At 35.2% G+C, this 286,449-nt stretch overlaps 3 protein-coding genes and 1 non-coding gene across 8 annotated transcripts in view; 2 read left to right on the plus strand and 2 right to left on the minus strand.

Moving 5' to 3' along the window:
* Positions 1 to 2,235: 2,235 nt before the first annotated feature.
* Positions 2,236 to 139,149, minus strand: grn (grain). Of its 4 annotated transcripts, none has more exons than XM_065368744.1 (7): positions 138,547 to 139,149; positions 121,844 to 122,175; positions 87,721 to 88,455; positions 68,619 to 68,770; positions 25,374 to 25,508; positions 7,407 to 7,829; positions 2,236 to 4,425 (listed from the first exon to the last, which is right to left on the minus strand). In XM_065368744.1, exons 2-7 carry the CDS (start codon positions 122,145 to 122,147, stop codon positions 4,399 to 4,401), a joined length of 1,776 nt encoding a protein of 591 aa, XP_065224816.1. In that variant the 5' UTR covers positions 122,148 to 122,175; positions 138,547 to 139,149; the 3' UTR covers positions 2,236 to 4,398. The 4 variants fall into 4 exon arrangements, with proteins under 4 accessions (XP_065224816.1, XP_065224818.1, XP_065224817.1 ...); XM_065368746.1 differs by having other exon boundaries at positions 87,976 to 88,458; XM_065368745.1 differs by having other exon boundaries at positions 68,625 to 68,770; positions 87,721 to 88,458.
* An 89,298-nt stretch (positions 139,150 to 228,447) lies between these two features.
* LOC135849569 (U4 spliceosomal RNA) lies at positions 228,448 to 228,586 on the plus strand. The gene has a single exon (XR_010559583.1). It is a non-coding gene; the product is annotated as a U4 spliceosomal RNA (small nuclear RNA).
* A 31,021-nt stretch (positions 228,587 to 259,607) lies between these two features.
* Positions 259,608 to 262,463, minus strand: LOC135848432 (uncharacterized). The gene has a single exon (XM_065368333.1). The coding sequence runs from the start codon at positions 262,461 to 262,463 to the stop codon at positions 259,608 to 259,610; it is 2,856 nt and encodes a 951-aa protein (XP_065224405.1).
* Positions 262,464 to 280,216: 17,753 nt separating this feature from the next.
* The window catches only part of LOC135847890 (uncharacterized), a 7,789-nt gene continuing 1,556 nt past the window's right edge, over positions 280,217 to 286,449 (plus strand). The window contains exons 1-2 of one of the 2 annotated variants that reach the window (XM_065367619.1): positions 280,217 to 280,309; positions 280,988 to 283,274. In XM_065367619.1, the coding sequence (XP_065223691.1) occupies positions 280,287 to 280,309; positions 280,988 to 283,274 (2,310 nt within the window). In that variant the 5' untranslated portion in view covers positions 280,217 to 280,286. Of the gene's footprint in view, positions 280,415 to 280,987; positions 283,275 to 286,449 lie in introns of both variants that reach the window. The other variant, XM_065367620.1, reaches the window with a different exon arrangement.

The raw sequence follows: 286,449 nt of genomic DNA on the forward strand, positions 1-286,449 counted from the left end.
CTCCCATGCCCCCATTGACCCTCAAAATGTTTTGAAAATTTAAAAAATCTGTGTTGATCGTAACAAATGAAATACCTACCTATTATCTGAATAGGTAATGCCAAATCTGGCTGTCAAAATATTTGTTGCCCTATTTCGTTGCTCTCTATTGATTTCAAAATTTTGAGAACCATCTTCTTTCTTTAAGGCAGGAGTTGAATATTGGTAAACGGCATACTCAAAATATGTCAAATTTTTGAAAAATTGAAAAACAGGACTTTATATTATGTAGTATGTATATTTTATTTGGTGCTCCGAAAAACTTAATAATCCATAGGTACTTATGTTATACGATTTTTTTCAATTTTCAGAAAATTTTAGAGACTAATAGGATGGGGGGGGGGGCGTTGAACGGGTCGAATCAAAATAAATAACCTGAACTGATACTTGTATACAGCGATTATGAAAATGTAAGTAATAGGTAAACGATATGTCACACGATATTTGTAATTTTTTTACATTATGACCAATATTTGAGGCCATGTAACCCCCTCCCACCTAGTTTTGCAAATTCTATAGCGAAAAATTCATCGTTATAAATATAAAAGTGCACGTTTTTTGTTTTTTTTTTCACATTTATCTATAATATAGCGATATAGCTTCTGAATTTGGTAAGATTTAAAAAATTATAATTTGAAAATAATTCAACTTCGAAGTTAATTTTCAAAAAAATATTTTTGAAATTGTTGTTAATCGCCTTGAACCGTCGTAAGCGAATTTTCTCCAAGTTGCAGCAGTCCCGAGCGACATGGTTTGAAACCTTTCTCCTTCTGTTTTGATACTAGGAACTTATAAAAATATGTATTTGATTAAATTCGAGGGTCCTAGGCCCAAAACAGGGTTAATGACCTTTGTACATAAAAGGAATTGTTAAATCTTTTCATAAACTTTTACAGCTTTCAGTGATATTATACGAGGGGAGGGAAAATTGAAAATTGACAATTTTTGGTCATTTTTATTCGCAAAATCGAAGTTTTGAATTTTAGTGTGGAATTAGGATCATTTGTTCCAATTCACGATTAGATATGAATTGAGCTGGCTTTTTGAAATGTACCGAGTTTTGCATTTTAAAATATTTTTATGCATATATGTACTTACTTTTTTATACTTACATCCATTTTCATGCTCACGACTTCTGTAGATAATGTTCAAATTGAATGATATTGATTGAGCTGAATTGGTGGACTTTGTCGAACGAAAGTTTGAATGAGATAGTCATCTGAAAGTGAGTTGGTCAGAAGGAGAATAAAATAAAATTTCAATCAAAATTGCAGTTTGTTTGTACCAATCTGAAGATACCAGTTACCTCTGAAATTCAAGAGAGTAATTTTTGAAAACCCTTCTTCTGAATTTATTAAGAACTTCAATTTCTAATTGCAGTAAGTATTCCTTCATCCTGGAAATTCTAATCTAGCAAAATAGAGTTGTGGATAACGCTGATACAGTCACACTCACAATATTTATACGTTCAGCTTCAGCTTGTTCAATCCTAAAATTTTGATACCTACTCGTATTGATCTCATCGTGTCGCCCACTCATTGGAAAGTTTTTTTTTCTCCTATATGGAGAAAATTCAACATTATCATCGAGCAAACCACCCAAACAAAATATTTCCTGTGATTCCTACTTATACGAATGTACTTACTTTGTACGTATAAATATGTCTCTGTACACGAATTTAGTAAACTACGAACGTACCGTATAGTATCTGCAATGCATTTTAGAAAGTAGGTGAAATGCTACGTCGCTCGGTGCATGTTCGAAATTATTATCGACTGAATTAGAATTAATAAAATTGTAGGTACATCGGTATACGTTTAAAAAAAAAAAAACGCTTCCCAGATGGTACAATTCGCATACGTAGGCAAAACCTACCTGTATTTATTTGCTTATAAGCCCAAGTGTGTGTGCATTATTTGATCGTTGGTGTCAATATTCGAATGTACGTATGTAAAAGTAAACGTTTTGACATTGATTATATAGGTACAGTACAGGCACGTCTTCGGTTAAGAATTATTATGACAAGACGAGACCTATAATACCAGGTGGTAACCTTTTAAAGCGTATACCTATAATATGAATGAATTGCAGCACAGTGAGATGTTCATTGATAGACCACAAGTCGATGAATTCTACTTCGACGATTGATTATCATCATCGATTATTAGTAAATGAAAACAAAAAAATTACAAATAATTATTTGAAAACTTTTTCTTTATTTTTTTTCAATTTTTTTATACACATTCGAAATTATAATAGTAAAGGTTTTTTTTTTTTCAATTTTTACAAAGGTAAATGCTCGATTGGTATTTAATTTACGCGGTGGTTTGAAAGAAAATAAAAGAGAAAAAATTTCACAGAAATTAAATTTCCGATCATACCATCGCATGCATATGATACTCTTAATACACGTATAGTAATATAAAACCCGCCTTAAAAACTAAATTGCACGTTTTGTTGTATGTTCTGTTTGTATACGTAATAGATATTATTATTACACGCAGAGAGAGAGAAAAATAAATATATATCTAAATTATCAGGAAATACGTCGTTATAATGCGTATCTTTTCGACCGAACGTGTACATTTTTCACGTTGGTAGGTAGGTATCTAGGTAGGTAATACCTATCTATAGGTGGTACTGTGTACTTGAATTTTTTACGATGTGTCAACCAATATCATTACAAACGAGAAATTTTATGTTCCAATAATTTTTTCAAAGAACCTTGGCAAAAAAGTGTTTTTTTTTAAATGTACGTGTGAAACCAAAAGTTGCAAGTAAGTATATTGTACACGATTCGACCGAAAATATACCGACGTGTGGGATTCGACTGGCTTTTTTTTCTCTTAAGCCCCCCAAAAAACTGAAAATTTCTCACATCGAATAATTTTTTTTCGACTGTATTTTTACACAGAAATCGTTTGATTCAAATTTTCTTCCACAGGATAAATTTTTTTTACACAATTTTTATAATAATTTACATAAATACAAACTTATATACAAAGAAACATTTTTTTTTATATAGACTAGGCCCAGTAACTGTAACCGAATTCAAATAACAACAATAACAATTACTAAGATTATTAAAATTTAATGAAAGCATGTTTCATAAAAACAAATGTTTAGGTTTAATTAATGATTTTCCGCGTTTTTTTTTCTTCTCGTACCATAATGCGCGTTTCTCGTTACCCTGTTGAGAGTTTTATTTTGGATGGGTTGGTAGAAAAAGTGAGGGTTTGGAAGAGCGGACTTTGATAATTTTTTTTCCCACTCGAGATGTATTTTCTTTGAAGGAAAGGATCCATAGGTTGTGATGATGAGGAAAGAAGATCATCAAATTGTATTTTTTTGACGAAGTTATGAAGAAATTATTTTTTATTGCCAGTTTTTGTCACGAAAATTGGTAAAAATTTATTTGATTTGCGGATTATTGAAATACCTATTATGATCAGAATGGAACTTGAATTTTGGCTTTTTAAGTAAATGACAAGTCGTTTGAGAATTTCAAACGAAAAAATAAAATCACTTTCAAAGAAAAAAAATTTACCATTGTTCTTCCATGAAATTTTTTTCATGCTCTTGGAAAAGTTGTTTTTTCCCCACTGAAGTGTTTTTGTCCACATTTGAAAATTACAAGGACACGAAAATATAATGAAACCCTATTAAAATTGGAAATTTGAGTAATAAGCTCGTTGAATTGGTGGTAATAATCATTAACTAGATTAATTTGATTTTCGTATAATGGTGAAAAACCCTTGTAGGAGGTCGCGCGCGCTTTGATTTTTACTCTAAAAATTGATATGTTCTTATAAAAATAATCATAACCGAAATTTACACCGGCACAAAAATTTCTTTGGGTAAGGGAACAGTATAGGTAAAAGGGAAAAAGGGGGAATGGTAAAGGGTACACGTATAAACGCACCACTGAAAAAAACCTTTGGTATATTTATATATGAATATAAAATAAAACAATCAAAAAAAAGAAAAAAGAAAAACGAAAACAAACCGCGAATTCGTTCATTTATAATAATATAAGTTGTAGATAGATCCGCCTGCATTGGCATTTATATTGAGGCAGGCGGAGCTAATCGTACAGATCAAAAGAATAAAATAAAAACATTTTATCTCATATTATAACTCACACACTACATAACAAAAGGAAGAGAAATCAGAAAGGAAAGGAGAAAAAACAAACGAAAAAAATAGAAACATAGACTTACGGGTATAGCAAAACCAAAGAAAAAAAATACATTTCAAAAAAAAATAAATACAAGAGAAAATTAAAGAAAAATAAACTTAAACACGTAGAATTTGTCTCTGAGATCAATTCTGTGTTTATATATCGTAATTATTGTTTAATCAGGTATACTCCGTTCTCCAACTGGCCTATAAACAGAAAAAAAGAGGGGGAAATTGGTAAGATTGAGAGGTATTAGGTGATTTATGCTTACAACGAGTGAATAACTAATGGGAAATTGAAATTTTTCCATTTTTATTGATTTTTGTGAAATTTGAACAATTATTTGAGATTATATTTATCTCATTTTTTGAATAAAAATCATTGAGGGGAGGGGGAGGGGGGTTGAAACAAAATATATATAAAAACCCGCTGAGATCTTCTTAAAGTTAAAGGTATTTTGGTACAAAACAAGGAAAGAACCATTTCAGGATGGAGGCTGAAGCCAGGCAAAATATAAAATTACTTTCGAGGTTGAAATTGATTTTTTACTTCAAACATAATCGATCATATGGAATCGAAAATTAATCGATTTTTGGGATTCGATGAATTGATCTTTGGTCATATTCAATTTTCGATCAACGAGTTTGTATCTTTGAGATTGAAATTGATTTTCAATTTCGAACAATACTTATGATCAGTCATAGTAGAATTGAAAATCGCGAATGCATATGTATTTCGATTTTTTGGGGGTCTATTATCGATTTTTAATCATGATTAAATTCTTGATCAGGAAGATTATTTTTGTGGCCTAAACTGATTTTGTGCTTACAAACATAGTCGATTATACGGAATCGATAATCGCAAATAAATCGATTTTTGGGTTGAATTAATCGATTTTCGGTCATGATCAATTTGTTCATCAGGAGGTTCATTTTTAAGGCTGAAACAGATTTTGTTTTTTCAAACATAATCGATCATATGAAATCGATAATCGCAAATGAATCGATTTTTTTGGGGGTTCGATTATCGATTTTTAATCATAATCGAAAATTTTTGATCAGGAGGTTTATTTTTGAGGGTAAAACTGATTTTGTGCTTTCAAACAAAATCGACTACATATATGGAATCGATAATCGCAAATAAATCGATTTTTGGGTCTGATTAATCGATTTTCGATAATGAGAAATTTTTCATCAAAAGATTTATTTTTGAGGCTGAAACTGATTTTATTTTTTCAAACAATATAATCGATCATATGGAATCGATAATCGCAAATGAATCGATTTTCTGAGGGTTCGATTATCGATTTTTAATCATAATCAAAAATTCTCGATCTGGAGGATTTATTTTTGAGGGTAAAACTGATTTTGTTCTTTCAAACAAAATCGACTAAGTATATGGAATCGATAATCGCAAATTGATCGATTTTTGGGTGCGATTAATCGATTTTCGATCATGATCAATTTTTCATCAAAAGGATTTTTTAAGTCTGAAACTGATTTTGTTTTTTTTTTAACAATATGTATCTATAATCGATCATATGGAATCGATAATCGCAAATGAATCGATTTTTTGGGGGTTCGATTATCGATTTTTAATCATAATCAAAAATCGATCTAGAGGTTTCATTTTTGAGGGTAAAACTGATTTTGTTTTTTCAAACATAATCGACTATATGAAATCGATTATCGAAAATAAATCGATTTTCGGGTCCGATTAATCGATTTTAGATGTTGACCAATTTCTCATCAACAGGTTCATTTTTGAAGCTGAAACTGATTTTTCATTTTGAACGTAATCGATCATACGGACTCGATAATCGCAAATGAATCGATTTTTGGGGTTCGATTGATAGAATTTTGATCATTATCAATTTTTGGATCGGGAAATCTATTTTCGAGGCTAAATTGATTTTTCATTTCGATCAAGATTGATCAAGTAGGATTGAAAATCGTAAATAAATCCATTTTTGAGGTTCTATTAATCAATTTTCTATCATCATGAAATTTTATCGCTGATTTCGGTCAATTTAAAGCCAAAGGTGACATTAATTAGGATAAATCGATAATAAAATGACCTAAAAACCTAAATTTCCACATCCATGTCCTAATTTTTGAAATTTTGAAATTAGCTTGTTGGTGAAATGGGCCCAAAAATCGAAATGATTGATCTAAAAAATCCACAGCTGTTAATCTTCAAGATTTGGAAATTTTGAAACTATAAATTTCTGAATTTATACCTTTCAAAAAATTGATTCAACCGCTGGATTTATTTTTTAAAAAAACTGTTATTCGACCTAACAAAATGGGCTAAAATCTGGCGAGTGATACAAATATTTCAATACCTATAAATTTTTTTCGAGCGTTTTTAGAAAATTTTTGAGCTTAAAATTTGATCACAATTTTGGAGATTTTTGAGAAATGTTAATTTTTCAACCTATCAAAATGGATCGAAATTTTGCAAAAAAATTCAAATATTTCGACGAAAATGTTTTTTGAGGTTTTTCGTACGAGAATAATTTTTAGCCCAAACTCTGGCCCATTTTCGAGATTATTGAAAAAATGCTAAACGGGTTAAAATTTTGTGAAATGTTTGATTAATATTTTGGCGAAAATGTTTTTTTGATCATTTTGAGGAATTGAAAGCTTACATCCAAATGGAAATGGCTCATCCTTGGCTACGAATGGAATTTTCAAACAAAATTTTTAGGCTTTTCGTCAACCAAGATCATTTTCAGAATTTTAGATTTTCAGCTGCTTGGATTTTTGAGGGGGAAGGGGGCTGGGGCGTTGAAACCTCTTGAATACGTTATGAAAATATGGCGAATCTGATATGTTCAATATGTTGTGCTCACATCAAGGAAAAATCTGAGGCGTGACGCTCCAGTTCACTCTCCAGTGTTCAATCATAGCCTCATAGGTATCAAAAAAGCTCATGGTTAAGTGTGTTCTTCATAATTGTTCAATTTTCTCAATAAAAATTATCTGTTGTACTCTCCAGAATCTAGTAAAATAGCCTTCTTACCCTCCTTCTGCCCCTTTCTCTACGGCTTTGCTGATCTTTGGGTACCGAATTTCAGATATAGGTACACGAAACGCGAGTAAATATAACTACCAACTTATTGTGCTAATACCTCTAGTTCTAATAAAGCGAAATGTTTGCCAATTCAGAATAATCCGACACTTACCATATTATTGGAGGAAGCCGATAAGCCGAGACCGGTCAGCGAGGACATAGGATGGTGATGCATTGCTGGCGGCGCTACCGGCGGTCCTGGCGGTCCCGGTGCCACGAAACCTTGATGGTGGTGATGGTGGTGTAAATTTGACTGGTGGTTGTAGGTTTGGTACATGTAGTGCGACATGGCATGGTGGGAATGTAAGGTGGACGGGCTAAGGTGATGGTGTCCAGGGCCTCCGAAACCTCCTCCGAAGCCACCCTTACCGGCTCCACCGAGGCTCGGATCGAGCGGCTTGATCATATCGGTCATCACGCCGGTCAGCGATAGACACGATGAGCTACCCGATCCTTTTTTCTTCTTCGATTTGGACGATAGTTTACGATTCCTCGTTTGAATACCTTCTTTTTTCATGGTTAACGGCCTATTAACCTGTAAAACGAAAATAAAAAATAGCGAATTAGGACTCTGAATGACTAACTAGGTACATATAGGTACATAAGTATATTCTCAATTCTGTAGTATGCACATAATACGTAAATAGGTAGATACGTAGAGATGTCAACCGAGTATGTGTGCTGGTTGTGGTTGGGCTTGGGCATATAGTGGTAATAAGAGGGCAGGCTCACCAGTCACAGCGCGGCTTATCGCGTTACAATAATCCGTTTTCTCACGGTGTCTGATGCGACGACGACGAAGACGTCGACACCACACACAGTATTGCAGCGTCACATTTGGAATATATAATAATACCTACATATAGGTACGTTGTTGTGATAGAAAGGAAAAAAATGGTAAAAAAAAATAGATAGGAAAAACTAGGTACATATCTACACAAACAGAGAAAGAGACCGTGTAATACGCGTACCTATACACGGTACAGTGCAAACCGACAACTGATAAGAGCCGCCTCCAATGACGTGCTCGGAATTTTAAAAACATGGATTCCGAAACGAGCAACCAGCCCATCAGAATGTGTATGTATGGCCAAGCCATAGCCAGAGACGACGTTGTTGGTTCATACGAAGAGAGGTATCGACTCATCGAGCTTCACCGCAGAATTATTATATGGTATTCGAGACAGCAGCCGAGATGCACCTGTTTCTGCATACTACATACATTTTTGCCCATCGTAGCGACACGTTTATGCGCCGTGAATTATGACCAGAGTGTGCGACAAAGATGGAGCACTTCCATCAGTATTGTTATTGACGTTTATTGATATTTATTAGCGGGTCGCGTACGGAATGCTTAAGCAGGATGGGTATTGTTAGTGTATGTGTAGTTGTATGGATGGTGATGGTGATTCGATGCTAGAGCTAGAGACTGAGCAGTCTTGGGGCAAAATTGGATTGCTTAGAAGTGAGCTGATTAGATTTTCAAAATTCACAAAATGGTCAAAAATTCAATTTTGAAATCGCACTCTTGGAATTTCACTCGGTAACCACCTAAGCTGGTAGGGAGAGTGGCCCGTAAGCACTGAACAGAGCTATCAATGAGTATAGTTGAAATTTTCCACCTCCAACCCCCCACCCCCCGGAATTGTTACCTCAGGTAAAAAAATAATTCCCTATTTTTAATTTTCCCCCGGTTGAAAAAACCAAAAAAAAGTTCAAGTTATTGAAAATTCTTGTTTCTGCGACAGAATTTTTCTAAATTGGTAATCCCTCCTTCAAGAAAAAACGTTTCCAGACCCTTCAAACCATATTGGCTCCGCTGGTGAGGAGCCCCTCAAAGTTGAAAGAATTAAAAAAAAAATCAGAATACCTAAATCAAAATTGGGAACATAATACTCTTTTCAAGAAAAAATCTTTATTGGATCCCAAATGATGTTGGCTCTCGCGTATGGAGCCTCTTCCCCAATCAGGGAAAAATAAAAAAAAAAATTAAAAACTGATGTCTGTAGAAATTTCTAGAAAATTGTTCATTTATGGGCAGAATCTTTCTATATACTTAAGCACTTTTTCAAGAAAGACCTTTCCTCAGTCTCCCAAATGATGTAGGTTTTCTAGTACGTATAAAGCCCCTCAAGTCGAAAAAATTGACAAAAAAAATGAGAAATGATATCTGTAGAAATTTTTTGAAAATGTTTCATTTCTGAGCACAGTACTTTTAGATAACCACGTCTTCAAGAACCCCCCCCCCCAACCCCATTGGTGCCTCAAATGACGTTGGTTCCCTTGTACAGAAGCCTCCAAAGTTGAAAAATATCGAAAAAGATGAAAAAATGATGTCTGTAGGTACAAATTATTTGAATATTTTTCCTCTCTGTTTTTTTCATACAAATTTTTCCTCAGCCCCTCCAACAATGTTTTCCACCTACAATAAAGAACCCCAAAGTTGGAAAAATCAAAAAAAAAAGTTTCAAGTTTAGTCATGGGTCATTCCACGTCAACTGGACCAAGAAGTGGTTGGGGGGGTCCGGGGATTTTTTTTAAATTTTTCCTGTGGAGAGACCTTTCCGAAGAGATGAACAACAGCGCAAATCGCAGCCCTCTAGCCCATTTTTAAAGGCAGCCAGGGGGTGTCAAAGTTTTCAGTGAACCAAAAATATCATCCATTTCAGCAGTGGATTACTCGATAACCGCGATACCTACCAAAATGGAACATTTTCCCATAGTTAGGGGGTTTGAAAGGCTTTTTGATAATATCATAAAAATCAATGTTGCCACGTTTTTTCGTACAAAAAATTAGCTCAAAAAATTTCGAAACGTAGTTTTCATATCGTTCCAACTCTCAAAAATTCTGAAAAAAATATATTATGGACAACTTTTCATGCTGAGCAACATATTAAAAAATTAGGATGGTAAAACGTTGCAAAGTCGATTTAAAAAAATTTAAAATTGGCGAAAAAATGTTATTTTTTGATTTAAAACTTTAAAAAAGTTTTGATAGGTGAAGTTGACCCATTTGATCCCTATTTTTACGTATTAGTCGAAAAAGTTGAAAAAAACCTTTCACTCAATGAAATGAACTCCTCACAAAAAAATCAAAATTCGAAAAAATTCAATTTTCGATTTCAAACATCAAAAAAAGTTTAAATTTATTCAGTTGTCTTATTTTGACCTCTTTCTGACGTATTTCATGAAAAAGTTGATAAAAATTACACTCACAACAAAGAAAATGAAAATTCGTTCATTTTTTGAATTTTTTCGAATTTTGATTTTTTTGTGAGGAGTTTATTTCATTGAGCGAAAAGGGTTTTTCAACTTTTTCAACAGATACGTATAAATAGGGGTCAAATGGGCCAACTTCACCTACCAAAACTTTTTTTCATGTTTTAAATCAAAAAATCGCATTTTAAATTTTCGCAAACTTTCAATTTTTTAAAATCGACTTTGCAACATTTTACTATCCCAATTTTTTAATATGTTGTTCAGCATGAAAAGTTGTCCATAATATATTTTTTCCAGAATTTTTGAGAGTCGGAACGATGTAAAAACTACATTTCGAAACTTTTTGAGCTAATTTTTTGTTTGAAAAAAAGTGGCAACACTGATTTTTATGATATCACCGAAAAGCCTTTCAAAACCCCCAACTATGGGAAAATGTTCCATTTTGGTAGGTATCGCGGTTATCGAGTAATCCACTGCTGAAATGGATGATATTTTTAAGTTCACTGGAAACTTTGACACCCCCTCTGGCTGCCTTTAAAAATGGGCTAGAGGGCTGCGATTTGCGCCATTGGTCATCCCTTCGGAAGATCTTTCCACAGGAAAAATTTCAAAAAAATCGTCGAAACCCCCCCACCACTTCTTGGTCCAATTGACGTGGAATGACCCTCATGGATATATTTTTTGCTTTAAACCTAAAGGTGAAATCCATTGATAGGGGATTCTAAACGATTTTTTTCAAGTTTTCAATAGTCTTACCTAGATTAAAAGATGTCAAAATTTCAACAAGTTTTCTATAAAAATTAAACATAATTTTATTACAAGCTTTTGAAAGTTCAAAGTGTTCAACAGTCCTGCATATCCTGCTAATCCTGCTTTTGTTCTGCTTTAAAAACTTTTTTTTGTGGAATTTTGAAAAAATTCATTGTTTTTCCCACCATGACCGATGAAAAAAAAATTTTGAACAGGAATGCATTTTTCAAATCAAAAAATTTGATAATTGCTAATTTGATTTTTTTTAGAACAATTCGAAAAATTGAAATGGTGAAAAAATATTTTTTTTAAAAGCTTAAGTTAATAACCTCACTCGAAGAAGCAAGAATTTCTCACGACTGACTGTGAAAATTACGTCATTCATCGCGAGTAATACCCTACGAAAGTATTTTTATGAAAATTCACTCTCCTCCTACTTATTCAATAAATATGTAATACAAAACTACCTGCAAAATTCGAAGAAAACCCACAACTCTGAGATCGAAGCAATAAGAAGAAAATGTACGCGAAAAAAAAAACCATATTATCGAGGGAAGGAAGAAAAGCGAAAATTAATATATCGCTGTTCGTGTTTATAGCCGAGAGTCAACCTAGACAGTAGTAATTAGTAGTCTGGGTTCATCGTAAAATTATCGCATACGTATCTCTCTCTATATGTATGTACCTAGGATACATAAACCTAGGTACTCACACACGTATCGTATCAAATACCAAAACATACCTAATATACAAGTAAACACGAATAAATTAACGCCGAACTATGCAGCAGGTATTTTATAACTCTCGTGCATAAGACAATGGAAAAAACACGTAATTAAGATGATAAATATGAATGAAATTGAAATTCGCATCGATATTGTTGTGGTATAAAATGCCAAGCCAAGGTATTAGATGAGAATACGTTCGTACGTACGCACATGTGTCTGAATTTTAGAGCACCAAGTACAACTGGCGAACAGTTGGAAAAATTCTGAGAATTATGAACAAGGTGTCCTTCAGTTTTTGAATTTGTAAGATTTGTCGTGTGTGACCAATCAAGTCTATAGGTATTTGGAAGACGAAAAATTCTGAACAAGGAGGCTTTTTAACTGAAGAAAAAAATTTGGACCGAAGAAAAATCAAAAGAGCGTCCAAAAATGTAATTAAAGGCCTAATTTTAGAAGCTGCATTTGATTTTTTAAATTTTGAAAAATTTTTGAAAATTCAAAATTGGCTTATTTTTGATGAAAGAAAACGAAATTTGATCGAATTCAAGTAGAGAGTTCGAAAAAATTGTCAACTTGAAGTATTCAAAGTCTTTGGTGACCCTTCGGACCGATTTAGACTCACAATTTTTAGATTTACATGAAAAAAAATAAATAAAAAGTTGGAAATTTTTCATATTTGTATATATAAAAATTTTTTTAATTATAGGTAGGTACCAAAATTTCGTAAAAAAAATTCAAAAATGAACTCCAGTCCTTACAATTTTGGTTTAAAAAAAAACTCAAAACATGCTTTTGCAATCTGTAGCTTGGTTTTGTTGAAATCAAAAAAGGTCACTTCAAGTGTGTCCCTCTCCCTATATTGTCATCCATCATTTCATAAAAATACGTACTGTTATCAACAATTCTCTCCGGACAAGTTTCCATTTCAAATTCACGCCGAATTAATTACCTAGATACTGGTAGGTATTTCTTAAACGCATCCAAATTATGTACAATCAACTGTATGTAAATATAAACAAACCAAGAGCATCGTTCGTGTGAAACCATTGGCCGTATAGTCGTAATTCGACCCTCGTGGTTGTATGTATTATAGATCTAATTCAGAAAAAAATTGCGTAATCGCGCGTGTACACATTCTCACACCTTAGACTATTTTCATTCCAACTTCATAGTTTTTTTTTTTTTAACGCGATGTAAACTTCATTAACACCGCTGTTCTGCCTGCGTCATTGTTAATTGAAAATCATAACGCGCGCTTGTGCGAGTTTGTTGAACGTTGTTTGACTTATTCTGCGACCAAGAGCGTTGCTGCGGTGGTTTTGAAATCCTAAGACCTTGATAATTTTACGAATAAATTAAGCCGATGATGGGCCATCATCGTGTACCTATCGTGCATATTGTACCTAGACCTACCAACGTACATATAAGTACTGTTTAGTTGGCGAAAATCACACGCGATCACCGACCTGAGCTTTTTGATGAGGTTTTTTTTTTCTCGTTGTGAAATCGAATTGAAACGATGCGAAGATGTTTGGAGGATATTTTGAAGGTAACTCGAGATCCGGCAAGGAAATTTTTTCAACTCACACTCTTCGATTTGAACAAAACCTGGCTGGATCGAAAGATCATGTCTTAAAACCCCCAAAGCCAAAATTTTAGGTGCTTCAGTCTATTTTTGCATTTTTAGTAAATTTTTGGAACTAATAAAGTACCTACTTTTGACCTCTCTACCTGATGAAATGGTGGAACTTGTCCCTTTCATCAAAAAAATGAAAACAACGAATATTTTTACGTTTTTTTCTTCAAGCAAAACCTCAGCAAGACTTTTGGAAGGACATTTTTCAAACATTTTTTTGTATTTTTCTAGAGAGGAGGGGATGGGAGGTTTAATATTTTACACGTCAATTTTTCGTTTTTCACCAGCTAAAATTTCAAGTGCTTAAGTGCATTTTTCTATTTTTGATGAATTTTTGAAAAATCTTTATTCCAAAAATGAGAAAAAAATCAAAAATTTACCAAATTGACCTAGAAACTGGAAATTTGGAATATACTGAATTTTTGACCTGCTAAATCAATTGGAAACGGTTTCAAACCGTTTTGAGTAGTTCTGGAGCCTCCAGCAGATTTTCTAAGTTTGAAAATTTCATCAAGTGTAGCTGGAAATCCAAAATTCACGCTGAACTCCATAGATTTCTCGATCAAAAGTTGATCACGAATAAAAATCGATAAATCGAAAGTCGATTATTTGCGATTTTCGATTCTATAATGATCGATCATTTTCAAATGAAAAAATAAATTTTAGATTTGAAAATGAATTTTTTGATAAAAAATTGATCGTGAATGAATATCGATAAATCGATACTCAAAAGTCGATTTATTTGCGATTTTCGATTTTTTAATAATCGATTATTTTCTAAATAAAAAATGAATTTTCTGATAGAAAATTGATCATGAATAAAAATCGATAAATCGATACTCAAAAGTCGATTTATTTGCGATTTTCGATTGTATAATGATCGATCATTTTCAAATGAAAATATAAATTTTAGATTTGAAAATGAATTTTTTGATAAAAAATTGATCGTGAATGAATATCGATAAATCGATACTCAAAAGTCGATTTATTTGCGATTTTCGATTTTTTAATAATCGATTATTTTCTAAATAAAAAATGAATTTTCTGATAGAAAATTGATCATGAATAAAAATCGATAAATCGATACTCAAAAGTCGATTTATTTGCGATTTTCGATTATATAATGATCGATCATTTTCGGATGAAAAAATAAATTTTAGACTTGAAAATGAATTTTTTGATGAAAAATTGATCGTGAATGAGAATCGATAAATCGATACTCAAAAGTCGATTTATTTGCGATTTTTGATTTTGTAATAATCGATTATTTTCTAAATGAAAGGTTTTAGTCATTTTGAAGACTCCAGCGACTTTTTGAAAATTTTTGGAGTCTCCAGTTGATTTCTGAATTTTGAAATTTCCACAAAATTTCATCAAGTGCAATTGGAAAGCTCTCAATCGTGATAATTAAATTTTTGAAAACCGTTTCTGATTTCATCCGAGACATTTTCTTCAATTTTCTGGGCAGCCAGAATACTCTTACTGAATGATCTTCAAATTGAAATTTCGTTACAGAAATCAAACGCTGCAATTCTCCCACACAATTTCTTCAACCCTCAAGTCATCGGCACCAACAAACAAAACACCTTCGACTAATTATAAAAATTGAAAAGCGGGAAAAAAGATACCACACGAAGACTGTAGTATGTCGTGAGTACACGTAATATCCAAATACCTACTCATATAAGGATACACGACGATGAGAGACGTCGCTTTAGAGAGGCGTCATCATCCAAGGTGTATTAATATTTTGGCGCCGGTGTACACGCACAGTTAGTATGTTCTGCGAACCAGACACGACGCCGTGAGTTGTTTTTACGTAATTATTTTAATCGTTTAATATGTACTACGTATATTTCAAGTAAAGGGAGAGCTAAAGGTACGTACTACGTCGAAGACTATGAAAAAATACTTACTACCGCATCTTGGTAAATGTAGTGGTATAAAAGGTACATAGTGTAACCCACGATGTGAAACACCACCCTAACGTAATTAGCAGCGTTATTACCGATGTTCTGGCATCATTAACCCTAATGCCATAAATATGCTATTTGTCATTTGAGAAGTTTTTAATTTTATGCTCTCTCTTCGTGTCGCTTTAACCTTATACACGATGTGCCCTCTCGTTCTATGTATCTTGCTTTTTACGTGTACCTACGTACCTTACCTACATACGTCTCGTATACTGCGAGAGCTTCCGAGACGTCATTGTCGTCATCTTCGTCATCATATCATAATAATAATTTGAAATAGGTACTCAGACATCCGAAAGACACACAAGATGCGACGACGCTCTGCTCTGCACACTGCAGAGAAGAAATTTCCTCTGTACTATCAACATCATTAATATTCACCTAAAAAAAAAAAAAAATACGAGTACTCGCACACACGATACCTTACGAGTACCTCCAATACTGACTAACTCTCTCAGTGTCTTTTAATTTATATAATACACACAAATGTACGTAAGTCGTACCTCACTAGAGGTACCTATAGATAAAGAGAAGAATCCATCGCAGGACCCCTGGACACTTAAGTGAATATAAAAGTCAATTTATACCCACGTGGTGGTACACCGCCGCTCGCTCTTACCATACAAATTTACACGATAATTACTCTCGTAGCGCTTGTTTGAATAATGATTATTTCGAGGCCCGGCTTCTCTTTATCAAATCCGAATGGTGTCGAGTACCGGGTCGAAAGGTCTTTGGCAAGTGTGATCGAACACCAACCTAATACAATTGGGTGATCGGTTTAATATATTTTTTTACCGTGATTTATAGTTCTCGACTTCCCTATATTTTTTTTACTCCTTATTTCTCATTGTTTTGTTTCGTGTTTGTGTTCTCGAAATGAGTATTTTGATCCTTTTGTCTTTTGATAATGAGCAATTTAGGTATTGAAAGCCTTTTCATTTTCAATTAGTTCCTTCGTTTCGTGATTTTCTCTCTCAAAGGGTTCGGTGAGGTTTGAAGTCATTTTTGAAATTCCTCCAATGCATTCCTGATCTATGGAGGGGTTTGGAATGAAATAATTAAGTTGTCGAAATGAGGTTTTGTGTTGAGGGGGGGGGGGATAATGAGTTGATAAAATGAGAAAAATGGATAAATTTCTCTGAAAAACTTTCAGAAATGAGCATTTTTTTTCATCACACAAAAATGGAGGAAAAACACCTTTTTAATGGCTGAAAATATGGTTTTTCAAAAACGTTGATGTATTCACTAAACGAAGATGAGTGGAGGGAGGGTTGAAAGGAAAAATCGAGTAGGTACTTCGAATTTTTAAAAACTCAATAAATTTTTTGCGGAAAAATGTAACATGTAACATGAAAGTTTGAATGGGCAGAAAATCTTATCGAATTCAAAAATTATTGTTTTAGAGACTGAAAACAGAACGACTTTTTTTTCAAATTTTTCACTCGGATTCAAGTGAACACTTGTCGATTCACCAAAATAAAAGGCTGATTTCAAAAATGACGTCGAAATTATAACATTTGATTCAAAAATTTTCAATTGAAGCTTCCCGATCAGAAATCGATCAATTTTCGATTCTCAATTCTGTGTAATTGATCATGTTTGAAATGAAAAATGAATTTTAGCTTCTAAAATAGACTTTGCAATTGAAAATTTGACAAAATCGATTCATTTACGATTTTCGATTCTGTATAATGGATCATGTGCGAAATGAAAAATAATTTAACTATAGGCTAAAAAATTAATTTCTCGATCAAAAATTGACCATGAATGAAAATAGATTAATCGATACTCAAAAATCGATTCATTTGCGATTTTCGATTCTGTAGTGATTGATAACTTTCGAAATGAAAAATAAATTTTAGCCTCAGAAGTGAATTTCTCGATCTAAAATTGATGTGATGATTGAAAATCAATTTATTTGCGATTCTTAATTCCATTCTGATCGATCATTTTTGAAATAAAAAATTGATTTCAGTTTAAAAAATAGATTTATCGATCAAAATTTGATCATGAATGAGAGTCGATTAATTGATACTCAAAAATCTTTGTATTTGCAATTTTTTATTTTATAATGATCGATAATTTTCGAAATTAAAGATGAATTGTCGCTTAAAAAATGGACTTCCTGATCAAAAATTGACCATGATGAATGAAAATCGATTTATTTGTAATTTTTGATTTCATTATGATCGACCATCTTCAAAATTAAAGATGAATTTTAGCTTTATACATAATATAGACTTCTTATTCAAAAATTGATCATAATAAATGGAAATCGATTAATCGATACTCAAAAATCGATTTATTTGCGACTTTCGATTCTATAATGATCGATCACTTTCAAACTGAAAAATAAACTTTGGCTCCAAAAATGAATTTCTCGAACAAAAATTGATCTTGAACAAAAATCGATTAATCGATGTTCAAAAATCGATTTAATTGCGATTTTCGATTCTGTAATGATCGATCACTTTCAAAATAAAAAATAAATTTCAGCTCCAAAAATAAATTTCTCGAACGAAAATTGATCATGAACGAAAATCGATTAATCGATGCTCAAAAATCGATTTAATTGCGATTTTCGATTCTATGATGATCGATCATTTTCAGAAGGAAAAATAAATTTTATCTCCAACAATGAGACAAAAATTGATCTTGAACGAAAATCGATTAATCGATGCTCAAAAGTCGAATCGGTGCTCAAAAGTCGATTTTATTTCCGATTTTCGATTCTATAATGATCGATCACTTTCAAACTGAAAAATAAACTTTAGTTCTAAAAATGAATTTCTCGAACAAAAATTGATCTTGAACGAAAATCGATTAATCGATGTTCAAAAATCGATTTAATTGCGATTTTCGATTCTGTAATGATCGATCACTTTCAAAATAAAAAATAAATCTCAGCTCCAAAAATAAATTTCTCGAACGAAAATTGATCATGAACGAAAATCGATTAATCGATGCTCAAAAATCGATTTAATTGCGATTTTCGATTCTATGATGATCGATCAACTGCAGAATGAAAAATAAATTTTATCTCCAAAAATAAAACAAAAATTGATCTTGAACGAAAATCGATTAATCGATGCTCAAAAATCGATTTAATTGCGATTTTCGATTCCATAATGATCGATCATTTTCAAAAGGAAAAATGAATTTCATCTCCAAAAATGAAACAAAAATTGATCTTGAACGAAAATCGATTTATCGATGCTCAAAAGTCGATTTTATTTCCGATTTTCGATTCTCTGATGATCGATCATTTTCAGAATGAAAAATAGGCTAAATTTGAGTACCAAAAATATATTTCTCGAACAAAAATTAATCATGAATGAAAATCGATTATGCTCGAAATGAAAAATGTTTGCATCAAAAATATACCTCGCGATTAAACATAGATCACGTTAGGAAAGTGAATTTCAGATTTTCAACTTCATTTGGTATAAAAAAATGTGGAAATTTCAACTTTAAAAATCTGTTGCAAGCTCTAGAACTGCTCAAAATCGTTCAAAACTCTTTCTAATCGATTTGGGAGATCGAAAATAAGGTATAATTTCAGTTTTCTAAAATCAATTTGGTGAGATTCTGATATTTTTCTATTTTTGAGCCAAATTTGATTTTCAAAAATGACACTTCAGTTCTCAAAATTTTAGCTGGTGATGTATTTTTATTTGCTCTATCGATCTAACTTTGTCTGGTTCAAAAATTTCTCTTCCATTTGAAATACCTCACTTTTAAGGGAAGAAGGAATTAATTGAGGGAGTATTGCTAAATTTTCTCCTATCTTCTGAAATCTGAAACCCAATTTGGACGTAAATTTTGATTAGAACAGTAATTTTATCGTTCATATTCTCGTACAATAATCTAAAACATTTTCACGGGTCACTCACCAGACACCCATTCATTTGATAAAAATTCCAAAATACGACAGAAAACACCAAGAGCAAAGGGTTGGGAAAATATTTCAGTACGTATTACAACTCGAGATAAAATCGCACAATCCTTACACGAGAATTAATTTACTTATTCTCATATACAATCATTACGGGAAAGAGAAAAAATAGTACCAGGCACCGAATCATAAACTTGCACATATTTACACATCGTACATATCTGGTCGAGCTTTTATTATGATTTTTTTATCTGTTAATAATAATTATATCTACATGTAATGTACATACGTATGTAGTTCATAATATAATAAGGAGAAAACATGTGTAGGTTAGGTTGGGTTAGGCGGTGGCATATGCGTTTGACGAACAGACACACGAGCGCGAGCTCGAGCGTCGCGTCGATTATCAGATTTTGGCAAAATTGAGTAAAAGATGTTAGCTCGGTGCTCGCGACACACTCGAGAGAGATAAAATCCGACGATACGCGACCGCCGTAATTAAGATTTACGATGGTGATCTCGATGAAAGAGGTCCATTGTGAATTACGATGTAGTTTATTTTAAGGCTTTTACAGATTAGCTCGCGTTTTAGTGCAGCCTCATTAAGAATAGAAAGAGCGTTTAAAAACGCCAACAACGGGTTACATTCGAGTGATTTTCAATGACGTAGAGAGAGCGAGCGAAAAAATCGCAGACTAGCAAGAGTTGAATGAGACGATGAAGATGTACCTATACTAAATGGCAATCGAGACAGAATTTGGCACAGTCCAGTATACGACAAAAGGGCTAGGCGCCAATTACCTGTGCAACACGACCGGATATTGGAAAAGGGTTTATATTGAGATGGTGTAATATACACTGGCGTCTATGGAGACGATAGATGAGAAGAATAAGAAACCGATCGATCGCCATTTCTCATTTGGTTCCCAATGGGTAGGGGTAGGTATAGGTTTCCTTTGCTGTATGCTTCGAATTCGCCATTCAAGACCTAGAGAGCTTCTCTTCGTGTAACATTTCCGTCCAAAGATGTCCGCAGTAGGTATTTACACAGAAAAGTGTGTAATTTTCAGACACTAACGACAATGAAAAGTCTACCATGTCCGAGTCTTTGGCTCTCTAGCACATTATACACGCTTTTATTTAGTACATTATGAAACTGTGTGAGATGACCACGCCGAGGAACAAACGAGAATGGAAAAAGAAAGGAAGAAATCGTTCCCGAAAGGATATTAACAATAGATCCGGTTAATATATTTGGCGTCTGGAAACTGCTCGCAGAAAAACATTGTCATTGTCGAAATTCCAAACGTGCCATGGTCTGGTGCTTTTTACACATTAAATTCGCCTTACAAAATAAGACTGTTTTTTTCTACTCTCTTTCATTCTTTTTTTCCAAAATCATATATTTAAAAGCTGCGTTGTTCTCGAGTATACGATGTGTCAAGTTTGTCCCTTCTTCGTTCGCAGACACGCGAACAGTCTACATTCTATTTTTTTTAGATGTGTTTTTCTTAACGACCTTTTGATAACAGTTACAACGAGCGAAGAGACAAAGTAACTAGATAGGATTTTTAAACGATTTTCTATCGTTGTTTTTTTTGCCATTGCCATCCCTATCTTCCAGCTTCCTTTCCTTTCCTTTGCTGTTGGTGTTTTTTTGTGCTCGAATGAAAGCGAAAGTACTTTTGATCCGACCAACGCAGGATATTACTAAATGTAGGGTAGGGTCGTACAACGCACGAATGGTGTAATGTATAGATTTCAAGAAGAGCCGACCGACTAAATCGTCCTCTCATCTCATATATAGGGTACATAATGTAAACAAACACTCCACTGATGGTAAGAGGATGCGGGACTATTTACCCATTTGTACTATTATTATTGTTATTATTATTCGATACTGTGTTCTCGTTCTCGTGTGTGTAATACTTATACGTACTAAATGTCTTTTTTCAAAACGCCCTTTTTGTCAACAGGATTCGCCGAATATGTACCTAGCCAATGTAAAGGAATGAAGACCGAAAGAGACCGAATTTCGAATATTTGTCATCGATTTCGCGAGCGACAATAGAAAAGATCTGGTTTACCGATGTAATTGGCCGCGATTATCGAGATTAAAATACGATCAACGGAGCTCCCGAGGTGATCGGAAATCCGTCCGGGGTGCGGAGAAAAATCGCGGTTTGGCGGCTGAGAAATACGAGCTGAGGGTAAGTGTACCGAAATTAACCTATTCTAAAGAGATTAGGTAAGTTGGATGTAGGATTTTTTAAATGGATTTTCGTCGCGTGAATGAGGAATGAGAAATGAGTCGAGGTTGAATGCGAATGGTTCATTGGGTGGTTTGTGTGGCTTCGAAGTGGTGGGTGGAATTTTATATTATCGGATTTGATTCGAATTTGAATTAAATTTTGACTTCTTTCTGTCTCATTTTCTCTCATTGAACATCAGAGAGTCGAAATTTTCCAAAAATTTGCTAAAAATTAAAGTTGAAAATAAAAATTGTCCATATAAATTTGTAGATATTTGTACTTCAAAGATGATCATCTGAAGATTTTTAAATGGGCGGGAGGAGGGGGGTTTGAAAGTGCGATATTTCAATCAAGATAAAAATATTGGATCGAGACAGAAAAAAATCAAAAAAAGACATTCAAAAATCAACCTTTCTGTTTTAGGTGCAGTAAATTCAATTTTTCGAATTTGGAAAATTTTTGAAAATTCTATTTTAAATTGAGAAATCTATACAAAATTTTGGAGAAGAGGAGAAGGGGAGGGTAGAAAGCTGAAATTTGGCCCAATCTTTGTTTTATGCTTCTCGAAAGAGTTAATGGTAGTTTTGAGCCATTTTAGGGTCTTAAGCTTTGAACGACTTTTTCATTCTTTTCAGAAATTAATCGTTGAAAAAAATTAAAATAAAATTTGATTTCGCGGAAATAAATTTGAGAAAATGAGAGAGATCGGATACCCAAAGTTTGGAATGATTTTTGCAGAATTTTTCGAAAACTGGAGAATCCAAAAATTTGCTGAAAACGCCAAAACATGTTTACACCACTCCAAGCAATGAATTTGTGTACTAAAAAATGAGGTTTGGGTAACCAAAATTTCGGATTCCTGTCACGAGTAGATAAAGTTTTAAATTTCAGAAATTTGCAATTTTTCTCTGAGTTGATTGAGGCCTTCATAGGGATTAAAAATTCACTAAGATATCCCAAAAATTGTATGAATTTGTGAATAAATTAAATAAATGGTCATTTTATTCCAAAAGATGTCATTTATGGTCCATTTTTGATCAAAAACACGTTGCAAGGCCCCATTTTGATATCTGTAGAGGATAGAAAGGTATTTTTGTGGGCCCAAACTTCTCAAAAAAGGGCGAAAAATGTCAAAAAAATGTTACTAGGTTGTCTGATTTTTGAGAATTCAGGTAAGTATCATACGATGATGCTACTTTTTGAGAAGTTCATCTCCCCTTCCCAATCTCTTCTTTGGGGTAATTGAGTAAAAAGTATTATTTATGAAATCCTGTTGAGGAGGGAATGAGGGGCCCTGATTCTAGAATTTTTTTTTCAACTTTTTTCATTTTCTTGACAGAGAACAGAAATTTCGATTTATGATGTTTTATAACAAAATGAAAACTGTTGAGGACCAAAGTTGTGGAAAATTGAATTTCCAAAAGACTTTATTCTGTTAATTTTTTTCTCTAAAATGCTTTACTTTCCACATTTTTGCAAAAAAAAAGTTGTGAAATTCGAAATAAGGCACTTTAAATTTCCAGATTTTTTGGAGGCTGAATACTGAACCGAAAAGTTAGCAGCAATAAGAATTAAAGTGATGAAAAACTGTTTGCTTTTTCTCTAAAAGGTTTCAGTTCTGAAATATTTACAAAAAATTCCAAAGTTTTGAAATTTGAAGTGGGACATTTTGAAATTATAAGGACCTTTGGAGACTAAAAAAAAGTTTAACAATTGAAATTATATGAGAACTGAGTTTGCAGAAAATGAAATTTCCGATCGATTCTGTGCCATTAAGTAGATACCTTTTTCTCTGTGAGGCTTTATTTTGGAGATAGATACTTGGAAAAAAATTGGGGAAATTTTGAAAATGAAATGAGACGTTTGAAATTTTGAGACTTTGGAAGCTGAATTAAGAAGTTCTGGGCAAAAACGTTTATAAGCAAGTTGTAAAGAATCAAATTCCCAATCAACTCTTTGCCTTAATTCCCAAACACCCCCCCCCCCTTCATTCTTAGAAGCTTCATTTTTCAATTATTTGCAAAAAACCTCAAAAGTTCTGTAATTTGGAATGAAAAGTTTGAAATTTTGAGGCTTCCTGTAGGCTGAATCAAAAGAGTTCACGACGAAAATGATGATAATCGAAGTTGTGGAAAATCAAATTTCCAATCGATTCTGTGCCATTAAGGGGAGGGAGGGGGGGGGGTTCAAGGAGGCTTCATTTTTGAGATATTTGGAAAAATTAGATTCCAAAATTTCAAGTGAAACGCTCCATTTGAGGCTTTCTGCAGACTGAACTCAGAGGTTTAGTACAAAAATGATAAAAACCGAAATTGTAGGGAATTGAAATTCCAATCCACTCTGTGCCATTAGAATTTTCTCTATTAAGAGGCTTCATTTTCGAGAAATTTCCTACAGCTCCAAATTCCAAAATTTGAGATAAGATGCCTAAAACTTTGATTTGATGCTTTCTGGAGTCTAAATTTCAGAGGTATTGTACAAAATATTAAAAAAAAAAAAAAAAAAAAAAAAAAAAATAGAAAATATAAAATAAAATTTTGAAACGATTTTCTGTTCTCTTTTCTTTTTCCAAAGTAACTTCTTTCAAAAAAAACATCATTCCAATATTAAAATTTAAGAAATCAAAAAATAAACTCTGCATTAAACAAAACTCGTTTTTAGACATCTCGAAGTAAAAACTTTCAAAAGTTCTAGCCCTCGCTTCGCTCGCGCCAATTTATTTCTTGTTTTCAAATGAACAAATTTCATATTTTCAGGCCTCTCAAAATCCAAAAAACAAAAGAAAATTTTTTATAAGTCATATGAATAGGTAGTGTATAAATTGGCCAAAATTGATGCATGTTTTATTTATTTATTTTTAATTTAAAAAGTTGATAATCGAAGCTTAGATGTTTTTTATATCCAAAGAAGTATCCAGTTCGAAGAGAAGATTATGAAATAAAATTACACCCCCCCCCAATCCTTTTCAATTAAAGTGTGGGGTAAGCATAGAAAATGAAAAAAAATTGTCTGGAAAAATGGAAAAATTGGTCTAGAAAACCTGGAAACGTCAGGGAAAATCATTTCCAGAAATGAGTGGACACCCTGAAATACTCTTCTTAAATTTTAATGAAAACTAACGTGATTTTTGGCCAGAAAAATTCAGTGGGTGCCAAATAAAATTTCATAAAAAAACTCAAAAATAGAAAAAATTACGATTTTGAAGAATGCAGCTTTTTTATCCTTAAAAATCATGTTTTGAAACCTTTTCGCCTAATTCTTCGAGAAAATGGGAGAAAAATCGTGAATTTTGTGTTTTAAAATATTGTAATACTCAATTGAGTAGTTGATATCAAAATTTCAGCATAAATGGAGAGAGCAGCTTCTTGCTTGTATGTAGAGAGCTGAGGAGAAGAGAATAAATGAACCCAAACATGCTTCATATCATTGATACTCGTAGGTCTAGGTACCTTTTAGGAAGAAATACTGTAATTTTTTTCACGTGCAGGTGATTACGACTTTGATGTGATTTTAATCGCTAACCGATGTTTTCAAATCGATAAATTCAAATTGAGATATAAATTATGCAAATTTTTAACCCTTACCCAAAAAAAATACATTCGTATAAAATTTTCTATACTTACATTATGCAATTTGTAATACAATCCGCAAGCGTTACAAACTGGTTCACCATTTTGATTCCGCCGCCATAAAGTTGTTGTTGTTGTTTTACAATTAGCGCAACTGGTACCCGCTCTTCTGGCAGCAGATTGCAACGACTGTAACAACAAATCAATCACATTTTATATTATTAATCCGCCGTATAGTTAGGTACCTATTTTTTTTTTCAAAGTTTGAAAAATTTGTCGCAAATTGCTATACATAGAAACCGGTTTTATCTCTCTGTGTGTACTTCTCGTGTCTCACCGAATCGCCATTTTTTTTACCCTCTGAATTGGTTTCAAAAAAACTCGAATCTCGATATTTATGTACGTATATTTTGAGGTGAAAAAATTTACCTATCGTTAAAATATCGATGAGATTGAGATCTCTGCTGGAAGATGACGATGAGAAGTGCCACTACCATCTCTATTCCGCCGAATAGGTAGTCGAAGGTGTATCTTATTTTACGTCAAATTAATAGCGAGATAAAATATACCCAAGACTCGATGCGGTGTGCGGTTGTTACTCTCATTAAGAAAATGAGTAGTTATAAATGTATTATAATGTGTAGTGTAGTATTTTTAGTATACACACAACTGTTACTATACTATTAGACGTTCGCTGCCTATTTTCCTCTAGTCACCGGCGAGCGGTGAACTAATCAAGTTAGCTCGAGGCGATAAACTGACTATAGTATAAACGTATATCGGAATTAATTCATTAGGATGAAAATATGTTACACACGAGCACTGTGAGATGTATTTAGAAGGAGAAGGCGAGCTGTCATTGTCGACCAAAATATTTAAAAGCTGAGCGAAACGATGCCCAAGGGGAGGGAGATGGCAGCAAAACGCCAACTCTCGATCGAGGTCCATACGTCGAAATATGTCTTTCGTTATTATAAACATAATATTATACAATACACAGGCAGGCATACTTTGCTGTTGATGAAGCTGCGACCAAAGCGGTAAATCCCCGGCTCATTGATAATTACAAGTTGAGCAAAAGAAGAAGAAGGGCGGACTCGGCGAAGAGAGTCACAGAGAAAGAGGAAAGCTTAAAGAATGGAATCTCGGCGATAAATGAAAAAAGCAACCTTTTGGGAACTGGGAAGATGGTTCAATTAATCAAAAATCGTTTCCAGATGAGGAGGCGAGGTGGCAAGGGCGTACCATATATATACTGACATCGTGTGGCATCTACTAGTACATACAAGCTTTAAAGAGAAACATATGTTCCAACGAGACACAGCTCACAGATTGACAGATTGACTGGGTATAGGTTTTTTTTTTCTTTATCGATTTCTCCGGCTATATCTCCGTAGTGTACCCAGATTGAGCATAGTCATGCTTGACTCATTGTATAACCTGGTAGGGGGTTTAATGTTTGGCTTTTTTTATTGTATATGGATTTGATTTTTTTTTCGGTACCTTCTTTTCAATCTCTAACGTAATAATAATCGACAGCGTGGCCGCGAAATTACTTCCATTATGGTCGAGTAATCGCTTTTAAACTGTTGGATTGTTAAAGGGGTGGTTCTCGGGTCCTTGATTATAATACTGTTAGCGCCTAGACGATCTGTTTGCCCCTTTAGTGCCTGAATTCTTGAGATTCTGGGATCAGGGCGGTTTTCATTCCTCTGTGGTGTGTTGATGGGAATTTTTTTGGAATTTTATAAGGTCTTGGTGGGATTGAGAGTACCCCAAGTCGATTAAGTGGGTTAGGAATTGGAGCTTTGGTCCATCATTGCCAGAACCGTGGCCGAAACCTGATAATAAATTGCCAAAAAATCCTGCTTTTAGCCAAAAAATGGTAAAAAATGATCAATATTCTTACTTTATGCTAAAAATTGCAGCTTTTTCGTAAAAAATATCGAAACTCGAAAAAAAAACAACTCTTCATTCACACGACACAGTTATTAATTCAGCACACAAACTGTCGGTTCGTCCCTCAGCCATCCATCATTTAACAACGGTACCATACACACGCTTCCAGATACGATAAAAGGAACCCCGCATAATACTCCAGAACAGAACTGATCCAATGGAGAGAGGGTACGAAGTACAAACAAAGTCTCCGCCGCTGTATTTACGAGTACCTATGTAAGACAATCATGTGTAGATTACAGCATTTTGTTTTGTTAACTCGTATGGGCAATTATAATTTCGTGACTGATATAAGAGGTATACAGAGCGGTTCAACTACAACTTTTACGAACACCTTGCCACGAGTTGCCACAAATACACAAAATACGAGTGGAGGAGAATCATCTACCTGGTACCTGGCATAAGAAAGATAGACACGCGGCAGCAAACCACACACAGAAAACTGTCAGTGTCTGTAGACTGGCCAAAAAATATATTTCTCGAAAAAGAGAGGATACTATACTACATACTACGTATAAGACAAAACCTAGACGCCAGTTTTTTCTTATTCTTGACAACCGAATACGCGTACGCGACGGCGGCGTGGTGGTGACATTTTTTAAGGTTACTTTATGGCTTTGGCTGAACTGAAAACTGACTACGAGCAGCGTGAATCATTTCCATCGTCGACGATGCTCGATCTCATCGTGTTGGTTAGAGTCGGCTTTTTCGGGCATCTTTGTAATCTCGGCATGGTCATATAGTTTTCTGTCTACTATACGGTATATCTCGTATTTTTCTTCGGGTCTCTTCTGCACAAGGTACCATAGGTACATATATTTTATAGTCGTACTTTCCTACACACGTGTTAAATCTGCACTGAGTATTTTTTATTCTGGTTTATTCGGATTTTCTGCTATTTGTATGCGTTTGATTCGACTTACCTACATGTGTGTATCTGAGGATGTTTTTCGCACTAAAATATTGTATGTATTATCTGCTTCATTTTCCATTCAACAGAGGAGGAAGAAGAGTTTTTTGTCCAATTTATGTGCAAAGTGAAGGTGTCAATGATCAGGGCTGTCGATGGGGGGGGGGAGGGGGCAGAGACTCGGCAAAACAAGGACCTGATGATGAAAGAAACCCCTGTTTTTTTACTTCTCAAAAGGCGAATTTTTGAAAGCGTTTTCTTTTCTTTTTCAAAATTGAAATTTCTAAATATTTGATTTTTTTTGATTTTTTATGCTTCATTTCTGAGTTGTTGTTGTTGTTTTTTTTTATCAAGACTTAGCTACAATAATTTTTTATTCAATTTTTATCTTTCAGTTTTTTGTTTGTCTTAATTTTTGGTTAGACCTGATGTACATATTACAGTATGCTCTCGATAACTCAAAACTCTTCAACTTGAAAACCTCTATTAGCCTAACCAACCTCCATTCCCCTTGAAATCTCTGTAACACTCAATGTCAACTTTACTCGGATAGGTCGAAATTGACTACACAAACCAGTCGTAATTCAAAGCTAAACTTTGCCGAAAATACAGTGGAGTCTCGATAACTCGAAGCTGAAGGGAGAAGGAGTTGACTTCGAGTTATCAGCGTTTTCGAGTTATCGGAGTTCGAGTTATAGAGGTTAATTTTTGGTATATTTCGAGTTAGCGAAGGTTTGAATTAGATGAGTGTTTTTTTTTTTTACCAGAATGAAATGGAAACACATATTATACCTATGTACGAGTATGTATTTGAGTAAAGACCACTGAAGATAACCAATATGTGAATGAGAAAGAGTTTTGTATCAATGTGATTCGAATTTACATGGTTTTCAACTAGAAATTCGAGTTATAGAGGCAAAACGTTGGCAACGTTGGACTTACAGAGGTTTTTTCTTGTCTTTTTCAAAAATTCTACTGCGAGTTATCGGAGTTTTTGGACTTTTTACTTCAAGGTAAAGAAGTGAATTTTACATTGGGTCTTATGGAGAGTTGAAGGGAAACAGACTTTGCTTCGAGTTATCGGAGTTATCGAGACTCCACTGTAGCTAGAAAGCCTCTATAAGTTGTACATCGTCGGGCATTTACCTCTATAACTCAAAAATTTCAATTCATACTTCTACCTTTTATGCACTTACATATCACAGTTGTAACTCAAAGCTAAACTTTTGCCAAAAATAGTGAGAAAGGCTCTATAAGCCATACATTGTCGGGTGTTTACCTCTATAACTCGAATATTTCAACTCAAACTTTACTTCTATCTTTTATGGACTTACATATCGTTGTCTTAATATGCAAAGTGGCCAACTCCATTTTTGTAAATAGTTCAGGAAATGCGAAAAACAGCGTAATCAACTATTGATGGGTGCCACATAGTTAAGGTTATTTATTAAAGTAAAAAAAAAATCTGCTAAAAATTTTTTCACTTGACACATTTTAAGCCACTTTGAGTGGAGTTAGATATTTTTCCCATCTTCAAACGCTGATACTACACCAATGAATTCACCTGAGGTACCTAATTTTTAATGTCGGAAGTTATTTACAAAGTGTTCATAACTCATTTTCATGTGATGTAAAAATGAAACAGTTTTGCGTAGCTAACTAAATGTAAATACACAGTGCGTTTATCCTTTGGTGGAGTTAGATAATTTTCCCAACTTCAACCACAGATAATAGACAAATGGGCCTGCACAAGCGTGTTTTTAAGATTTCAACGTATGAATTAAGTGAAGAAAAATCAGATGACACTCATCACTCATTTTGGTCAAAACTTGGAGTTAGCCACTTTGCATATTCATTCATTTTGTAAGACCTCTATAACTTGAACGCTCTCAAAATCTAACCTGCATAACTCAAAACTGATTACTCGACTTCGACTTCAACAAATACAAATAATCGAAACGTATTGAACATCTTACATACTTATAGCAATCTTTGAAAGCTTGACATTGATTCAATAATACCAATTTGGGAAATCATCAACGTGGAACTGTGCGACATACACGACTTAAAAATCAAACTTGACGACGTTGCCAGAAATTTATTAGCATGCACCGAAGAAGGCAATAATATTGAAAATATTCATCTGATTTCAATGCATTACATCAAAGTTTGAGAAATTTGTTAAGGCTATTCTCTACCCCCTGTTATCAGTAGTGATTTTTGATGAAAACTACGAACTTTGGCCGGGCATTGTGCAAAAACTATTGGACGGATTTTCGTGGGGTTTGGTTTATTTTACTCAGAAAACATTCAAAAGCGAGGGTATGTCGAGATATTTTTGATTTATGTCATTTTGTGGCCGTCATTGAGAATTGAATGGAGGTACTATTGATGCTCAGATCTCCGTTGGGAAAGCTAAATTAGAAAATATGGCTACATACCCTCGCTTTCAATGATAAAATATTAGCATTGGTGAAAAAAAATTGAAAGAATTTTGAAAATTCACGGAGAAATCCCCGTCCAAAGTTCTGATGGGAGCGGGTCTCGGGACATAAGTACGACTAAATTCGTTCATTTGATTACACGTAATCTTATGAACGAACGATGAAAATAACGAACAAATCGGCTTCATATTTCGAACTGGTAGAGAATACCCTTAATATTCAGAAAAAACGTGACCATCTTCAAGATTTGAAATTACCAAAGCATAATATAAGTACATACAGCCCACAAGTTATCATTACTCGTATTTTCAATTTTGTTGTTTGCTGTCTGTAATCTGGAAAAGCCAGAGAATTTGGTGAGTCTGGAAAAGTTAGGGAAAAGTCTGGGAATTTTGTGATTACTTCAAACAGATTTTTCCATTTCTCATAATGAAAAAATTTACCAAACAATTTGCTAAAAAACTCGATTTTTAGCAAATTTTCTGAAAATGCCTAAGAAGCCTTGCCTTTTATTGGAATTATTGTCGAAGTGTCACTTACTGTCAAAAATAGCAAAAAGTTTCGTTTTTGGTCTAAATTGTCGAGAATTTTCTTTCCTTTTTTTTTTTTTTTTTTTTTGCAAAAAATTGCTAAAAATTGTTTCGTTTTTCGCATCCGAAAACTCTCACTCTTTCCCAATAATATAATTCTAATGTGTCGTTTTTTCACCAGAACTTGCTAAAAAAAAAAAAACTTTTTCTTTTTGCTGAAATTGTCAACAGTCTCGTATAATTTATTATTGCCAAAAATCGTGAAATCTCAATTTTTGGCCCAAAACTGCCAAAAAATTGTGTTTTTTTCAGTCAAAAAGTTGCAAAATTTTTGTAGGTAGTTCAACTTTTTTGGAAAAAATTGAGAAAAATTGCTAAAATATCTTGCTTTTTGCTGAAAACAATCAAATTTCCATCGAGTTTCATTTTTAGATTTTGATTAAAAACGAAAATAAGTTCTGTTTTTTTTTGGTGATTTTTTTCCTGCATTAAAATGTATTGTCCATGTTTTGTCACTTTTTTGGTTACTTTTTTGAGCTCTTTAGGTTACTAGAGTCACTTTTTTCGAAAAAAAAATAGCACGAGCCCTAGAATTTCAAAAAACTATTGATTAAATTTGAAAAATGTTGATACTTACTATTAAAAAAATCTATTTCTTTATGATGTCGTTCTATTTTTCGAATTGTAAATTATAACCACCCCTCCCTCCACAACATAGCTTTGAAAAAAAATGATTTCCTACCCATGCAGTTCAAGTACGACAAATGGCTAATAATTTTGTGAAATTAGATTACATGATACTCTGAATGCTGGAAATTGACCAAATTTGTTCTCAAATCTTTAAAAGTCTCTGACAAATTACCTAAGAATTTATCACAACTTTTTTCCATGTTTTTTCACCTTTCGTTCAATAGGTATTTGGTTGAAATGTTATATGTAAGATATGAGGAAGAACGGAAGATGAAAATGACACTGGTGGAAAAATCAAACTTTTAACCCCCCCCCCCCTCCCTCCTCCTAAAATCAGTTTCCAAATTCTGTAGGTTTTCAGCTCAACCACCTCGCCTTCAAATTACGAATTCAAATTCTGATATCACAAGTATAGGCCTACTAGTACCTACAATACACTGGTCAAATATGCTGGATGCTAATTATAGCGCGTTTTACGAGTTTACGCTTGAATTCACAGCGATGCTGCTTTATAGGTAGGTATAGTATCACGATCAACATGTATAGACTACTAGATCACCTTACATGGAAGTTTGGTGGGTATTCGATGACGGGTCTATCACACTCAATTCGCCAGCTTTTTTTATACGGATGGAAAAAAATACTCGATGGCACGCACCTTCATCGATTATACTACCAATATTTCCACTCGTAAGCTACAAAAAAAAAAGCTGGATCGATGCATAATTAAATAGCATCTTTATTTTGTTCTTCTCACTTCACTCCATGCTCAAATGCTCAAACGAATCAAACACGATCTACCTATAGTATGACAGAGGCAAAGAATGGGAGCTGAGATGAGGAAAAAAAAATAATACCTAACAAGAATCCAAACCAACACGTTACAAATTAGAGTATATTAACGACGAGCAATCGAGCCGTTATTTATTCTATCAAAATTAGAACCATCTTCTGTCTCCTTTGGCTATATCTTGTGGCAGAGAGACGATCGCTTAAGAGATGAATTTGTATAATTAAACAACTGTGGAAAAATCTGACGTACCATTAAATACTCGTGTCTATAGTACGAGAATTAATAGTAAATTTTTTATAAAACTTTTTTACGATCAGTCGAATCAAATGTGGCTGAAATTGTCTACATCGAAAGAAATCAAATCGACGATCAACCCAATGGACAGAAATGAGACGAGACGAGACCAATTTCTACACGTATATTTAAATATAATAGTATCATTTGGGTATTGACATCGGGCTATTAAACAAGTTTAAAATTTTACTATCAGTGACGTCATCTTCGAGAGAGAGAGGAGAGAATCTACGAAACTAATCAAGTTTGTTTTCAACTCTATGCCTCACAGCCTGATCGTACTGTACCTATCTGCCTAGATCTATCTATCTATCTATCTATCTAACTCTCGATGTGTGTATATATCGTCTTCTTTTTGGTTATAATCGCGTATCTGATGTTGTAAATGTCTCTTGTTTGGTGTATGGCTTGTAAAACACGACCCAGTGATTGTACTACGAGTACGTGTTTAATAACGAGAATACCTGCATTTCTCGTTCGTTCGTTCCTTAGTCGTGGTCTCCTCTCACTCTATCTCTCTTCCACTCGTACACCTTGGTCATTGCTGTTGTGAGGTGTACTACAGTACAAACAAACCACCTCTCTCATAAACGCGCGGAGACTTTGGTATTTAAAATATTTTTTTTTATACCCTCTTAATTTGGTGAGTTTGTTTGTTTTTTTTTTTTTACTCATCCTCGCGTACGCTACGATATTTGTATTTTTTTCTTCATCATTACTCTCCCTTTACTCTTTCGTTCACTGGGTTCATTTTTAATCGCGTCTACCTGATACTGGTAATAAATTTCGTTCGCCGATGACTATATATACGCGTATCCAGATCCACAAATTCTCAACCGTTGTACTATACCTATACCCAACGATACTCGTATAAATAAATCTCTTACATATTTTTTTGGACCTTCGTCTCGAGAGAGAAAAAAACATATGTACTATAACGTATCGATACACAAACCACAACAAGCATGTCACAAAATACAACGAAATTCCTCACACACGAGGGAAAAAAATCATCAACTCGCGATCACCCGATCATCGATCATCTTTTACACTCGATCGAGTCCGCATCTCTCTAGTCTCTATCTATATAACCCGATGAAATTAGTATACTAGTTCCAGCTCACCATACACCATATCATGTAGTAGTTTATTTCAATGTTGGAAATTTGTATAACTCTGGATCCGGCGACAAAGATTCTACACCAAGGGAACACCTTTTGCTCACCTACCTGCCTGAAATCCGCGATGAAATATTACACCGATCGAATAATTACAACCAACATTGATTGGCTTTCTGTGTTCGGGTATTTTTCATTTTTTCGACGAAATCCTCAAATACCTACTACGTGATCGTGAATAGTGGCCCTATTCTTCGACTTGAAATATGACTTAGGTACCTATATGAGTTACACGGGGGCACATCATCGTCGTCAGTCGTGTTATAGGTACATAAAATATCGCTTTTCGTAAACCTACATGAGTAGACTTTGCAAGACAAACATCGAGGATGGTTCCAGAAAAAGCAAAAAAACACACTTCAACAATCTACGAACCTCGTGTAGTAAAAGGATAACAACAATGTTGTGGTTTTTGGAGTACATGAGAGCTAAGTCATAAATCATGTCCAGTTAGCAGCTTCTTCCTCCCTCTTCCCTTCCATGCTCATTTCATCTGTTGCAAAAGAACTAAGAAGGGACTGCGAGATGATCTGTATAAGGATTGCGCCAGGTATCGTCGTCGTGTTGAAGACTGATTTTGGGGATGGTATTTGGCGAACGAGGCATTGTTCCAAAGAACTATCGACTTTTTCATTCCTTTTTCCATTCATTAAAAAAAAAGAGAGATTTTACATTGGCAGAAAAAAAGGGGAAAAAATTCGATTCACGATTGTGTCCTTTTTATAGGAAATCAGAAAATTCGGCGTTTATTTAATTCACATAAAATTTATGAATTGGTAAGCAACGCACCGTGAATAAAATCCCATGAATTTGAAAATTACCGCTTAAAATCACTAATTTATGTATTCAATTTGAAAAAAATTGTCATTTTTTAGAATTTTACATTAATACTTAAATATAATTTTTATATTTTTTTTCATCAAGTTTTGAATTATTTCCAGGTGTTTTATGCATTTTTGGCCAATTTTTAGAAGAAATTTTGGAAATGGGAGCTCCGGTCATGTTGCTTTCCATCGAGTTCTATGGATCAAATTTGTTGGGTGATTCAGAACTACTCGAAATAGTTCAGAACTGATTTCAATGGATTGGGCGGGGTAGAAGGGGAGGTTGAAAGAGGGGTCATTACACGTTAATTGGACCAAGAAGTGGTAGGGGGCTTCGGCGATTTTTTTAAAATTTTTCCTGTGGAAAGACCTACCGAAGGGATGACCAATGGCGCAAATCGCAGCCGTCTAGCCCATTTTTAAAGGCAGTCAGGGGGTGTCAAAGTTTTCAGTGAACCTAGAATATCATCCATTTCAGCAGTGGATTACTCGATAACCGCGATACCTACCTAAATGAAACTTCTTCCCATAGTTAGGGATTTTGAAAGGCTTTTTGGTGATATCATGGACTGAAAGCTTCAAAATGAAACTTGACTTTCGGCTTCTGACTTCCAAAAGAAAAAACTGAAACTTTTGGCTTTAGCTTTTGGCTTTTGCAATTAATTCGGCTAGCTTTTGGCTAGCTTTCGGCTTTTCTAAAAGCTGAAATTTTGAATGAAAAATGTTAAATTTTACTAATTTTAGAATGAAAAATAAAAGTGGTGAATTTTGATTCAATTTTTCTCGTAAACGAATACAAATTTCATTTTTTTAGAATGATAAATTGATGCTTCGGAGCATGGAAGCCCAATTTCTCAATTTATTAATTTAGAAAATTTCAAAAAATTTAGTTAGTAAAAATAAAACAGTAACGAAGACCATGAAAAAAAAAGCTTAGTAAAAGCCATTTGAAATGAAACTTCTAGCTGGCCTTTGACTTTTTCAAAATGAAACTTGGCTAGCTTTTAACTTCCGAAATTTGGTGAAAAATATGAAACTTTCGGCTTTTTTAGGCTTTTGGCTTTCAGCTTTCGGCTAGCTTTCAGTCCCTGGTTCCGACTCTAAAAAATTCTGAAAAAAATATATTATGGACAACTATTCATGCTGAGCAACATATTAAAAAATTAGGATGGTAACATGTTGCAAAGTCGATTTAAAAAAATTTAAAGTTTGCGAAAAAAATGTGATTTTTTTGATTTAAAACATCAAAAAAATGTTTGATAGGTGAAGTTGACCCATTTGACCCCTATTTGTACGTATCTGTTGAAAAAGTTGAAAAACCCCTTTCACTCGATGAAATGAACTCCTCACAAAAAAATCAAAATGCGAAAAGATTCAAAAAATGAACGAATTTTTATTTTTTTGTTGTGAGTGTAATTTCTAACAACTTTTTCATGAAATACGTCAGAAAGAGATCAAATTAAGACAACTGAATAAATTTGAACTTTTTTTGATGTTTGAATTTTTTCGAATTTTGATTTTTTTGTGAGGAGTTCATTTCAACGAGTGAAAGGGTTTTTTCAACTTTTTCAATAGATACGTAAAAATGGGGGTCAAATGGTTCAACTTCACCTATCAAAACTTTTTTTCATGTTTTAAATCAAAAAATCACATTTTTTCGCAAACATTAAATTTTTTTAAATCGACTTTGCAACATGTTACCATCCTAATTTTTTAATATGTTGTTCAGAATAAAAAGTTGTCCATAATATATTTTTTTCAGAATTTTTGAGAGTCGGAACGATATGAAAACTACGTTTCGAAACTTTTTGAGCTAATTTTTTGTACGAAAAAAAGTGGCAACACCGATTTTTATGACATCATCAAAAAGCCTTTTAAATCCCCTAACTACGGGAAAAAGTTCCATTTTGGTAGGTATCGCGGTTATCGAGTAATCCACTGCTGAAATGGATAATATTTTAGGTTCACTGAAAACTTTGACACCCCCTGGCTGCTTTTAAAAATGGGCTAGACGGCTGCGATTTGCGCCATTGGTCATCCCTTCGGAAGGTCTTTCTACGGGAAAATTTTCAAAAAAATCGTCAAACCCCCCTACCACTTCTTGGTCCAATTGACGTGGAATGACCCAGAGGGTGAATACAAGATTTCAGCTTTCCAACTCAAAAAATTCTCATTCATTCTTTTTCTATTAAATCTTGGACCTGTTTTTTTTCAGATTTTTGCAAATTCTGATTTTAAATATTTCGAAATATTTTTAACATTTTATTTTCAAATTTACCATAATTTTAAAAATCCAATTTTAAAATAGTGCAGGAAAATAGGGCACTCAGAGGAAAATGATTGAATCTGATCAGACTAGATCAGATGAGATTACTCCCGGACATTCCATATCCTGTCTTCTGTTCACGAAAATTTTTTTGTAAATTTCGAAAATCGCCAGATCACTAAAATAGTACCCAAAATTTCGATCTTTTCGATGCCACGACTCGGTTGATAAAATTCAAGAAAAAAATTTACGACGAAGAATGCTTATAGATTCGCACACACGGTCATCGTATTTTTTTTATTTTTCGTTCGTGGTACACGACGACGAAGACGACCGACGATGTAACAAATGACACGGAAAAGTGAAAAATGATCCCCCCGTAGCGCATCCGAGAGTCCAGGCGACGTGAATTTATCACTCAGCCGAGATTCACAGAAGACCCGAGAAGATCGGTAACAGATTCGAGGATGGAGGAAGAATGAAAAATACGCTCGTGTGTCACGTGGGTAAGTCTCGCAGAGTGTGCATTGACCACAGAGCGATGCGAGAACGAGAAAAATACGTTATTAATTTCGTAAACTGGCCCAAATTCGGGCTCGACATCTGCACCAGCACGATTTACTCGAATACGAGAAGGCGAATTTTCTCTTCGTCTGTTTGGCTTATAGTATGTGAGCCTGTTTATTGTCTATGAAGAAGACTGAACAGCCTAGGGCCTAGGAGAGCCGCGAACTGGCACCATTGCGGACTGCACGTATATAGATGAATATTCAATGAACCCCGTCGTCGTCGCATCGCAACGAATCAAATCCCACGTCAGTATTCGTAAAGTGTTGGACGTTAATTTAAAACGAATTCGAAAGAATGAAATGTATTAGAGAGAAGGCGCAGGCGGCCAGCCGAAGAGATGACGATGGTGGCGCATAAACACAAATAGTACCTACTTGTACTACTACGAGCACTACCAAAGAGACAGCAGCGGACAAGCCGAACAACAGAGGCGGGGAGAGGACGTGGATCTGGAGTTGCTGAAGTCGCTGAAGCAACTGGAAGAAACAAAAAAAACCGCAACGCGCGTCCACATGCCTGAATTTAATTAGACTTTAAAGCTCGTACGAGTACAGATTCTCCATCTTGTCAATCATATACTTAGGGTACTACATACGCGATCCAAGAAGCTTGTAATGTTTTGTTGTCAAGTTGTCAGTGTCTTCTGAGAGATCCATACCTATACGTACTGACCCAAGATACACTATCTGCAGTTCCAACTTGCAGCAGCCCAGCGATATCTACACGTACACTACTTCTTACGCTAACAATCAGCTGTCAATACGCGCTTCGAAACTTTTAGAATTTATATCAATTCCGCCAACAACCCGACTTCAGCTTCGTCTCTGCTATAAAATGTAGCTTTACTTATAGCGACGACGAGCGAGGGAAAAACACTGAAAAGATTACCTTCAGGCGAACCACAACACAGCCACACCTTGCCTCACTTCTTCTCGCTAGATACTCTTTTAATAATCAGAGTACACGCATCACGGTAAATGCTCTCCTCTCAAGAAGAGCTACCCAATCTCTATACCACAACGTTTACTACAAGTTATCTTATACGTATACGCATTTGCATATTGGAGATGTCATTATCGACGTATGTTATGCTGTACCTACATTTCTCACGATATATATTCGAGAAACTATTTTAATGGCTGTCGTGTTTGGTCATATAGTAGGTATAAACGCAACCAAATGGACAGATTTTGTGACACTCGATCAGTCATACTCTTCTTGTAGTACCTACACATAAAGGTCGCCGTGTATTGGCCTTGTATGCGGGTGCTCTTTTTATTAGCTCTGTGATTACCCGTTTCTCTCTGTTCTTTTTTTTTTTTGATCAACTGGTTCGGAATTTGAACAAATTGATTCTAAAGTTATCGAGCATTCAAAGGGTCTGATTGACTAAAAACTCATTGTCGAGATTGGAAAAGAGTGAGGTGTTACATTAGGTCTGAAAAATTCAAAAGTTCGATTAAAAACTTCAAATTTTATCAATCGAGTCCAAATCAAAGAAAAAAGATTGAATTTAAAAATTTTCACGTTTGTTCAGATTTTTGGCTCAAATTTCTGTTGAGAAAGAGAAACGAATAAGTTGACCTCAATGTTTCTGAATTTTCGTACGATTATTAGCATGGAAATAATGAAAGGAGGGAGGGTGGGAGGTAGGGAGAGGGGGTGAAAGGTCGAAATTTTGAACCAGACTATACAGGGTGTTCGAGAAATGAGCGATCAGATTGAAAAATCAGCTGAAAAAATCAAAGATGTACATGTTGCCCATTTTGTAAATTGAAAGGCAAAATTCAGGTACAGGGTGTTCGAAAAGTGAATAATCAGACTTGAAATTTGACTGATACGACTTGAGATGAACATGTTGCCAATTTTGAAAATTGCAGGAGCAAATGATATTCTGAGGGGGAACAAGTTGAAGTGAATTTTTGATCTCACAAATTAGAGGCAAGCGGTACATTGAAAAGTGAGCATTTGATTGGATGAATTTTTGCATATCCTGCAAGCTGAAGGGGCTACGAACGTGATCGTGATGATCGAGAAAATGAATAATAATGTCTAAAAAAAGAAAAAATTCCATCTAAAATAACTTTTTGCCAAAGTCTTCTACCTGAATTTTGGAAAAATTTTAAAAATCAAGTACACGAGCTTTGGTCAAAAACGAAAAAATGTGAGAATTGTTCACTTCCAAAAAAATTGCTGGAAAGCTTCTAGATATCTAGATCTAGATTATCAGAGTATTGGTCAAGTCGACTTTTGGTTTAAGACGTTGAAAATGGAGTATACCTCAAATTTAGATTTTCTAACTTGATTAGGTAAAATTCTAATTTTTTTCATCTTGTTTCCAAATTTGATTTTTGGTAAATTTTTATGATGAAATTCCATGGGTTCGTCACGTGACTGAAGTTTTGTCTGGTAGGGTGTTTTTTCATGCTATTTTGATTACACTTTATTTGAATCCAAAATTTTTCTGTCGCGTTCGAAAATCTCCAAAAAATTCCAGGAGCTGTAGAAAGGTTGAAATTAACTTTTACTATACTTTTAATTTGTTTTATAGGTAGGCTTAAAAGAAGATGCGTACCGAAATTCCCCTTTTCCAAGTTGATTAGGGGCAATATTTTAGTTTTTTTCACCTCTGGCCTCAATTCGATCTTTAAAAATTCCCCATAATTTGAGAAATTAACTTCAGCTTCTGAAATTTTGGCTGGAATTATATTTTTTCATGCTCTCTCATGAACTTAATATCCTTCTACCAGCTTCGAAGCCTTCCAAAAATTTTCTGCTATCTTCAGAAAAGTTGAAATTTTAATAGAAATTACTTTCAATCGATTTTGAAGATCGAAAACCGAGTGCATAGTAGCTATCAAATTTTAGTTTTCGGGTTCAATTAGGTTGGTAAAATGCTGATTTTGTTATTGATTTTTACCATCCTACAAAATTTGAAAAACCATCTTCAGCATTTGAAAATGTTGACCGGTGCTATGTTTTTTTGCATTCTCCTAACAGCCTGTAGCTTTTTTTGGACTTCGCTAATTTTTTTTTCAAAGTCAATACTGCGATGCTCTGATGGTGCTTATCGATGATAAGCTGATACATACGGCACCCTGGAAAGACCTACAGGAGAATAACACTGATTATTACCAACTCAGAAAGGATTTCATCGATTGTGCTTGAGGCCCTCAGAGGTAAAATGAAGCGAGAAATCATTTCAGAAAATATGGCAGTGTGCAAAACGTCATCAACCACGCAATGCTCCGAGTTAATGATGTGGTTGAAAGTACTGAAAACCACAAATTCACCATTCAAAGACATCATCATGATGATTTTACTACAAGTTAACACCTAGTCTCAGACCACGATTCACTGAGATTGAACTGCAAGATATCAACATCTTTGAACAAAAGGTTGAATGGTATGACTCGAGTTGAAGAGTTTGCTCAGAGGCCAGCTGAGCCAGAAAGGCCAATTACTCAGGCTCGAAACACACAGCAGAGATCAGATAATCGTTGATCCAGTTTCGGTGGAAATGGAAGGCGTTCAAACTAGTATAATTCTCGCAATAATAACAATGAGAACAGAAATGAGTGCACAGCTGATCAGTCAAGGAAGTCGAATTTTGACATATTGAAACCAGGTGCTTCCAAAAATGTGCTGATGGCTCCAGAAGGACTAAAATTGAATTGAAACTAATCAATTCAGAAGATCATAAATACAGTTGAGCAAAAATTTTAATTTTCTAGCTCAATCAAGCATAAAATTTCAATTGTTTAACCTCTGAGCCGAATTTAATTTGAACAAAATTCCTGAAAATTTGAAAAATCGACTTCAGTGCCTGAAATTGTGGTTTATGCTTCATTTCTTCGTGATCTTTCAATAGTCTTGAGTTTTTTTTGTACTCTGAATTTTTCTGGCAACGCTCTGTATCCTTTCAAAATTTTTTTGGAGATTCAAGAAGGACACTGAAATCAACTCAAAACTATTTTTTCAATCGATTGAAGAGATCGAAATTATGGTTCTTACCTAATTTTAATTTTCCATCTCAATTCGACAAAAAAAATTATATTTTTTTCAGCTCGTTCTGGCCCGAATTTGATTTTTCAAAATTCCTCAAAATTCGAGTGATTGATTTCAGCAGCACAAATTTTGATTTTATTCATTCTCTTTCAAAGTATCTTTGTTTGGACTCAAACATTTTTTGCCAATCTCGATAACTCATCCCTTGTCAAGCAAAATTTTTCATTGGTAGGTAATGTAAAATATTTTCAAGGGGTCTGAGTGCTATCCAAATCTGATCATTCATAGTATCATTTTAAAATCTTCAAAAAATCGATTCAAAATCGTTCAGAAATGAATTTCAAAATTGTGCAAAACCGATAGAAAAGAATTTCCATCTCAAAGTCATCAATTATCCGAAAATCGATCCAAATCTATGTGAGAATACCTATAAGTTGCCATCCCTCCCCCTCCCCCCCCCCCAACATACACTCATCGTTTGGCCAATCAAGAGAGAAGAATCGCGAGGTTTTTTTTCTCAAATTGAAATTTTCTAGCTTCTTCGTCAATTTCTGAATTTTTCTCAAAAAAATTTCGAACGAAGCCAAAAATTGCCAAGTCCTTCTCTCTGCCCATTTTCTTAATATACGAAGCACGCTGTTTTGGAGCAAAAAGTTTGCCAAACTGCTTCCAATGCTGCTAAAAAGCCACATTCTTGATTTTTAATGTTGAACTAAGACGTATAATGTCAAGTTTTTATCAAAGGTCATTTTCTAAAGTGAAATTCTACGCCATTTACTGCACTTCTGACTTCCTACGGGCAGATCAAAAGGATAGATCACTATAGTTCGGTTATCTATATTTCCATTTAGGTACACGTATCTTCCATTGAGAAAACTAAACCCTCGGAGCCATTTTTAACATGGCCCAGCATGTGTTCGGCGGCTGATACGGTACCTCTATAATACGTTGTCGTCACAACCCAAATGACAAAATCGGTTTCCGGTCTCGAAGTTCCGGTTATTTGCACTCCGCGGCTTCAACCAATGATAAACACTCAAGGGTTGTCTCAGTACAAGGCAAGATACGCAATATTTTACGTGAACGGTGAACCCCTTCGCAGCGTCGTTCTGCAGATATAACCTTTTAGGAACCACTTTCAATATATTTATATATTATTAAAAGAATCGAAAGCCGTAACCGACCGAAGCTGCGATCTCGAGAGAAAAGATTTTCTCACAGTATCGATTTTCGTTCACTCTATATTTAATCGAAGAGCAGCGCGCGGACGAGAAAAATTTAAATTCTTAATTAAATTTTTACGCGAAAGAGGGACGTCGAGGGGTTGAGGGAAGGGCAGCAACGTGGCTCGTACCAGCGGTAATTACTCGTAGTAACATAAATAAAAACAAGTTTGTAGTAGATTTTAATTACACGCTAGTTGAAATTAGTTTCCACATAGGTTGATAATTTAGCGTTTGTTGGGGGTGTTACCGAATGTGGCGATGTGGTGCTACGCGGTCGTGTTCGCTTGATTCATTACATCGACTCATTCGAATCGACGTGCTTGTAAAAATTATAAGTATATACCGCCTCACCACCGCCCGCGCCGTTGAGCTGGTCGATACTATACGTACGTGTATCTTAATAATAATTTTTTTCCTTTTCTCATTTTTATAACCGTATTTTTTTTATAACGAATTTCCGCCCTGAATTTGGTCTCCTCGATTGAACATAAGGCCATAGAATGAGACATTTCTGACCATCAGCATAAGACCAGCACTTTAAATACTCACCTACGAGACAGGGAAATACCTCGGTTGTGTGATGTCAACTCTGACGTAGTATAGTACGACAGGTGAAAAATCTCATCCATTAAAATGTAGCTCGATTTTGAAATATTAAAACCCCTCCTCCTACCCTGATACTATTAACAATGAAAGATTATATTATTATACGATCACCCTTCTCGCGAACCTTTTTGTTGTTATAAGTAGTTATTTTTTTTCTCCTTCGTAAGTGCCTGGTTTTTCTTATACCTACTACGTCTCGCGTCGCTTTTAGCTGCATTCAACAGGTAATCGACGATTTTTCGCATCGTAACGTCGATTATACCTTCGTATTCATCGTAAAGTGTTAGTTTATAAAAATGAATAACATTTTTATTATTAAACATAAGAAGTACCTTTTTCTTCCCCGTATAGTGTCGTTGTGGTGTTCGGGAGGGGGGTGAGTGGGGGTGAATCAGTGACAAGGGCTAAGGTAATCGTGATTTCGCACAAATTGACGCAAACTGGCGTGAAAAACGTTGTATAAATCTAAGGGGTTGTGGTGTCGAAGGGATGAGCTTTTTTTTCAAAGCAGCCTATAAGATAAGAGATTCAATCCGAAAATAGGTTAGTGAATCGAGATGTGTTTTTGAAGGGGTGACATGACAGACATCGAGTGATGCGGGAGTTACGATCTCTTGAGAGAGCATGTCTTCTGAGATCAACATCGCCAGCCTGTAAATGATAGGCCTCGTTTGAAGCAAAATACTCGGTCGAGTTTGTTTCGCTGCTTTCTTCGAGTGTTTTATGATATTATTATGTTCGTGGGAAAGGTCTAATAACAAATCCGTGAACATCTTTTTGTCAAGTTTGTATACTTGAGGATAATTTTGCGAAAAGGGTGAATTTAATTTCAAACGTGATGTAGGGGGGGGGGGGTGAGATCGAGCTACTGAGCGCCTGAATTCAATTAGTGGGTGAAAATTCGTCATTATTGGATAACCCAGGAGGTCATCTGAAGGTATTTGCGAAAAGGTCTTGATTTTCAGTCAATTCGATGAAATCAATCGTGTTGGTCAAAAATCTACTACGCCAGATGTGCCTTTTTAGCCAAGAGATCATCTTGAGGTACCTATTTGCTGACAATTCTCGATTTTCAGACCATTCAATCGACGAGTAGAACGGACATTTTTCATGGAGGGGGGGGGGGGTGAGTGTATCTTGAGTTCAATTTTTAAATTTCTATAGTTGATGTGTCTACTCCGTAGACTCAAATTTTGAGATCATTGAAAAAATAATATCAATCACTGCGTTACATAGAAAAATTAATTTTCAACAAAAAAAGTCATCAGCATCCTTTTGCTTATCTTCAACAGGGTGTATATTTGTTGGAAAATTCCGAAAGGCTGGAAAAATTCTGAAAATGTCACCCTTCTGGACTGAAATTTTCACTTTAGAATCTGAAGGAAATTTTATAAAATCAAGTGGCATTTTTGAAGAATTTCGAGTTCAAAATTGGATCGTTATTTTTGAAGATTTCATGCGACCTACCAAAATAATTTATTATTTTCTCAGACGATCAAAAATTTCTGTAGATTTTTTTTGAATTTTTTAAAAGAATTTTTAATCCAACATTTGCTCATGATTTTCGAAATTTTGAAAAAAATATCGTGCAAATTATCAAAATTGATTAAAAATTTTACACATCAAAAATTCCTTTTTACCATTATTTTCGCGCATTTTTGATGAATTTTAAATCCAAAATTGGACACGATTTTCAGAATTTTTGAAAAATATATCGAAATGGGTAACTTTTCTGAACCGAAAATTGCAATCAAACTTTTTTGAGCACATTTGAAGAGTTTTGATGCTTAAATTGAGTCATGCTCTTGCGGAGTATTTGGAACAAATCTCAAGCAACCTATTAAAATACGTTGAAAGTTTGACAGAAAATCGAAAGTTTCTATCGAAATTCGATCAGGTTTCGAAACAAACTTTATCGATATAATTGGGTACTTTTGAAAGATTTTGAACCCAAAATTAGGTAAGTTATGGTTTTCAGAGGTTTTCAAAAAAGATTACAATTTACCTATCACTACAAAACGGATTAGAATTTCGGCAGAAAATCAAACATTTCTACCAAAAATTTCTTTGAGCACTTTATTTGAAGAATTTTGATCGCAAAATTGAACATTGGATCATGACTTTCGTTTTTTTTGAAAGAGGTCTCAAGTGTAAAATCTATCAAAATGAGTTGAAATTTTGCAAATATTAGAATTTCCATCCCAAAAATTGAGGCATGACTTTCTGGTTTTATGAAAAAGATCTCACGTGACTTATCAAAATGAGTTGAAATTTTGAAAGAAAATGAAAAATTTCCCATCAAATTTTCTTTGGACTTTTTTGAAAAATTTTGAGGTCGAAATGAGATCATGGTTTTCATGATTTTTGAAAAAGTGGCATACAACTCGTCGTGATTGGGTAAAAGTTTTCGAGAAATTGTAATATTTGGACGAAAATGTATTTTGAACATTTTTGAAAAATTGTAAACCCCAAAATTGAATTCTGATTTTTGGGATTTTTGAAAGAGATGTCATGTGACCCATCAACATTGGTTGAAATTTTAGCAGAAAATTTTCAAAGCCAAAATTAGATGATGATTTTTGAGATTTTTCAAAAAGTGTCGTGCGACTTGACAAAATACATAGGTAGATTATTTCTAGAAAACTTGACTCATTTTCAAAGTTATTTTAGTAAGTACAACGATGCTTCAACAGCCAGCAATAGGTCGACGCGACTCGAACTTGAAATCTATTACATCATAGCGAGGATTTATTGGGCACTTGCAGAAGCTACGATGCGATACAGCGACCGCGAACTCCAACACAATAGATCGTATATTACGCTGGCTGGCTGCAGGGCTCGCCGACTGGCCGCGAAATAGTTAAAGGTACAGTGTGCTGGGAGCTGGCTAACATGAAAATCATGTATCATATTTTCTCACTTGATAAGTACTTTCGCGATTTAGCGTCCGAGTACGACACATATTATACTCGAATGTAAAGAGTAAATATCTTCGACTTGGACGACGATGGTCACCCTGACCTGGGGCACTTCACAACACACCATTGGATTTTCGCTGCTCCAGTGTGATATTACTTTTTTTCAAATGACATGCACTCTCGTATGCAATTGCAAAGCCATAGGCCTTGTTTAAACATATATATACAGCTGTATGCACATTGCACATGGCAACTGCCAACGACGACCTTGAATTCAGCGTTGTTTTTTTCGACCATCGGCTGCACCAAGCACCAGGTGCGAGTTGAGCTTTTCGGACTCTGCAGCCGCAGACAACTGGGCATCGCGATATTGCTGCAGTTCGCGCATTCTTCATGCCCACGCTCGATTCTTTCAGCTTATTTTAACCTTCTCGCGCACAGGTTCAACTTTTTTTTCCACCTCATAAGTACTATATTTGTGCGATACATGGAAACTGTTCGCATCTAGCCGCAATATATCTACGTATGGTTGTACTCGTCGTACAATATGTGGAAACCGGGTACGCGCCTACAGCACCACTAGACCGTTCGGTTGGCGTTCTGGAAAACCACACCTTGTTTTTAAATTCTAGTAGCCGAGTACCTGTCCGCGCGTCCGCTTACCCGTTTTATTTATTAACACACAAAGTAGACCGAAACCCTCTCAGTCTCGCGCCTTTCGTATAGCAATTTCCAATAATCTCAGGATATGCTATAAGTTAACTGCAGATCTTATAGAAATGGGATGCTTGTGGTATATGATATGTCAGACGATGAGAGAGCTTGATGAAGACAAAGATGACAAAAGAGGAGATGCTGCAGAACGAGACAGAAAGATACAGAGCTGGAGGAAAACCGATCCACGAGTGGAAAAAAAACCATCACACACCGCTGAAGTGAGGACAAATATCGTAGACGTAACAAGCAATAAAAGCGTTAACTAGTTTGTATTTATGGTAATTTACATAAATTCCGTTAACATTATAAATAAATCTGCGTATATGTTTCAAACGTTTATAGTGTGTACAGTTCGCTTCTCGCATTTCGCCTTTATGCCCTTGCTCGTGCTCGCTCTCCTCACTCCTTTCGTCACCCTCTCTTCTGTTTCAATATCTTCACTACTTATATTATAACTCAGTCATCATGATGGTGTACGCGGTGGCTTGACGATTGTGGCCAAAAAATTATCTGGTCGTAATTACACCGCCATCCGCTCCACAGCAGCGTGTTATTATCATGTCTTTATTTTAACGATGGCTCGTTAGGTATAACTATAGAGCTCTTGTATAATTTGCTGAAGCACCGCTGCTCCTGCTCGTCGATGTTTATTTATTTTTTACTTGTAATAAAGATAAAGTTGTAATAATTGAATCGATGCGATAGACGATCTGATTGCCACGTTAACGAGCGTTATAAAATGTCGAAGCTTATGTATTTCTAATTTTTTCCCAATCCATTTTCCTCTCGTAGTGTACTATACAGATGCAACAGAAGCGTGTGACGATGTGAAGGCGTGTCTGTGCTGAAGTACGAGTAAAATTGTGTATACCTATCATATCTTTGCGCAATCGTCGCAGCTTCAAAGTTTATCCCAAGTTTGGGAGTTATCACGTCAAACAATACGAGCACCCTGTTGGTTTTCACGCTCCTCCTTTTCGTCTCTTTTAACCCTAGCAACGCTGCTCAGATGGAAAGAACGAACATTTTATAACTGTATAGTATTTCGTCTTGAACAGTTTGAATTTCTTGTCAAGAGTGTTGATCTTTTTTTGTCATTTTGATGTTTGATGAAAGGGTAAAAAGAGAGTTTCGATATTCGATGTTACTCAGATTTATGAGTATGTGAAAATAAAAATCGTGTTTTTCGTCAAAGTTGCCCAGAAGGTGCCATTTTTCGTCAAAATTTTGAAAAAGTCCAAGTTTTTTACAAAATTGTCAAAAAAGTTTTTTTTTCAAAATTGTCCTGTAGAAGTCCTGTTTTTTTGCCAGAATTGGCAAAAATTCTGGTCCTCGTCTTAAAATACCACAAAAAGCCCTGTTTTCTATTTATGCAAAAAAAGTACCATTTTTCGCCAAAATTATAAAAAAGTCCTAGTTTATGTCAAAATTGTCAAAAAAGTTTTTTTAAAAAAATTGTCCGGTAAAAATCCTGTTTTTTGCCAAAATTGCCAAAAATTCTGGTCCTCTTCTCAAAATGCTACAAAAAGCCCTGTTTTCTATTTATGTAAAAGAAGTGCCATTTTTCGTCAAAACTATTGAAAAGTCCTTATTTTTGTCAAAGTTGTCAAAAAAGTTAATTTTTCAGTAAAAGTCCTGTTTTTTTGCCAAAATTGCCAAAAAGTATGGTCCTCTTCTTAAAATGTCACAAAAAAACGTTTTCTATTCAAGCAAAAGAGGTGCCATTTTTCGTCAAAATTATGAAAAGGTCCTAATTTTTGTCGAAATTGTCAAAAAAGATTTTTTCTCAAAATTGTCCTGTAAAAGTTTTGTTTTTTGCCAAAATTTCCAAAAATTCTGGTCCTCTTCTTGAAATGCCACAAAAAGTCCTGTTTTCTATTTATGTGAAAAAAGTGCCATTTTTTGTCAAAATTATGAAAAAGTCCTAATTTTTGTCAAAATTGTCAAAAAAGTGTTTTTTCCAAAATTTTCCAGTAAAAGTCCTGTTTTTTTGCCAAAATTTCCAAAAAGTATGGTCCTCTTCTTAAAATGTCACAAGAAAACCAGTTTTCTATTCAAACAAAAGAGGTGCCATTTTTCGTCAAAATTATGAAAAGGTCCTAATTTTTGTCGAAATTGTCAAAAAAGATTTTTTCTCAAAATTGTCCTGTAAAAGTTTTGTTTTTTGCCAAAATTTTCAAAAATTCTGGTCCTCTTCTTGAAATGCCACAAAAAGTCTTGTTTTCTATTCAAAATTGTCCTGTAAAAGTTTTGTTTTTTGCCAAAATTTCCAAAAATTCTGGTCCTCTTCTTGAAATGCCACAAAAAGTTCTGTTTTCTATTTATGTGAAAGAAGTGCCATTTTTTGTCGAAATTATGAAAAAGTCCTAATTTTTGTCGAAATTGTCAAAAAAGTTTTTTTAATCAAAATTGTCCTGTAAAAGTCCTGTTTTTTTGCCAAAATTGGCTAAAAGTCTGGTTCTCTTCTTGAAATGCCACAAAAAGCCATGTTTTCTATTTATGTAAAAGAGGTGCCATTTTTCGTCAAAATTATAAAAAAGTCCTAATTTTTGTCAAAATTGTCAAAAAAGTTTTTTTTCCAAAATTGCCCAGTAAAAGTTCTGTTTTCTGCCAAAATTGTCAAAAAATCTCAAAAAGCCCTGTTTTTATTCATGTAAATAAGATGTAATTTTTCGTCGAAATTGTCCAAAAAAGTAGACATTTTTCGTCAAAATTTGTCAAAATTGTAGAAAGTCTTCATTTTGGTCAAATTTGTCAAAAAAAAGTTTTGAAAAAGACTGCCACGTAAAAGGTCTGGTTTTCTATCCATTTCAAGAAATCCGGTTTTTGGCCAAAATTGTCTGTTTTTTTTTCTTCTGCATTCACTTTTATTTTTATTTTTTAGTTCTCTTTGAAAATGGAAACATTTTGACTGCAAAAAATTCTGAAGGCGAATTTTTAAAGAAATGTTATTTTTTATCTCGTTGGAGGGGGGGGGGGGTTCGGCGTGATCTATGGGCTGAAAATTTTATTGCCGAAGTTTTGAGCCACATGGATCAAGTTCCACTAATTAATTTCAGAATTCTGGAGGGGGGGTTGTCGATTCGCCCTTTCCAACTCGCCATGTTCTTTCGGTAGGATTTTTCCATCGTCCCGATGATTAATGGAATTTTGTCATAAATTGACAGCCAATCGACAGATTACGCAAACACCCGGCATAATGGACGATTTCATTGGATAACCCAGCAGGTCATCCGATGGTATTTGCCAAAAATACCTCAAATTTATCGGTAAAATGTAAACTTCGAAGCTTTTTATGGTATTTTCAAACACCACAGATGTATTCCATCGAGTTGTAAATTGAAATAAAATAATTTACCACCCTTTGCAAAGATTTGAACTTTGAAGAAAATATTGAACATCGAAGAAAGAAATTAACCTACTGAAGAAAAAAAGTTGATGAATGAGAAGACCAAAACAACTCATCAGGAAGTTGAAATTATGTTCCAAGTCGCACGTTAATGACCTAATTAATTGTATAAGGTAATTTCGAGCGTATAAAATTAGCATTAATATCAAAAAGGATGAACCCTACTGCTGCGCTGACAACGTAGGAACATCACATTCATCGCTGCGTACCTATAAAAGAAGGCGAAAGTGTTTAGTCTATGATACTAGGAAAAAGATCTCTTTGCAGCAGATGTACCTATACGACGATGGTGAAACAGCAAAGACGCGATCTTAGCGGTATAGTATGATACGAAGGTCTTCGTATGGGATTATAATTGGTATTTCGATTAAATTTGAATCACGCTGGGTGACCTGTAGTACTCATGTTGGAAGATTACGCCGCGTCGTCGCGCGAATCGGAATCGCACTAGATGACGCAGAAGGGGGCAGGAAAGCTCTTGGTCGTCGTCGGCCGCCGCGTCGGTTTACAAAAGCGCCTCGAAAGCGAAAGATACGATCAATTAACGAATCATCGTCATCTTTATAAATACATTTAAGTGTATACGATGAGGTAAGGTAAAAAAAAGAAGAAATAGAAACTGCAAACGGAGCATTGAGGTAAATACGAGTACGATTGTGACGATCTTTCTACGAAGCTCTTCCACTTTACTGGTTAAGAATACGACAGCCGGAGTCGGAGTATCATAATGTGGGACACAGATACTACTCTTGTGGCTCTTTGTACTACGAGGTGGAGGTTTGTGTTTTTTTTTTGCCTTTTGCTACTCTTCTTAGGTTGATTCTTTTAGCTAATAGTCTCAATTAACGTCATTTTAGCTTGTTAACGGGGCCTGCGCTGGAGATGGCGTTTGAAAATGCGGCGCGACTGTGTATTCCGATCTGTAAGCAGCTATGCTATGCAAAACGTATCATTGTGATTTCGTTAGTTCCATTGTATTTAAAATCGGACTTCGGACTATCGTTATAGAGGTTTAAATCAATCAACGTCCGCGTTATACAGCGCCAGGCACGAATGCGGTGCTCGATATATTTGTACCTTTGGCTACAGATGAGGTAGACTTTGACTTTTGCATGGGAAATTTCATTATCGTTTGAAGGGATGAAAGTACATAATTATTTTATGGCGAAGATACTTATTAATTGGGATTTGAGTATGGAATGGTAGGCGGTGATAGCAGCATAATAATTGACATCAATGAAAGTAGTTATTCTTCCCCCTTCCCCAGCTCCTTAAAAATTAGGTTTGTTTTTGGATACCCTGAGGGCGGTGGCCATTTTTTAGAGGATTGAGGAATTCAAAAATTCTCTGAAGGATTTCAAAACGGTTCGAAACTGAATTGCCAATCAATTTGGAAGATCAGAAAGGGAGCCATGAATCGAATTCCAGTTTACTACTCCAGCTCGATAGAATTTTGGCTTTTCCATGGGCTGAACTTGAATTTTCAAAAATTTTAAATGGAATTAGAAAATTTGGCATAAATGTGTATTTTTGGATGCTCTTACAATTTATTTAAAAAATTCCAAAATTAAAAAATTGATTTCCTTTCATTTTTTTTTTTTTGAATTTTTATGACCTTTTTGAACTTGAGGGAAAATTAGGGAAATAGGGAATTATTTTGTTATAAAATTCAACAATTTTATTTCACAAATTGGGGAAAACTTCGAGAGTCACTCTGATGGAAACTTATAAGCAGGGTCCCGATCTTTGAAAATTAAATTCAAAACGAGAAAAAAATATTTTATTGCTGAGTGAAGTGAAAGGGCCAAATTTTAACGTTCAAAAATGCACGAATCAACCAAATTTTGAATTTTGAGTTCATTTTTCGATGTTTGACGAATTTTTTAAATTTCAAATATCTAGACTAATTGTAAGTATTTTTTGTGTTGAAAAAAATATCAAAATTTGATAAAATTGAGGTTTTGTTGGCATAGGTATAACATTGTGTTAATCTTTTGAATAAATTTTTGGATCCTCTTTCAGCACATTTTTAGAGCCTCTTTCAGCACATTTTTAGATTATCCAGTTTTGAGAAAATTTTGATAAAGGATCGAAATGAAATTTAGCATCTTTTCATCACAGGAAAATATATCTAAGAATCCACTGGAAGCTCTTGAAGGGTTCAAAACCACCACCAATCGATTTAAAAGACAACAAAAGAGATATTTGAACCAAATTTCAGCCTTTTATCTCAATTTGACCTTTCGAGTTTTTAATTAAAAACCAGACAATTTTGAATTTTTTCAAATTTATCAAAAATTAAGAAATTTTTATTTGAACAAATTTCGAGTTTTCAATCAAAATCCAGGCAATTTTAAATTTTTTCAAATTTATCAAAAATTGAGAAATATTTCAATTTGAGCAAATTTCAAGTTTTTAATTAAAAACTAGGCAATTTTGAATTTTTTCAAATTTATCAAAAATTATGAAATTTCAATTTGAGCAAATTTCGAGTTTTCAGCCAAAAACCAGGCAATTTTGAATTTTTTCAAATTTATCAAAAACTAAGAAATTTTAATTTGAGCAAATTTCAAATTTTTATTTGAAAACCAGGCAATTTTGAATTTTTTCAAATTTACCAAAAATTAAGAAATTTTTATTTGAACAAATTTCGAGTTTTCAATCAAAATCCAGGCAATTTTAAATTTTTTCAAATTTATCAAAAATTGAGAAATATTTCAATTTGAGCAAATTTCAAGTTTTTAATTAAAAACCAGGCAATTTTGAATTTTTTCTTTATCAAAAATTATGAAATTTCAATTTGAGCAAATTTCGAGTTTTCAGCCAAAAACCAGGCAATTTTGAATTTTTTCAAATTTATCAAAAATTAAGAAATTAAAATTTGTCTCTAGTGGTGTGTTTTTTTTGTACTTTTTCGACTCAGTTTTGTTTTATCTAAAAATTATCCGATGTTTGGGACTGTTGGGAAGTTGGTTGGAGGGGGGAGGGGGGTTGCACTTGTATTAGGTTGGATTGCCCAAAAAAAGTCAACAGATTTTGACAAAATTCAGCAGAGACCTTCATTTTGAATTGAAAATTACTTGGAAAACATTTCAGCTTGGGAAATGCCCGTAGAGGAGGGAAAATGGTCTGTAAAGAGGTAGAATTTATGAAAAAATTGTGGTTTTTTTTCCTGTCGCCACCCAACCTTTTTTGGGACTTTTAGGGTTCTACTGAGCAGTTAAAAGTCTGCAAATCGCTTATTCTTGAATAAATTTGTTTTGAAAATTTTTTTCTTCTCCAATATTTCTTATTGATCAAGCCAAAAAAATCGAAATTTATCATTCCTGAAACTGTGGGAGATATTTTGGAACGCAGTGATGCCAACTTTTTAGTTATAAAAAATTTCAAAAATTCTAAAAAATTTCAAAAATTCTAAAAAATTTCATAAGTTTTTGGCTGTTTTTTTTTTTTGAATTTATGCAATTGGCTCTAATGATTCAAAAATTGGCACCCCTCTGTTTCAAAATATTTCCCCAGTTTCAGAAATTGAACCTTTTGATGTTTTGGTACGATTAATGCGAAATATTCTAGAAGAAAAATTTTCAAAACACGAATAAACAGGTTGTGTAGCAACAGAAGTGAAAAAGCATGATTTTTTTTCGAAAATTCCCACTCTTTCTGAGCCTATTTTCCCCCTTCATGGGCACTTCCGGAGCTAAAATGTTTCCTAAGTGAATTTCAACTCAAAGTGAAGGTTTTCGCTGAATTTTGTCAAAATCTGTTGATTTTATGGGGGGGGGGGAGGATTTACCCTAATCTACGTTGCTCTTCTCTTGAGACTCGGAATAAATTTTATCGTATCTTCAAATGTTTACTAATTTCTTCACGTTGCCAACATATATTTCTGTGAACTACCTAACTACCTACCTACCTACCTACAAATTGAACCATAGAGTTCACTACTCCATTGAGTACACTATAATAAAGGAACCGAGCAACGAAGGAATTTAAATTTAAATATTCGATATTTTTAAATCGAATAAGTATATACAAGCGTGAAAAAAACTACTATTTTTTTTACCAATCGTTTATCTAGAATGGTGGGCGGAGCTTCGAATAAATCGTGTATATTACATATAGGTAAGGTACCGGGTATATACGAGTCGCAAAAATAGTGTTTAACCCCGAGGTGACTCTCTATGGACCGGTTTACCATTCCAAAGTGTTTTTCCTATTTACCATATATCATGGAATAGAGCCTGGCCTTTCGCTAAACTCATATACTATATACTTAAAGAGGTATGCATACGTATAGCTAACTCTAAGTCCAAGTCTTTCTAGGATGAATATAGAGAAAAAGTCGTATAGTTTTTGTATATTACACAGACTGAGTGTTCCTTCCCTATAGTATAGACCTATAGATTCTTCCGCATCGTGCATTACACATAAATAGTATGCGTGTAATTGTAAGTAAGTACCTACTAATACTGCATAAAAGACACATAAACACATACGCAGAGCAGCAGACTTCTCTCTAGTATAACCTGTAAGTATACGTATATTTAAGAGAATAGATAGGCTAAGCTACATATAAAGCTACATTGTGCTGAGACTGAGAAAAAGAAACAGCGAGAAGGAAAGGGGAACTCGAGGGAGAAGAAAGACACACAAGTGAGGAAAAAACTGTTATTTAATACTACATCTGTATTTATAATATTTTTACTGCCAAAAAGAGGCAATAAACATCGCTTTATGCTACCCCCATTGTGCTGTGAAAAAGGTCCCCAATTATCGATACAATGGTAACAAATTGCGCTATTGGTTACTTAATATTTTTACGTGGAAATGGGCGTGAATGAACCTCTATAACCGCGATAATTGCGCTCATAGGAGGTCACTGATATGATACGTACGAGCGCGGGGACCGTGTATATGGATGTTTGTCTCTCTCCCTGTTTTCAAGTGCTCTTTTGTATGGTCGCGCCGCAGGGGTTTGTAAAATCGACGACTTCGAGGGGGTTGACCATCGGGCTAGGCTATATTTGCATGCTCGAAATCGGGGGCAGACATCCACAGGGTTCAGGGTTTGGAGTCCCCTTCCTCGTATTATACAATATATCCGAATCGAGCTACATTATACCTTTGTACACACTTATTGTCGCTTCGCTTTTGTTACGACTACTGGTCTTTTTTTTTTTTTTGCATGGACCGGGAGAGGATTGAGGTAGAGGTATAAAAAGACACAGCGGCGGAGACCTTTTTTTTTCAATGGTGAACGATTTTATCATTTTCACAGAGGCCTGCTGGTTTTGCGATGGCGCGTTGATACGAGTAATAGGGTCTTGGTGTATGTAGATGTAGTACAGGATATGTACATTTATACGATCCACGAAAGTCGGTATTTTGCGTATGAGTATCGGAGGCAGGGGACAGAGGAAGAGGTATTTATAAGACGAATTTTACGTCAATGGTATAGGGTTGTGCTCATATTTGGTGCCTAGGTTTATTTTTTCACTCGGTTTGGGCACCATGGTTGTTGGTCGTCGTCGTCTGGAGCGTTTAATTATCGCCATCGCGAGTACATTAGGTATACATATACGCATACGTATGTATATGTAGACCTCTCTGTACCTACGTAGAGAATAAGGCGCCATAACATAGTTGGAAAGTTTGATATCAGCCGAGTGTAACGAGCGCGCGAAAAAATCGGACCAGAACGAACTAACGAAGCGAGAATGTTTACGTTTTTTACTGCATCTCTTCTTCATTTTTTTCTGTGCACGTCTAAATATAGGTATAGGTACTTTTTAATCTAGACAATCTAGATAAATTTTAAGCGTTTAGATTGGGAAAAGTTTCTATCGGAGTAATATTGACTGTACGAATGCAGTAGCCTAATTTGGAGAAACATCCTGAACGTCATCGATTTCGCCTTCGAGAGATGGTGGACAGTTTTCTGTATTTTCACCAAAACAGAACTAAATTTTGAATGAACTTTTTTCAGCGACTTAGAACTCAAAAATATGTGAATTTTGTTGTATAAATTACAACGGTCTCAAAATCAAAAATCAAACTTTTTTGTGAAAGTTGTTGACTTATTGAAAAACTTCCATAACGTCACCTCTTGATTTTGAATCGATTTTTTCTCAAAAAGTCACACTTTTTTTGTTAGAAAATTGTTCATTTTTGAAGATTCGTTGAGAAAAATGTCTCACTTTTGGAAACTTTTTGACAAATTCGTAGAAAAACTGCCTCCTTTTTGAATTTTTTTTGCTTGGAAAAACTTATTCATGGTTTCTTTTTAAAAAAATTGCTTCATTTTTGATAAATTGACGGAAAAATTGATTCATTTTTGAATTTTTGTTCTGTGAGGAGAGGGAATGACCTCATTTTGGAATTGTTTTTTCTAGAGAAAGTTACCACTTTTGATCAAAAATTGTTTTAGTTTTGAAACTTTGTTGAGAAAATGTCTCATTTTTGGAATAAACTTTTTGACTGCAACTTTACAGAAAAACTGCATCATTTCTTATTTATTTTTTTCGAGAAGCTGACTCATAATTTCCTTTGAAAAATTGCTCAATTTTTGAGTTTTTGTTTTGAGGGTGGGGGGGGGAGGGACGGAGGAGAAAATGACTTAATTTTTCAAAAGTTTTTGAAAAAAAATTATCACATTTTTGATTTTTTTTTTCAGAAATAGTTACAATTTTGTTCAAAAATTATTTCAGTTTTGAAAGTTTGTTGAGAAAATGTTTCAAACTTTACAGAAAAACTGCCTCCTTTTTGATTTTTGGAGAAGCTGACACATAATAATTTTTTGGAAAATTACTTCATTTTAGAGTTTTAGTTCTATGGTGGCCGGGGGGAGGGAGGGGGGAGAAGGAGGAGATGGTCTCGTTTTTTGAAAGTTTTTGAGAAAATGTCACATTTTGGATTTTTTTTTTTCAGAAAATGTTACCACTTTGTTCAAAAATTGTTTCAGTTTTGAAAGTTTGTTGAGAAAATGTCTCATCTGAAAATTTTCTAAAAACTTCACAGAAAAACTGCCTCCTTTTTGATTTTTGGAGAAGCAGACTCATAATTTTTTTGGAAAATTACTTCATTTTAGAGTTTTTGTTCTATGGGGGGGAGGAGGGGGATGAACAGAGAGGGAGAGAAGGAGGAGATGGCCTCGTTTTTTAAAAGTTTTTGAGAAATGCCACATTTTGGAATTTTTTTTTAGAAAAAGTTACCACTTTGTTCAAAAATTGTTTCAGTTTTGAAAGCTGGTTGAGAAAATGCCTCATTTTTGGAAACTTTTTGACAACTTCAAAGAAAAACTTGCTTATTTGTAAATTTTTTTTGAAAAATTGCTTCACTTTTGAGTTTTTGTTGAAAAAATACCACATTTCTTAACTTTTTTCAAAAAAATTAAGTACACTTTTGCTCTAAAATTGCATCATTTTTGAGTTTTTGTTCTATGGAAGGAAGGAAGGGAGGGAGGGAGGGGGAAGAGAAGGAGGAGATGGTCTCATTTTTCAAAAGTTTTTGAGATATTGTCACATTTTGGAATTTTTTTTTTGGAAAAAGTTACCACTTTGTTCAAAAATTGTTTCAGTTTTGAAACCTGGTTGAGAAAATACCTCATTTTTTGAAACTTTTTGCCAACTTCAAAGAAAAACTTGCTTATTTGTAAATTTTTTTTGAAAAATTGCTTCACTTTTGAGTTTTTGTTGAAAAAATACCACATTTCTTAACTTTTTTCAAAAAAATTAAGTACACTTTTGCTCTAAAATTGCATCATTTTTGAGTTTTTGTTCTATGGAAGGAAGGAAGGGAGGGAGGGAGGGGGAAGAGAAGGAGGAGATGGTCTCATTTTTCAAAAGTTTTTGAGATATTGTCACATTTTGGAATTTTTTTTTTGGAAAAAGTTACCACTTTGTTCAAAAATTGTTTCAGTTTTGAAACCTGGTTGAGAAAATACCTCATTTTTTGAAACTTTTTGCCAACTTCAAAGAAAAACTTGCTTATTTGTAATTTTTTGTTTTTGAAAAAGTTACATCATAATTTTTTTGGAAAATTACTTCATTTTTGAAATTTTTTCAGAAAAAGTGATACTTTTGTTCGAAAATTTTCTCAGTTTTGAAAACTTGTTGGGAAAATGTCTCATTTTTAGAATCTTTTTGGCAACTAAAATAGATAATTGTTTCATTTTTGATTTTTTTTTTTTTTTTTTTTTGAAATGCTTTACTCATAAATTTGTTGTACAATTGCCTCATTTTTTATAAATTGAGGGAAAAATTGCTTCATTTTTTAGTTTTTGTTCTGTGAGGAGAGAAAATGGCCTAATTTTTTTAATGTTTTTGAAAAAATTCCAAATTTTTGAAATTTGTTGTGGAAAAGTTACCTTTTTGTTCAAAAATTGTTTCAATTTTGAAATCTTGTTGTGAGAATGCATAATTTTTTTGATGAATAAGGCTTTTGACGTTTTGCGGGTTGCATATCGGTTTGCCTGAACTTTATCGGTTTGGTGGGCATTCTTATCAGTGAGCATCAAAATTTCATATTTTGAGCAATTTTCACAAGGTGTTTTTGAAATGTATAGCTTTTATTTAGTTTTTTCTTCAATTTTAAACACTGTTAAACCCTGTAATGGAAAAAGATCCTCTCTTCGTCTAGTTTTAAAGAAGTTGATAAAACGTCTTTGAACCTCAACAAAGAGCGGATCTTTTTCCATCACAGGATTTAACAGTGTTTAAAATTGAAGGAAAAACTAAATAAAAGCTATAAACTTTAAAAACACCTTATGAAAATTGCTCAAAATATGAAATTTTGATACTCACTGATAAGAATGCCCACCAAACCGATAAAGTTCAGGCAAACCGATATGCAACCCGCAATACGTCAAAAGCCTTATTGTCTTCATTTTGGAAATTCCGACTGATTTCTCTGAAGTGTCTCATTTTTGATAACTTGACGGAAAAATTGATTAATTTTTGAGTTGTTTTTTCTGGGGGGAGGGGAAAGAGGGGGGAGGGGTTGATATTATTTTTGGAGAATTTTCCATCGATTTTAATTCTTTGAAAGATTAGAATTTTTTTAAAAGAAAAGTTGGATTTTCAATAATTTGCTGGAAAAATGCCTCACTTTTAGAAAAATAGCTTCTTATTTTTAAAAAACTGATCACTTTCAAGACGATAGAATACAATGACAGGAGGTGTTTTTGATTAAGTGCGAAGAAACAATCCCCTTATTCAAACCAGGATTGAAACTTCCCCGTCAAATGTTAATATAGGGATGTTTTCATTCACCGAAGAATACGCAGCAGGCCTGACTATCCTGTAGCATAATATTCCTAATCGAATAATAAGGAAAGCGTCAAAGGCATAGTCGACGACAACCCCCTCTTCCCCTGCAGTTTCCATATAGTATATCCAGAGAATAACCCAGGACGCGCATAGTCCCTAAGTTATGAGAAAGGTGGGTACCTACCCAGTACCTATGGTAAAGATCATTAGAATAGATAGGGCACGTAACAGTGCTACATTTTTCACCGACACGTACCCATTTGGAAAGTTTGAAAAGTACTCGGCGCGCGAGCGAGAAGGGCTACGATAAATGACTGAAAAACACGGAAAGAGAGAACTTTTCACCCGAAAAGCGTTGCGCTAACTTTTGACACAAGGGTGGTGATAATAATTTCAACAACGAAACCGCATTTTAATCGATTTACCCATACCTAGTTTTCTGTGTGTCCATCTCTTCGCTCTCGAGCTCGAGCTCGACCAAAATCCTCTCAACAGTTTCCAGTTGATAACTACATACCTACTAACGAAGGTACTCGTGTGTGTGCTGAAATTTGGGGAAAAATTCAACTGACCATGAGCAATGAGCAACAGACTGGATATGAAGACTGAAGAGGGATTAATACTTGCGTCGAATTTGAATCATCAGTGTTTTTATCGAAAAAGGTGCCAATCTGAATGCTTTTACACGAGTACAAACGCTGATCCTTGTATTATGTAATATGTTTTTTAAACGACATCTTCGAAACAAATGGTAGCTCTGATAAGTGATAATAGGTACACGAGGAATTAAATGAGGGGTTGTTACAAACGAGTTATAGAAACACCGCAAACGATCCAACTGACACGACTATGTTTATATCTGGAAAAACGTATCACATTCGTTGACAGATTCGAGCTAAATGTATCGAACGAATCAAGGTACAGTTCGGTGAATTAATTGATATCGTGTTAAAATGATTTTTTGTGTAGGTTTCTGGACTCGAGTATTCACTTTTGCCTATTTGAAGTTCCGAAGGAAGAGGCGCCTAATCTGATCATTTCAAACGTTATTTTTTGCCACTGTAAACACCTTTCGGAATTCAACCCCCCCTTCTATCTCCTCGTCACCAATATTATCGAATAATTAAACGAATAATTTCTCTCTATACCACATTTTTATACACATCGCCCAATTTAACGTGCCAAATTCAAATTTAGTTAATTGGAATGGAAAAATGTACTACGAGTATAGAAATCAACACACACACAGTCACACACCCATGCATAATTGCATGCAAATTTAACACTCCAACACGCGGAATTAAATTCGTCAATTTTTTTCCTTCTTTGATCTCCTTATACTTATCGTGTTATTAAAACTGTATCTCGATATTAATATCGAAGGCTTCTATAAAGTCGTTTCTGCCCATCTAACGCCATTACAGTGTTGAAATATCGATTACGTAATAATTTTCTCACTAATTTGCCTAATCTTCGAGCTCGACCGAACGATTCTAAATGCAATTCGTACAAGCGATATTTTCGAGCATTTTTTCGAATGCATAAATAAAACCTTGTCGATTGATTCGTTATTCTTGGTTTATAATTAATAGACTATATGTAGGGGAAAAAAAGAATTCCACGTTCGAGCAATGAAATATACGACCAAACAGACTCGAAGAAATACAAATAATTGAGCCATAAAAAAGATGAAACTGGCGCGAATAAAAAATTTAATAACTTATTCGAAATGGCAAATTAAACGTTATAGCAGTCGAAAGATATAATGTTGCGAGTCCTATGCCATCCAGAAGGGTGCGTGCTGTAGACACACATGTATTATGTAGAGCTCTTAATATGTACCTTTATGCAGAAGTGAAAAGTAGGAGGTTAGGTATAGTGAATAAAAAACGAAAGAAATTGGTTAATTGAATCGATGACGACGCTCGACATGTTTATGGGCATAATAAATCAATCGTCGTCGTAGATGGAGCATCTATACTTCTATAGTCTATCGCACCTGCTCGCATATCTTCGAAAGCTATACAGATACTTCTGCATTGGGGCTTGGAAAATTCAGCTCTGGGAGCTTTAAAATTTGAAAAGACCATTTTTTTTGTGCATCAAGTTGGTGAGAAAAAACAATGGTGGCGCTTCAGTTCCAAAAATGTATGGTTTAATTGGAGGATGACGCGGATATGAGTCGAATTCCTCGAATGATACAGGTATACGCGTATTTTATTACCGGATTAAGACATCCGTCGAAATGATCGTAAAATTGAACAGAAGCCGGCTTCATAGGTTTTCAAATGAGTTATTTATAAATGATGATGAATTGATGATCCAGAAGCGAATTCCAAAGGTTTTTTTTTTTGATAAAGTTGATGGGGTAATGGAAAAATTGAGAGCCAATTTCCCTGACAAGGAAAGTATCCCAACTGGCACAAGAAATTTTGAATTAGACGAAGAAGAATCAATAGAGAGCTCTAAAACAAACCACTACTTGAAATTTTTGGTGCTAAAATTTGTTTTTCGATTTTTGACGAACTCGAATTTGGGCTAAAAAATGTCAGGGGGGAATCAAAATTTTACCAACTTGACCTAGAAGGCAGAAATTTGGTTTGTACCCTATTTTTGACCTCCTAAGTTGATTGGTGATGGTTTTCAACTGTTCTGGAGCCTCCAGCGGATTTTCCGATTCTTCAAATTTTGAAAAAACGCTATAAATAGGGTGAAAATAAAATTCAGCGCTCATGAACTCTGACTCGCCATTTCTGTGACTTTGTATTCGATCGATTTAAATACATATTTTCGTAATCTTTTTGTGCCAGTTCAAATCCAATTTCTCCAGTGATTAAGTATATTTTTGAAAAAAAAAAAAACAAAATCCGCTGGAATCTCCAAAACGATAACTGTAGAGTTATTATTAAAATAGGGTGGGTATGATATGAGCCAAATTTCAGCTTTCTAGGTCAATTTGGTGAAATTTTGTTTTTTTCTCTTCTAATTTTTGGCCCAAATTTGAAAAAGAGGAGCTAAAATTAGGCACAGATGCGGTGATGTTGAAGGGGGGGGGGGGGTCAACCAGAGATCTTCTATAATTCAAACCAAATTTTAGCTTTCTAGGTCAATTTGCCGGTGAAATTTTGTTTTTTTTTTTCTAATTTTTGGCCCAAATTTGAAAACGAGGAACTAAAATTAGGCACAAACGCGATAATGGGGAGGGGGAGAAGGGAGGATCAACCATAACCTTTTCAATTCAAAAGAAATCTCGTCACGTGGCTTTCTCAAGCACAATTTTTGAAAATTTTAGGAAAATTTGACTCACTTTTGAGAATTTTTTTGGAAAAGTTGACCCCATATCAGAACTTTTCAACCTTGAAAGTGCATGTTTGGAAAAATGCCTTAATTTTGATTTTTTTAAAAGAAATTTTATTACTTGTCCAAAACGCTCCATTTTTTTGGAAACTAGTCCAAAACAATTAATTTTTTGGAATATTGTCATATTTTTGGAATTTTTTTTTTGGTTTCATTTCTTTCAAAACTTTAAAAATTTTTAAAAGTAGATTTTTTCAAAATATGCCTCATTTTTGACAATTTTTTAGAAGAAAAATCCACATTTTTGAGCTTTTTTTGTGAAGTTTATCTCATTTTTGGATATTTAGCGGAGAAATTTTCTCATTTCTGAAAATTATTTAGAAAAGTTTCCTGATTTTTGAGAACTTGCTGGATAAAAAGGTCTCATATTTGAGAATTATTCGAAAAAGTTGCTCCATTTTTAAAAGTTGTTCTAACAATAAACATCATTTTTTTTTTGAAAAAATGTCATAGTTTGGAAAGAGTGTTGTTTCTTTAAAAAAATTACATTAGATAGATATTTCTAAAAAATTCTCAAAAAACAATGATTTTTATGTTTCAAACGATTGTGATTTTTTAAAATCATTTTTATCATCTCTCCACTTTCAGGAATCATTTTAGAACAATTTTCATTTTTGAGAGTTTTTCTTGAAAAAATTTCCTCATTTTCAAAATTTTTGGAAAATTATTGATTTTTGAGATTTTTTTGGAAATTTTTCTCATATTCAAAATAATTTGAAATAATTCCCTGATTTTTAAAAGTGTTTGGAAAAGTTGGCATGAATATTATCTACCTTACATATTTTTGAGAGTTTGTCGAAAAAAATATCCAATTTCGGAGCATTTTTCTTGGAAAAATTTCACGAAAATTAAAATGAACTTCAGCACCTGAAATTTTGACTTTTGCTTCAAGGTATAAAAAATTGAACATTTTGTGTGAGTTTCAAATTTGAAAAGATGATGAGGTATTTGCTCGAATTCCCCAATACTGCCTTGTACGAAATTTGACACCCAAAAATGATGGCTTGATATTGAAATTCCTCAATGACTAAAATCACTACACAAATGGGAGAATACCTTCACCTGGCATGGGAATTGTGCTTTATACGAGTTTGAAAAGGCACTTCGATGTTCAAATTTGAGCACTAACCTCACATTCCTATGTACCATTTTTAGAACATTCAATACTGAGGAAACATGAACTAGGAAAATGAGCATCGCGACGAATTAGTCCAACATCTGCTTCGTAGGTATACTCCGAACTTAATAGGTAGGCAGCTAGGTATAAAAGTACACGTATTCGCGACGGACACGGGGCGATAGTCGAATTAGTATAATTTATTTCGAATTCGCCTTACGTTTGTCAAACTGGTTCTTTGAATATACGTTGGTCATGAGCTTGTGCCTGTGATGCCTGTGCAAAGAGTAAATAAAACTACACCATTCGACGTCCAGTCCATCTCTCTCTGTACATTACGTACGTATTCGCAAGACAATTGAACCGAAGAAGCTCGTCGATGGGTTCTGTTTTCACTCGCCTTCATCGCTCTCCTCCATACCTCGCATCTTGCCCTCTAATGGGAAAAGTACCAGCAATCCTTATGCCTATAATAATCTATCGCGCCACCAACGCATCGTATCGTGTAGTATATTTGGCGAGCGAGGCGCGATTACCTCTGTAATATACCTTTCCTCCTCCTCCACCTGGCCTGGCGAGCGCCAAAGACTAGCCAGCGAATCGATCACATAGTGATTATGTAAATTAGGCATTGTATCGAAGCAGCTCGAGCTTCTCTGGATATTGTGAATTCTCTAGTTTTTTTTTTTCATTTCATTTTATTTTACTTATTCGCGTTGCTTTAATTTAGACACTCGAGCTCCTTATATACCCAGCAGTTCGAAGTATATCAAAACGTTAATGCTACATAGGCTCGCGCGCTACCGCGTAGTATACACGAGTACAATGATGGATGGTCGGCGTGTGAGCCAGACAGAGATAGAAATAGGCTTTTACCAGGCCGAAAAAAAATACACTCGAAGAAAAAGACGAACCTAGTAGGTTTTTAAGGTGTCAAGTAGGCGTTACTCGGTGTCAATCATCTCTAAACCACAAATTATCGAACGAGCAGCGTAGCTCGGTGTGATTCCGGCGAGCTTGATGGATGGCACGGTGGTGGTGCGGGGTGAACGGCGGTTACAGTCGAGGCATATTGATCATGGAGAAAGTCTGCTGCGTCGAAATCTAAAGTGTTTTGCTACTGATTATTGGGATGTTATTAATTTGAATGAGTAACTTACGAGAGCACAGAGCACTATTGTGTGAGGCAAGATCTGTGTTATATCGAAGTGTGTTAATACGAGGGGAATCTCAAAAGTAAGTTTCGTCATTTTTTTCTCCGGAACTACTGGACCAAACTGGATGAAATTTTGGGGATATCTAAGTTTTGAGTTGCTGGTTACACTGTAATTTTTTCAGGTCTGTATGTTGGAGTGATCGCGTGCAATTGGTTCTCAAACATGGAGGTACTCTTTTAAACCCATGTTGGCTCAAAGTACCCTTACGAGATACGTTATCCAACGTCTACCGGCAAAAATTAGGTTCAAATTCACGTGGAAATGTGTCTAGTCTATAGACCTAACGTCATGAATGTCCAAATGGTGCGTTGATGAAAGAAATATTCCTCGAGCGCATCGCGTATGCCTTGAGTGTTGTCAAATGACATGAGATTGTCGTTGAGGCGGCCTTTTCACGACAAATGACGAATTTTCTGAAGCGTAGGTTCATTGTGACAATTCTACCAAAGATTTCCTCCATAAACGCGTCATTTGGCCATTCACAATGTTAGGTCTGCACATTAGACGCATTTCCTCGTGAATTCGAACCAAATTTTTGTCGGTAGACCTTGGATAACGTATCTCGTAAGGGTACTTTGAGCCAACATGGGTTTAAAAGCGTACCTCATGTTTGAGAACCAATTGCACGCGATCACTCCAACATACAGACTTGAAAAAATTACAGTGTAACCAGCAACTCAAAACTTAGATATCCCCAAAATTTCATCCAGTTTGGTCCAGTAGTTCCGGAGAAAAAAAATGACGAAACTTACTTTTGAGATGCCCCTCGTACTTGTACAAGGTACCTCATTTCTTCTTCTCATTCTTTGGACGAGATCCTGATACACTCTTCGAACCAGAAATGGTGAAGTTTTTCGATTTTGTCATCAAAGGTGGACAAAACCGAGTTGTTGACGAGCCAATTTTTCCAAAAAGTTTCAAAATTAAAACCAATAGGTGCTTAAAAACTTAAAAAAATTGTCTGGTAAGATTTTCAAAATGTAAAATTTTTTTTTAATTTTTTAAAGACAAAAATTTGACCATATTACAACAAAATGCTCAAAAATTAGCTATGTAAGTTTTATAGAAATAATCTAAAAATAAAGCTATGTTTCAGAAAAACTCAAAAATAGAGCTATTTTTCAAAAAAATTCATCAAAATTAGTCTCTTTTTCAAAAAAATTCTCAAAAATTGAGCATTTTTCTCTCAAAAATGGGACAGTTTTTCAAAAAATTGACTCCTACGAGAAAATGAGGCAAATTGTTCAGAAAAAATTCAAAAATAGAGCATTTTTCCAAAAATAAGACAACGATTATTCTAAAAAAATCTTGAAAAAAAATTCTCAAAAATTAGTCAGCTTTTCCAAGAAAAAAATTTAAATTCAATTTCAATTTCAGCCCTCAAAAATAACACAATTTTTTCAAAAAATCCTCAAATGTGAAACAAGTGTGAATATGAATATATATATATTTTTTAATTTCAAAAATGGGTCAATTTTTCCAGAAAATTTACAAAAATGAAACATAAATTTCTTTTTTGAAAATTAAACATGTTTCTTTTGAACTGAAGTACTTTTTCTTCAGAAATTCAGTAAGTATTCTCTTTTCAGAAATGAGGCTAAAATGAGTTTGAAAAGAAATTAAAATGGGGGATACTTCAAAAAACTTCACAAATAATTTACCAAGATTATTCAAAAATAAGTAAAGCATTTTCCTCCTCAAAAATTAAGTTACAAATAATTTTTTTTTTTGTCAAAAACGAATAACTTATTCCTAAAAAAGAAGATGCATTTTCATTCAAAAATGAGACAGTTCTCCCAAAGCAAGAATCTTCAAAAATTAAACATTTTTTCCTCGAAAATTGAGAATTTCCCCTCAAAACCGTAGCACTTTTTCCCAGAAATGATAAGTTTTTTACCTAAAAATGAAAAAAAAATAAAAAAAAAATGAGGAACCTGCTTCCCTATAAAAATGAGCTTGCCAAACCAAAAATAAATGAGGCAGTTTTTCAAAAAAATCTTCAAAACGGGACAATAGTTTGAAAAATTGTCAACGACCTATCCAACATGTAAATATTTCAAAATTTCTTGAAAATGAAGCATTTTCAACTGAAAAATGAAAATGTTTCTTCGAAAAATCTGTGAAAATGAAGTAGTTTTCCAAAGAGCCTTGCAAATGGAAACGATTTTACTGAAAATTCTCAAAAATGAGGATGTTTTTGTCAAAAACGAGTAACATAAAAGAAGCATTTTTCACTCAAAAATGAGAACCTCTCGTTATTGAAAAAACAACAACAACAAAAGTGGAAAATTTTTTCCTTAAAAATAAAGCAGTTTTTTTTTCAAAAAATTCCGAAAAATGAGGCAATTTTTCAGAAAATATTCAAAATTGGAGCAATTTTCTGAAAAATTGCCTCATTTTTCGGAATTTTTAAAAAAAAACTGCTTTATTTTTCCCCACGATTTCAAGAAGTAATCATTTTTTTAAAATTCAAAATTTGAAAAAATTTACCAAAATATCGAACTTTGAAAAGTTTTGAAAATTGTTTCCAGAAAAGTTTCATGAAACATTTTTCTCAGAAAATCTTGAAAAATGACGTTTTACAACAAATTTTCAAAAATAAGTTATGAAAATTCTTGGCATTGTTTTCTCAGCAATGTCTCCAAAAATTGATTTTTAAGAAATTGAGTACGATTTACAATAAAAGAAAACTCATTCAAGCTGAATTTCTCGCCACAATGTCCAATCATAGAGCTCACTTATCCAAGTTTAGATTCTGGTATCAGGTATTCTAATAAAATAACTTCCATCTACTTTGCTGTACGTATTGCAGAGAGATCTCGAAAGACATACCAGCATCAGCAGCAGCACCTCTCTCTCTACCTATAGGTAGTCTTTATACTGCAGAAGTGCAGCATACGAGATTTATGGCGGCGATGACGAGAAGCACACGTCAGCTGAGAGATAGGCCTATTAGTAACTTATAAATAATTCATAATAAAAAGACAAATAAATACATACACTTACCAGTCTTCTTTTTGGTTTGATTAAAGGCCTATTTTGTCCGTTCATCTTGTAATACAGGCCGCAAGCGTTACAAAGGTAATGACCAGTACCATCTCGCCTCCATAACGGCGTCGACGTTGCCCCGCAATTTACACATTCTCGGCCTTCTGCATTATGCAACAACATACAACAAAACAACACGTAAAACTTAGCTTCCTGCGTGTATATAGTAGACGAGGATTAATTAATTCTCTATAGTAGCATATTATACGTACGTACGTATGTTTAAAAAAGGTGTGATAGAGTGAGAAAGAGAGAGAGAGAGAAAGAGAAAGAGAGGATCGTATATATTGCTAATTGTTTTATCGCGTATTGTTATAGTATAAGATCAATATACTCGACTATAGGTATGTATTATAAATAGGTAATAAGTGTAATATATTAATTATAATATGTAGGTATAGTATATTTAGCAGAAGGATTGATTATATAGATGTGGTACGAGTATTAGTAGAGGTACGTAGGAGAGCAGGCAGGTAAATAAACCAGGCGAAGAGAAATAGTAGAACGAGTGTGTATAGTTTAATATTTATGTAGTACTGAAGAAGAAGAAAAAAACCCTTTCCTTTCGTATGTTTTTAAAGACTTGAGTGCACTTGTCACCGATGATCAGTGTCTTTTGGCAGGAATGTTGATGGGAAAATGACAGCTTATACGCTGTAAGACTAGGTAAACGCACCTGATGTTGGCAAAATTACGATTATTATTATTTTTTTTTAAGGGTACTTGGACCTCTCTAGTCTCTACCTTATACCTATCCATTTAACCGAAAAGAAAAGGGATAGAACTTAAGACGATTGTTTAAAGAGTATGTATACCTACACTACATACTATAAGCATTAGGATACCTTCGAGAAGTGGTTTTTTTCTATTTTCTTTCTTTCTTCCTATAATGCTTCTTATAACACGACCACCGATACTCTTGTAGATCGAGAGCACAGCTTCCATAATATAATCCCTGACATGGTGACATTAATCAGTTTTTATCTGTTCTTGTTAGCACTGGCATGGCACTGGCGATGTGAGCCTATAAGCAGCTAACTATAAGGTGGAACTGGTTTTTATTGATTTGATGCGTTCTGAAATCGTCATATTTTTTTCTATCGTCTTCTTCCTCGTATTTACTTGTACACGCTTGATAGAGTTGAAATCTAGTTCGATTGGATTTTGAAATTTTATCATCGCCAGAACGAGTCGAGATTCCCTTTTCAGAGTAGAGGTATGATGATGATGATGATCGTTCGAACATCGATGAATTTTAATGGATTATAGTTTGATATGTTATAAATGAAGTAGATGTATGATATCGTCAGTCATCGAGATCGTAATTATTATGTAAGGTATTGAGGCTTCGTTTTTATGGGATGGAGACTGGGGTGTATTTCTTATTTGTCAAAGTTACAGTTTTCCCCTCTCATCCTTCCAAAGTTGTTACCTCGGGTGAGAAAACAGGGTGCTCAACTGCTCATTCTCCAAAAAATCTGGAAAACCGGAAAAAGTCGGGGAATTAAAAAAAATGCACCTAATGAAACAATTATCTCAAAGTTGAGATTCTCTTGCATATTAATTTCTTTTTTGAGCTATAAAAGTTATTAATCGACGTTTAGATTTTTTTTATGCATCCGAAGGAATTCCAGTTTGAAGAGAAACGTGTGAAAAAAATTACTTCCCCCCCCCCCAACGACAACTTCTTTAATTAAAGTATGGGGTAAAGTATCAAAAATTGGAAAGAAGGCCTGGGAAACCTAGAAAAGTCAGGTGAAATGACTTTCCAAAAGTAATGGACACCCTGCGGAAAATAATTCTTTATTTTTTGATTTTTCCTCTTAAGTACCTGAAAAAAATGGTGCCGGTGCCCCCCTCCCCTCCGGTTGAAAAAAAATCTATAAAAACGATATCTTTCGGCGCCAGAATTTTTTAAACAATCCCCCTTTCGAGAAAAAATTTTCCATGACCTTTAAAATCGTATTGACCTCCTTAGCAAGGAGACCCCAAAGTTGAAAAATTCCAAAAAACGAGAATGAATCAAAATCAGGGAAACTTTTTTTGAAAATAGTTCATTTTACATTAGAATTGTTCCTTATAACCCCGTTTTCAAGAAAAACCCTTCCCAATTGATGTTTGCTCTTTTGAATGGAGCCCTCTCCCTCCCTCTCCTCAATTTGGGAAAAATATTTAAAAAATGAAAAATTGACTCTGTTGAAATTTGTTGAAAATTTTTCATTTTTGGGCAGAATTTTTCTGAAAAGGCATCTTTTTTGAAAAAACTTTCTCCTGTCTCCCAAATGATGTTGGTTCCCTATAAAGCCTCCTCAAAGTCGAAAAAATTCACAAAAAGGAGTCCCCAAAGTTGAAAAATCGAAATAAATGAAAATAAATCGAAATCAGGGAACATTTTTTCCAAATTAGAATTTTTCTACATAACCCCCTTTTCAAGTAAAAACCTTTGTTGAATTCCCAAATACGTACGAGTATGTTCCAAATTTGGGAAAAATAAAAAAAAAAAAACGTAAAAAATTGATGTTTTGTAGGAATTTGTTGAAAATTATTCATGTATGGGCTACAGAATGTTTCTAAATTGGCACCTTTTCGAAAAAAAAACCTTCCCCCATTCTCCAAATAATGTTGGTTCGCCTTTATGAAGCCCCTCAAAGCCGAAAAAAATCAACAAAAAGTGAAAAATTGATCTTTGTTCAATTTTTTTTGAAAATGGTTCAATTTTAGACAGATTAGGTACCTACTTTGAAATGATCACCATTTTTAAGAAAAACTCCCCCTTGAAAGTTGAAAAATATCGAAAATGATGAAAAATTGATGTCTGTATAGGTTCAAATCATTTGAAAATTTTTCATATCTCTCTGATGAAAATATTTCTATGATAATTCTTTTTTCAAGAAAAATTTTCCCGCAGCCCCCCCTCCAGTCATGACAATGTGGGGCCAACCCAAATAGAGACCTCCCAAAGTTGAAAAAAATCAAAAAATTGAACAAATAAAATTAGTCTGTCTACAAATCAAATTATTTTTAGAAACTTAAAGAGGGTCCAGGTACCAAAGTGGAGAGGAGGAGGGGGGAGAGCAAATCTAAAACATCATATGTTGCTTTTCTGATGATTATGAACCACATTCAAGGATTAAATTTTATGGCAAAAAGGGAAAAATATTAATTTTTTTAATTTTTTCAGGAAGGAACATGTTCCACTTTTTCATCCGGGGGGAGGGGGGTCAGTATATATGGTGAAAATGAACCAAATTCGAAGATTAGAGGTTAAAAAAATGTAAAAATCTAAATTTTTCGGAATTATTTTATTGTTTGAGAACCTTGTGGGGGGGGGAGCTCCCTAACACGTCTTATTTTTACTGACATGGTTACAGAAATTTTTCTCACGAAATCCGACAACTTTAGAGCATTAACAAATATTTTTTTCTCAGGTTGATATAAAAGAAGAGCTCTCCCCTCTAATAATGGGGCGGAGATAGGGGGCTAAAATTGGTATATAAGTTGATTTTACCTAAGTTGGAACTTGACTGAGTTGTTGAAACTAGAAAGTTCACAATTTCAAAGATTTTGTTTGATACTTCGATTTCTTTAGGTATATTTGGCGAAATTGAGGGGGCTCATCGGAACCTTTTATTTTTCACCGAGGGGGCTGAAAATTTCATGGCGTGATTTTCTCACTCGAGATGACGACTTTAAGGGGTGGGAAAGGAAAAAAATGAAAAAAAATCATAAATAAAGCTCAAATTCGGGCCAGCTGTCAAAGCCTCGAAAAAAAAGGTAAAAATGAAGAAAACCTAGATACCATTTTTTTCACAAAGGTAAATGACATTTTTCAATCAAAATGGCGACATTTTATTCCAAACAAAGACCTTTTTATCACATCATTCGATCACAAACCACGATATCTCCAAATTTGTCGTTTTCGTCGCGTCAAAACCTCCATTGATTTTCAGATAAGGTTTTCCCTCTTTCGGTACTCGTAGAAAAAACAGATCACACACTGAGAATTTCCTGCCTGACTTACTATGTACATCCTTCATTTAGGTACCTACTCTCGCCATGTAACCATAATCACGAGTACAAATTACCATTATATGTATATGAAATGGCGAAAGATGCGAACCAGAGAGGTAGGTATACGAAAAAAAGCAAAAGAGAAACGATGACAACGCGTAATGAATGATCAAAGGTACCGAAGCTGCGTGCGACATTTCGGTGTTATTAAATTTGTCAAAGTTATATCATAATAAAACCAGATAATTAACGATACAGCGTCGCACGTTTACCTACCTTCCCCCCTCCCCCAATACTCTACCTGTGTAACAACTTGTATGTAAGTTTAAAAATCGTGTATCTACAAAATACTTATTCAAAGTGAAAAAAAATTTTAATCGGCGGTACTTGAAACAGCTGCGAGAGTGTAGGGTGACAACTGACAACTCTGACAAGGCATAAAGGGGTGAGGTTTACGGTAATTCGTGATTTGATTTTCATAATTGAACGAGAATTTTGGTTATGTTAGCTTTCGGCCAACTTATTTATTCGCACTGGTTATGGTTCCAAGGTTCGCTGTTCGGCGAGCAGTAACACCTGAAGCGTGTTTGTTTATGCGTTAGACTAGACTTTAAATCTGCTCTGAATTTATGTAGATATGTATTACGGGATAAGTTTATTTTCGTATCGTTTTCAATGTTATGCTCTTTCGTTTTCTTCCTCTAGCTCTTTCTATCTCGTTTTTTTGACGATTTCATTCTCGAGTAATTAATTCGTAAAATTGTCAGAGTATCAGTTTCAATGTGCCATGCTTATTTTTAAGGAATAGAAGTCAGAATTTGATTAAAAATCAAATGCGTATATTTGAAAAATACAGAAAATCACCATCAAGGACGAAGACGAATGTCTAGAAATAGTCTCACAATTTTTTTCAGTTCCTGCTGGTTTTGATCTCAGCGTTCGGAATAACATGATCTTGATGAAATTGATCTAATCTGGTTTAGACTTATTGATAACTTAGCCTGCTATGTTAGTCCAATTGTGTGATTAGTGATTAAAATTTTAACTAATCCATTATTGTATTTTGATTTGTTTTAGGTGAGTACAAATTTTCGTCATGAGAGCATCAGAATACGCTACGTTATTGATTCAGTAAGTTATTTCAAGGTTAATAATTTTCGTATCGTGATTTCCCATTTGGAAATTATTTTTCAAAGCATCGATCTTTTCAGTCAGAATTCATCAAAAAAATCAGAATTTGGTCAAGAGGCGAAGGTCATTCAAAAGTAGGTATAATAATTTCAGTCGAAAGTTATTTAAAACAAAACCAAAAAAAATACTATTCTGGTCAAAAATTACAGAAAATTGCAATTTTAGTTAAATGTCACTGAAAAGTTGCCATTATGTGATCAAATATTATTTAAAAGTTACTTTTTCAGTCAGAAGTCTTTTTCAAACAAAAATCAGAACTTGTGTAACGTCATTGAAAGTCACAATTTTATTTTTTTTAAATCAGAATCGTCACTAAAAAATTATTAAAGAGTCACAATTCTTATCAAAAATCATTAAAAGGTCTCAATACCAGCCAAAGGTCGTTAAAAAAGTGAAATTTTCCAGTCGGAAGTTGTTCTGAAAAAAAAATCCAGAAAAAAGTTGTCAATCAAAAGTGACTTGTTTAGTCCAATTTTGAAAAATACGGAAATTTTTAATGAAAAATCACAAAACAAAAGTCGTTGAAAAATCACAAGTCTGTTCAAAAGTCATGTAATGTCTTAATTTCAACCAAAATTCAAAGGTCATTAATCCAATCGAAAGCCATTTTAAAATTTGAAAAAAATCACCAATTGTATCAAAAAATCGTTATTTCAACCCAAAGTCATTTGGAAAAAATTTACAATTCTACCCAAAAGTCATATAATAAGTTTGATAATATTCTAGTGAAGAGCCATAGAAATGTTGCATTAATAATGGTGAAAGTCATTGAAGGTTACAGTAAGTGATAAGAAGTCAATTTTGGTCTAATGTCATATTCCAATTGAAAAATATATTTTTTAAAAAAAATCACAATTTTAACCTAAAGTCGTGAGAAAGTCACAAGTCTTACCAAAAGTCTCCAAAAGTCACAATTTTGATCACATTTTTCCTTAAAAAAAGATCAGTCGAAAGTCATTTTGCAAAAAAATTACAATTCCATTCAAAAGGCATTGAAGAGTCACAATTATTGTCAGAAGTCTTTGGAAGTCTCAATATTGGCAAATGTTATACAAAAAATTTACTATTCCAATCAAAAATAATTTTGAATAAAAAAACCACACAATTCAGGTCAAAAGTCATTAATGAAAAGTCACAATTATTATTCTAGTCAAAAGTCTACCAAAATCACAATTTTGATCAAATGTCATTAAAAAATTGAGTATTTTAGTCGAAAGTCATTTTAAAAAAACATTCACAATTCTACTCAAAAGTTTTTTGAAAGTCACATTTTTGGCAAGCAAATATCATATTTTTAAAAAAATTCACTATTCTAATTTTTAAAAAATTAGGTAAGTAATAATTTAAAAAAATTAAAATTTAATTTAAAATATTTGTTTAAAAATCACAATTTTGAATCAAAAGTCGTGAGAAAGTCACAAGTCTTGCCAAAAGTCTCCAAAAGTCACAATTTTAATCACATTTCCTTCGAAAAAGTCACAATTATTTTTATTATTCTAGTCAAAAGTCCATCAAAATTACAATTTTGATCAAAAGTCATTAAAAAATTGAATATTTCAGTCAAAAGTCATTTCAAAAAAACATTCACAATAATTCTACTCAAAAGTTTTTTGAAAGTCACAGTTTTGGCAAATGTCATATTTTAAAAAAAAATCACTATTCTAATTTTTAAAAAAGTAGGAAATATTTTAAAAAAATTAAAATTCCAATCAAATGTAATCAAAATGTCACAATTCTAGTTCAAAGTCATTGACATGTCACAGATCTTGGCAAAAATATTCTACATAGCTGAAATGTCGCTAAAAAGTCACATTTATTAGTCAAAAATAGTTCTGAAAAATCATAATTCTGATAGTCAAGTTCAATGTCATTCAAAAGTCTTGAAAGTCTTGTCAAAATTCTTCAAAAATCACAATTCTGACGAATGTCCCAAGATAGAATCATTACTCTATTTTTTTTAAATTTTTAACCCAGTCACAAGTTACTTTAATGTACATAATAATTTGTGTAAAAAGTCAGTGACTAGTCGCAGAGTTTATCTAAAGTTATCAAGCCACAATTTCAGTTCAATTTCGATGAAAATTCACTTATTCTCCAGTCATAAAAAATTCTTGAAAAAATCACATTGTGGTAGTCAAAAATTATTGAAAAGTCGCAATTTCACCAAAAAGTCACTAATGAATCTCGAATCTTGTCAAAAGTAAATTAAGACGTCTGGAAAAAGGCACAACGAATGATTGAATAATCACCAATAAAGATCATAATTTTCCTTCAAGCTGGCGAATTTATTTTTTTCTCCAAAATCGACCATAATTTAATGGAAGGGAAAGGAAGGGAGGGGGGATGTTATTTTCCACGATATCATTTCCATAAAAAAATAATTCAATTTTTCAAATTTAAATAATATTTTAAGTCGAGTAGGTATCAGCAATTATTACCAAGTTACACGCGTAATAAGTCGACAATTTGTTTACGATTAATTAAAGCAGATCCGGTTTATAAGCAAGGCAGCATAGCTCGCCTATTCTTTACCCCTTGCTTCATTTTCTTTCGCATATTTTATAATCAATACCGAACTTCGAGCGTATTAATCTATCACATAAAATACTCCCTAGCTAATCTCTAATTTCATTTGCAATGCAACAACCATATTGTTAATTGACGAATTGACGACGAGTGAGTCAAGCTGCATCTCAAAGAGCTGGAAAAAAACCACGCCAAGTAAAGCAGAAAAAAAAAGAGTACCCAGCAAGTACCAAACAGACCAAAACCGAAGCTGTCGTTTTTCCAGCAATAAATTTTCGTATTTAGTAACATATGTAGTATTCGTAGTATAATATACGATAAAAGTACATACGATGAAGAAGCCAAAGAGGGTGAAGGCGAGACGAACCGAGGGGAGTAAAGTCGAGAACAGTGGCTGAGGCCGCGTATACTGGTACAGTAACGCAACGGAAGGTCCTAATTAACTGCCGCTAAGTTCATACATATTCATTACTGGTTATTTACAAACCGTAGGTACGAGTACTCTATAGAGCCTTATGTATTAAACGAAACGTATTCGACGACGTGCACGCAATTTCGTAATATATTTACTCGGGACGCCCGAAGAGAGGTTCTTTTTTTTATTAAAATTTTACCATTTTTACGGTATTTTTATTTTCTTAATAAAATGCCAACCTTTTCCAACCCTTTCGCTTAGCTGTTCGATTTTTTATGGGTAGTCGAATTATTTTAACGAATTTGTGTGCGAAGGTAGAGGTGTGTGTGTAACGACGACCATTCGAGCGGCTACCAGGGCCCAGGGGGAGAGAGCTTTTTGATATATGACCTATTGTTTCGTACTTGTATACTGTAAGAAGGACTCGTGGTGGTATCGAATAAGACCGAGCAGGGAAGTGGAATGTGATGGACGATGGTGAAAATTACCCACTTACCCTACTCGAGTTAATTTTTTTTTCACTTTCGATTTTAAAACTGTTCCGAGTCTCGATTGGAATTGGGACGAGTGAATTTGGTTCGCGAATTGAATTCACGATGAGATGAAATTGTGTCTTAGGAAGAGGGGGAGGGGGGTGTTCGTCGTTATTCGTTAATTTACCAAAGGATTAATTTAAACCGTCACGTTGCTGTTTGCGAACGTATTGTAGTATTTTTGATTAATACAAATCCGCGTGTAGGTATTATACTCGTACGCAGAGAGGAGCAGAGTGCAGCAGCATTATTGTTGTTGTTGTTATTGTTAATGGTGGCTGGTAATCGCGCTATGTCGTGACCATACATAGTTGCGGTGCTACGAGCTCGTTAAGTTTTAAACTTGGAAAGTTTATTACATCTGTCTTGATTTTTAGGTTCAGTTTTGTATGTGTAATTTTTTTTTTTTTCAACTCTAAAACTTGGAATACAAAATTATCATGCTCATGCAATATGCTGCTGCGTCGAATCTCAGCAATGTGTTTTGTCTGCTCCGAGCGAGTGTTTGGGAAAATGATTTGATCATCGGATATGGAAACAGATAGTGTTGAGATAAGCTGTCTCTATTTTTGACGCAGAAGTGTGCGTATCGCTGATAATACAGAAATTTCAACTTTAACGATTCAGTATCTGTACGTTTGTTAGATATGCGTGTACTGTGTAGTATTGTATGCAGTATGGACATGGTCTTAGTCAGAAATTGATAATTTTTACTGATTAGATGTCAAATGCCTCTTGGGATGATGTCGATGTAGCGATAAGGTTCGAAGAACGGAGTGTTTATGGCGTGGATTCGTTTCATGTGTGTTGGGATTGGGATTTCGAAGTGGTGTTTTTTTTTTGCGAATTCATCGTTTTGAAATACGTATTAGGTCAGAAGTGTATTTGAAAAATTAGCAACTCTCGATGTTTCTCGTAGGTCGTGAGATCATCGATTTTTCTTGAAAATTAATTATAATTAATTGTGAGAGAAGAACTGAAAATAATGCAAATTTTCAATCGCAAATAATTGATCTTAATCGAATAATCGAATCTCGCAAATGCAGCTCAAAATACCTACTTCAAAACTGAAAAAAAATCTCTCGAATTGAATGACTTTTGAACGGACTTTGATTTTTCATTTAGATTTCCTTTTATTTGAAAATTGGATTAAAAAGTCACTTTTGATTCATTATAGTGACTTTTCACTAAATTGATACTAATATGAATTGTGACTTTTTAATAACTTTTTGGCAACAATCATGATCTTAAGAAATAAAATAACGACTTTCAACGATTTTTGACTTTTAAACAAGTTCTACGTTTTGTTCAAAAATGACTTCTGACTGAAAAAAGACTAACCAACAATTTCACCACATGGTGGCAATTTTTCTTGCAATATGACTTTCGACTGATATTGTTTTTTTTTTTTTTTTTTTTTTTTAAGGAAATGTGATCAAAATTGTGACTTTTGGAGACTTTTGGCAAGACTTGTGACGTGACTTTCTCACGACTTTTGGTTCAAAATTGTGATTAAATCTCTCCCCCCTCATTTCCCTCCCATTAATTTATAGTGGGTTTTGGAAAGAAAAAATTATCTGAACAGAGAACACATTGAAAACGTTGTAATTATTACTGATTGAAAAATTCGCCTGCCTGAAGTAAAAATTCTGATCTTTCTTGATGATTATTCAATCATTGATTGTGCCTTTTTCCAGACGTCTTAATTTACTTTTGACAAGATTCATCGTGATTCATTATAGTGACTTTTTGGTGAAATTGCGACTTTTCAATAATTTTTGACTACCACAATGGGATTTTTACAAGAATTTTTGATGACTGGAGAATAAGTGAATTTTCAACGAAATTGAACTGGAATTGTGGCTTAATAATTTTAGATAAAATCTGCGACTAGTCACTGACTTTTGACACAAATTATTGTGTACTTTAAAGTAACTTTTGACTGGGTTAAAAATTTGAAAAAAAATTAGAGTAATGATTCTATCTTGGGACATTCGTCAGAATTGTGATTTTTGAAAAATTTTCACAAGACTTTTAAGACTTTTGAATGACATTGAACTTGACTATCAGAATTATGATTTTTCAGAACTATTTTTGACTAATAAATGTAAGTTTTTAGCGACATTTTAGCTATGTAGAATATTTTTGCCAAGATCTGTGACATGTCATTGACTTTGAACTAGAATTGTGACATTTTGATTACATTTGACTGGATTTTTAATTTTTTTTTCAAATATTACCTTCTTTTTTAAAAATTAGAATAGTGAATTTTTTTTAAAATATGACATTTGCCAAAACTGTGACTTTTAAAAAACTTTTGAGTAGAATTGTGAATGTTTTTTTTTAAAACGACTTTCGACTGAAATACTCAATATTTTAATGACACTTGATCAAAATTGTAATTTTGATAGACTGTTGACTGTAGAATAATAAAAATAATTGTGACTTTTCATTAATGACTTTTGACCTGAATTGTGTGGTTTTTTTTTCAAAATTATTTTCGATTGGAATAGTAAATTTTTTGCATAACATTTGCCAATATTGTGACTTTCAAAAGCTTCTGACAATAATTGTGACTCTTCAATGCCTTTTGAATGGAATTGCAATTTTTTTTTGCAAAATGACTTTCGACTGATTTTTTTTTTCTTTAAGGAAATGTGATCAAAATTGTGACTTTTGGAGACTTTTGGCAAGACTTGTGACTTTCTCACGAATTTTGGTTCAAAATTGTGATTTTTAAACAAATATTTTTAATTACATACTAAGTAATTAGAGTATGACATTTGACCAAAATTGACTTCTTATCACTTACTGTGACCTTCAATAACCCTCACCATTATTAATGCAACATTTCTATGACTCTTCACTAGAATATTTAAACTTTTTTTATGACTTTTGGGGTAGAATTGTAAATTTTTTTCAAATGACTTTCGGTTGAAATAGCGATTTTTTGATACAATTTTGTTTAGAATCACTTTCATCAAGATGATTGGCGATTTTTTTCAAATTTTAAAATGGCTTTTGATTGGATCAATGACCTTTGAATGCTTTTTGGCTGAAATTTACGACATTACACGACTTTTGAACAGACTTGTGATTTTTCAACTAATTTTGTTTGGTGATTTTTCATTAAAAATTTCCGTATTTTTCAAAATTGGACTAAACAAGTCACTTTTGATTGACAACTTTTTTCTGGATTTTTTTTCCAGAATAACTTCCGACTGGAAAATTTGACTTTTTAACGACCATTGGCTGGTATTGAGACCTTTTAATGATTTTTGATAAGAATTGTGACTCTTTAATAATTTTTTAGAAACGATTCTGATTTTTTAAAATGAAATTGTGACTTTTAATGACGTTTGACTTTTAAACGAGTTCTGATTTTTGTTCAAACATCTGCACTTCTGACGTTCTGACTGAAAAAGGTACTCACTAAAATATTTCACCATATAATGGAAATTTTTCAATGACTTCCAAGTTTCAACTAAATTGTCGTTTTCAGTGATTTTTGACTAGAATTTTTTTTTCAATAAGTTTCGATTGAAATCACTACTTTTGAATGACCTTCAACTCTCTCGACCAAGTTCTGATTTTTTAAATTGACTTCTGACTGAAAAGATGACTTTTCAACGACATTATAGACCAGCATTATCATGACATTCGATAACTTTTGATTGTACTCGAGACTCCCCAATGACTTTTAACTGGGATTGTGACCAGTTAATGATTTTTAGTCCGGATTGTGATTTTTTACAAAATGACTTTTGAATGAAATAGCGACTGTTTTTATGGCTTTTGAGTGAAATTGTGCTTTTTAATGGCTTTTGAACACAAATGTTGCCTCGATGACTTTTGACAATTTTCACACGGTAATGAATTGTTTTCAAAAAAGAAATAGAAAATTGTTGGATAAAGCCATTATTTTATTATTTTTTTTCGATTTCTTTTAATTTTGGAAAGGCGATCTTCTGACAGAAATTTTTCTGGACTTGGAGGAGAATCGAAAAATGGAAAATTATATGTTTCAAGAAATGTTTTGACTGCTAAAAAATCTTGCTAAATTCTTTAAATTAATTTCTGACTGTTTCCCCAAAAAAGGGCTCAATTTTTATGTTTTTTCCTCGATATTTTGTGTGTATCATACTTGAATACTTAATTGTTTTTCTTTCTTTCTTTGAATTTGATACCAAAGACCCGGAAAAAGTTAACTTTGACCATAAAAATAATCTAAGTGTAGAATAAAATGGCCTGTTCGTTGAAATTTTAAAACTATTGCGTATTTTTTTTACTATTTCTTTCGTAACCGTCGGTCAACGTATCACCAAAAACGGCCTCAATAATATAAAAAGTAAAAAAACAAAACTATTTGTACTTGTTTTAGCCCATCGACTACTCTGATAATCATTTGAAGAGTGATATTCCAAAACTCGCTTTGTCCATTTTCACAACTTTTCAGGAGAGAGGAAAAACAGTTTCCCTTTAAACGGGTAAATTGGCTTTTTAGGCAAGTTTAGCACTTTATTTGGGTGGATTTATGATGTAGGAGTGTAGGTATACATTTCATCCACTAAATACTGCTGAAAAAAATTTCAATAAAAATGGACAAAACGCGTTTCGGAACGTTATTTTTTTTAAAATTTTTAGTGAATTGGCTATTTAGGTGAGTTTAACACCTCATTTTGGTAGGTTGATGAGGTAGGAATGTGAGTTAATACTTCATCTACCAGGTACCACTGAAAACCCAACTTTGATAAAAATGGACAAAGCGAGTTTTGGAATATCACTCTTCATTTTTGAAATGTTGAAAAACGCTGATTTATTACTTCAAATAACCTCGTAGGTAAAAATTTTCTATCGAATTTTTAATGGCTCGCAAGATTAGGTCTTACATGCAATTATTTTTTCCTTTCCAACTTGTACGGATAAGACTATCGTTTATTTACTCAGGTATACGAGTATACTTTTCCGAGAAAAGTGAAATTTTATGTACATAGATACCTCGATTGCTTTCTCGTCGTAGGTACTTTTAGGGTTGAATAATTTTTCTATCAAAATGTACCTAATATTCCTGCATGTAATTTTTCACCGCGAAAGGTATTTTTATGAATATAGGTATATAGCGTGAGAAGCTGCGATGTACATATGCGGCCAGCGATCATAATAAAGACGTGTGTCGGACTCGAGCAAGGCCACCACTTACCACTAAAAACAAACTTTTCGTGGCTCGAACAAGTCGTAATTATTTTTGGACAAATTTCTACGAGGTAAATTAGCTACCCGAGTTGGCTTCTATGGTGTACTGGTACACGAGCCGAGTGCATAAGCACGCTATTTTCCTATATACAACATGAAAACCCAATTTACCTATATATTCTGACTGAGTGATGGCCATCCTACCTTAGACTTTGTTTACGTGTGTTATAAATCTATCTGTATATGGTAGAGGTACAGGGTGCATGGTGAGTAGATTTATAGCCCGAGAATTTGAAAAACAATCTCTCATTGGTCATGGACACCTTGTATATGTATATTCCTCAAGCTGTGTATTTTGCCATCCAGACACGACTATCTTATTAGAAACAGACGAATGTTATGACCTAATGCAATAAGTAGAAGCAAAAAGAATCGAGAAAAATATGATCTACTGATAGAGATAACAGACACCATTCAGAATTAGAAATCGATCCACAAGAGCAACTAACGAGAGTGCTACCGGTGTATTCTCTACTCTTGTATGTACAATACGTTGTGCTTTCGTTTATACAGTAGTATAGGTACCTAACCTATACCTATATATTGTAGACATATCTAAATTGCAACATCACCTACTTGCGATGCTCAAGAAAAGAGAGAAAAAAAACACCTAAAGAAAGAAAGATCGAAAAGGAAAAAAAGAAGGTATATAAAGATGCGATAGAAAAAGATGGTCTGAACTTAATTAAAGGAAATTATTCAGTACATAAACAACAACAACAGCACAACTCGTACCTATAGAGCCAGGCAGAGAGGTAGAGGTATAGGACGGCTATTTAAATCATAAAAGTATCAATTATTCGAATTAGTAGTGCACAAATCGTTCTTCAAACAACATGGTAGAAATAAAACTAGATTCACGCGGATTGCTGCGTAATACGCGCGATGTGCGGTATATACTCGTATTATGAGAACCATTGCGAAGCGACGCGACCAAAGAAGAGATGCTACATCGCTCGATTTAATTTTCCGTCCACACCGCCACCGCAGACGTCCGCACACTCCGCACACAGAAACAAGCGCGTAAGAAAATTTCGTGAAGTAGTGCAGAAAAACGCAGACAAAAGAGATAAGCTTTCGAAAGAAGAAAATCAGACGGACGGCGAAAATAAAACGCGAAAAAATCAAATAAAAATAACGCAGCAAATTATAAATAAACTAGGATTGTATAAGGAGATGGAAATGAATTCAGCAGGCAGGGTTTTGAGTAGTGGTGGGGTTGGGGGGGGGGGTTGATTCTTTCACGAACCCAAAAATACGAGATCAAACAAAAATATATCCGTGTTGTTGAGGGAACATCTCGAATTTCGTTGACCTCAGTTTCAACCAATCTTATACAATTTTGGAAGAATTAGATAAACTTGAAAAACTACATAAATCGTAATCAACATTTTTTGAAATGCTGACGAATTTCTAAGAATCCAAAATCCGATTGAAAAAGATCATTTTTTGGTAGAAATGATGAAAATTTGTTTTTGACTTAATGCTGATCTCATGATACTAAATTCCACCTATTTTTGTGTTTTTTTTTTTTACCCACCAGAAAGACTTTCGGTTTTATAACTTATGGTTCGGAAATTGATTTAGGGGGGGGGGGTTGAGCACCAGAAAAACTAGGAATAGGTCAAAAAAATCCAAAAAGTGAACTTTTTCTGTCTTCGAAGTTTCTATTGAAAAACTTGGAGTAGTTTTCGAAACTTAAGATACAAAATTGATGGTTATATAGACTTATTGAGATTTAATGAATTGATTTTTTTGACTGAGAAGCTGTCAATGAAATTGATAAATCAGATCTAAAATTATCAAAAGTTCAAAAATTTCACCCCAAAAGTTGATTGAACTCGTCGTGATTTTTTTTCGCTTGAAAAGAAATTAGACTACTTATTTTTTTGAAGTGGAAGAGAGGGGAGGGGAGGGAACGGAGGGAGAGTGAAATTATTAAAAATAACTGGGAAATTAAATTTTTTGAGTTTGATATTTATCTATCAAAAAATTTGTCTCAAAACTGAGTAAATCAAATAAAATTCTAACGATTTTTTTCCTATTTTTTTTATCCAGAAAGAGTGTATTTTTAGATTCGGAGGGAGAGGGGAGGATGAAGATTTAGAAGACTGAAAATTTTCAAGAGAAACAATGAAATTGAGAACTTGAATTCTGCTGTTGCGGATTGATCCAGAAAAAAAGTAGCTAAAAAATTGAAAAAAATATGATTCGATTGAACGATTTTGTCATGATTATTTTGTTTTTTTACCCTAAAAGAAAGTACGATTCATTTTTCTTAGGAGGTGGGAGGGGGCTCAAAAAGAAGTACACAAAATTTGAAATTCTGAAGAAAAAGTGAAAAACTGTAATTTTTTTAATTCGATTCTGATTTTGACTAAATTTCTGGATTTTTCATACCAAAAATTCGATTTTTTTTTGGGGGGGGGGAGATGAGATACAGAACTGGAAAATTGAAAGGAAATAAGGTTACATTTTCAATTTTATTAGTACGGTTTTGAGTCGGGAAATTGTCTGCAAATCAATTGAACAAGGACTCGAATGATTTTCTAATTTTTTCAATTTTTTGAGGTGGAGGAGGAGGGGGGGGGGTCCGCGAAAGAGAAAAAAATCTGCAAAACTGAAATATTAGTGAAAAAAGGCCAAGAAATTGAATTTTGTGAATTTGATATTTACTTATAAAATTGTCTCAGAATCAAATAAAATAGCACTTTTTTGTATTTTTTTTTCTGAAAAAATGTGAATAATTTTTTTTGGAGGGAGGGGGGTGTGAAGGAGGGAGGGAGGCCCGGGAAATTGAAAAATTGATTGCAGAACCGTAAAGAACTCTGATTTTGACAATATTTGGATTAATCAGAAAATTCAAAATTTTCTGAAATATGATTTTAATGATTTGTTATTCCTTCTCGAAGTAAATAAATGAGACCGATTATTTTTTAGTTGGGGGAGGGGAAGGGAGAGGAGTTCCACAAAGCCGATGTATCGAGGAAAAAAACAATAAATAATTTCAATTTTGCTTGTTTGGTGTTCATCCAGAAAATGGCCTGTGATTTTTTTTTTGGGGGGGGGGGTGTGTGTGAAAGAATGGTCTTCAAAATTGAAGAATTGAGATGAGTGGAGAAAACTTTAATTTATTGTGATTTGATTATTGGGAGGGGAGGGGGGGTGAAGAGGAAAGTATACAAAATCTTTTCGTGATTTGGTTTGAAATAAAAAAATGTCTGAAAATTGAATAAAATATTGCTTGCTTCTTAGAGTTTCTTGTGTATTTTACACATAAAAAATGTGATGATTTTTTTATGGGGTGGGTGGTAGAGAGGGAAGGAAGGGGCAGAGCTAGAAAGTTTAAAAACTGGGAAATTTCAAGATCTTTAAAATTTTCCTAATTTACGTTCACACAGAAAATTGTTTTTTTTTTTTTTTTTTTTTTTTTGTTAGAGAGAGAGAAATTTAATGGAAAAATATGTTTTTGACATTTAGGTGGGGGGGCTGAAGGATGGAAGAACAGATGAAATTGAAAAAATAAGTTCGAAAATAAATTAATTCGTCAAGAAAATTTTCGCAAAATTAAATCGAAATTATTTTTTAAAAAATACGATTGTTTTTTTTAGAGCGGGGGGGGGGTGAGAGGTCTACAAATTGAAAAATTGGGCTAAGACGAGCAAAAAACTTCAATTTTAGGTTCACCAATTCGAATTAAACCAGAAAATTGTCTGAAAATTGAAGAAAATCTTTCGAACGAATTTTTTAATATTTTTGATCCAGGAAAGAAATTTGATTGATTTTTGAATTTTGAGGAGGGGGAGGGGTAGAATAGAGGTTTAAAAAACCAAAAAATTGATTAGAAAAAATTCGAGAAATCCAATTTTGAAAATTCTATGTCACCTCGTCATTTTATTCCTTGAAAAAACCCACCAATCTATAAAATGTTACCCATTGAGTTTTTGAAAAACATTTTTCGAAAATTTTAATTTGGTTTCTTTCCACTCATTTTTTTCTGCTCAGTCTTCACAGTTTGAACCAATATTATCACGTAACCCGTGCCCTTTATAAGACCTCAACTTATCATCGCACAGTCAGTATACCCCCAACGTAGTTCGTAATCTTTCCAAAGTTCGAAAACGAAAACACACACGCATACGGAATGCTCATTGCTCATTGTACTCGTACCTAATCGACTCGAAAAAAAAAAGTAAATAAGCTGTCCATGTCGAAAACATATCGATAATTTTTTTTCAAAACTGAGCAACCTTATTGACAGGTGAAGGGTTGAGAAGGGAGTCGAACGATATTACCAAACGAAGGCGGCGATTCTTTCTAACTCTTTGAAAATTTCATCGAGTTATGATAAGGTGTGGTTTTTACGAGCGTTGGTAAGTTTATTTTCAAGTGTAGATATGTCAAGTACTACTTGGGTTCTGCCCCATGGCGAACACGATAATGCAAAAATGGCCGAGTCGATTGTCATATCGGTTTTGAAAATTGGTTGTCATATCGTCTTGTCATTTAACTTGTTTCACCCAGTTTTGTCCTAGAAAAGTCATGCTGGTCTCACCGAAGGATATTGCGATAGGTTTGGTCAAGTTGTGCGAAGCTTTACTAGAGGCACACGTGGCAGAATTTGGACAGCTGTCCTCTTTTTTATGCCTTGGGACGAGTTTAGGTTCAAAAACTGAAGGGAAAGTTGAGGTTTAACGCTGTTTAGAAATTTTTGAATTTTTCGAAGTGAAGATTTTTGTGCTGATTTTGAAAAAAATAAACTAGAGAGTTCGATTGGTGCCCAAAATATGGGTACTATCCAAGTGTCTAAACATTTTGAGCATTTTGTGTTTGGAAAAAATGCCTCAAAACCCTCCAATTTGATGATTCATTTCGATAGTTATCCTCAAAATTGGGAGAGGGGAGATAGAGGGGGGAATACCCTGCAAATGATATTCATTTCCTCGAGAAATTCGATACGATTGAGAAAAGGAAAGGATAGAAGGGTTGAAAAAAATCAAAAAAAGCGAAGAAAAATAAATAAAAATAATAAAATTAAAAATAAAATAAAAATAAAATAAACGAAAAAATAAAAATAATAATAAAAAAAAATAACGAGGATTAAAAGCGTAAAACAAAATCTTACCGGCGCTAGTTCTTGATTTATTTCTAGACGTCGTCGAAGAAGACGATTTACCTAAATGATTCAACGAATTCGGAGACGAGGCCGAATTAGCCGTATGCTTGGACGACGGTGAGAACATGGACGAGGACGAGGAATGATGCGAATGATGGTGAAACGAGGAATAAGGAGGATAGGAATCTTGATAAGGTTGATACGCAGGAACCATATGCGAAGAGGAACTATTTGGGGAGGCGCTACCAGAAGATGAATTTGTACCTTCTCTTTGTTTGGAAGAAACCGAATTCAGCATCGGTTTGATATCGCAAGAGCCGCTCTGCTCCGGATGCAGGAATACGCCCATGGAAGCGGCGTGAGCGATGGCGTTCGTATACTCGTTGGACGAGGTGGACGTGGACGTCTGTATGGTGGACGTTGCGGTCACCGAGTCGGGCGTCGCGTCTTTGGGCGGCGTCGGCGGAAAGCTGAACATAGGATGCGACGATGAACTGGAATGCTGGTGTTCGGATTTGGTTAAGGGTTCGTCGTTGCCTCCGCCACCCCCGCTGTTGCCACCACTACCTCCGCCACTGCCGCCGGTGCCGTTGAATGCAGAGCACCAACTACTGCCGAAGCTGTTGCCGTGGGGAGATTGCTTGGTGTCTGAGGATGAGACGGAGCTTTGGCTCAGCCAAGGGTGCAGCGAGCTGTGGTGAGCGAAATGGTGAGGTCGGCAGACGCCTCTGGATGCTGCGGCTGCTGCTGTGAACAGATCCAAAAAACACATCATAGGTTAGTGTCTTGGACTTGGGTATTTTCAAAAAATTATACGAGTCTACTACTAACATAAAGGTGGGCAGATTTTGGGCTATTTATTGGACTCCCATCTCGTAGTCTTGGGTACCTATTGTGAGAAGACGTGCATGATGCACGTGTCCATGTGTGGCACGCGACCGACCACTTTTCACATGTACACCCGAAGAGGTTTAATACACAGTATCAGAGGAGAGAACTCAACAATCAGCATAGCATTAGTACCTACCTAGTACGAGTAATCGAGTATATGTACGCGGATACCGGTTAATTTAATATTTCGGCGTGGTTTTCATTTAACAAAGGTCAGTTTTTTCTTCGCTTTGAAATCAGCTGGCCCCGTTACCAGTACACCTGTCTCTCACTCGGGTCGCAATCTTGCCAACACCGTACCGGAAGTCACATATATCATAGATGATACGTCTAAATACCTACGCGGCCGTGCTGCACAATTCACTACCTATATATAAAACAATGCACCTGTACGATTCAGCTGAAATTAGCCGGCTTTTTTGTCTATATTAACTCGGAATCGTACACCCCCCCCCCTTCATCGGACTTGGTCGACTCGGCGCTTGGACATGTCTTCGATGTATGCACTTGTACTTATTTTGTGCTGGTTGTATTGTGAATTTTTGTTGGTGTAGAAATGTGCATGCGTGAGGAATTTTGTCGAAATGAATTCATTAATTTGGATAGTTTTTATGGAACTTTGAAAATGTGGAATCTCCAGAATTTTGCTGAAGGGTTCAGAACGACTAGAAACTAAGTCCTATCGACTTGGTATGTTGAAGTTGGAGGAATATGGAGTGAATTTTCGCTTTTCCAATTTCATTGGGTAGGATTTTGACGGAATTTCAACTTTCAAAAATCTATTCCGGAGGCTCCAGAACTATATGAGACGATTTTAAACCATTTATAATCGATTCGAGGGAAGAGGAGGGTGGGGGGCACACTTGAGCTTTCTCGGTCAATTTGAAAATTCAGCAAAAATCGAAAATTGGACTTCCAGCTCCTGAATTATTGCTATAATAATATGTTATTTCATTTTGAGTCATTCCTCGTCAATTGGACCAAGAAGTGGTAGGGGGGTTCGGCGATTTTTTTGAAATTTTTCCTGTGGAAAGACCTTTTGAAGGGATGACTAATGGCGCAAATCGCAGCACTCTAGCCCATTTTCAAAGGCAGCCAGGGGGTGTCAAAGTTTTGAGTGAACATAAAATATCATCCATTTCAGCAGTGGATTACTCGATAACCGCGATACCTACCAAAATGGAACATTTTCCCATAGTTAGGGGTTTCGTAAGGCTTTTTGGTGATATCATAAAAATCAGTGTTGCCACCTTTTTTCGTACAAAAAATTAGCTCAAAAAGTTTCAAAACGTAGTTTTCATACTGTTCCGACTCTCAAAAATTCTGAAAAAAATATATTATGGACAACTTTTCATGCTGAACGACATATTAAAAAATTGGGATGGTAACATGTTGCAAAGTTGATTTTAAAAAATTCAAAGTTTGCGAAAAAATGCGATTTTTTGACTTAAAACATGAAAAAAAGTTTTGATAGGAGAAGTTGACCCATTTGACGCATATTTTTACGTATCTGTTGAAAAAGTTGAAAAAACCTGTTCACTCAATGAAATGAACTCCTCACAAAAAAATCAAAATTTGAAAAAATTCAATTTGCAATTTCAAACATCAAAAAAAGTTTAAATTTATTCAGTTGTCTTATTTTGACCTCTTTCTGACGTATTTACTGAAAAAGTTGATAAAAATTACACTCGCAACAAAACAATAAAAATTCGTTCATTTTTTGAATTTTTTCGAATTTTGATTTTTTTGTGAGGAGTTCATTTCATTGAGTCAACAGGTTTTTTCAACTCTGAAATTTTGATCCGAAAATCTAAACAAAAATTTGACCTATAATTGAAGGGAATTTCAAAAATTTAAAAGCTCTTCAAATTTTGATTTTTTTTTCAATTTCCCAAAAATTGGATCGTATTTAGTTTTAAGTGTTGGCAAAATGAAAACAACTCAGAAATTTCAATCAATCGCAGCTTCCTCAGTTTTGAAGACGAAGTTGAATATTGAATAAGATTTTTTAAATACTATTTCTGAAAATTCTGCAACATATTGCAAATTGATTCAATTCATCTGCAATATTTGAGGAATTCTGCGACCTTTGAGAATCATTGAATCAATGTAGAATGCCCCCATTTTGATATTTTCGTTCTTTTCAGTGAAGGTTCAGAAGATTTATTACGTAAAAGGCCAGAAAACGTCAAAAATTACCCCAAAATTACCTCTCAGCTGTACAATTCATTTTTCGAGAATTATAATTATTTTTTTATTTTTAATATATTTAATTTGAGGCCTTGGAAATGTCAAAATTTGATCCAAATAAAGTGCTTAACATGAAATTTGGTCCAAATTCAATATATTTGACCTCTTCAATGAGTTAGTGATGATTTCGAACCTTCTTTGGATCTTCCAGCCAATTTTTCAAGAATACCTACCTCTATAAGTCCGAAAATTCGAACATTTGCCAAAGATTTCCAAGCTCCTCAAAAACTGCTATAAATTGTAGAGGAAGGGGGGATAGGAATGGAGAATGAAATGTGAATCAATTACATCGAATTTGTATAGTTCTAATTAATAAAATTTAATTTTCAAAGATTTATCAAAGTTCAAAATGAAATTTAGCACCTGAATTTTACACTGTGGAGTATTTTTGAATGCTCTCTCATTGTCTTCTAAATTCAATGAAAAATCACAGAAATTTCAATTAGGTGCTGATTATATGTATAAATGGTTTTATTGAAAAACGACAGATGAACTTTTCATTCATGTTATTTTATGTTTTTCAATTACCATAAATGAGCCTTGAAAGTCAAAATATGAGATTCGATAGTAAAAATATTTGCCTGGAAATGTATTTTTGGATTTTTTTAAACGATTTCTGATTTTCGGTTCAAAAATTTTCTGAGAAGAGGGGGTGAGGGGGGACTGAAAACAGGATGTGAATCAATCACATCGCATTTGCATAATTATGGTCTTTGTTGAGAGGAAAAATTTAATTTTCAAAAATTTATCAAAGTTCAAAATGCAATTTAGCTTTCTAAATTTTACACAGTGGAATATATTTCTGAATGTTTTCTCGTTCAATATTTCTTTAGTTTCGAACTAAAATTAATTTTTCAAGTCGAAATTTCTTCTCTTTGAATTCTTCTGTGTCATCACTTAGATTCCTGTGAATTCGAAAAAAAACAACAAAAGTTAAAAACTGGAGGGGGGGTTATTTTTTTCATTTTTTTTTTTTTTTCAACAACAAAGATAGTACAATCTTACGTGATTAATCATAAATTAGTACTAGTTTTTAGGAGAAAATTTTACGAGGCGGGGGGGGGGGGTTACAACCCATTGACTGGATCCCTAATAGTTCTTTCATTTGATTGAAAAAATAATTTTCGGGAGAACTGCTCGTTACTCAGAAGTGTGTTTCAGCTCAAAGGGCCCATGAAATTTCATCAAGTCTGAAAATCTTATATTTTGGTCATACTATTTCGTAACCTCGTTTTGTTCTGAAAAAGTTCATTTTTGAGAGAACACATTGTCAAAAGAAAAAAAAAAAGGTAAAAAAATGTCAAAGTGCGATTATAAAGCAAGTGGGCTCCAAAATGCAAGGATATCTGGGGTCTTTTGTTTTTCATTTTGAAATTCAAACAGAACATTTGTCCACAGTTATAGAGCTGCTCGTTGGTAAATTTTGACATTTCGTATAGTTTTTTGAAAATGTGGACCTCTCCAAATACTACCCAGGTGACCAGAAATGTCAGCTTTTTGAATAATAAATGCCTATTTGATTTTTCTATCATTATTTATCCAGTTTCTTGGACCTTGTAGGGAAATTTAAATTCTCTCAAGAACCTCAAATTTTCGAGTGAATTCAGTTTTTTGGTAAGGTTTTCATACTTGACGTAGGTAGTGGAAAAATGAATCAAATCGATCATGATATGATTACTTATTTATTTTAAATTTTTTTGGAAAATGGTAGAAATGGGCTGTGATGATCTTGGGAAAGGAGAAAGGGGCAACTCACAAATGAAACTTTTGTTTTCATTATTCCATTCGAGAACTTTCTCCTAGAAAAACAAATTTAAAAAAAAAATGAAATGGTTCAGTTCTGCAGTTTGATTGAACTTGACATGAAATTGTTCCCGATGCTGAAATATTTTCGTAATACAGTTTTGGAATTCGGATCTTCTCAGATCCATAATATGAAGTCAATGTTTCGCATCGATTTGCTCCAGACCCAGTAAAAACTTATGACAACGATAACTTCATTAATACATTATTTTACTCATACACGTCGAGTAAATCCTATACAGTTACCTCTTGCTCGCGTTTACGTTCAAGGTTACAAACGATAAAAATTTTCTCGTGCTGATTTTGGACATTAACGTGAATAATGACGTAGTTGTTATTATCTAACGAATGCCAAGTACACACATATACAAACAAATACGTATTGTACTTCCACAAAAGTGTACTTTCCAACAAAAAATTAACTTCTTCCTGTATACTTACTGGCGACCAAAACACACCATGGACACCAAAAAAAAAAAAAGAGTCAGGGGCGTCATCTCATCAGTATAGAAAAATTTCATACGGTCATTACCTATACCTACGATGATGGGCAGAAGTACGAGTACCTGTGGCAAGTACACACTGTTATAAGACCATAAACAAACAGACACATTCGCTTTTTACTCGGCTTTGTTTTTTTAACCATCGCGATGATTCCCACCTTTCACGATGAGGTAAAAATGAAAAGAAAAAAAAAAGTGACGCGAACATGGCGACTGTATCAACCAGCAAGTAAGCGGTGACCAACGAGAATGTTTTGATGAAATGATGTGGGAGCATGTCCACGTCCTTCGATGCCATAATTTCGTATATCTAGCATAGTCTTATAGTCTGTGTAGTGAAAGAGATAGCGTATAGGAATTTTTAACAGATAATCATCGGGCTATGGCTGCAGCATAATACCGACTAAGTTTATAATAAGCAGATGCGGAGAGAATATAAGATGGTAATGTGCGTAGGATGTTGATTGTTGATGCGGTGGCGATGGCGATGGCGCGAGCGCCGCAAATTTCGCGTTGAAAGCAATTCGAGTCGATGAGATGACCGAAGACCGAACACCGAAGCGTATTAATCTTCCAATGCTGACTTGGACTATTCAGATTTTAGGTTGACTAAGGGAAAAAGCGCCATCGCCAGCGCCACTTGAAAAATAATCTCTGCCTCTTTTCTTCTCCTCAACTGCTCCTCACACACACTCACACATGTACATGCTTCAGGGCCTACGTAAACGTATGTACCTATACCTATGTATCGTGAAATTTTCATATTATATCGAGAAAACTGGTTTATTACATTTTAGCGTGGCAGAAAGAACGCGCCAATATCGTCGACATGTCGTCTCGTTAGTAACGGGCCAACGCAGAAGCAAAAAAATCAACCTAAAGCGATCAACCGCGTTAATTATTAATCCGGCCAGTCCTTAGTATTATGATAACTTGATCGTGTTGACAGCTTACACGAATAATATCTCTCTTTCTCTCTCTCTCTATACCGACCAACGATTTAATATCTCTGTATAATAAGTCGTCGTCGTCGTCACTATTGCCAATTGCCTGGTATCATTGCTTCTCTCTAATTCACACATTATTCATCATCATCATCATCATCATCATCATCATCAGTGATACGCGAGCATTCGAATAGAAAAAAACTGACGTCGGTTGAGGATAATTCTTCAGTGACCCATCTTCATCGTGGCAAGTTCGCGATTCCAATTCACTTCTCCAGAATAGAGTTCGATTGAACGAAAAATGTGACAAAAATCATTTCGACGAGCACATAAAATTCCACTAAGTATTTATATTGGAATAAAATACGTAGAATTTTTCAACCTTTGGGTAAAATATTCAATTATGTACTTCATTTCCTAATCATTTTTGCTAGAATTAAGTTGGTGGAGGAGGAGGAGAAGGGGTATCGTCAAAATTGTCTTTTTCTACCTATACTCAGAATTCGAACCAAAAATTGTAGCCCTACCACTCGGCACTCCTCGAGGTCTGAGTTCGCATTTCACCCAATTAATTTTTGACACTAAATGAGTAAGAAAAAATTCTACCACTCGGATACAATTTATGCATCTATCATATTGCAGGTTTGCATGAGAATCCCTCCTCCTCCCTCCATCCAGCCAAACATAAAAAAATGTACAATATCACTGTGTAGTTTCTTCGGTGGAAAATTATTACCCCACAAGGTGGCCATTGACGTGAAAAACAAGCAAATATGCTTCAAGTATTTCGTCAAACGATCGGTAGACCGTAAAAATAGCATTTTTCTCCAACTTGCTGCATGCCAAAAGAAAAAAAAATTGTTGCATAAAATCCTAAGACAACAGTCGACTGCAGTCATAAATTGTTGTTGGTTTTTATTCTGCAAATGTACTGTACGCATAAGTAATTATAATTAGCTCTATTGTAATGGTTGTCGTGCTCATTAATTTGCCTTCTTCAAAATGTAACAATGTTTTAATGGCGTAAATTTCTACATTTTGATGCTCGTATTTCGACATGTTTATGACGTATACCTAGACCTATGTACTACCTTTTCCTTTTATTTATTTTATTTAACCAAGTATGTACTTAGTGTATAGAGAACATTTGCAGGCCAGTAAGGCAGAAAATTTGCATAGGAGACGCATAAATACTGGGCTAAGGTTTTGAATTTTTGAATTTTCACCCCCTCCTTCTCCTCCCTCATATCTGTCTTGAAAGGAAATGTAAGCTCATATGGCTGGAATTTTGTGGAATTTCTCTAAATTAACTATTGTCGAATGATGTTCTCTTGGGAGAATTTTTTTCATTTTCTCGTCACCGGCCCCACCCCGTGGTGCATTTTCTGCTTCCAAACCTGAATTTCTTGTAGAAACATCCAAACTTTGCATCTATGTAGTACACATTATTTATGATGGAAGGAAGAGAGGGTCCAATTGGCAGAAAATTTTCAGACACCAAAAAAAAAAATATATTAGGAAGGCAAAATTTTAATTGCTGAATTTCATGTTTCGATTTTTTTAAATTCAAATTTGGCTCCTTTTTAGAAGAAAAGTTGGTAAAAAATTTGGTTTAGAAAGTATTTTCAACCTTTTTTGAATAAGCTATTGCTGATTTTAAGCTATTCTCAAGTCTCCAGAAGATGTTAGGATTTTTTTGTTTGAAAAAAAGACGTGTATGAAAAGACCTCAAATAAAAATCTAGAACCTTTTAAAAAAAGCGTCAATTAGTTTTGCGACCCCTGCTCTCGATTCCGGGATACTTTTATCTCTGAAAATTCAAATCCACACACAAAACCATGAGTCTGCTGGAGGCTCCAGAATGGCTCAAACCACCTTAACAGAGAGGGTACCAAAAATTTGACTTGGACCTTTCTTGCACCCTCCTCTGGTCACTATTAGTCAAAACTCAGAAATTTTCAGGATCTTACAGCGTTTTTTTCGAACTCCCACAGACTGCAATTCATTCGATAAACTGCAAAGAAGAAAAAATTATTAATTTTTGAATGAGAATCAAATATCCAACAAATTTAAAGAGCACTCGCTTGGAAAACCTATATTTTCTCAGATTGAATGACCCCCCCCCTCCTCCGCCCTCTGCCCGAACCTTCGATCATGAAATTTCACGGGACCTTTGAGCTCGAACACACTTCTGACTGACGGGCAGTTCTCTCGAAAATGATTTTTTTAATCGAATGAAATATAAAATGAATATCTGTAGGTACGTAAATTGAAATTGAAAAAATGAACGTAGAAGTGAAACAGAATGAGCGATGAAAAAAGCAATGTGGAGACACAGAAGAATTCGAAGAAAAGAAATCTCGGTTTGAAAAATTAATTCTAGTTCGAAAAATATTCCACTTGTGTAAGATTTATGTAGAAAGCTAAATTGCATTTTGAACTTGGATTTTTTTCTCTTAACGAAAACTATATACAAATTCGATGTGATTGATTCACATCCTATTTTCAACCCCTCCCCCTCCCTCTTCTCAGAAAATTTTTGAACCGAACATCAGAAATCATTTTAAAAAAATCCAACAATACATTTCCAGGCAAAATTTGAAATTTTTTTATGATCAAATAATTGAAATTCCTAAAATTTTATTTTTCATCCTTTTGAATGAAGCTTTAGCGAGTTTTGAGTTGTTCTGAAGTCTGTTACTGTGGATTTTAAAATTTTTTTTGTCATCCAAAAATTTCATGGAAAGGGCTCAAATAATATTAAAATTAGCACTTTCGAACTTGCATTAATAATTTCTGTGACCCCCCCCCCCACCCCCTGTTGTCATCGATTTTGGCACATTTTCTCGATTTCATCTCTGCTGGTTCAAATCCATACACAAAACTAAGTAGAAATCTGCTGGAGGCTCCAGATGATGGCTCAAAACTACTCGTACTTCTGGTTGATTTAGCAAATATTTTAGTTTTCCACCCTGATTTGGTAAAATTTTTTTCATAAGGAATGACTCGTGCATTTTTTGGTTTTAACTTTGCATAAAATTAAAAATTTACTCATTTTGACTATTTTCATCAGAAGAATCTTTTTTTGAGTTTTTTTCAATGAAATAGTTACGAATATCGTTCAACTGATTTTTAACCTTGTTCCGATTTTTTCAGGCAGGGGGAAAAAGGACCAGAAAAAAAGTATCGAGTTGAAAAAATTTGAAAAAAAATCGCATCACCAGAAAAATGGAAAAAAACGTGTATTTTTTCTCATTTAGATCTGAAAGCTGATCTTGAAAAATTCTCCAAGCATTTCAAAAACGAATATCAAAATTCGACAATCGAAATGACAGTCAAAGTTTTGAAATGTTGATGTGGAGTAAAAAGGGATGGATTGCCTACATCAATGTACAGCAGGTCTGGATTTTTTCTTCTACCCTACCCCTTCCCCCTCTCTTCCAAAACACCCCGAATTCTGACACGAACAGAGACACCTGTAATTTTGAAACGAAATTTGATTCTTTTTGACCCCTTGAGCAATTTTTTTCAAATTATTCCGTTCATTTTTTCTGTTCAAATGTTCGATTATTTTCATTACTGACCTAATTAGTATAAACTATACGACCTGCAGCGGCCGATGAGGCGATGAGGGTGCCAAAGATACATTTTATAGTCGAGTGTACGTATATATAGGAACAAACGAATGGTATATTATACACGAGTACTTTACAAAAGCCCTGTTTAAAAACTCGCTAATGTAATCCGATCATCGCGAGATAATTAAAAATACTGTACGCTATACGCTTCGAGCCGCCCAAATTAGTCTCTTCTGGTAAGGTCATGTGTCAATACATGTAGCGCGGGAACGTGATAGGACGCAAATAACTTCTATTGTTTTTTCTACCCCCTGTAGTACGTACTAATTGAGTGAGAAGATAGCAACGTGTGAGAAAATTATTATCGAAGGTATTCCTCTGTTCGTGTCGTAGTCGTCGTCGTCGTCGTCATCGTCGTGGTTAAAGAAAAGAGACTTGATTAGGGTGCATGTCGATGAGCAATTGAGCATTATGCATTTTTACATTATTGTGTGTCTTATCATAGTCATACTCGTACGTCTTATGGGTGCAGCTCTTTTTGAAAAGTGTGGATTATTGGACTATATTTTTGAAATAACGAATAGAGAAGTTTCGGTTTCTGACTCTTGGAGAAATTATTTTGGAATAATAAGTTGGAAAAATAAAATTCTGATCTTGATTTTTTTTCTACGACTCTTCAATTCTCATTCAAAAACAAAATTTTGAATTTTTTTTTCTTTTCAAAAATCGATTTTTAGGGAAAACCAATTAAGGGTCCAATTTTTTGTTTCTTGTTCTAAAATGAAAAAAAAAAAATCAAATTTGGGTCCCCAAAAATCTAAAACTGAAAATGAAAATTTTTATGGACAGCTTCGATTTTGAGATATTTTGAGAAAAAGATTAGAAAGCTCAAGCTCAACTTTATCGAAGTCCTCATACTACAAATTTGGAACTTCACATTGTGACTAGTGAGCCATCTTGTATTATTTGTATTTAGGTTTCAAGTAGTTTTACAAAGCATATTATATAGTAGAAGCTTCCTCCATTACGAATGCGATGGGTTGAACGCCGCGACCAGGACCAGCATCCGGGCTGGTTAATACAATGTACACGATGCGGCGGTGTCTAACCTAACCTAACCTACTAAATAAACCGAGAAATTCGGCGTATAATTAGATTAATCCTTTTATAACGAAGCACGTCGAATCAATTATACTCGCTTTTTTTTCCTTCTTCTCTTCCTCATCGTCGTCTTCATCTCTCATGTACCACGTATCGTATGTATTTTTCCTACATTTATATGTATACTGTGGAAGCGCCGACATGCCGCCACGTTCTTGCCAAGCGCGTTTCAGCATTTCCAGTTTTTTTTTTCACTCTTTTTCTACTTTTCACCTCCGCACTGTTTGGATAGTATAAATCATCAACTCGTGAATAAATCATCTAATATGATGGCGGTTTTTATTCTACCATACGAGTATTATATCTGTTCTGTGTGTATTTAGGTAAATACGTGTATGTTTTTGTTGTTGTTGTCCGGTTAGCGGCGACATATGTACGAAATGGATGAAAAATTCGTGCCCATAATTTACCGGCGGCGAAACTTACTCATACTCAGCCTCTATCGTAGTATATGCAACTTATATAGCAGAGTACACGCGGCGACGATGTCTTTTTTCTGTATTTTTTTTCTCTCGAATGTACGAAAATTAAATTGTACCGGTTTTATATGTATGTATGTATGCCGTACGAGTTGAGTCGCGGTTCGGTTTCTAGAAGGGTTGGAAGTGAAAAAAAATGGTCCTTGTGGACGCGTTTTTGTATGTACTTCTATGTATGATTAGCATATACGAGTACATATACAAATATGTACATACATATTAACTGCACATCAAATGCGGGATGATGGAGAGTAAAATAGATACCTTGCTTTTTGTTCAGGTCATTGGAGTTCCTTCTGCATGTCTATAAATTCATACTTCATCTATTCAAGTTGCAAAACGCAGTGTTTTAATTTTCAATGTTCATTTGTTCTGCTGGTTTCAGAAGTCAGACTGATCAAGGCTTCGAAATGTGAATTGAGCATTGAGCAGAAGTCCATTCAAAAAAATCAACGATCATCTCGATGAAGCTGGCATCCAACTATGGTGAGTGGTTTTTCAGCTGTATTGCAATTTTTTTTGGTTTCAATCATGTGGAGTTACAAAATGTCTCGAAAAAGTTGCAGTGGAAATAATTTTATCAAAACCTGATTTTAAATTTACTGTTCGGTTGGGAAGGGAAGGGAAGGGAAGGGAAGGGAAGGGAAGGGAAGTGTGAAGTTTTCTCACATTATAAAATGTGTAAGTTACGAATTCATTATTTTGGTTTTTTCAAATTCGTACTTCCTTATTCGTAAATTCAAATAATTGAACGTATACTAAATTCATTGATTTATATATTTTTCGTTCGTGTGCCATTTTTGTGGTAGAATTTACTTGAAAACTTGAAACTTCGAGCTTTAAGATCGTTGATTAATCATTTATTCGCCATTTTTAGAGAGGTTATTGCTTTTTTGACGTGAGATGGAAACATGGTTCAAAATCAGTTGGGTCATTTTTGAAATAACAGAATTTTTTTGGAGTAATTTTTGAGCGAATTTCCATCGAAAAAACCTACCGAGCTGACGAGCTATTGAAAATGAACCCAAGAATGAACAGTATTATGCTGAATTGCCCTATCATGTGCTTGGTTTTAATGTTGGGAGTGTTCGAGTCGTTCATTTTACGTTGAATATTCAATTTTTATTCCACCTGAAAATTCTAAAAATCGACGATTTTATTGTATTTTTTTTTCTTTAAATGAAATTCTCAAAAATTTCAAATAATGAGGGATGGGATGGGAGTCAAAAAATTCCAAATTCCACAAAATGGTAAAAATGGACCATTTGTCGACTTTTTGAATTTTGAGAAAGTTGTCTGTGACTGAGTTGGTAGGAGAAAACTGTGCAAGACACATTCGCAGGATTCATTTTTTCATAAGAATTTTCAAAGTTTTTTATCAACCTAATTTTTGAAATTTTTGATTTATTTGTTTCACTTTCATTTTCAGTTTTTGGTCTAATTTTTAGAAGTTTCAATTTCTTCACTTTTGACTGTATTTTCATTTCATTTTTTTTCTCTTTTTCAACTTTTCTCCTGGAGACTGCAATAATTTTCAAAAAATCGCTGGAGGCTCCTAAACGACTTAAAATTCACTTTCAGTTCACTTCGTAGCATATTGAAATTAGTTTGCAGGATCAATTTCGGCTTTCCAACTCAATTTGATGCAATTTTGTGGGAATTTCGAGTTTCAAAAATCTGCTGGAGGCTCCAGAACTGCTCAAAACGGTTTGAAACAGTTTCCGATCGATTTGGCAGGTCGAAAGTGGGATATGGATTTTCGGTGTAATTTTTCTTTTTTGATTTTTTTGTATTTTTGAGGTTTTACTTCGATGTTTTTTAGTTCAACTTTCATTTTCAGATTCTATTTTCAATTTTGGATTTTTTTTTTTTAGAATTTTCAATTTCTTTATTCTCGGTCTTCGATTTCATTTTCAGAATTCAGTTTTCAAATTTATTTTTTGTATTACTTCAGTTTTATTTTGAGTTTTATTTGATCCTATTTTCGGAATTTCCAGTTCAATTTTCATGTTCTCAATTCATCTTCTTATTTTCAATCAAATTTTTAGGAGTTTTAATTTCTTCATTTTGTGGTTTTAGACTCTATTTTCAGTTTTTCATTTCAATTTTGTTTTTTATTCAATTGTGAATTAATTTGTTTGGAATTTTCTACTTGATTTCAAGGATTTCCAGTTTCATTTTCAGAGTTTTCGGGTTTAATTTCAGTTTTGGATTTCATTTTCAATTTTAAATTTTATTGCAACATTTTTAATGGTTTTGTATTCAGGTTTTGATTGCAGTATTCTCAGTTCACCACTCATTTTCTGACTTTGTTTCAATTTTTTTACTCTTTTTGAAAAATTTTTAATTTTTGTATTCTCAGTTTTTTTTTATTTTTACAATTTTCGGATTTCACTTTCATTTTCAGAATTCTCACTTCAAGTTTTCGAATTTTGATTTCAGAGTTTTCCGTTTTTTGTTTTTTTTTTTGGTTTTCGGTTTTAATTTTATTCGGTGAGTTTTCTGGTTGGTTTCAATTTTCTGATTTCATTTTGAATTCTTGATCGAATGTTTAGCATTTTTTCTTTCTTTATTTTCGATTTCAATTTTTAATTCTATATCATATTCAAAGTTCCGGGTTTTATCTGCAATTTTCGATTCTATTTTCATTTTTCGTTTAATTTCTAGAGTTTTAGCTGGATTTTCAGAATTTTTAGCTAAATTTCAGAGTTTTTCTCAGTTTTTAATTCAAAAATTTCAAAATTTTCAATTTCTTTCCAATTTTTGGTTTTATTTGTAGTCTTAAATTTCATTATTTTCGTTTTCAGTTCAACTTTCATTTTTAGAATTTCATTTTCAATTTTTGATTCAATTTTCAGAATTTTTATTTTTTATTTTTCGTTATTGGATGTAAGTAATTTTTAATGTTTTCGATTTTACTGTCAGTTTTCAGGTTTTGTTCAAATTTTCAGAATTGTAAAATTTTCATTTTCGTTTTCAGATAAAATTATTTTTCAATTATTTCAACAAAATGTTAACATTTTATTTTGAAATGTTTCATTTGATTCTCAGCAATTTTGGTCAATATGAAATTTAGCTCCTTTTTTTACACGAATAATGTTCCAAAATGCATATTTTCTCTAGCAGTTAATTTTCGAAAAAAAGAGAAGTGAAGGTATGTTTTATTTTGAAATGCCTAGAAATGGATTTTGGAAAATTGAGACTCATTCAGCTCAATTCAGTTCGTTAGTGCTTTTGTATTTTCCTTTGGAATTTGATAATCCCCCTCCCCCCTCCCTCCAGAAATCAGCGAATCCGTCTCAATTGTTCAAAACAGTTCTCATCGATAAATTCGAATCTGAAATTTATAGGTCAATTTTCTGGCTGATGAATCGAGTTTTTCATAATTTTTTTCTTCAATATCTATGCTCAAAAAATGGAGTATTTTTTCACATGTGCCAAAAATGATGCCAAAAAAAGTTCTCGTTTGTGCGTAAACAGTTTCGTTTCGATCGTGATAGTTAATTGTTGTTATTGTTGTTTTGTTTTCGATAATGTAATAAAGTTTAATTAGCATTTCGGTTGCTGGATGTGCCTACAACATGGCAGCGGTGGAGGCAGAAGGGGGTTGGAACGAATAGAGAAATATAGGTGCATAGGTGAAGAACGTCGCTCGAATAGGTGCCTAGACTGCAGCAGCATAAATACTGGAGTTTTTTCTGCTGGTGCTGCGTCGATGGTTGCACGGTTGAAAAATTTTTTCCTGTAGGTGATTGTCACGGCTGGTAAACAGGGGAAACGCTAGGTCTACTTTCCCGTAGGCTAATAACCCCTTCAACCGCCATCCTACATTTGAGCAGTAGATACTCACTCGTATATTGTGTATATGATGAGTATAGTAGGTATACCAACGTTATATGTATGAAGTAGCTTTGATAGCAGCCATGCGTGTATAACCACGAAAAAAAAAACCTTCTCTGCACAACGACGCGCGAAGCCTTCGGAGTTTGTAGCCGAAAACCTCCATCCATAGGCGCAAGCTGTGTACAAAATAGTTAGGTACCGCGACCATCCAAATAGCTAGGTACTCTCCGGAGTACTTATCGTATCGGTAGAGAGAGGTACATAATAATAATGGCGACACAGAGGACGAAATTCTTTGACAGATCGCTGCCTCAGATTGCGAAATTACTGTACGATTCACGTCCAGCGCAAGAAGCAAGGTTCCCTTGGACGATTTTTCTTTTTTCTCCATCTTTATTCTTTCCACAACCTGTGCCCGTGTCTCTTTCTTTGTCTGATTATCTTCGCGTACGTTTAGATAATTATTCGCGGTAATCTATTCGAGTTTTTGTGGCGTTATTTTTCCATCTACTATACGCGCATTTCTTTTGTTTGTAACTCGAAACGGTAATTAATTTTCAGCTATAACTGTACAAAATTAACTCTACATGTAGAAGACGAATTTGCATGGGCGATGAAAATAGTTGGAGTATGATATTTGACATATTCTATATCGCACTGTTATGCATATTGCATATGCATACAGTACCATACTCGAGTCGTTATCTCCATCTTTCTCTTCATCATCGTATAGTGCTCGTAGACACGATAAATAAGTATATCTGTATTTGTACGTATTATTAAGTTGTACAGTTGATGTAATTCGCACTCGCTAGTTGAAATATTGACATTCGAAGCGTTTGTATGTATAACTAAGATGCCCCGCTGAGTGCAAGATGGCAATTAACCGACGACCTGTACCGCAGTCGTTGGTGTATGTTTTGGGTTCAACATGATATGATGGGTGCGAAGAGAGTTACTACAATTCGAGTTTGAAACGCGGGCATGTTCTCAACATGGATTCGAGATAAATGTTTGCTGATGGTACTTAGTCTCATTTAGAATGATTCTCGAACTGTTTTGATAATTACTTTACAAATACCTGTACAACCAATAAGGAAACAGAGAACTTGTCACAACACAACGTACGATTAATGAGCGCGGCGTGTTTATTTGTGTTAACGAGGTTGGGGATCGTCGAGGAGCTTTTGTGATGGTGGTTCCTTTTGAAAATCATGGTATATCGAAAAAGATTTTGCTTGATTTACTTATACGTATGTACTTGAAATCTGAAGGAATTTTATCACACATCAACTCTGATTGAGCTAAAATTTGGCTCATTATAGGGTCATTTCACGTCAATTCGACCAAGAAGTGGTAAGGGGGGGGGGGTTAGTGATTTTTTTGAAATTTTTCCTGTGAAAAGATCTTCCGAAAGGATGACCAATGGCGCAAATCGCAGCTCTCTAGCCCTTTTTTAAAGGCTGCTAGGGGGTGTCGAAGTTTTCAGTCAACTTGAAATATCATCCATTTCAGCAGTGGATTACTCGATAACCGCGATACCTACCAAAATGGAACTTTTTCCCATAGTTAGGGGTTTTGAAAGGCTTTTCGGTAATATCATAAAAATCAGTGTTGCCACTTTTTTTCGTACAAAAAATTAGCTCGAAAAGTTTCAAAACGTAGTTTTCATATCGTTCCGATTCACAAAAATTCTGAAAAAAATATATTATGGACAACTTTTTATGCTGAACAACATATTGAAAAATTACGATGGTACCACGTTGCAAAGTCGATTTAAAAAAATTCAAAGTTTGCGAAAAAATTCAATTTTTTGATTTAAAACATGAAAAAAAGTTTTGATTGGTGAAATTGACCCATTTGACATCTATTTTTATGTATCGATTGAAAAAGTTGAAAATCCCTCTTTTACTCAATGAAATAAACACATCACAAAAAAAATCAAAATTCGAAAAAATTCAATTTTCAATTCCCAACATCAAAAAAAGTTTAAATTTATTCAGTTGTCTTATTTTGACCTCTTTCTGACGTATTTACTGAAAAAGTTGATAAAAATCACACTCATGACAAAAAATTGAAATTCGTTTATTTTTTGATTTTTTTTTCTTCAAAATAATCTGTTTCTCCAGAATACTGAAGTCGTTCTAGAAGCAGGGACGAAACTAAAGGTTTTGAACGGAGTGGGGGGGGGGGGTTGCAGCCGATGATTTGCAGACTGATAATGAGAAAAAATATACGAGTTTTGCTGACGAATAAAACGAAAAATGAGAAAACAATTCTGCCAGCTGACTCGATAGGTAGGTCTTTATGTACTTAGCTATCACTTGTTCAAATAGCATTTTTTTGTTTTCCCTCTTCAAAAATTTTAAAATCCTCAAACATGAAATTTTTTATTTTAGAGGGTGTCTAACGGTTATTAAAGTCATGAAAAAGTCGCATGAGTTTTGATATAGGTGGTCATGAAAGTCATGAAGTTTACTCGAAACACACTTGAAAATTTTCTAAAAAGCCCATAAAATGAAAAAAAAATGAAAAAGTGCAAAAAATCAGAAAAATAAAAAACTGAAGTAACTACTACTTGCCTACAAATTAAAAAAAATTCCCTCTTATAGTTTCAAATTTTTTTTGAGGAAGGGGGGGGGGGGTATTTTCTTGCTAATAAAAACCAAACTAGATTAACGCAATAAATCATTGAAAGTCGATGAGACTTTACAACTGTTTAGAAACAGTCAGTTTTTGAAAAGTTGACTACGAAAACAGAAGATTTTGTAAGTTTTATTAAACTTAGACGACATTTTTCGAAAAAAAAAAAATGACAAATTGACGACAATAATTGGAAAATTTTATGATTTTAATGCGTTGCTGACTTACGCAAAATTGCGCAAAAAAAAATTAAAAAGACATAAAGTTGGCCAATTTTACGATGCTGTTGACAAAATTATGAAAAATTGTACAAACTTGAAAAAATGGATTGAATTCCCGAGGGTGGAAAAATAAACTTGCTTATTTTTAAAAATACGTAATCTCGTTCCGAGAGTTGAAATTTCCAAGAAATCGTCATTCAGATTCAAAAAAAATTCAACGCAAAATGAACTTATATTAAAAATATAGTTTTTTTTTACTTCTCGAAATAAGAATTTTCAAAGGCTTTTGCCTTCCTTATATTTAAAAAAAAAAAAAAAGAAAAAACATTCAGATTCTAAAATTTTGAAACCAAAAATTATTAGACCAACCCCCCTCCCCCCTCCTCCTTCCCTCCACCACTTAAAAACACAAAACGCAGAAAATACAGCTTTTTTACCTCTCGAAGTGGGCATTTTCTAAAGCTGTTTTCCTCACTTCGTTCAAGACCCTTTTCTTTTCTGTCTCACAATTACAATTTCCAAAACACAAAAAATTCGAATTCCAAAATTCTGAAGCTGAAAAAATGCAGACCAAACTCCTCACATGAGAAAAGTCTTTTTTTATTTTATCTTTTTTTTTTTTGAAAAAACTTTTGCCCTCACTTCCCTTGGCCCTGTTCGCGTTTAATGAAATGCAAATTCTATATTGAAATTTTCATGTTTATTTTGCCCTCGCTTCGCTTCAGCCAATTCGTTTGTTTTTTCCAAAATTAAAAAATATTTTATTTCGTCTCTGAGCTCATGAAGCAAAAAAAAAAAAAATCTGTAAAATTTTAATGGGTGAAATCGGAAATTTTGGAAATAAGAGTTGGTATTTTGAGAGATATTCTCCCCCCCCCCTCCGAAAAACCACTCGGTTCATTTCTGAAAATGGCTCTTTCACTTCTTTATCACGTGTTGTGAAGGGGCAGAGTTATTGAACATTGCCTGTCGATGAAAATCGTAGGATTGAAGACGTAGACGACTAAAAACGTAAGAAACCCTATTTTTTTTAATTTTTATTATTTTTTAAGAATTGCTGGACCTGCTAGCGGAAGGAGGGGAGAATTTTGAAAAAAATAACCAATTTTTTCCCATAAAAACAGACAACTTTAAGATGTGGGGTTAATAAAATTGCAAAAAAAAAAACATAAAACACTGGCACATAATACAAAGACCAACCCTAGCTTCTAACAAGAGTCAAGATGCCGAATGAGGATAGAATTTGATAAAACAAAATTCTCAACATTTTTAGATTTATTTCGGTATAAAAAAATCATCAATTTTTGAAAAAAATAGCCCTTCCTCGACCTCCCATCATGACATTCAAGGGAAAATTTGGAAGTTCAAAATGCTTCACACAATTTGAGCTCTTTTACGACACATTTCTCCTTTCACGAGTATAAAACCCTCTCGTCAGCATTTCATCACCCCCCCTACCCCTCTACCACCAGATACGTCCATTATCGCGATGAATCTGCCATCGATATCCTCCATTAAGTAAATTAATTTGAATTTGATTTAAAAAAGGCGCCGTTACCGTACACGTTATTCGAATAAATGTGTTCTACAAAGGGGCAACGTTTTGATATTTAATCACGAAAAGTGTTGACCAAGCTGACCATCTCCTACGCCTGTTTTGCGGCTTCTCGCGACGCTTTCCGCACTGTTCCACCACTTTGTACATTATACTCGTACAATCACACACTCTTTGTAATCCTGCTGGCATATAGGCCTGCGTACTACAAACAAAATTGAATACAAAACAAATTAACGCGTTGTGCGCGCGGCTGCCGCGGTTTCGGCCCTTTACACGCCGCCAAAACGTTGTGTACTTTTATTTTGTACACGTAGATGACATCTCGTAGATAAAGATTGTCGATACGCGACCCGACTTTACGTGTTTTCCGACCATCTGGACCCCCTCGCACCCCTTTAAATAAATCGGCAAAAACACTTCGCCTTACTATACTCTGCGAGCACGAATTTGAATAATGGACGCGTGTTTGGTGGCGGACTTTTGTACCAGCCAAGCCGATATTTTCGTACAATTAGATTTCAATCAATATTCAGCACTCTCCACTCTCTGCACACAGCACAGTCGTCGTCGAGTTGCTGCGACGACGACATCGTATACTACTCGTAGTATTTCTACCAATCGTGAGCAAGTGGTTTTTTGCTCGTCACTTTTACCCATTGTTGTATTACTCAGGGAACTGTATAAAAGGAGGGGTTTATCATTCTTCCTATAGTGGAAATGTAGAAAGAAAAAAAAGGGCGCTTCGTTAATTTAATGTACGGCTTATATGCAATTTCGATAAATTAATTGGAAGCTTTCGCGCCTCGCGCCGCTCCATCCGACCAAAAAAAGGGGGGACGTGTTTTGTATTCTATTCCTGGTGCGAGTATTACGTCTTTTTTTTTCGCTTTATTCTTTTTTTTTCTGTACATCCTTTTATTGTCAGTGGTTTTTTCCCCCTGTACCGCTCGCATCGTTGTTTTGTCCTTTATTCTGATAAAATATTCGCGCTAACTACGATTACGCCATGCCAGCGTTTTTTTTCTTTCTTTTTCGATGTTGAAAATTTTCGACGCCATTGCCATGTCATCGCGACGAGTTCCAATGACGACACAATAGAATCAAAAGTTTTCATTTTCTTTCTTCTTCTATCATTTTTTTTCCTTTTTTCGTTCGTCGTTTTACCCTTTTCTTTTTCAATATCGTTTCGCTAAAAGGGTGTCATATTTTTAAGTAACGCGTATTCGATTCTTTTCATCTGCCTCTCCCCCCCCCCCCCACCACCGAACATGGAAATTAATTTTTGAAACGTGTTTAAATGTTATAAAGTACATGCCTAATTCATGTTCTCCTTTTTTACTCTATTAGTTTTAGGTAACATGGGAAAGGGGGTCGTCAAGTATTCGGTTTGAAGTTCTCCTTTCGTTTAGGCATACTCAAAATTTGAGGGACTAATTAGTTTTATTTCTTTTGGATTTGAAGTGAATTTTTGAAAATTTGAAAAATTTAAGAGACATGATGAGAGTACGACGAAGGCTTGTACCAACGATGAAAGACAGATGAATCGATCTAACAAGGGAACCTTGAGGTGTCACACTCCGATTTGAACGGGACCGCGATTTTTGGAAAGAGCATAGTCTAAAACCCCCAAAACCAAATTTTCAGCTGCCCAAGTTCATTTTTCGATTTTTGGCGAATTTTTGAAAATTCAGAATTGACTTTTTTTGGCGATTTATGATTTTTTTTAAAAAGTACGTACATGATCAATAAAAATGGTCAAAATAAGTCCCAAAACTAATATTAATTACCCAAATCCAAATTTCACCATTTCCAGCCATTCTGGAGCCTCCAGCGCGATTTTTCAATTTCTCCAGAGCTAAAAATCGAGTTGTGTATTATATTCGACCTGTTTAATGAGTTTATCCACATTTGAGCCGATTTTGAGAGTGACATCTCAGAAGTGGTTTTTTGACCAGCTTTTTTCAAAATTAAAAAATCCAAAAAATCAAAAGTTTCCCGTTTGTGTGGAAATTTTTGAAATTCACGCGAATCGCTGTATTTTGTCCAAAACTAACCCCCCAAATCCAAATTTCATCATTTCCAGCCATTCTGGAGCCTCCAGCGCGATTTTTCAATTTCTCCAGAATTTTGAATTTGCTCCAGAAGGCGTGAATATGAAGTTGGGCTGCTAAAAATCGAGTTGTATATTACACTCGACCTGTTTAACGAGTTTATCCACATTTGAGCCGATTTTGAGAGTGACATCTCAAAAGTGGCTTTTTGACCAGCTTTTTTCAAAATTAAAAAATCCAAAAAATCAAAAGTTTCCCGTTTGTGAGGAAATTTTTGAAATTTGCACGAATCGCTGTATTTCTTCAAGAACTGACCCCCGGAGCGAAAATTCCACCATTTCCAGCCGTTTTGGAGCGAGAGTGACACCTCAAAAAACCACTCTTGAGGTGTCTTTCTCAAAATCGGCTCAAATGTGGATAAACTCGTTAAACAGGTCGAGTGTAATATAAAACTCGATTTTTAGTTGCCCAATTTCATATTACCGCCTTCTGGAGCAAATTCAAAATTCTGGAGAAATTGAAAAATCGCGCTGGAGGCTTCAGAATGGCTGGAAATGATGAAATTTGGATTTGGGGGGTTAGTTTTGGACAAAATACAGCGATTCGCGTGAATTTCAAAAATTTCCACACAAACGGGAAACTTTTGATTTTTTGGATTTTTTAATTTTGAAAAAATCTGGTCAAAAAACCACTTCTGAGGTGTCACTCTCAAAATCGGCTCAAATGTGGATAAACTCGTTAAGCAGGTCGATTGTAATATAAAACTCGATTTTTAGCTGCCCATCTTCATATTCACGCCTTCTGGAGCAAATTCAAAATTCTGGAGACATTGAAAAATCGCACTGGAGGCTCCAGAATGGCTGGAAATGGTGACATTTGGATTTGGGTAATTAATATTAGTTTTGGGACTTATTTTGACCATTTTCACTGATCAAGTACGTACTTTTTTTTAAAAAAGCATAAATCGCCAAAAACAGTCAATTTTGAATTTTCAAAAATTCGCCAAAAATCGAAAAATGAACTTGGGCAGCTGAAAATTCGGTTTCGGGGGTTTTAGACTATGCTCTTTCCAAAAATCGCGGTCCTGTTCAAATCGGACTGTGACACCTCAAGAGGTTCCCTTGTAAGGAAGAAGGCCCAATCAGCACAGAAATTTTCGAATCAAGCACAAAAACCATCGATAGAATATTTCAAAATACACCACCGCGGTACAAATCTATGTTGCTGAAATTCATTTCTCGATTTTTGGCGAATTTCTGAATTTTCAAAAGCCCATTTTCCATGAAAAAAAAACTTCAACATTTTTGATGAAATTAATTTAAAATGTAGAAATTTGGCTTCTAAAAAATATTGTATTTTCGAAGAAATCCGAATTTATTCGTGTCAAATTTTATTTCGAACATATTTATGCTAGGTATTTTTTCGAGAGCTGAAAAATCCGAAAATCTTCCGGATGCTCCAAAAAAGCTCAAAACAATCATCATCAATCGACTCGGGAGGTCGAAAATAGGGAACAAACAAAATTTTAGCCTTTTACGTCATTTAATAAAATTTTGTGTTTTTTTTCCCCTTAGAAGTGGGTATAATTAAATTTCAATTCGTACCTATACCTACTTTTGACTAGACAATCGGAAAATTCATATTTTTGGCAAAGTCTAGGAGGAGTTCTCCTGCATGATTTTTTAGATTAACTTGGAGACATGTTTCAATAAAAAAGAACGATTTTTTCGATCATTTTTGCCTCTAACACGATATTATACCTATTATGTGTTTGCAGCTCTGACAACCTTATGCAATAAGTACCTAGTACTCACTTACTTCTATACCATAAGAGGTATCATAATAACTTAGGCGTACAGAGAACCATTGACCTATAAAATAACCCCCTTTATATAGGTACTCGTACTCTTCAACTACATCAAAATGTACGTATGTATTAAAAGAACGCGATATTTTGAAAATTACACCACTGATACCGAGTATAAATGCTAACGTTTTCATTTGCTGTAGGTTTTCACTATAATACCTACATATCGCTCGTACAGTACAATTTTTCTCTTTAATTTGTACGTGTATCTAAAGCGCGAATACGTTTGATTTGAACTTCTGTACAATTTAATCGGTTTTGACGGCGGCTCGGACCCGCCTTAATTGTCACATTTAGTAAAAAAATTACATAGGTGGTTGAGTCTCTCTAGCAGAAGATTACATATTACTTTCTAGTAATGTTTCTGTGTACGCACATCGATCGTGTAATGTACAATAGTCCATGGTTTGGTTTACTTTAAGGAGAAGGGAAAAGGTACGACGAGGGGGTAGAAATTATAGCGCATTTCCCTTCTTGATCATATAGTTACTGTTGCAAATAGTTTGAAGGGGGTTTGCTGGAGCGAAGAAGCAGTGCAGCGTGAACTTGGTGCAAGTTTTACGAGTATATGAGGTAAAGAAACACGAGTACATCTGTGTCTGGGGTGTCTAACAAATCTGCCAGATAAAAAAATCGTGACTTTCATGGCCTATTTTTCACACAAAATGCCAAATTCGTCAACTTTCCACCTAAAAAGACGAATTTGCCAACTTGCCCTCTTTGCTTTCGTCCCTGACAATTTTTTGAGAAAATTGAATTTTTTATTCTTGTTTTTAATTGGTGGGTCACGATTTTTTTCGAGCTGGAGGGAAGTCAAAAAAAATGGTGAATCAAGTCACGATAATTTATTGGCTGAAAATTGATCGTTTTCAGGACTTGTTCGCGCTGAGCTCATATTTTTTCAAGATGACTTATTTCGTAATTATTTTCAATGTTGGGAAGAAAAATTGAATCACACCCTCTTCCTTCTTCTCCTCGACCAAATACCGCTATTATTGCAACAAACTCCGCGTGGGGTTTGGTTTAATGAATACGATGAACTGCATTATTTCAATGCAAGCTTAATCTTCCCTGTCAAAATTGTACCAACTTCATTCGTTGCAGCTTATCAGTCTCGTCAGATCGAAGGAAACTCACCTCGATCGAGCAAAATGAAAAAAAATTGATTTTCATTAGTTTTTCAACACTCGTAAATTAATTTTTTTTCTCTCGCGAGTAATCGTACAGCTTTTGCTCGCGAAGACATCGCCCACATGAAGTTCTATAACCAATTAAATCACATTGGAGGATTTTATTACTTTCGTAATGAATTTAGGCGTCGAATTTTTTGGTTCGTATATAAAATTGATGACATTTTCATTAAGCAGACAGTGCGACGACGTTGACGTTGCAAGCATCAAACGCCATAAAAAAACCCTAGGTGGTGTCTTATATGTATGTACTTCGCCATTGCTGTCGTCATTGTAAGTATAGTATGAGGTTTTTTCCACAGAGAATTTTTCTCACGAATAGGTAGTCTCGTATACTCGAATCTCGAGCCCGTTTTGGTTTGGGTTTTTGTTCAAGTCACGGACACGTTGTTTACCGCAGATCGACGTGAAATGCTCTCTACACCAGAGGGTTGTTGAACTTTTGAACCTCTCGGAGAAGCTTTCAAAGTATGCCGAAGTTGGCAGAATGTTATGCCATGTTCTGTGAACTTTTTCGTTCGAGAGGCCTTTGTGATGATGAGTGGTCGCATTGCAGTCGTTTTTGAAAATTGTACTGACGCAGCATCTTGCATCGTGCTGTGTGAGAACTTGCGAGTATGTGGAATTCAGAGTGGGTGAGATGTTTATGTGTGATAAATATTTCACGACATAGGGTATGACCTTTTTTCCCCTTTTCTTTCGAGAAGGAGAAAGGGAGCTTTGAAGAAGAGTATGGTGTAATTAAATTTGAAGGATTTCGTTGGTTGTGTCGAAGTGCTGAAATCATTGAAAAATTTTCCTTGGTGGGATTTTTTTTTGGAATTCAAAATCGTATTCTCTGTATTTTTTTTTCAAGTCATTGTCTTGGGGAAAATTGTGCGTATTTTTTTTTAGTAATTTTTTGTCTAAATTTTTTTTTTGCTGTCGTCAAACTATGCCTCTTTAGCTCCATTTACTATTCTTCTCAGCGGTAATTTGTTTGTTTACCCGCACAGTAATTTCGACTCGCAATCAAAATGGTACCTACACGTATAGAAAAAAAAACATGTACCTATCCAGCAAACATGGTATTTTTTAATCATCATTTTAAATTTAGGAAGCGTGCGATTTCGTGCCACCGCGAAGTACTGTAAATATACGCAATGTGTACATGAATACATGGGTACTGGGTAGCGTGTGCTGGTCGTCGTCGGACACAGCGAACAGACGAAGAGGGGAAGTTGTGTGGTCGAGGTGGTTTATGTGAAAATTCGCGGTTTACGCCGACGTTCGTGTAATTACTGTAATTAACGATTGGGCGTTTTTCTGCGATGATGGAAACGATTATTCGGAGGTTTTTCGAATTAGTAGTACAGAACTATACAGACAGAGAGTCAGACCCAAACGTCCTGACTTATGTTCAAATGTATATACGAGTAAATACAATACGAAGAAGTTTAAGAACATCAACCTATGGAGGAATAGTAATTTGGAATAGGGGAATGGTTGGAGGAGGGGGTAGGTTGAGTTTAAAAACCATGTTTGTTTTTTCTTAGGCGATAGTAAATTTAAACGTGCAGGGATTTTGATCTGGAGAAGGTCATTGACTTTATCGAAAGTCGAAACAAATGGAAAATATCAACTTGGACAAAGACCATGGAGGGATAAGAATGGTGATTTTGCCCCCGAGAGCTTTGGGATTTGCAGAAAAATTCATTTAAAATTTAATATCTCAGCAACGGCTGAATCGATTTTGATCAAATTTGAAAGGCTACTTGCCAGACATTTCTCCATCATCATCAAGTTCCAAAAGCTCAATTTTTTCAAAATTTTTTAAAACTCATTAGTCATTACCTACCTAGGAAGCGGCTGAACCGATTTCGATAAAACTTGAAATCTCACCTAGGCCTTCTCGATACTTACAAAGTACATTATACTAACTAATACGACCCTCAATTTTCGGCGAAACATTCGTGAACGAATTTATCAATTTTTTGAAAGAACCATTCGCCAACGAATCAAATAAATTCTTTAATTTATAAATCAATTCGTTCGCGAATGATTCACTAAAAATTATCCAATTCGTTCACGAATGATTCATCAAAAATTGAGTAAATGAATCGATTCGAAATTAGAATGATTGGCCAAAAATTGATTAAATGAATCGATTCGTTCGTGAACGAGTAAATGAATCGATTCGTTCGCGAACGAGTAAATGAATCGATTTGTTCGCGAATGATTTACTAAAAATTATCCAATTCGTTCGTGAATGATTCATCAAAAATTGAGTAAATGAATCGATTCGTTCGTGAACGAGTAAATGAATCGATTTGTTCGCGAATGATTCACTAAAAATTATCCAATTCGTTCGTGAATGATTCATCAAAAATTGAGTAAATGAATCGATTCGTTCGTGAACGAGTCACTTATACGAATCAATTCGTTTGCGAATGATTCATCAAAAAATTGAGTAAATGAATCGATTCGTTCGCGAACGAGTGAGTCACTTAAACAAATCAATTCGTTCGTGAATGATTCATCAAAAAATTGAGTAAATGAATCGATTCGTTCGCGAACGAGTCACTTAAACGAATCAATTCGTTCGTGAATGATTCATAAAAAATTGAGTAAATGAATCGATTCGTTCGTGAACGAGTCACTTGTACAAATCAATTCGTTCGCGAACGAATCGATTTGTTCGCGAATGATTCACTAAAAATTATCCAATTCGTTCCTGAATGATTCATCAAAAATTGAGTAAATGAATTGATTCGTTCGCGAACGAGTCACTTATACGAATCAATTCGTTCGCGAATGATTCATCAAAAAATTGAGTTGATGAATCAATTCGTTCGCGAACGATTCACTCATACGAATCGAATCGTTCGCGAACGATTCACTTATGCGAATCAATTCGTTCGCGAATGGTTCAGTGATCATTGATCAACTCGTTCGCGAATGATTCACCTAGAAATCAATCAGTTTGTTCAATCGTCAATCAAATGTGAATGATTCGATTCGATTCGATTCGATTTGATTTACTTCGCTTGAAAACAGATCAATTCCTATACAATACATAGTTTCACAAAAATCGAATCAATCGTAAATTAATTGATCCGTTTGCGAATGATTCACCAAGAAATCAATCAATTTATTTAATCGCCAGTCGTTCGTAAATGATTCGATTCGATTGTAAACAGATCAATTGCTGCACAAATGTTTCAAAAAAAGTCAATCAATTCGTTCATAAAAGATTTTTATTTGAAGAAAAGTTGGTCTTCTAGCACGTTAAATGCTCGTGAATGTTTTTTTTTTTTAAACTTTGTTCATATTTTTTTTTTTTAAGGTATGAGGAATTGATGTTAAATGACTGTAATAGGGGCAAAATACGTATGACCTCGGAAACCTTCAATTTTGAAATAAGTCGAGAGGGTGTCCAATTAGCCCCAACGAAACTGAAAGCAACAGAAGCTGTAATTTTTCTTATGACTCAACCACAGCAATTTGAAATTCCTGGGGCTAATTGAAAACTATAGCTGGAGGTTCCAGAATGACCCAAAAATTGTGGTTTTCGAATTAAAGGGTCGAAATGATTTATTATTTCAATAATTTTTAGGAAAAATGTTACTCGTATGAAAAAATTGAAAAATCGTGTCAGATTTTCTGAATTTTTAAAATTTTTTAACATTAGTTCAAAAAACAATTCTATATTATTTTTTGGGTGAAAAGTGCAATTTTTCAGCTCTGATATTCTTCAAATAGGAGCAAAAATTTTTTAGAAATTTTAAATTCTGGAACAGAAGAGAAACTAGAGACCTAGCAAAAGTTTGAAAAATGTGGTATTCGAGAGGAAATTCGATGTTATTTTCATGAGAAAAATCAGTTGTTCGGCTACCTTAGATATTTCCGAAAGTTGCCTCTTCTAAAACCTTATTTTCAAAGAAAATTCATAAGCCAAGGAGTGAAATGGGAAGGGCTTCAGACGTATTACCTATTCCAGGAGTGGGCAGAATCGCATCAAAATTGATTCGAATCACGAATCACATTCAATTTTGTCGAATCGCCAATCCGCAGAGAATCATTTGTGAAATAATTCGATTCACGAATCACAAATCATGTCAATTTTTCGAATCGCGAATCGTACTATTTTTAGAAAAAATCACTAGTGTTATCCTCTCCTCGCTTTTTCCTGCCTAAAACGGTTCAAAACCATGTTCAATCATTTCGGGGGGGGGGGAGGGATTCAAAACCAGGAAACAGGCCAAATTTCAAATTTCCAGGTTTATCAAAATGCATTAAAAAATTTCAATCTAATTCAAGATCCAATCATAAGTTTGCATCTTTTGATCGGAAAATAGGTGGAAATTTATTCTATACAATAAAATTCTCTTTTGGTTTTCTCATAAATATAATGTTTCAATAAAGCATATTTTCAGATCTACAACCAGCCCCATTATTATAAAAAAAAAAATGTCACCGACAACAATCGAATGATGGTTTTAGCTTTTTTTTTTCAGTGAAAACGTTACCCCCGCACTTTTTCCTTTAGTTTGACTCGAGCATGTCAACGTAAACGCTAATTATAAACAAGTTTACGCTCAAATATAGGTAATACACTTTTCCTGTGTGTATGCCTATATCTCGGGATACTGGTGGGGCCGCCCTCGCCCTGGGGGCCTCCGGTCTTACGTTCGCCGTACCTTTATGGGTATACCTCGGCTGAACGCGTCGACAATGTACGAGTCGGTAATAAATTTGCGCTTAATCTCGCTTAATTGCGAAGCATTAATAGCATCATTGTATGTACATAGCAGGGCCCGCATTTACTTCAAAGCGTTTATGGTAAAAGACCGCCGCCTCATCATAAACCTATAGATACAATTCGGCAGCGTTAATTAATCAACTTATCGACACCGCTGCCTCGCACCGACCCATTTCGTACTCCTTATTCGACGAGCCGATGTTCGTCATCTTTGTCAAAATTCACCAGTATTAGTCGGTATAATTATTTCCATTTTATAATAATTTAACGATTTTTCCCAATGAATGGGAATACGATAAAAAAAAGTATCATCCTTTGGTAATAAAAACTGCCTTGGTCCGGTCTTCGATCTTATTACCTTGCTGCCGGATAAACGAGTTCATCGTATATGAGAGTCCAAGAAGTTCGAAAGCCCTGTGAGCAAAAAGCGGCATCTTTGCTTGACCCTTCTCTCTTGGTGCAAATCTTACCCATTCGTTGTAAAATTTACCATTCTCCATTTGTAAAAGTATAAATACCATTTTAGAATACACAGGATAACGTGCTCGTTGTACTTACACCTCTCTTCCTCTGTTTTTTTTCCTACTTGTGGTGTAACAACACACGCGATCTCGTTATGTAGTATCGTCCCCATCGACCGAGTGTATTCGATTTATACGATACGAATACGACCAAAATGAGGAAAAACGGTCGAAAATTATTACCTTACCCCCTGCTTCTGCTCTAGTTCGCTTTCGCCTTCGTAATTATCCAACTTCTCCGGACATATTGGTAGCTATTGAACGAAATCGTCGTGGAGACAGGGCAGGACTCGAAAAGCCAATACCAGCAGAGCTCGGGTACGCGGATGGACACTTCCGTGGAAATAAGCTAGCGTGCGTTCATCGTATAGTGTACCCTTGCCCTTTCTTCGTGCTCGCAATGCCCTGTCCAAGTGTCCAGGCCCCCTTGTTTGTATAGTCTCTTCGTCCTTCATCATCATCGTCAGCGTCAGCGTCGCTGCTGCCATCGTCGTCGACGTTATATTCGAGTATAATTTTCTCTTCCCCCCCCCCCTCATCCTCTCTTATATACTCTGTAAAACATGTTCCCCTGTGCACTGTGTGGCATTTCTCCCCAATCGCAATCTCGAACAACAATACACACGGATAGATAGGCATCGAAATTGTCATAATTTCTGGCTCGATTATAACTATATACCGCAGTAGTACGGTATAATATAGCGGTTAATTACCAGCAGCGAACCGAGCTAGGTATTTTATTGTTTACATTATTCCTCGTGTGCTATGATTACTCGTAGATGAGTCGACGACAACCATGTCCATCAGATTGCAGAGTATATCGTCTTGACTGCATATTATACCTAGTTTAGTTCTTAATTAACTAGCGGTTTACTGCGTTCAACGAGTAAAAAAAAATGGATATTCGGGGATCGACGGGTAGCTCAAAGTTTTATCATAATCAAAATCTGTGAGATGCTGGGAGAGATAGGCATCGGTTTCATTAGGTTTGGAGTCTACGAAGTGATATATGGGGTTTTATTATTTTTTTCTTCATTTTCTCAAGCATTTAAAAACGTTGGTCATTCATTTGAAGAAAATTTTGGTTTATGATCCTGCCAAGTTGAAAAAAAAGACTAATTTGAAAAACCAGAAAACCTTGTAGGAGGTATGATCAAATTTTTTCAAACTGAGTATGCAACTATTCAGTCTCTGGGAACCTGGGGAAATTCAAAGTATTTCGTCCTTGTGGAAAAGTCGAGAAAAATTTCAAGGAAATTCCTTTTAGAGCTGAAAAAGTCAACCCAGCGACAGTATTTGAACTTGATAATTTTTCAAATTTTGGAACATTTTGACCCCCCCCCCCTCATTGATCCAAAATGCTATTGCTGCTTACAGATTCTCAATTTCAATTTTCATAGCCAAAAAATCTATCAAATCGAGTGAATTTTTGCTGTTTTCAAAAATTTTGGCGCGTATTAAATCTCCTTGAATGGGCTTCGTGGTGAAATTGGACTGGAAAACTGGCCAAATTCAAAGAAAATTATTTCTCTGAAAGATTGTTTTCGTGTCTCATCCTCGTTGAATTGTGGGAAAATTCAATTTAAAGAAGGATTAAATCGTTGAAAATGACCTAATCTTTGAAAAAATACCATTGATGGGAAAAGTTGAGTGAAAGTTGCTTGAAATGATTCGTTATAATGGTTCAAATGTCGTTGAAAAACGATGTAAAAATTCAAAAAAATTTGTGTAAAATTGAGCATAGTTTTGAAAAAAAAAATATCCTGAAATATGAGAACGTTTTAGGCAAGGTACGATAAAATCGTTGAAAATGATGTAAAATATGGTAAAATGCTACCAAAATGAATAAAAATTGTTTAAAATGAGAAAAATAGTCATGAAAAAGAATATCAATGATACGAAGAAATTAATATGGAACTCCTTCAATCTTGGACACAGATTATTTTATGTCAGGGCTCAAGGGACTTTTTTTTTTTGGTTCGCATTAAAAAATCATTTTACCTACAACGAATCCTTTTGAATTTACTTCTTGCAGTTCAAACGAAACCGAACTAGATCTAAAGATCAAAACCTTCATACCCGAAATTTCAAATGCTAAAATTCATTTTCAAATTTTCAGCAAATGTTTAAAAATTTTTGAAAAATTTTAAAAATCTGATAAGTACCTACTTGAAACTTTTGATTTTTTTCATACGAATACGATTAATATTTGCTAAAAGAAGGAACCAGTCTAAAATTGGAAAACCACCAGTTTTGGGACATTCTGGAACCTCCAGGTAGTTCTCGATTTGCCCCAAAAATTTCTGGATGAGCCATAAAAAAAGTACAGCTCCTGTTGGTTTTGTTGATGCTAATTGGACACTTTCTCGATTATTTCAAAGTTGAAGGTTCCCAAAGGTCAAAGTCACCCTTTTACAGTAATTTAAAATTTCTTTAGGAAACTGGAAACATGTTGGAGGCTCCAGAATGAGCTAAAATCGATAATTTTTGAATTAGGATCTTGAACAGTTGAAAATTGAAGAAATCAAAAGACCACAAAAAATGCATCGCCAATCAAAATTTTAGATGCCATAGTGTATTTTTTTTACGGATTTTTGGCGAATTTTGAAAGATTAAATTTTGGCCAAAAATAGAAAAAAATGCAAACGTTACCAAATTGACCTTGAATGCTGAAATTTGATATGTTCTTATCCTATTTTTGACCCCCCCCCCTTCCCTCCTTAATCGATTGGAAACGGTTTATGACAATTTCTTGAAAATCTGGAGTTTCTGAAATACGACTGGAGGCTCCAAAACGTCTTGGAATCCTCTTCAATCACTTGGGCAAGTCAGAATTGGGATATAAGGTGTAAAATTTACCTTTCCAACTTCATTGGGTGAAATTTCGTGAACATTTTTCAATTTTATAAAATCTGCTGGAGGCTCCAGAACTGCTCAAAACGGTTTTTGGGTGTCGAAAATAGGGTGCATGCTAAATTCCAGCTTTGGAATGTAATTTGGCTAGATTTTGATTTTCTCCCATTTTTTGTTCGAATTTTATTTTCAAAAATTCGCCAAAAATCGAAAAATGAACTTTCAAATTTGAAATTTGGATTTTATTAATTGCGCTGGAAGACCCAAAAATTAAACTATTTTAGGCGATTATCACAAAATTTCAAGTGCAAGTACGAGTAAGTAATTTTCCACTCCCTCAACAATTTGAAATTTCTGTAAAAAAATTGAAAAATCGTTGGAGGTCTCAAAGGACCCGAAACTGGCAATTTTTTCAAATTTTCGAGGGAGTCAAAATGAAACAAATGTGTGCAGCCTATTTCATTTTAAGAGAAAAATGAGTTTTAAAATTTTGAAAAATTTACCAAAAATCCAAAAATGAACTTTAGCAGCTTTTTAGAACATGCTCCTTTGATCTAGCCACGTTTTATTCAAATAAATTCATGTTATGTTGTTTGAGAGGTTCCTTCGTCAATTTTCAAATTATAATAATTTTGCTCGACTGCAAGTCTCAAACGACTTGAGATGGGGCATAAATTTGTCTCCAAATCTTCAGAATTGGGCTTCTGAAGGTGGTTGGGTTCTCAGCTGCTAACTTTCGGTGAAATTTTTCACTCTCCTCCCCCTTGCCATGATCATTGCCCTCAATTACCATAACTGATTGGATAAGTAATGAAGGTGGATATTACTCTACTCCAATATTTCCCTCTTTCGTCCTCATTTTGATGGAATTTCGGTATCGAGTGAATTTTTGAATTTATTCGTCGTACCTTCAGAGACCCCTTCATCCCTCTCATCATTTCCCAGTGCCCAATATTGAATGAGATCGTCTAAAGGACGAGCTAACCCCCCCCCCCAAAATACAAATTAGAGTAATATTTTGAAATGCCTTACCGTGAGATGCTACTGCAGCCGATGCGTAAGGCGAATGCTGATGATAGTATCTGGACGATACGAGCATATCTCTAGGATACGATCCGGTCGATCGGTAATCTCGAGGAGCCGAATCGAGGGCTGCAGCCGCGGCCGAATTATGATGGGCCGCTGCGAAAAAGGAACTCATATGTTCGACGACCGAAGAAGTCATACTATCCGTGACCGAATCGTCGTTCACGCTTCTAGATCCTGGAACGCCAACCGCTTCGTACCAAGCTCGGTGGTGACTAGGTGCTGTCTCCACCGCGCTCGTCATCTCCATCGCCCTCCCACCCTGGTGTTGGTTGCACCTGAAACAATACGTAATTACGTAATACGTTAGAACAATGCGATTCGAAAAGCAAAAATACACCTAAGGTAAGATAACGATGATGAAGGGAATCGTCTTCAGTCTTATGTATTTGGGGTCTGGTGTTTATTTTAATATTCCTCTATAATAACCATCTATAAAAAATATAGTATAAGTATCTTTGAATTACGATATTTTATTAAATAGAGTCAGATTCCTAGAATCGCACTAACTCACCATGTTGATCATCCCTCCCGCTGATAAATTCCTGACAAATTCACTCTTGTTCAAGATACGCGCTATAAAATGTCCTGCGTCGTCCTACCCCCTTTTCCCTCATTCCATCTACTAGTACAATATTACAAGGATACATAGTGATCTGATCCTTCCCGCTGAGTATGCTCGGGTTTATATCACGTTGTATATACAATTTGCTAATGCTGTACCCCTTCTCTCTATGTCAAGGGTGGTACTATAGACATCACGGTGGCGTCTACGAAAAAGACGACGATGACGCTGACGCGACCCCAGCAACAATGGTAGGTACATATAAATACACTACCAAAATCCTGCGGTGTTAAGATTCATTTTATTGACCATAAATATGATACGGTGATATAGTTGACATTATGTAAAAGATGGGTTTACCTAGGTGGTGTTTTGTCTTTGGATAATTATGTACCAAATACGACCTGTCGCGATCCACGGCCTAACCTAACCTACCCTATATACCAGAACTAACTGTCGTTGTCCTAATTCCAAACCTTTTTTTTTTTTTTTTGTTATAACTTTTATATCGAGGTAATTTATTACGTTGGAAGGATCGTCCTGCGAGGAATTTTATTACATCTAGAGACGAACATGTGTGTTTTTGTGGGTACCCCCTTGGACGCGGACATAGACAGTGGCGCATCTATCTATCTAGATATTGGACGTTTTTGTGGTACGTCTGTCTGGCTGGCCATCAAGACGGAGATGGAGAACGCGAATTTTCACGTACGATTTACGAGTGTAGGGGATGCTGAGCAGTGAGCAGTTGCAAACATCGAGCAGATCGTAAAATGTCAATTTGGAATGGAATTTGGAGGGGTTTAAGGTCGACTGTCGCGACGGTCGGTGAATTTTCTCGGGTTGGGGAAAGGGTTTCGGTTTGAATATATTGGGTTTATAATGAGAGAATATGTTTGGGAAGAGTGAAAAGAGATTTTATGGGAATGAATTGAAAATTGATGATGAAAAGGTATGAAACCATGTCTTGAGGGGTGGAGGGGGAGTGTAGAGAGGGTGGATTATTCTAAGTTTATATTTGGTACCTATTTCCAGGACCGTCGAGAGCCAAAATGCGAGTCCGGGGCAGATATAATTAATGTAGTTTGACCCTATTTCTAGAGACGAAAATATGTAGAGGTTTTTTGAGAGGGGAAGGGGGATGGGGGTTCGACTGAAAATTTGCCGGCCAATAAAGGGGAAAATATCAGTTTTGCCAACTGATCATATTTCATATGACTTTAAAAAATTTTCATTTTCTGTTTTGGATTTTCGGGGACCCGAATACGAATTTATAAATTTTAAAACAAGAAACAAATTGGTCCGAAGTAAGGGCGAAGATTTTTGTAAATTCGATTTCGAGAGGCCTAAAAACGATGTTTTTTTTTAGGAAGTTGATTTTGAAAAAAAAAAACGATAGACCTGAGCGAGGTGAGAGCGAAAACTTTTGAAAATTTGTATTTTAAGAGAACTTAAAACAAGGTGTTTTTATGCGAGGAGTTCATTTTTTGGCTTTTAAAATTTTAGAATTTGAAAGAATTTTTTTCAATAGGATGTTAATTTTGGAAAAGAATAGAGAACAGGCCCAAGTGAGGGCGAAAGCTCTTGAAAATTTTGCATTTCGAGAGGCTTAAAAATCATACTTTTCATGCCAGAAATTTATTTTTCACGTTGAAACTTCAAAAGTTGAATGATATTTTTTTAATAGGAATTTTAAAGAAAACAAGCTCGAGCAAAACGAGGGCAGAAGTTTTTTAAAAATTAGTGTTTTGAGAAGTAAAAAAACAGTCGTTTTTAAAATCAAAGGCCCTTTTTTACCCTGTTGCCACCCCCCTCCCCCATTCAACGGTCCTGTCTATTTATTCAAGATAAAATATACAGACTGCGAATTTTGTTCCCGGTAGACGATTTAATTTTCAATTCGTCTAAATAATGCCAAGTGCGAATAAAAATTAACCGCGATGTAGGCAGCTTTTTAATACCTAAGCCTTAATATTGATTAAGCATCTTGTGTAAGGTCAAGGTCACTTTCTTCTGTTTCTTTTTTTTCAGGTATCTTTGAAGTTAGGTAATTCTTGGCTCTTTCCTTGCTTAGTTGAAAAGCACCGATTTGGTTTTTATGACTTTATTCCTTCAAAAAATTCAGATTCCACTTTGCCACGATTTTCCTCACAACCAGTTTGAGGAACCATTTTCGTAATTTTCAAAAATTCGCTGGAAATTGAAAATTCGACTCTGGAAGTTCAAAATTTGTTCCCAAGGCGAGTATGACGTACCATAATCTTTAAATGAGCCTAGTTTCAGCTAAGTCAGTGTTGATGAATCGTAATTTTTCTACATTTTTAGGAATTCAATTTTTCAAAATTGCGACCCTTATCTTGCTCAGGCTTATTTTCAATTTTTTTAAAGCTTTGAAAAAAACATTATTTATATATTTTTTTATTGGTGATGAAAGAGTGATGGTTGATTTGTTTTTTTTTTCAAAATTCGAAGAAGTTGATAAATATTCAATATTTTGTTGGCAGGTTTAATTTTTTTATTTTTTCATGTGGGAAGGAAAAATATGTAATTTTAGAAAATTAGCAATGAAAAAAAAAACTCATAATTAATTTTCCTCTCAGATTTGTAAAATTAAATTCATCCAGTTTTGCGAATTTGTTGAATTTTTAAACATTTTTTTGATATTTTCGCCCTCTTGAATCACTATTTTTGGGACAATTTCAGTTACGAGTAGAATGTCCAAAAACACCCCACTCTCCAGGATGTGTGTTATCACTGTCCATATCTATAAAAATTTGAAAATCTGCGTACTCCGAGAATTGTACTTAAGAATTATTACTTGGTAAATTTTCACCAAAAATACTCGAAGGAAGGGTGGTACTTCAAATTAGGAGGGGGGAGGTGAAGTAGCAATTCATCCCGAGTTTCGAGTCTCTGAAGGACTCGTAGAAATGAAGAGTCTGACAAGAGAACCAGGAACCCCTTTTTGAGGAATGTGCCTCCGATTTAAAAGGGATTGCGATTTTTGGAAAGAACTTGGCCTGAACCCCCCTCCCCCCACAAATCAAAATTTCAATAATCCAAATTCAGTTTTAGATTTTTGGCGAATTTTCGAAAAAAAAAACATTCATTTATTAAACACGATAAAAATTGGTCCTGAAACTAAAACGAAGTCTCCGATCTGAATTTCAAGATTTTTGGGTATTTTGGAGCTTCCAGCTCAATTTTCAAGGTGTCTAACAGGTCCTACTTGTCCTTTTAGTCCTACTAAAGTCCTACTTTTCAACAATTTTATCCAAAAGTCCTATTTTTTTTTCAATAATACTTTGTCAAATTTTCAATTTTCTCCCTTTTTTTTTTTTAGGAATTTTGTACAAATTTTGTAGAAAAGGGCTCATTTGTCAACTTTTTTAGATTTTGAATTACACATTTTTGAGAGCTTTTGCCCTCGCTTTGCTCGGGCCCATTTGATATTCTTTTTGCATTTTTAATGTTCCAACAAAAAATAACTATTCGAATTTCAAAATTCTGAAGCAAATGAAATATTTACGATCAGAGTGTTGAAGAATTCGAGTTAAATTTGATTTTAAGCAAACATGATGTGATATTCATAAATTTTATAAATTGATAAGGAAAAAATAAAACTAAAAATTGAAGTGAAATGTTGTTTTTTGGCGTCTACTTGTTTAAATAAAATAATAAGGTGTTTGAAGACATCATTTTTTGCAAAAATTTGGCTAAAAACTTGTATATGTATATTTTTACCCCCCCCCATCTTAAAAATTTCATAAGTGCTTGAAAAATGACTTGCTGAAAGTCCTGCTAAAAGTCCTACTTAAGCCTTACTTTTTCATTTTAAAATTTTGTTAGACACCCTGATTTTTGATCTCTCCAACATTTTCAAATCGTTCCAGGAGGAAATTTTTGAAATAGGTTGAAATAAAACGTAAGTCCACAATAGGGTTTTTATTTTTCCAAATCAATTTCTGCATCTTTTGGAAAAAAATAAAAATTATGGAGAAATCGAGAATGTCCTGGAGGCCAAAATATGTCTGAAAATAATGAAATTCGGTTCAGGGGAGTTTATTTTAGTTTCAGGTCTGCTTGTTGTCGTTTTTACTGAGTAAAATTGTACTTGAAAAAAAAAAACGACAAAAAAAAACATGAAATCATAAAAAATATATTAATTTTAAATTTTCAACAATTCGCCAAAAATTGAGAAATCAATTTTAGCAACTGAAATTTTGGTTATGGGGGCTTTAGGACGCGTTCTTTTCAAAAATTGTGGTTAAAATTCATCTAAGTCTGTCAAAAATCCAACTCAGAAAGGTAAAATAATCTGGAATTTTTATGCTCGTATTTTCAACTGAAAAAAAGAATGAAATTCAACTCTTGGGTAAGTATTGCTGCAGGTTCTTCTTGCGAAAAAATCAGAATCAAAAAAATATTTTATTTAAAAAAAATGAAATTAAAAAATCGAAAAAAGCACACGCTGCATTTAATTTCGTGTTTTGATTTTCGAACACGAAAAAATAATTAATCATTCCTAAAAAATATCCAAATCTTATGCTTATTCTATTTCCAAAATCACATCATTGATAATCGCACAATTTGCCACGCTTCATTCTCGCATTTTACCCTCCTTTCTCTTCTATTCTCCAAATCCCTGAGAGCTCAGAGCTGGAGTTGGAAATTAACGTCTGTAGATGTACGCGCCAGTTGAAGGGAAACAATTCTTTGAATTATTCATACGATAATTTGAACATATGGCTCCTTTTTTTTTTTTTTTGTTGAGTGTTTTTTTCCTTTATAAATTATTCGTGATCTTCATGTCATGTTTATAACAGTTGAATGAAGTCGAGGTCCGTTATAAATGTTTTTTAAAATTTAGTACATATTTTCCGAGAATTTGGAACGTTCTCGTATTATGCTAGGTTTGTCAAGCACCTACCTCAGTTCTGATGGAAATTTTTATGGTTAATAATTTTGATATTTTTCTTATCTCAATAAACTGATACATTTCGTAGATAATTTTTTGATTTTTTTCTCTGCGAAAAAATTGCATATTTGATTGAAATTTTCGCTCGTAAAATGAGTAAAAATGTGACCATGATTTTTAAAAAAAAATGGTGGGTTTTTTAGTTCATTGATTGCTTTGGATTAATTATGTAAAAATTTCTAAGAGCAAGTCTACATGTAAAATCTTCATCAATCTGTCGCCATTTTGAACTCCGAACATAATTTTAAAAACTGCAGCTCGCTTGTTTTTTTGGTAAAATTTAAAATCAACGTCGTCGAATAAATTTTCAACAACGACGAACGCCGCCGCACTTATTACTTAAGTACGCCCACGTTTCCTTGTACTTTGTAAGTTTCACGCTGAGCTCACCTTTCCCAATTTGCTGACAGAATATACAGATCCCGGAGGAAATATAAGCGCGAAAATTCAAATCAACCGTTTTAATTGGCCCGTTTCTCAGAGTACAGTGTACCCTTCTCATTTACCCCCTGGGTATACCTACGCGTTGAATTTCGAATGCATTTTTTAATGCAATGCAGCGAGAAAAAAATGGCGATGAGTTCCATGGTCTTATTATTATTTTTTTGGCGTATTAAACAAATGACCGTGTTTCATCACCTTGGAAAATTTACATCTTATAAAAAAAAAATGCTAAAGGTGACATTTCCTGTCTGCTGTGGGTTCTCGTCGTCGTCGTCTGTGCCTATATTATGCATCGCTGCTTGGTAGGTCTGCGATTATTATGACGATTTTGCCTCGACGATCAAATGGATAGCTTTCCCTTTCGCGTGTATTGAGTGAATGAGCAAGCAGTAAGCACTCGGGTAAGCGAAGCCAAAAAAAATTAATGTATTCGGCCCCGATGCCGATGATGAGGACGCCATCATCGCCGAGCACACGTCGTCGATTATTTTCACTGACTGAGGGCAGTTCGTCGTCTTTAATTAGTTCGCGCCTTCGTGTATAAACAATGTTCGAATCATTAACACATCTTTTCTCTGTGTTTTCATTTCTTGTTGCGGCGTTGTTGTTGTTGTTGTTGTTGTTGTTGTGGTTGTTACGGTCGCGGTTCTTTATTTCCATATTTACCTAGGTATGCTACACACACGTGCGTTTTTATAATTCGTAGACCTACTTGAGAACTACATACTTGGATATGAATTCATTGGTATACTTTTTTGAGTAGGTACCTACTTGTTGTAGAAGACCTACAGGGACGAAAATTCTCTCAAAAATGATGGTTTTTCGTTTCACAAAAATTACCTCAGCAGAGTAGACATTTCTCACCATACCTGCCTACCTACCTTTCAATGTACGTATATTCAGATATATATATACATAGTATACGTATAGTCTAATGAGTTGAAAAAAAAAGAAATAGATACATAGGCATTTGACTATCAAAGGAAAACGCTAGTCTGTGATTTGCTGCTGCGAAGAGACGTCGACGCGGCGTCATCGTGTCCATCTTTTACCTTTATAAATACGGCCAGCATCGCGGAGTAATGTCTAATGTCCATCCGAATGCGCGATGTAAATGTTCGCAGGTGGTAAAACGATAAAAATACCAGCCAAGACGCGTTTGTCCATCTCGGTAAAACCGTATTTCAGCGTCTGACTGGCGCTTAAGACGTGCTGCGGACGATACGACAAAAAAAAAACACTCTTTTGAAGATCTCTATGGTGTTTGGAAATACCAAAGAGAGTCTCTCTGGGGATTGTGAGTGAGAGATCTTCCGGTATACCTTTGGATGTACTTGAGAGACTCTTGGAGAGTGTTTTCGACCAATAGAAGTCAAGAGGTAGGTTTTTGGTCAAGTTTTGGTGCGAACGAAGAATAAATTCGGAAAAAGGCTCGTAGCTTGGAATTGGAATATTGAAAGGTTTGTTTTTGGGGAAATTTTGTTACAAACGAAGAATCAATTCGGAAAAAGGATCAAGTTTAAATCTGCACGTTTTCTAAAAAAAAAGTGTTTTCAAAAAATTTGTGCGAATTTTTTTTTTGATACAAAATAAAATGCAAAATTTTAAAAAATTATGAATTTTGAGAAAAATTTTGCTATAGATATTTTCAAACCCAGAGTAAGACTTTCTGGCAATTATTTTATAAGAGAATAACGCTGTAAATTTTCCTTGGATTTTTTCAAAATTTGAAATACTCGAGTGAAATTTTGTCTTTGAAATTTTCTAAAGTTTGGCTTGTAATTTTTTTGACCTGGAAGTCTACAAAAATTGTTGAAATTTTTCATCCTCGGTGCGTTTTGATGAAAATTGACAAATATCCCAACATTTTGTTTGAGGCAAAAAAAGAACTGAAATTTTCCAAAATTGATTTTCATCAGTTTTTTATTTTTTTCAATTTTGAGAAATCCTCGAACCTTTGTGAAATTTTAGTTTTGATTTGTGCGCAATTTGACTTGGGAGTCTACAAAAATTGTTGAAATTTTCCCTCCTCGGTGCGTTTCAATAAAAAGAATTGACAAAACCCAAACATTTTGTTTTGGGCAAAAATGAAAACTGAGATTTTCCCAAATTGATTTTCATCAGTTTTTTATTTATTTATTTTTTCAATTTTGAGAAATTCTCGAATTTTTGTGAAATTTTGGTTTTGATTTATGCGCAAATCAGGGTTTAGTTTTTTCGTTTCTATTCTTATAGATTTCTAGATCATTCGCCGGATTGTCATCTACTTATACTTAACCTATTCTGCCAAAAAAATCATCAGTTTCTAAAGAAAAAGAAATAGGTGCAATATACTTAGAATAAAGAGACCTTTTCTGTGAATAGTAAAATCTTTCTGGCACCTTCGAGTCGCCAGAGCATTTTTAACAAAAGATATATTTGTTTTCTAAATGCCTAAATGCCTAAATGCTGTACATAAATAATAGGTAATTCAGGTACTACAATGAATAGCTGTAAATAAATGGATGCAGGTATTTATCGAAGGGCACTCTATAAAATACTGCACCTAAATACGAACAGATTTAATGCTGAGCTGACTTTTGAGATACCTACCTACTCATTCATCCAAAAACCGTAACTTGGATTCGTTTTTTCAATTTTTTTTTTTTTTTTGAAAAATCGTCTTAAACTCTGTGTGAATAGGTACCTATTTTCAGTTTGTTTCTTATTTCGTTTCTAAAGTAGGTAATTGTGAGATGAATGAAATTTTTGATTTTTCAGAATCATCTTTTGGGGCAGATGGAGCCTTTTTAAGTTGAAATCGAACTAAAATCGTCGAAATGAAAATTGATTGCAAAACAATTTTTAGTACTTGACTTACTGAGGTTTAAAAACATTGCATTTCTTATTTTTAAGTGTTTTTATGGCTATATTTTTCAAGATATGTAGATTAAACTTAGGTAATTTTTGAGGAATTTTTTAAAACTTTTTTTCTCCCATTTGTTTTCTTAAAAAAAAAAAATGTTCAAAAAAATTCAAATTTCGACGTAAAAGATGAAATTGGTAGGTAGGTAGGTAGGTACCTAAAAGTGAATTAAAAACATAAAAATTCATCCGAAGTAAGATAGTAAAATGGCTAAGCTGCAAAAGTTTTTTAAATTGTCTCGCATTAATTTATACCTTCTTATACATTTTCAAAGTAAAATGAGAACTTGTGCTGGGAACATCTTCATTTCATTTTTTGAAATTGTGACTCTACTTTGTGATTCTTTCTGATGGATTTTTTTCCTATGCTTCATTATTTGAAAAAAAAATTCTCATCTTGAGAATTACGAGTTTACATAGAAAAAGTCTCTTCAGTCTACTTACTTATTAATTAAGAAATTTTACTCGTGAATTTTACGATTAATTTTCTTCAACGTTTTCACTTTTAAATGCTTTCGAAAGGGGGGCAAAGGGGGTAGTTTGCCCCGTGCCTGGCAAAATAAGGGATTGTGATAACAGAAAAACAATCTATTTTTTACTTTTCGAAACACTGATTTTCGAAAGCCTTTGCCTCGTCGTTTCGCTCGGGCTCATTTTCTTTCATTTTTCGAGATCAAAATGGAAATTTCTAGAGACGAAATCAAGCTTTAAAGTCGAAAAAATATACTTTTCACAAAAAACATCGTTTTTATGCCTCTCGAAACACAAATTTTCAAGAGGTTTCGTTCTCGCTGTCGCTTTTGGGCCTGTTCTGTTTTTTTTCTTCAAAATTAATTTTCTTCAAAAAACATCGTATATAGGTATATTCAAATTTTAAAATTTTAAAAACCAAAAAATAAACTCCTCGCATTAAAAAAAAATTGTTTTTAGGCATCTCGAAATAAATATTTTCAAAAGTTCTCGCCTTCGTTTCGCTGGCTTTCGACGAGTAAGTATTATCAGAATTGCAGAAAAAAGTTGAACATGTTTCCTAATTTTTAAAATATTTTTGCTCACTTAAATAATATCCAAATTGATCTAAACAAAATATAGCATAACATTCAAGATGGCCGAATCAATACTTAATATTCAGGGACAAATAGTTAGATACCTGTATAAATTACCTAAACAAGATGCGTTTGTCAACTCAAAAATTGTCCAAGCTCCAAAATCAATCATGTCGCTGATTTTTTTTTTCAAATCAAAATTCTCGATGTGGTTGAAAAAAAGATCGGTCAAGTTCCAACACTGCTTCATTGAATTTGATCCGAACAAAAACTATTTATCTGAAAAGTTCCAGTTTCCTGGTGGAATTCTCATATTTATTTTTTTATTTTATTTTTTTCAAAACCACATCACTGTGAAAATACTAGTTTTGAAAACTCCAATGATTTCAAGAATCCTGAATGCAGTGGTCAAAAATATAGAATTTTTATTGTAGATGATTCTGTAACCTTTTTATTTTTAATTTAATTTTTAAAAATTCAAATTTTTCATTGTTGTTAGACTTAGATATTGTATTTGAAATTTTCGTCTTTTTTAATTGCATGATTATTTGTTTAGTCATTTTATCGACTTGAGGTGGGCTTTTCCACACTTTGAATTAATTTTTTCACTGCAGATCGAACTTTTTTAATAACTCAATTTATTTCAATTTATTTCCCAATCTTTTTCATTGTTTTCTGGACCATTTTAAGTTACAAAACTCAACTTTTGCTTTTGTGCTATTTGGTTCAATTTTCTCATTAAAGATCCAATTTTTTCAAAACTACTATTTTAAATTTTAAATTTATTCTTTTCTGATTTGTTTCATTCATTCACGATGTGTTTTATTTTCCAGATATTTACTTTAGCTGATTTCTCAAAATTTCAATTTTTTCATCATTTTCAGTGGGTATGTTTTGTATTTTTGAAGTTTGCCCCTTTGTTCAAATTTCTGAGTAAAAAAGTGATGCCTGTGCAGTGTGTATCAAAAATCCAATCGTCTGAAGTGAGCCAAAAATTACTGTCTAAAGAATTGAAAAAAAAAAAAAAAAAACAAGCTAAATTTTTCCACCCCATGAAAAAACAAGGAAGCTACAATCAGAGAACGAGAAATACATTATAAGGCTCGAATTTCGAATAAAAATAAACGATTCTCCAATTCCAATAATGTTTATCTCGCTACAATTAAGATAAGAATAAACGCATTCTGCTCCTCATCTTCCTCCTCATCTACACTACAATAGGTTTTAGTAAGTAAAATGGATGGAGAAAGCTACAGTTCCTCGTGTATTTGTAGGTATATATGAGCGTTAAGTCACATCCAAAGGGCAGAGAGCAATTCAAACTATAAGGCTTGATTTTTTTTTCCTATCCTCGTTTAATTACATTTTAAACACGATTTCACGTTGCGTACAAGTATAGGAACATTTTAGCTTTATCTTAGGTTAGTTCTTAATCTTATGTACCCAAACCAAATTTAATCGCGTAAAGGTTTCGAGCATGGATATTGGATATGCAAGATATAAATATAATTTGTGTGTAAACAATCACATTATCTACCAATAAAGTGCATATATTAATTATTTAAAAATAAAAATGAATGATACGAGTATGTACTTTGAGCTGTGTCTATCGTGTGATGCTCATTTGAATCTTTGGCCTTTTATCTTAGGTAGTTACTCCCAAAATGTTTCATATTCGTGTAGGTAGGGATTCGAAAAATATTACAGGTCCATTTTCTATCCTATATATCTACTCGTACATTAAATTTTCAGTTTCACTAAATCATCATGAGTAGGTACGCAAGTATACCCAAAAATTCGTAGATGAAATGTACAATAACATAAGTGCTAATAATTGGAATAATTTCAAAAAAAAATCACGACTGCAGCCAATACTCAAAATTGTACCTACTTATTCTTTATACGTATGATTTTATACTGTTAGAGGCATATTGAGAAAGCCAAGCTTCTACATTCTACAAACTGCTGCATATTGCACGCGCGAAATCTCGATTTAATTTCAGTATCGAATGATAGAATATTATAAAAATCATACAAGATACGAGTTCATTATACGTCATATCTTCTGTATAGTACATAAATGCACATGCAAATTTAAAGACAGACGGATACATTCGTAGGTCTAGGTATACATAAGGATGAAAAGTATATCTACGGGTATGATGTGTAAGTTATAATAACAGTAATGAAGTAATACAACCGTGTAACACGAAGCCAGTGCCGATCGGATGCGCAAATGATGGTGTTTTAAATAATGCAACTTGCTATATGTGTATTAGCGAAGAATGTGTATGATATTCGCGGAATTTTTATATACCTGCCTTATACTCGTACGAAGACGCGAACATAATTTATAGGTGCTTGTGCGCGATATATAGTACCTATAAAAACGATGTAATTTTTTCCAATACACCGGGTACTTACCCGTCATAATTCGGTAATTTAAGGTCTCGTTGACAACGACTTTGTGGGAGAAAATTGAAATTATATTAAAATTAATTTGAAGAAAAGGGAACATGTTTTTAAAATCAGAATTTATAAATGCAATCATGAAGTGAGTGAATCTGAAAAAAAATTTCGATAGGTAGGTAGAGAATTACCTAATATTGGACAATAATAGAATCCAGCTACAGCCTAATCAGAAAAAAAGTCATAATATTCATTTCCTTGAAAAATTCAATTTCATTTTTTTTTCTAGATTAATTTATTCAATTTTTTATTCGACAGAAAACGAATCAAGTACTTATTTTATTGCTCAATGAATCATTTTGCCGATGAAAACGATTTAAAATGAATCGAAATATTTATTTTATTTTATCGATGACATTGATATCATTATGTATCAATAAATAAAATTTTGAGAAAAATGATAATACCTAAGTAATTAAATAGTACAATAAAATGAAAAAAAAGAGTTGATTAAGTACCTGCCTGCCTATAATAAAAATACATTTTTATGTCGTTCTGAAATCGCTTTTCATTTTGAATAATGGCCTGATAAATAATTTAACTATCATGCATGAATATTGAATATTTCTGTGAATTTTCAATCACAAATTCATAAGTTTTATTCAATTTTTTACTGTTGTTGTCGTCGTTTTTTTTTATTCACCAAAATATAAATACTTATACATTCGTAGACGTTTATTTTTTCACTTCCATCGCTAAAAAATTGAAATAGGTAATGTAAAATAATATCAATTTTTTTCTCATCGAGACCTGTAAGATGCCGTCTCTCATTTTGGTGGAAATAGGCTGATTTAGAAGTACCTACCAATACATTCCCAATCCTGTAAAGTTTGAAATATTTTTCAAAAAAAAATTCAAAAAGTATTTCTGTATTGTTTTTTTTTTTTAATTTTCATCATTATTTTTCATTTTTTGAAGTAATTTAGATTTTCCCCCACAAAAAAAGGTGATACAAATACCCTTCTATAGAATAGGAGCGGAGGGTCTAAAAATTCGCTTCATTTAGCCTATGATATTGATAACTCTCGATGATACAATATTTTTTTAAATGCTGAAAGTATCTACATAATTCACCATCAAAGGTTTTGAAAAATCCAATTATTCTGAAAATTTCATTGCTTCAGAAAATAATATAGGTAGGTATACATACACCTATAGAAAGAAAAACTAAATTCTGAAATTATATTGATTGGGTAGTTGGGTACATTACTTCAAGATGATGGCGTTTTGTTGAAACTTTAACGAAACTGAAATCTAACAAAATTCAGAAAAATTTACCGATTCGGGAATGATAATTACTTATATGAAAGCATAATATTTAAAATTTCAATGTTTACGAAGAAATTCCTTAAGTAGCTGTTTTTCTCTCGTAAAAATTGTCATCATGATGTTTATTATATGACTAAAGACTTTGAGCCAGAAATCATTATGTGCTCCAAAAATTCAAAATCCATCGTTTGAGACATCGTGAAGTATGCAAAAATATTTTTTTCAAGTGCTCTGTAAGTAGACGTAGATAAATGAGTGTTTTCTGAAAGTTTTTTTCTAATAAGTACTTGGAAGAAAATCCAACAACGCTGAAATAATTATTAAAAAATGATTTTTATCGTAGTTTTAGAAACTTGAGGAAAATTTGGAGGATTTTATTTTATTTTAATCTGGTAAGTAAGTATTCATTTTTTTAAGGAAAAAAAAAATAAATGGAAAAGAAACACTTTATTGTGGGAGAAAAACATTAAAAATTTTCACTTGTAGAAAATATTTTCGAGCCATTTTTTTCTCGAAAAGTTCACATTGAAAAGTATAATTATTCCTGATAAATCAAAAAATTCAGTAAGATATTATATGCCAAGAAATGCAGAAAAGGCCAAAAATACGCATTTATAAGCTCGACCAAAATGTGCCAAAATTAGTATGCCCAATGAATTTTTTGAGACATTTTTATATTTTGCAATATTTTAGGTGAGGAACAGTCTTCAAAAGGGCAAAAAAATTAGCAAAATATACCAAAAAACGCGTTAAATGTCAAAATTATGCATTTATAGGCTCGAGAAAGTCTCAAAAAAAGTGAAAAAAATTCAGTAAAATATATCAAAAAAAAAAAAAACTCGAAAAAGCCCAAAAATAAGCAAAATGTGCTTAATCAATCTTTTCAACACATGTTCATCTTTTTTGTAGTGTTTTTATTCGTGATTAAAAAAAGTTTCTAAAAAAGTAGATACAAAATTCGGTGAATTTTACAACAAAAAAAAAAAAAGAAGAAGAAGAAGATTAAAGGCAAAAATATGTAATTTAGACTCATGCAAAGTCTCTAAAAAAAAAGGAAAAAAATCAGCAAAATAAATCAAAAAGTGCGAAAAATGCCCAAAATATGTAGTCAGGCTCAAATCAATCTTTTCAAGGCACCTCTAAAGAAAAGAAAAGAAAAGAACGGTGAAAAAAATCAGCAAAATGTCCCAAGAAAAGCGAGAAAGCCAACTGCCAAAAATATGTATTTAAATAAAATAAATGCATTCAAGCTCAAAATGCAAAGTTTGCTTCAATCTTTTCGAGTCTTTTGTGTATTTTAATTTTTTTTTTTTTGAATCAGGGAAGTGCCTAACTAGAAAAGATAACGATTCAGCAAAATATATCAAGAAATCGTGATGAGAAAGGCCATGAATATCTAGTGATTGAAAATTTAGGCTAGAAATATGTACCTATGCAAATAATTATTGAGAAAGAAAAAAATATAGCAAGAAATGCGAAAATGGTCAAAAATAATGCAGTCAGATTCAAAATAGGCATGCAAAAGATGGAAAATCAAATAGGGCCCAATGTATGGCTCATGAAATAAAATCCAAAAATATTGCTCAAGATGGTGGGAATATTTAATGTGAATCTCAAAAATATTGAGGGTATGCCCAATCATCATTAAAGCATAGGAAAATAATCATGCAATTGTACTTTTTTCATCGGTTTATCATCTAAGGTTGTTCAAAAATTGAAGCACCGAAAATTCTCAAAAATTTATTCGTGCTTGTGTTTTGAAAACATTCAAAAAAATATCCTTAGAAAATTAAAATTGCTAGGGTAGGCCATATTAGGTATATACAAATTTCGAAAAGTTGTGATTTTCAGGGAGATCAAAGTTGAAAATTTGTGACTTCGAACAAGACTTAAAAGTGGTCAGCAAAAATGAAAAAACTTGAAATCATTTTTTTTTCTTCGTCAATTTTTCTAGTTTCTTATTGATATATAGTAGAACGAAGGAAAAAACAATTGGATATCTATTCCCATCTATAATTTCAAAATTAATTTACTAAGAGAGAGGTGAAGTGGGGTAGAGGGTTTTCATGTACCTATCCAGTTCATCTTTCAAACTGTGATATGAATGATCGATGAATTATTATTTAATTAATTAATATTATAAATTTCCTTAAAATAGTGCATATTATGCTCATGTTTGATATAAATTTTTTTTTCTGATCAACTGTGAAGCATTTTCTCAAATAATCAGAAAATATGTTTTGATTCAATATTCTATGATTTTAATTTTTTTCTTCTTTTTTTTTCAGAATTTGCAAGAGTTGTCCAAAAGAAGAAAATTGAAACACAGCGATGAGTCGGTGAGTCAATCAATTGTTTGTTTTATAAAAATGTGTAAAAATTTGATGTTAGAATGATTTGGTGGGTTTTTGAACCTGATCCCAACTTTAATTTGTACATCAGTAATCTCACTTTCCTATCTTTTGAGCTTCTAAACTTCCTATATCATTATTATGGGAAGCTTTTTAAAGAATGTTGACAAATGGATAAGTTGGGTATAGGTTGGGGTGACTTTTGGGTTCAGCAGAAATCTAATGGTATGGAAAGACCCCCTAGGGTACCGAAGATCATTATGTGGGGTATAAAATCCTCCAGTATTGACAGATTTCATAATCTGTTTGAAGCATAGACGAGTCCTTTTTCCTCTCAAAAATTTCACTTTATCTGATGTGTTCCCAAAATTGGAAAATCATCAAAAAATATCGTTGAAAGGTTGAAATTGCTGTATAGCATGAGATAGAAGGGGTGACTTTGAACTTAGAGGTCTTAAGAATGAATAAATTGATAGTATGAAGTATCGATTGTATCCCAGACGTTTAAAATCAGTCGATGTTAATTAAATAGGTATAATTGGTAGAATCTAAATAGGTAGGTAGGTAGGTAGGTAAGATGATAGTAGATATAAACAAGATGAAAATACATTACGATCGTATACCTTTTTGGATCGTGATGGTTACGATAATCCTCGTCGGCAGATTGATGCAGGTATTCAGCAATCACACATAACAATTGAAAACAATTTCAAACAGAAAAACTTTCTACAGATAATAAAGTGAACAGAAAAAAATCACAGCGTAACAGTACGAACGATCGAATTTGAAAAAATTTGCAACGTTATTAAGACGCGTTTATCGAGTGACATTTCACAGTAATAAATCTGATCAATTAAAACTCCGAACGAGCAACATTTACATATACGCAAAAGCTTAATACCGGATAAAAAAAACCTCTGCTGGAATTAGATCAATCAGCGAGAAGATTCGTGCAGTCGTGATGACCAATTTTCCGGTTCGAATTCGAATCGATTTCGACAAAAGGAAAGAAAGAGAAAAAAAACCAACGATAAAACAACAACAGAATATACTCGAGGAGCGAAATACACGACGACGACGAAAAAAAAACCCTCTCTAGGGTGCCGGGAAAATAGAATAGAAAAATTCGTTATCGCGACATGAAAAATAAAGCAATTCGATAAAAGTTATCGCGCGCGCGCCCGAAATACCCTATCGTTCGTGGAACGTACTTCGAAACTAGGAAAATATGATTACAAGTTGGGCCGAAACGATATCAGTCGCGGCCACTCGACTATATTCGCCAGATATCGTGACTCCTCCTGCAAGGTCTGGCCCATTTGGCCTGCAAAACCCGCCCTATGCAAGAGAAAACCCCCCCTATAAAGCCACATAGGTACCGTATCCCTTCCACTTTTAACTCGTTGCTTACCACTCTTTACAGCCGAGTTTATGTACAATAATTGAACAACTGGCAATGGTGTCTGAATGTCTACCAATCTACATTCGTGCCTGACATTTTTGTTTTATTTTTTTTTGTTTTTTTTATTCTTTATAATAACTCTTGGACTTCGTGGTGCATATTGCTCAAATGCTGCGGATGGGTGCAGGGGACAGAGGTGTGATTTTTATCGAAAGCCAAATTTTTTTGCCAAGTTGAGGAGGTTTTGTAGATGGATCAGATTTTGGACCTGGCCTGGCCTAGCCTGGGTGAAGTTATCGTCTCCAGAGAGGGTGAGGCCAGGGTGGTTTTTTCGCGCGTGTCGAAGTTTAAACGACGATGATGACGATGATATCTGCGTTTTGGATATGCAGATAGGTGTGTAGTTTATCGAGATTAGATCTGATTAGATTGTGCGAGGTTGTTATACCATAATCGTGTGTTTTTGCTTCGTTTTTTTTTAGTATGGATGAAGTGATAATTTGGAAGCTATGTTTGCGGATATGTTTTGGATTTGGAATTTTTAAACGATAGTCTGGGGGTAGGTATTGGGGCTGGTGTGTTTTGAAAGTTTATTCGATGATAGATAGGTAGATACCTATCTCTTTTTGTTTTAGATCACAGACTTACCAATGTTTCAAGCCTGCCTTCTTTAGTTTTTTTTTTTTTTAATGACAAAATTTTACTTGTATTTACTCATTAAGAGGCGGGCATGATTATTTGTTATCATCGTTTTCGTGTTCGCTTTCAAGTTTTATTTTTATCTTTTTGTATCTAATTTCTGATTTTTGAGAATTTCAATTTCTGCTGTTAGTTTTTTTTTGCCTATTGGCTTTTCATTTTGCGATTTTGGTTTTTGCAAACTTGAAACTTTTGAAAATTTCGAATTTCATGGTTTTTGTTGTGTGGGGGGGGGGTGATTTCGTTTTCAATTTTTGTGTTTTTTAGGTTTCAGTTTTTAGAGTTTCATGATTTCATTCTTTATTGATTTTGAAGATCGCCATTCCTGATTTTTGTTTTTATGCACTTAGGTAGGTAGGTAGGTATAGGTACATAGTTTATTTTTTTTTTGTTGTTTCAATTTTTGGACTTGGTTTTCAATTTTGGTTTTGGAATTTTAGGTTTCCAATTTGGATTTTGTTTTTCTTCAGTTTTTGATCTCGGGATTTCACAACTCAATTTTCCGTTTTAAATTGCGGGGGGGGGGGGGGTGATGGGGGGATGGGATGGAGGTGTATTTGAATTGATTTTCAGAGAATTGTACGTTTTTTTTTGTTTTACAGTTTTCGTGTTCGGGGTTTCATCTATTCAATTTTCTGTTCTGGTTTTCGTAGGTGAATACTTGATTTTGCTTGTGAGAGATTTCAAGTTTGTCGTTTCATGTTCAGTATTCAAAACTTTTAAATGAGGGGGTGGGGGTCCAGTTTTTAATTTTTATTTTTCAACTTCTGTCGTCGCACCATTTCGATTTTGCGTTTTGAATTTAATTTTTTTGAAGTCTTTCATGAAACATAATATTATCTCTTTCTCTCAATTTTTGTGATTATAAAAAGTTTTTTTTTTTTGGAGTTAGCGATTTAGATTTCAATTATTTTGTTGTTGGTTTCTTTTGCTTTCATTTTTCTGTTTTGTTTGCAAAATTTTGCTGTTTATGTTTTATTTTTGATTTTCAATTTTATATTTTTTTAGGGGAACGGTGGAGGGGGGGGTCACTTTTTTAATTTTGTTGTTTTTCGGATTTCGTAATTGATTTTTTTGTAGTGGTTGGTGAGGGGGGGGTTGAAAGTTTTTATTTATTTATTTCATTTAATGAGCCATATACTTACAGCAACTTATCGGCTAGAGGCTCGTATTTACGAGTGAAAAGGTTAAAATTAGGTTATATACAGGAAATAAAGATAAGTATGTACATACAATTTTAAATTTTTTTATCTAATTTTGTTGAGATTAGAAATTTAATAACTTCGTCTGTGCTAGAAGGGTTGTCAGAGAGGAGGACCTGTAGTTGGTTAGAACTTAAGGTGTCTGGAGCGTTCATTCTGGTAGGAAGGGCAGTCTATTAGTAAATGAGCAATGTTTAGGGGGATGTTGTTGCATTCTGGGCATAATGGAGGAGGCTGTTTGAGGAATATGAATTGGTGAGTGAGAAGGGAGTGGCCAGTCCTGAGTCGGGTGAGAAGAACCTCAGATTTACGTTGATGTTGCTCAGAAGTTTTCCATAAAGATGTGGTGTTTTTGATGCTTTTGAGTTTATTTGAACTTGGGGACCTGAGACCATGAAGATTGAAATACTTCATGCATTAGTGTTTTGGAATGGAGTTTCAAATCAGATAGAGGGATTGGTATGTTGGCAAGGGGGAGGTGGAGGTGTGCCTGTTTAGCTGTTTTGTCTGCTAGCTCATTTCCTTGAATCTGGGAGTGTGAAGGTATCCAACATAGTATGGGTGTGTTATTTTGGAAGAGTTGAAGGAGTTCAATGATCTCAAGTGATATAAGGATGTGAATATTTTGACCTATAGTTTTTTATTGATAAAAGAGCAGATAAAGAGTCAGTAAAAATTATGACATTATTTAAAGAAAAATCAAGGGAATATGAAATTGCAGATTTAATTGCATGTTACTTATTGTTCTTTAGTTTATTCCGTAGGTATATTTGATTTCTTTTCTAGGGCTTTGCGATTATTTCCCAGCTCTCTATTTTATTTTTCAGGGTTCATAGTTTAATAATTTCAATTTTGGGTTTTAATTTTGGTTTTGCTTCTTTTTGTTGAGGAGGTGGGGGGTCATTTTTAATTATTTCGTTTTTGGGGTTTCTTGATTTAATTTTTGTTTTTTGAGTTTCGAGTTTGGTATCCATTTGGTATTTTGGAGAATGATTGTGAGAATACTGGAGAGGGGGGAGAGGGAGTCGGTCTCCAATTTTTGGTTTTGAGTTTTCGCGATATCAATTTCGCCTTTCAAAGTTTCAGGTACTCAATTTTTCTATTGCGTTTTAAGGCTTTCCATTTCATATTTTCGTGATTTTATTAGTTTTTGGGGTTTCATGATTTCCTTGTTTGTTCGTTTTTTTTTGCGAGAGAGGGGGTGACTTTGGTTTTCATTCGAGGGTTCATGATTTCGTTTTCAATTTTTTTTCCAAAGGGGTGGTCTGTTTTTAATTTATGTTTTTTAGGTTTCAAAACTGTTTGAAGTCCTAAAAGATGAAGAGATAACATATAAAATGCGAAAGGTGATAAACAGCATATATAAGAACACTAGAATAAGAGTACGAATTGGAAATAAACTCTCAGAACAAGCAGAAATAAACAGAGGAGTTCGCCAGGGATGCCCACTGTCTTGTGTTTTATTCAACATGTACATGGATCACATGGTAAAAGAATGGCAGAAAATGAAGCCAAAAGGAATCAAGACAGACAGAAGGCAAGAAATATCAACAGTATTATTTGCAGATGATCAAGCAGTACTAGCCGAAACAGAAGATGACCTACAGAGATCAATGTATAATTTAACAAAGACATCAGAAAAGTATGATATGAGAATATCTTCAGAGAAAACAAAAACAATGGCCTTCAGAGGAAAGGAGCCAGTAAGAAGCAAGATTGTAATAAATGGAAAAATCATTGAACAGGTCAACAATTTCAAATACCTGGGAAACACGATATCATACCAGGGAGAAGTAGATGTTGGTGGAAAGATTGCAAAGTTCCTGAGAGTCACAGGACTGATAAATAGGACCCTGAGAAGCAGTAAGGTGCGAAAAGAAACAAGATTGAAGGTGTACAATACCCTAGCAATACCAATGATGACGTATGGAAGCGAGGTATGGGCACTGAAGAAATCTGATAAAAGAAGAATAACGGCAGCAGAGATGAAGTTCATGAGGAGAACGGCAGGGGTGACTCTCAGAGACAGAGTCCCATCCGAGAAAATAACAGCAGATCTCGGAGTGAAGCCAGTCATGAAGAAGATAAAACAGTATAGGAAAGATTGGAGAAATCATGTCAAAAGGAAGGAGGAAACAAGGTCACCAAAACAGGTCCTCCAATATACACCAACGGGGAAGAGAAGCAGAGGGAGACCAAGGAGGAAACACACGGATACCTCAGGCTCATCCTCAACAGGTTCCACACCGCAGCAGACAGGCCAATAGGCCTACCGCTTATAAGGAAACGACGACGACGACGACGTTTTTTAGGTTCCGTGATTTTATTTTCAGTTTTTGATTTAATTTTTGAGGTTTAACGATTTTGTTTCAGATTTCGATCTTGTCTTTTGAAGTTTCAGTAGGTACTTAATTTTTCTTTTGTTTTTTTGGGAGTTTTCATTTTAAATTTTCGTGAACTGATTAGTTTGTGAAGTTTCATGATTGCCTGTTTGTTTGCTTTTTGGGAGGGTGGGACGGAGGGAGGGAGGCGACTTCGGTTTCCATTCGTGAATTCTCGATTTCGTTTTCATTTTTTTTTTTTAATATGAGGGGGAGGATCTGTTTTTAATGTTTGTTTTTCAGTTTTCGTATTTTAGGTTTCGCAATTCTAACTTTTGATTTTGTTTGTTTGAGGTTTTCCATATTTTATACAGACTGAATGTTTTTTTTTTTGGGGGGGGGGGTTCCGTTTTAAATTTTTGATGTCACGTTTTTAGGATTTTGAGATTTTTGGGGGGAGGGGGCTCGACTTCAGTTTCCATTCGTGGTTTCACGATTTCGTTTTCATTTTTTTTAATTTGGGGGGGGGGGGTTCTGTTTTTAATGTTTTTTTTTTTCAGTTTTCATATTTTAGGTTTCGCGATTCTAACTTTTGACTTTGTTTATTTGAGGTTTTCTATTTAAAATCTAGATTTTTGTTTTATGATTTTGTGTTTTATGTTTGATTTCGGTTCGTGGTTTCACGATTTTATTTAAAGCTTTTGATTTTGTTTTCGACTGTTTGAAGGGGGGGGGGGGGGTGTTCCCGTTTTCAATTTTTGATGTCAAGTTTTTAGGATTTTAAGGTCTTCTTTTTTCATGTTCCGTTTTTTTTTTTTGGAGCAGGAGAGGGGGTCAATATTGGTTTCACGTTTTGGATTTACGAATTTGATTTCATTTTTCTGGGGTTTCACTTCTGATTCATATTTTCCAGTTGTCTTAATAAGTTGTCTTGTTTTTTTTTTCTTGAGAGTTCCCATTGCTGAACAAATGAGTTTGCTTCCAGTGTATTAATGCGATTATAGATTATAAGTATATCAAGTAGGTATTCGTGTACCCTTCTTTATTTTATTAGCTTTATTTTTTCCCTCAATTTTATTTCTTACAAACTGTTTCCTTTCTTTTTGTGTTGGGCTTCTTCTCATCCTGGCAATCGAAATTCAGAAACTACTCATTTAAGAGCTCAGCATACCTACTTAGTACCTACCTACCTATTTTAGAACAATGTAGATACATATAGGTACTTACAGTATAGAGACCTAGAAGTCTGTGTAAATTTTGACGCATGACACGATTGAAAACTAACGACAGCGACACCACACAGTAAGTAGGTATTAGTAGCAGCAGCACGACTCATCTCATCTCGACAAAAGCTCACGCTGGAGCGTCAAATTGCTACGACCAGATCACAGATGCAGATACACGTTTATAATACACTAAACGTAATAAGTATAATACTTCTATGCATATGAGGTTATCATACTCGTATATGCCTATATGTGTCGTTCATGTGTGGTATATGGTAGCAAGGAAAAGGTTCTCGAGGAGTCTGAAACCCATCATTTCTGGGAGCACGAGTGACGAGATGTGCGCATAATAGGTAGTATAGCTAGACGACAATCACTCGACGTAAAAGATGAAACCTATTTAACGCGGGAAGTACCTATATAGGTGACGGGGTGGCCTTTGATTTATCGAACAAACGCTATTGTTTCATCTAAGTACATATAATTCGTATATATACTGTATAAGCTCGCGTCCTTTATACGTGTGTGGCACATTCTCTCGTATACAGCCCGCTTATTTGTGACGCTACTGCATTTATAGTACATAGTATACTTACTGTACAAAAGCACCTATAGCTACATTGACGTGTGCAAGAGCACCACCACCACATCTTTTAATACCCATGCATCGTGTTATTATGTTACAAGATCCGCCTCATTCAACGCTCATTGCACGCTTAAGCTTTATAGCCACTACTCGAATACTTGTGCTATAAGAGTACCTATATGTACTCGATAGTCGAGTATAAGCACATGCTTGGCGTGCTTTATCTGTTGCCCAAACAGAATGAAATCCGTCAACTAGGTGGTCCTGCTCTTCGGTACGAAGTATATTGGATTTTGCGAGCCGAATGTCGCCTAATATGCGTTTTTCCAAGAGCTCATCTCGCTATGCTATTACTTGCAAGAATCCCCTAACCCCTCACCCCTGCTCTATATGCTGCACACCAGCACAATATCATAGAAACTGTGTTTTTCTGACTTGGTATTGGCATAAAAATGACGCATTGCGGAAAATCGCGACTCGCGAGTTCGTCGACTATATAGCGAGTAGCTCGACGAGAATATTCGCGAGAATCTAGATTATATTTATGCATATTCGCAATGACCCGAGCTCGAATTAATTACACGAAGGCGTTAACTCTTCAGATGTTATCGTTATCGTTAATTTCTCTTTCTCTCTGTATATGGTACACGTTTCCTTGACTTGGTCGTGGTGCGCATGCTTTTATATTTACGTTCGTTTTGTAGTTGTACGTACGAGTATTCTTGTAGATGTTACGTTTTGTGTATATTTATATACGAGCGTTTTGAGTCTGTGTGGCGAATGCGAAGTTCTGCGAGTAACAGCAGTCCTTGCTGATATGAGGAAGGAAAAACCATTACTTTAATCAATTTCAATGACAATTGGTACAATTTTTTGTGGCAAATGGATCGCTGATGTATTTTGGAAGTAAACTTTGAATGAGAAATCTTTGTTTTGCTGAAATATCTGCCATTTGAATTCATCCGCGAGATCAAAATTTCCGAAATTAAGATTATCAGAATGTTACTTTTTACGAGATTTTTGGACTTGGATCATTCCACGTCAATTGGACCAAGAAGTGGTAGGGGGTTCGGCAATTTTTTTTGAAATTTTTCCTGTGGAAAGACCTACCGAAGGGATGACCAATAGCGTAAATCTCAGCCCTCTAGCCCATTTTTAAAGGCAGCCAGGGGTGTCAAAGTTTTCAGTGAACCAAAATATCATCCATTTCAACAGAAGATTACTCGATAACCGCGATACCTACCAAAATGGAACATTTTCCCATAGTTAGGGGTTTTGAAAAGCTTTTTGGTGATATCATAAAAATCAGTGTTGTCACTTTTTTTCGTACAAAAAATTAGCTCAAAAAGTTTCGAAGCGTAGTTTTCACATCGTTCCGACTCTCAAAAATTCTGAAAAAAATATATTATGGGCAACTTTTCATGCTGAACAACATATTAAAAAATTGGAATGATAACATGTTGCAAAGTTGATTTTAAAAAATTTTAATTTTGCAAAAAAAATGCGATTTTTTGATTTAAAACATGAAAAAGTTTTTAAAAGTGAAGTTGACCCATTTTAACCCCTATTTTTACATATTTGTTGAAAAAGTTGAAAAAATCCTTTCACTCGATGAAATGAACTCCTCACAAAAAAATCAAATTTCGAAAAAATTCAATTTTCAATTTCAAACATCAAAAAAAGTTTAAATTTATTCAGTTGTCTTATTTTGATCTCTTCCTGACGTATTTCATGAAAAAGTTGATGAAAATTACACTCCCAAGAAAAAAATAAAAATTCGTTCATTTTTTGAATTTTGATTTTTTTGATGACTATTTTGATCCCAAACTCAAAAATAGACCCATAGAAGAGGGACACGAAATTTAAAATTTCCAAAAAAATATAACATGGGTATCCATCGAAGTTAGGATCTTTAAGAACGCCGGATTCATTTTAGTGCATTATTTGATTTTAAACTTCTAAATGGATCTCAAGAGAAACGAAAATTTTGAATTTTTGTCCCCACCTCCCCCTCTCACCCTGTAACATTTATCTTAGTTAGAAGGGCAAGAGGTTGATAAAATTCAAGTCTTCAAAAATAACTTATAATTTGGTACCAATATTGCATTTCTCAAAATTGTTGAATTTTAGAACCTCTCCTCTTCTCACTCTAGTAGGATTATTTTTGGTCAAATGGTCAAATGGTCGATGAAATTGAAATCAGTGTCCTTAAAAATTTATAATTTGATATCCATAATTGCATTTTTCAAGTTGTTCATTTTCAACGTAACTCCCTCCATTTTTTCAAAAATGAGCAAAAAGGTCCAAAAGTGATAATGTGGGGAGGGAGTGAAAATACATGCCCGAAAAAGTCGTGAAACAGCAAAAAAAAAATCAGAAACAAAAGCCCAAAATTCTAAAATAAAAATACAGAAATAGAGAACCTCCTCAATACGAAATTGAAAACTGAAAATTCAACCATATGTAACCTATACTGAGAAACTTTGGAAATAGAGAGCCTCCCCCTCCCCCCCCCCCCCCAAAAGAATGAAAACGAAATTGTTGACCTCCAAAAAAAATATACACAATCGAAAGCCACATTACTGAAATGGAGAGCCAAAAATGAAATCGTGTGTCTAAATTCAATTATCTAAACTAAAATCGAACTCTGTACCTTATTCCAGAGCAGAAAGGACGAAAGCTCATTTTTACGATTTTGAGATTTTTACATCATTAGGAAGAGGGTTTTTTCAAGAACTTTCCAATGATGATGTTAAAATCTCTAAATAAAAAAAAATTGGATTTTCATATAACTATCTTTCGCTCATGGAGTTATAGGTACAAAAATTGTAAAATTTAAAAACAGAATCTCTTGCAAAAATTTGAAACTAACATAAGCTCTCAAATTAAAAACCCAAAAATGAAATTGTGACGTTACTGGAACGAAAAACAAAAATTGCGAACTGACATCCCCCTCCCCCTAAAAAAAAACAAAGTTAAAAACTGAGAATGGAATTTGAAATCTCGAAAACAAAATCAAAGATGAAAGCTGAAAATCCAAAAAAAAGAAGAAATGGAAATTAGAAAACCACAAAAAGTCAAAATTGAATTTTTTTTGGGGGTGTTGAAAATTTGAAACGAAACATAACTCATAAGCTCTCGAAAACCATAAAAACAAAAATGAAATCGTGAAATCCCAAAAATTCATACCAAAATCTCCTCCAAAAATTGAAAATGGAAGCTCCAAAAAAACACAATGCAAGACCCAAAAACCAAACAGTGCAGGAACTACCAGAACTGAAAATTCAAACTTTGAAACGAAAACCCTGAAAACAATAAAAAAAAAAAAAATGAAATTGTAAACACCCAAAAAAGAAAACTGAAAAAACAAAAAATGAATAAAAACAGAAACTCCCCCCCCCCTCCCTCCCAAAAAACAACTCAAAAACTGAAAATTGAATCGTGAAAAATCCAAAAACGAATAAAATGAAATACAAGAAACAGAAAACTCCAAAAACAATCTGAAACGGAGTGGTTTTGAACCCTCTCCCAACTCACTTACGTTGAATATGATTTGTTCAGAAGAATTATGAGTCAGAAATAGGAAATCCGCAATTTTTTATCAACTTTGATTTTTATTTTATTTTTTCCGCGCTACTTTGAGCTGCTTCATTCAGGAAAACTAAAATGACTTAAGAGACCAGATGAGTTTTTTTTTTAAAGCACGATATTAAAAAAATGATGGCACAAAAACTGGTGGAGGGAGTTCCATATGAAGGAGCTACCAAAGCTTGGGATGATTTTTCTTGAAAATGTGATTACGTAGAAGACTTTTGACGTAGAAATAAAAATATGTTCGGATGAAGCAAATTTTATCATTTTTCACTTGTTTGTTTTTCTCTTGAAAGACGCTTGGCACACATTTTCTGAAGGGGGGGGGGTCCATTATTTTTGAAGATTGGGAGCGCAAAAAAAGCTAGATTTTAATTCTGTTAGGTCTTCAATAGTAACAAGAACGCGTTCAATAGATAGAGATGAATAATCATCTCGAGTTTTCAATTTTTCATATTTGATAAAATTCGGTTCTAGCAGAATGGCCAAAAACAAGTGGTATGAGGAGAAGTGCCAAGAAATAGAAGAGCTGGAGAAAAAGCACAACTCTAGAGAAATGCATACCAAAGAGAAGCAGATGATGGCCGCCCACAAAAAAAGGAGAAGCGGAATAGCATATATGCGAGGAAAAGACGGAAAGTACTGTGTCAACAATCAAGAAACTGAAGAGGTCTGGATCAGCTACATACAAGAATTGTATGGAGATGATACACGTCCGGCTCAAATTGAAGTTTCATCCACAGAAGAGGCACCACGAATTGAAATGTGGGAGCTGAGGAATGTGGTGAAGCGAGCCAGAAACCACAAAGCAGTGGGGGAAGATCTCATACCAGCAGACTTGATTAAACATCTAACACCAGAGTATGAAAAAGAGCTGCTGCAGATAATAAACAAAATATACGATGAAGGCACGCTGCCTAAGGACTTCAAAGCAGTAAACTTCGTACCAATACCAAAAAAGAACAACTCGCAAAAATGCTCTGAATATAGAACTATCGCACTGATGAGCCACGCACTGAAGCTACTACTCTCCATCATAAATGCCAGAATTGAAAAGAAGATACGTAGATGAAAATCTAAGTGAAACACAATATGGCTTTGTAGCGAAAAAAGGGACGAGAGATGCAATTGCCCTGCTAAAAGTGATCATTCAAAGAGCACTGAATGCAAATAGGGAAATCATTGCTTGCTTCGTCGATTATGAAAAAGCATTTGATTGTGTCAACCATGAGAAGATGTTGGAGATCCTGAAAAAACGCAATATTGATGACAAAGACCTGCAAATAATCAAGAACCTGTACTGGGAGCAAAGCACTAACATCAAGATTGGAACTGAGTATACTCAGAGAACGGATGTGGAATAAAGAGAGGTGTGAGGCAAGGGATGCCCCCTCTCACCCAGATTGTTCAATGTGTATGCAGAAGAAATAATGAGGGAAGCGCGAATCGAACGAATGGGATTCAAGATCAATGGCAAGAGAATAAACGAAATAAGCTATGCAGATGACAAAGTAATCCTTGCTGGGACAGAAGCAGAGATGCAGAAAATGATCGACCGAATTAACAGTGCAGGATTAAAATACGGAATAAAAATAAATGCAGGCAAGACCAAGGTGATGAGATTTACAAAAGGAGATGATAAAGTGGTCAAAATCAACATCGGATCACAAGAAATTGAAAATGTAAACCAATTCAGATACCTTGGAGCGCTGATAAACAACGATGGCAGAGATAATAAAGAAATTAAATCACGGATTGGAATGGCAAAAACCGCTTTCAACAACCTTGCCAATGTGCTGGGAAATCGAACGATGAGTATAGATCTGAGGAAGAAAATTATGCGATGCTACGTATGGACCGTTCTGAAATATTCCTGCGAAACATGGACCATGAGTGCAGAATGCGAGAACAAAGTATCCGCTTTCGAGATGTGGTGCTATCGAAGGCTACTACGAATCTCATGGAAGGACTTCATTACCAACAAGGAAGTATTAGCAAGAATAGGAGAGGAGCGGAAAGTCGTAGTTGAAGATATCAAAACTAGAAAGCCAAAGTATTTAGCTCATAAAATACGAGAAAACGGTATTTTCATGCTAGCAGTACAGGGGAAAATCCAAGGAAGATCGACGAGAGGGAGGAAATGATCGGAGCTGTTAACAACAAACTCACCAGCCAACTCTCCCTGTAAGATCCTGAAAGAAACGATCAGATACGCTAGATACCGGCTAATATAGATGGACATATACGCTATCTCCTGTAAAGGAGCGCGACTACGACGACGACGAGCTTTTGTAATTTTCGTTGGTAGAATCACTCTGTCTGCATCCGAGTTTCGTTTATTGAAATTTAGTCATTTTTTAAAAAAATGATGAAGTTTTCTTATTTAAAAAAACAAAAAAACGATAGAAAAAAAATCAAAGAATTGAAACGTATTTCAAAGAATTTTGAAATTGAAACGATTTTCAAAATCGAAAAACCAGTATACCGTCCAGATGTCCTACTTACGCAATTTTCAAGTTTTAAAGCAATGGCCTTTAAATCCTTATTTTCACTTTTTCACATCCTCGGTTTGTATGTGTTAACACCCCTGAATAAACCGTCACTTATTCATTTCGTTGCTATCATTGGACTCGAATGAAAATGACTTGTTACTGATGGTTTGAAATTTCACACAACTACGGTACGAGTAAGTCGAGTTTCTATGTATTTTCAATGCTTTAAATTCAACAACTTCTATTATCACGGTTTTGACGAAGACATAATCCTTATTATTACTACACCATAAAGGAAAGCGTATTAAGGATTAAAACGTCATATCGAGCTCGAAACGATAAGAAAATTAAGTCGTACTGCAAGTTGCTTGGCTGGCGTTCGTAAAAAGCTGAAATTTGAATTACAAAAAGAAAAACCATAGTAAAATGAAAAGAACTCGGAGCGAGAATATGATTAATTGAATATTCGCGTTCGTTTTTAAAAACGTCGCTTCGTTATTCGAGTTATTCGAGAGAAAGAAAGAGTGCCGCATGAAAAAAGAAAAACCACAGTAGAACTTTGGAAAAAGTAAGCATAGTATACGACGAGTCGACTGCGAGAGAATATATTTTATAGCGCAGTTATACCAGCGACGACTAAAAAAAAAAGGAAAAAAAACGACTCTACGAAAAGAATAAAGAAAAGAGAAAAATGAAGAGAAAAACTCGACTCGAGTCGAAAAGAAGATAAATTCGCGAGATATATATTTTTTCACAACCGCTGATGCTTTGGCTCGTGTAAACGTAAAATTTTAATTTTTCCAAGCGGGAATAAAAAATAACAACTTTTTCGCTAAAACTTTTTTCAAACTAGTAAAATAAGTCAAAATACCCCTTTCGGGCGATCCAGCAACAACTTTACCACCGAAGGCGATCTCTCCAAAGTCGTGCACGTTCATCTTATCTATACAAGAGTATAGAGTAGGTATTTTTTTATTCGCATTTTTAGCACTCCCCCTTTTACAAAACGAAGCATAGTTTTCCTTCACAACGCCATCGCCACCGCATCAGCATTGCCAAACGTTTTTTCTTATTCACGGTGTAAAAAGGATGAACTCTTTTTCCAAAGTATCTACAAAAGTTTCCGCCGAGAGAAAATGTTCAAAAGAAAGGGGAGACTGAAAAAAAAGGTAAAATATCTGAAATTTTGTATATTTATCGCGTTCCTCGAGCGAACCAAGACAACGATAAAAAGTTTCTTGGTGTGAGAATTGAGAAAACAACTGAACTCTTTTACGCGAAGCAGGAAGAGCTGCAGAAAAACCAAGGTGAAAGGGAAAGGCGAACTTTCAGAATTCTAATTGCTGTGGGCGTTGGTATAGCGAATGACTTTTTCCCCCTTCCAAATTAAAAAACTTCTATGTCGATGCTGAGAACTTAATAATGTGTCGTTATAAAAAAAAAGTGTATTTTGTTAGGGCACGAGAATTTTTTTTCTACGGTTGCTGGAAATAATAAACATCGAAGAGAACTTGGCGACGAAGAAAATAAAAAGCTAAACGACAGTTGGAACGTTTTCATTTATCAAAAGTACACGAACGACTTTCTTTTCTCGTCTTCGAATTGTAGGTATTTAATTTAGGTTTTTTCCCCAGAATACTCGTAAGATTTTGATTCTGGGTTGAGGAGTTTGGAGAATTTGACTACAATAATGTATAAAATTTGATACTGCAATGTTGAACCCCTCAAATGGTGCCCCCTCCTCGAAAAAAAAGTCGAAAAAATTTTGAAAATGAATAATTGAAGTGTGTAAACATTTTTTGGGAAGGGATATTCAACTTTTTCATCATGGGCAGTGGAATCGAACAGTTGAATAGTGCTTTTCCGATGAAAATGCACCAAAAAACCAAATTAGACTTCTTACCTTCACAAAAATCTGGGTTTGAAAGTTCAAGAAGAGGCAGATGTTATCTTATCGGTCTGATCATTAGTGCCAAGGAATCTCAAGGGGAAAAATTCGGAGCTCGTTTAGGCCTATACATGGACTTTGAACCCATAAGTATTATTAAGAGAATGGAAAAACCTGTTGAAAAAAAATTAGGTGATGAAAAGTTCGCGCAGTCTGAGTAAAACTCAATGTCCTTCAGAAACCTGTACACTTAACTCAGGTTATTCAAATTTTGATAAAAAATTGTCTTCGGTGAAAATATTTTGGAAATTTAGCCACAAGTTGCTAAAGCTGACTCAAAAGTTGCTAAAAATAACAAAAAATTTGATCGGTAGAATAATACTGAAACGTAAATACAAAATACATTTCCGTGAATTACTCAAAATAAAGACTATAAAACTCCTCGAAAATATCAGAAAATTTGAAAAATTGGCACGAAAACGTTTGAAAATCAAAAGGTTGATGAAATATGAACAAAATTGGTTAAATAGTGCCGAAATTTCGTTTGAAAATTGACGAAAACATTACTGAAAGGCAGAAAAACGCGAAAATTTTAAAAATGCAGAAACTTCAAACCTTGAAAAAATTGTTAATTTTTTTCAGCAAATTAGTGCAATTGATTCGAAAATCATTGTAAATGAAATATATCTACATTCATAAAATGAAAAATTTTTTAAAAGTTTACAAAATCTTCTGATATTGACCGCAAATTAGCAAGATTCAAAAATCGCTTGAAATGACAGAAATTTGAGAAAATATTGCTGGTCATTTAAAGTAAATTTTGAAAGTCCTGTTTTTTTGCCAAAATTGTGGAAACGGTTTCTTTTGTACCATAATTGCTAAAAAGTCTGGTTTTCGCCTGAAATTCTTTAAAAGGTCGTCTCTTATTCATGTGAAAAAAGTCCAGTTTGTCATCGAAATTGCCCGAAAGAGTCCCATTTTTTTGTTGAAATTATGAAAAGTCCTACGTGTTGTCAAAATTGCTAAAAAGTCTCAATTTTTGAAATAATTGTTGCGAAGTCTTCATTTTTTCAAAATTGTCAAAAAATCCTGCTTTTTAACCAAAATTACCAGTTTGTCTTTTTAAATTTTTTTTTCTGAGGTAGATCAGAAAAATTGAGGGTTCTCAAAGATGGAGCAGTTTTTAAAAAAATCGTGTTTTTTTCGCTCTAACTTGTATCTAACCTGTTTTGAAAAAAATGGTCCCATTCTGAAAGATGAAATTTTGAGATTCTGCATCAACCCATGGCATTACCTTCAAAATCCAAGATTATTTTTAGAGTTCTATATACCTACTGAGTACCTAGTTGGAATTTTAAAAATCGCTCATATTCAAGTCAACTCGTGATTGAGTACAGTGGCGTAGCCAGGATTTTCTCAAGGAGGGGGCAAACCATATTTTTAGGCATGAAAAATCGAAATGAGGGGTAATTTTCTGGAAATCTATTGTAATGTGTGGTGATTTCATGAAAATGAAGGCAAAATCACTGCTCGAGCGAAGCGAGAGCGAAAATTTTTGGGAAAAATGGGTTCAAACAACGAAAAAACGTCCATTTTTGCATGTTTTCTTTCAAATTTTCGCTCGCAAGGGAGGGCCATGGCCCCCTTCGCCCCCCCTTGGCTACGCCACTGATTGAGTATGTTTTTTTGCCAAATATTTTGCATTGGAACAGGAGGGTGACAATTTTTGGGACCATTCTTGTCGATTTTAAAAAATCGAGAAAATAGCCAAAAAAATATATATTTTATTTTTTTGTTTTTCTGAAACCGGCAATTATGGCCAAAAATTGACACCATTGCATTCCAGATGATTCCACCAGTTTCAGAAATGATACATTATGTTTCGATGTTTTGGCATGATTATTGTGAAATATTTGAGAAGATGATATCTAATTTTTCAAAACACGAATGCAATTTGCAAATCTTCAACCACTCTCATTAAAAGTGTAAAACTAAATAAAAGTGGTTTGGATTTTGATGACAAATATCCTGGGTTGATGTGGAATCTCAAACATCAACTATCTTTTGGAACTGGAGACATTTTCCCCGAAACATGCTGAGTCGAGACTCAACAATTTTTTCGAAAATACTCCTTCTTTTTAGGACCAACATATTCTCTTCAAGGACACCTCTGCGTCTAAAATTTTTTCTGGGTGACTTTCAACTCAAATTTAAGGTCTTTGTCGAATTTGGCCAAAATCCTTTAACATTTTTGTTTTTACTCGTACACCTGCGAGTACCTAATACGAACACTTATGACTTTAATGACGTATGTTTAACATTATAGAGTAGGTACGAGTATAATGATGCGTATTCTAGTACACTAAATGCGTTAATATACGGCCGGTGCTATGCAGGTAACCGCTAATTACGTGATTTTTCCCCCTCATTCCCCTTCATCTAATCTATTCTTAGAGCTCCTATTTTTTTTTCACATCAATAATATCGTTGTTGATTCAATTAAAACGTGTAATTTAGTCGTACAATTATTATATCTCGCTATGTGTAAGTGTATTAAGCCAAGCAACGTGTGTGTTTACTTCTTCTTTTTTTAAATCAACGATTATATCTGAGCTCTACGGTAACGAGGCGCGTAAAAACCAGAGATTCGTTTATTATTATTATAGGACGAGTCGAACTCCAAAGCGGATGGTAGATAAAAGCAGTTAAATAACATAAGATGGACATAGATTGATAATTAGAAAGAGAAAGAGTCAATCGACAAGATCGAGCATATCGAGCAGGTTAGGTACATGGGGAAAAAAGCTAAAGGGTATCAACAACTAGCTATCAATCGGTAAATACGAGTACAAACTAAATAGTGATGGGTTTCAGCTTATCTTTTCACTCTGTTTTGTGGTAATTAAGCGCTGTTAAACTGTTTCTCTGATATGGTTATCTCGCATCGACTTTTAAAGATACATCTCGCGTGAAATACTCTGGAAGCTGTGTATAGTGTAGACTGTAGATGGAGATAAACCATTGTAGTACATATAGATAGATAAACTTGTGTGTGTGTGAGATGTACATTGTTTGAGACTTTTTTTTTCGGCACTTCATACCTATAGTATAGAAGTACAAAATTCCATCTTCCAAACGAAGGACTCCAAAAAAATGATATTCTTTTTTACCAACTGGGGAGCTTTTTGAACTGACTCTCTGATCTGTGGAAACCTGGCTAGATCGAAAGAGCATGTTCTGAAACCCCCGTAATTAAAATTTCCGGCCTTCAAGTTCATTTTTGAAAATTTATTGTTAGAACATTTTTTGGGAGGGGGTCATTCCATGTCAACTCAACCAACGATTTTGGGTCATGTCCTTCGATTTCGCTCAATTTTTTTTTACAATATCTACCCACCCAGTAAGTAAGAAAGCCGCAATCAGTTTGGTCCCAGCCCCCTCAGGGGGCGGGTGGGGGGCTTCCATTATTTTCACATTGTCTCGAGGTATTCAACTTCAGCAGCCCATTCTTCCAAAACTGTGATACTTTGATCAAAACTGATTTCACAGTTCGAAAGGGCATTGAATTTTGAACTTTTCAAGTATTTTAAAATTTTCAAAAATAATTTGAAAGTTCAAATTTCAAAATGGCGCTGTAAGTGGGAGCTACCATTTAAAATTTTGAAAAAATTTCCATAGATGTACATTTTGATACTTTTTCGAAATATTTAGGTTTCGAGATGGAACTCGTAGACGGAAGGGGGAGAACGCCCACCACCAATTTTGGGTGAAACTTTCAAAAGAAAATCTGGGGCATGTGATATATCGAATTCAATGTTTTTGGTGATGCTGAACACGAATATGATATCAGATTTTTGATGGGACCCCATCCATGGCCTCCAGCACCTCCCCAAAGGGGGTAAAAGTTCAAAAAAGTGTTTTGTACGTGCGACACATGGAATAGTATGTTTTTGGTGACGCTGAACAGGAATATGACGTCAGATTTCCAATTGGATCCCATCCACAGCCCCCAACAATTTTTTTGGACTTTTACTTATTGGGGGAGGTTCTGGGGGCCATGGGTGAGGTCGATTTAAAAAACTATGACTATATTCGTGTTGAGTGATATCGAAAACATACATGTACTATTTCATGTGTCACACGAATGTAATCCTTTTTTTGGGTTACCCCCTTTGGAGAGGTGCTGAGGGCCGTGGACGAGTCCAATCAAAAATCTGACGTCATAATCGTGTTCAGCGTCACCAAAAACATAGAATCCGATATATCACATGCCCCAGATTTTCTTTCGAAGGTTTCGCCCAAAATTGGGAGAGGTGGGGTTTTCCTGCTCCTGCTCCGCTCCCCCTCTAGTCCAGCATATGACAATAGGAGTAATTGCACCCCCCCCCCTTCCCACCGATCTTCCAGGACAACTTTTTTCTTAAAGGAGACATCCTAAGGAACATTTTAAAGCAAACTAGCCCAAAAAAAAGTTGGCCTTACTTAGAAAATGGCGGCCATTTCGATTGACAGGTGCGCCGAAATCGCAGATTTTGCGTTTCAACATAGGACTTGTACGAAATTTTTCAAACCTTACGAAAGTAGATCGAAATATCATGCAAAAATTTATCACTTGTCAAAATTTCAAGTGCTAAAGTGCGTTTTTCGATTTTTGGTGAATTTTTGAAAATCCAATTTAGGCCAAAAATGAGGGAAAAAATCAAAATTTCACCAAATTGACTGGGAAAGCTGAAATTTAGGATATACCCAATTTTCGATATGCCAAATCGATTAGAAATGGTTTCAACCCGTTTTGAGCAGTTCTGGAGCCTCCAGCAGATTTTTGAAACTCGAAATTCCCACAAAATTCCATCAAATTGGAGTTGTAAAGCTGAAATTTATTCTAAAAACTAATTTCAATACGCTACGAAGTACTGCAGGTGAATTTCAAGTCGTTTTGGAGCCTCCAGCGACTGTTTTTAAATTCCTAAAGCCTCCGGCAGATTTTTGAAACTTGAAATTTTCACAAAATTTCATGTAATGCAGATGGAAAGCTGAAATTTACTCCACACGCCAATTTTAACACCCTCTGATGATGACTTTGGGTGTGTTCAAGTCATTTTAGAGCCTCCAGCGACTTTTTTGAAAATTACTGGAGCCTCCAGTAGATTTTTGAAACTTGAAATTCCCGCAACATTAATTTATCAAAAGGAGTTGACAAGCTGAAATTCACTTTGCAGACTACAATGGTGGTTTCAAACGGTTTTGAAGCTTCCAGCTACTTTTAGGAAATTTTAATTTGCTAAAAAAAAAACCGCCATACAACCTTTCAAAAAGCCGCTGGAGGCTCCAAAACGACTTGAAATCCACCAGCAGTCAATTCGTAGCGTATGAATTTCGACCTTCAACCTCCGTTTGATGAAATTTTGGGGAAATTTCAAGTTTCAAAAATCTACTGGAGGCTCCAGTAATTTTCAAAAAAGTCGCTGAAGGCTCTAAAATGACTTGAACACACCTGAAGTCGTCTTCAGAGGGTGTTAAAATTGGAGTGTTGAGTAAATTTCAGCTTTCCATCGCCATTTCATGAAATTTTGTGTAAATTTAAAGTTTCATAAATCTGCTGGAGGCTTCAGGAATTTTCAAAAAGTTGGTGGAGGCTCCAAAACGACTTGAAATTCACCAGAATGAATTTCAACTTCACAGCTCCAATTTGATGGAATTTTGTGGGAATTGCGAGTTTCAAAAATCTGCTGGAGGCTCCAGAACTGCTCAAAACGGGTTGAAACCGTTTCCAATCGTTTTGGCATGTCGAAAATAGGGTATCTCCCAAATTCCAGCTGTCTTGGTCAATTTAGTAAAATTTTGATTTTTTCCATCATTTTTGGCCTATAAATTTGATTTTCAAAAATTCACCAAAAATCGAAAAACGCACTTTAGCACTTGAAATTTTGACAGGTGATAAATTTTTGCATGATCTTTCGATCTACCTTTGTAAAGTTTGAAAAATTTCGTACAAGTCCTTTGTTGAAACGCAAAATCTGCGATTTCGGCTGACCTGTCAATCGAAATGGCCGCCATTTTCTAAGTAAGGCCAACTTTTTTTTGGGCTAGTTTGCTTTAAAATGTTCCTTAGGATGTCTCCTCTAAGAAAAAAGCTGTCCCGGTGGATCGGCAGGGGGGTGCAATTACTTCTGTTGTCATATGCCGGACTACACCCTTGAGAGATCCCATCTCGAAACTTGAATATTTCAATCAATCAATCAATTTTATTCATTTGGTTCAGTTTTCACAACTTTATCACAAAAAGATAACAGGTATTCATAATTATTTAAAGATAAAAATTAAAGGGGCAGGATTTTAAACCTGAATATCTTGGAAAAGTCTATTTCGAAAAAGCATTAAAAGGTACATCTAATGCAATTTTTTTTTAATTCTAAATGGTAGCTCCCACTTACAGCGCCATTTTGAAATTTGAACTTTCAACTTTCTCATGAAACATCCATTTTTAAAGTGAACATATCAGAGGAAAGTGCCAACCCGAGAGGTGATTTTCTCCTCCCCCTCCCCGCAGACAAAAACATTCAAGCAAAATGTTGAGCATTTTCTGGGAAAATTTGATGAGTTGAAAAAATTTATTCAAAAATAATCAAAAAGCACAACATTTTGGTGTCGAATCTTCTTACCTATACGGAAAATGATTTTTTTGTACCTCACAAATTTTGAATTTTCCGAAGCTTTAGATCTCATTTCGCTCGATCGAAATTGAAGATGTTCTGTTCTCTCGGTGAATCTGATTTTCAAAGGCCAAAAGGCTAAAAAAAAACAACAAGAAAACTGATACGAAAAAATTATTGATTTTTGATTTTTGATTTCAGTACCAACCTTGCAATAGAACAATTCAATTTTTTTGTCAAGTAAGTAGATCTAGGTACATATAAAAATATCGTTTTTGAAAATTTAAAATTATTCAACATTTTTGTTCCCAAATCCCAATTCCCTCTTCCAAAACCTGTTCGAACCACACCTTGCTAATTAGGATAAAAAATTCTGGAAGAGGGGGGGGGGTGATCAGTCCAAAAATTAACATTGGAATCTGAAATTTTGTTCCCGATGATTTGAAGACATGCTCTATAATTCGGAGATCGTCAGTTTAAAAGCACTCCCTCTTAAAGCTAGCCACCCCCGCACTTAAAAATGCGGCCATCGAGATGCGATGGAATCACGATCGATATGATCTACGTAGTACGTACATACAAAATACTACGAAGCGACGAACAGATTGCCGCTGCTGATGTGGTATAGAGTAAAATGATCGGTTATCATAAAATGTAATCTGGGCTGTTCACCAGCACCACGCGCCTCGCGTTTTGCGGCTGCGGCCGCGAACAGGGGTGTCACGTTGTACCTATTGTATCTGATTCTTATCAGTCAATTCGAAAATGAAAACATACCGCGTGTACGAGGCTCTCTTTCTGAGAGAACTTTACATGAAGAGGAGTGAAAAAAAAACTGTATGAAAAGCCTCATCGTCCTATTGTACTAGTATACGAGGATATACCAGGTTGATGGCGATGATGATGATGAACGCTTAGTACGCGCGCCAGGGCCAGGGCCGGCCGGTTCTCCTAAAATGTTTCGTCCTCTATACACACATATGGTCGCTGACGAAAAAATTCTCTTCTGTCTATCCGACTATTGTGTTTATAGTACAACACACACATACACCAATCCTGCGCGCTTATCATTAGACTGAATCTTAACTCTGTCAAAGACTAGGCAGAAAAAGCACCGGAGAATAAAAAGCTATCGTTTAATCCATCAAAAGACTTAATAAAGTACTTTTTGACAGCGCTGCTTGCATGGCCACAATATATCGCTCAACGCGGAAAATTTTGTCCGAGGTGATTTTAAAATATGGAAAAAAAAGAAGAAAAAACCTATGGCTCTAATATACATACATATACGAATGTAGTATTTGTAAAATGATGATAATGGGTGCTATAGGTAGGTATATAAGGGAGGAGCGGAGGGATAAGGAAGCTGGTATTTGATGATGATGGCGCCATAGCTGCACACGGTGACATTACGTATATACGGTATACGATTACGTTATACACCACATCGCGCATTTTTTGTGTTAAAGAAACCGTGAAATGCTATTGTATCATATAACAATAGCCATAGTGCGCGAAGATCCAAAACGTTTTATTTTGATAAGTCGCGAATTACTATATTATGACGTTTGTTTGAGATGAGATGCTTTATAGTACCTATACTAGCTCTATATGAACTAGAACTATAAAGGTATATCTATCTGTAGAATACATAAGTACGTATGGGGGGCTTAGGGAGTATTAATGCTCTGGTTTTGGCTGCTGGCTGCTGCGGTGACGACAATATGACCACGAAGATACGTTGATGAGCCGATCTAGTACGTATAAATATCGCCTCGGGTTGCGCTAATTCCTTCGCTAGGTTGAAAAATGGATCTTATCTTAACGCCTTGTGCACGCAATTCCGCAGCCCAACCGACGATCATGTGGAAATCAGGAAAACAAAGTACATAGGTATTTACGTTGGCTCAAGTTTTTATCGAATAGGATTGACTATGGCGTATCTGGCTCATTACCTCTGCCCTCAAGTGCTCGGTATATAAAAATCTAACGAATAAAATTCGAAAAATTTCGTCACGCTTCTCCAATGTGGCCCTTAAGAGGGTCAAACTGCAAATCTGTCTTCATATTCGTGTTCAGCGGGTTCGATTCATATGAAAACGATACCCATATTGGCGATCTTCTTTTGCCCCAAAATTGTGGAAGGGGGTGCCTATGTCCCCAAAATTGGGGTTCCAAGAAATTGATTGGTTTTCTATTGTTTTTGGAGGCCCGCATGCAAAATTGCAGAACTATATCACTGGCAGTATCGCTTTTTTTTGTGGTGCTGTGACACAAAAAACACATTTTCGAGTGTTTTTTGAGTTTTTGAAGATGGCTCCACTTCGAGGAAAAATTAGAAAAAAATTCTAATGTGTATAATTATATTTTTGGATGAAAAAAATTTGGGTAATTGAATTAGGTTCGCAGATATGGCGGTTTCAATTTTCTTTTGTCAGTGGGGGGGGGGGAAGCAAAAAATGTTGAAAAAATTCACGTGGTTAGACTTATCATCTCCTCTGTATATTTCGGGTGAATTCAATATTTGTTATTCAAAACTCGTTGTATGTTCTTTTTTTTGAAAAAAATGTCGCCATTGCGAGAAAAAGGGAGTTGAAGTGGGGGGGGGGGGTTATTGGGTCCAACATTTTTTTTGTGGGTGTTTATAATTACAAGAACGGTACCCAACAATGTTTCAACAAAATTTCAAAAATCTGAGGACAGGGGCATCCCTGAACATCTCTGTACACCCCCCCCCCACCACCTGTTCACACCCCTGAACACTCCCAAACACCCCCGAACATCTCTGTACACCCCTGAACACTCAAGAACCCCCCTGAACACCTGTTCACACCACTAAACACTCCCAAACAACCCCAAACACACCTGACCACCCGTTCACACCCCTGAACACTCCCAAACACCCCCAAACATCTCTGTACACCCCTGATCACCTGTTCACACCCCTGAACAGTCCCAAATTTTCCCCAAACACTCAAGAACACTTCTGACCACCTGTTCGCACCCCTGAACACTCCCAAACAACCCCGAGCACTCCAGAACACCCATGACCACCTGTTCACACCCCTGAACACTTCCAAACACATCTGAACATCTCTGTACACCTCACCCCTGAACACTCCCAAAATCCCCCGAACACTACAGAACCCCCCTGACCACCTGTTCACACCCCTGAACACACCCAAACAACCCCGAACACTCCAGAACCCCCCTGACCACCTGTTCACACCCCTGAACACACCCAAACAACCCCAAACACTCCAGAACACCCCTGACCACCTGTTCACACCCCTGAATGCTCCTAATCACCTCCCACCACCTGTTAAACACCCCTGAACACTCTCAAACACCCCAGAACATCTCTGTACACCCCTGAACGCTCAAGAACACCCCCCACCACCTGTTCACACCCCTGAACACTCCCAAAATCCCTCAAACACTCAAGAACCTCCCTGACCACCTGTTCACACCCCTGAACACTCCCAAACACCCCCGAACATCTCTCCTTTCACTCAAAGGAGCTCTTATTTAAAATTTCATTATCGTATTTTCATCCATATGTCCTCTTTCTGAAATCTTTGGATTTCATAAGGAAATAATTCCCTATTTTCTGATTTTTTTTCACGTCCTACAAAAGTCATACCAACACACCTCCTTCCCCTCCCCTCCAAGTCAAAAAGAATGAAATCAATCAAATTTACTCAAAAATTTTCTGCTTCGGTATCACTATTCTTTTGAATGCTCTTTCTCAATGAAAAACCTCCTTCGGTCTCCCAAAAGCAATTTTGGTCCGTTTTTATGGTATCCATCTCAAGTTGGGAAAAAATTAATAAAAATGAAACGAATCAAAGTTGATGTATGGTAGTTTTTTTAAGAAAATTTTTCATTTGTGTCAGAACTGTTTCATTCAAGTACACTCCGTTCTCGAGAAAACCTCTTCCACGATCTCCCAAAAAATGTTGGTCCTCATTTATAACTCCTCCCCTCCTCCTCCCCCCTTAAAAAATAAATAGTCTGTAAAAAAAAATTAGGAAGCTTTCACTTGTGGACAAAGATCTTTTCAAATAAACTCTTTGGTTGAAAAATGTTCGTAAAATGACCCAATTTGCTGAAATCTAATGTTATCAAAATTATTTAAATGTACTTATTCGTTCACATCATTTAATCATTTCAACTGTTTTTTGATAATGTTTTATGCAATTTTTATTACACGTTGCCTGATTTTTTTTGGTATTTCATTTTTTTAATTACCTATTAGATATTTTTTCGTTTCTCTAACATTTTTTTAAACGTGTTTAAGCTCCTTTTATGCTATTTTTAAATCAAGAATTATTGGAATTTCATCATTTTTGGTTGAATTGCATCTATGTATCTTTAATGTTTTGTTCATGTTTTTTTCAAAAGAAGTTCAACGTTTTGTTACCATTTTTTGGTATATGTATTTAGTTTTTTTTCTTTTTTTGTGTTTCTACTCGTATATGATTTTAACATGTTTTCAACGCTTTAAAATCAATTTTAGCTCAATTTTATTGAAATTTTAATCGTTTTTTGATATTTCACTGTGTTTTTATAGTTTTTTTTGTCGTGTTTTCAATACTTCATCAATTTTACCATGTAATTTTCACCAAAATCACTAATTTTACTGATATTTCGTTAGGTTTTTAAATTTTATGTTCAGTAGTTTCAACATTGTTGTTGTTGTTTTTTTTAAAATTTATTTTGTAACTTTTATGAATTTGAAAAAAAAATTAGGAAATTGTAATCACTTTTATTTCAAACTTTTAAAATGACTTTTTGATATTTCGTCACTCTCCTTCTTATTTGCAAATTTAAGCATAGTTGACTTGAGCATACAAACATTATGTATTGATGATTCAAAGTTTTACTGGTAGAAAAGACTTCGCCCCATCTGTTTTTTTTTTCAACTTTGGGAAGCACGAAGCACTATACATGTAAACAAAACCAAAAACCAACATTACTGGTTGGTGGGTGGGAGGGGGAGCCGGGATTATTTTTTGGTACAGCTCCGCATATTTTGTGTAGGTCCAAACTTTTTTTGTGTACTTGTTGTACCAAGAATGGGAAGGGGAATTTGGAAAAATAGTGGTTGGAAAAATTTCGATATTGAAAATTATGCTGGTTGTGTAGCTCCAAAATATCTTTGAAATAATCCCTTGGGGGGGGGGGCACGGGAGAATGATGTTTTCTAGAAAAGAAGTTTATTTAGATGGATTTCAGAACAGAAATTAATGAAAAACTTTCGAAATATTTTTACAATGTTAGAAAACTTTCCAATCTTGGAAGGATCAAAGGGACCTATACTGTTTGGGAAAACCAAATCATATGTATTTTTTTCTGAAAAGAAAAGGTTATTCAGAAAAATGTTGACTCATTAATGGGAAATTTCCTATACTTACTTTAGTATTCGCCAATTTCGATCTGTTCTCCCCCCCCCCCCCATTTCAACTTTGGAGAACTTCATTCTACGGTAGTACATAGAATAGCCTAAAGAATTAAAGGAGCTTTTTTTTTTTTGAAAGAGAATAATTTTTAATCACAATAAGTAAACCTTTGCATTGGTTTAAAACTCATTAAATTCGTTTCTTCAGTACTTGCTGATTTCAAAATGAACAAATTTGGTTGGTTGTTTTTGTTTTCAGCTCGGTGAAGTTGGGTCGAGAAATTGTGAATGCAGATCGATCCGACATTCAGGAATGTGATTGAAAACATGATCTTGAGCAGGTAAAAATTCGAATTTTTTTGCATGCTTTTTATGTTAAGATGTGAGTGAAGTACATATGTTGAATCTTGAATTGAATCTAGCTGTCATATTCAAATATACATCTAGAAAAAGGCTCTAATGAGAAATTATTCTTACGTGCCGAATACATATTCATACATAAAACAGCCCCCTGATTTTTTTGAAACTCGAGGAAAAAAATGACGTCGAAATCAAAATGTTCCTTTTTATAGAACAAGGTATTCCAAATAAATGAAATTACACAATCTTATTCACCTGCGGGGCTGCTGCTATACCTACTCTCTTCATTTGGCATAGTTTTTCGACGAGACATAACAGAGTCTTGCGCCGCATCGTGCCACTATCGTATCGAGATCTTACATTTCCTTATTTTACAAAACGGATGCGAATAGAAATAACCTTTCAAGGTGAATTTCAAGCTTTCCAAAATTTAGTGTTCGTATTTGACGCGCGCACGTTTCTCATGATATGGTATATGGTATACTCGTACAACGCCATACCTCCGACCGAATTCGAGCACAAATACCTACAATATAATATCGCATTGAAAGTTTATATGTACCTTGTGGTTTTCGTGTCGTCGCCATCGTCGAAGTATACACACAGCATTTACATATTTTAATAACACCCTGTATCCTATTCCTCTCAGCTCTCATACCGCGCCAATAATAACAAAACGTCGCGTTGGCGTCGCTATATTATTATTATTGTGATACATACGAAATTTTGAACGATTCGAATTTCTCGGCGATAAATCTACTTTCGAGAAATGTTTGTAAGATGAGGTGGTTTTATCGGAAAGATGAGGTATGAATATTTGTGTCGCACGATGTTAATCTGCGGGGAATCGCAAATCATTTTTGGATGTTCTATAAAGAGAATTTGACTGTCGAATTTGGGAGGGGAGGAGGAGGAGGAGGAGGAGGAGGAGAGGTATCGATCGTTGGAAGATCATTTTGAAAAAAAATCGAATTTTTCAATCTTAAAAGGGTACGTGGTAAACTTAATTATCGATAATTTTCCCTTGTTGTAGGCAATTTTCCATTGTGGAGAAAATGTTTTGACGCAAATTTTCCCAATGATTCCCAACTTTTCACCTGAATTTTCAGTCTTGGGGTGAAACACCCCCCCCTCCCCCTCTTCTCACCTCCTCTCCCCTCTTTGTTCGGTTCCTCTCTGAGTACCAAACGAGATTGGAGAAAAGGAAATAATGCTGATCTTCTAACGTAGGTTTTTAAACTGTGGAGGCTTATACAGTCTCTTCGCTCTCGATACGCTATAGACTGATGCTCGGAAAAGCTGTTTCCATGCAGTGTCGCTAACCCTACTCCTTGAACCCAAAGTTCTGTTGTTGTGATATTCCGTGCATGCAGTTTCACGAAAGAGTGCCTACAATGTAGGAATACTCACTACAGACGTCCCTCGAGTGTACCAAAACTATCGTCGTATTTTAGAGATAAAATAAAGACGAAAAGAAAAACGAACACACTGAACAGGGTGGTTCAAATCGTGTATACGGTATACACGCGGCTCTTTCACAGCGTATTAAGGAACGAACCCCAACCCCCTTTATATTTCCTGCGAAAAATACTTAGGGAATTTTGACTTTTCTCCTTTAAGCGTTTACTATGTAGATTGTAGATGGTCGTAATCGTTATATTCGTATATTTTGTGTAAGTGTGCTTCAATTATATTCACGTGTAAAAGATGGTGGTTTATTCAGTATTAAACTAAAGTACTTAACTACTTACCTATCTGTGTGATTTTTTTTTCGATCGTTGAGGTTGTTGTTGGCCACAATGATGATCACTTACTTGTTCGTGAAAACATTATTTACTTAGCCACAGGGTCATTGAGAGGGGGAAGGGAGGCAAATGGAGCAATTTTGGAGGATTTGTGAAACGACGGACTTCAATGAAGAAGTATCGATTATTGAGCTTTTAAGCATATAAAATTCATTAGAATTTCAAAATGGAAAATCGATCAAATCTAATAAATTGTCAATGAACAATTGGGGGGGGGGTGGAGGTGTAAGAAGACATCTACGTCTAGCCTGGTGTGACTCAAGACAACTCATGTGCCTAATTAAGCACAATGTAAGGACATAGTTTCTGCTAACATGGAACTTCCCCCTCCCTTAATTACATCTGATCAGTTCCTTTTCAATGAATCTTTGTCGAATACTCCATAAAGGGCATAAAAAGTACCAAAATAAATCATGGCTAAAATTCAAGATACTAAATTCAACCGAATTGAAAAATCATTATGAAACGGTGAGAAAAATTCATGAAACGTCGTCAAGAGTTTGTAAAATATTGAAATATTGCATGAAATTTTAGAAAAACTTTCTAAAAGGACCAGAAAATGAATGTAGAAAAAAAATCACAGAATTTTTCTTTTTTTTTTTTCATTGACAAAATCAAAATTGAAAAAAAAAATACACGAAATATTACAAAAATTACTCAATTTTCTTCTTTTTCACTTTCAAAAACCGAAATGTTTCATCGTTTATGACCCCTCCCCCTCACCCTTCCAATAAAAAAATATTGACAGTTATTCTGAAAAAAAAAAATGGTGGAAGTGAATTTATTGAAATTAATTTTTTGTAAGTAAATCATGAAACAACAAACACCAACAAGAAAAATTACTTGAAGAGTTCGTCTCTCTTCAATTTCAGAAAATAAGAAAGTCTGATTTTTGATGTGAAGCGTTCCAAAATTTCAGCAAACCAAATCAATTTTTTTGTTGAAAACTCACGGAGAAATTTGAAATTTAGAAAAGTGACATAAAATGGTACAAATATGGACCCCCTCAAAAAATGAATAAAAATTTCAGAAAATTGAATTTGAAGATGTTTTTTGATGCTTTGGACTTGTCTTCTTTATTAATAACACTTTTCTTGGTATTCTAAAAACCATTGAATCAAAATTGAATGAAAAAAAATTAGGGGTCCATATTTATACCCATGCACAAAATTGGCCAAGTTTATGAAAAATGAAAAAATCATGGTTCCATTTTCGACACTTTGGACTTGTCTTCTTGTGGGGGGAGAAAGTAATTATGTATCTCGGTTCTTGTCCGCAATGTAAGGGGATGGATTGCATAATTCGAACACATTACTTTTGTTGATTCTCGATATAATTGCATTTCTTCGCATAAATACAATTATCCACCAACATTATGTCCTCTGACTCTTTCCTAAGGAGCCTCATGAACCATAACAAATACACGATTTAACAGGGAACTTGATATCATGAAGCGCGATGCCATAAAGTAATAGAATACGTCATAAGTTGTCCAGGTAGGAAGCCCTGATGGTAAATCATCTCAGGGATAGGAAGCGTATGAGGAAATTATGACATCAATTAGCCAAATAATAAATTCATGTATTGATAGCGTAAACACGTAATATCACAGGTTGCTCAAATCGTATACATGAATGAGACTTCTATAATTAAATGATAATTATAAACTTCTAGTAGAAAACATAATAAATCAAATGCGTAATTTGGTGGCAGGCTTTCAACGTTTTTAGTTGCATATTGAGCTCAAAGCCGGAAAGCTCATATACAACCCCCTGTTAGGGTCTTGGTTAAGGACATCGCGTTCTCTGGAGTGCCGTGTCCACTGATGAGCTTTTAACCCCGACGCATGAGTGCTAGTTACATTCCATGGTTCCTCATTTATGATCCTTCATGACTTATATCCCATGATACGGTGGAAATATAAGAACGCATAAGGCGTGACTTGATATGTTGGTCCATGATGAATGGGATAAGTTCCAAGCATCCTTAGAAAGCGTATCCACAGCATAAATTCGAATTTGTAATTCTTGATCACCAAGGTATTCCACTGGGCAGCAAGAAGTCGAAAGCGTGAGGAGGAATGCGTACAACAATTGGAACAGCTAGCGTGGTGAGTTGTTGGAACTAACAACTGAGGAAAAAACGCTTGTGCAGGAGCTTTTATAGACGAAAGTTCAACGTAGAAGCGGCAGGGATGACAGATATTTGGCGTGAAAGTAGGGACATAACGGCGCGCGTCGAGTAGGTCTCATTGGCGGCAGCAAATTGGTGGTGGTATCGTGGAAGGGTTGATGAGTTGTGAATATTTCTCATGGCTGACGTCATGAATACCTTAAATAAAATGCGTATGATGTCACGAATACCTTGTCGAATTACGTATAAACACTCATTTTCAACTGCCTATAGTGGAAAAACTGATCATTTCTACCGCTACATTCTTTGTTAATAACACTCTTCTCGACATCCTAAAAAATATTGAATCAAAATTAGGTAAAAAAATTTAGGGGGTCCATATTTATACCCATGAAAAAAATCGGCGCAGTTTATGAAAAATGAAAAAAAATGAAAAAATTATGAAAATCAGTTGAAGTACAGACAAATATGAAAATATATTTTGAAAGTACACATTGTAAGCTACTTACTTCGCTAATAAATTTTTTTCCAAACTTTATTTGAAGTTGATGAATTACCGAATGAAAAACTTGTAAAATTTTCCATTGGGAAGAAAATAATGCGCAAATAAAAACAATTGCTGATGAGAGACACCCAAGTTTGCATGGATCCGAAATAAGTACATGGATCATTGATACTACACTACTAGTATAATTTTTAGTACCTAGTATGACGGTAGCGCTAGTGGTTGTACACTAAATCATGGGGGTCCATTTTTTCTGACAAAGGAGGTGCTGAAGTGTATTTTTGGATTTTTAGTAAATTTTTGAAAATTACATTGGAGCTAAAAATGAAATTGGATTGCTAAAATTGAGTTTATACCTCAATTTCAACGCACTGGGTCAGTTAAAGGTGGTGTCAAGCCGTTCTATGGCCTCCAGACTTATTTTGGGAATTCGTTTGAAAATATGGCCAGTAAAATCCACTTCGAAAAATCCACTCAAACGCCTGAAATTGCAGCTTGTGATGTATTTTTACGTGATGTTTCAATTTATTTCTGTTCAGTTGAAAAAAAATTCTGTCAAGATGGACCCCCCCCCCTTGAGAATAAAGACAGCAATGAATACTTCAGTAACTGAGTCACGAATAGTCCTGAGTATAATCTTCATTTCAGTGTTAATCGACGAATGATCCATAATGCAAAATTTTCTGATTTCCCTCCAAGATTCTTCAAAATTTGCTCATCTTCTTCAATTTCTCCTTCGTCAAATACATAAAAAAAAAATCTTCACCCATTATCCCAAATGAGCACTTGACAACCAATTTCCAGTATTTTATGCTCCTCTTATTCGACATTATTTTGTAGCATTTACACACACACATGACAACAAAACGAATGTCAAAACAACCATCTCCGCTGGCTGTATTCTTTTCTAACATAGGTACTGTATACAGGGTTTTTTTAAAGGGTTATCCTGGCGTGATGAGCACGACTGAGAACCATTGAAAAGGTTTTTAACAATGTAAATCTGTCAATTTAACAATAACACGAAGATATGCTCACGTATATTCACGGTTACATCTTTTTGAGATGAGATGCGACAAATAACAAAACGAAACGTATGTATGATAAGTCGTCGTCATAGTACACGGTAAACTTACTGTGCTCGTACTACGTTTGGCCCCGATAAATCTAAGATAATCATCTATAATATATTTTTTTCTCTTCATATCGCGTCGTCGTCGTTAGAGAGATATAGTATTTCGTGTCCAAATATACACTATGTATGATTTGATGCGAGCTTGTCTTCTGTTGCGAGCATTATTGTAATATAGGGATCGTGAACCCGAATCGGAGGAGAAGCTCGACCATATGAAAAGAAACCCATCGCCCATCGGACGCATAATTTGTTACAAATTGGGTTAGATGAGGTACAGAATAGCATAGTAAAAGGGTTGTTATTATTTGTTATGTACGAGGCTTCCAATTCCATTCATGGACTAGGTTCGTTGTTCATTTGTCAACCTCTACAAGGCGCCACAATGGTCCAAAAGTCTATTATTGTCATTTGTCATTACTCGGGCCACAACTCGAAGCCACCAATCCCAATCCGATACATATAAATACAAATTGAAGAAAAGGCTACCACAACACATCACAAGTACACAATAAAACGGTAGCTCGGCCCATGCTTTGCAATAATCTACAAATCTCGTCATCTGTGCGACACCGCATGAAAGAATTAGGTGAAAAACTGCCTTTCCAGGGCTGCCATTGTCGACACGTCGTATACTATTGTAGAAAAAAGAGGTAAAAACCTAGTCTCGCAAATAAGTCACCCAATATATTTTCGCCATCGGTAGGTAAATCACCACGCGCCATTTCGTTACGGTGCACTCGACAGGTATATAAATCGATAATTAACCCGAGTCAACAACAGTGCAGCAGGCTGCAGGCTGAAGGCTGAAGGCAGGGCAGGAGGGCACAGATGAGGTTTCCAGAGAAGCGCAAGCACGCTTGTTGTAGTACTAATCCACCAAACGTTAAAGTTCATTGTTTAACAATAGTAGTTGGACTTCTGTATAAATGTTTACATACATTTAAACCGGTTATCTGCCATAGGTACCTCTCTATACACATAATATATACTTTTTTTTTAGGTGCTTGTTTCGAGTACCTACATATACATACGCGCCTTTTTATCTCATTTCGAAGGTTTTCTCATTAATTATGTCGGATTACGGGGAATCTCGTCGATTTCCTTATTTATTATGTTCGTCGATGTGGTTTTTTTTTCGGTCCACATCGAACATACATTTAGAAAAAAAAACGAAAAAAATATATAGCAGGATTAATCCGAGAAACGAGAGAAGAAAATTATAAAAATTCTAGTTTTCCTCCCACCCTCCCTCCCTCGTTCTCGAAGAAAGGTATGTGCAGTATTTTTTTTTTTTATCCTCACTCTTCGGATGAGGCTGGTTTATAATAGGGCGCGTTTTGTTTTTAATTTGTTATACAGGTATCCTTTTTTTTTCTCTCTGTTTCGAATCGAAAACCAGATAGGTACATGAGTGGTTATATTTTGTTTGTCGCACGAGTACACGTTGGTGTGTTTTTCCCCCTTGTCTATGCTTATAAATTTTGGTTTCCACGTTTAATTAACTTTTATTACGATTTTTTGAAGGAAGCGGCTGTGTGTGTGTTGTCGATGGTGTACTGATAAGGTAGTTAGGTACCCATCACATATAGGAACAGCGAATGTGGAATTGTAAAGGATGATGTCGAAGTCGAGATGATCGAGTCACCAATGCAACCAGTGACAATGTGGATTTCATTCGTATAGTGTCGCAGAAGGTGATTTGAACACGAATTTCGGTGTAGATTTGTGTTTTTATAGCATACATATTTTTATATTATACCGATTGTGTCGAAAAAATACCTATAATTAATGGTGATTTCAATTTTTTTGTTCGATTTTAAAGAAGTTATTTGATGAGATGTGTGTTACTAAAATTGCCAAGACCCCCCCCCCCACCGCGGAGATCCTCTGGGACAACTTTTTTCTTTGAGGAGACATCCTAGTGAACACTTTACAGCAAACTATTCATTCAAAAAAAAATGTTGGTCCAACTAACAAAATGGCAGCCAAGTGCATTTTTCGATTTTTGGTGAATTTTTAAAAATCATGATTAGACCAAAAATGAGAAAAAAATCAAAATTTTACCAAATTGACTTGGGAAGCTGAAATTTGGGAAATACCCTATTTTTGACTTGCCAAATCGATTGGAAACTGTTTCAAACTGTTTTGAGGAGTTCTGGAGCCTCCAGCAGATTTTTGAAACTTGAAATTTCCACAAAATTTTATCAAATGAAGTTGGAAATCCGAAATTAATGTTGAACACCAACGTAAACACGCTATTAAGTAGACTGCTGGCGAGTTTAAGTAATTTTGGAGCCTCCAGTGAATTTTCGAAGCTTGAAATTTCCACAAAATTTGATCAAATGAAGTTGGAAATCCGAAGTTTATTCTGTAAACCAATTTCAATACGCTATGCCGAACGATTTTGTTCAGGGATCTGGACTCACAATATGAAGGATCAGGATCAATTGAGTCGGGTTTTGGGACTTTGGGTTCAGGGTTTAATGGTGGTTCAGGTTCAGTTCCAGTTCGGAATCTAAGAACAATTGGGATCATAAAGGATCGGATCGGGATCGCAGGTTCAGTTTTTTTCTCTGTGTGTTTGTGATGGTTTTGGCATAAATGTCGGCTTCAGAAATAGAGACACACAGAATGAATGCAGAATTACACAGACCATTGTTCATGAAAAGTTTCTTATTTGGCTTTGAGAGTCGGGAAATTGTGAATAGATCAGTCTAAAAAATACCAAATTTTACCCTTAAGATATTGATCTACTTCTGGAATTTCAACTTGTACTATTAGTCCGGCATATGACAATTGAAGTAATTGACCCCCCCCCCCGCCGATCCTCCGGGACAACTTTTTTCTTGAAGGGGGCACCTAAGGAACGTTTTAAAGCAAACTTCACCAAAAAAAGTTGGCCTTACTTACAAAATGGCGGACATTTTGATTGACAGGTGAGTCGAAATCGCAGATTTTGCGTTTCAACATAGGACTTGCACGAAATTTTTCAAACCTTACAGAGGTAGATCGAAAGGTCATGCAAAAATTTATCACCTGTCAAAATTTCAAGTGCTAAAGTGCATTTTTCGATTTTTGGTGAATTTTTGAAAATCCAATTCAGGCCAAAAACGAGGGAAAAAATCAAAATATTACCAAATTGGCCAAGAAAGCTGAAATTTAGGATATACCCTATTTTCGATATGCCAAATCATTGGAAATGGTTTCAACCCGTTTTGAGTAGTTCTGGAGTCTCCAGCAGATTTTTGAAACTCGAAATTCCCTCAAAATTCCATCAAATTGGGATTGTAACGCTGAAATTTATTCTAAAAACTAATTTGAATACGCTACGAAGTATACTGCAGGTGAATTTTAAGTCATTTTGGAGCCTCCAGCGACTTTTTGAAAATTCCTGAAGCCTCCAGCAGATTTTTGAAACTTCAAATTCTTACAAAATTTCATCAAATGGAGATGGAAAGCTGAAATTTACTCTACACTTCAATTTTAACACCCTCTGAAAACGACTTCTGGTGGATTTCAAGTCATTTTGGAGCCTCCAACGACTTTTTTGAAAATTACTGGAGCCTCCAGTACATTTTTGAAACTTGAAATTTCCCCAAAATTTCATCAAATGGAGATGGAGTGTTGAAATTAATTCTGCAAACTAATTTCAATACGCTACGAAGTTGACTGATGGTGAATTTCAAGTAGTTTTGGAGCCTCTAGCAACTTTTTGAAAAGTTGTATGACGTTTTTTTGGAAAATTGAAATTTTCTAAAAGTAGCTGGAAGCTTCAAAACTATTTGAAACCACCATGTAGTCTGCGAAGTAAATTCCAGCTTGCCAACTCCATTTGATAAATTAATGTTGGGGAAATTTCAAGTTTCGAAAAATGTACTGGAGGCTCCAGTAATTTTCAAAAAAGTCGCCGGAGGCTCTAAAATGACTTGAAATCCACCAGCAGTCAACTTCGTAGCGTATTGAAATTACGTAGTTTGCAGAATGAATTTCGACTCTCCATCTCAGTTTGATGAAATTTTGGGGAAATTTCAAGTTTCAACAATTTGCCGGAGGCTTTAGGAATTTTCAAAAAGTCGCTGGATGCTCCAAAACGACTTGAAATTCACCTGCAGTACTTCGTAGCGTATTGAAATTAGTTTTTAGAATAAATTTCAGCTTTACAATCCCAATTTGATGGAATTTTGTGGGAATTTCGAGTTTCAAAAATCTGCTGGAGGCTCCAGAACTGCTCAAAACGGGTTGAAACCATTTCCAATCGATTTGGCATATCGAAAATAGGGTATATCACAAATTTCAGCTTTTTATGGTCAATTTCGCACCTCGGGAGTAATAAGGTCACATCTCAAAAAAGTGAAATTTTACAGGAGAGTGATTTTCTTTTTTTTTAAAACTTGATTCATTATTTTTATTAACTTATAATTGATTGTGAGGAATGAATAGCGCCTCATTTTAAAGATCTGGTATCCTACCTTCATTTAGCATGAGAACACTTTGAAAAATGAAATCTTAAAGAGGAAATATTTCAATGTTTGGAAAACATTTTGAGTTGTAACCTTTCATTAAAGTTGATGTGGAGGTGAAAGGAAGCGTCCAAAAAAAAATTCCTGATAACAAAGTTGTAGAGAATTAAATTTCCAATCGACGTAGTGTCGTTAGTTTTTTTCTAGAGTGCTTAGGTTTTGAGTTTTTCTCAAAAAACTAAAATTTCATGATATGTGCAAATTCATTTTTCTGAAAAGTGATCAATTTAAAAAAAATTTTCCATTTGGTACAAACCAATAAAAAATGCACTCCTTGTGACTATTTCTGACTGTCAAACATTCAAAACAATCAAAACTATTTGTTAACACTTTGTATGTACGAAATTTGCTCAAAAAAGGTGGAGTTTTTTGAGATGTACCCTTATAACTCCAAACAACTTGCAATGTTGTTGAGATTTTGAGTTAGGCCATTTGCGTTTTTTACAAGATCTAGATAATGTACCCAACTCAAAGTGTAATTTTTGATTGAGGGTTGGTCATACAAACCCCAAAAATGCAAAAACATCAAAATCAATTTTTTTTGAGAATTGACCTTATTACTCCCGAGGTGCGATTTGGTATGATTTTTTCCCTCATTTTTGGCCTAAATTGGATTTTCAAAAATTCACCAAAAATCGAAAAATGTGCTTCAACACTTGAAATTTTGGCGGGTGATGAATTTTTGAATGCTCTTTTGATTTAGCTTTGCCCAGTTTGAGAAATTTCGTGCTATTCATATTTTGGAAAAGATAATCTGCGATTTCGGCTGACCTGTTAATCAAAATGGCCGCCATTTTGTTTGTAAGGCCAATTGGGGGGGCAGTTTGCTTTAGAATGATTGTTCATTAGGATGTTCCCTTCAGAAAAAAAGTTGTCCTAGGGGATCTTCATGGGGGGGGGGAGAGGAGGTTGCAATTATTTTGATGAGATGTATGTTATTAAAATTACCAATTAAATCATCTAGTGGTTTACGTATACAGCGTTTACAAACATTTTTGGATATCTAAAAATGAAAAAAATATACAAGGTATAAATGGAGGAGAAAATACGAGAATTGGAGGCGCAAATTCAGATTTTCGAGCACGTATAGAGAGAAAGAGGTAAAAAAGGCGAAAATAAAATAGGGAAAAGGTCAAATTATACTTGTATGAGACACCTATTCCGTGAACAAGTACATAATATGTACTTTGTACTTACTACTTGTATATACATGTACAATCAAGTTATTATGACGTTGTTGTGGTACTCACGTACGTGTGCATAGAAATAGTTAGACACTAATATTATTATCGTTAAAATGGTCCAAAGGATGGGTGAGAGCTGGTGGCCACAGGGGAAGGGCGTATATCAGCACTGTGTGATGTTTGTTTACATATATACTAGGTAGTACATTTTAACGTTATACATATGTACTATTCACGTTTGATAATGACGATAATGATGACGTATAGAAAGCGAATTTATCGTATAATGGCTTTCTTCTCAACTGCAGCTGAGAGTTTGTGTGACATTTTACGTATACCAAAGCCATAGACTAGAGAAAGAGAGAAATATACTCGTATGTGTGGGGGCAGGGCAGGGGTGCAGAGCTAGTATATTTTGTAGTATATACGCAATGTAAGTGAGTATAAAGAAAAGAAATAGAGGTAGGTAAACGTATGTAAGTCGTATTAGCTTTGTTAACGAACCCGGATGACAAAACTGCCGAGACATAAAATAGAGTGTACTGTGTACGTAAGGAGTGAATGCGCGCAGCATAACCACTCTGCTCTCTTTACTCTATGGTCGACGTCGTCGTCGTAGTCGTCGTCGATTTGTGAGCTGCCATACCGGAGGACGAAGAGTAGACGTGTAGAATTGCTGGCATGACACGCAGAGGCAAACAGAACATAGAGAGAAGAGAAAGAGAATATGCTATACGCTGTGTCCTGACAAACGCACACGATTCTGAAAGGCTTCCATATCTGACATATTAATCTGGTAAATCTGTATTGTTGATCTGCCACAGGGTTCTCGTTTCGCGACCACAATCCTGATTACAGATAAGAGTCACAGTCTTTACCAGTATACTATATTTGCCAAGTTGGTCCTTTTTTTTTCCTATTTCAACTCTTGCTCCTGCTCCTGTTGGTCTAGGGAGATGCCGGAACGTATAGCACACGTACGAGTATATACTGTGCTATAAATGTACCATATTATACAACGCTATATACGAGAGTATGGCAGAGGAAAACCACGTACGAGAAGGGTGATGGTGCGGGCCAATATACGAGCACATAGCATACAGCTCTCGCAAATGTCCCCTAGCAATAAAAATTCGTCCCCTAAGAACGCTTCGCGTAATTTACGGTTTATAGTGACGGCTTTTTTATTTTCCGTCCTGATATTCGATGCTAAACTCGCTGCTTGCTAAAACAGGGGGCTCCTCTTCGCTCTTTTTCTATCTTTTATGGAGTCGCACTCGCGTAATTTATCGTCGAATTTCGGTTTCGTTACGTTTCGTTTCGTTTCGTTTTTAGTCTCATCATGCTGCAGCCTGCAGGGTTGTTGAGGCCTGAGGGTTCGGTCGCGCGTCGGTGTTGTGGTGGCGTGTGTGATCTATGGTCTTCCTATTCGCTGCGGTTTTGAGTAAATCGAGGCGGAATTTTTCAGCCATTGAAATTTTTCCCTTTAATTTAATTATCTCGGTTGTCGCATCAATGATTGGTTCGCCCCTTCTCTTTTTTTTTTTTTTGCTACCAGAAAAGGAGGCTATCTTGATTGTAAATCGAAAGTCAGAACTTTGCTCAGTTTTCAGCTCGAATGAAAGGATACAAGAAATGTGTATTTGTTACGATTTGATGCAAATTGTCATAATTTGAAGGTGGAGTGTGGAATTGTTGCTCGTTTTGCGTATTTCATAATTCAAATTCTAGTAGCGACACTTCGAACATCAAACGTTGGAATATAGCTACATATATCTAATAATTTTTCAAAGAAATGGGCAGCAAAAGCACCTCATAGGTATCTACTTAGTTTATTGGAATTGAGGTGCTTTTGAATATTCCAAAATTGTCCAAAAATTGCAAAGTGGACCTTAAAACGTGTTGGTAGTTAAAATATGACCTAGAAAGAGGGCTGTTAGAATTGTAGCTGTCCAATCGCACACTTTGGGATTTTAAAGTATTTTTTCAAAGGTACCTATTTGAAAAAATTGGGCCTCCAAGTGTAATTGTAATTCAAATAGTTACGCTCAAAAATGTGCTTTTTCGAATAATTACTGCCCATTTGATTTTTTCGTCGATTTATGCAAATTTTTGAACTATTATGAAAAATTTTTATTTTCACTTGTGGAGACCCTCAATGTTTTGTTCAGGCTGGGTTTTTTTTTAGGGGCTAAATCGAAAATGGCATGAAGAATTGATGGAGGGAAAGGGAGCTCCCTAAAACGACTTTACATCATTTTTTAAATCTTCTTAGAACTTTGAGATGGGTTGATGTAGAACCCCCCTCCCCATTTTTATGAAGTCCTGCAGGATGTCGATTTGAAATCGTCTCAGTTAATTTAAGAGTTAGGGTATTTTTATTCAGAAATTTTTTTCGATTCAAATGTTACTGTAATACTTACAGATTGTCTATTTTTGATGAATTTCTATCTCCACTCCACTTCCTTTTTCAGAAGTTTGAAAAAATATTGGGAAAACAGTGCATTAAAACATTCTGAAAATTACTTTTTTCCACTACTTGCTCTCTCTTCCTCTCTACGACTTTCTGAGCGCAGGTGAAAGCGAATCGATGAAACATTTTTGTGGTAAAAATATCTGAGTTCTGAGTTGCTTCAATTTATTTTTCCGACTTTTTTCTCTAAAAATTTGCTGCAGTGAGCCTTTTTTCAACTAACTCAACTTTTTGTCGAACATCGGATTTTAAAATTGTTAGTTTTGAATGCAACTTTTGAAAAGATTTTGAGAATTGGAAATTATGAATGATAGAAAAAAAAGAAGCTTGAAAAGTATTGAAGTAACCATGAACACAACTAAATAGCTTCCGGATGACCGGAAGTTCTGAGAGTTTGGCAAAAATTGCATTTGAAAGATCGGAAAACACGTTAAAATGATATAAAAACACGAGAAAAGCATAAAAAATGATGCAAATTTCCAAAAAATGATGAAATTTTAAGGATATATAAAAATTTATACATCAGAAAAAGGTGTTGAAAATTTCTGAAAATTATATAAAAACATTTTAATGATTTACAGTGATCACAAAGAAGCATAAAAAACAATATAACTTGATAAAAACTGACGAAGTGTCAGAGAAATCAGTTCACTCCTCCAGAATAGCTTTATCTATCCAGTTTTGATATCTTTGAAGATTCGTGAGAAATAATTTGAATTTTTGAGAATTTGCTAGACTCGAAAAATGAAATTTCGCAATCAGGATGTTGCTTGGTGAAATATTTTCTGGAGTTTTTAAGCTTCGGGCAAAATTTCGACTCTTTTTCACCTCCTGCTCTATAGAAAAGCTCATTAACAGAGCATTTTTCATCGCCCCTGTATATTTGAATTTTTCAAAACTTGATAAAATTTGAAAAATGAAATTTCGTATCTAAAATGTAGCACCATTATAGCGAGATATTTTTCGATTTTTTTTTTCAAAATTGTTCAGTTTATGAACTCAAATTCGATCTTTCCCTTCCCTTCTTCCAATTTCGAAAGACCTTATATTGATTCAGTTTTGATATTTCTGATGGCCAGTGAATTTTAATGTTTGAAAATTTGGCGAAATTGCAAAAATGAATAGGTAAGTATATTAAAGCATATTTTTGATTGAATAGGTAGTTTTTGGTTTGGATCTGAAATTCAACCATCCCTCATCTTAGAAGATTTTGGAGAAAAAATTTCAACACTAAAAACCCTCCAAACTAATATCTGATCTCTTCCTCCTCTATGACTTAGGGGGGGGGGTGAGTGCTGCTATAGGAGTGTTTTTTGACAAGTAACCTGATTAACCGGTTTTTCTAAGAGAGAGGTGAGTGGAAAGAAAATTTCAAAGTTTTAACTTGCTAATTGACATGCGAGAGAGAGGGCAAATTTTTTGAAAATTTGCCATTCCTGAGTACAAAATCGTTGTATTTCTAGTGCAATCAATTCACATCTTTTCAGTAAAACTGTATAGTGTTTGAGTAAGCATCATGCAATTTTGTAATCAATATCTCAGTTTTTCTAAAAAAAAATAAATGGGTCAATTTCTCAATTTGTCAATGACGGCCATTTTGATCGACAGGTCCAGATTTAGCTTTCCAACGTAGAACTCGCACAACATTTTTTCAACTGGACAAAGCAAGATCGAAAAAGCATTTAAAAATTCATCACCAGCCAAAATTTCAAGTGGTAAAGTTTACATAGTACGTCCATTTTATTCACAAATATAATTATACATGAGAAACCTTCATCATTCGACTAGTCAATGTGAAATTTCCTCAAATCCCATCGGAATTCTTGATACCTGTCAAAATACGAGATATTTACCTTGGCAGTTGGCACTGCCTTCAATTTAGGTATAGAGGTACACTGGGCAGTGAGCGATGAGCACCTAATGGATTCGCATGCGGTTCTCCACATAGAGCAGTATACTTAGCTGTGTCGAAAATCTCTCAGTCGGTTCGTCCTGTAATTACGACTCATTGTGCTGCATAACAAGTGATCCACGACCGGCTATCACGCAACTTGGAGGTTTATCAAAAAAAAAAAAAAACAACCCGAAACTGGAAAACGTCGTCATACGCGAGTCATCATGACAAATACTTTATTAGATAACGTGCTACAGGGTGTTTCGTAAATCTATCTCGATTCGCAGTTCTGGTTGGAAAATTTGGGCAATTCCATCGAATAATGATCCTCTCAAAATCAATCGACAGATGATCCAAAAAAAATGAGCAGCTCTCGCAAGAGACAAGATTCTAATTTCCACCATTTTGGTTTCCAGGACACTATCGAGAATTTATCGAAATTGAAGCAATTTCACTCTATTACGAATGACTCATTTTACCATCGCGTTTTTTACGAATCTCCCTGTCAACATGTATCCAAGTTGGCCAGACTATAAGACGCGGCTCAGGCCTTCTATTTATGAGCATCGTAGTTGACGATTTTTGAATGAATAATAACGAAGAAGAAAAAAAAACTGGAACGCGGAATTTCGTTATCGCAAAAAACGACATTCCTGCAAACGCATTTATACCGCTGTACCGGTTAATCGATCTTATAAAAATCGTTACCATTCGTAACGTGTATAAATCATTACGATGTTATGGCATTCTCTACGAAGTATACGCGAAGAATAAATGAAAAAAAAAAAGAATAATAAATCCAATAAAGAAAAAGAATAAAACGTCCGAAAAAAAGAGGCAAGACGAGCCGAATCTATACAAAAGCGAGATGTGGCGCCCATGTCAAAATTTATCCCAAATCCGTCCTTATAGCAATCGAAGAAGAACGCGTTTAACCCGTAACTTTCGCCACTATTGTTCGTGGCATTGGCATCGCATCGCACAGACTCTAATACCCCCATAAGCCAACCACACCATCGCATATTTGTGATAAATTTTTAAGGCAACGTGTCTCTGTCTTGGTGTGTTACTCTCGCGTGTACCTGTATATTGCATTATATTGCTCTGCACACATTCACAAATAAATATACGATATACGATGTGTGTAGGTAAGGTAGAGTACAATCAGGAAAAAAAAGTGACATGTTACCGTCTCCGGAATGCTGTGGCTTACTGAGAGAGTATGGCTAATCTGTCTTTGTCACTATACAGTTGTCAAGACTTCTATAAACCAAAGCTATATTATGGTACTACCTCTCTACCTATGTAAAACGCTTACTAGTTCGCGTTCGAGGTGCTCTTCTCGCTCTTCTGCCTTCGTGATGGGCAACTCCTCCTCATCGTGTATTATTATCGTAGTGTAGTCGTCGTCGTGTATTCGTGAAATATGATCTATCTTTTACGCATCGCGACTAACGTGAATTTATACTTTCGCCCGATGTACCCTTTTCACCTGTCCGCCACCTAACGTACGCCAAATCGCAGTTAATTTCAGTGAGAAAATGGTACGGGTATGAGTAAGGTGTCTGGCTGTGCTGGGATGAGTGACCTGGAATGTTCAGGTCTAAATGTGAGTATACGATGAATCGCGAACGAAATGAAATTATCGAAGAATTTCCACCAAAATTGGCGGATAGCTTTATTTTGACTTGAAAGGTATTCAGAAAAATTTTCAGCTTTGGAGGCGCCCCAGCAGGCGAGATATGGGTCCTCAAAAGATCCAAAATACAGTATTTGGAATTCTGCGTTGACCTAGACCATTTCTATCAAAATTCCAGACCTATTTTGAGGCTCAACTGAGTGGTTGAAGTTTTGCAAGTCGCTCACTTTTGGCTAAATTTGTGTTTTGAAAATATTTTCTTGTCGAATATTTTACATTAATTATTTTGTACAAAAACATCGAAAGATAATATCATTTCTCGTGTAGGAATTGATCTGTTTTCAAGCGATGTGAAGCTAGTCGAATCATTCACGAACGATCGATGATTGAAAAAATTGATAGATTTCCGGGTGAATCATTCGCGAACAGAATAATTAATTTTTTGTGAATCATTCGCGAACGAATTGAATGATTGTTGGTGAATCATTCGCGAACGAATCGAATAATTTTTGGTGAATCATTCGCGAACGAATTGGATAATTTCTGGTGAATCATTCGCGAACGAATTGAATGCTTTTCGACGGATCATTCACGGACGAATTGATTCGTATGAGAGACTCGTTCGTGAACGAATTGAACAACTTTCAGTGAATCGTTTGTGAACGAACTGAATAATTTTTTTTTATTTTTTAGTGAACCGTTCGTGAACGAGTCTATTTATTTATTTAATTTTTGGCCAATCATTCACGAACGAATTGAATAATTTTTGGTGAATCGTTCGAAAACGAATCAATTCAGTCAATCAATTTTTGGCCAATCATTCTAATTTTTAGTGAATCATTCACAAACGAATCGATTCATTTAATTAATTTTTGGCTAATCATTCACGAATAAATTGAATAATTTTTGGTGAATCGTTCGTGAACGAATTGAATAATTTTTAGGGAATCGTTCGTAAACAAGTTGAATAATTTTTGGCGAATCGTTCGTGAACGAATTGAATGATTGTTGGTGAATCATTCGGGAACAAATTGAACAATTTTTGGTGAATCGTTCGTGAACGAATTAAATAATTTTTGGTAAATCATTCCCGAACGAATTGAATGCTTTTCGATGGATCATTCACGGACGAATTGATTCGTATGAGAGACTCGTTTGTGAACGAATTGAATAATTTTTTTTAATTTTTTATTTAATCGTTCGTGAACGAATCGATTTATTTATTTAAGTTTTGTCCAATCATTCACGAACGAATTGAATAAATTAATTTTAGATGAATCGTTCGTGAACTAATTGACTGACTTTTAGTGAATCGTTCGCGAACGAATCAATTCATGTAATCAATTTTTGGCCAATCATTCCAATTTTTAGTGAATCATTCACGAACGAATCGATTCATTTATTTAATTTTTGGCTAATCATTCACTAACGAATTGAATAATTTTTGGTGAATCGTTCGTGAACGAATTGAATAATTTTTAGAGAATCGTTCGTGAACGAGTTGAATAATTTTTGGTGAATCGTTCGTGAACGAATTGAATGATTGTTGGTGAATCTTTCGCGAACAAATTGAACAATTTTTGGTGAATCATTCGTGAATGAATTGAATAATTATTGGTAAATCATTCGCGAACGAATTGAATGCTTTTCGATGGATCATTCACGGACGAATTGATTCGTATGAGAGACTCGTTCGTGAACGAATTGAACCTTTTTCATTGCACCATTTTCATTGAATCGTTCGTGAACGAATTGAACAATTTTCATTGAATCGTTTGTGAACGAATTGAATAATTTTTAGTGAATCGTTCGCGAACGAATCGATTCATTTAATTAATTTTTGACCAATCATTCACGAACAAATTGAATAATTTTTGGTGAATCGTTTGTGAACGAATTGAATAATTTTTAGGGTATCGTTCGTGAACGATGAGTTGAGTAATTTTCGGTGAATTATTCACGAACGAATTGAATAAATTTTGGCGAATCGTTCACGAACGAATTGAATAATTTTTACTGAATTGTTCGCAAACGAATCTATTCTTTTAATTAATTTTTGGTCAATCACACGAACGAATTGAATCATTTTTGGTGAATCCTTCGCGAACGAATTGATCCATAAATCAATGCATTAATCAATTCGTTGGCGAATTATTCGCTAATAATGAATCTCTTCGTACGCGAATGGTTCTTTCAAAAAATCAATCAATTCGTTCATGAATGATTCCCTTTAATGAATTTATATTCTCACGAACAATTCACTGAAAAATGAATCACCAAGTGTTTTAACTCAACACCAAAATTCTATTATCTCTCGCCCTCCAAAGGTATAGATTCGCAATCCTGAATTTTTAAAAATTTGGTAGGATTCGAAAAAAGAAATTTCGCTCCTAAAGTGTCGCACACTCAGATAATTGTTTGATTTTTTTTCGAAATTATTTTTGACCTTGGATCAAAATCTCCTCTTCCACTTCTTCATGAAAGCTCCAGCAATCGAGTTTAATATTTTTTATTACCTGTCAAGTTGATTTAAATTTTTGAAAAATTGGTTACTTAATTAGTTTAAATTCTAAGAATGAAATTTGGTCCTAAACCTGTCAGTGAGTTATTTTTTGTTTGTTTTTTTTTTCGATGTTGTTCGTGATTTGTACCCTATTTTGACCTCTTCCTCTTTTCCTCCTCTTCGAAGGCTTCATCAATAGAGTTTTTATATTTTTCATGGCCAGTGAATTTCGATTTTTTTGTTGAAAATTTGGTAAACTTGTAAAATAAAGTTTCCCAGCCAAAGTGTTGCATGATGAGTATTTTTTGAATTTTACATTTTTTTTTTTTTTTTTGGCTTGAACATAAATTTAACTCTCCCGCTCTTCGCTCTTCTTGAAAAGCTTCATCTATCAAGTTTTGGTATTTTTGGAGATCCCGTTAGGAAAGGTGATTTGAATTTCTGAAAATTGTCTAGAACTCAACAAATTGGATTTTTCAACCAGTCATCACTTTTAAATAAAAATTTTCCAAAACAAGATAAAATTCAAAAAAATGAAATTTTTTGTCTCAAATGTTGCATTTTATTACTCGAGTCAACTCTATGAATTTTGACAAAAAATTGGAAAATCGTGCAAACAGTGAAGGTGAAAAGATTGAAAATTGAAATTCGAAAACAATCACACTTTTGAGAAGAATACAGGTTTAGAAAAAAATTGAAGATTCGGAATTGAAAGTTTATAAAAAATTGATAATTTGGGGGAAAATCAAAAAATTTGAATAGATTGTAAAAAAGTTGAAAATTCTGAAAGCATTTTCCAAAGCTATATAAAGGGATGAACGTAGATCTTGGTATCATTCACCAAACACCTCATAATGACTCATCTTAAAATTTTATTAGCTAAGCATAGTTCTTGGTACTCGAACGGTGCTTCACCCTCATACAGCTAAAACGTCTCGGGTAGCTCGAGGGAAAAAGTAAACGTATTAAAGTGACGAGGACTAATTATATTTCGATTACATTATGCTGAATATAAGTATATAGGCAATGAACCAACATAAGAGAGAGAAAATGAGCAAAGAAGTCGAGCCAACTCGATAGTAGTGGGTTGACGTTTATTTGAATACAATGGGAGCTACTGTAGCCTGGAGGTCTCGTGACTACCATCACTGTTTCCACAGCATCGTACTCTCACCCAACTATAGTTACCAGTTGGTTTGGAAATTCCTGCCATGCCATAAAATAAGGTATTAATTTTTCACTCGGTATAGAATGGATTATTAGAGATGAAGATGGCGATGATGGTGGGCAATGGCAAAAATTATACTCGAACCACAACCACTGAAGCCAGTCAAGTCGAGAAAAACAGTATCAATGAACGAAAGTGCATTTATGCAGATGTGCAAGTAAGTATACAAGATGTCCAGTCCGGCAGAAGGGTGATCATACCAGTATACGGAAGAATGTGCGAGAGATTAAAGAATCTATGCGATGCGATGCAGAAACAAATACTTATAGCATGTGTTGCTGATTGTGAGAGTAAATTCTTTACACTACAGTGTATAGTGTAGAGTGTTTTAAAAAACAAAACACGACCTTATCAAGCGTATCATCTCGACACAGGAATTACTGTAGGAAATAACCAGACTATGGACAAGTAGAAAATCCTCATGTAGTACTCGTATACCGTCGCAATACGAGAATTAAACCTAGACCATTACCTAAGACCATATAGTATAAGGGGTACTTATGGCTTATGGTCTACTTGAGGACACGTAGACTGAGAAATTGCTTCAGAGCTACTACCGTTGAAATACACACTATGAAGTATAAGGTACATGCGATCGCAATGCGCTAACAAACACGGTTTTATTTTTTTTCCTCCTCCGACTTCTCCTGTACTTCTTCATACATTTCCAATTCCAATAAACGGCGTGTAAAATTTCCTGCAATTGATACACATTGCGCGTGATTATGTTAGGTTTTTTTTTCTTATTCTAGTGCGTTTATTTACCATCCGCGTTATTGTTTTTGAAATATGGCCGCGTTGTTGTCGTTTTTATGAATACCGTAATGCCAATCTTCACGTCGATAGAATTATTTATCGATTCGCAGAACGAAGAAGACTCGAGGAATGCATCGGACAAGCTGATTGATTTTTCGCCTCGTACGAGACGACGTAAGACGTTTAACTATAGATGTACACGATGTCTTACGTTTGAATATTTTTCATCGGATTGGAGAACTGGAGGAGATTTGAAATATTGATTTATTGAAATTTATCTAATTGAACGCGATGAGAGACGGGGGGAGGGGGACACGCTGATGTTTACGAAAATTAAATCCGCTGCTTAAAAAATAGAGGATGTTTGCCAGGTCGAGTACATGAAAGAAGTTGAGATTTTTATAAAGTCCAGCTATGACCATACGAATAATTCCCCCCCCCCCTAACAAAATGGTGGTCATTGTGACTGACAGAAGTCAGCCGAAATCGCAAGTTTTGCTTCCAATATAGGACTCGCACGAAATTTTTTGAACTGGACTAAGCTAGATCAAAAGATCAGGCAAAAACCTATCACCTGTCAACATTTCAAATGCTAAAGATCCTTTTTCGATTTTTGGTGAATTTTTGAAAATCAAATTTAGGGGTCATTCCACGTCAATTGAACCAAGAAGTGGTAGGGGGGTTCGGCGATTTTCTTGAAATTTTTTCTGTGGAAAGACCTTCCGAAGAGATGACCAATGGCGCAAATCGCAGCCCTCTAGTCCATTTTTAAAGGCAGCCAGGGGGTGTCAAAGTTTTCAGTGAACCTAAAATCAATTTCAAACATCAAAAAAAGTTTAAATTTATTCAGTTGTCTTATTTTGAACTCTTTCTGACGTATTTCATGAAAAAGTTGTTGAAAATTACACTCACAACAAAAAGTTTTTTCGAATTTTGATTTTTTGGTGAGGAGTTTGTTTCATCGAGTGAAAGGGTTTTTTAAGACTTTTTCAACAGATACGAGAAAATAGGGGTCGAATGGGTCAACTTCACCTATCAGAACTTTTTTCATGTTTTAAATCAAAAAATCATATTTTTTCGCTAACTTAAAATTTTTTAAAATCAACTTTGCAACATGTTACCATCTCAATTTTTTAATAATGTTGTTCAGCATGAAAAGTTGTTCATAATATATTTTTTTCAGAATTTTTGAGAGTCGGAACGATATGAAAACTACGTTTTGAAACTTTTTGAGCTAATTTTTTGTGCGAAAAAGAGTAGCAACACTGATTTTTATGATATCACCAAAAAGCCTTTCAAAACCCCTAACTATGGGAAAATGTTCCATTTTGGTAGGTATCGTAGTTGTCGAGTAATCCACTGCTGAAATGGATGATATTTTAGGTTCACTGAAAACTTTGACATCCCTTTAAAAATGGACTAGAGGGCTTCGATTTGCGCCATTAGTCGTCCCTTCGGAAGGTCTTTTCCACAGAAAAAATTTCAAAAAAATCTCCGAACCCCCCTACCACTTCTTGGTTCAATTGACGTGGAATGACCCTAGGCCAAAAATGAAGGAAAAAATCAAAATTTTATCACATTGACCAAGAAAGCTGAAATTTGAGATATACCCTATTTTCGACACGCCAATTCGATTGGAAACTTTTTCAAACCGTTTTGAGCAGTTCTGGAGCCTCCAGCAGATTTTTGAAACTCGAAATTCTCACAAAATTCCATCAAATTGGAGTTGTATGTAAAGCTGAAATTTATTTTAAAAACTAAATTCAATACGCTAAGTCGACTGCAGGTGAATTTCAAGTCGTTTTGGAGCCTCCACCTACTTTTTGAAAATTACTGGAGTCTCCAATAGATTTTTGAAACTTGAAATTACCAAAATTTCATCAAATGGAGATGAAAAGCCGAAATTCATTCTGCAAAATAATTTCAATCCCTACGAAGTCGACTGCTAGTGAATTTCTAGTCATTTTGGAGCCTTCAGAGACTTTTTGAAAGGTTGTATGGCGTTTTTTGGAAAATTGAAATTTCTAAAAAGTAGCTGGAAGCTTCAAAACCATTTGAAACCACCTTGCAGTCGACTTCATATCGTATTGAAATTAGTTTGCGAAGTAAATTTCAGCTTGCTAACTCCATTTGATAAAATGTAGTGGGAATTTCAAGTTTCAAAAATCTACTGGAGGCTCCAGTAATTTTCGAAAAGTCTCTGGAGGCTCCAAAATGACTTGAAATCCATCTATAGTTTACTTCGCAGCGTATTGAAATTAGTTTGCAGAATGAACTTCGGCTTTCCAACTCCATTTGATGAAATTTTGTGGCAATTTCGAGTTTCAAAAATCTGCTGGAGACTCCAGAACTGCTCAAAACTGTTTGAAACAGTTTCCAATCGATTTGGCGTGTCAAAAATAGGGTATATCCCAAATTTCAGCTTTCTTGGTCAATTTGGTAAAATTTTGATTTTTCCCCTCATTTTTGGCCTAGGGTCATTCCACGTCAATTAAACCAAAGAGTGGTAGGGGGGTTCGGCGATTTTTTTAAAATTTCAAAAATTCACCAAAAATTGAAAAAGTCACTTTAGCATTTGAAATTTTGACAGGTGATAGGTTTTTGCCTGATCTTTCGATCTGTCTTTGTGCGGTTTAAAAAATTTCGTGCACCGAAATCTACGATTTCGGCTGACCTGTCAATCAAAATGGGTGCCATTTTGTAAGTAGGGCCACTTTTTTTGAGGACGAGGGCTAGAAATGTTCCTCAGGACCCCTCCTTTAAGAAAAAAGTCGTCTCGGAGGATCGATGGGGAGGGGGCGCAATAGATCCTTATGTGGGCTCCTTAACCATTTGTTTGAAGTGAAAAGATGATAATTATTTAGTTTACACTCCCTCGAAGAAGGGATTATTTAGAGAAATTTTAACAGAGAAACGAAATGTAACACGCTGAAAATGAATTTCTATTTGGTAATTTTTTGAATTTTGTCAGCGTTGTGAAGTATGATCAGAGGCGATGAGTGAAATTTTCCCTCCTTTTTTCGCCAGATTTTCCCAACCTTTTCCCCCAGATTCCCCTCCAAAATTTTTCATGCTAATTAGCCGAATGTGGCTTGAATAAATTTTGGATAGGAGAGTTTATATAGAAACAAAAATTTCGAATAATTTTAAATGATCAAAATAATACAATATATTATACTATTCCAGTAACCATACTAGAACAGCCAATGTGAATTACAAACACCAAAACGTTCCATTTCATTTCGAATATAAACGTAAGGGGAGCTATAGCTAAATAAGAAAACACCAGCCCTGTTCATTTGGCGGTTAAATCTTATACCAGCATAATTATTCGCGCGCTTATAGCCTCGCATTAATATCTCATTTTTCACGAGAATTACGAGCAGAAAAAGAAAAGGAGAAAAAAGCCTCGTCGACTTAGGTACTCGTACTCGTATATAATAAGACGCAATGAGAGAAGAATAGTAAAACCGCATGTACTGTAGTACATTACAACAAAACCCAACCCGAAGCCAAAAGCACGGGGAGAGTAGGAGTACCCGAGCAAAAAGTCCGTTTGCGAAGACGTTCTTAATTACTTTGGAAAATACAGTACGTTGTTGGTTAACAAATATGGGTAAACGAGGAGGAGGTCAAAAGAGGCAGAGCAGACACCGCGAGCATACAATAAACACTCATAGAGAGGGCACAAGGAGAGAAATACGGAGCTTGAAATCGCGTTAAAAATGAAGTATGGAAAAGTAACGCGAGCTGTAGAGACGAAGGCGAAGGTGGAGGACCCATTCTAAAGAAAACCTTTGCTCGTTGCTGTTCGCGCACACAGGCATAGACTCTTATAGAGAGAAAGGGTTAAAAGATAAGAAATATAGATTAGAAATTATCTCGGCCAGTTATCTGATCACAAGGGACTGATTCAGGTCAGCTGGCAAAGGTACTACGAGTGTGCGGCTGTATTTAAAGCTTTATCATGAGAAACGGAACAGTTTGCCATATTTTGATTGAGTGAAACGAGAGGAGCAGGAGTAGGAGGAGGCGAGAAGCACACCGATGAAAAAATCTACCGAATGCGTCGAAATGTCATACGCAATTTTATATAAAGCCTTTACCCATTCGCTTGACGCTTGTCTCTTTCCTCTCACTCAACTGGGTGATTTCTTCTCTTCTTGAAAATTAAAGTCTCTTTTCACTACCCCTTTCCCTTTTTTCCTCGGCCCCTTCGTCAAGTTGTCCATTGCCCTATACAGAGCATGCTATTACTCTTACTCGTACATACCGCAGCAGCAAAAAACCTCTCCTTTGACGCGACGTTGTCGTTGTTGGTTCTCGTTTTCGTTTATGAAAAAGCACCAATTCCTCCTCTTTTAGCGCATCTTGATAAGAGATTTTTTTAATGCCGAGTCCACCGCCCCTCCTCCCTGTATTCTGGAGTTCTTTCGGTTTGTTTTGTACGTTTTTTCGTCCTGCATTTACAATTACAAACACCCTCATCGTGCAGAAAAAAAGAGAAATAAAAAAATGAAATAAATGAAAAACAACTTATATAATACAACATCGGACTTAATTTTATCTGACGTAACTCACCGCGAGCGCGTTTTGTTATTATTTTTTCGCCCATTTTTGTCAACGTCTCTGCGCCGCGCCCCCTTCCCTCCCCCCTCGTCCACACTCCACTCCGTACCGAGTTCTTTTTGTATTATTTTTTTTCGTGTCTCATTTTTACGTTCTTTTGCTCTCGCATTTGTACCCTTTTTTTTTTCGTTATTCATTCTTTTCAAAACAGGCAAAGATTCAGTGATTCTTTTTTCTCTATTTTTTTTTTTTTTGAAGAACAAAAAAGTATTATAGGAATTTGCGAAACTGCATAAATTTCAAGCTCAAGTTTTCGGAGAAATTATACCGTGCGAATGCTTATCAGAATGGAAATTTCCATCATCTTTTCTGCTTTTTGAAAAGAGGAAATTTCCATCTAAATTTGAACAGAGTGCCTTTGTCAGTGGAAATCTGAAAAATGACAGGGAAGGGTAAATAGAAAGTTTTGAATATTCGCTTCAAACTCAGAATCATTTTTTGGAACATACGAGTATAATTAGATAATTACAAATACACATAAATTAAGGGTCTTTGAGAAGACTTTGGTTCTGGTAAATTTTTTCAAACGTCATCAGCGGAAAATAATGTCAATTTGAACCGATTGGAACTCATTTAGAAAATTAGGTGCCAAATCGATCAAAAGGGGTCACGAAGACGATGAATTCCATAGATACTAGACTGAATTTCATTTCCACTCCATTTGTGACATTTTTTCAAAAACTGAAAAACCCACAACTCCGCTAGAAAGCTACCAACATTTTTTGGGAGGCCAACAAACATTTTTTTTTGAAATATAACGTTAATTTGAGGAATCTTTACACAGAAATGGAAAATTTTAAAACAAAAAAAGATTTGCAATTTTCAAATTGCCCCATTCAAAGTGTCAATGGGGGGAGGGGGTGTCCAAAAAGCGTAAATTTTTTGCAAAACAGTCATAAAGTTTCCATTTTCGCACAATTGTTTGAAAAACTGGCATTTTTGTCAAAATTGTCCAAAAATGTCCATTTTTGGTAAAATTGTCAAAATTGTCAAATTTTTGCCAAAATTGTCAAACAGTCTTGTTCTTGCCAAGATTGCTAAGAAAATCTTGTTTTTACTAAAATTGTCAAAAATTCCTGTTTTTTATACCTAAAAATTATCAAAAAGGGTCTAAGTATTGGAGAGTTACAAAAAATTTCTATGTTTTTTTGACAAAATTTCCAGGATGTAGTTTTTTTTGTAAAATAGTCAAACGGTCGCAATTTTTGTCAAAACTACTATGAAATTTGTGCTTTTTTGCCAAAACGTCCATAAAGAACGAATTTCTGCCTTATCTGCCTAAAAGTCCTCTTTTTGTGTCGAAGTTCGCCAAACAAAAGTCCTGTTTTTTACAAAATCTTTTACAAGCTCTTTCTTCTTTTGTCAAATTTAATTTTTTCCTCTCTTTTCTCGAAAGAAATTGCAAAAAAATTATTTTATTTCTTCATTTTTAAAAATTGCTGATTTTGGCTCAAATTGCCAAATTTTTACATCAAGATTTTTTTCCTTCAGAATTATGTCAAAATCCAGCTTTTTTCCAAAAATTGTAAAAAATCCTTGCTTTTTGAAAATTTTTTTAAAAATAGTCGTTTTTTCAGAAAATTTGAATTTTAGCATTTTTTGAAAAAAAATTTGTGCAAATGTCTCGTTTTTTTCGCCAAAAACTGTCAGAAAACCATTCCGTTTGCTCAAATTGTCAGTGTCGTTTTATTTTTCCAAAAGTTGCCTTTTTCGTCGAAAATTGCTAAAATCTTTACTTTGCAGCCTAAAAATGATTAAAAAGATTCGATTTTTTGCCGAAAAGCTTCGAAATTGTAGTTCAACTTTCAAAATTAAATACATATTCTGTTTTTTTGGATGATTTTTTTCTGTATTAAAAATGTTTTTTCTCGCATTTTATCACTTTTTTGGTTACTTTTCAATTACTTTTTGGTTAGTTTTTCAAGCTTTTTCAGTTACTAAAATTACTTTTTTGGCGGATAAATTGAGTACAAGTCAGGCCCTTGCTTTACTTGGGTCGGCTTACATATTATATTTAATTCTCAAAATTAAAATTTTCAAAAACTCATCAATCAAATAGGTACTAACTAAAATTCTGCCTCAGAAGAAAAACAAATTCTTTCAATTTTAAACTCGAATTTTTGAACGCTTTAGCCCTTGATTCGCTCGGAACAATTCTTACTTCCAAACTAAAAAAAAACCCTGCAGTTTGAAACTTATTCCATAAATTCAAAAATGAAAATAACAATCAATTATAAGCATTTTTTAAATGAACCTAACTTAATGTGAGTATTGTATCAATCTGGAAAATTGTCATTTCATCTTTTATTAGTATATTTTCGTCTTGAAAACTGATCTCTGTATTTGGCAAAATTGGTATTTTTTTTATACTACTTGGAAAATTTTCAGTCAACACCCCCCCCCCCCTGCCGATCCTCCAGGACAACTTTTTTCTTAAAGGGGACATCTCAAGAAACATTTTAAAGCAAACTTGACCAAAAAAAAGTTGGCCTCACTTACAAAATGGCGGCCATTTTGATTGACAGGTCAGCAGAAATCGCATATTTTGCGTTTCAACATAGGACTAGCACGAAATTTTTCAAACCTTACAAAGGTAGATCGAAAGATCATGCAAAAAGTTATCACCCATCAAAATTTCAAGTGCTAAAGCGCGTTTTTCGATTTTTGGTGAATTTTTGAAAATCCAATTTAGACCAAAAATGAGGGAAAAAATCAAAATTTTACTAAATTCGCCAAGAAAGCTGAAATTTGGGATATACCCTATTTTCGACATGTCAAATCGATTGGAAACGGTTTCAACCCGTTTTGAGCAGTTCTGGAGCCTCCAGCAGATTTTTGAAACTCGAAATTCTCACAAAATTCCATCAAATTGGAGTTGTAAAGCTGAAATTTATTTTAAAAACTAAATTCAATACGCTACGAAGTACTGCAGGTGAATTTCAAGTCGTTTTAGAGCCTCCAGCGACTTTTTGAAAATTCCTGAAGCCTCCAGTAGATTTTTGAAAATTGAAATTTCCCCAAAATTTCATCAAACGGAGATAGAAAGTCGCTGAAGACGACTTCAGGTGGGTTCAACTCATTTGGGAGCCTCCAGCGACTTTTTGAAAATTACTGGAGTCTCCACCAGATTTTTGAAACTTTAAGTTTTCACAAAATTTCATCAAATGGAGATGGAAAGCTGAAATTTACTCTACACTCCAAGTTTAACATCCCCTGAAGACGACATCAGGTGGGTTCTAGTCATTTCGGAGCCTCCAGCGACTTTTTTGAAAATTACTGGAGCCTCCAGTAGATTTTTGAAACTTGAAATTTCCCCAAAATTTCATCAAACTGAGATGGAGAGTCGAAATTCATTCTGAAAACTAATTTCAATACGCTACGAAGTTGACTGCTGGCGGATTTCAAGTCCTTTTGGAGCCCCTAGCGACTTTTTGATAGGTGGTTGTATGGCGTTTTTTGGAAAATTGACATTTCCTAAAAGTAGCTGGAAGCTTCAAAACCATTTGAAACCACCACGTAATCTGCGAAGTAAATTTCAGCTTGCCAACTCCATCTGATAAATTAATGTTGCGGGAATTTCAAGTTTCAAAAATCTGCTGGGTGCTTCAGGAATTTTCAAAAAGTCGCTGGAGGCTCCAATGCGATTTGAAATTTACCTGCAGTACCTCGTATTGTATTGAATTTAGTTTTTAAAATAAATTTCAGCTTTACAACTCCAATAGGATGGAATTTTGTGGGAATTTCGAGTTTCAAAAATCTGCTGGAAGCTCCAGATCTGCTCAAAACGGGTTGAAACCGTTTCCAATCGATTGGCATGACGAAAATAGGGTATATTCCAAATTTCAGCTTTCTTGGCGAATTAAGTAAAATTTAGATTTTTTCCCTCATTTTTGGTCCAAATTGGATTTTCAAAAATTCACCAAAAATCGAAAAACGCGTTATAGCACTTGAAATTTTGGTGGGTGATGAATCTTTGCATGATCTTTTGATCTACCTTTGTAAAGTCTGAAAAATTTCGTGCAAGTCCTATGTTGAAACGCAAAATCTGCGATTTCGGCTGACCTGTCAATCAAAATGGCCGCCATTTTGTAAGTAAGGCCAACTTTTTTTTGGGCAAGTTTGCTTTAAAATGTTCCTTAGAAGGTCCCTTTTAAGAAAAAAGTTGTCCCGGAAGATCGGTGGGAAGGGGGGGTGCAATTACTCCTATTGTCATATGCCGTACTAAAAAGTGAATAAAAAATTAAAAAAAAACAATTGTACAATTTTTATTCAAGTATCCGTACCGGGAGAAAAAACGCTAGGGAAAAGATTCTGGAAGGGGGAGGGGTGTAAAATTTTGAGGTCTTCATTCGGTGCATCCACCAGGGCCCTTCAACCAACTCAGTGCGCGCCTGGAAGTGCTTCATGGGTACCAAAATAGTCTGAGGAATCAGGAGAGGATTTTTTCTTTGAAAAAAATTGTTTTGAAGAATTCTGATGCAAAATTGCAAAATCTTTTTTTTTCAAAACTTGGAATTTTCTCAAAAACAAACAATTTTGAGAAGTGAGAGTATAGAAACCCGAAACTTCAAAATAAAAGCCATCCTGGAGGTAGAGAGTTGAGCAGTTGACAATCGATATTCGATTTTACCATAGTCCTTGTATTTTGAGTATTTTAAAAGCGTCAAGAGTGATATGTGACAAATTTAAGTAAATTCCAAGTCAGAGATGGAAACTGGAAGAATTGCATTTTCCATACAATTAGGAGAAAATGTATTTGTTGGTAGATTTATTTGAAAAAAATCTAAAAAAAACTGGATATTTTGTTTTTTTTTAAAAAAGTAGGCAATTAAAACGTACACATAAACAATTTCCCGAATCATTTTCCAAAATTAAAATCGTCAGAAATTTAAAAATAACATCCGTTAGCTTCGCTTCTTCGGACTCTAATAAATCTCAACAATGATGGCAAAAGTTTGCTCCACTTCCCTCCACCGTCTTCTCCTTGTTCAAGACACGATTATCGCATTTCTACCGCATTCGACTTTACTCTAGATTTCAGATACGACTGAAAAATATCCCTTTGCAAAAGAGGAGCTGAAAAAAGATATAGAGAACGCATCAGCGACGAAATCTAATTAGTAACGGGACGCATCACTCGGCGTAATTTTTCTTTTATTGTTTTTGCTCAAAAGGGCAAACAAGAGGGGGGCGGGGTACGGTGTACTCGAAACGAATATTTCTAGAATCAGGGGGCCTGGTGACTCGTCGCCGTGAGATAAAATAGTAATAAAAAAAGTTTATACGTGTACCAGTCAGCCATACCTCTGCCTATGCCTCTGCGCACGTACAGATATATATATAGGCGAGCTTTTAAATCCTCGAACAATGAAATTTAATTTAAATTCGAGCACGGCTTTTGTGTCGAGTATACTTTTTTACACACGACTGAGTAGCTTGACACTGTTGGGCGAATTTGTCGCCGCACACAGCTTCGGTCTAGCGTATACTTATTCGATTTGCATCGACTCGTGTACGCAATTCGCGATAAAGTTATAGAAATTGCGAAATGAAAAGAATGGCGCGGCGAAAAAAAATATTATATTGATAAAAAAAAATACACAGAGAGAACGGAAAACGAAAACGAAGACTTTATAAAACGCAATTATTAGCGGGAAAAATTTCGCATTAAAACGAAATAAATTTCGTATCTGATAACAAATCCTTCTCGATGTAGGGGTTGGACGAGCAGAGGGGTGAATGGGGATCTCTATACAGCGTACAAAGCGGTTGTATTGAGCAGAGAGGAAATGTGAGGGAGAAAGGAGACGGAGAGAGCTCGCGCGAAATATAAATCTAGCTTATCAGAAAAATAACGTTACGTCGAGATATATAGGCGGAGTAACGGGGTGGCGGGGTAAAGTAGGAAAAAAAATTGTTACGGAACACAAAAACCGAGACCGCAAAAAAAGCCATTCTTTATTTTTCAAATATGGTATCAAAACAACGTAGATATGGGAGAAGGGCAGGGCTGCGGGGCGCGTAGAGATGGTGCTGTAATCACGATTTTTATGCAGCCCTATCTCTGGGTAATAAATTTGACTAAAAACTTTTGATGTATGGTTTTACTTTTTTTTCTGCCGAGTCCCTGCCTAGCCTGCTGGCTCCTGCCCCTGGTACCTACTGCTACTGTTGCGGATTGTGCCTCGATTCAGCTCAAATGCTGCGTCGTTTTTCTCCCTCTCGCTCTCGCTCGCTCTTCTCGGCTCGTCTTTGTCTGTCGTTTTGTGTGCCTGTATGGAAAAAACAACGCCGAGCACGACGAGGGACGCAATAAAACAGAAAAACCCTTTTGAAAAGCTCTGCCGTTCTCTATTATCGTCGCTTTTTTTCTATACTCGGCGTTCTGTTGTGAGCTGAGCTGAAGCTGAAGCCGATGCCGATGCCGCATTTACACGATCTGTCTTCTTGGCGTACTTTTTTTTTTACTAGGATTTTCTCCACTAATGGGTGCTCCGTAAATTTGCACGGAGTGAAAAATTATCCCCGTGGTTAACCAAGTGCCAACCCAACGATTTCGTCGTCATCTTTGGTGTCGTGAGGGGTTTATTTTGCGGATTCGAACACCAGTGAGCAAACGTCATTGTCAACTTATTCTAATGATCATTGGCTCGAGCTGTGAAGTGCGAAAAAACATCTTGGAACCTTTAATCACGAATTCGAGAGTTGCTGATGTATGGTGTTAGTTTTCCGAATAGGTCTTCGCCCCCCCCCCCCATCCAAGCTTCTCCGCGAATCAGTGGTATTCGAAACATTCTGTCAAAAAAGTTTGGAAGTAAGTACATAAGTATGTATTATGGATTCTGATTCCAGCAAAGTTGCACTTCTGATTGAAACAGTTAGCTCCAAAATCCTCCTATGAAAATTTCGGTAATTTTTTGATTTTTATAGTTTTGGGGGGAGGGGGGAGGGAGAGGAGGAGGATACCAGATTCTAGTGAAAATGAAGTATCAGATGCGTGGAATATTGATAGAGAAATTTTCAATTTGAACTTCAGGAACTCAATTTCATATTCCTAGCTCATTTAAAGCCTCGAACAAAATATGTATTGTACATTTTTTTCTCAAATTTTTTGATGTTCAAAGATGGAGAAAAGTTGAGTTTGTAGTTGAATTTGTTATTTTCAGCACAAATCAGGTCAGGTGCTGAATATTTCATCAATTGTTGGGCTTTTAAAATTCTTTCTGTGTTCCTTTTCAACACTTTACTTTTATTTGGCGAATTTGTAAGTTGTATTTCGATGAAATTTTGTCAATTTTTTGTAAGTTTATGAGATTTTTTTGCGTATTTATTTGAACTTTTCAACGTTAAGTAATTTTTTTATTCAAGATTTTCGTCTTTTTTCAATTTATACAAAATTTTGTTCAATATTGTTACTTTTTCATTAATTTTTTATGATGGTGTGTAATTTTTGTAGACCTGAATCCATTTTGATGATATTTGATTGATTTTTTTTTTTTTCATTTCAGGCATTTTTCCTAAGATTTTCTTCAATTCTTTCGGATTTTTAAGCAATTTCTAGCGAAATTTTGCGATTTTTAGCCATTTTTCAAAATTATATTTTGCCAACTTTTTCCATATTTTATTTTTTTTTGGAATTTTCAGAATTTGAAATAATTTTAGGTCCAAACTATAGATATTTATGGCTTGTACACAAAATTGCAAATAATTTTTTTTTACGTTTTACTTAGTCAAGTATTGCTCTTTTTTCATTAATTCTATGTTTAGTTTTCAATGATTTTTATGCCAATGTTCCTTTTTTATGGCTCATTGATGCAATTTCGGAAACTCTAAAAATTCATTTTGGTGATATTTTTATTTTTTTTTTATTTTTTATTTAACAAGGAAACAGCAGAACTGCCGTTAGGCATTCATATAAAATTAACAGACACAAATAATTAATGCAAGGAGAACAGAAAAGTGGACTACTTTCCAATTTTCTACCTATTCGGCATTTAATGAGCAGTTAAACAAAGAAATCTGTAGTCTTTGTGCTGGCAAGTCTTCTGTGATGTTATTATCCAGTAGTTAAATTGCTTCCGTGTTGGGATGCTGGTATAATCTTTTTGCGTGAGCTTTAGCTGATGTACTGATGATTTCATCCACTGTCAAGATTTTCCAGTCCCTGTGGAGAGTTTTGTTGCTGACATACCAGGGGGCATTGCTCATCATTCTCAGAGTTTTGTTTTGAAAACATTGAATGATGTTTCTGTTGGCCTTTTTTACACCCCCCCCCCAAAGAGGTGCTCCATACTGCCAGACTGGCCGAAGTATTGAGTTATAAAGGAGACGTTTATTCTCTAGGCTAAGTTTGGATTTTCTACCCAGTAGCCAGTGACGGTTTTTTAGTTTGCAGTTAAGCTCCTTTCTCTTAACCTTGATGTGGTGGTTCCAATTAGGTTGCGAATCGAGATGTAATCCGAGGTATTTGGAAGCATTAATTTGAGGAATAATTGACCCATTGATTGAAATGAAGGCATAGCCATACTTTCTGTAGGTACGAGTATAGGTGGTCATTGTAGATTTATTCTCATTTAATTTGATCTTCCAGCAATTTGCCCAATTAGCAAACTCATTGATAGCAATTTGTAGATTATTGACTGCCACTTGGTGATCACTATATGAATAGAAATTTTTGCAGTATCATCCGCAAAGGTAGCATCAATCACTTCAGGATTAGTAGGCATGTCAACTGTGAACAGTAAATATACGTAATCTGGGGGCCAATCTGCTTCCTTGTGCGACTCCAGCTTCTTCAGCTGTCTGTTCATATGATGTTACTCCATCATAGTAAACAGAAAATCTACATTCCTTGAGATAAGAACTGAGAATTTCACATAAGTTGGCTGGCAGAATTGAGCCTAACTTGTGAAGCAGGCCATCATGCCAGACCCGGTCAAAAGCCTGACTCACATCAAGAAAAACGATGACACAAAACTTTTTGTCCTCCAGAGCACCCTCAATCTGATGCACCACCCGATGAACTTGGTCAAAATAGCTGAATGCTTTCTTAGGAATCCAAATTGGTACTCAGGAATTATTTCGGCTGTGAATTTTTTCATCCTTTTGAGAAGAACTGATTCCATCATTTTGGAAAATATAGGCAGCAGTGAGATTGGTCTGTAAGAAGAGGGATCTTCTGTAGGTTTCCCAGGTTTGAGGATCATGATGACCTTTGCAGATTTCCAGGAGCATGGAAAATGTTTGAGGCGGATGACAGGATTAAATAGGTACCGTAAACTGGGGTAACATTGAAATCGCGGGGTAACATTGAAGGGTGCGGTTTTTCATCATATTATGCTCCATGGCGGTGGAACTATGAAGTATGGAACAATTCTGACACCGGGAATGGATAGAGTACACTTTGGCGATTATTTTTCCTATTTTATCATTTTCAACTAGTGGTTCCAACACCAGTGAAAAAGCAAGCGAAAAAAAGTGCTGTTTTTATCAATTTTAATTAACATGAAAAGCTTGGTGTCTGGAATTTTGAATTTTCAAAGAACGAGTCAAGTGACATTATAGATGTGTTGGTACATCTCCCGACTATAAATTAGCGCATTTGTTCATGTGCCAAAGTTGTTCCCTGAGGAGTAAAAAAATAATATTTAAACTGGGGTAACTTTGAAGTCTATAAAAAAATCATGAAATTTTGGTAAAATTGGATGAAAATGCATGAAAATGCTTGTAAACTTGTTAAAAACGATGTGAAAACTTGAAAAACAGCTCTAAAATCATTAAAAAATCATAAAATTGGATCAAATTGGCCAAAATGCATGAAAAACGCCTGAAAACTAGAAAAATTCCAAATTATCATTTTGGAGCACTTTTTCATAAATTCAATTGTGAATATGGATCATTTTGTAAGTACTTGACGCGTATAAAGTGACCAAAAAGTGAATACTCATGTTTTTGATAATTTTTGACCTTGATTGAAGCACATTTCAAGGGGTCTTCAAAGTTACCCCAAACGCTGGGTAACTTTGAAGGGCACTTCTTTTGGCTCTTGCGCTTGACAGGAAAAAGGTAGGCAACTTCTGTAACCGCCAAAACGTAGTGCTGACATAGCTTTATCAAAAGCACCACACACATTTCCCCTACCTCCGCCATTCATACCTCTAAACATAAAAAATACTGAAAAATCCTTCAATGTTACCCCAGTTTACGGTAGGTTAAAAACAGCTTACCTCTCCTTGATTAATTTTTTTGTTATTTCAGACATTATCGGTGATATTTTGTTCAACCTTTTTGATTTTTTTTCCCCATGCAAAGTTGGCAATTTTTTTCGATTTTATCAACATTTAGTTTTGTTTTGTTTTGGTAAAAATTTTGTCAGTTTTTCGTATTTTTAGTTACCTATTTCATGCATTTTTTGCAAAGTTTTACCGACTTTCAATAATTTTCAAATGTTTTCATGGTATTTCTAGATTAGGTTTTCTAACAATTTCTTGGATTTTTCTCAACTTTTTTTTCCAAAACTGTGCAATTTTTATTACTTTTTAGCCAATTTTGCTATGTTTACGATATTTTATGCAGTTTTTACAACATGTTTTTGATATTTGAGCAATTTTTTGGTAATTTTCAATGACTTTTTATTTTTGTTTTATTTATTTGGGTGAATACTTTTCTTTCAACTGTTTGACATTCTAACAAAAATATTCTACCAATCGTTCAATTTCTCCACAATTTTCAACAAAACAACATTTTTTGTAATATTCTATTCAATTTTTTTCGATGTTTTTTCAATTTTTGGTCATTTCCAAATGTTTGTATGAATCTTGGACGAATTTTCTTGCTTTTACAAAATTCTGCTGATTTTCATCGATTTTTTTCGGATTTATTTTTGATCATTTTTCGTTTATTTTTATGTCAGTTTTAGATGTCGTGTTCTATTGGGTGAAGTTTTTTCTTTTTTTTGAGGGAGGGGGGGGTAGTAGGATTTTTTGAGCACTTTTACAATATTTTATCAATTTTTAACCATTTCAGGACGTTTTTGTGATATTTTAACGAATTTTCAAGCAATTTTCGCGAAATTATTTCGATTTTATTACGAGCATAAATTCTTGGTTGTTTTAAATAATTTTTATGATAATTTTTTCTTTTTTCATTTGATAATGTCTGATCAGTTTTTGATATTTTTGACAATTTTGTGGTATATTTCTATGTCAATTTATGTGCTAAAAGATCATACACGAAACGAGAGAGCAAAGTGATGACGAAATACATTCGACCAGTTTGGATCGTGGTTTTTTTGTTGGTAAAAAGTAAAAACTCCATTTTCATATTCAATTTTTCTTTAGGAGGTACCTCCATCAAGTATATTCAATCAATTGAAAAGGATCACGAAAAAAAGTGTCGCTGTAGGATTTTGACCAAATTTAATGGAGACCTTCAATTTCATTCCAAGATGAAAAGTTGCTCAGAAAAAAAAAGTTAGTTTTGGAGATACCTCTGGAAGAGAGATTTTGGGTCTCCAATGAGAGGAATTTTCGAAAAAATCGAGGTTTTTTCGCTCCAGCCTCTACCCAACCTGTTTTGGGAAAAATGGCCTAGATCCGAAAGATCGTGTTTGAGATTCTACGTTGATCTAGACCATCATAATATAATCAAAATCCAAGACCACTTTTAGGGTTCTACTGAGTGATTGAAAATTTGCAAATCGCTTATTCTTGAAAAAATTTCGTATTTTGAACATAATATGCATTTTATTTTCTTTGCAAATATTATTTTGAAAAATAGTAATTATTTCCATTTTTAAAAAACCGAAAAAATTTCATTAATTTTTGGATATTTCTCTCGATTTTTTGAAATTGACAATACTGGTCGAAAAATTGGCCCCACTTCACTGTATTCCAAATGTATTTTCTCATTTTCAGAAACGAAGCTTTTTCTGGAATGATCATCAAATTGGAGCTCCAATTTATTAACTTTTGTTTTTAAAATTTATGTTTTTTTAATAAATATGTATAAAATTTTTTTGCATAGCAGCCTATCCGCACTATGAGATGGTTACCTTTCCACTAATCGATGTTTTTTTCTGGTTACAGATGACTCTCAGTGCAAGTTTTTCTCACAATGGAAGAAGAACCTGATATAGGTGAGTCAATGGTTTATGATTAATGATTTAACTCCTTCCTACCTTCTCTAATTTGGGGACAATAATTTTTTCTCCAACAAATGTTTCTGAATTTGGAGTTGAATAAATTAGTCAGAATCCTATTTGAATCTCACTCAACAAACATCCTGTCCTGCTGAGATCTGTGAAAATAGCTCCTGAACCCATTCGAGCTTCCAAGCAAGTTTGGTATCACACTTGCGAGCTTGCGACACGAAAATTGTAATTCCCAGTGTATTTTTTTTTATCGGGCAACCTGTAGACGTATTTATTTGTATTTTTATCACGGTATCCGATCGTGGTGGCATTTTTTCTCTCATCTTTGTCTGGCCTAAAACGAGAATAAGAGAATAGAGAAGGTTACCATGGCTACTGCTATTCTACATCAAGCGTTACGTCTAACCGAATTCATTTCATTTTACCCTTGAGCGCACTTTATCTGCTTGAAATTTGGAAAAAAAATACTACCCCCGTGTGTCTCTCGTCCTTATTTCGGTCCCTTTTGGATCTTCCAACATGTACCCTATAACAACTATGTAATGTAGATGGCTCTTTCTTAAGCTTTAGGTATTAAAAAGTATGTACGACGTTTAATAGGCGCACATAATATAAAGTGGCATTATCATTACTATACTGTTGGTTTACTCGTATACAGGCTAATCCGCTACATTATGTAATTTTTTGCTGCGGAAATTTATACGTATACCAAAGATTTGGAAAAAAAGAGGAAAAAATTTGTACAGGGTTTTTTTACATCTAGGACGTGCTCGGAATGGAAAACACATTGACCACGAAAGGATTCACGTATTAAAACGAGCACGAACGCCATTTTTTTAAAACAAGGTTCATAAGCCCACCCAATGAGACGAGTGGTTTTTTTCATCCCTTTTTTATTTTTCCTGTAGCTGTGGTGAAAATCCGACGACTGTGGTTGCACAAGATTATTGGCTGAGTGAATGAAATAGTTATGCATTTGTATAGAGGGTACCTAAACTTATTGACGATGATGATGATGATGCAAACTGATGCCAGTGGTTAACTCGTTAAATGGCCAAAAATTGGACCGTTGCAGTTATTATATGTATTATGTGTATTTTCAAAGGCCTGGTTGCAAATATAGCTCAGCATAACACACACGTAACAACCAATAGCCACAAATTGGCACCCCGCCGATATTTGATTGCTACCACCGTTAACCCTCTGTAACTCTTTATAATACGTTCACAGCGTGTGTTTATTTAAAAGACATAATCTTTTTCCAAACATCGTCGTGTATGGCCAAGAAGACGATCCGTTATTATCCTTATAACACAGTATACTCGTATAGGCGCGTCCTACCAACCCCTTTTTCATACTCGAGCTCTTTGGCTGGCATTATTTATTTATTTATCCGTCTATTTATTACCTTATATACGCACACAGGGTAATACAAATATCGACGTGTTATGGTTTATGGGTCGTCGTCGTCGTGTGGTACATCTGTGTTAAATTGTCGAATGATTCGTGTTCATAATGTTATCACTGCTGTAGTCGAGGGATCAGCCAATGGGTCAGGGATGTTAAAGGTGGGCTTAATTGTTTGCAATTCGATGTAGATGTGGGTTACCTATTCCTATTCGACGGTCTGTTGGTTGAATGAGGGATTGAAATGTCAAAGTGGTGGTTTTATGTTCCTCGGTGTCCCCTGTAGATGGTTGCCTGTTTTTTTTTTCAAAATGGGAAGCATGAAAAGATAGCATGGGTTGAAAAAAATCGACGTAGTATATACTTAGGTATTGAAAATTGAAAAATGTTTCATTTCTGGGTCAAAATTGCTCTAAACACGATTTCTTTTTCAAGAAAAAATGTCCCCTTGCTTCCCCCCTCCACCCATTTTTGAAATATTACCACACATTCATTTCATATATTTTTTAAAAATCAACTGCTATAGGTAGTCTCGAGTCCAACTGGCAAAAAGTGTTTGGCTATGAAGAGTTTTGTTGAAATTTATTGGAAATTCATCACTTCTAGTCAGAATTTTTTGAGCGACTTCCTGTATAAAAATAAAGCTCCCTGGCCTTTACAAATTTTGAGGGGACTCCATATAAGAAGTCCAGTATTGTTGGGGGGGGGTGCGAGGAGGTTTTTTTGTCGAACAGAGGGTTAGATAAACTTAAAAAGTTTCAAACCAGATATGAGAAATTTTCAAAAAAAAATTTACTGACTTTGATTAATCCTATTTAATTTTTTTTCTTATTAGAAGAACGGAGAGGAGGGCTTCATACTGTAATAGAACCGAATAGCTGGGGGAACTGGAGGAGGTTTTTATGAAGCAAAAATGGAAAATTTTTGAAGCAAATTTTTTTCAACTTTGAAGCTTCCTGACGTGATTTTATTTCAAGTTGGAGGCCTATAATTTCCAAGAAATTTTTTTCATAAATGCCTACAGCTTTGAGGAGGAGGAGGAGGAGGGGAAAGACGTACTTGTAAGGGTAGAAAAAAATCGCAAACTATTTTTCACGAGTGTAACTGTTCAAGAGCCACTTTACCCAATATTTGAATTTTTTCAGCACTGAGACGAACAGAGAGGTTTTCTCGCATTCTGACCGGTTTTTAAAATTTAAGGAGCTGCAGGGCTGACTGGCTTACGATGTTACTTGGCGATCGCCCGGGACCCTGAGAAAGGGGCCTTCTAGGGCTCCAATTTTTTGAACTAAAAATATGATATTTTCACTTACTCTGAAAGCGAACTTTTGCCTTCGCTTCGCTTGCGGTTGTTTAATTTTCTACATTATTAAGTATTTCAAAATTCAAATTAAATCTAAGTGGAGTTCAAAAAATAGACTCGTTGCAAATAACATCCTCTCGAAATACGAATTTTTTAACATTTTTGCCCTCGATTCACTCGGGCCAGTTTCCATCACTTTCCTAAACTAAAGAATTTTCGATATTTAAAACTTCCGTAACTTCAAAAGGGAAAATTACAAAATTTTGTAATAAGTCCTGATTCGAGCATTATACCTATTAACTTAATTGTCAAAATCGTCATTTCATATTTTATTTCATTTTAAAAAGTTTTCATTCTAATTCGGCAAAAAAATTTCTAGTTTTAGGTTGACTTATTTTTGAAATGATATTAAGAAGCAAAAACAAAACTGGCCAACCAGTGACGTAGTGAAGTTATAAGGGGGGGGGGGTCATAAAATTCTCAACAAAATCATCTGAAAATTTCCAAGTAAGTATCGAAAATTTTCCTTTTCAAAAAGTACAACTTTTTGAAAAGATCTTTGCAATATAAAGCTTAAAAATAAGGAGAGAGTTTTCTCTTTTCCAATTATTGGACTCCTTAGTTCTGGTTCATTCTTTACCTCTTAAAACAAATTAAATTGGCCCGAGTGGAACAAAAATCGAAGCTTTGGGCATTTTCTAACCAAGAGGTAAAAAAAAATCATTTTTTTATTTTTTTATTTGTGTTTTTCTGAATGTTACTCAAGTAACAGATTGAATAAATAATATTACTACTACTATATTAATGAGCCATATACGTGTGAAATTTATTCCTGAATTTAATGCTTTTCTGATTTGAATTTAAAAATTGCTGTGAAAAAGAAAGAAAATTAGCCTGAACGAAGCAAGAGCGAAAGCCTTTGGAAATTCATAAGTAATTTAAGAAGTAAAATACGAGTAACATAATTTCTTATGCAGATACTTAATGAGTCAATTTTTCAGCACTTGAAATTTAAAAAAACTGTCAAAAAAAGAAAACAATTTTGCCCAAGGTAAGAGAGGTCGAAAGCTTTGAAAAAAAAGAAGAAACTTGTTTCTTACGTGACAAGAAATTCCATTTTATTGCCCTAAAGTTGGAAAATTTGAGGAAATCAACGACTCGAGTTCGTCGTGTAACTCATAAGTATGACATTTTTGAAAATATGGATTTCTTATCAGTTTTTACATTTTTTCTCAATTTTTCACTTATTTCTTAAAATTTTTCAACTTTCTCAGAGTGCTAGGGAACAAGCTGCCCTCTTGCCCCCTTCGCGTCGTCCCTGTGTCCAACTCACATTCAAGTATCCGGTTCTGAGAAAAAACTGGAAGAGGAAAATTCTGAAGGAGATATTTCTTTTGGAATCATTGTTCATCATAGGTACTAAATTTCGTGCTTCTATTACGATGAAATTCCGTTTACTTTCATGTTGCCACTGGACTATAATAATTGACCAAAAAACAACAATAATTCTACTAACGATATAATCAATGGGAGGCGATTCTTTTTGAGCTTTTATTTGATGGAATTTTCAAGTTACAACTTGCCATAATTACGAAAAATTAGTATTTTATTTAGGAGGATGATCGTAACGTAAATAGGTATGTACATTGACAGTTGTGCTTCTCACTTTGGGCAACACTTTTGAAGAAACACGTTGTTTGATAAAAATTTCGAATATTTTTTCACGCCAACTGTAACTTAATGGTTTTACCCAAAAACGCTCCTACGAAAGGTTTGCATTACTAGAGAATCAAACAATCGGTTGCGAGCTCGGTGATAGCGATAAAATTTATCGCAACTTGATAAGACATTGTCAACTACCCTTGCTTCGGAATGACGAGACGATGAGTCATCGGATGGATGATCGGACGCTTCGCTACACTACACCTGTCGTATTGTAATCGCTTTTCATGTCATTTCGAGAACCTTTTGAATTTTTTTAATACTCGCAACGAAGACATTCAACTTACGTGTGTCGCGTACGACGTACTTTATGTACATTCGCTCTTGTAGTCTCGTTTTCGGTTTTCGTCGGTCAACTTTTTGCGCAAATTCTGTAATTTTTTTTCTCGCATTCGGGTGAACTACCTATACAATTACACGGTTCTTTCGAGTATGGTACTCGATGGCGAGTACCGAGTACTTTTCGTGTAGCTAAATTTTCAATTCGATTTTGTTCCGTTCTCTTTCGTAATACGGTTGATGATGCGTACTTCGTGTGTGCTTCGTGATCGTTCGGCTATTGTTTTGGCGAATTTTATCCGTATAATCTGCTACGATTCGCCTTCGTGTGTTCCTGATAACGTTGCAATGATTCCTAGAACGGTGAGCTAATGAATAGCATTTTTCTTGTCCGAATATGGTTTCCTATGTGTAGTATTGATATCGTTTAATTACATATGTATTTCAATTCATAATAATTTATCAGATACGGTCCCTCAGTGCGCCTTGTCCCTCCGAAATTTTGGAAAAAAAGCACAAAAAATTGAGAAAATATTGCTCGACATTTTGATTTTCCTGCTGAATTTGAACATTTACAATTATTTTTCGGTCAAGACTCCTCGGTGGTTTTCTAATACGCTTTAAAAATTTTTGGAAAGAAGTACGAAAAATTGAGAAAATGTGGCGTGACATTTTATGATTTTAATTTGTTCTAATTTCCGCATGTCAAGTTCAAAAACTGTCTAAATTTTTCAGACACAATCACTCATTCTCAATTGACCCCCCCTCCCCCCTCATTAATAACTAATTTGTGATCGCAATTTTTGGGATTTTTGGCGTTTGTTCTCAAATTGAAAAAGGGGGGGTGTTACGCCGAGCTCCAAAATTTTGAAAGTCATCGAAGGTCGAGTGACATATCGTTTTATGGGTTTTCGGGAAGTGCTGGATACGAATATCAACTTGTTTTTTTTTCATTCGATTCCTCCAAAGCCCTCTCAGAGGCTCCCTGCCCTAAAAAATTCTTAAAAATTGGTTGTGTATTGAGTTTTTGGGAGTGCTGAATATAAATACGAGTATGAACTTATTTCTTCAATTCAACCCCCCCCCCCCTTAAGATCCTTATTGTTCTTTGACTCCAAATTCAACCAAAATTAGAAATAACGTGTGACATTATACTTACCTATGTAGTTTTATACTAATCGAAAATAAATACGAACTCGTTTTTTTGATTCGACGCCTCCAATACCCCCTTCCCTATTTTTAACTCCCCAAATTTTCTGAAAATTGAGAATAACGTGTGGTATGGCATGTGGTTTATTTGAACTCGTTTTCCTAAATTTGGCCCCTGTCCTCATATTTCCTATAAAACTCGAAAATATTGTGTGACATAAATCATGGTTTAATGGATTTTCGAAAACGCTGAATACGAATTGATTCGGCATTTCCTACTCTCTCCCCTCCCCTTCCTCATATTTCCGTATTGGGTTTTCGAGAGCCCTAAATACGAATACACGAACATTAGTTCTTTGATTCATAATCTCTCTTAGTCCCCTCCATTGCCCCCGGATGCTCTGAAAATGGATAAGATCGTGTGACATGTTTTATGAGATAAATCTGATCTAATTTGAGTGGTTTTTATCAACTTTCATGATATTTCCAATGACTTCGAAACTGAATATGAATTGTAATTATGTTTCGTGCATCATCAGAAGACATTTATTTTTGTTGTATTTTTCAAAATTCTCTGAAAATTTCTGAGTCAATTTCACAATTTTTTCATCCATTGAATTGAAGCATTAAGTGAATTTGTAATGATTTTTTCTCCTCCAGTTCTCAAAATCGTCGAGTTTTATGTGAAAAAACTCTCTGATTTTATGTTCTCATCTTCCTCCAAGTTTGGATTTAGCCTATTTTCATCAGAGCAGCACTATTCGATAATTTAACCCCCTCCCTCCCTCCCTCCCTCTCTCCCCCCTCCCTCCCTCCCTCCCTTCCTCCCTACGATGAAATTGAACTGGAACCCCTTCTTTATCAAAAAATAAGGAAAATCAAAAAATTGAAATTTTCATTTCTTAACGTTGAATTTAGTGCACGTTGATTTTCGTCGGAAAAGCACTAACTAGTTAATGTTTTGGACTCCCCTCGGATGTTGAGGAATCGGAACTTGAGCCCCCTAACTTTCTAGAAATTTGGATACACCAAGTCGTTATGCAGCGGGATTTCATGCAGAATTTGAAAATTAAAAAAGTATGTAGGTAATAACATTGTTGAGTGACCGGGGGGGGGGGGTAAGTTCTTGAAAATGGAGTTATTCGGGAGAATTCTGAAATGGTGATTAATTTCTGAAAAAGTAAAAAGGAAGACTATTCAGAAGAGTTGTTGTGACTGAAAAATCGTAAATTACCAAAAAAATTCACCTTCCTGCAAAAATTTTATTACCTGCACTTTTTTAAATTTTTTGCTTTTTTCTGAATTTTAGAGATTCAGGAAATCAAAATATGGGAGTTTAATTTATTTGCAGCATTAAATTTACTGCCGAGGGGCGAGGTCAAAAGGTGGAGGAGAGGGAGGGAGTTGGTAAATTTTTTAACTTTTTAGATGATTTTCATCCAATTTGATGAGAGAACGGAGTTCACTACCCTCGAAGGCTCTTTCTAAAGACGTTTGGGATAAAATAATATTGGTGTAATTTTTGGGGTGTTCGAATGCATTATACCTAGTACATCTAATCGGTCAACTGAACATAATCACCATAGAATCGAGATGATTGAAAGAGCATCACCAATATCCCTCTGTCTTGGACTAGTCATTCTGAAAAGATTGCCTAATGGTGAGACGCGCCAGTTTACATTATTTTCTTCTGGTGAAAATTTAGGTACTACAGAGGGTATAAATATTCCTCAGCTTATACAAGCTAATAAAATACTTGGCTAAATGCATTAGAGCAGAGAGGCACTGACCATGCACTCGGAACAATGATGATGAACAAAAAAAAAAGGAAAAAAAAAAGAAAAAGACTACTAAGATTGACAATGCATTTCACACGTGAAACGGGCAACGTGCTAGTATACAGCAGGTTGTTTCTTTTAAAATGCCAACGAACGGTTTAAAAGAAAAGAAAAATGTCAAAAAAATATTTTTACGACGGACAGACGGTTATATCTGCGGGTTTTAGGAAGGTAATGGATTGTGGATGGATACAGACGAGGAAAACTGCATAGGTATGTAGTATGGGTACCTTTATAGGAATTGGAGCGAGAGACACAGACGCCACAAAATGCCACTATAAGAAACATTGTAACAAGGTATTTATAAGAATATTATAATCGCAACAGATACTTATTCTAAATTTTAACCTTTTTAAAGATACTTAGGTACCAAAATCCCATTCTGGATGTTAGAAATGAAAGCCTTACTCGGGTTATAAATTACTGGCAACAATCGAGAATGGTATGAGTTTTTTCGCCATCTATCGCGAGTCGTGTAGAGAACGTCTGTCTAGTCCAACTTGGGCATTTTTAAATGATTATTTTTTTCTCCTTCTTCTTCTTGTTCGACGTAACGCATTGGATTGTGTACGTTTTATGCGTATGTATTTTAGCAACACACACCTGAGATGAATTAAGTGAGAGGGGTACACTTATATGTACTATGAGAGAGTCGCAGGTCGTAGTCGTGTGTAAGGTTTAGGTACGCGAAGGGACGAAATATATAAATTATGATTTTTCGCTTAGTGGGCGACAAGGCGTTTGAAAAATCAAATGACCCCTATGGCGAAACACGCTGTGTGGGACAAAACAGTATAATATTTTTTAATTCGGGTTGCAGCGCAGGCATAATAGTAGGCACACCATCGTCATCGTCATCGTTCGTCGTTCGGTTCGCAGCAATCTTGTATAACTATGGTACATATGATCCGAAGGTGTATGAAAAATTCCCACACGTCTGAAATACGCTGCAGAGTCGATTTATAATCTCAATCGAGTACGACGCTTTTACCGAAAATCATAGTAAGCTATTACACCGGTCTGTCTTGGAAGCTCGCAGGACGTGGACAACGACCAGGCGACATTTTCTAACGTCTGTGATCCGTTGGTAAGCAGAATGGACACAGATAAATCTCACAGGTACTACTACTTGATCGAGTTGGTGACCAGAGTTTGAAAAATTTCGCCCGATGGGTTCGTCTTCGTATGTGAATTAGAGAGGAGATGCCCGCTAAGCAGAGATTTTTTCACTTGGGCAGGTTTTGAAATAATCGAATTCGATGAACAGATCATTCTGAGAAGATTCATTTGGCCTCTCTATTGAACCAGGAAATTCAAAAATCTACTTGAGGCTACAGAGCGACTCAAAACAATAACCAATCGGTTGTATTGGGAGCTCCTCCCCCCTCCCCCAGCATTTTTGTAACTTTGAAAAAGATCGAAAATATAAAAATCAACTTTTTTTTCCGGTCTGAGGCAAAATTCCTTTAAATAATCCCCGATTTAAAAAAAATATCCCCGATTCCTAGCTACGTTGACTTTCTTGTTTGGAGCTCATTAAAAGTTTGAAAATTCAACAAAAAAATTAAATAAATCAGAATTGGTGAATTTTTCTTGATAATCCTCCTTTTTAAGAAAACTCCCATATTTTGGTATCCTAAATCTTCAAAACGTAAAATTCAACATCTCCGAAAATGTTTGATGTTTGAGGCCAAATTCTGTTGAATGATTCTTATTTTTTTAAAGATCCCTGAACCCAAGCTATGACGAGTTCCTTATTTAGATAAATAGTTTGGTAGACTAAGGGAGGTTTTTTCTTGAAAATGGGATTATTCAAAAATATTCTGACGCAGAAATGAAACTTGTTCGAATTATTTGGATTTTTTCATTTGTGGGAGACGAAAGAGATATATCTCTTGTAAAGAGAGGGTGTTTAAAAGGATTCCAACCAAAATTTAAAAATTTTCAAACATTTTTTACTGAATGATTCGTTTTAATTTTTAGTTCTTCTTTTCAACTTTTGGAGGCTTGATAAATTTACAATGACAGGTACCAAAACAGTTTGGGGGGCTGGAGTGGGCTTTTTCTTGAAACTGAACTTACTCGTACATATTTAGAAAATATTCTGACGCAGATATGAAAATTGTTTAAATGAATTGCGATCTGATTTTTTTTTCGTTTTTAAAATATTTTGAATTTTTTTTTTGGGGGGGGGGGCTTTATTTCGCTTCGATTTACGATTTTTGTACTAGGGAGTCTCACGAGTGTGCAGTAACCAATATTTGACCCGATTTTTTGTTTCTAAAGTGGGAGAAACCTTCGAGTAGTCCACCACAAAATTTTTAGTTGCCCAATCGTAAAACTACGGCTTCCACAGGGATCCAAAGGTCTCAAAATTTTGATTTTTGAAATTTTGCCAGTTGAATAAAATTTTAAAAAATGAAAGAAATGTGCTCAAAACAGCAGCTAGAATGGTCATTTTCAAGATACGTATATCAAGCTTCAGAAAGTCGTAGGGCTCATAAGGTATTTTTTGGGCTCAAAAATTTTCAAAAATAATTCAAACATGATCGAAAAATACGATTAGGCAGCTGCCATACTATCTTGAGAAACGTTTTTTTCTAATTTCAAGTCGAGTTTCTCGAGATATTGGCGTGATTTCGAGTCTTCGTATCCAAAATGGCACTTTTTGGACTTGGAGTTTTCAAAAAATTGCCCGAAAATGATCAAAAAATTCTATTGGGCAGCTGCAATTTTGAGAAACATTTTTTCTGGTCTCAAGTCGAGTTTCTTATGGTTTTGGCCTGATTTCGAGTCTGCCCATCTGAAAAAAGGGCATTTCTCGGGGGCTTAAAATTTTCAAAAAATTGCCCAAAAATGATCGAAAAATTCTATTGGGGAAGCTACAACTTTGGGAATCGTTTTTTCCTTTCACAAGTCGAATTTCCTGAAGTTTGAGCGTGACTTCGAGTCTGCTCATCCAAGCAAGTATTTTTTTTCTGGGGGGGGGGCAACCAAAATTTCAAAAAGTTGTCGAAAAATGCTATTGTAAGGTGTCTAAGGGTGATGGAAGTCATGAAAAAGTCATGAATTGTGCCGGAAACACGCTTAAAATTTTTTTAAAAAGCTCATAATATGAAAAAAAACAAAAAATTAAAAATTTTCCCAAAAAATCAGAAAAACAAAAAAACTTAAGAACCTGCTTGTTCACAAATCAAAAAAATAATTTCCTCTTAGTTTCAAGTTATTTAATTTGGGTGGGGGGGAGGGGTGGAGGGAATATTTTCATGCAGTAAAAATGTGAAAAATAGGTCATGATTTTTTGTCTGGGAGTTTTGTTAGACATCCTAGATTGAGCAGATACAACTTTGAGAAACGTTTTTTCAGTCATAAGTCGAGTTTCTTATGGTTTTGGCGTGATTTCGAGTCTGCGCATCTGAAAGGGAATTTTTTGGGCTTAAAAATGTTGAAAAATTGCCCATTGAATGGTCGATAACGCCTTGTCTGGTCACAAGTCGAGTTTCTTGGAGCTTGGGCGCGATTTCGACTCTGCGCATTCGAAAAAACATTTTTTGGTCCCAAAATTTATGTTTAAAAATGATCAAAAAATACGATAGAGCAGCTAAAACTGTTTTTTTTTCAAGTTTTCTCAATTTCTAACAATTTTTGTAGCATTTTTATCGGGTTTCTGAAAGTTACTGGTCATTTTGGTGAATTTTCTTTTCATACGTAGTCATTTTTGGTTAGAAGAATGTTTAATTTTCAATGGGTAAGGCAGATTTTCAAAAATTGAGATAGAAAAATATATCCATGATTCAAAACTTTCTGGCTGAGAAGACTTCAACTTGATTTCTTCAGGGCGATTGACCGATTGCTGATGTATTTTGTTGTCTCGTTACGAATATTTTTTTTCAATATTGGAAAAGAGATGTTTTTTTTTTTTTAAATCTAACAAAACTCAAATCAAATGTTACAAAATGCATCTGTGTAAATTTCATTAAAATTCTTGAAACAAAAAAATTCCATACTTTCAACTATACCTACATTCAGCTTAAACGATTTCAAAATTTCATTCAAACTAAAACATTTGAACGCAGACAATTTACTACCCCCCTCCCCCCTCATAAAAAAGACCTTACAATTAAGTGAGCCAAATTTCATAAGCCTGTGAGAATTCTCACATTCTGTCAATCCACTCCGGAGAGGGCTGCATTTCCATAAATATAAAACTCAATTGCCATTTGCCTTCGTGTACTCGTATTCGTACATGGAACAGTTCCAATAAAAATGATAATTTTTTTTCTCATATTCTATTAAATGTATAAACGTTTCGGAAAGGGCGTGCGGCGCAGAGCGTGGTAATCGGTACGATCAAAACATTGATATTTGCCGTGAAAACATAACCGCACACACTCCGCTTTTATTGATGGTACGGTGTACGGTGATTTTATTCTCGCAACAATGCCTGCCCGGCGTGTTTGATGCAATAAAATTTGTTCCGGCTCGCGATAAATATCGTATCTGCAATCTGCATTACCTTAATACGTTTTTAAATAACGAACATGGTAATTAGATTGGCCGAGCCGGTGATCCAGACTGCATCCAGACCGAGGGGATACACGCATGCACGTATGATTTAATAGACACATTTATAGCCGCGTCGTTACGTTCGCCTTATTCGCCTTAATACGAGCAGATAGATAACACCGTGTACTCACATTGTCTTCTCGGGTTTTATAGCCTGTGCGTTACGTACAACAATTCAGTACCTACTTTGTAGAAGCTCGAGATGATGAGAAAAAATCGACGCGAGCCGAAGACGACGCTACACATTTCCAAGGTCACGCTCTGGCTCCAATTTAGGCTCAACGACGATTGAAATTTGGTATTTTTGAAAAAATTGATTTCCATGGTCCAACTATCCTGGACCTTAATGATGCTCATAAAGTCGAGGATCGATGCGGGGAGAGGGGGTGGTTATCGTCGCAGATTCTTACTACACAAAGTACGTGTACCAGATTCTGCAGTAGCCGCGTCCAAAACCAATATAACGTAATGATCATTGCTCAATGGTGCGCGATAAAAAGCTATTTAAAGGATATATTCGCCGCCGTGATACAACGACGTATACGTACCACCAGCAGCAGCATCATCGAGGATGGGGACGAGTTGATGGCGATACGTCGCTGACCTTATGTCCCAACGGGCATTAAGGGCGTAATCGAATTTCAAAACTAAGCTGCCTAATGAAGTCAACTTTATGGTTGGTCGCCCAGCATTCTTATCTTGTTGTCACAGTATACACGACGATATGCCAAGCCAAAGATGAAGGGAGGGTGACAAAAAAAAATAAAAAGGGTGGATTTTTTTTCCACATCGACGAATGTTAATACCTATATACGAGTACGGTGTATCCCTTTTTCGAGTATTAGACGGTTTACTTTCACTTATACAATGTATGTTGTATACGCACGATACGATGGGAGATGGACAGACCTAAACTTACGCGTAGGTGTCTGGATGTGGGAAAAAAGTTGCTAAAGAGCGATTCCACGCCAAATCGGCGGATTTTCGCACGAGGGGTCTTCGATTTTTATCAAAATCAAATCACTGTTTAGAGGTCATCAAACGATGACGAATGACACAAACCGGACATTTTTTCGATTTTTTTTTGGTGGAGCTGTGAAGCTTCAAAGTTCCTTAAAATGACCGAAAATGGAAAATTTCAGTTGCAAATTGCTCCGGTTGTACGTGATATAGAATTTTGAACTTTTTTTTCAAATTGTAGTCCTTTGAGACAGTAATTGACGAATGATGCCAAAATCATCGGTATTGCAATTTTCAAAAACCTAAAAAAATCGATTTAAAAACTTATAATTCAAATATATGTAATTGACAAATTGTGAGTATGGGAAATTTTTTTCAAATATTCGGCTACACATTGGTAAAATATCTCAAAAATGCAAAAATTTTAATTTTTTAGGCTTCTGATAGTATTTTGGTAACAAGTGCCAAACTTGTAATTTTTTTCTCGAAAACGAGAAAAAAATGTCCGTGATCCAATTTAAAATGGACTGAAACTGGGAATTTATTCAGAATTTCAACGGGGGGACATCGTGGTTATATATTTAAATTATAAGTTTTTAAATCGATTTTTCAAGGTTTTTGAAAGTGCAGGCAACACTGATTTTAACATGATTCGTCGATTACCCTCTCAAAGCACTACAATTTGAAATACAACCAGAGCAATTTGCAACAGAAGTTTTCCATTTTTGACCATATTTTCTTTTTTCAAAACTAACAGGACCCCTGACGTAGCCAAATCACAAATTTTACAGCTTCACAGTAAATTTTGAATTTTGGCCAATTCCATCAACAGAAAAGTTGTAATTCCCGAGATCATAATTCCCATTCAGAGGTATTTTTGGGAGTTCAAATATTCAAAGACATGTCTAAAAATGGTCGAAAAATTCGATTAGACAGCTACAACTTTGGGAATCGTCTTTTCTAGGCAAAAGTCGAGTTACGTACAAACGATTTTAACTGTCGTAGCTGCTCGATCGCTTTTTTCGATAAGTTTTGAACAATTTCGTAAAAATTTTAGCATCAACAATTTTGGTGCCCTTTAAAAATGAACTCAAAATCGCGCTTAAACTTCAAAAATTGTCGAAAAGTCTCGATATTCGAAAAAGGTCTGCTTTTTGCAAAGTTTTCAAAGGTTTGTTTTTTGTCAAAAATTTTCGTCTTTTCAAAAGTTTCACCAAAAATTTTGTTTTTTTGCAAAGTGTTCAAAAATTGTAGTTTTTTTTTACAAAAAATTCCATCATAATGTTATTTTTTCACCACAATTTTCCGAAAATATCGCTTTTTACCAGAACTTTCCAAAAAAAAAGTTTCCTTTTGCTCAAGTTTAAAAATTGTCAAAGACTCTCTTTTCGCAAAAAGTTTTTTTTTGCCAAAAAATGGTAAAATTTTTTATTTTATTTGCAAAAATTGCCAAAGAAGTTTCGATTTGTCGCCAAAAAAGCTAAAATTTTTAAAATTGAAAACCAGCTAGAACATTTTAGTTTTTTTTTTTTTGAATACTTTTTCCTTCATTAAAATCGTTTGCTGACGTTTTGTCACTTTTTTTTTATTTGAAATTCTTGTCAGGGTGTCCCACCTTGGATTCTAATTATTCGAGGCTGCTGCGATTTGTAAAAAATGTGTTTGAAGAATTTTAAAGATCGCTCCAAAACTCACTCACGTGAATTTTTATCTTATCGCCAAATACATGCTTCATCTTCCCTCCCACCCCTCCCAAAAATATAATCAATTTCGGATAGCACGACTTTAAAAACATGCATTTCCATGTATCGAACGTTGATATGTTCAAATTTTTCATTTTGAGGTCGTACAATCCGAATTTGATTATATTTTTTGGAGCGGTGGGAGGGGGGATGAAGCATGTATTTGGCGATAAGAGAAAAATTCACATGTGTGAGTTTGGAGCGATTTTCATCAAAATTATGTATTTTAAAAAATTAAAAATATCATAAAAACCTGGGGGCATCTGCGGGCACCCAAAAATCGTGCCTTCCTATTCTGCACATATACTACTGAACTTGTCCAAGTCAAAAAGTACACGGAATTCGATAATTTTCATAGAAATACGAAAATCAACGTCATGTAAAAAAACGGTCACTTTGAAAAATTAATTTTGGAAAAAGCAATTTTCATTTCTCCCCACTCTAACGCCTCACTCCTCCACCCCACCAAAAAATATTACCAAATTCGGATTCTACGACCTCAAAAACATACATATCGATGTATCGCACGTTGATATGCACAGATTTTCATTTCTCCCCCCTCTAACACCTCACCCCCTACCCCACGAATAAAAATATCACCAAATTCCGATTCTACGACTTCGAAAACATAAGGATCAATGACTTTTTCTTATATATAGCTATACTAGGATAAAATATTGAATTACGCTCGTTTTAGGGGGTCTCCTGGCCCATAGTGAGACGTGAGGGTACAAAGTCCCAAAATTTTGATCGAAATGTAGAAAAAATCTCAAATATCGTGTGACATAGGGTGCTGAGTAGGATTATGAACTTATCTTTTTCATTTGGCCTCTTCAACGTCCCCCCTATCTCCTCCCATTGTCCTGACAAATTTTCTGAAATTTGGAAAAAGGACGTGACACGTAGTTCATTGGGGTTTTAGAGCGCTTGAATACGAATTTGATTCAATTTTGTAATTCAACGTCTCCAACTCACCTATTGATTCCAAAATTTTTTGAAAATTGAAGAAGTCATGTGGCACATGGTTTGTTTGATTTTTGGGAATGGTTAATGCGAATATAAACTGGCTCAACTAGAGAGTTTTATTTTATTATAAAAATTGAAAATGGAATCAAAGAAATGCAAACTTCCTTATCTTTGGAAATTTTTATCGATGGGAGGGGGAGGGTGGCTGAAACCTATAAAAATTTCCATTTTCGAAAACTATGCCATTATTTTTACCGCTCGTACTTTCTTGAGAGCAACTCGACTATTACTCTCCGCGATAGTCAGAAAAAAAACAGTGCCAGTTCTGCAAATATTTAAAAAAAAAATGAAAAACTAGCCTAATACAGGCTACAGTAGGTGCAAAAGTTTGAAAATAATTGAGTAAAAATACCCTGGAAAATTGGAAGGAATTCTTTAAAAACGTAAAAAATTTCTTTAAAAATGCCTAAGTACTCGTATGTCTTTTTATGCTCTAATATGAAAAATACGGAAGAAATGCTCCACAAATTAGGCTCATTTTTCTGAAAATTTTCGAATCGACTGAATAGTGCAACTTATACAGATAATTGAAAAACAGAAAATTATAATTTTTCACTCAAAGAAATCAAAATTCGAAAAAATTCAATTTTCAATTCCAAGCATCAAAAAAAGTTTAAATTTATTCAGTTGTCTTATTTTGACCTCTTTCTGACGTATTTCATGAAAAAGTTGATGAAAATTACACTCGCAACAAAAAAATAAAAATTCGTTCATTTTTTGAATTTTTTCGAATTTTGATTTTTTTGTGAGGAGTTTAGTGAAAGACTTTTTTTAATTTTTTCATTAGATACGTAAAAATAGGGGTAAAATGGGTCAACTTCACCTATCAAAACTTTTTTTCATGTTTTAAATCAAAAAATCGCATTTCTTCGCAAACTTTAAATTTTTTAAAATCAACTTTGCAACATGTTACCATCCCAATTTATTAATATGTTGTTCAGCATGAAAAGTTTTCCGTAATATATTTTTTTCAGAATTTTTGAGAGTCGGAACGATGTGAAAATCACGTTTCGAAACTTTTTGAGCTAATTTTTTGTACGAAAAAAAGTGGCAACACTGATTTTTATGATATCACCAAAAAGCCTTTTAAAACCTCTACCTATTGAAAAAAAAAATCCATTTTGGTAGGTATCACGGTTATTGAGTAATCCACTGCTGAAATGGATGTTATTTCAAGTTCATTGAAAACTTTGATACCCCCTGGCTGCCTTTAAAAATGGGCTAGAGGGCTGCGATTTGCGCCACTGGTCATCCCTTCAGTAGGCCTTTTCACAGGAAAAATTTCAAAAAAATCGCTGAACTCCCCCCCCTACCACTTCTTGGTCCAATTGACGTGGAATTCCCCTATGGAGATGTTCTCGTGTTGTATTTAACTTGTAGATTTTAATTCGCGCATTACTGATTTTATTTTTCAATTTGATTCCAGGCGCAAAGGATTCGAAAATGGCTGGAAAATTCTACCGCATGCAGTAATTCTGGAAAATGCAGTTTATCGGTGAGTTTATTGCACAAAATAAATTATATTATGTTTATTCAACTTTGAAATGGTCGAAGCATGTATTAAATCAAATTATTACTCGAAGACCGAAAAAGGTCACTTATGCGGCGAGGAGTATATTCCTTGGGGGAATAGTTGTTGAAACTCGTCGTCAAATCCCTACCCCTCTCGTATTTATTAAAATCAAAATAGCATCAAATTATCGAAACCGCAAACAGTAAAATTAACTTTCTAGAACCAAACCAATTTAGCCATCTGTCCCTTCGTATAATTTCCCTCCCAACTACACGTTATTACCTCGTATACTCTTTCTACTATACACATACGAGTATACGGTACCATAAGGAAGAAGATCGAATGCAACAACCACTAAGTACTAAAAACTTATATCTATCGTCCTCGATGTCACCTCTTCGAATAAGCTCAACAATCGCTATTCGTATACCTACATTGTATACGAATACGAAAACAATACATGCGATTAAACTCGTCACCAGTTTCGTATGCTCGTATATACGAGTAAATCGGATTCGGGTAATTTGGAAGATGCAGTCGATCCGCAAACGCATCTCATCTCTTTAGAGCTCAATCAACGTTTAAAATGTCCTTAGGGATTGGCGCTTGGCATCGAGAGTGAAAGAGAAAAAGCTCGACGTAAGAATGGGTTAGCAGTGATCGGGGACGTGGACAGGGACCTCCCGTCGAGCGTAATGTTAACCATTTGACAATGCTTATTTAGGGTGTTTAGCGAATTCGCCTTTCAACACTTGGCATTTTTTTTCTTTCTATTCGTATTATGGTATTATTAGAAGAAGAGAGCCGAGTTAACTCGTCACATATGATTCATGTGTATACGTTTGGGCGACCTTTGACCACATTGTACTCGTATTGTAGCGTGTTAAAGTCGGGGATCTCGCTCGCTCTCGGTCTCTGAGATGAAAACAATCATCGCGTTTAAGGCTTCTGTTCGGTTCTGGTGAATTATAAACGTATTTTTTAGCTTCGAATTCTCGTCTATCAGACTAAAATAGGCTTTGTACACCCACACACTTCGAATCATCATCCAAAACGTTGATAATTCGTTTCAAAATACATTATAATATTTGTAATAGTGTTACGTACACATCTTTCTCTTCCCCTGCCCCACTCCACTTGTCCCTTTCATCACCGACTTCGACATACATACTATACACAGGTGAAGTAAGGATAAATGCCTAGCCACGAATCGAAGGGCGTAAACATCGATTTCGTAAACTGGGCTTTGTTGTCGATATTGTTGTTATAGTATGGTATTGTTATACTGTATGTATGTATTTTGTGTACTGTACCCTTTCTGCGTCTTCTCCTACTCATCATAGGTACTAGGCAGGCCTAAGGTACAGATAAGATGAAAAAAATAAAAATCTCTTTTTATAGAGAGAAGAGTTTTCGTTTTCTTATTATATTGTTAGCTATTGCTATACAGTACAAAGTGTATTCTTCGTATAGTTCGTAGTTCGTACCTTACCTTACCTTACCTTACCTTACCTTTACCTAGATATAATAATAGACTCCTGTTGTGATTGCGCCTGTCAAATATATCGTGTTAAATGACTTAATACTTCTACGTAGCTTCTTGGCTTCGCCTCATGGGGTTCACCTAAACGCCCTGCGATGGCGCTGCCGCACCCCACCTTTGACTATATAGGTATATAGTGTCCTACCTGTGTGAATTTAACACCGTGAACGGGTAAAGCGCGAGCATCGCTTGTTCCACAGATCAACGAGCGTATTGTGTATTAAAATGTATGGTACCTATATTATAATAATAATATTATGAAATACTGCCCATTATACTCGTATTTGCATAAAAAGGCGCTTCGGTCGATGTTTTCAATTATTATATCGTTTATTTTTAGTATAGTTGTGATGCTGTGTGTGTATGAGTAGTTTTTTTTTCATGCATACTCTACGTGTCTGTAGTTTGATCACTTGTGGTTTTGTGTGTGGAGTTTTGTTGTGGTGTCTGTGCCTTGTGTAACCCTTCTGCTGTACAAATGATTTAAACGTGCTTTTATGTTTATTTTTCGTGTTACTACTTACTCGATGAAAATCCCCCTTAAAGTTAATTAATTTGTTTACGTATGTCTTGTCTAGGAACTCGTATTGATAGGACCTACCTGAATCGAGAGTTGAAGGTGTTGAGATATTTATGTATTTGAAATTGAAATACCTACTTATATGCACATTTCCACGTATCTTTTTTACGGGTGTAATAATCTTGTAATTATAAACACCCCCCCCCCCCGCTCTCAAAATTGAGGAGTCCTATGGCGAAAAATTTAAATAAGAACATGATCATTGAGAATGAGTTAGGGGTCATTTTTGCCTTTTCAAAAGGCTCGAGTAGAAACCTGCTTGAAATTTTTTTCCAAAAAAAAAACATTCTTGATTGATTTTGATCTTCATTTTTTTTTTGTGGATAAAAGGATCCTTCAAATTTTAAAGAGGTGAAGGTAATTTAAAAATTGAAACATAGATTCGTTATCTGATCATTTGAAGCAGCTAAATAAATTTTTATGAGAATTTGAACACACCTGTCGCCATTTTTACGCAATTTTCGACTGTTTTCACGTCAACTTTCCGGTGAATTAAAAAAATTTTTGTCCCGTTTTAAATAATTTTTATGATGTTTAAACAAATTTTCGCGGATCATCACTAAGGCACCATGGTTTATACGTAATGTGCAGATTCACCAAGAACTTCAATTGGAATCCATAGATGACTACTTGAAAAAAGTTACTATAAAATATTTAGAAAAGTTATTCGATAATGACTTAACAGCTATTTATAATATAGGTCGTAGAGCTATTAATTTAAGACTTAGACCTAAGCTACCACAAGACCTAATGTAAAATAGGTACCTTTATTTTGTGTATAGTCTAAAAAGGACTGACCCAAGTAATAAACCTCTCATCATCATCATCAATATTTTTTTTTCGTTTTTATATTTTTTTAGGTCTATTTGACTGAGATTTCGCGATTTTTAGAGGTTTTCGAAATGAAAAAATTTGCGCAGTCGTGGTATTAATTTTTTTCAATTTTTTTATGGTAGGTAAATTTGATGTACAATTTTCGTCAATAGGTATTCTTTTGAATCAAATATTAAATAATATTTCAAAAATGTGTTTAGGTAATGTTCAACATGATCGTATTGACTTTGAAGCCTCTAAAAATGATGCAAAACTTGCAGAAGCGTGACTAAGTGATGTGTCTTCGTGGAGGAGGGGGGAGGAGACTGACATTTTCTCAACTTTTTTCATCAGATTAACACAACTTATTACCCCGCTCCCACCCCCAGTATTTTTCACATCAATTAGCCACGTATTTGACATAAACGTAGTAGATTATGCAACTAGGGAGGTAATGTGATTTTCAACAAATTTTGAGGTTTATTTCCCGAGCGAAGCGAGGGAAGTAACTCAAAATGGTTGAAGATCACATTATCTCCCTTGTTTCATAAAATATTTTACGTTTTTAAGGGAGAAAGCCGCTAGTTTGTCCATCGAGCGATTAGCGAGCGGGAGATAATGTAGCGGATTATCTCCCTAGAAACGTAAAAATGAATTATATTGTCCTATTGCAGATTAGTACTGAAATCCAAAATCTAAAATTCCCATTTTTTTGTGTTTTTTCCTCAGCGTTTTCTAAATTTCTTAACTTTTTCTTACTCACCCAATTTTTTTCCAAAAATTCCTAAATTTTTTGTTGTTAGAGCGAGATGACCTCACCCCCCTCCCCTTCGGCACACCTCTGGAAACTTGGTAAAAACATCGTTACAATTGGTCAAAAAATCGCATAATATGCGTAAAAAATTTGTTCAAAGTCTACAGTAAATTGTGACTACTTCTTTCTAACATAAGTACTTTACAAAACTTCGGTATTAACAACAATTTTTTGGTACATTATTTACCAGTTTTCTGTTGATTTTTTTCAGTACTTTCTTGAAAGTTTGTGTAATTTTCACAGTGTTTTATAGCTTTTAACCCCACTTTAAGTACTTAACTTTTGATCGAGTTAAGTTCACTTTTCAAGTTTTGCCAAAATTTTGGGGGTCATTTGGCACCATTTGAATAGAATTTTCTCGACCTTTACTGGTTTTTCAATCGATGCTATATCTAATATTTCAAAAATGTTTGCGTGTACTTACAGGGAACCCTCCCACATGATAATCTCCGATTGGAATCAAATTTGGACTGCTGAAAAGAGGACCTCAAAAAAATTCATCCCCCAATTTTCAGCTGAAGCTAAGAAGGAGCGTCTGAAAATCCCATTTTTGCCAAAATTCACAGAAAGTTCCAGTTTTTGCAAATTGTCGAAAACTTCTTTTTTTTGTCAATTTTGTCAAAAATTTGCTTCTCAAGGTATAAAAAAGTCAGATTTTTTGCTAAAAATTGTTGAAAAAATCTCGTTTTTCAAAATTCTGAGAAAGACATTTTTCGATGAAAATACATAATTTTGCAATTTTGCATGAATTCTTGTATCAACTTGCAAATTTTCAGACGATGTTAGAAAACATTTTCGATATTTTTTTGCAATTTTTATTTCAATGATTTTCATCATTTTACCCTCGTTTTATGTTAGGTATTTAATCCGCCATTTATGAATTCTCAATTATTTTTATGCCAATTTCATCGACTTTCTTAAGGTAAAGTACCAGTTGTGGTTATACTTTTTTCAACATGCTCTGAGAAGCCCAAATTTAAACTTTTTTCAAATTTTTTTTATTTTGTTGTGTAGTGTGACTGTTGAACTACATAATACTTGAGAGGAAAAAAAAATCAAGAATATTTCATTTCTCAGTAGAGAATCGCAAAAACTTCAAATTATCCGCTAACCGGGCCCCCTGGCCCGGTTGCGGACAAAGACTGCTCTAAATAGTACTAGATGAAATCAAAAATTCTCAAAAATATGCAGAGCTGGTTATTTCATCTTATTACGATCCAAAAACTTCCGCAGTTATGAAAAATTACATATTTGACCCACTTTTCTCCATTATTGAAATTTTCCTTCTAAAAAATTTTAAAATCTTAATTTTTATCATTTTGAAACTTCAATGCTTTTGTACTTAGACTTCATGGGTGAATTTTCATGTTGTCATGAATGCAACAAAATGATTAAATGTTACAGAAAAAGATACAAGCGATAATTTTTTTTTTAGCCCATAGGAACGATTATCCACAACTGGGACCCCTATCCACAACTGGTACTTTACCTTATAATTTAAAATACCTTTGTTCAGATTTTGTGCAATTTTTAGAATAGTTTGCTAAATATTTTCTCGATTCTTGCGTATTTTTTTCACAGTTTTCTAGTGAAATTACCGGAACTTTTTCAAATTTTAAATAATTCTACGTCAAATTTCCGGTGTCTTTATTCAATTTCATATCAATTTTTCTGATTTTTTTGAGCATTCAATCAATTTTTGAAATATATTGCACGATTTCTGCGTTTTATTTCACCGTATCATTTTCAGCATTACTAATTTTTTTTTCAACCTTTTTTTATTTTCAGGCCTTTTTATAATGATTTTAAGTATTGATTTATTTTTTGCAATTTTTCACAATATTTTACTAAACTTGACCAATTTGTACATACATAATTTCGAACAATTTTAAGGTGACCTTTTTTTTTTACACTTTTGATGATGTTTCACAACTTTTTTTTTTTGATTATTTGACGAATATCAATTAATTTTCGGTGAATTTTCTTGTGAATTTTGTCAATGTTTTACACGATTCTGACGATAAATTTTGAAAGTTTATAATCATGTATGTGGAATATTTCATCATTTTAAACATACCTATTCATTTTTGAGATGAAGAGGGGGGGGAGGGGTTATTTTGGAACAGTGTTTTCCTTGTTTTCACAACTTCTCACAGCACACAATTTTGATTTGATTGCTCGTATTTTAAGTAACGTTTTCACCCTTTTCACTTTTATTTTTTCTCAAGTATTCGCCAAATTAACAGATTTTTTATTTAATTTACCATACATTTTTGGTCAAATAATGCTCAATTTTGATATTTTGTGAATTTTTAATTTTGTAATTAATAATTCGAGGCAATTTGTGAAATATTTCATAATTTTTTTGACAGTTTTATCAAATTTTCTTAATTTTAAATTTTTTATCTTTTGTTTTTCTGCTTATTTTTAGCAATTTTGTGGTTTTTCTTTTTCAAATAAAAATAATTTATTTACGAAATTTCATCACCTTGAAAAATTACGATTCATTTCCAACAATTCAAAGCAACATTCGTGTACATTTTTGTGATATTTGCCCAAATTGACGACATTTTTATTATTATTTTTGTCAGTTTCGGTGCTTTTAATAATTATGTGTTCAGTAACAGTATTTTATGATTTTTTTTTTTTAAACTACATATTCGATTCAAGTTGATTTTCACAATTTCAGCTCGAAATATCTTGAAAACGAAGCGTCTTACGAAGTCTCGAACGCTCGAGTCGGGATAAATGAATCGTGTTCGGCTGTTGAAAAGTAGTTAGTAGGTAGGTTAGGTATGCTACGGTTGGCCTCGGTTTTATACTGGTACATACAACTCGCAGATAAACTATGTACCCAGAATGTATATAAGGTTTTGACGAGCACCATTGTATTAACTTTGCGCAGTGGCAGTATCGTAACCGATGAGGTTCTACCGAGGTGCGATTATTGCTAGTTGAAAACTTTTACCAATACCCCGCCTAGTGGACGTGAAATACCGTCCGCTCGGCAATTTTTGGAAGCTCGAAGAGAGCCTATTATTATAAATCACACATAAAAGTTCAGCTTTTAATCTGTGATACAATTAATTATTGAACTTTCGTACCATAAGAAATACGATTGCACTTCGCAGTGGAAAATGGATGGAATTTTACAGAAGGGAAATTTGAAATTTCAAAGTTCATAATTAATTAGTTATACCTACATAGGTACGAGTATTTATGTTACCTACACTATTCAGAAAGATATTCGAGCACAAAAATTTTAAATAACTCGAGTTTTGAGTTGGAGGTGATTGAATTAAAATTTGGGCAATGAAAAAAATCAGTAAACCCCACAAAGTTTTTACCTCGGGTGATGAAAAATAATTTCCTGATTTTTTATTTTCTCCTTATCTGCATAAAAAGTAGTAAGAGTAACCCTACCCCCCATCTTTCAATTTTTTTTTAAAGTTCAATTTAACGAAATGTTTTGTTTATGCGTCACAATTTTCCTAAACAACCCCCTTTACAAGATCAATTTTTCCCGGTCCTTTAAATTATATTGCCCCCCCTAGTAAAGAGCCCCCAAAGTTTGAAAAATCCGAAAAAATGATTTTAAAAATATTTTATAACGTACTTCCACATTAGAATTGTTCTACATAACCCCCCTTTTCAAGTTGGAACCTTCGTTAGGATCCCCAAATGATTTTGGCTCTCTTGTACTTGTATGAAGCCCCCCCCCCCCCCATTTGGGAAAAATAAAAAATTGATATCTGTAGAAATTTGTTGACAATTTTCCATTTACGAGCAGAATTTTCCTAAAAAAGCACTTTTTCAATTAAAACCTCCCCCCCCCCCGTCTCTCAAATGATATTGATTCCCTTGCATAAAGCCTCTCAAGGTCGAAAAATATTGACAAAAAAATTGAAAATTGATATCTGTACAAATTTTTCGAAAATGTTTCATTTCTAGGCAGATAAGTACTTTTAAATAACCACATTTTTAAGAAAAACTCTCCCTTAAAAGTTGAAAAATGTCGAAAATGATGAAAAATTGATGCCTGTGGGTACAAATTATTTGAAAACTTTTCATCTCTGAGCAGAACACTTTTGGATAACTCTTTTCTCGCAAGATAAACCTTCCCTCAGTACCCCCCCCCACCTTTAACGATGTTGGCTACCTACATAGAGATCTCCAAAGTTTAGAAAATCAAAAAAATTACACAAATCAGTTTTTTTCTTTTTTTACGAGTCCAGTAGAGTTACAATGAAACTTGAAAAATCGAGGTACCTATTACCTAACTTATAACGTGGTAACTATGAAATTAATTTGCCCACAAATTAAACTATTTTTATGAACTTGGGGAGGGACCCAATTCCACTTGTTCATCGTGAAAATGGGGGGGGGGTCACATCGAAAACATTAAATGGTGCTTTCCTGATACAGCTATCAAATTCAAGGATTAAAATTTAGAAGAAAAGAAAATTTAATGATAGTTATTCATTTTTTTCATTTTTTGAGAAAGAGACAAGTTCCACTTTTTCATCGTGAAGATGGAGGAGGGGGGGATTGAAAACATTAATACTTGGCGCTTTTCTGTTAAAGATGGATCAAATTCAGCGATTAAATTTAGACAAAAAAAACAAACGTAAAAATATTCATTTTGTCATTTAAAAAATTTTTTTTGATGAAGGTGGATCAAATTCAGGGGATTAAAATTAGATAAGAAAATTTTTTTATTATATTTTTGAGAAAGAGACAAGTTCTTTTTCTTCATCGTGAAGGTTTGAGGGGGAGGGGAGGGAGAGCAAAAAATTAAAAACAATAGAAAATGCTTTTGCTTTTCCGATAAAAATGGGCCAAATTCAAGGATTGAAATTTAAGGGGGGAAAAAAACGTAAAAATATTCATTTTGTTATTTTTTGGAGAAGGAACAATATTAACTTTTTCATCATGTAGTGATGGGGGGGGGGGGTGGTGGAAAATATTAAACCATATTTCTATTGAAAATGAACCAAATTTGAAGATTAGGGGATAAAAAAAACCTAAAAATTTCGATTTTTTGGATTTTCTATGAATTTTGTGAAGGGGGGAGGTGGAGCTTCCTGACACGGTTTATTTTCACTCACAAGTAACAATTTTAGGGTAGTGAAAGCCAGAAAAAAAATCATACCTATTTGTGAAATTCCAAGTGTAAAAAATCCCAAAATTTCAGAACTAATCTGGAAACCATCCCTTTACTCTCGGTGCTTTCCTATCACTATCAACCCTCTACACCACCACTTACAAGAAAAAAAAACACGATAAATGAAATACGTATTTAATCGAGCCGCATCCGCATATAGGTACACTACATATAAGTATAGTAAGTGTGTATAAAGTGTATATGTATACGCAATAACAATTATTTAAATACGTTAAACATCCAATAACATGCTGGTTAAGAGAGGGTGGATTAATGGACCAGCAAAAACGGGTTTTCTACTCTCGCTGTGCAAAATAATATAATATAGTAGAGAAGAGAAGAGCAGAGAAGAGAAGCTGTGGCTGCAGGCTGCCGCAACGGCAGCAGCAACGACGCGGCCGCCGTCGCCAGCCGATTTAAAAAGGGTGTCGAAATGCACCCTTCTCTAAATAAGGGAATATTATACGACATTACTGATAACGAGAATAGGGAAGTCAAGTGATAGCCCGGATTAACATATTAGCTCGAACTAAATCCCAGAATAAATTCGGTCGCGTGTTCCCGAAAGTGACGCATTTAAAAAGTTTTTTCGCCGTTTGCCCCGGTACACTGCACCCTTCACCCTTTACCCCCCCCTCCGGCCTCCGGCTGGCTACAGAGCGGGCTTTACGATACGTTCAGATGCTGATAAAGAAGTGTGAGGCATTTTCTGCGGCTGCGGCTCGGCTTTGGTGGCAAAAACGCGCCCGGATAAAAATCACCAACCCTGTGTAAGATAAACTAACGTCGGAAATGTCAAAAATTATACCCGAGCTTCGGTATTGTTTTCGTTTTATGGCGAACGATCGACGACGACGACACCGTCGCGTCGTCGTGATACTCTTAATACATGCTCGCTAAGTCCTCTCCTCCCCTTTTCTATTTACCTCTTGTTGTTGAGCGAAATATTGGGCGTGTGGGTGCAACACACGATTCATCTAAGGTGTCAAATATAATGTTGATGAGCTCGATGTATGTATGATACTTTTTTTGATGCGTGTTCATCGATGACAATTCGATGAACCGAATGGAATCCGCGAAATGTACCACACGCATGCTAAAAGGGTGTTTTTGTAAGAGTGCGAGGTGAGGGTACTTTTTTTTCGAGGTTTGAGTTGTCATCGTTTTGTTTTTGAGGTATTATTAGAATTTGGAATTGGAATCGAACTCGATGGTAAAATTATGTATTATTTTTATTCTGCACTAGTAATAACGTATGTAAGATTGTATTAGAAGAATTTTAATGGTTTATGGTCTTGGATAAATGATCGTTTAAAATGGGAAACCGCTGCTCGCTTTTGGAAGTCATTCCCCTTTCCTTTGTGTCTTATCTGTTTCCCATAGCCAGATTCGAATCGCGAATAAAGAACATCTTTATGGGTATTTAATGCGTTTACTTCGATCATGCAGCTTTTGAGAGATTTGCATTATCAGAATTTACCAAGTATGAGTGGGAAGGATGAAGAACGAGGATAAGTAATGATATTCTGCAGATTTTAACTGGCAACTGAAACCTGCGTGAATAGCTTTATAACTTTCTCGTAAAAAGTGTATGAAAATGATCGAATGAGAGCTGATTTTGAATATGAGAATGCGTCTTTCAGTTTGGAGGGAACTGGAAATCGATTTTGAAAACTCTCACACGATGTCATTCCTTGAAAACCGAATAGAAATCGACGCATTGATGAGAATATTATAGTTTCATGGAGGAAATTTTGGATGAATTTTTGTCTAAAGTCAAGTCTTAAGTTTGAAGGAATTGCAACGATCTGATAGGAAAATACATATATTTTTCTTCGATGAAAAATAATCGTAATTTTCGAGCTGATGAATTTACCTATTTCTTGTTATTTTGAATCAAAAGTCAAGAGGATCCCCTGAATGATGACAATAACGTGTTTCAACATCATTTTCTGGCCAAGGAAAGGCCCAATTCAGTCCAATTTTTTTTTTCATCAACCTATTCGGATTCAGCAATTCAAATTACGAGTTCAATTTTGGCCTTTTTTCACGAGAAGATCTACTTAAATGAATATGTTTTTTTCCACCTTTAAATCTGTAATTTTTCATTGAAAATCTGGTCCGAAAATTAAAGTTAGCAAAATTGACCCGAATATAATAAACTTGAAAAAATCTCACCTTTGGATATAGTTTAGGTTGCAGAATACGAATTCGAAAACAGGTCGATTTTTTTAGCAGAAAATTAAAAATTTGATTTATTGCTCGGATTCTTTATTAGAAATGATTGAGGAGCGATATTCCAAAACGCCTTATGTCCATTTTTAAAAATTTCATTTTTAATCTGGTAAATTGGCTATTTAGGCGAGTTTAAAACTTTATTTGGGTGGATTTATGATGTAGAGTGTAGCTATATACATTTCATTCACCAGATACCGCTAAAAAAAATTCAATAAAAATGGACCAAATGCGTTTTGGAACACTTTTTATTTTTAAAAACGTAATTCGAAAAAAAATGGACTGAGGGCGTTTTGGAATATCGCTCCTCAATTGAGTTTTTTTGAAAGTGGCATGGCATGGGCTGAAAACTTCCAAAGTATGCAATTTATCAGTTTTGATTTTGTGATCAAATACGTATGTAACAGATTTCAGATTCAATTTTGAGCCCTGCCGAGCGAGGTCGGAATCAGGATTAGCGTCTCCGAAAAACTATACTTTGATGTTGATATTGCATTTTCAGAATTCAATGCTTCCAAACCCTTCTCTAAGACACTAGTATTTCGGTTTTAGGATCAAATCGTTTTCAAAATAATCTCAACATGCATTTGGATGCCCAAAATGGGGAGGTGTGGGTGGTGTGGGATTTTTCTCGATACCCCTCTTCGGGCTTCCTCCTCCCACCCTCCAAATTTATGGTTTTTGTGAAATAAACTTGAAATCATGTCGTGCAGAAAAGCTCCTCAAGTTGAAAAAAGAAAAAATAGAAAAAAACATTTTAAATCCTATTTTACAATTTCTGGGTCCGAATGTTTCCGAGTTGCAAACTTGCTCTTTTCAGTAAAAAAAAATTTCTCATTTCATTCTTGAAAATCACATTAAAGTTAGATGATCCAAAAGCATTCATCTTTGAGTACCTTAAGCTTTTCAAGTACCAATTTTAACGAAAAGTGGTTTAAAATTGTATTTTTAGATCCCCCCTCCTCTTCGGATATGAGAGTTCAGAAATCAGATACTCGTAAGTATAGCCTACTCAGAAATCATCCTTTTCCAATCTCAATGTTTGACATTAAACGTTTTGGAAAAATCGAAATGTTTAAGTCATGACGATTGCTCTTTCAATTTCTAGAGTAGAGTGAGCAACAAGTTCATCTTGGAGTTTTCTGCTCGCTAGGTCAGAGGAGAACATCTTTTTCAACTTCTTCGCCCATTCCTCAGACAACCAGTAGAATCTCAAAGATACCTACCTATTTTCTAAAATTCTTAAAAGACATTCAGAATCTTTTTAAAAAAGTTTAAATATTTTGTTTAGATTTTAGGAATTTGGAAAAAATTCGATGTGTTTTAAAAATTTTGAAAAATCGTAAACTCTTGGCATTTTGAGTAAAAATTAATGTAGGGTTTTTCTATATCAAATCAGCCCACTTTTAGTTTAGGGTCCCTCGATTTTGCTCAATTTTTTTTTTTTTTTGTAGGTCACTCGCATTAGGGAAGCAGGAAAATTGCTACCATTGACCCTCTTCTTCTTTCAATACTTGACTGAAACTTCTCGTCATAATTTCCCACTTTGGGGTTCAAATGCTAATTAATTCTACAAACTGCTGCAATTTGAAGATAATCTTTTTGCAGTGTGCAAAGGTAATGCAAAGCAGATTCAAGAATACTCGCCAAAAATTCCAAACGTTTAAAATTGGATTATTTTTGGAAACTCAATTTTCAAAAGCTTATCACATTTTGGAGCAATACTTTAAAAATTTGAAAAAATCCAGAAAGCATACATTTTTATTCTCCTGATGGAGTTCTGGGGTTCTCAAAACCCTACGGTGAGGGGGAGGGGGTTCACAAAGCCAAAAATTTATGTCAAAATGCAAAAAAAAAAAAAGTTGAATATTGTGTGATACGTATCGTTTCTTTGGTTTTTGAGTACGCTGAATTCGAACTTTGAATGATTATTTTTTATTTTTATTTCAACGCCTCTTACGTCCCCCATTGGCTTGGCTTAAAAACTTGAGAATTTTTTTTTTGATTCAGTTTTTTTAACGTCTTTTTTTGGCCTCCAAAATTGTCTAAAAATCGAAGAAATTGTGTGGCATAATTATCTATGGTTCAAGGTTTTTTGTGGAGGGGGGGGGGGTGAAAATTTGATTCAACGATACATAATTACTCAATTGTTTTTCTAAATTTCTCAACGTTTAAAAAATTTGGTAATTTTCTTTCAAAATTTTCAAACATAATAGTCCGGCATATGACAATAGGAGTAATTGCACCCCCCCCCCCCCCGCCAATCATCCGGGACAACTTTTTTCCTAAAGGGGACATCCTAAGGAACATTTTAAAGCAGACTTGGCCAAAAAAAAGTTGGCCTTACTTACAAAATGGCGGCCATTTTGATTGACAGGTCAGCCGAAATCGCAGATTTTGCGTTTCAACGTATGACTTGCACGAAATTTTTCAAACTTTACAAAGGTAGATAGAAAGATCATGCAAACATTTATCACCTGTCAAAATTTCAAGTGCTAAAGTGCGTTTTTAGATTTTTGATGAATTTTTGAAAATCGAATTTTGACCAAGAATGACGGAAAAATCCGAATTTTACCAAATTGACCCAGAATGCTGATTCCCCAAAAATTCCATTAAATTGTAGTTGTAAAGCTGAAATTTATTCTAAAAACTAATTTCAATACGCTACGAAGTACTGCAGGCAAATTTCAAGTCGTTTTGGAGCCTTCAGCGTTTTTTTGAAAATTCCTGAAGCCTCCAGCAGATTTTCGAAACTTTAAATTTTCACAAAATTTCAACAAATGGAGATGGAAAGCTGAAATTTACTCTACATTCCAATTTTAACACCCTCTGAAGACGACTTCAGGTGGGTTCAATTCATTTTAGGGCCTCCAGCAACTTTTTTGAAAATTACTGGAGCCTCCAGCAGATTTTTTAAACTTGAAATTTCCCCAAAATTTCATCAAACTGAGATGGAGAGTCGAAATTCATTCTGCAAACTAATTTCAGTGCGCTACGAAGTTGACTGCTGGTGGATTTCGTTTTGGAGCCTCCAGCGACTTTTTTGAAAATTACTGGAGCCTCCAGTAGATTTTTGAAACTTGAAATGTCTCCAACATTGAATTATCAAATGGAGTTGGCAAGCTGAAATTTACTTCGCAGACTACATGATGGTTTCAAATGGTTTTGAAGCTTCCAGCTATTTTTCGGAAATTTCAATTTTCCAGAAAAACCTCATACAACCTTTCAAAAAGTCACTGGAGGCTCTAAAATGACTTGAACCCACCTGAAGTCATCTTCAGAGGTGTTGAAATTGGAGTGTAGAGTAAATATCAGCTTTCCATCTCCATTATTTGATGTAATTTTGTGAAAATTTAAAGTTTCAATAATCTGGTGGAGGCCCTAAAATGAATTGAATCCACCTGAAGTCGTCTTCAGGGGGTGTTAAAATTGGAATGTAGAGTAAATTTCAGCTTTCCATCTCCATTTCATGAAATTTTGTAGAAATTTTGTAAAAATTTAAAGTTTCAAAAATCTGCTGGAGGCTTCAGGAATTTTCAAAAAGTCGCTGGAGGCTCCAAAACGACTTGAAATTTGCCTGCAGTACTTCGTAGCGTATTGAAATTAGTTTTTAGAATAAATTTTAACTTTACAACTCCAATTTAAATTGGAGTTGTATTTTGAGTTTTAAAAATTTGCTGGAGGCTCCAGAACTGCTCAAAACAGGTTGAAACCGTTTCTAATCGATTTGGCACGTCAAAAAAAGGGTATATCCCAAATTTCAGCTTTCTTGGTCAATTTGGTAAAATTTTGATTTTTTTTCCTCATTTTTGGCCTGAATTGGATTTTCAAAAATTCGCCAAAATTCTAAAAACGCACTTTAGCACTTTAAATTTTGACAGGTGATGAATTTTTGCATGATCTTTCGATCTACCTTTGTAAAGTTTGAAAAATTTCGTGCAAGTCCTACGTTGAAACGCAAAATCTGCGATTTCGGCCAACCTGTCAATCAAAATGGCCGCCATTTTGTAAGTAAGGCCAACTTTTTTTTGGGCAAGTTTTCTTTAAAATGTTCCTTAGGATGTCCCCTTTAAGAAAAAAGTTGTCCCGGAGGATCGGTGGGGGGGGGTGCAATTACTCCTATTGTCATATGCCGGACTATAAAGTATGCAAGTTGGACGTTGAAATGTATAGAGTAGGCCTACTTGTGTTCTTTAATTTAAAGTTTCTAATTGCCAAAAAAAGTGACAAAAAGTCAAGTTACGTTGAAAATCAAGTACAGCATAGTTTTTTTGGTTGAATCCCCCCCCCCCAATTCTCCAAAAAAAATAATTATTTTAAAAAAACAGCAATTTCTCATATTGTTATTGATAGAAAGAGAAATTCTTGATTTTTCGCATTTTCGGGGGGTTAAATTTCATTGAAAAAACTATGGATCCGATTTTAGCATCGACCTTATCCATATTTTTAGTAGTTTATTTTTACACCGTGTATGAGAATATAAAAACCAAAGGTCTCGTGTCGTGTCCTTTTTTTTTTTAGTTGAAATTTTGGTAAAATACCATCGCTTATCCTGCTATCAGAAGCATATTTCCAAGATGGATAAGTAAGTAATTGCACGTTATTTTTTCCCTATCTGCAGTTCAACTGGAAATGATTCGATTTAAACGGTATACGATTTTATCGCCAATCAGTGAAAGAGATTCGATCAAGTTTTAGGTACCCTTTATAAAAGCAAACTCTGCCTTCGTCGTCGGAAACGCACGTACTTTACTTCGTATGAGCTTATAGGTAAACTTTCTCTAGCTCTTGCTTACTTTTCCTCATCTCGGTGAAATGACCTGCTCAAACTGCTTGCAGCGTTTTTCCATCCCTCGGTTAATTTCATCCAAAACCTTATTTATGTACCTCTAACCTTCGTTTAATGAAATTTAAATCAGTCAGGTTTTTTAGTTGTTTTCATTTTCCACGAAAATATAGACGAAGACTCGCACTATCGCGAATCATCGTCGTATGAAAATAACGAAAGTGAACGAGATCAGGAGAGAGGAGACCAGGACCATGCTACGTGTATAAAGGAAGAGACAGAGATAGATGAAGATGCTGTGTGGAAGTGGAAGTTGGTACACAGCAGTATAGAAGAGGAAGAGGATACGACGAAGATGGGAGAGAGGTTTACACCCAGCTTTATTTTCGCAGTATCAAAATATCCAAGATGTCGTTATCATCCCCTGCTGATAAATAACTATATATATAGAGGAGAAAACAGGAAAAGGGATGAGAAGGAGGAGGCGAACAAGACTGAGGATGAGGCGAAAGGAAGAAAGAAAAAGAGAAAGCTGTACGCTGCTGCAGCTGCAGCGGCGGCGTGGTGTTTGTCGAGGAATGCTATTAACTATAGAGGAAAACACTATAGTACTGACGTTGTTCCCCTGCATTTCGACGATGGTCGAGCGAGTGGCTCGGGTGGGGGGAGGGGGAGGGGGACCAGGGTGAATTTTCCCAGCATCGGTGTGGCGCTGCCGAGTGTTCTCAAACCGGTGTCTCGCGCATGTAAAAGCATAAATTATAAAATCGATACCGGCGGCGTAAAGATATTGCCACACGTATCTCTTCTAGGTATGTACAAGAGTATAGTCAGTTGTATCTACAAGCACTATAAAAGGATGGGGAGAGAGAGAGTGGGATAAGGTAACCCCTTGGAGGGGTACAGGACCGTGTTGTACGTTGTAGCAGAACGGTGTGTAGGTTCGCGATGATTTTGACGCGGATTTACGACTATTTTTCTTTTCTTTTTTTTTTTTTACTTATTCGGCTTGCTGATTTTCTTCTTCTTGGGAAAGTATTCGAAGATGGAGGAAGTTGCTATACGACGACGAAGACGCCGGTGGAAGAGAATTCTTCTCGTGGCTGTCGTACTGATAACGAACGAGAACAGAGCGAAGTCGGCCAGTAGTTTTCTTTTCGGCTTTTCCGCCAGCTCGTTCGTTTGTTTCCCGTTCTTTGGCATTTTTTTTGCACCCTTTTGGATGGACGAGTTTGGTGGTACAGATGGCTGGCTGCTGGACTACAGCCTGCAGCAAAAAATAAAAAGTTGTACTTTGGCGACGCGAACGTCGAAGCGAACGAAGAAAGCTGCGAAAAAAATTTTAGGAACCAATACGCCCGTAAAGTATATTTTATATTAAGGGGTAGTTGCCCGGGTGTGGTCTGATGAAAACGAAGTTGGCAATCTGCGCTCTTCAGATAAGAGTGTTATCTGCGTCGCTATGGTAACTATGTATATATATATAGCCGGAGATAGAGAGCTGGGGGGCGGGGGAGGCGAGGCGGTAGCGATACTTGGTTCTTAGGGGCAGAGATACTATCTCTATGTACGAGCCGTACGAAAATCCTCACGCCCCTGCACTGTACCCGGCTCTGTAGTCGTCAGCGTGCCCTGTACCCCCCTGGTACCCCTGTCGTCATCTCAGAGAGCGCATCGCGACGACTCTCGGATGCGATGAAATGTATGTATCTGCTCTGCTTCCATCTCTCTCTCGTTCTCTCTGTATATCTGTAGCTTTGGATGCGAGATTATCAAAGCTCACCAAAAGAAGATTTTAGACTACCCTGCCTTCTGCTCGAGCTTGGGTTTGGGTTTGGGTTTGAGCTGAGCTGCTGCTGCTGTTGTTACAGCATCTTCATCTTCTTCGTTCGTTCTTTGAAATGTGACAAAAACATGCGACTCATTCGCCATCAGTTGTACTGTTAAGATTCAGCGAGCTGATAGTTGGAAAAATTTTTTCCGCTATAAATAATTATACAGGATACAATATGGTACGGTACAACGTTGCTGTATCTTATAGATTAGATTGTGGCCGAGTAATGTACTCTGCGTCTTTGCTAAACGGTTTCTGAAAGACTTTTTCTTCACCTCTCTGCGGTCCCAGGCTTATGAGGCAGTCGACAAAATTCGTATAATTGCTGCGACATTACAGTGCAGATGAGATGTATTTATTTATGTAGGACGTTCGTGTAACTGTATGAAATAGTAAACTATGTATACTGTATCTCGTCTCGTGATCGTCGTCATCATCATCATCGTCGTCAACCAGAGAACTTTAGAGTTTGGAAATGCTACCGCCATGCCAACGTCCGGTCTTTGCGACCCCCTGTGCTTCAACACCTCTCGTCTTCGGCTCGAGATTATTGCAACTTATACTACATGTGCTTTATTACGTCGCTCGTCTTGCCTCTCTGCACTTGCTGCCTGCTCGTGTCTTTCTTATGTACATATTATGCTACGAGACGAGAGTAAACGCGAGAAGACGTAGGTTTATTTTTTATCTGCTGCTTTACATCTTATATGTACATTTATATTGTATACATATACCACGCTTACTTATACTTATGAACTACCTAAATGATACTTGAGAAAATAAACTTAAGACGAGAGATATTCCGCCAGTTTAGCGAAATTAAACCATTACGTATTCATTAGGTAAACATGGCGATGGCGAGCCGCGGAGAAGAATTCATCTCATCACAGATACATTGCGATAAAGTCGCCGATGTGTTTTTTTCTTTCTTTTTTGCTTTTGATTTTCTCGACAACACACGATGACGACACGAAGCGACGTTCAGCGACACGTTATGGCGTTGAAGGAAAAGGAAAAAAAATAGATTACTCGTTATCTTCGATGCGAAATCAAGATGCTATTTTGGCCGGCGTGATTTTTTAATTATTTATAGTATCTTATCTTTTCTTCGCGCGCTGTAGATGGGAGAAAAATGGTCGTCGTCGTTCTTTTCACGTGCACGAAGGTAAATCAACAACTTGCTGGAAAATGGGAAATCAAATCGCGGATAATCGATTACTTCGACTTCATTTTTTTAAATTTTTTTATTCGTGACCCCTTTCAAGACTTTATACTAGGGAATTTTGGGAATTTGGGCGTTCCGATTTGAACGAAAATTAGCTTGGTGAAAAAAGCATATCTGGTTTTCTGTTGGCCTTTCCTGAGTGCTTTTCGAATTTCTGCAAACAATTCAAAACTCGGTGACTGTAGGCTCCAAAAAAGTGAAATTTTGATTGTTTTCGAGTCAGCTGCTCGTAAGTATAGACCCGCCAGAAGATATCCCCTCCAAAAAACTGCGTGTTATGTACCTGTCTTATTCCTTTGAAATTTTGATTTTTTTTCTTCTGTTTTTTTTTTTTTTTTTTTTTTTTTTTTTTTGGAATTTAGCAATTAATTTACTGCAAACGTGGTGGTTCAAAAATCACTTGAATTCACACTCGCTCCTGGGATTTCGACGTAACCATCAAAAAACGACAAAGAGTTTGCCCAATATGCACGTACCAAAGTTATGGATACCTACTTAAGTTCATTTTTGGACCTTCCAGCGCGTTTTGAAATTTCTGGAGATGCAGATGTTTCAAAATACACGGGAAGTTCTAAAAATATCAAATTGCAATTATCGTCCAAAATACCACTTATTATACCTACATTTTCTTTGAAAATTTGATTTTTTTCACTTTTTGTGGAATTTACAAATTGGCTGGTGAATTTTTGAAAATCGAATTTAGGCCAAATATGAGGGAAAAAATCAAAATTTTACCAAATTGACCAAGAAAGCTGAAATTTGGGATATACCCTATTTTCAACATGACAAATCTACTGGAAACGGTTTCAACTCATTTTGAGCAGTTCTGGAGCCTCCAGAAGATTTTTGAAACTCGAAATTCCCACAAAATTCCATCAAATTGGAATTGTAAAGCTAAAATTTATTCTAAAAACTAATTTTAATACGGTACGAAGTACTGCAGATAAATTTCAAGTCGTTTTGGATCCTCCAGCGACTTTTTGAAAATTCCTGAACCCTCCTGCAGATTTTTGAAACTTTGAATTTTCACAAAATTTCATCAAATGGAGATGGAAAGCTGAAATTTACTCTACACTCCAGCACTTTAAATTTTCACAAAATTTCATCAAATGGAAATGGAAATCTGGAATTTACTCTACACTCCAATTTTAACACCCTCTGAAGACGACTTCAGGTGGGTTCAAGTCATTTTAGGGCCTCCAGCGACTTTTTTGAAAATTACTGGAGCCTCCAGTAGATTTTTGAAACTTGAAATTTCCTGAACATTAATTTATCAAATGGAGTTGGCAAGCTGAAATATACTTCGCAAACTACATGGTGGTTTCAAATGGTTTTGAAGCTTCCAGCTACTTTTAGGAAATTTTAATTTTCCAAAAAAACGTCATACAACCTTAAAAAGTTGCTGGAGGCTCCAAAACGACTTGAAATTCACCTGCAGTACTTCGTAGCGTATTGAAATTAGTTTTTAGAATAAATTTTAGCTTTACAACTCCAATTCGATGGAATTTTGTGGGAATTTCGAGTTTCAAAAATCTGCTGGAGGCTCCAGAACTGTTCAAACCGAGTTGAAACCGTTTCCAATCGATTTGGCATGTCGAAAATAGGGTATATCCCAAATTTCAGCTTTCTTGGTCAATTTGGTAAAATTTTGATTTTTTCCCTCATTTTTGACCTAAATTCGATTTTCAAAAATTCACCAAAAATCGAAAAACGCACTTTAGCACTTGAAATTTTGACAGGTGATAAATTTTTGTATGATCTTTCGATCTACCTGTGTAAAGTTTGAAAAAATTCGTTCAAGTCCTATATTAAAACGCAAAACCCTATTTTCGACATTCCAAATCGATTGAAAACTGTTTCAACTAACTCCGTTTTATAAAATGTTGTGGGAATTTCAAGTTTTGAAAATCTGGCGGAGACTCCAGTACTTTTCAAAACTCGCTGGAGGCTCCAAAATGACTCGAACCTATCTGAAGTCGTCTTCAGAGGGTGTTTAAATTGGAGTGCAGAGTGAATTTCGGCTTTCCATCTCCGTTTGATGACATTTTGGGGAAATTTAAAGTTTCAAAAATCCACCGGAGGCTCCAGTAATTTACAAAAAGTCGCTAGAGACTCCAAAATGACTTGAAAGCACCTGCAGTCGACTTCGTAGCGTATTGAAATTAGTTCGCAGAATAAATTTCGGCTTTCCAACTCCATTTGATGAAATTTTGTGGGAATTTCGAGTTTCAAAAATCTGCTGGAGGGTCTAGAACAGCTCAAGACGGGTTTAAACAGTTTCCAATCAATTTGGAATGTCGAAAATAGGGTATATCCCAAATTTCAGCTTTCTTGGTCAATTTGGTAAGATTTTGATTTTTTCCCCTCATTTTTAATCTAATTTTGATTTTCAAAAATTCACCAAAAATCGAAAAATGCACTTAAGCACTTGAAAATGTGACAGGTGATAAATTTTTGCCTGATCTTTCGATCTACCTCTGTACGGTTTAAAAAATTTCGTGCAAGTCCTATGTTGATACGCAAAATTAGCCATTTCGGCTGACCTGCCAATCAAAATGACCGACATTTTGTAATTAGGGCCACTTTTTTTTTTTGAGGACAATGGTTAGAAATGTTCCTTAGAACTCCCTTTTTAAGATAAAAGTTGTCCCAGAGGAATTACCTGGGGGGGGGGTGCGATAGATCCTCATACGGGCTCCCTGATTATATGTTTCGTATCGAGTTAATTACTTTTGATTTGAAATTTGTCATCATGTTTTGTAAATTTTGAATTGAAATCACCACAAAAATTTTCCAATTTTGAAAAAAATTCCGACTCCTTTCAAGTTGGAAAACCCGAAAATAGGAGTAAAATAAGGTTTTTTCCCTCTTAAAGGGAGTTGGGATGACCTAGAAAGCTATAATTTGGTAATGTTGATCACAATTGGAGGTACTAAACAACGATATGATTTTGGATCCTTTTCATCCATTTTTGGCCATACCTATTATATGCCCCAGCAAAAAAGTGTCATTTCTATAATTTTTACCTTCTGACCCTCTGTTTTCAGGGGTCAACTCTTGGGTCCCAAAAAAATTCCATTTACCAAGTTTGACTTTATTTGATCAATTATTTGTAGAACAGGTTCCAAGTCCCAAGTCATAATTAACGTAAAATCATTACTATAATCGCATCATTTTGAGGGATCGTAGTTCCATCTTCCTTGGGGCTAGGGAGTTGGTCGATAGCTTATTTGATATGTAATTTGAAAGAAGATGGAATGATCACTGGATTTTAAGGGGCTTTGATACTCGGGGGTGGGTGGGGGTAGACAAGGGGTAGGGGCAGGGAATTTCAGTATAAAGATGTTCAACTTTTGTGCTTGTTTTGCATTTTCGTCTAGTTTAGAACTAATAATCCTAGGCTTGGATTTTTGATAAATCCAGCTCACATTCCCATGCAAATCGCTTTGTATGTGGATTGTGGATCCAAACACTCCCGATAAAAAATACATTATAGGACTGTACCTCGACTATATTAGAATAAGAAACGGTCGATCGTCGTCGTCGTCGTCGTATGGTATGGAAATCATTTGACGATAGGGAAAAATAATACAGTAAGGTAGGCGTGTACGAGAGGTATGATATCGTTTAGCACACAGCATTGTACTATAGATTTACGAATTACCAACGAATACACTTTGACAATTGGAATAACATAGTAGAGTACGAGTATCGTTTACATTTAACCCTACGCGTAAAAGTATAGTTTATTTCCGACCGACTGACTGAATGACGAACGCCGCGACCCGTCCAAGTCCACCGCCGAGTCGAAGTCTCGGAGTCAATCCATCATCGGCGGCCGAATTGTCTTATACGGCTTGCGCACGTATCTGTAAGTGTCGACCTGCGGCGGCAAAAACGGACGTCGTCGTCGAGCCCAAAGCCCATTTCTATATGCGATTTAAATGACGTCGCAATCCGATTATAAGCTATTTTGGTATACGTACAGGACTATATAGCTGGGACGAACCAGCAGAGCTGAAAAAACGCAAAGCGAGTATAGGTTTAGGTATTAGGACTACCCCCATGCCCAGGGTGTTGGAAATTCGGACACCGTACACGTGACCCGGCCACCGGCTCGAACATGCGAGAAAAAGGGGGCTTTCTCGTGTCCTACTCGTACTATGTATACCGTATATAACGCCATCTATTGTTATATAGGCTGACGTGAAACCAAAATCGAGGCTGGTCCTGCCAAGTATATCGTATATCCTGTGATATATGTGACTGGCGTACCGTCGCCTTCATTTTTGCCTCGATGATCTGATTAAGCCGCCGAGAATCGCTTGTAATTTATAGATTTTGTAGCGTCGTCGTCGTCGCGTCGTTTCGATTTCGGTCAACGTACGAGTAGAGTAGAGCTGATAATCTTATTAGATGACTTTTTGTTCCGGATATTCGATCAGCGACTACTGGTTTAGGACTTCTTAAATAAACAGGAAAATTTAAAGCGATTTTTATAATTATGTATATCTTATTGGAGAATGGGCGTACTTACAAGGGAACCTCTTGAGGTGTCACACTCTGATTTGAATGCGACTGTGATTTTTGGAAAGAGCATAGTCTAAAACCCCCAAAACCAAATTTTCAGCTGCCCGAGTTCATTTTTCGAATTTTGGCGAATTTTTGAAAATTCAAAATTGACAGTTTTTGGCGATTTATGCTTTTTTTAAAAGTACGTACTTGTTCAATAAAAATGGTCAAAATAAGTCTCAAAACTAATATTGATTACCCAAATCTAAAGTTCACCATTTCCAGCCATTCTGGAGCCTCCAGCGCGATTTTTCAATTTCTCCAGAATTTTGAATTTGCTCCAGAAGACGTAAATATGAAGTTGCGCAGCTAAAAATCGAGTTGTATACCACACTCGATCTGTTTAACGAGTTTATCCACATTTGAGCCGATTTTGAGAGTGAAACCTCAAAAGTGGCTTTTTGACCACATTTTTTCCAAATTAAAAAATCCAAAAAATCAAAAGATAACAGTTTGTGAGGAAATTTTTGAAATTTATGCGAATCGCTGTATTTCTTCAAGAACTAACCCCTGGAGCGCAAATTATACCATTTCCAGCCGTTTTGGAGAGTGATACCTTAAAAAACCACTTTTGAGGTGTCACTCTCAAAATCGGCTCAAATGTGGATACACTCGTTAAACAGGTGGAGTATAATATACACAACACGATTTTTAGCTGCCTAACTTCATATTCACGCCTTCTGGAGCAAATTCTAAATTCTGGAGAAATTGAAAATCGCACTGGAGGTTCCAGAATGGCTGGAAATTGGGAAATTTTGATTTTGGGGGTTAGTCTTGGAAAAAATACAGCGATTCGCGTGAATTTCAAAAATTTCCACACAAACGGGAAACTTTTGATTTTTTTGATTTTTTAATTTTGAAAAAAGAGTTGGTCAAAAAGCCACTTTTGAGGTGCCACTCTCAAAATCGGCTCAATTGTGGATAAACTCGTTAAACAGGTCGAGTATAATATACAACTCGATTTTTAGCTGCCCAACTGCATATTCACGCCTTCTGGAGAAATTGAAAAATCACGCTGGAGGCTCCAAAATGGCTGGGAATTGGGAAATTTGGGTTTGGGGGGTTAGTTTTGGACAAAATACAGCGATTCGCGTGAATTTCAAAAATTTCCACACAAACGGGAAACTTTTGATTTTTTTGATTTTTTAATTTTGAAAAAAGTTGGTCAAAAAGCCACTTTTGAGGTGTCACTCTCAAAATCGGCTCAATTGTGGATAAACTCGTTAAACAGGTCGAGTATAATATACAACGCGATTTTTAGCTGCCCAACTTGATATTCACGTCTTCTGGAACAAATTGTGGTGGTTTGGGACGTCTTTACTTTGAGGGAGACGTCGTCAAAACCAGCGTGCATATAATAAGCCCAGGGAACCTAAACTTGCCCGATATCCTTGCGAAAGATATCAAATTGCAGTGATGTTGAGACACCTCATAAATGATCATAAGACCGCTAAATGTTCGTAATGTTTTATTCACTTCTCTGGTATAACACACACGAAGACTTATAATAAAACACACTATAGTAGGGGTACCAAAGTGAAAATTATCAAAACAATGGCATCGGAAAGATATAAAATTTTTGCGATATTCCTTCGAAAGGGGACCATTTCCCGTCCCCAAAACCACCATTACATTTTTGAGATCGAATTGCAAAACCGATCCAGGGGTTCCCAAAGTTGTGAAAATTGAGCACCTCCGTTGTCATCTGTTTTGGCCAATTAATCCTAACCAAAAGGGGATAGAGGGGCGCTTGTGGTCTCAAATAACTCGTATTGGATCACTCTTGAAATATCTACCCACGACCGTTCTCATTTAGTGATGCCCAACATTTCAGTGGTTCCCAGAATTGAATTTTTGTATTCCAAGTTTTTGAAGTCACGCATTCAAACGAATATTGTCAGTAAATGAATTTTGCAATCAAAAAGTGTTTCAGATAAAAAATTTGAAAAATTTTATGACAATTTCAAAAATGTGTCAGTTTTTTCCTTAGCATTGATGGGGGCCGAGGTGAGGGGGTTGGAACGTCAAAAAACGTGATCTCACAAAGTTGCATCCAAACCTGAATTTGAATTTCTCACGAGGTTTCACCGTTGAACTGATCTCTTCAGTTGCACTTAAGATTGTTCTCGATACACGCAACCACAATCCACTCCCCCGCGCCTCACCCCCCCTCGCTAGAGCTTCAATAACCACTAAAAGTGCACTCTGAACCTGAAATAGCTTCACTTATGAGGTTTATGTTGCTAAAGTGTTGACTCGAATTGATGAAATTTACATATTTTCCGATGCACGTATCCACAATCAACCCCCACACCCCCACTTAAGCCTCCATAATCACTCGAAGTCCACTTTTGACTCCAAAGATTGCATTTCACGCCAGAAATTGATAGAAAACATATACCAATGGCTGCTAGTGATTTAAAAGATATAACATTTTCGCGATATTTCTCGAAAGGGGACCATTTCCTGACCCCGAAACCACCATCACATTTTTGAGATCGAATTTGCAAAACTGATCCAGGGGTTCCCAAAGTTGTGAAAATTGATGTCCAGTGTGATTGTTTTTTGTAAACGTGAATTTCAATTTTCAGTTTTGGAGTTGCATGAATACAGTTTGAAAAAAAATTGAAATTGATTAAAAATTCTATTTTTAAAGACATCTCATCCATCTTTTATTTTTGAGGTAAAGTGAGTGGAATAAATTGTCACCAGTTCCACTGGAGCTTATTTTGTGAATGAGTGCGTTGGAGGGACGCAGTGCTGTAGCAGTTTTCCCAAAAGGAAAGTTCGAAAATATCGAAAAATTGCGATACAAAACTAAAAAAATGAAAGAATTAAAAAAAATAAATTCTAGTAACTTTTTAGAAAAATTTTGAATTTTTTTTAGGTCAAAATTATCCAAATACAAAATCTATAAAGTTTACCACACTGAGAATTTCGAAATATGGAATAGGTACATATTATCACCGGAAGAGCAAAAAAAAGGCGACCAAAATTTTTCATTTCAAAAAGCTTATACTCGTATGGATGTACTTCCAAAAATATTTTTTGGGTACTTGATTTTTTTCTCAAAACAGTGCCAGCCACCAGGCGGGGTTATGAAAATTGGGGAATTGCAACTTCAATTTACGATTTAGCGTCCCCTAAAGAAGGAAATACAAAAATGCCTGATTGTCTTGTCACTATACATGTATATTTTATTTCAGTTTTCAACCCCTAATCCTATCCTATAATTATCGTTTTTCTTTTTTAATTTTATTTCATAGAATAATTTTGTTGTAAAAATATTACAACTTTCAAGTTCAAAAATGTACTTTTATTGATAATGGAGCAGTAACAGATGGAGGGGGGTATCATAGCCAAGTGGATCGAGAGGTATCTTAAATTCATTTGGAGTCAACACTTCAGCAACATAACCTCATAAGTGAAGCTATCTCAGGGAATGCACTTTTAGTAGTTATTGAAGCTCTAGCGAGGGGGGTGTGAGGCGCGGGGGGGGGGGGGTGGATTGTGGTGGCGTGTATCGAGAACAATAATCTTATGTGCAACTGAAGAGAACAGTTCAACGGTGAAACCTCGTGAGAAATTCAAATTCAGGTTTGGATGCAACTTTGTGAGATCGCGTTTTTTGATGTTCCAACCCCCTCACCTTGGCCACTATCAATGCTAAGGAGAAAAATGACACATTTCTGAAATTGTCATAAAATTTTGCAAATTTTTTATCTGAAACATTTTTTGATTGCAAAATTCATTTACTGACAATATTTGTTTGAATGCGTGACTTCAAAAACTTGGAATACAAAAATTCAATTTTGGGAACCACTGAAATGTTGGGTATCACTAAATGAGAACGGTCGTGGGTAGATATTTCAAGAGTGATCCAATACGAGTTATTTGAGACCACAAGCGCTCCTCTACCCCCTTTTGGTTAGGATTAATTGGCCAAAACAGATGACAACGGAGGTGCTCAATTTTCACAACTTTGGGAGTCCCTGGATCGGTTTTGCAATTCGATCTCAAAAATGTAATGGTAGTTTCGGGGTCGGGAAATGGTCCCCTTTCGAAGGAATATCGCAAAAATTTTATATCTTTCCGATGCCACTCTTTTGCGATTTTGAAACGATACATCGACATGGTACCCCTACTACTACACATTATTGAATAAAATACACTTGTAGTATCGACTACAAGCGGAAGCTCTGAACTTGCTACCTTACGCTAGCACCAGTGAAAATATACCTAGCGAGCTTTCAAAGCTCGAAGCTCGGAGTGGCGCATCTCGAACTACTTCGATAGAGTGCACTACTCGTGAGCAGTGCTGCCACTCCGACAGGAACACAACTTCCCTCTAGGTGGAAGCTGCGGGCGCATCCCCTACCGGTACATATGCCCCGCTTCCATTGAACAGCGTGGACATCGGAGATGCTGGATCATTGAAGCCAAAACTTGGCCAATCGGACAACGGACGGTAGGGCCCCTCTGCCCCGCTTCTATGAACCCGCAGCTTCCAAGATGTTGAATAGCTAGGTTCTTCGGCATCCATCCATGACTTCCAACAAGTCGAATTTCCAATTTTGAAACATCTCTGCTGCCTTTTCACGGCACTAGCGACTTAAATTTATCTTAGATGCAAACAATTTGTCATATAAGTACTAAAACAGGTTACATCTTAGTCGCTAAAATGCTACAAAATTCACAAACACAAAATATTTACATAAAAAGCAGAGAAATGTGCAAATTAAAATGCGCAAAAACATGCGTTGAGGTGCGTCGCAACTGGTTCGAAAAAATGCGCGACTCGTAACAGCTTGTTTACCAACACGAGGTCAATGAACTCTTCTCCTGGAGTAATTAACAGGTACTTTTTTAATTAATTACGCGTTCCATATCGTATTTGTAGATGTTAACCTAACGATGATATTCTTCTTTTCCAGCAGCAACTTTCCCGGATTCGATTGGCGTCGAAATAAATTCACTGGAACCGAACGGAGATGACTGTTTTTGACTCAGCTCAACACCAAGGTAAATTTCTAATTTCTCTGCTAAATTTTCCAAAATTCTCGTATGTTGAATGTTGCTAAACTCTGTTTATCTCCGTTCCAGATATTTCAACGATATTTTCTCAGTCACAAGCACGGACAGTGATTCTTCATCAGCCATAGCAACTATCTCAGCTTGGTGAGTTTTTGTTTTCTTTTTCTCCTTGATCAAGTACCATTTGTGTACCTTGTCGCTACGGAAGTTCACCAGGTGACTCGTTTTTTTTTTTTTCTTTAGGTGATCCTCGAGCCGATGTTGCGTTTATTCGGCGAATTCGCCACCTTGTCAACAATAACACGTAGGGAGCTGTTTTTCTTCTTTTTCTTGCTTCGAAGGAGTTTGAAACAATGCCGCCATCGTGGAAATTGGATCCACTTGCCTGACTGAGTGAGTTGGCTTTCATCATTTCGAGATGCAGATGAGTTGTTTCTATTTTTCTTCACGTTAATCTTCTCATCATTTCTGTTGCAGGCGAATCGCTGTCACATCTAGAAACACTAGGCGAGTCGCTTTTCTTTTTCTTACGACGCACCTTCCGCCAGAGATGACTGAACTCTCAGCCTACAGCATCCATATTGAACAGAGATGCCGGAACAATACTGCAGTGTCTGGGAAATTGCCAGGATTGCAGGTACGTTGAATTTACGGCTAGTTTTTCATTTTTCTCGTACATGTTAATGGAATTTTTTAACATCTCTTTTATCAGCGAACTGACATTACGAAAACTGGAATTTTTTCCTGGAGTTGGAACTGGAATCCTTTTTCTCATCTCTGCTGAAGTAAGTACCTCGTTTTTTCATCTCTATTTTCGCGTACCAAGTGATCTTGTTAGCTTTAGATCGTGTCGCGTTCGTTTTCTCTCGTGTTGTATTGCATTGGTCCCGCGTTATCGTCACGGACAGCTAGTCGCTCGTTGCTATCCCCACACACAGCTGGGAACATTTGGCTATCTCCACTGACAGCTGGGAACATTTGTCTATGTACACTGACAGCTGGCCGGTTGCAAATTTTTCAAGTTCGAAAGTTGCGATTTCTCTCATTTTTTCGCAACTGAAAACTTTCTCGCGCCTCTCTCGACCCTTTATCGAACTTGAATTTTTGAACTTCTCTATTTTTTGTGAAAACAAATATTCGTTCAAAATTCCTCAACACACACTCATGCGAATTTTCAATTTCTCTTGGAAAAAAAATTTTACACATATTTACAATACCGATTTCTATAACTAGGTCAACTAATCAAAAATAAATTAGTCACAAATTATACAATGCTTTATGAAGCTATATTTTATCCAAATAAATAAAAACAAAAACTTACACAGAGGCAAAAACTTACGATAAAAAAAAATAAAAATAAAAAAAAATATAAAACTTCTATTTCTAGGAACAATTACCACAATATCAAGGGACGTAATCTATATCGAATCTTCTATTTATCTTGACTTTTCTGGCATTTGGGTTTTTTCTAGGATCGAATATTCCTGCGATGATGACTTCAGTATCCTCTCGAGCCTTGTCGTCCTTATTCTCCTTACTGAGTTGTTTCTTGATTCTCTGTCTCACCTTTGCCGCAGTCTTTCTCTTCGAGCATCTTTGAATTTTGGTCTCTGTCCTTTTTTCATCACTTGACGACCATGTCAAGTCTACACTCGTTTTTCTGATCATGACTGTGTTTTCTGACTTGAATTTTATCACCTCTCTTACTCTTTGCTCGTATGTTTCGATTGTTTGAGTTTCTTCTTTCAGCACACTGGTATCAGGAAATATTTCAAACTTCTCTGTGTCGATTGATTTTGAACTCGAACTGCTAAATTTGAGCCATGGAGCTACGATTGGCCCCTTTTTCATCGTCTCTGACTTCGTTTCCTTTGTCAGGGATTTCACTGGGCTGATTTTCAAATTCAGCGGGGCTGGCCCTTCTCTTTCGATCTTTTCCTCCTCAAAATCCGGTATCTCTCCTTCCTCCAGTTCTTCCTTTGGTGTCGAGTGGATATCTAGCATCGTTGGTATGGAGGTTAAATTTTTAAATTCGAGTTTCCCAATGTGGGTGCATACGTGGAGGAGGTAGTATGTGGTTTCTCTTTCCTTCTCTTTTAAAGGGTGACATGAAGGACACATAACCGACTTGCACCCCACGCCATATTTACCGAATGCGTGGTTGATTTCCATTCTGGTTATCAAGTGGCGTTGGAATTGTATCTTCGAGCCAAATTCAAGAGCCGGAGACGAGGTGTTACTTGAATCGTGAATTTATAACTTCTCTTATCAAATCTTATTCTCGTTCTGTAGATTTCGGCCATCTAATACCAAAAAATGGCTGTCGAAGGCCAATCTCCCTCTTCAGCTTTAGTACTCTCTTTTTGGCACTTCTCTTTTGGCTCGTACCACGAGTCGGTTATGTATGTGTCGTCTGAATCCCAGTTTATGGAGTGCCACGTCTCTGACCCGCTGGAGCTCGGATAGAAATCCCTGCATGCCTCGCACTCGCTGCTAAATTCGCTCTCAGCCTCGTTCCAATCTTGATCTGACTCGGATTCGGTGCTCCACTGGAAACTGGATGCGTCGTTTTGAACTTCTCTATTTGGAATTAAACTCCAATTAAGATGCCGGAAATCTGACTGGAAATCAAGCACAGAGAATGAGGGTTCCACTGGAACCACTGTAGTAAACTCTCGTAATAACCGCGTCTGTCTTGCCACCTCGCGAACGTATTCAGCGAACACTAGCCAAAATCGCAATCGAACTTCAACCGGCCACATTCTCAAAGATAATGACGATGAAAAGTTTGAAAGCTCTGATGTTTGTGAGCTTTTATCAACTCAAAAGTGGTGGGAACCGGTTACCACGCCCCTCTTGTAACCTAATGTAGTACACGCTATCTAATATTACGCCTCTGTGTAAAAACTTGAAAAATTTTGCCTAATTCTAATTATTATGAAAGCACAACTTACGATTACATCAAGCGAGGTTTTTCCCAAATGAAACTTTCTATTGTTAAACTACTAAAAATAACTTAAACTTACGATAACGGTAATTTTCATCGCCGTGCTTTTGGATAACGGCACAATTTATTCTTTATCTCTGTTGCACCTTTCAGCCTGTTTTAGCCTGTTCTTATCATATGCTTTGAAAGCTTGCACGAAGTATGCACGTTCATCCCATTCTAACATCTCTAGGTAGATGAAATTCAAGGTCTTTTTTCGCTTCTTTTTGTTACGAGGATTATCAAGGCCATCCGGTGCATTTTTATCTCGCAAGTTCGAGCTTTCAGCGTTGGTAGGTATCTGCTTCGTTCTCGAACGCGTTTCATATCTCTCCCGCGCCGCTTCCCTCTTCTCTTTGTACTCCTCTTCGTCCGGAAACGTTTGTTTGAGACAATCTTCGAGCTTTTTCTCTAGGAGGGGGGGAAGCTTTTTTCGTAATCTCTTTTTTATCTGGCGGAACTCTGCATCGTGTTTTGTAACATCCCTTTTAGGTCTCTCTGCTTCGCAATTTTGGCGGATTTTTTCCAGGGTTTTTTCAGGCTGCTTTCGCGAACCTCTTGGTAAATATTCCGGATCTCTGGGGTCATCGACCTCCTCCTCGTCAGTATTTTCTTCTTCCATTTCAGCATTTTGACTTGTGGTTTTTTTCTTCGAAAAATCTCTGATTTTTTCCACCAAATCTCTGTTGTCGAATTTTGATCTCTGCTTTAGGTCATTTTTGAGCTCTTCCAACTGGTTTTTATTTAGGTATGACGTCATTTGGCAAGTATTAACAATCTGCTCGTCGGTAGGGTCAGCTACATTTTTGACCATGTAACAATTGCTACCCACATGCTGTTCGACTGTATATGGACCATAGCGTTTTTGAAATAGCTTTTTTGAAAGTCCTTTTTCATATGATGACAGACGATGAGAAGTTAACATGACCAATTCACCATTTTCGAAAATGGTAGGGGGCCCATGTAATTTATTGAAAGCGACCTCATTATTTATTCTCTGCTGCATTCTTTTTTCGCGAATGAAATTCACTAAAGCCTGCTGCTGGGTCATATTTTCAATATTCTCATCAATCACTTCTTGAGTGTAGACAGCCTTTCTGGCCAATTTGTCAGCTACGAAATTATTATGGTCATATTTTCTCGCCCTCACATGTCTCAACTCGAACTCCTTGAATTTTTTGGAGAGTTCAATGACCTGCTGAAACGCTGCTTTGTGATGAACTGGCTTTTTGTTGGTATTTTTCCAGTTATTTTCTACCCATCTCTTTGAATTGTGATTTACTGCAGTGACCAAGTAGTTGGAATCCGAAAATACTTTGAGCTTCTCTATTTGGTTATTTAGGGCAATTTCCATTGCTTTTATCAACGCAATGATTTCTGCCAAATTATTCGAATTTTTGTATTCTGGGTGCACAACTCTTTCCGAAACATTAAAGTCTCCACTAGGTGTCCAACTGATTCCGATACCCGCTATTGCCTCATCTGTGCCATTTTGAGAACAAGCTCCGTCCACAGCTACCCAGACAAATCCTTTCTTATCAACAATGAGCTTTTTTGGGTCCATTTTGAGTTTTAGAGCTTCTTCTGACATTATAGATGGAACATTATTTGCACGTTGCTCTTCTCGTAATTTACTCAATTCAAATTTGGCATTTATTCCAATGTTGGGCACTGGCAAATCTTGAGCCAAGTTATCAGGAATTCCCCAAACTTCATTTGGCTTCACTCCGAATTCGGTAGGTGTGTTATTTATCTCATTTTCCACCTGTTTGGCATATTTGTGCCAGCCATGATGAGTATAATCAAAGTCCTCAGCTGATTGGTTGATTTTTACTCTCAGCCTGTCGCCAATTATTCTCATTGTTCTTTCCACTAAGCTTGATTGTGGATTATACTTGGTGGTGTGGCCAATTTTCACACCATAGGATTTGAGTAAGTCATTCCAGGTATCACTTACAAATTGAGTACCATTGTCAGTGATCACTTTGCGCACCTTGTGCCCCAGTTTCTTTATCTCTTCGAGTATCTCTTTCATCGCTTTTGAGACTTCTTCTTTAGTTGCCACAATCAGGGTTTTGAGCCACACTTTGGCAGTGAATACACACTTTACTACTAGCATGTATTTTGGGTCCTTGGCTTTGTTGGCGATCTGGCCAATTAAATCAGCTGACAAGACATCTGCTATGCCATAAGACTCAATTTGAGCATACTCTAGCTTCTTTTTCTGCCCAAAGTTCTTATTGTGCTTGCAATCGAGGCATTCGCTTGTGGCCAATTTGGCAGATTTTGGCACATTTGGCGAATAATACATGCGTCGAAATATCGAGTCAATTTTGGCAGCTCCCACATGACCATATTCTTCATGTAAGTACATTATGGTATCTTTATACAACTCATCAGGCATGCATGGCACTTTTGATCCATCTTCTCTGATTCGATGCAGTATTTTGACACCTTCTTCTTCTTCCAAAATGACATATTTTTTCTCGAGCTGTTTCTTCGCTTTTCTCTGCTTAGAAGTCATGTCAATCTCGTCTGCTTGAAGTCTCCGAATGACTTTTGACCAATTTTCATCTCTGTTTTGGTACAAGTCCAGCCTCTTAAGACAATCAATCAACTGCTCCTTGACCAAATCTTTATAAACAACGCCAAGTGGCACCATATGAGTCCAATTTGTGCTGTATAGGGTCAGTTCAGGTGCCTGTCTATCCCACCATTTTCCAACTCTTTTTGGCAGGTCATAAACAAGATCGTGACAATTAAAATGCGTTATCCACGCCGCTGCTTTGCGATGTATTTGAGCCAAGGTGTTAAATCGGTGCACAACTGACATTATGTCCTTTCTGACATGCACAGTATATCCATGAAGCCACATTTCTAGTTTTTTTAATGCATTCGCGAGCGAGTACATCTCTTTTTCTATTATTGTGTACTTCTTTTGGTGCTCTTTAAATGTGTTGCTCACAAACAGCACAACGTGATCTACGCCATCTTTGTCTTTCTGGTATGCCACCGCATTCATGGCATCTTGGGTGAAACTCGTTTCTAAGTAGAAATCTGCACCATCAATGGGTGTGGCTAATTTGAATTCTTTACGATACTCAGTTTCCAACATCTCTAATGCATTTTGCTGCTGTTCACCCCATTTGAAATTTTCTTTTCGAGTCACTTCATAAAGTGGCACTGCTAGCTGTTGATAATCTGCGATGAAGCGCTTGTAGAATCCAACAATTCCCAAAAATGCCATAACTTCTTTTTCATTTTTGAGTTTGAATTCGCCTTTCTTGTTGGTGTGCTTCTTTTTGAATTCATCAAGCTTTTGGAGCTTTTTATTTTGCTTCAAAATTGCCCCAGGCTGGAGTTGAAAACCAAGATGGTTGATGCTCTTTTTGAAAAACTTTGATTTTCTTGGATTGAGCCTAAGTCCATTATCTCTGATTATTTTCAGTGTATCAACCAGTAATTCCATCATCTCTTCGAAAGTCATTGCCTTGAGTAGCACATCGTCTACGTACTTCGTTCTGCCTTTTTTTGCCTTCATGATGGTGTTTATCATTTTCACAAATAATGCAGATGACACTTTCAATCCATATGGCACCCTTATAAACTGGTGGACTTCTCCATCTACTATGAAAGCACAATACTTCCTATATGCTTCATGTAGCACCATCTGCCAAAATCCTGCCACAAAATCTAGGCAACAATACATTTTGGCACGTCCATCTGTTGTTATAATTCTATCGAGCAGTGGAGCTTCATTATAATCATTCTCGAGTATAGGGTTCAGTTCCATAGGATTCAAGCACAATCTCACCTCACCATTCTTCTTGATATTTGCTACTAGAGCATTGATGTAGGGTGAGGTCGAAGGTTCAACGATCTTTTTTGCTATCATCACTCTGAGAGCTTCTCTCACCAGTGGCATCTGTTTATTAGATGGAGTATACTTCGGACCATGGAATCTTTTGATATTCTTGGGATCCTTGAATCTTAATTTCATCGGCGGTCCTGTCCATTTTCCAGGATACTTGCTGAACACACAGGCAAATTCTTTGAGTATGTCAAATGCTTTTTTAGCCTGTTTCTTTGTAATGGTTTCTTCATTTACGGCTTGCTCCAAATCTGATTTCAGTGTTTCCAAAAATATTTCTGGACCATCGTCCACATCTTCAGGCTCCATTTCCTGGTACTTATCAGCTGTATTGGCTCTTTTGGATATGCAATCAATTTGCTCAACGCTCTTTTTCTTTACTCTGATTCGTCTGAGTGTAATCTTCTTCTTGTACTCCTCCTCAGTCATAAAGTTGAGTGTCTCAATCTTCTCTTGGCCTGGAGGGCAGCACGTGGCTCTTTTATTTTCCACATCAGTCTTAATTCCAAGTACCTTCATGGTTTTGGTACCAATTATAAAAGTCTGGTTACACCCTTTCATAATGTAAAATGGAATTTTGAGCTCGCATTCTCCAAATTTGAGTTTTGGCACAATCACATATCTGTATGTCTCTACCTTTGAATCATCAGCCAAACAGCACACAATAGGTTTTTTTAGCATGATGTACTGAACGCTATCATAGTGATCTCTGAGCAGGATGTTTGCAGTTTCTTCTGATATGACATTAGGGGTTGCCCCGGTATCGAGCTGCGCTAGATAGGTGGTGCCATCCATCGTAAGTGGCACTACACATGTGTCAAATTTGTCTTTTTCTCTGAGGATTTGCTCTCTAACTCGAGCCTCAATTTCCTCTCTGCGCAGCGGTGGTTTAGGTGTAAGAGGTTGCTGGATTGAATTCATTGAAGTTCCTGCTGTCGGTTGTGCACTCTGAGTTGTGTTGGGGGGCTCAGGCGTTGCCCCAGTCACGTGATTGACTGTTATTTTTAACTTCTCTGATGCCCCAGCGGATTTAGCAGGTGTTTGCAACGTCTCTGATAAGTTTCGTTCCTCCTCATGGGGGGAGGGGATTCCTATCTTGTTGAGTAGCTTATGGAGCACTTGAGGTTTCTTGAACTTTTTTAACTTCTCTATTTTCTTTACAGCATCAGCGACTTCCTTTTCGATGTTTTTAGGAATGTCTGAGTTTTTCTTTTCGATCAGAGTTTTCTTCTTTATTATTTCATATTGCAAGCCATCTTCCTCAGTTATAACTTCTCTACTCTCTTCAGTCTGAGTGCCATGTTGCTCAGTGCCATTCTCAGGAGGTTTCTTCTGATGCCAATCGTAATTGTACATTTTATCCATCTCTTGGAACAACTCTGTTTTGCGTGCAAATCTTGGATTAGTGTTGGGCAAATTCGCGAATATTCTTTTTTTGCTTGCGCATGCGCAAGAATATGCGCATATTCTTGCGCATATTCCGCAGATTCTTTTCAAAAAATTAGAAAATTATTGCCTAGTTTAGAGATAATAGGGAAAAGGTTTTGGTAACTTTCAAATTATTAAGGAAAATTGGAAATTTATAAAGAAAAGTAGTTGTAAAACTTGTGAATTGTGGAAAATTGTAGAAAAATCTTCAAATTTTTTGAAAAAAGTCCCAATTTTTATTTTTTTGAGAGAATATTCTCCAAGCGTTTGAGAATATTCGCGAATATTCTCAGATTATGCGCATTGAGAATATTCTCAGGCCAACACTATCTTGGATAATATCTGCCATTTTTTCTGCTCAAATGGAATTTATGCATCACTGGCATCATGTTGTAATCTTTATCAACTCGAAATTGACGCTTATATCGATCTTGTGAGTCTCTTTTCAAGTCCAAAAATAAGGCAGCAGGAGACCACCAAAATGACACAACATCATCTTCCAGTGACTCTAGCGCTCTTCTGTATGCAAAGTACTTGTCCATCGATACTGGATTACTTGCAGAAGTTTTTGGCTTTACCAGTGGAAACAGCAAAATAATTTTTTCAAATCCTTTCTGCTTTAAATTCTCCATAATCTGCGCTGCATATTTTTTCACAACACTCGAAGCCATGTCTGAGTAGTTCAGTTCATATTGAGCCAGTGATATAATGGCTTTTTTTTCGTAAAGGTGGCTGCTCTGATGGCTGTTTTTAGATCGTTGATGTTGATCTGTTCTTTGAGATAAGGCTGAGTGATTTCAGGCCTTCGTCGTGGTATTATATTTGCTAAAAATACTGCGAGTGAATCTCCAATGAGTTCAAACTCTTCTTGTGGTAGCTCATGGAATTGCTCCACTTGTGCTAATTTGCACGCGTCAGCTACTCGTTTCCCAACGGCAATCCTGCTGAATCAATTGATCCCTCAGGTGAGGTAGGGGGGGATTGTTGCTCCTCTGAGCTTTCATTCTCTGATGGTGTTTCTTCCTCATTTACTTGATTAACACCATGTGTCTTTTCCTTCGATTTTTTATACTTAGACTCATCTTTTCTGTCTTTTTGGTAGGTTTTGGTAGCCTCTGATTTGGGCTGACTTTTATTTTTATCGTAACTAGGCTTTTTATACTTGTCAGTTGTGCGCTCACTTTTGTTTTCATTGGTGTTATTCCGCACTGTGTGTGAATTGGAGCGCCTATCAGTACCGCCAAAACTGGATCGACGATTCTCTGATCTTTGTTGCACATTTCGAGCTTGAGTAACAGGCCTTTCTGGTTCAGGTGGTCTCTGAGCAAACTCTTCAACACGAGTCATTCCATTCAGTCTTTTCTCAAAAATGTTGATATCTTGCAATTCAATCTCAGTGAAACGAGGTCTGAGACTGGGTGTCATTTTATAGTATATCAACATAATAATATCCTCGAATGGTGAGTTCGTAGTTTTGAGTACTTTTAGCCATATCATCAATTCTGAACATTGTGTGGTCGAGGATGTTTTACACACTGGCATATTTCTGAAGTGATTTCTAGCCTCATTTTGTCTCTGAGGACCCCAAGCACAATCGATGAAATCTTTTCTCAATTGATAATAATCAGTATTATTTTCTTGCAAATCTTTCCAAGGTGCCATATGAATCAGCTTATCATCAATTAGGACCATTAGGGCATCGCAGTACTGACTTTGGGATACTTGGTATGGCTGCATGCGTCTTTCAAATCGGTGCAAAAAGTTGTAAACTTGGTACTTATTTTCTTCCGAATATCTTACCCCAAATTCACGCAATCTGTCTGGTCTTATGTTGAAATTTGAATTTCCAAACCTGATTCTATAATTTAATCTGCGTTCTGGGGGGTTGTTTTGCTGCTCACGTTCTGCCTGAATCCATCTAGGATCAATCTGTACTTCTTGATCATCGTCGTTTCCGTTTCGATCATTCGCTCGATCATCGCGTCGATCATTTCGTCGATCATCTCGGTTGTCACGATTATGGTTATTACTGTTGCTACTGCCGTCGAAGCTGTTACGATTGTTGTTGTTATAATCGCTGCTTCGGTCGCTATTTCGATCATCTCTGTTACCTCGATCATTTCTGCTATCTCGTTGATCATTGTAGCTATCACGTCGATCACGGCTGCCTCGATCGCTGTTTCTATTGTCTCTGTTATCTCGATCATTTCGATGATCTCGATCGTTGTTTCTATCATCTCTGTTTGATCGTGATTCTCTTGAAGATGATCTATCGCGATTAGGTCTGTTATCTATTGTACGATAGCCACTGTTACTGCTACCGTTGTTGCCACATCTCTCGTTACTGCGGCTGTCGTTATTAGTGTTGCCCCTGTAGGGGGCGGGGGACCTTGATCGATCTCTAGATCCTCTCCTTCCTCGGAAAAGATCTGCGCCTTTGCCTGGATTTACACTGCTGCGACTGGCAGTGTTATCGGCATTGGTAGTGTTTACGTTGTGCACAACTGTAGGCACAACAGGGGGCTGGTAGGGTGGTTCTCCTGGATCATGAAGCTCTGCTATGAAACCGTCAACGTGGTCTTTCCATGATAAATACTCCGCTCTTTCGATCTGCATATTTTCTTGATCTTCCAAATACTGCATTTGGATCTGATGCATCAGGTTACTCATGTACATATTTCTTTCTTTCATTTTATTCATAATGAGCACGTGAGAGGTGAGTACATGGTCAGTAGTTTGCTTGTAGGCTCTGAAGGTTGTTCTCATTTCTGATCTTAGATCATTGATCTTTTTCTCGTGATCTTTTTTGAGATCTGATTTCATTCTGGCCATTTGAGCACGTAGCTCGAGATATAGATGACCTACATCATCTCTGGTTTTTGAAATCGCCTTTTCAGAATCAATTACTCGACTACTAATGGTGTCTTCATTTTTATCGTGATTATCAGACACAGCATAGGCCCATTTTCGAAAAATTAACTCGTCCTGAGACAACGGCGCTGGATATTGCTCATCAGGCTTTTTCTCAATTTTCAAATCAATTTTCTTCTCAACATTCACAGGATCAAAACTGCAAATTTGGGCCATTTTGGATTCAGCAATATTTTTTAAACATCTCTCTGATCGGTTTATTTCATCTTCGAGTTCATATTCCAGTTCATTTTGGTTTATCGATGCATCAGGATTTTCGAATCCTGACAGTAGTGCACTGCTCCCAGCTACAGCTTCATCAGCACCATTCGCATCTATTTCGTCTAAGTCAGTTTTTAGAAAATCCAAATCACCATCCTCGAGTGCTTCCTGATATTCCTGGGAATCGATCTGAACTTCAGCACTTCGCCATTCCCTTCTCTGATCTAAAATATTCTCGTGCAAGCTGCGCAATAATTTTCGATCTCTAATTTTGGTTGGCTTCGATTTAGGTGTTTTTTGAATTCCTAGTTGTTCACGGCGTCGAAAATCAGCATCTTTTGCAGCATTTCTGGTCGAACGTCTCAGCTGCTTTTTACCGTTATTCTGATTTTCATTTAAACATCTCTGATTTTCATTTAAACATCTCTGATTTACGCCGTCACTGTCATATTCTCTGATTTCAGGTCGCAATTGTGTCACACGTGTGTCCAAGTTAATCGATGGAAAACTGGATCGTCGCGAATTGTCAATTCCAGGATTTGGAGAATTATTTTCAGCCGTCATCTCATATAGTCGTCGCATCCGTTCAGGTAATAATTCGAGAAATTCATCCGATAAATATTCCAAATTACTCGTAGCCATTATCGAACTTGTAACTTCTCTGTTTCAGGTACGTGGTACAAGCTTTTACAACGTTCGGCGCTTGACCTTGAGCTTTCGTGTCGAGCTTGTTCAACTGTGCTCGGTTTTTCCAAACCAAAGCTTGTCGAACTTGGTATGAAAGCTCTATTTATTACGCGATTTTCGACACTTTTTCGCGATTTTTTCGAGAATAAAATCTCACGTACCTGTTCTGATGAACGTTGCGGTCGCCAAGTTGACCGTTGGTTGATCGTTGCAGTCGCCTGGTTGACTGATTGGTCGCCTGGTTGACCAAATTGGACCGAAATTTTTCCGAATAAACGATAAAAAAAATTCGTGATTTCTTCGAATCGTCTCTGTGAGGTGAAACCTCAAATGGAAAACAAGTTTCCGGTGCAATAAATTGCAATTTGCGTCTTACGAGCGCAATTGTAGGCTAGGCCTGAGAACACGCGGTGTGCCTCGTTTTTCGACTAAAACGTCTCTGCTTGCGCCTAAATATTGCAATAAATGCAATTTTGAAAAGCCCTGGGTTAGAGAACCACGCTTGGGCGCCAAATATGTGGTGGTTTGGGACGTCTTTACTTTGAGGGAGACGTCGTCAAAACCAGCGTGCATATAATAAGCCCAGGGAACCTAAACTTGCCCGATATCCTTGCGAAAGATATCAAATTGCAGTGATGTTGAGACACCTCATAAATGATCATAAGACCGCTAAATGTTCGTAATGTTTTATTCACTTCTCTGGTATAACACACGCGAAGACTTATAATAAAACACACTACACATTATTGAATAAAATACACTTGTAGTATCGACTACAAGCGGAAGCTCTGAACTTGCTACCTTACGCTAGCACCAGTGAAAATATACCTAGCGAGCTTTCAAAGCTCGAAGCTCGGAGTGGCGCATCTCGAACTACTTCGATAGAGTGCACTACTCGTGAGCAGTGCTGCCACTCCGACAGGAACACAACTTCCCTCTAGGTGGAAGCTGCGGGCGCATCCCCTACCGGTACAAAATTCAAAATTCTGGAGAAATTGAAAAATCGTGCTGGAGGCTCCAGGATATCTGTAAATGGTGAAAATTTGGATTTGGGTAATCAATATTAGTTTTGGGACTTATTTTGACCATTTTTATTGATCAAGTACGTACTTTTTTTTAAAAAAGCATAAATCGCCAAAAACTGTCAATTTTGAATTTTCAAAAATTCGCCAAAAATCGAAAAATGTACTTGGGCAGCTGAAAATTTGGTTTTGGGGTTTTTAGACTATGCTCTTTCCAAAAATCGCAGTCCCGTTCAAATCGGAGTGTGACACCTCAAGAGGTTCCCTTGTTAAAATTATTCTTCAAAATTTTTGATCGTTAAAATTGAGATTGTTTTTGTTGATATGTAATGTAGTAATTCGAGATGAGCTTTTATCGGCAATTTAGCACTTTTTACTGCAATCTAGAAATCGTAAAAAAATCTGTATTTCATAAATTTTTCCATAAAATTGAGTACCTACTTATGTTAGAATCCTCGTATTTTTTTTTTTACATCACCAAAATTGATTGACTGAATGCTCTAAACAGATCTGAAATCGAATACTCAGGCTTCTAGTAGTTTAACAATAATTTTCATTAAAACACGAAATGATCACAAATTCATCTGAACGGTTGTGGGCAATTATAAGGATATCGAACATTGTTGTTCTAATATAATAGCGATTTTGAGTCAATACTTGAACAAAAGAAGAAGAAAATTATTGTGAGAATCCGTGCTCTTTAACAAAAATTACCTTGTGCTCGAAATTATGGATTTTTGTCTTCATATCCGAGATCATCAATAAAAACTTCTGTCCAACAAATCACGACATCTTCCATTTTTCATCGTAACCAACATCACAAAAATTTTATATTTTTGAAATTGAGCAAATGAAAAAAATGGGAGGCAGAAAAAAGAGACAGAATGGAGGGGATAGAACATCGAAGGAAAAAAAAATCGCCTCATATCAATCCTTTCAAGGTGACTCATCAGTCTGAAGCTTTGCTTTTTTGAGCTCCCACTCCCTGAAGTTGTCAGATTTCAATGATGAAAAATTTCTCTATTTTTGCACTTTCCCAGAAGTCCAAAAAAAGCTAAATGCACACTGAGAATTTTCATCTACGAATTTAGTACATAGAAGAAAATCGAAAAAAATCCAATAGAACCCTCTTCCTGGCCCTCTTTTTTATCACCTCCCGTATCGAGCTTCTAAGATGAGCTAAATTGACCCTTTCAAACTGAAAAAAAATCAATTAAAAATTGAATCATGTAAATATGTACGTAATACGTATGTATAATAAAATTTTGAATATTTTTCACTGAAGGGAGTTATTTAGAAGGTTTTTGACCAAATGAAAAACTTCCACTGACCGAAAGAGGTTTTTTCTGAAATTTTTGTCTGATCTTTCAATTTACCTCTGTACGGTTAAAGGTGGGTGCAATAGATCCTAATGCGAGCTCCTCGACTAATATAACTAGGCTGTGATTTTAAAATTTATATGGTTAGGCATTAAAAGCGTTTGTGCATAAAATTGGTAAAATGCCATAAGAAAGTTACAATTTGTACTCGAAGTCTAAAAATTATCACCTTGGTTCGTACAGGCAGGTAGGAGGGGAGGCGTTTATTAAACCATAAACCTAGCTCGATTATCTGATCTTCAAAGAGATCCGTTTGCTGTACCTTAAAATCAATGGAGAAAATCTTTCGTATTGAATGATCCAGCGTCATCGAAGGTGTCTTAGAAATGTCATCGTCTAACGTACGAGTACATATCAAAAATATCTCGCGGTTTTATCAATTCGAAGAAAATATTAACGTATGATGATACGACGATTGTCAACTCCCATAGCTTATTACCTTATGATTATTATTACCTATATTTTTTACTCTTTCAAAAAATACGAAGGAGAGAAAAAAAAACATCGTAAAAACGTGCGGTCGTAAGTACTTACGAGTATATTTTCTTAAAAATACGAGTTTTTTTTTCGCTCGATGCACGAATAGGTACGAGCCGGTTATTATATTATTATCGATAGTACCTACTTTAACCGCATTTTAATGGTAATCTGTAGGAAATCGGATTTTTTTTTAATGGACGCGGTGTTCGTGTTTAACGCGTTCGAAAGGCGATAAAGTTAGGATAAATATAATCGTGCGCTGGTGCTGGTGGTGCGGTTCGATTAATGAAACGATGATACCGCTTATCAGCGGCGCAACGCAGCCTCAGCTCGTCTGGAAATGGCCAAAGATGAAGATGAAGGGGAGGCTCGAGATCGAGAAGCACCATAGAACTTTAAACAATATTAGTAATTTGTTACGTATACTATGTACTCGTATGTATATTATACGTGATAGAATATAGGGATCGTGATTTGCGAACCTCCCCTCCTCTTGGCCATATTTCACTGTGGCAAAATAAGCGACGAAATATGATCCGCGAGAGAAAAGACTTAGTCTATTTAGTTGGGATGATCTGCGAGTACGCAGCAGCCCCGGAAGTAAACCTCGTGTACCAGTTTTACAGAGATGAGGCTCGAGGGTGTGTATGTATGTATCGTTTAAGGGTAGGTATGCCGAGTGGTACACGCTTTAACGAAAGAGCGTCGTTGTCGTTGTCGCGGACTTAGCGACGTTTTTGGTTAAGTCATTAGCGAGTATACATGTTCCTGGTGTTATGGTCTGTTGAGCGAGGGATAGTCACGCGGCCCTACCCGGCCCGGTCGCCTTAACCCTGTCACACGGTGGATGGGGCTGGCATATGCCGCATGTCCGAACTCTTTTCACACGGGTCTTAAAAAACCAATTTACATTCAGGGGTCATTAACTCCGCGTCCTCGGCCTCTGCCTCGACCTCGCGCCGAAATTCTTTTCATTGAATACATTATTTGCACTAAATCTGGCCCAAATATTACCGAAACGTGTGCGGAACGCGGATGTCACCAGCCCGCCAGGGTAGGGGTGGTTTTTTTCATCGTCTTTTGGTTTGCCGCGGTTAATAGGATCGAATTTCGCGCCCATGATACGCCACCTGAAAGTGATTCCGATACCGGAAAAGTTCCCGGGAATGGAATGACTTATGGAGCTTTGCCCTACGTTCGTTCTATGATTTACTCGATGTACGTTTTGGGTAGGGTGGTGAAGAGGAAAGTTTTCACGATTTTTTTCGCACGTCTTAGGATTGTTTGGACTTGGATGGAATACTATTTTGCCTGTTTTTTTTTTTTTTTTTTTGCGTGTGTGCAGAGTGAAAGAGTAGCTGATTGGTCATTCAGGACGTCAAACAGTCCTGAAAATCCTGCAAGTCCTGCTTTTGTCCTGATTTTTGGCGATGTGTCCTGCAAGTCCTGCAGTTGTCCTGTTTTTCAACTATTTTATTGAAAAGATCCTGTTTTTTTTTTCAATTAGATTTCTTGTTGTATTTTCAATTGATTTCCCTTTTTTTGGAATTTTGAAAAAAATTGCGTAAAATTAGTCTTTAACATGATGGAAAAGTACCAAAACTTTTCTAAAAAATTTCTTCCCTCGCCAAAATCGCAAAATTTTTCCAAATTTTTTTGAATTAAGTATCAAATTTTCAATTTCCCTTATTCTGCATTTTTTCTTGAATTATGAATTTTTGAAAGCTTTTGTTGAAATTTTTCAAGCTAAAAAGTCGCATTTTTGCATTTAAAAAAATGTTTTTGAAAGCAAGTTTTCAAATTTCTTTGAACTTGTTTCGCTTCGGTCCCTTTGCTTTGCTTTTTTAAAATCGAATTTTCTTGAAAACTATTACATTATGTACCATACACTATTCCTACAGTATTATTCAAATCTAAAAAATTTTCAATCTGTAGATTTTTCTCAAAAAAAGTGAAAAAGCTTTTAAAAAAATTATGGCTCTACTTTTGAGAAGGGAGAGAAAGGGAGGAGGAGGACAATTTCATGTACCTACATGGAGAAAAATATCTTTAAAAAATTCGCATTGGGAATAATGTTGAAAAACCTGTTGACACCTTGGTGATATGATTTTTTTTTGGAAGGTGGGGGGGGGGACTATGGGATTGGGTATGATACGAAATTTCTTGCAAATGCGGGAAAAAAAATACCTAATAAGTATGAATTTTTGATTTTTTAGTGACCAGGCATTCTGATGCCGAAAAAATTTTGAATGCTGAAAAAAGTAGATATCTACTTATTTTGAAAATGGCCAGAAAAAAGTAAACATGGGAAAGTCGCGAAAAAAGCTTTGAAATGATACGAAAAATCGTGAAAAAATCGCGAATTTGGATTTTTGAAAACGGTAGACATCCTGAAAAGAGCATAAAAAAGGAAAACAAAGATAATGAAATTACACGATGAGGCTCATCCTTAACAAGACAGGCCAACAGGCCTACCGCTTATAAGGAAACGACGAGGACATTCATTTCAATTTCATTTTGACTCTGCTGAAAATTCGAAAATTGACAGTTTCAGGTCGTTTGGAGACCTCCAACAAATCTTCAATTTTCTGCAGAATAAATTTCAAATTGTCGTGGGAGTGGAAAACTACTCGTACTTACACTTGAAATTTTGTACTACCTAATAAATAATCACCTAAAATAGTTGGGACAGTGCCCAATATGTAAGCACCAACGATCCAACAAAAGTTACAGGAACTAAAATTCATTTTTGGGACTTCCAGAGCAATTAAAAAAGCCAAAACAAATCTGAAAGTGCAGTTTTCGATTTTTGACGAGTTTTTGATCTTTTTCCCCAAAATCTATCATCACTTGAGAGAAAGTGTTTACAAATTAAAAATTAACAATAAGGGAATAATAAGTGAAAAATTCAAACATTTTCGATTTAAAATACCTGCCTATGAAAAAACAAGCCATTTTCTCAAAAATACCTCAATATTTTTCAGAAAGGGGACTCACAAAATTTTTGTTCCGTAATTGAAAAATAGAAAAAAAGGACAAAAACAGGACAGTTTCTCAAGTTTTATTAGAATGGAAGGAGGAGGGGTTCAATGTTATTTTTTCACGACTTCGGAAAGCATTTCGATTTTTTTTTAAAACTTATGTTTTGTATCAAGTTAATTACTTATGATTTGGAATTTTTCATCGTGTTTTGCGACTATTAATAATTATTGATGAAATTATACCAGAAAACTTTTACAATTTCGAAGAAAAAGCAAGGAGCTAGAGCACATTAATAACTCACCCGAATCGAAAGATGAAAATAAAAATAGGAACTCAATGTCGCCTTCGAGTTGATTTCAACCGAAATGTTTCGTCGTTTCATTCCCTCCTTTTTTCAACAAATTCGACAACTCGCATCAATGAACAACTTTCACATCACGACAAAACTGAAATGAAACTAAGTCAGATGTCGCGGGTGTTTCGAATTCAAGTTCGAAAAAATTTTCATTTAGAATTTTGAAATTCAGAAAAAATTGTGTAAAAACTGAAAATTTTGGGAAATACTTATTAAAAATTGAGCGAAAACAAATTCAAAAATAATTATTATATTAAACGCGCAGAAAAACTGGAAAATTGAAAAAAAAAACTAAAATTTGAGTGATTATTTTAATATGTATTCTAAAATTCAAAAAATCCAAAATCAAATCTGTCAATAAAAATTACCTCAAAATTTCTGAAATGGGGAATCAAAAGAGAAGCCCAGCGCAAATTCTAAATTTTGTAATTTAGAGACATTGTGAACTCTAAAAATTGATATAAAATACCATATAATAATTAAAAGGTAAATGGGAATTTCAAAAATTGATTTAAAAATTTGTAATTTTTTTTGGGTGTTTCCGATTACATTTGTAATTAATTTTCAAACAATGTGAATTTGAAAATTTGTTGAAAATTTTGTGACTTATTGGAAATAATGCAGAATTTTGAAAATGGATTTAAAATCTCGTAATTTGGTCTGAAAATTGATTTTGAAAAAAATTTTCGAATTTGTGAACTTGAAAATTGATTTTGATGTGGCGCATTTTTTGTGATTCGAAGACGATGGAAATTCTGAAAAAAATTACCTATTCGAAATTTCGCCATGTAGGTACAATGTACATATTGGGAGGTACATGATGCGAATTCGGAAAATAGATTAAAAATTTGGGAGGTAACAAATAGAGGCACCGAATGCGTAATTCTGATAATTAATTTAAAACGCCAGCAATTTCCCAAAACGCGAATACTTAAATCACCCTAAATGATAGGATTCGCATGTTTGTTCAGATTTCACGAACAATACGCCGATGTAGTATTTTACCTATTTCGCCTTATTTAGAACCAATTTATGACTCGCGTATCGATAACGACCTTGAAAAAGATTCAGAAAAATAACCATCAAGCTTCGGCGTCGCATTGAAACAAACATTCAACTGCGTAAATAACGCGACAGTTTTCGAAGTCGAAAAAAAAAAATTAATTACAATTATCGCACGCATTGATTTCTAATTTAGAAAAAAATATAACTACCATGACGCCACGACGTGTGATGAGAAAATACATATAATGAGAAAAAAATAACAGCTCGATTACAGTTTTCTAAAATCATTCGTACTTTGATCATTTTTTGTGTAAAACTGAGATTTTAACTTTTCATCAAACGCTTTTAAAATGACGACTGTAAAAGTTATCGGTGTTTTTTTCACGTTATTATGCCTTTTTTCATTCGCATTTGCTGCATTATCCATAACTAAATCGCAGTTTCATCAATTTCAAGGGTATGATGGCTCATGTATCTAACATGCCTAAGTATCGTACTCGTTGTTAGGATTTTTTTTTCAAGATCACAACTTAAGTTGAAATGAAATCTGAGTATTTTCTGGGTCAAAAAAATTTGACAATCGAGGTTTAAAATGGAAGGGATTTTTCGTACATTAGTTGAATGAACATTGAACATTTTTATGTATGTAATTAATTACATATGTGGCGATATTTTGGGCAATCAATTTTTTGTTTTCCTCACTTTGATATTTCGAATAGGTACGAGCTTTCTTTGGTTGCCATTCCGGAAAAAAAAATGGTTTCAGAAAATGTCAATCTTTGCTGCGCTACGTGTTCTCAAGATTTTCAAATCCAATATGATTCTGAAATTTCAAAACAGATGCTCGGAATTTTGTAGTGCAGGGGAGAGAAGAGGGGGGGGGGGGTCAAAGAAAAGCACCATGACAAGACTGCTAAAAATCAAATTAGATAGACCTTTATTTTGAGTAGAAATTTACTCAGAAAAAAATTTTAGCTTCGGGGAGGTAAATTTTCTTCTAGAAGATTTTCACCTCAAAATGAATTTACCCTAAATTTGGTTAAAATCTTTCGGTTCGCCTTTTTTCGTCATCCACCCCTGAAGTACCTACGTATTGAATTTTGTAACTCTTTTACAGTTTCAATTGCGGGTAATTTAGATGCAGGAATTTTTCCAATTTTTTTGAAATTGAAAAACTGAGCAAAGACACGAAAGGGTCATTCCACGTCAATTGGACCAAAAAGTGGTAGGTGGGTTCGGCGATTTTTTTGAAATTTTTCCTGTGGAAAGACCTTCCGAAGGGATGACCAATGGCGCAAATCGCAGCCCTCTAGCCCATTTTTAACGGCAGCCAGGGGGTGTCAAAGTTTTCAGTGAACCTAAAATATCATCCATTTCAGCAGTGGATTGCTCGATAACCGCGATACCTACCGAAATGGAACTTTTCCCAATAGTTAGGGGTTTTGAAAGGCTTTTTGGTGATATCATAAAAATCAGTGTTGCCACTTTTTTTCGTACAAAAAATTAGCTCAAACAGTTTCAAAACGTAGTTTTCATATCGTTCCGACTCTCAAAAATTCTAAAAAAAATATATTATGGACAACTGTTCATGCTGAACAACATATTAAAAAATTGGGATGGTAACTTGTAACAAAGTCGATTTAAAAAAATTTAAACTTTGCGAAAAAGTGCGATTTTTTGATTTAAAACATGAAAAAAAGTTTTGATTGGTAAAGTTGACCCATTTGACCCCTATCTTTACGTATCTGTTGAAAAAGTTGGAAAAACCCCTTCACACGGTGAAATTAACTCATCACAAAAAATCAAAATTCAAAAAAAAGCAAATTTTATTTTTTTTGCTGTGAGTGAGATTTTTATCAACGTTTTCATGAAATACGTCAGAAAGTGGTCAAAATAAGACAACTGAATAAATTTAAACTTTTTTTGATGTTTGAAATTGAAAATTGAATTTTTTCGAATTTTGATTTTTTTGTGATGAGTTCATTTTATTGAGTGAAAGGAGTTTTTTCAACTTTTTCAACGGATATGTAAAAATAGGGGTCAAATGGGTCAACTTTACCAATCAAAACTTTTTTTCATGTTTTAAATCAAAAAATCGCATTTTTTCGCAAAGTTTAAATTTTTTTAAATCGACTTTGTTACAAGTTACCATCCCAATTTTTTAATATGTTGTTCAGCATGAACAGTTGTCCATAATATATTTTTTTTAGAATTTTTGAGAGTCGGAACGATATGAAAACTACGTTTTGAAACTTTTTGAGCTAATTTTTTGTACGAAAAAAAGTGGCAACACTGATTTTTATGATATCACCAATAAGCTTTTCAAAACCTCTAACTATTGGGAAAAGTTCCATTTCGGTAGGTATCGCGGTTATCGAGCAATCCACTGCTGAAATGGATGATATTTTAGGTTCACTGAAAACTTTGACACCCCCTGGCTGCCGTTAAAAATGGGCTAGAGGGCTGCGATTTGCGCCATTGGTCATCCCTTCGGAAGGTCTTTCCACAGGAAAAATTTCAAAAAAATCGCCGAACCCACCTACCACTTTTTGGTCCAATTGATGTGGAATGACCCGAAAGCATGTTTGCCAAAAAATTGAAAAAATTCGATTTATTTCGAATCGAGTTGCTGTTGTGTGAAAAAACTACAAAATTTTTCTCCAATTTTTTGTCCAGAAAAAAATTGATTTTAAATTGATAGGTATTCGATTAACAAATTTATGATTTATGGAATCAGCATAGTAGGTCTAGGTATTCAAGATGCGCCTTCATTCACCTCCCATTCCCTCTCCCTCCCCCCAACAAAAATAATTTGCCCATTTGACTGAACAGCGAACACCACATTTTTCAGGTCTGATCCTACATGTCATTGCGGAAGTACCCAAACAATGGACGACGAATGTAAAAAACTTATAACCGCACTAGGAGTGAACATCGGATCAGCAAAACAAATAAGTGGTTACCCAAAATGCGGCGATGCTAAACTTAAACTGCAGGATGGTGAAGATAAAGTCCATGTACTCTCTTGTGCATGGAATCAAAATCAGTTTATGTATGTGGGTAAAGGTCAAACTTCGGGTAAATATATGAATTATCAGACCGACAATGATGGCGTTCTTTTTCCTAATGAGGAAATCAAGTATCCAAGTTAATTGATAACGGAGAAGTGAAAACCATGTGGAACTGTAATATATTATTCGTATTGATCGCAGACGTAGTCCTACGAGTTATGCATAATTTTAGTTTATAGCTGAACTTATCATTATGTATTCGTTAATAAAATTACATCGTGAAATTGATTTTTGTCAAAATTATAATAATAATTATTTCAAGACCCGAAGAGAGATGAGGAACTTATAATCATGGCTGGTGAATATCGAAAAAATCACGTATTTTTGTCATGAAAATCAATTCAAAACCTCATAATTTGGAGGGAAGTCCGTTTGCAAAGTCATTTTGTTCAGAGTTTCCAGATAAATAAAGATACTTATGGTTAAATTCGAGCGTAGATAGCTCGAAATCAGCTAATGGATCATTCCATGCCAAATCGGCGAATTTTTGCACGATGGGAGTTTGATTTTTTTTAAAAATCAGATCATGTGTAGAGGTCACCGAACGATGACAAATGACGCAAACCGGACATTTTTGCGATTTTTTTGGCGAAGCTGTGGAGCGTCAAAGTTCTCCAAAATGGCCGAAAGTTGTACTTTGAAAAGGTATAATCAACGAATCTAACAAAATCAGTGTTGCCTCATTCAAAAACCTAAAATCTATTTAAAAACGTATGATTTGAATATAACCACGATATCCACGAGTTAAAATACTGACAATATTCTTCAGTTTTAGTCCTTTTTATGTAGAATAACATATCAAAAATTGGACGAACATTTTTTCTTCGTTTTCGTGAAAAAATAATTACAAATTTGGCACTTATTGTAAAATTACCATCAGAGACCTAAAAATGAAACTTTTTGCATTTTAATTGAGATATTTTACCAACGTATACTACATATAAACATGTGAAAAAAATTCCCCCTCTCCCACCATTGTCCACGAATTGACGAAAAATACCAACAAATAATTAGGTAGATACCTACTTTTATAATGATTTCATTTTTTGGTAAATATTGAAACAGCGGCGTGGTCATGGTATTAGGGACAGCTGAGTTCGTCGCACCCACCCACCCCCCCCCAATTGCAAATGAAAAAAGCATACAAAAATTGACGTTTTTCCATTTTTTGAACCAATTGTTTTGAAAAATTTTCGCTTCGCTCGAGCAGTAGTTTTTTTCTTCATAAAAAAAATCTCATAAAACGATCATACATTACGAAGAGTTTCTGGAAAATTTCCTCGAATTTTGTTTTTTCATGCCTTAAAGTCTGGGTTGCACCCTCTTGGAAAAATTCTCGATACACCACCCCTTATTCAAGTATCAAATTTCATCATCTGTATGCTTCATCTTACAATAAAAATTAGCTCCTTTCTAAAACGCTCGAATGATGTTTTTCCGTTCGTTTTTAAAACAAGCATCATTTTCAGCTTCAATTTTCTCCAATCCCTCTCCCCTCCCACTCTCATATTAGGTACATCGCAAAATAAGTATGTATTTTATAGGAAAACTTGGAAGGGTGGCGGTGAAAGTCGGAAAAATTTCAGGTCCTACTCTGCGTTCAATACTTGTGAAATTTAATCGTAAGCAATTGTCAATGATACGAGTGTACCATACCTTTCTGAAGGCCAGTGCTTGAGCAGAGATCGTAATTTATAGACAATGTGGAATTCTGAAAATTGATATATAAAATGCCATAATAATTTGGAGGCGAATGAGAATTTAAAAAATGGATTAAAAAATTTGTATGTAATTTGCGAAGAAAGTGAATTTGAAAATGTTGCAATTTATCGGAGACAAAGCAGAAGTCTGCAAATAGATTTAAAATATCGTAATTTAGTCCGAAAATTGATTTTAAAAAAATTTTCTGGTTTGTAGATATTGCAAACTTGAAAGAAAATTGATTCGATGTGGCATTTTGTGATTTGGAGACGATGGAAATTCTGAAAAAATTATTTGAAATTTTACCAAGTACATATACATACATTTATAGATGCAATGCGAATTCGGAAAATAGATAATAAATTTCGAAGCATCCGATGCGTAATTCTGATAATTAATTAAAAATGCCAACAATTTCCCAGAACGCGAATACTTAAATCACTCTAAATGAATCCGTATATGTTTATTCAGATTATACGAACAATGCGTCAATGTAGTATTTCACCTATTTCACCTCATTTAGAACCAATTTATGACTCGCGTATGGATAAAACAACCTTGAAAAGATTCAAAAAAATAACCAAAACACCATCTCGATTATTTACCAAGCTTTTGCGTTGCAATGAAACAAACATTGAACTGCGCAAATAACGCGACACTTTTCGAAGTTGAAAAAAATAAATTACAAATATCGCACGCTTTGATTTTTAATTCAAAAAAATATAACTACCATGACGACGCCATGACGTGTGATGAGAAAAATATGTAACGAAAAAAAAGAAGAGCTTCGATTGCAGTTATCCGAAACCGTTCGTACTTAACGTTTAAAATGATTGTACTCGTAAAAGTTATCGGTGTTTTTTTCACGTTATTGTGCCTTTTTTCATTCGCATTTGCTGCATTATCCATAACTAAAGCGCAGTTTCATCAATTTCAAGGGTATGATGGCTCATGTTGTACCTAACATGCCTATCGTACTCATTGTCAGAATTTTTTTTTCAAGAGTACAACCTTCAGTAAAAGGTTTTAAAATGTTGGCAGTTTTTTTACTCGAGTCTCATACTTCGATTTGTTGGGTAAATTTGCATGCAGCTTTCTTGTAATTTTAGATGGGTTCTCAAAATTTTCAAATCCAAAATGATTCTGAAATTCTAAATCAGTATCTCGAAACTTTGAAGTGCTGATGAAGTGATGAGAGAGGAGGGGGGGGGTGAAAGAAAGACGATAGACCTTTATTTTGAGTGGAGAGTTGCTCAGAATAAAATATCAGCGCCAAAGGTGCTCCTGAAGGGGAAATATAGGTATGTGTCCCAAAGAGGAGACATTTTTGCGAAACCCGTGGTTTCTGAAAAATGGCTTTTTCAGGTCTGATCCTACGGCTCATTGCGGAAGTACCAAAGAAATGACGGACGAATGCTGTAAGCTTATGAGTGCGCTAGTGGGAGTGAACATGGGATCAACGAGCCAAATAAAGGGTTACCCAAGATGCAGTAGTGTTGCCGTTAAATTCCAGGATGGTGAAGATTCGGTCAATATACTCACTTGTTCATGGCATTATGGAACTTATATGTATATGGGTAAAGGTAAAACCCCGGGCGATTTTATGAATTATCAGGTCGACAATAATGGCGCTCTCATTCCTTTTGAGGAATACAAGTATCCAAGTTGTTGATAACAGGGAAGAGAAAACTGTCTGGAAATGTTAAATTCGTATTGTTTGCAGATGTAGTCCTATGTTGTGCATAATACATATTTTTAGTTCATAGCCGAACTTGTCATTACCTATGCGTTAATAGAATTACATGATGAAATTGATTTTTGTGAATATTATTGTAATTTTAAGACCTGATGAGACAGAAGGTGGTAACGCTGAGTTCTGAAAATTGAATGCAAACTCTGTAAAACAATTTGTAACTTGGAAACAATGTGAGTTCTGAAAATTGATTCAAAATGCCACAATTTGGAAAGAATGCACATTCTGAAAATATTATCCTTGAGCTAGAAAGAATTTTAGATTTAAATTGGGCCCGACCTGATTCTGAAAATGTGTGCTAAGATCGATCTAAAAGGTCAACAAAATGGTATATCTGAATTTACATAATAACAGAAGCTGAATTTCATTTCGACCCTAGAACCTATTCATAGTATTGTGCTGGTTGCAGGTGTAACTGTCGAGCTCAAATCTTCTGTATACCCAGTGAACTGCTTGTTAGCCCCACGTTGGGCGCCAAATGAGCTGGTCTGGAATGTATCCTTGCTACCCTTGTAAGTGAAACAACGCAGCTACATGTATCAGAGAAGCTACTCAAGGTGAAAAGCTATCTCCAAAGGTGATTGTGGGTTGGGTAACCACTCTTGTTATGGCTGAATAGACAGCTACGTAGGTTAAACAACAAATGCAAAAAGCAATACAATAATTGCCGCACAATACTGTGTTCAAAATGGAGTGTATTAATCAACAAGCTACACATGATTAATTCAACACTAGACACAAACAATACAGAAATGAAACGAATCCCTAACCTTGAGTATACAATTATGTATGAACTAATCTGCAATAAAATCATAACTGAAGAGGTGTCTTCTACCAAACTCAGAAGTGACTCGAAAACTAGTTCCAATAGATCCCTCTGCCTATAGTGGAAAACTACTACATCACAGCACAGCCACTTCCTATAGGTACACATCAGAACTGAAAACAGTTACCCTACCTGCTAACTGGTATCTGGTTAAAATACCCGCTAAACCCACTAGTGGCTGGTATCAAGTTGATTCGAGTATAGATAGTAGCGCATAGCGAGCACAACCCGATTGTTTTCACACTTAGTCTGCGCACTCACCCCAAAACTTGATAATGCGTAAGTGGGAGGAGTTACACTTTGACACCTGTCGTTTGTATGTGTGATTGACATTTGACAGTGATTGATGACAATGATGACGTCATGCCCATACACTGGCTACGCATTCAACGTGCTACAAGTTATAATGTGAACTGGTGTGAAATTTTTTCAACTTGTAAGGTACAAGCGTGGCCCAACTGCTTAGCAGTTATTCGCGTATTTATTGCCTTAGGGTATATTAAGATCATCAACCCTTTAAGGAGAAATACGCGATGTTCTTATAAATTCACCGTAATAGGGGAAATGATGATAATCATCCATATGAGGAGAAATGTGTGATCTGTCCGCGATCGATTCTCCCTCTTCTAAAGAACCACCCTTATACTGGAAGTATGGTAAAGTGGGCGGTCCTATAGGAGCAATGTATCTCAGGTAGCTAACAGGTACATTGCGAAAAATCTATCTCTGTACTTAGCATCGGAATCCCGGGCTCTCTGGAGCTAAGTCACCCAGTTAATGTGTCGATCGATTCTACATATTAAGATCATAAACGCACAGGCATCTCGCCTGTGTCTTTCCTTTACCATTTGTACCACTTCTAGCGTGGAAACTTCAACCTTTCAACGTAACTAATCTAAATTAATTACTTTTGGTTTCTAACATTAAATTGTTGCTGGTACTCGTGATGCCAGGAATAATTCATCTAAATTACTCGAATAACGCGAATACTGCGAATACTGCGAAGAACTCTTTATAAATAACTCTAAAAATATCGCTTTCAAATAATTCATTCAAATTACTCTTTCGAATAATATTTGCGAATAACGTTTTCATAAATCGATTCGGTCATGTTGATATGAGTGACAGAAATAACTGCAGTGTCAGTAAGTAGTAAATTTGCATAGCCCATTAGCGAGATGCAATGAGTTGCATCTCGCGATCCCCATAAATTTACATGATTATTTAATGTGTACCCATTATTCATAGTTGTGTCGATTTGATGTGTATCTTCCTTGGAATTACGTATTTGGGTAATTGCCAAACCCATGATTACTTGTGTTGTAGATTACTTAGAATAAACATATTCAGTACACCTTACGAGTATGGTTTATTTCTAGTTTTATACACCTCTTTGATGATGAATAAGGTAGATTGGAATTACCCCAGTGTCCGCATTGAGCTAGTCTGGACATATCAAATATTCCCCACTTAGGGAATATTTCTTAACTTAACCACCTATAGAGGGATGTCAGCCCTATTCCTCTATATCACTAATTCCAGTCCCCCCTATATCAAACTCGCTACGAGCTACTAGTGAGAAGCAAGAATTGATGGTATGGGTACAATAGTTACCTGCTGTCAGCAAGTACCATTTTCAGCTGTGGTACACATCTTCCACTTATGGTGGAAGATGCAGCGCAATCCCAACCAGTACAGTATTTTATATGATACCTACTGGAGAATCTCAAGATCTGTTGAAAGCTCCAGAACAGCTCAAAACCATCATCAACTGACTCGGAAGCTCAATTTGTAGAGGAGAAGGTACAAATATGGACCCCCCCCATGGTTTAGTGTACAACTACTAGCGCTACGGTCATACTGAGTACTAAAAATTATACTAGTAGTGTAGTATCGATGATCCAAGTACTTATTTCGGATCCATGCATACTTGGGTGTCTCTCATCAGCAATTGTTTTTTTTTGCACATCATTTTCTTGCCAATGGAAAATTTTACAAGTTTTTCATTCGGTGATTCATCAACTTCAAATAAAGTTTGGAAAAAAAATTATTAGCGAAGTAAATAGCTTACAATGAGTACTTTCAAAATATACTTTCATATTTGTCTTTACTTCAACTGATTTTCATTTTTTTTTCATTTTTCATAAACTGAGCCGATTTTTTGCATGGGTATAAATATGGACCCCTAAATTTTTTACCTAATTTTGATTCAATGTTTTTTAGAATGTCGAGAAACGTGTTATTGACAAAGAAGACAAGTCCAAAATGTTGAAAATGGGACCATGATTTTTTCATTTTTCACAAACTTGACCAATTTTTTGCATGGGTATAAATATGGACCTATAGACCCCTAAATTTTTTTTTTCATCTAATGTTGATTCAATGGTTTTTAGAATACAGAGAAAAGAAGACAAGTCCAAAGCATCAAAAAACATCTTTAAATAAATTTTTGTACAATTTTCTGAAATTTTTATTCATTTTTTGAGGGGGTCCATATTTGTACCACTTTATGTCACTTTTCTAAATTTCAAATTTCTCCATGAGTTTTCAACAAAAAATTTTTTTTACACAATATACTAGAGTCTTTGGCCTATTGAATGGTATATTCGAAAAAAAAATTGATAATTTTTTCTACCCTTTAAAGCTAAAAAGCTAGAGGGGGTCCATATTTGTACCTTCTTCTCTATTAAACTTTAATTGTTGTAAGTAGGTATCACTGCATGACGTCTAAACGGATGGATAAAATTATTTAAAATTTTGTAGGTATCTATAGACGTTCCTATCATTGTGCAGGTTGTCGTTTCGGTTTCAGTTTTCTGATAGGTATTTCTACTTTCTACCTAATTACGAGTATTTTTATGAGACTGTAATCAAAGGTTATTGATGAAAGATCAATGTTTTGATGACGTCATCGTTCAGTAGTCTGATGTTCTCAGATTATTGGAATAAAAATTGAAAAAAATTGCTGCGCTCGGTAATTTGTTATTTTGTGATTGCAACCTATCAACTCATTCGAAATGCACCGCGAAAGTGTTTCATCTATTAATAATATCAACTTCCATCTCTCGAGATGTTATCATATTTTTTGATTGAATTCCAACATTTCCTCAATCAGAAGGTAGAGGGGTTTCAATTTTTGCTGATAAGAAAAGTATCAGTCACGTACTTGATACAGAACCTTAAACAGCGTGTGTTTTTCGAATCATGCGGTTGATATCATTACATAGGTACTTCTCTTCAAGTCTGTCTTATTGTGCTTTAATTTTCAATTTTTGTTGAATTTCGACTGTAGTCGTTGCGTATTTTTTTGTGATCCCATGTAAAACTATGTTGTAAGTGTACTTAACGTATACAGGGTGTTCCAAAATTCTTTCAGTAAGCCTGCGGGAGGCGATTGTACTCGTCGAGAGGAACCAAAGTCTTCATTTAATACTCGAGTAGTCCATCTTTAAAATTGAAGAAGCCACGTACAATTTTTTTTAAAATTTTATTTTACATTTTATGACTTGGGACTTGAAACCTGTTCCAATTGATGAAATAAAGTCAAATTAGGGGGAATGGGATTCTATTGGGAGTTAGAGTTGGCCCTTGGAGTGGGGAGGGTCAAAGTTGAAAATTGCAGAAAGATCATTTTTTCGTAGGGGCGTAATATGGCTCCAAATTGATGAAAATAGTCCAAAATCATACCATTTGTCGGTTCCCCCATTGTGATCAACATATCCAAATTTCAGATTCCCAGGTCATCCCCACTCCTTTTAAGGTGGAAAAAACTTATTTTTACCCCTATTTCCGGGGTTTTCCACCTTGAAAGGTGTGTGAGTGATGACCAAATCTGTACAATCTGAATCCTAAAAATTGTTTGCTTGTGGGTTACGATCATTAATATATTTTTTTATTTGCAATAGATTGCTCTGGATATCATGTATGAATATTTTTGCTGTCGCTTTCAATCATGGAGCATATACCAATGTCCAGTCATTCAGGAGGAATTCTCCGGCAAATTCCCCGAAAACTTCATCGTTGCAACTCGATGATTTATGTCAAACACAAATAATTAAAACAAACCTTGCATCCAAGAAGAACTCAATAAACTTGTACTCTAATTCCTTTCGAGATTTGGTTTGCAAGAGTTCTATTTTCGTCGATAATTCATTACTAATACATCACGTGCTTGAAAAAGGGAAAACATTGGTTAGCCTTCCTCGGGCTTTTGGCAAAACCATCAACCTATCGATGATCGGTTTTTTCTACGAACTGCAAGTAAGAAATGGACGCCTCGTACCCCGAAATGAAACCGACGCTTTCAAGGCCTTTGTCAACAAAAAAATGCAATGTGGTTCTGTCGTCGTTAAAATGAACCGAAATTTTTTAATTAAGAAGTTCAGGTCTCGCATAGATGATTCAGTTTTTCAGGACATTGGTTCACTTCCGGTAATATATTTGTATTTCGGTCATCCTCAACAATTATCATATTCGAGTAACTTCGATTCGATGGTTCAAGAACGTATCGTGAATGCGATGCGGTATCAGTTGGATATTGCGAAACGCATTGCTTCAAATCATAATAAAGCTGCTGATTTGGTTAACAAGATCGAGAAATTAATTGAGAAGGTACACCCACCTGTGGAAGACATGTCTAATTGCGTATTTAATTTAATCGAAGAGTTACATTCATTCTACAAACGCAAAGTAGTTGTTCTAATAGACGAATACGACGTGATGCTGAATGACGTTTATTTCGGTTTTTACAGCGCCAGGGAATTGGAGATCGCTGACAAGGACGACATATTGGGGTCTTTCGCAATCTTCCTCGGTGATATCGTGAAGCGATCGAAAAACATACACTTGGCTGTGGTCACTGGTAGTATTTCATGTTGGAGGGACGCAGGAATGTTCACAGAATTGCGTCGAATGTCTATCAACACAGCGTCTGGTGGAGATGGAAACGTCAACAGATTTTATGGTATGAATCCTGCCATCGTTAAGGGAATATTGCAAGAAGTCGGAATGGCAGATGGGTTTGAAACGGCGCGATTTTTTTTCGATGGATATGATTTCGGAAATGACTCGCACGCAATCGTGAAATACAATCCGTTTGCAATTGCAAAGTTCGTCGAACAAGGATACGTCACAGATCCGGTGAATTTTTGGACGGCCAATGGTCGCGTTCAAGACTTACTCGTGCATTTCCTCAAACATCGCAAGTTTTTCCATAAGTTCTGTATGTTGTTAGGGAGAATCTCCGTTCCGATAGAAATGGCCGTCGATTCGTTCATGATTAACACGTGTTCCCTACGTGAGTTGACCAGTATAATTAATCTCGACCTCAATTACGATGTAAGCAATTTATACGTAGTTCGTCCGGAGCAGGAGTGTGGCGAATCAATCGTAAATTTGGGGTTTCGTATTCTGCTTGCAGCAGGTTATCTCACTCGAGATAGAAATTTAACTCTGAAAATGACCAACGACTCGTCCGAATCCGACTACGAGTTCTTGTATGTGAAAATTCCAAATCAAGAAGTCCTGATTTCATTGTGGATCGAGTTTTATAATACTTTTGATGGCCATCCTACAGAGGAGGTTATCGAAAAAGAACGTAGATATCGAGATACTCTTTATCAATGTAATTTCGCGTTGGAAAGGTTTTTGCGTGACCATTGTTCAAATACTCGTACTTTTACAGCCGGTGTATATTACAATCGTGAAAATTCGCCAATTTTTGTAAATTATCACCTTCGTCCCTACATTAAAAGCTTGGTGGGCGCATTTCAAAAAGTATTGGACAATTATTTGCCGGTTTCGAAGGAAATTGAACCTGGGAAACCGAACGCTTATCGTAATGAAGCTTTTATTCAAGGGCTGTTACTGACAATCGCCAATATTGAATCTGATAGTATTCAGATTATGGAAACTAAACATCTTATGTCTGATTCGGATAGTAAAGTGAAACGAGGCGATATCGTTTTGAAAACACCTAAAGGACCTCTCACTGTATTCGAAATAAGGACCGTGGACAGTTTTGTCGACTTATACACTGAAATGTCAACGGCTTTGGATCAGGCGAAGAAACATGTTCAGTGGTACTTTTATGGCGAGAAGTTCAGGAAATACAATGTTAACAAAGCCAGAGCTGTTGCAGTTGTTTTTTCCAAAGTACGCAAATTAGTGCTCATTGGCGCAATATCGGTTGAAGTGAGTACAATACCTTGTTCGCCTTCCTACTAATCACGATCGAAATTTAAAATGAATTCGATTGAAAATTAAATGAATTTGAAAATTTTATCCAAACTGGGCTAATAAAATAACGTAGGAAGATGAAAACTATAGGTCAAAGTAAATTGGATTTAAACGAATAGAGTGAAATCGAATGAAATATAAAGATGAAATGTCATTCATAAGAACTGCGCAGGATTTTCTCAGAGTCATTAGCTGACAAATTGTTAGAAAAGTCATTTTTTTGAAAATTTGACATATGATTTCAGTGCTTTATTGCTTTTTTGCATGTTCTTTAAAGTTAAGATCTAGATCCAAAAGTCTGATTGCATGTTCCTCAAAATGTCAGACTTGAAAAATTCTGTTCTTGATCCATTTCGAAATTTTTTTTAGAAGTGTGGTAATTGATTTTTGAAACGGATCTTGGCCCCCACCCCCCCCCCGCCCTCCAAACGAACCAAATCCAGGGTGTCCACAAGCCTGGGAACCCTGGAAAAGTCAGGGAATTTTGTGAAAGGTTACTTTAAACAGATTTTTCCATTTCTCATAATGAAAAAATTCACATTCGCTTTGCTCAGGAAATTTTTTCGCTGGTCGGTTTGGTCATAATTGCCAAATTCCTCAAAAGTCTTGTTTTTTGCAAAAATTGTTGAAGTCTTGCATTCATCAACTTATGAGTTATGAGTATCATTAATAAATCTCGCTCTTCAGCGCTAAAATATTTCGCTTTTTTGATTAAAGTTGTTAAGAAGTTCTGCCTTTTACTGAAATTATTGTGCAAGTCTCGTTTTTTGTCAAAAATAGCGAAAAGTCTCGCTTATAGCATAAATTGTTAAGAATTTTCTTTCTTCTTTTTTTTTTTGCGAAAAAGATGCTAAGAATTGTGTTGTTTTTTGCATCCGAAAACTCCCGCTCTTTTCCAATAGTAGTCCTAATGTGTCGTTTTTTTCGCCAGAAATTGCTAAAAAAAAAAACAACTTCTCTTTTGCTGAAATTGTAGAAAGAATGGATGAAAGAATGAATTAATAAAAACATAAAATAAGCTTGAAATAAAATTTTAGCATTCACTTTGGTATTCTGTCCAGTTCATCATTCGTTTCAAGTTCCAATGACAGATGTTTGAGGGTTCAAAATAAAAATTTAAAGAAGTTTTTGAGCTCAGCATGTTAAAATCTTGATTTTTCCCACTAAAAAACAAAAAAAAATGTTCCCACCAAGATTAAATAAGGGCTACCCTATTGAGCACACAGTCATGCTTGAAAAAAAGGGCACATTTGTATATGTATTAACGATATTTGAAGCTCATGATGTTCGAAAAAATTTGACAACCCCCCCCCCCCCCCAACCCACCTGATCACGTGTGTAATTCATTTTTCAAGAATCTGGAAAACCTGGAAAAGTCAAAGGAATTTCCAGAAATGAGCGGACACCCTGAAATCGGTTCACATTTTTTTGGGCCATTCCATGTCAATTCGACCAAAAAAATGCGATTTTGAAAGCCATGTCTTTCGATTTTGCTCAATTTTTTTTTACAATATCTACCCAACCAGTAAGTAAGAAACCCGCAATCAGTTTGGTCCCAGCTCCCTCAGGGGGCAGGTGGGGGGCTTCCATTATTTTCACATTGTCTCGAGGTACTCAACTTCAGCAGCGCATTCCTCCAAAACTATGATACTTTGATCGAAGCTGATTTCACAGTTCGAAAGGGTATTAAGTTTTGGGTGCAATTTATCGTTATACTTTAAAAAAGGGGGTTAGCACGATAACAGTAGTGGGTTATCACGATAAATAAGTATTCACGATAAAAAAGAGGATTGCACGATAAAAAAGTGTATTTCACAATAAAAAAATGTATTGCACGATTTCTCAAAAAACGAACAATAAATTAGGTGGTATCCACGATATATAGGTATGATAGTAAGAACAATAAAAGATGAACAATTTCCACGAGAAGTTTCTGACAGAAGGAACGATAAATAAGTGTTGTCCACGATAAATAAGGATAAATGAACGACAAAAAGTATATGATTTTCGCGAGTGAATAAAAAATTAAGTGTTCTAGTAAGTACCAATTTCAATAAAGCTTTACGAGATAACGCCGGACTACCTCGTTTATGTTTTTGACCCAATAGGATGGATTTTGCTGCCAAGGGAGAGTTGAAATTCGGCAAATTTTCGCCTGAGCCTAATACTTTTTCTCGAAATGTCCAAATTCTCCCCTGATTGGACTTGGAAAAATCATAGATTTTCAATGAAATTATGAAAAAATTCTATATTTTTACCTATTCAATGACCTTTGCACCCTCCTTCTGTGGCCTCACTTGAGTTTCGAACCAAAATAACGTCAAAAATGAATTTTGGAGCCCAAAAAACGTACATATCAATACCCTACTCGACTTTTTCATAAATTTACCCCTTTGCAGCCCCCCCATTCTAGGTTCCCATTTGGGTTTCGAACCAAAATAACCTCAAAAATGAATTCTGGAGCCCAAAAAACGTACATATCAATACCCTACTCGACTTTTCCAAAATATTTACCCCTTTGCACCGTCCTCCTGAGGCCCCCATTTGAGGTTCGAACCAAAATAACGGTAAAAATGAACTCAGTGCCTCAAAATACCTCAACCTGTATATCAAAAAGATTGACGTCCAAATTGGCATTCATTTCTGAAATATGATTTTTGACACCCTAAAAAATGAATCTGTCCCACTGTGTGCGAGTGGTTTCTTTTGTCAATGAAAAATATCGTGTTTATCAATGAAAATTATCGGGCTAACAACCTTTTTCAATGGTTGAAAAATGCTGTGCTTACCACCTAAACTATCGTTACCAAGCCACGTTTTATCGTTCAAATGGTTATCGTGCTAACCACCTTTTTTATCGTTCGATTATATATTTCCCTTAAATTTTAAACTTTTTAAGCATTTTGAAATTTTCAAAATTTGAAAGGTAAACTTTCAAATTGAAAGTTCAAATTACAAAATGGCGCTGTAAGTGGGAGCTACCATTTAAAATTCTGAAAAAATTTCCATAGATGTTTCTTTTGATGCTTTTTCGAAATATTTAAGTTTCGAGATGGGATCTCTTGATGGAGGGGAAGCACCTCCAACCCCAATTCGGGGCAGAACATTCGAAAAAAAATTTGGGGCATGT

Source organism: Planococcus citri, chromosome 5, assembly GCF_950023065.1.
Source record: "Planococcus citri chromosome 5, ihPlaCitr1.1, whole genome shotgun sequence".
In the NCBI taxonomy this organism is placed as follows: domain Eukaryota; kingdom Metazoa; phylum Arthropoda; class Insecta; order Hemiptera; family Pseudococcidae; genus Planococcus; species Planococcus citri.

Coding starts and splice junctions, on each gene's coding strand:
- grn (XM_065368742.1), bottom strand. CDS start 122,147: ATGGAGATGACGAGCGCGGTGGAGACAGCACCTAGTCACCACCGAGCT. Junction 25,509..68,618: donor CAAAAAGAAGACTGGTAAGT/GTATGTATTTAT, acceptor TTGTTGTTACAG/TCGTTGCAATCTGCTGCCAG. Junction 4,426..7,406: donor CGGCTTCCTCCAATAATATG/GTAAGTGTCGGA, acceptor TTCTGTTTATAG/GCCAGTTGGAGAACGGAGTA.
- LOC135848432 (XM_065368333.1), bottom strand. CDS start 262,463: ATGGCTACGAGTAATTTGGAATATTTATCGGATGAATTTCTCGAATTA.